Raw genomic sequence first — 288,358 nt, 5'->3', positions numbered from 1 at the left:
TGGATTCTGTGTAATGTACGTGAAATGGCATGGATTTTGTGTGATGCAAAAGAAATAAATGTCAAGTCAAAGTTATACTTTGGATTTCGTTTTTTTAATTATTCTCAACACATTCATCTACATTTTACATCTTTTACAATGTTAAAAACGATACAGATACAAAAGTTGACCATGATTTCCTACAAATGCCTGTGTGGCGTTCAGGACTCATATCTGGCTTAGCAATCATCATTGTGTAAGATGAACCACGGCACTTCACATACCCATGATAAAATGAAACAATGAAAATGACAGCTGATCTGAAAATACCAGCCTGAGTTTGTGAAACACACTGCCTGTTTGAAAACTTCCTCATTTTGACTCTCGGTCGGGAAAAGTCTCTCGGTCGGGACTCTCGGTCGGGAAAAGTCTCTCGGTCGGGACTCTCGGTCGGGAAAACTTTTTCGGTCGGGACTCTCGGTCGGGAAAACTCTCTCGGTCGGGACTCTCGGTCGGGAAAACTTTCTCGGTCGGGAAAACTTTCCCATTTTCATGGATTCTGTGTAATGTACGTGAAATGGCATGGATTTTGTGTGATGCAAAAGAAATAAATGTCAAGTCAAAGTTATACTTTGGATTTCGTTTTTTTTATTATTCTCAACACATTCATCTACATTTTACAGCTTTTACAATGTTAAAAACGATACAGATACAAAAGTTGACCATGATTTCCTACAAATGCCTGTGTGGCGTTCAGGACTCATATCTGGCTTAGCAATCATCATTGTGTAAGATGAACCACGGCACAACATTTCACATACCCATGATAAAATGAAACAATGAAAATGGCAGCTGATCTGAAAATACCAGCCTGAGTTTGTGAAACACACTGCCTGTTTGAAAACTTCCTCATTTGGACTCTCGGTCGGGAAAACTCTCTCGGTCGGGAAAAGTCTCTCGGTCGGGACTCTCGGTCGGGAAAACTCTCTCGGTCGGGACTCTCGGTCGGGAAAACTTTCTTGGTCGGGACTCTCGGTCGGGACTCTCGGTCGGGAAAACTTTCTCGGTCGGGACTCTCGGTCGGGAAAACTCTCTCGGTCGGGACTCTCGGTCGGGAAAACCCTCGTGCTCCCCTTCGGGGCAGCTCCGGACCCCGGGGGGTCCCAGAGTACCCCTGGGTCGCATTTCACAGGCCGAGCATCAGGGTTGGCTCCCGCGTGTGGTAACAGACAATACAGTGAAGCGACACGCAAGCTACGCGAAAGCTGTGCTCTGTCCGTCGCCCAGCCTCCAACACACTCTGTTCCGTGTGTGTTTTGCACAACACCCCCCCCCCCCAAAAAAAACAACCCATTATCAATCCCGGCCTAATGTTACTTGTTGTACTAGTCAGCATTGTACTTTGTGATATTTCACTGCCCTGCATATATAAAGATTGCATACAATTTTACCTTGCTTAATTTGTTTTTGTTATTTTTTTTTTTATTCAGCGCATGAGACTCAATTTCAGACCCTCTCCATGAGACCTGCGCCTGTGTTCATGGGCTTGTGTTCATGAGCCTGTGTTCATGAGCCTGTGTTCATGCTTATCACACATCTGTCCTCCACAAGCCAGGGAGTTTCGCGTAATACAAGCGCTATCCTCTCACGTCGCCTTCTCCACTGGGTCGTATTTCACAGGCCGCGCATCAGGGTTGGCTCCCGCGTGTGGTAACAGACAATACGGTGAAGCGACACGCAAGCTACGCGAAAGCTGTGCTCTGTCCGTGTCCCAGCCTCCACCACACTCTGTTCCGTGTGTGTTTTGCACAACACCCCCCCCCCCCCCCCCCAAAAAAACCAACCCAATATCAATCCCGGCCTAATGTTACTTGTTGTACTAGTCAGCATTGTACTTTGTGATATTTCACTGCCCTGCATATATAAAGATTGCATACAATTTCACCTTGCTTAATTTGTTTTTGTTATTTTTTTTTTATTCAGCGCATGAGACTCAATTTCAGACCCTCTCCATGAGACCTGCGCCTGTGTTCATGAGCTTGTGTTCATGAGCCTGTGTTCATGAGCCTGTGTTCATGCTTATCACACATCTGTCCTCCACAAGCCAGGGAGTTTCGCGTAATACAAGCGCTATCCTCTCACGTCGCCTTCTCCACTGGGTCGTATTTCACAGGCCGCGCATCAGGGTTGGCTCCCGCGTGTGGTAACAGACAATACGGTGAAGCGACACGCAAGCTACACGAAAGCTGTGCTCTGTCCGTGTCCCAGCCTCCACCACACTCTGTTCCGTGTGTGTTTTGCACAACCCCCCCCCCAAAAAAAACAGAACCAACCCAATATCACTCCCGGCCTACAATTTCACCTTGCCTAATTTGTTTTTTTTTTTTTTATTCAGCACATGAGACTCAATTTCAGACCCTCTCCATGAGACCTGCGCCTGTGTTCATGAGCTTGTGTTCATGAGCCTGTGTTCATGAGCCTGTGTTCATGCTTATCACACATCTGTCCTCCACAAGCCAGGGAGTTTCGCGTAATACAAGCACTATCCTCTCACGTCGCCTTCTCCACTGGGTCGTATTTCACAGGCCGTGCATCAGGGTTGGCTCCCGCGCCCCGTACACCCACGTTTCCCTCCCCGGATGCCACTCCCGTTTCAATTTTTCTCCTAGTTTCGGGCAGGCTCTATGGCGTTCGTCCATGGGAGGCCGCTGTTAACCCTCATGCTCCCCTTTGGGGCAGCCCCAGACCCCGGGGGTCTCAGAGTACCCCACCCTCAGTAGAGACCGGTGAATGAAAATGTTAACCCTCATGCTTCCCTTCGGGGCAGCCCCAGACCCCGGGGGTCCCAGAGTACCCCAACCTCAGTAGAGACCGGTGAATGAAAATGTTAAAAAAAAACCAGAATGATCATTTGGGGTCGAAGAGTGCCCCAGAGCGATTCTAATGGGTTCGTCAGGGGATCGGGAAAGAAAACGTAGCACTTGGGGACCACGCACAGAAGCTGCTGTGGCACCATGGGGGTCATTGATACCCCAGCACATGAAAATGAAGCATAATCACAATAATAATAATAATAATGATAATAATAATAATAATAATAATAATAATGAGAAGAAGAAGAAGAAGAAGAAGAAGAATACAACACACAGATGCTTCTGAGTTTTATTTTATTTTATTTGAAATTACACTCACGATACAACTGAGGCAATCTGGAAGGCAAAATAAAAGTCAACAACGGGGTTGAATCAGCCTTTCAAGACAAACGAATCTCAGTAGATATGTCAAGAACAGGTTTACATGAAAAAAAAAGAAGGTTTACATTAAAAAAATATCAACAAACTGTCTGTGTTTCAGGCACTCGGTGCTGTACAGCGCCTCTGGTGGCTGTGAATACATGATATAAATCTCACCGTAGGATGCGTGCATTGAAAGAATCAGCCTTTTGTTACAAATGAATCTCAGTAATCTCCTTTGTAACACTCTGTGACCAGCCGCAGCTGGCCGATTTTCACCACATCCTCTCCCACCAGTTTGTCGCCCTCTGCCTCTTTTCTGAGACAGCTGTCGGTGAGAGACTCGGGCGAAACGTCCTCTTTGAAAGCGTACGCATCCCCCAGGATGGTGTTTCCGGACGCACTCTTTCTCGAGCCTGTTATACCGACCAGAAGGAGTCTCAGTTCTTCACGGGTCGCAGAGCCTGCGGGGTTGGGGAAACGATGGTTACATTTGAATCATTCTAGAAAAAAACAAAACAAAACATGAAACACTACGTTACACTAGGCTATTCTTTTGTTATCTTTGTATCGATGTTGACAGCAAGCAGTTTGTCTACATAAAGCGAGTACCACAAGCAGCACACAACCCTGGGATTGCACTTTACCTTTGTATCGATGATGACAGCGAGCAGTTTGCCCACGTAACGCGAGTAGCACAAGCAGCACACGTCCCTGAATCCGGCCTTTGGTCGCCAACATTTTCAGTAAGCTAAGAAAAGGAGAAAGGAAAAAGAGGTGAAATTAAGGCACATTCAGGGAAAGTCTTTCAGATCAGATTACCAAGTTAAACCACACCAAAAATACGCGTTGAATAAACCATGACCCCAAACTGGTCGGTTGTCCCACGTGTTTCCCCGTAGCTACTCCGGGCGCGCACACAATGAGCCCTGGTTTCGCGACGCAGGCGTAGCAACAACCTCCTTCTCCTCCTCACTGCCTCGTGTGTGTGTGTGTGTGTGTGTGTGTGTGTGTGTCTGTGTGTGGGTGTGTGTGTGTGTGTGTGTAGGAGGTACTGGGTTCCTCAAAAATGGTGGTGTTCGCGTAACCCGCCCTCCGCAGACCTAAGCGTACGCTACCGAGGCACTTGAGAACGATGTAGAGGGAGCAAGGATGAGGAGGAGGCAAGGAGTGTCTGAAGTCCAAACGGAGGGCGGTGTTCGCGTAGTAGGCAGGCCACAGAGCTGCTCTTTCACTAGCGAGGCGCTTGAGAAAGATGTAGAGGGAGGAAGGAGTACGAGGAGAAACGGAGAGCCCGAGGTCCAACTAGAGGGCGGTGTTCGCGAAACCGGCCATCCGCAGGCCTAAGCGTACGCTCGCGAGGAGCATAAATGGAGGGCCATGTTCACGTAATGGGTAGGCCAAACGGCTGCTCTTTCACTAGCGAGGCACTTGAGAACAATGAGAGGGAGCAAGGAGGAGGAGGAGACACGGAGAGCCCGAGGTCCAACTGGAGGGCGGTGTTCACGTAATAGGCAGGCAAAACAGCTTCGCTTTCACTAGCGAGGCACTTGAGAACAAAGGAGAGGGAGCAGGGAGGACGAGGAGCAAAGGAGATCCAGAGGTCCTCACCGATGGCGGTGTTCAAGAAACCGGCCCTCCGCAGACATAAGCGTACGCTAGCGAGGAGCATAAACGGAGGGCGGTGTGAGGCGCTTGAGAAGGATGTAGAGGGAGCAAGGAGGACGAGGAGCAACGGAGAGCCCGAGGTCCAACTGGAGGGCGGTGTTCGCGTAATAGGCCCTCCGCAGACCTCAGCCCACTCTCGCGAGGAGCATAAACCGAGGGCGGTGTTCGTGTACTAGGCAGGCCAAACAGCTTCTCTTTCACTAGCGAGGCGCATGAGAACGAAGGAGAAGGAGCAAGGAGGACGCGGAGCAACGGAGATCCCGAGGTCCTCACCGAAGGGGGTGTTCGCGAAACCGGCCCTCCGCAGACATAAGCGTATGCTAGCGAGGAGCATAAACAGAGGGCGGTGTTCGCGTAATGGGCAGGCCAAACAGCTGCGCTTTCACTAGCGAGGCGCATGAGAACGAAGGAGAAGGAGCAAGGAGGACGCGGAGCAACGGAGATCCCGAGGTCCTCACCGAAGGGGGTGTTCGCGAAACCGGCCCTCCGCAGACATAAGCGTATGCTAGCGAGGAGCATAAACAGAGGGCGGTGTTCGCGTAATGGGCAGGCCAAACAGCTGCGCTTTCACTAGCGAGGCACTTGAGAATGATGGAGAGAAAGCAAGGAGGACACGGAGGCACGGAAAGCCCGAGGTCCTCACCGAAGGGGGGTGTTCGCGAAACCGGCCCTCCGGAGACCTAAGCGTACGCTAGCGAGGAGCATCTGAATGATGTAGAGGGAGCAAGGATGAGGAGGAGGCAAGGAGTGTCTGAAGTCCAAACGGAGGATGGTGTTCGCGTAATAGGCAGACCAAACAGCTGCTCTTTCACTAGCGAGGCGCAGGAGAATGATGGAGAAGGAGCAAGGAAGACGAGGAGCAACGGAGAGCCCGAGGTCCTCACTTAGGCCCATTTACGCGTAACCCGAGGCCCATCCGGCAAAGCGCTCACCTGCGAGGAGCAGGAGAACGGAGCAGAAGGAGGTCGCAGGATGGAGAGGCAGGGAGAGTCCGAGGTCCTCACTTAGGCCGGTTTACGCGAACACTGCCGAGAAGGAGACATTGATGATGATGATGATGATGATGATGATGATGATGATCTGAAGTTGAGAGTTGTTTGCTCCGGCGGTTCGGGGTCCCTCCGGACCCCAGTGTTTGCCATCGTAACTTTCGAATGGCGGTTCGGGGTCCCTCCAGACCCCAGTGTTTGCCATCGTAACTTACGAATGTGTATTGGGGTTGCGAAATACCCCATCGTGGGTACGCTTTGACCCCATAGTAATCGTGGAGTAGAGAACATCCCTGCTCCTGTCGAAGGCCGTTTTACGCGTAACCCGAGGCCCATCCGGCTAAACGCTCCCCTGTGAGGAGCAGGAGAACGGAGCAGAAGGAGGAAGGAGGACTTGGAGGCAGGGAGAGTCCGAGGTCCTCACTTAGGGCCATTTACGCGAACACTGCCGAGAAGGAGACGACGACGACGATGATGATGATGATGATGATGATGATGATGATCTAAAGTTGAGAGTTGTTTCCTCCGGCGGTTCGGGGTCCCTCCGGACCCCAGTGTTTGCCATCGTAACTCACGAATGGCGGTTCGGGGTCTCTCCAGACCCCAGTGTTTGCCATCGTAACTCACGAATGTGTATTGGGGTTGCGAAATACCCCATCGTGGGTACACTTTGACCCCATAGTAATCGTGGAGTTGAAAACATCCCTGCTCCTCTCGAAGGCCGGTTTACGTGTAACCCGAGGCCCATCCGGCTAAACGCTCCCCTGTGAGGAGCAGGAGAACCGAGCAGAAGGAGGAAGGAGGACTTGGAGGCAGGGAGAGTCCGAGGTCCTCACTTAGGCCCGTTTACGCGAACACTGCCGAGAAGGAGACGACGATGATGATGATGATGATGATGATGATGATGTGAAGTTGAGAGTTGTTTCCTCCGGCGGTTCGGGGTCTCTCCGGACCCCAGTGTTTGCCATCGTAACTCACGAATGTGTATTGGGGTGGCGAAATACCCCATCGTGGGTACGCTTTGACCCCATAGTAATCGTGGAGTAGAGAACATCCCTGCTCCTCTCGAAGGCCGGTTTACGCGTAACCCGAGGCCAATCCGGCTAAACGCTCCCCTGTGAGGAGCAGGAGAACGGAACAGAAGGAGGAAGGAGGACTTGGAGGCAGGGAGAGTCCGAGGTCCTCACTTAGGCCGGTTTACGCATAACCCGGGGCCCATCCGACAAGGTGCTTGCCTTCGAGGAGCAGCAGAACAGAGCAGAAGGAGGTAGGAGGACTAGCAGGCAGGGAGAGTCCGAGGTCCCCACTTAGGCTGGTTTACGCGAACACTGCCGAGAAGGAGACGATGATGATGATGATGATGAAGATGATGATATGAAGTTGAGAGTTGTTGCCGTGGCGCTTGGGGGTCCTTCCAGACCCTAGTGTTTCCCATCGTAACTTACGAACGTGCATTGGGGTTGCGAAATACCCCATCGCCATTACTAAGTGGTCACAGAGTACCCACGGAGTAGAGAGCTACCCCAGTCCTCACTTAGGCCGGTTTATGCGTAAACCGGGGCCCATCCGGCAAGGTGCTCGCCTTCGAGGAGCAGGAGAATGGAGCAGAAGGAGGAAGGAGGACCAGCAGGCATGGAAGGTCCGAGGTCCTCACTTAGGCCGGTTTACGCGTAACCCGGGGCCCGTAAGGCTAAGCCCTACCCTGCGAGGAGCAGGAGAACCAAGAGGAAGGAGGTAGGAGGACTAGCAGGCAGGGAGAGTCCGAGGTCCTCACTGAGGCCGGTTTACGTGAACACTCTCGAGAAGGAGACGATGATGATGATGATGAAGATGATGATGTGAAGTTGAGAGTTGTTGCCTTGGCGCTTGGGGGTCCCTCCAGACCCCAAGGTTTGCCATCGTAACTTACCCGATCGATGGAGGGTTACAGCCGATTAGGTGCCTTTGTCCGACGCTGTGACGAGACCCGCTATAGCAGGGGGTCCACCTGACCCCCATCCGCCCCCACCCCGAGCCGGGGCCCTGTTTCGCGACGAGACCTGGGTCTGCGCTGCCGGGGTCTGTGTGACCCCCCCCCCCCCCCCCCTCCCTTTTTTTTTTTTTTTTGGTCCAGGGTGCACAAGGGTTAACCTTGCTGTGAAGCACTTTGGTGTACCTTCGGTTTTAAATGTGCTATATAAATAAAGTTATATTGTATTTGTATTGTAAACTAGACAGATTGATCTGGGGCTTACAACCTGTAATTTGTAAAATGAAAAGAAAACTCATAATTCTAAATAAATTCTAATGTACAAAAGTCATGTGTCATCTCCCTTTTTTATATTTTGCTCCCAAGAAGCCAGGTTTTCTTGTTTAAAAGCAGGCTTAAGCAAAAGTTCTCCAGACTTTCTAGAGGTCTTAAAAAGTCTCAGTGATACTCTCTTGCTCTCTCTCTCTCTTTCTGTTTCATGTGTATATGTGTACGTATATAAATAAATATAATAACTTATTAATATATTTTAACAGATTGCAACAATTTATTTGCTGAGTATTTCAGCTTTTAAATAAAAGTCAAAGATCATTGTCACTATATCATAAACATGTAAACAACAATCTAATTGAAAACTGAAGCAACAAGTATGAAACACATAATTTGTGCCACTAACAAAACTTCTGGCCAAAACTGTAACGATAGTGAGTTCTGACATCACAAAAATCTTTATTAGGGTGACGACACACTTTAAACGTATGCAGAAGACATGCATCGTCTTACAAAGAACAGCTCTCTGTTTGAGTACTTATAAGGATCGTTTTCTTCTCTTCAGCTCAGAAATGTCCAGTTATGGTATGATGAAAGTGGAAGTAGAATGAGAGCTCCTCAGTTACACCTCAGAGAAAAATAAAGATGACTATAACAATGTTCTGATTGGTTGAAGTTTTCACTCTTTCTCCTCTGTTGATGATCTCTAATAAGATGCATTGCACGCTGATGCTAACTGGGTGACAGACACGTAACAGAGAGGAGACATGAACGCTGTGGTTGGACTGCTGGTGCTGCTGGTCAGAGTTTCTTATGGTCAGCTTTTTTCAGGTTTTTCCACTAAAAATTTATTTTAAATGACTTATAACTTTGCTTTGCAGAAATAGGATGAAGTGCACACAATAAATGTTTTAAATTATCCTTTATTGATAATTTAAAAAATTATCTCAAATACTAAAATACTGAAATGCATTTCCATATTCAGTAAAAAATGTGTACACATGCATCTCATACATCCATCTATTTCTCAAGCAGGGCTTTTCGTAGAGGTAAACGTGGTGTACATCCTGGACAGGTTATCAGTCCATGGCACACATTTCTGAATCAAATGTACCTTCTCTTTGTTTCTGCTACACAAAACCAGCTTACTCTTTGCACACTTTTTTGTTTGTTTTCATGGCATCGTTGTCTTGTCACTTTTAGATCCATTTAGATTTTTATATGTTAAAGTTTAGCTTTTCATCTTGCCCACTGAACTCTCCATATCAACTGTCTTGTTAGAAAAGTGGAAACAATCTTGCTAATGCTTTCTTCTTTTGCCATGATTTCAGTGTTGAGGTTTAAAACAATCTGAATAAGATAATTTTCAGAAAAAAATTGAAGAAGATAAAATATTCACCTGAATGTAGAACAGGAATGAATCAGATGATTTTAAGTTGGACAAAGAGAGTTCAATATTTGGTTGGAATTTTTAGTATCAATAAAATGATATTGAGTACTGACTACTGCTTTAAGTAGTTAATACTAAGATACTGAAAGCAGATGTCAAATGTAATAGTAATTACTTCCTGTCTGGTCTAAATTTACGTGTTCTTGTCTGAAACTGATCACTAACAGGAAACATGCTCAGTGTAGGTTGTACAAGTTTACATCTGTGTTAAGTAGAGGAGTTTGTCTTAATGCTGCCTTGTGATTAAATAGGGAAGCCGTGTTTTGACGGGAATTGAGGAGTCTGTTATAGTATGCTGTTTATTGGGGGGGTTGATTTTTGTTTGTTTGTTTTTTTGCACATGTACTAGCTGTGTTATCAAGTCCAGTATTGGAGCACATTTTCATATCATCCAATAAAACTATAATAAACCAAAGTGTATGACTGTAACTCATCCTGTCCTGAATGGCACTAGGTGAAAGCCACTGAACATTCACCCAAAACATTACACAAAACTTTATAAAATGAACCCCATCAGTGAGGGCTGCTTTTAGAAGATTTAATTCTTTAAATCAAATATAGCTTATTTTGCTATTACAACAGACAGTACAATGACACACTTGCCATTGTACTGCCCATCCAGGTCATTGTAAAATAAAATAAATGGTCTTCTTTAAGTTTTTTTTTCGCCTCTCATCCAAAATGTTCCTTCAGTTTTAGAACAGCTGGTGGAGACTCCAATATAATAAACCCCTGATGGGAGCTATCCCAGCAAAGGTGGTCATTAGGGTTGTTAGCCCACTACTGATCATGTCAGTCAAACAGAGTAATATACTTGAATGCAGTTTAATGTGTTAATAGTGGGTTTCTCTAATGGTGCGAGGCCTTCATCTTTGTGGAGGTGGCATATTTTGTGATTTTATGCTATAAAAATAAAATGCACAGAACTGAATTATGACAGTACAGGACGTTAAGTGTAAGAAATGCAACAAAGGTGTGAAAGTTTGTCAATGAAGTCTGAAGTAGCATTGTTATTATTCACCACTAGAGGGTGCCATGATGTATAGAAAAGAATTTGTGAAAGCATTATTCCTAAAATGTTCAAGTTTTAAAATGAAACGATAAAAGCTCAAAATTAGCGTAGCTGCATTTGTGTATTGTGTTAATGTTTTAGTGGAATATAAGAAAAAAGAAATAAAAAACTGATAATTAATTTTTGTAAACATTGACTGTTAAATATCCAAAATGAACTCTTGTCAAGCCGTTAAAGATTAACCTGACAGAGTTAGTATTACCTCTGTAATCTGAAATCTTATGTAGAGGTTGAAAATGTATTCAATCTTTATTATTATTATTATCATTATTATTATTATTATTATTATTATTGTTGTTGTTGTTATTATTATTTGACTGTGAAGGGCAATGAAAAATCATTTATTTTTATTAATTTTTGTCACCTAAACTTATTTTTGAAGTCGATCATTTCTTTTTTGATGAGTTTGAAGTTTGAGAGGTGCTAACTGGATCAGCAGAGGCTGAATGGTGAGCGTACTAGATGCTGTAGATGGACTATTTATAGTCTATTTATTTTTTTGTAGTCTCCCATGATAAGCTGTTCAGCTCTCCTCGCGGTGTTTCAACAACATGCTTTGAAGCTAGGTAGAAGCTGTACACCAGTACAGCCAAAAAACGAGTTTCATTATTCTTACTAAGAAGCAGCTCCACCTTCTCTTCTTCTTTCAGCTTGGTCACCACAGCAGATCATCTGCATCCATCTCACCCTATCCACAGCATCCTCTTCTGTCACACCAACCCTCTGCATGAATGTTCTCTGAGGTCTTCCTCTTTTCCTCCTGCATAAGGCTCTATATTTAAGACCCTTTGCCCAATAAAGCCACCATCTCTCCTCTGCACATGTCCACTCCATCTCAGGCTTGCCTCTTTAAATTGCTCAACCTGAGCTGTCCTGATCAAATACAGTAATAGTTTATGAATAACAGTAACTGAGTTTTAATCACTGTGTTTGGTTCCTTGCAATAAGTTCAAATCCTGTGATCAGTTTTGTATGAATGGACACTTAAAGTAAATGCAGTTGAAAAGTGAAAGTGAATTAAAACTATATATATGTATAAAATTATATATAAATATAAAAAGATGGGAGATCTGCCTTTTTTTAACTATGTATTTGGTATATTTAGATTTAAGCAATCAGTTATCGCTTATTTCAATATATTCTAAATGCAGTTTACAGATATGTTAGTAAAATTCAAATATTGTCACAGACCTGTGTAATGCTCATCAGATCACCAATAAATGGCTGGCAATGAAACAGACAGAAAGTAAGCAAAAAAATACTATTTGAACACCTAAAATAATAATTTATGTGCTTTTGACATTTGTTTTATTGTGGCCTTCATCAGGGTCATCCACAAGGCCACAAGCCGAAACGCGTTGGTCAATTATTAAAGTTGTTCTTCTTTCCTCAAGTGTTGCTGGAGTTCCTGTTTTTTTAATTCTTTCATCTTCTCCATGCACCTTGGAAGCAGGTGAAGTTGTGCCAGGATTTTTTGCTGTGATTTACATTTGTTTTATTTGCAGGTGTGGAAACTCACTGTGATGGCAGACAGGATGGAGTTCAGTGTTATGGAGCTTTGGGAGGAACTGTGGACATCCAGCTGATGAACAGCACCTCAGAAATGTCGAGATACCAGTTGTTAAAGAATTCATTAAAAATACTACATGTGAGAAATAATGAGGTGATTCCTAATATCACAGAAAGGAGCTCTGCCTTTAATTCCAGTTATAGAACATTTAGGATCAATAACCTGAAAAGGAATGACAGTGGTAATTATACCCTTCAAACCTTTGATTCAGATGGAAGAATATCAGACGTGTGGACTTTACGGTTGTTTATTCAAGGTAATGTTTTCCCTGTTGGAAAATGCTAACATTATTAGTTATTAATTTATCTATAAATTAATTTATAATTTTAATCTATAAAGCATGTCTTACAAAATTTTGGATGCCTATATGTTATTCTTTAAGAATAAGATTCAAGATTCTGATTTAACATCTAAACTCATCTGTGTGTTTCTCTCAGCTCCTGTGTCCTCTGTCCTGCTGGTCTCTGAGTGTCTGTCCCAGGGAGAGATGAGGGTGTCCTGCTCCTCTGAGGGAGGGGACAGTCCTCAGTACATCTGGACTCTGGATGGACGCACACTGACAGATGCTGAGGTCCTTTCTGAAAATAATGAGACTAACATCATCACTCTGAAACAGCACGTCTCAGGACATCTGGTCTGCTCAGTCAGGAACAACGTCAGTAATGTCTCCAAAGAGGAGAGGATATCTACCTGTGGTGAGTGAGAACACTGTGACAAACGACAACTTTGATGATTTTCGTCATTCTGTCTTTCATCAAGTATATTTTTCTACTCTTAGGCTTCATTTTCATTAACTGCACCTTAATCAATGGGACACAGATATCAGGGTGGGTGCATGAAGCCAATAACACCCTGTGTATTAAACCAACAACACAACCTACACGAGAACCAACAATAGAGTCTACACAAAGCAGCATAGTGTCAAAGAAACACTCTACTAACAGCAGTGATGACCCATGGAACATTAGTAAGTGGAAAATAAAAACTCTGTAGATCTATGTGTGTAATTTTCCTCTTCCTTCTTGTCCTTTTTTATAGGAACATACTGTATGTTTGCTGACTCAAACATCTGTGTTTGTGGCCTTTTTTGTTTTGAACAGGATATTTCCCGCTGGTCGGTGTTGTTCTCTCAGCAGCTGTAATTTACTTAGTTGTGGGTGTAACACTCATCTGTGCTCAGAGGAAAAAGCAAAACTACAGACCAGCGAAACAAAAAGGTACAAAACTTATTTTTTCCTTCATCACTTGCTCAGGTTAGTGTACCTTTTGGATTTTGTTTTCTTGTTGTTTTTAAATATACATCATAATTTTACATTGTTTAATAAACCTTTTTGCTGTTTTAGGATCAGTTTATTGATGCATTTGGCATATGTCCATGTAATTTTTGGTTGTTGCTGATCTGCTGACTTTATACAATAACTACAAAGAAGGAGAAACAGCTCTCTCCAAAGATAAAACTACATTTCACTATTGAAACATTTTAAAACTCTTTTTGTTTGTGTGAACTTTGGTCAGAGTCAGACAAACCATTTCACATCATCTCCAGTCTTTGTGCTAAAACTAAACAGCTGTTTCCACAGCAGACATGACAGTACACATTTTTATTTCACTCCTATCAAAAAAGCAAAGAAGTCTCACAATTTCTCACATTTCTTGCTAATTTGCAGATGAAGAAGGTGACCATGAAGTAACCTATGCTAATCTAGAGGTCATGAAACAGCAGGAGAAGCGAGTGAAGCAAACAGCAGAGGTGGAGGCAGAGTTGGAGTTTAGCCAAGTCCAGTTTTTAGAGCTGCCTCAGCACACTGAAACTACAGAAGACGATTGCTTGTATGCCAGGGTTCATAAAGTCAGGTGAATTAAGAGCTTCTATGCAAAATAACCACTGAAGAGCCACAGAGGAGGACTTGTTGTCAAGATGTGTGAATGTCTCTCATTTATTGTGATTTTCTGTGTACGAGCTTTTCAACCACAGCTTTTATGAGTGTTTTTTTTCTTTTTGTATCCTGTTAAAAATCTTGAGAAACATTAGACAGTTAAAATTGATAGATTAAGCAATATCAAATTACTTCTTATAGACATAATACTAGCAATATTGATCATTTTCTGGATCTGGGGAAGTTGTGTTTTTAACATGTTGGGATCTTATTTATGCTAATAATTATCTAAGAGCTGGATTACCACACATATCTGGAGTTCACATTGTCAGTGTATTGACAATAAAGCAGCTCAGCCTCCCTCCAAACATACATGAACTTTGTAAACGCTACAGTTATGTTGAGACTGAAGACCAAAGACTAGACAAACATAAAGAAATCATCTGTGTGGCGAGAGCGGCTTATCTGCCTGAAATTAGAAGGTATTTGTGACAAATTAACATATTGGATAAAAATAATACATTAATAACTCATTATTATTAATAATAATAAAGTATTAAAAATGATAAATGTATATTTTACCCTTCCCTACCCTGTAGGAATGTATATTTTAACATATTTTTCATAGTGCCCATAGATATTCAGAAACGTTAATCATTGTTAATATCTGTCCCAGATATCACAACCTGTTCCAATAAAGATGACTCAGTTTGTTCTTTATTGTATTTTTAATTAGTTAATCTAACAGTGTTAATGTAATGAAAGATTTGTTAGATGGTAACTCTTATTCGTGGCTTTTCTTAGTGGCAGCAGGGAACTTCAGCAGCTTCTAACTTTTCCCTTAAATATAAGTTATGGTTTAAAATTTGTATTTCACTGTTTATACACCACTTTATTTAATCATTCTTTTTTATAAATCTCTAGCGCTAGCATCTGTTTGGTCCTGTCTTGCTCCTCTCACCCCCAACCGCTCACAGCAGATGGCTGAGTCTGGTTCTGCTCGAGGTTTCTTCCTGTTAAATAGAAGTTTTTCCTTCCCACTGTCACTAAGTGCTCGTCCATAGAGGGCTGTCTGATTGTTGGAGTTTTCTCTGTACATTATTGTATCCTCCAATATAATGTAAAGCTCTTTTACTTGTCTGTTGTTGGCAGTGCATAAATAAAATTGAACGGAACAGTTAAAGGTCATATTTACTTGTACAGAAAACTGAAGGGGAAGAAATTAAATAAAGATGCTTCATTTGTTTCAGTAAATATTAACTTTACTTATGTACTAATTGATTATTTAACTGCAGCCATAACAATATTACTTATAGCAAACATTTGTAATAAGCGCTTTGACAGATTTAATAGAGTCAGTCATTGATTCTTATGAACATACATCATTGTTTGACTAGAATAAACTAGTTTTCTTGATATAACATTGTGAAAACAGTAAATGATGCCAGGGTTTCAGTTCAACTCATACAGAACAATTCACAACAACACTAGAAACTCTACACAAATCAAAATTTCTAAATTGTATTTACTTAGTATTCAATTGATACCAAAATGTTACGTACTGAACAGCAGTACCGTTAATGCTGGATTAATACAAGCTTGCATAATTCAGTGACTGTCTCTACACATGACGCCACCATATCCTTCCCTGACTAGGGGCATTTCAAGAGGAACAGTGCCATCTGGTGGTATAAATAAAAACATCTCTCAAATATGGTATCCCAACATTTGTTTACACATTTTAACAAATTGCTGCATGTATTTCTATTTCCAACACACAAATACATCCTGTGTCAAAGTATGACACTGCTATAGGAGCCTGTTACTCAGAAAAACAAGGTTAATATAACGATGCTCTTATTAGTCAGGTTTTTATGCATTCTCCTCTGACACTGATTTCTAACAGGACGGACTGCAGGCAGCTGCTGACTGGGTCACAAACACTGAACAGAGAGGAGACATGAAAGCTGTGGTTGGACTGCTGGTGATGTTGGTCAGTTTCTTATGGTGAGCTGTTGACTTTTTTCATCTTTATTCACACGTTTTGCAGGAATCAGATCAAGTGCAGTCAATCAAAGCTTTACATGATAAGAGTAATATGTAAAGCATCCCGAATACAATAGTATTCAAAAAAAAGAAAAAATAGTTTTCACTATTCTTTTCCATATATTAAAAAATCAAATCAAATAGTCTGGAATCATTTAGACAATTTCTGCTTCACAAAACCAAAATCCTGGCTGCACACTTTTTTGTTGTTTGTTTTTGCTTGTGTCATGTAACTTTTTTAATTTATTAATTCTAAGATACTTTGGAGCAGTTGTCACATGTGAGAGTGATCACTTCCTGTCTAGTCTAAATTTACACGTTCTTTTCTGAAGCTCAACACTAACAGGAAACATGCTTAAAGTAGGTTGTACGAGTCTGAATCTGGCTGCTGAGTTGACAGAGACATCGGATACTATGTTTGGGCTGTCTGTTTCTGACTCATGCACATGCTGTGGCATCAAGTATCAAGTTTCTGAATACATTTTGAAATGATCCTTTACACAATAAAGCTAAGAAACAGAATTTTACAACTGTAACTTCTCACAGTACTGGGTGTGGAGGCCCAGTGTTTGTGTTTTTGGTTTAAGTTATGTTCTTTGAATGATTGTTTTCTGTCTGTATTATATTTATAGTTCCTGGTTTCTAGGTTTTCTGTTCTGTTCCTGTGCCTCCCCTGCGTTCTTGGTATCATGTTTCTAGTAAAGGTTTAGTTCTGTATTTTTGTTCTTCCTTTTTGTCTCCGTGTGTTGTATGCTTGAAAAATGCGAGTGCTCTTTGTGAGCTTGTTCCCAGTTTGTAACCAGCACTTTCTGCCATTAAGGGAGAGCATTGCTTAAAGGGCATAACGTGACTGGTGCAAGCCAGATCCTTTATTTAGCAAAATTGGTGTTAATAGTCAAATGTTTTTACACACACACACTAAAAAGACAAACAAAAAAATGCTTCAAGAAAAGGGCACTTGGGGCACTGACGAACAAAGGGGCAGGTGCCACTGACCAAACTTTTGTCCAAAACTGTATCATGGTTATTTCTGACTTTATAAAAATCTAAATTAAGGTGACTACACACTTCAAACATATGCGTCCATTCTTGTCCACAGTCTTGTTACCTCCCATACTGACTATTGTAATTCTCTCTTGCATGGTCTCCCCCAAAAATCCCTCTATAAGCTCCAGCTGGTTCAAAACTCTGCCCGCATTATTACCAGGACCCCCTCCTACCAGCACATCACCCCTGTTCTCCAGGAACTTCACTGGCTCCCTGTGAAATTCCAGATTATATACAAACTTCTTCTGCTCACCGTCAAGGCTCTTCATAATCTCGTTCCTCCCTACCTTTCTGACATGTTAACATCTATCTCTCTCCCCCCCCCCCCGCTCACTTCGATCCTTTTCTTCTATCCGGCTTGCCGTGCCTTCTTTCCGCCTCAGCACCATGGGAAGCAGAGCTTTCAGCTGCTATGCTCCTGGGCTGTGGAACTCTCTACCCCCAGATATTTATTTTACGTTGTGCTTTTGTTTTCTTATTTTTCTTTTGTTGGCGCTTTCAAATAAAATGTATCATTATTATTATTATTATTGTTGTCGTTGTTGTTGTTGTTGTATGCAGGAGAGATGTGGCTGTGGTTATAAATTTTTATCGTGCAACGATTAGCTCTCTGTTTGACTACTTATAAGGATTGTTTCCTTTTTTTCAGCTCAGAAATGTCCAGTCGTGGGATGTTGAAAGCGGAAGAAAAATAAGACCTCCTTAGTTACACCTCAGAGAAAAAGAAAAAAAAAAGATGACTATAACAATGTTCTTATAGGTCAAAGCTTTTAACAGGATACATTGCAGGCTGTTTCTATCTGGGTCACACACACTGAACAGAGACGAGACATGAAAGCTGCGGTGGGACTGCTGGTGCTGCTGGCCGGAGTTTCTTATAGTGAGGTTTTTTCATGCATTTCTACTAGCACTTTATTTTAAATGATTATTAACATGTTTTACACAAATAAGATCAAGTGCACTTAATAAAAGCTTTACATTATCCATTACTATGAGAGATAATTAAAAAGGATCTTGAGTACTAAAATACTGAAAAGAGTTTCCATATTCAGTAACAAATATATAAAGTCTGCACATCTCATACATCCATCTATTTCTCAAGCAGAGCTTTTCAAAGGAGTAAAGGTGGGGTACATCCTGGACAGGTTGTGCGTACGTTTTAGAATCTAATATTCGGGAATTATTTAGACTATTTCTATTTATTTCTGTTATAGAAAACTTCCTGATTGTACACTTTTTTGTTTGTTTTCATCGTATGTGTCTCATGTCACATTTAGATCCATTTTCATTTTTACATGTTAAAATGTTTTTCATTTCAAATGTCTTAACGTAGAATGAGTGTAAATAACTTGCAAATGGTTATTTCTTGTGCCATGATTTCAGAATTGAGATGTAAAGCAATCTGTCATTTATGTTGGTTATCCAATATGAATATAACACATATTGAACGTAAAAAAAATTTACTTTTTAAATAATTTGAAGAAGATAAAATATTTACTTGAATGTAAAACAGGAATCAGTCAGATGATATTAAGTTGGACGAGGAGATTTTAGTATGAATAACCTGATACTGACTATACTGACAGGTGCTTTAAGTAGTTAATACTAAGACACTGAAAGCAAATGTAAGATTTGATACTAATCTCTTCCTGCCTGGTCTATATTTACATGTTCTTATCTGGAAATGATCACTAACAGGAAATAGCTGTATGTAGGTTGTACAAGTTTGCATCTGTGTGAAGTAGAGGAGTTTGTCTGAAAGCTGCCTGCTGAGTCAATACAGTCGGAGTAGAGAGGAACAGGGAACATTTTCACATCATTCTAACTACATCCTAAATTCACAGAACTGAATTACGACAGTACAAAATGTTAAATGTAAGAATGGCAACAATGAAGTCTGAAGCAGTATTGTTATAATTCTTAGTCTTGTACAACGCCAAGCACAACAAAATCCATGTGTAAGGCACTGAGTTTCAAGTGTTCCTATAGTTAATCCAGCCAGTGCTCAGGTTGGTCTGCCTGTCTTCGAGTCCTGGTGTACAGGTCTATCAACCATTACTTTGTGCTTTGACCCTCTTTTGTTTCCCCTTCTGATCTGCTGTCTGAAACATTTGTTCAGACAGCAGATCAGATAGCTTTCAGTAAAGAGGAGACAAGAAAGGAGGGCACACAGCAAAAGCCCTCTAGGCTAGAATTCAGGCCACTGTATCATGCATGCGGGGCTAAACTAACACCTATGACAACCTTATTTTTGTTTGCAGGTGTGGAAACTTACTGTGATGGCAGACAGGATGGAGCTCAGTGTTTTGGAACTTTGGAAGGAAGTGTGGACATCCAACTGATGGACAGCACCTCAGTATTACCTAGATACCAATTACTAAAGAATTCTTTAAAAATATTAGATATAAAAAATGATCAGGTTAATATGATAGGAAACGGGTCTATCTTTATTCCCGGTAATGGAACATTTAGGCTTAATAACCTGAGCAGGACAGACAGTGGCAATTATAGCCTTAAAACCTTTGATTCAGATGGAAGATCATCAGGCGAACAAACTTTACAGTTGTTTATTCAAGGTATTTTTTTCTCTGTACATAACAGATTAATAGATATAAATATAACAATGTTTTGCTGATCTGTACAATAAATATAAAAAATGTTCAGATACATGTATTTTGTGCGTTCCCTGTTCTTCATTTGAGACTGTAAAGAATTTTAACAATTCTGGTTTTTAAATCTAAACTCATCTGTGTGTGTTTCTCTCAGCTCCTGTGTCCTCTGTCCTGCTGGTCTCTGAGTGTCTGTCCCAGGGAGAGATGAGGGTGTCCTGCTCCTCTGAGGGAGGGGACAGTCCTCAGTACATCTGGACTCTGGATGGACGCACACTGACAGATGCTGAGCTCCTTTCTGGAAATAATGAGACTAACATCATCACTCTGAAACAGAACGTCTCAGGACGTCTGGTCTGCTCAGTCAGGAACAATGTCAGTAGTGTCTCCAAAGAGGAGAGGATATCTACCTGTGGTGAGTGAGAACATTGTGATAATTACAAATATGATCATTTTGGTCACTCAGTCTTTCATTAATTATACGTTTTTGCTCTCAGGCTTCATTTTCATTAACTGCACTTCAGTCAATTGGACACAGATATCACGGTGGGTGTATGAAGTCAATAACACCCCATGTATTGAAAAAACAGACCATACACAAACTGGCATCGTGTCAAAAGAAAACTCCACTAGCAGCAGTGATGATCCATGGTACATAAGTAAGTGGAAAATAAAAACTCTGTAGATCTGTGTGTGTAATTTTTTTCTTTCTTCTTGTCCTTTTTTTAAGAACATACTGTATGTTTGCCGACTCAAACATCTGTGTTTGTGGCCTTGTTTTGAACAGGATATTTCCCACTGGTCGGTGTTGTTCTCTCAGCAGCTGTAATTTACTTAGTTGTGGGTGTAGCACTCATCTGTGCTCAGAGGAAAAAGCAAAACTACAGACCAGCAAAACAAAAAGGTACAAAACCCTGATTATCCCTGATCAGCTTAAGAGGTCCCTCCAAAGATAAAACTAAATTTCACTATTGGAACATTTTTGTGTGAACCTCGATCAGAGTCAGACAAACCATTTCACATCATCTCCAGTCTTTGTGCTAAAACAAAACAGCTGTTTCCACAGCAGACATGACAGTAAACATTTTTGTTTCACTCCTATCAAAAATAAGCAAAAAAGTCTCACAGTGTATCATATTTCTTGCTAATTTGCAGATGAAGAAGGTGACCATGAAGTAACATATGCTAATCTAGGGGTCATGAAACAGCAGGAGAAGCGAGTGAAGCAAACAGGACAGGTGGAAGCAGAGGTGGAGTATGGCCAAGTCAAGTTTTCAAAGCTGCCTCAGCACACTGAATCTACAGAAGAAGATTGTTTGTACGCCAGGGTTCATAAAGTCAGGTGAATTAAGAGCTTCTAAGCAGAATAACCACTGAAGAGCCACAGAGGAGGACTTGTTGTCAAGATGTGTGAATGTCTCTCATTTATTGTGATTTTCAGTGTATAAGCTTTTCACATCAAAGCTCATACATATTGATTTTCTTCACTTTCACCACACTTGTTGTTCATAACAGGGCATAAATCCATACTGTATTAGGTGGCTCTCAATTACAAGCACCATGAGTGTATTATTATATTTTTTATTTGTATTCTGTTAAAGATCTGAGATTTCCTCCTGTCATCATGTCATCATGACAAGTTTTTCACTTATCTCGTTAAAAGAAATAAGGTAAAATTGAAAAACATAATTGTTTGACAAATTTCACTGCAGCAACACTTTACAGTTATCCAAATTTACATATTGCATAGAAACAATTATTTAATAACTAATTATTATTAAAACATTATATAATACTAAAATAATATTTTTAGTGTCCATAGATATTCACAAACATTAATCATTATTAATATCTGTCCCAGATATCACAACCTGTTCCAGTCAAGATGACTCAGTTTGTTCTTTATTGTATTTTTGTTTAGTTAAGCTAACAGTGTCAATGTAATGAAAGATTTGTTAGATGGTAATTCTTATTTATGGCTTTTCTTAGTGGAACTTCAAACTTTTCCTTTAAATACAATTTATGGTTTAAAATTGGTATTCCGGTGTTTATACACCACTTTGTATTTAATGGACGTTTTTATAAATCTCTTGCTCTCAGCATCTCTTTGGACCGGTCTTCCTCCTCTCACCCCCAGCACTCACAGCAGATGGCTGCCCCTCCCTTTTACTTATTTTCTAATTGATTATTTTACTCAAAATGTTTCTGCAGGTGTAACAGTATTGCTTATAGCCTATAGTTAGTCACTGAGTCTTATGAAGGCCTGTATGTGAACTGCTCTCATATAGAATAAATGTATATATGTTCATTCCTGCATTGATTGTTTTTCTTAAAATTCATTCCGGAACGTTCGGAATGTTCCGGAATGCAAATCGACTCACAAACATGTTGAAAGATGCAATGCCAGCAATATCGATTGTCAAGAGTAAAACCAATCAATAATCAAAGACAACAGGGATCATTCCGGAATGTTCGGCGCAACATTCCGGAATGTGCTACAAATTTAAGATGACATGCAAGTTTTGGAGATTACATTCTTAACTTAGCTTTAAAACATAAATATTCTAACTCATTTCAACACTCAAAAGCACATGACAACCCAACTGAGACACCTGAGTCACTCACTTTCTTAATTCCACTCACTCTCACAAGCTCGACTCAATCACACTGGCTGTTTATTACTAATCACTGTGTAAGTGCTGTAAATTCACAGTAATTGCCATCTCCTTACAAATATTTATTAAATTCACCACACTTATACAGACTGTATATACAGTGGCTTGCAAAAGTATTCAGCCCCCTTGAACCTTTCCACATTTTGTCACATTACAGCCACAAACATGAATCAATTTTATTGGAATTCCACGTGAAAGACCAACACAAAGTGGTGTACACTTGAGAAGTGGAACGAAAATCATCAAACTAAATACATAATACCATTGCATTTAGTTTAAAGGTTTATTTGCAAGACACAAAACAGACAAAATTGAAAGTTACAAATATATTGTGCTTGAAAGAAATTCAAACGTGGTGCAGGTGTGTGTCACAAGTTAATCTGGCTGTAGGCTATGGCACTTGGCCACAGGTGGCGCTAATTGACTCGACTCCGTTTGAGTGCACACAAAGTAAACTGCACGCTATAATTGTGAAGCAAAAACACTGAAATCGGAGTAATAAAACATGCGAGGGGAACGATAATGACGACAAGATTCTCCAGATCATGTACTTTTGCTGTCCTGTGAACAGCATCGGTGTGGTGACGTTTATTTGTTTGCTGTTTTCGCGGTCACTTCCTGTATGAGAATATCTTCATAAAAAAAAGAATAACATAAAATAAACACGGATACACAGAGGGAGATACAGGGGCAAAGACACAGGGAAATCTAATCACCAAAGGCTAAACATAACAACCTAGGGACTATTGACTAAATTTTATACTAACTAGGTGGACTCAAACCATAATACAAAATGACAAAACACAAGAAACTGAAACTGCTGGGTCATAAGACCCATGATCATGACACAGACTGCACCTCATCCAAGCATACTAGGATTTAGTGATGGGATTTCCGGCTCTTTTTAGAGAACTGGCTCTTTTGGCTCGGCTCACTAAAAAGAGCCAGCTCTTTCAGCTCCCAACTGGCTCTTCAGGTTGTTTTGTTGCTTTAATTAATTTATTATTAACAACAATATAAAATTATGCACAAAAGGAATTACTAATGTAAAAAAAAAAACCCGTGGTTTTATTTAAATATGTTTATATATAAATATATACGGTGGCCCCTAGAGACAAATCACGTACAAATTCCAAAGCACGTACAAACTCCAAAACACATTTCTAGCATTAACTGAACTTCCAAAACAGAGCTACCTAGATCACTTAAATTACACAATTGAAAGCATATGTGTATTGTTTGTGTATTTATACACAAGCACTCATATATATATTCAAATAATTCAAAAAAATGTTCATTTACCTGTTACTACCACACACCAAATCCGGTCGTTGGTACTTCCTGGCTTGTGTAGCCACTAGGTAACAAAAGTTCAGCACTGCCCATAACATCCTGGAGCACTTCGGTTTGGTTTTGTATGTGCTTCGGAGTTTGTACGTGCTTCGGAGTTTTTACGTGTTTTAGAGTTTTTACGTGTTTTGGTGTTTGTACGTGCGTCGAGGTTTGTACGTCCTGTAAATATACTTTAAATATACTTTTATTTATTCACTCCACATAAAATTTAATAAATAAATCATATAATACAAAAACCAACTATTTACTTTTCAACTTTTAACTATTTAAATTTTCAGCTTTTTCCTTTTAAATAAATTTAAAGTGAAACAACATAAAACACTGCAAACCACAACACAATTAAATATAAATTAAAATATGAAAACAAAAAGAAGATGAACATTCTCTGTCATATGGGCCTGCATGAATAAACTTTCTGAATCCTTTATCATCCGTAACTGAAAATAGTTGTGGATCATTACTATACCTTTCTGTGGGCTCAAAATTATGGGCTCAAAATGTGGTCATAAATATTTTGTACTTGTAAATCAGTTTTGTACTTGTAAATCAGGATTTGTATGTGTAAAAAGAATTTGTGTGTGCGTAAAAAAGATTTGTGTGTGGACTTAGCCAAAAAAAACCCTGCAAGTTACAAGTACGAATTTTGACCCTATTTTTCTTCCTTTCATCTGATTGGTCAATGTCATGTCAATCACAAATGTAACAATCCAATCAGAGAACAGATGGGTTTGGCTGTCGGAGGGGCGCTTTTTTTGAACTGCAGGTCTTTGAAGGGAATAAATGCCCTTTTACATGCCAACCCAGCGTTTTCCTTCATCACCACGAAGGAAAACAGTCTGTGGTCGTCGGAGTTTGGTGATTTTTGTGTCACAGGTCTACGTGTTTAATACAGGGACTTCCACAGCCTTTTCAATAGCACTGCGGACCGCGGGGGGGCGGGCAGTGTTTTGGAAATGACAGTCTTCATTACAAAGCTTTCTTCGTTATGAAACTCTTGTAGAGGACATAAAGTCAGAGATAGAAACGAGAAGGAGCAGGTGCATCTAGTACAGGTAGAGCTGCTGCAAAAAAACACAGAGCCCAGCAGCCAGCGCAACAAATTCTGGATCCTTTGCTTTTAGTTAGCATTAGCAGCACATCCTGCATCCGATGTGAAAGGACTTTTATGCTGCGCACTGTGACTCACAGCAATGGTCCCGGGTCAGCCCTGACTTTCTGTTAAACTAATCCTAAAGTAATAATGGTATTTCTAACCACTGACATACCACAACTTTATCCTTTCAACAGCTGCTGAAAGTTAGCGGACCTAGCTGCTATCGGATATTTATATAGAGATTCTCCAGCTTCAAACTGTATTACCCTTCAAGGACCTGCAGTTCATAAAAGTGCCCCTCCAACAGCCAAACCCATCTGTTCTCTGATTGGATTGTTACATTTGTGATTGACATGACATTGACCAATCAGATGAAAGGAAGAAAAATAGGGTCAAAATTCGTACTTGTAACTTGCAGGGGTTTTTTGGCTAAGTCCACACACAAATCTTTTTTACGCACACACAAATTCTTTTTACACATACAAATCTTTTTTACACACACACAAATCTTTTTTACACATACAAATCTTTTTTACACACACACAAATTCTTTTTACACATACAAATCCTGATTTACAAGTACAAAACTGATTTACAAGTACAAAATATTTGAACCCATATTAACACTGCTAACTAATGCATGATGTTTGAAGTTCATAATATTCATAATAGCAAAAAATGCCTTCTAACTTATCACATCTGTTTGTCTCCCAATTCCCATAGTCTTTTAGCCAGGCATCATATTTCTTTACATCACTGTCAGGGACCAAGCAGTAAGGCATAAAGGACAGAGGTGTTTAATTTAAAAAAGTTTGGTTTTATTGACCCAAATTTATGAAAAGATAAGAAAGCCAAAAAAAAAACTTAAACAGGAAGACCAACAAAAGCGGTCAGCTAAATAAAATTGCCACACCTTTTGCCATCCAGGAAGGAGAAGCCAAACCCCAGGTAACTCAAACAAAGAAAGATGTATTAATATAACAAAACAGAACTTTGACCTTGCAGTGTTAATATGTGTGCACGCCATATAATTATTGGAACGTATAATGCAAAAATAAATAAATTTAATAAAGAAACAATATTGGACAATAAGTAGAATATATTAAAGTAGTGACTGCAAAAAAAAATTAAAGTGAATCAGCTGGTGGTGAGCTGTGGCGCTTAACATGTGTGGCTTGCCATCACAATCACAAATGAACAGTCGAGGGTAACATAATTTAACCTTAGGAGAGCAAACAGGAGGATGTCAGAACAAAAACATTGCAGAGAGAGAACACGAGGATTAGACAAATGCGAAACACCAGCGCAGTGAGAATGTATGTATCACTGTGTATGTGCACTACATTAAAAACAGCAATTTTAAGGACAAAATATCTCAAAACCCGTTTTGTTTAAAACTGAATGATTTGACACTGTGATGAGGTCTAGAGCTGAAGATTACATTTCTAACCAGTGTGACATTCTCAGACCCAAAGTCAGAGCTGAAAAAAGGCATCAAAGCTAATAATGGCCAACAATGGAATCTTAAGCAGTGTTATTATTATTTGCCACTAGAGGGTGCCATTATATTTGGAAAATAAATTGTGGTACTTGTGATATGCCTTCAATGTTCAGCTTTGCAAAATGAAATGATAAAGCTGAAAATTGGCTTATTATTAATTTGATGACTGTAGTGTATTATTGAGCATAATGGGGGGCTGTAGCTCAGGAGGTAGAGCAGGTCATCTACTGATTGGAAGGTTGGGGGTTCGATCTTTGGCTCCTCCAGTCTGCATGCTTACCCCAAGTGGCTATGCATCTATTGGAGTATAACTGTGTGTAAATGTTAGTTAGAAAGAACTTAAAAGTACTGTTGTGATCTAGCAAACTGCTCTATAAGAATCAGTCCATTTAACATGTTATAAGACATTATCGTGAATAATAAGATTTTTACGTTTTATAAACACTGGTTGATGATTATATGAGATGCAACCTTATCAAGCTGATCATTTTTAAATATTCTTTATGACAATGACCAGATCCAGTTGTTAAAATGGTGCTGTTAGCTGATCTATGACAGTGCTTTCGTCAGAGACCTGCAAGTAATGTTTGTCTGCATATTAATAAATACTTCTTTGTATAGTCTTGACTAAGAAAACACACAGCAGCCACAAAACCACTAAATAAATATTTGTAAATATTTGTAAGTAATACAATTTTATAATTACTTGGCATTTCTAAGAGTTATCAAACTGGCAAAAAAAATGTATTCAGCAGTTTTTTTTTCATCTTTTTTTACTAACTACATGCTATTTACCACATTTAAAATTACTCTACTGTGATCATAGTACATTTGGAAATGTGACCTTCAGTTATTTTATTTTATTTTTTCATTTACCGGAAAATAGTGCTGATAACTAATCCAATAAATGCTTCTTTGCATAGCTGGCACTTAAACAGGCAGAAGGTCAAAGGCAAAACCACCATTTTAATACTTAAAATAATAATATTTGTGCTTCTGACATTTGTTTTATTTGCTTGCAGATGTGGAAACTGTGATGGCAGACAGGATGGAGCTCAGTGTTATGGAGCTTTGGGAGGAACTGTGGACATCCAGCTGATGAACAGCACCTCAAAAATATCTAGATATAAATTATTAAAGAATTCCTCATGAATACTATTTGTGAAAAATAATGAGACTATTCCTAACATCACACGAAATAGAAATGAAACATTTAGGAATAATAACCTGAGCAGTATAGAGAGTGGTTATTATACCCTTCAACACATATGTTTGTTCAAGGTGGGGGGTTTTCTTTCTTTTTAGAAAATTAAGCCATTAACAGATTTAAATATAAGATTGTTTTGGTAACCTATTAATAACTCACAGAATTCTAGATACATATAATTTTGCTTTTCCAATTCTTTATTGTAGACTATAAATAATGACCAAGATCCTGATATCAAAACCCATCTGTGTGTGTTTAAAAGTCATCTTGAATTTTGTTGCCTTAATGCGTCATTTTCTTAAATTAATGAGCCACCCTCATAATCAACCATGGGGTTCATTAGAAGTTTGACATTACAGGCTTGTAACTACTCACTAAAAGTGAAACCCCACCTGTGACAGACCTAACATGGCCTTTCATTTCTGCGTCACTGAATAGTTCACTCCTGGCTCAAATGTGGCGAAGCTCAGGAGTAATATAATTGAAAAGGAACTGCCTGGTGGTTTGCACCCCAGCAAATATTACCCAATAACAAACCTTAATTATACTGGAAAATGATTGTAAGGCACAAAAGCTCATTGCTGACAAAGTCAAGATCTGAAATCAAGTTAATTAAAATGTTAGATCGAATAGTGGAATCGATCAAATAACAGGGCTGGACCCACTAGGGCAAGAAAAACAGGTTCAGAATTAAAATTAAATTACAATAAATGGCAATAATTACAGTTAGTTTTACAAAAGCCTTAATAAGAAACCTAAACCAAAAACACTAAAAGCAGCAGCCCAACTTGATATAAAAAACTAACTAAAGGAACTAGGTGGAGGCTACTTGTGAACACAGTTTACACTGAAGAGTGGCCAGAGGTGCTACAAACACGATGCTTCACTGAATGTGGAAGAAAACAGATAAATATAGAAATGAATACTACTTCTTTAAAAATAATATGGTGCAGGTATTGAACTTCAGTACACTTCTAGCTCGGTTAAAGTGTAACCAGATATGAGATACACACTCATAATACCCCCTATAACATCTTATAGTCTTACTTTGGAATTAAAAGAAGGGAAAGAAAAATCTGTGATTAAATGTTACATATTAGCTACATTATGCTATATCACCTTTATCTTTCTAAACACCCAACTTAAAGCTTTATTAACATTTCTCTCTTTATTTTTGAAGCAACGTGTCTCAGGTTATCTAACTTGACTTTTGTTGACACTTTGCTCACAGACCACATTGGCAACGTCTGCTGGGAAGTAAGCAACATGCCTTCAGATGGGGAAGCTTGAAGTTTCCATCTACTGGTTTACAGAGGTGTTACTGTTGCATAAACATGCTTCTATATTTAGTGAAACTGTCAAAAACATGCAAATATTTAATGAATGCTTTCAGAAGCAAAACAATGCAAAAGTTACATTCACAGCATTATGTTTCTTTAAATCAAAGTTTCCAGCGTTGGGTGGCATAATGAAATCTAAAATCACAAACAAGAGGACAGAAGAGGAACATTAGAGGAAACCTACGAGGTTCAGAAGTGTGAATGTACATGTAACCCAGTGAGTTTACACAACCCACAAATGCACTAAAACATTGTTTTTGTTAATTGTGATTCATCATTACTCTGTTAATCACTGAGTTGAGCTAAAGTAAATCAATAATAAAAGATAAATAATATAAATATAAGAATAAAACCCCAAAGAGTATATTTAACACCCCCTACTGGTTAGGAGGTAACAAGCCCCGCCTTCCCCTGCTCTGTACCGTCACATGTAGTGATGGTAAATTCGATTCTTTTTACTGAATCGAGTTTTAATGAGTCACTCACCAAAGTGAATCGGGTTTCTTGAGTCATTTGAGTCACTGAGTCAGTTGACCAGAGAGTGCAAAAATGTATATTTTCACTCAAACTTAATTTGTTTCTCTTTTATTGTAAATCCTACTGTTAAGATGAATGATTGTAAAAGAAAACAACTATTTTTTTAGAGCAAAAAAAAATCTAAAGGGAACATTTATTTATTTTTATTTTATTTTATTGGTATTTTCCTTAAATGTGTCAAATATATATTTTCTCATCTAAATGTCCACTGAGCTGTGAGCCAGGGGGCGATAATGCGCCTTAACATTGGTTGCCAACCAAGAAGAAGAAGAAGCTGTGAGCCAGGAGGGAAGGGGTGAGTGAGTGAGTGAGTGATTCGTAACAGGAAGGGAGGGGGTGAGTGAGTCAGTGGCCGTTTATCAATGCCCAAGTACGCGAGTACGTACTCGCGTTCTCGGTGAGTATGTACTCGCCGAGAACACACGGGAGTACGTACCCGCCGAGAACGCGAGCACGGACTCGCGATATGTACAATTGGAACACCAGCGTACGTGATGATGTCACAGGTCCGGAGTTTTTACTGCCGTCCCCTCTTAATTTAACTGTGAGTAACATGTTATGAAGCTTAACTTTAATCACAGCCAAACCGGTTTACTCAGGAACAAATAAAACACTGAAATAAACCAAACATTAACATTTAGAAGTGATCTAAGTGACTTATATATCATTTTTAACCTCAGTAGTGAAACCTCTATTAATAAAAATAGTGTACATGTACATACGTGTACATACCTTAATAAAAACAAGCAGGTGAGGTGTTGGAACGCTTTTATTTTTATTTTAGTGGACACTCAATACTATAGACAGCTGCTGGAGTTTCTTTAACCTGAGTAGTGAGAAGTCCGCGAGCGGGGGGGGTTGAAAACGATGTGCCGTGAGTCCGCTGTTGAGTTTTGGACGAAATGCATTCTGGGATATATAGCTGTCCCAAGTCCACACCGATGCATGCTCGATGAAACGGGCGGATCGAGAACACATCCGGGACTTTTTCGCATTCTCGGCTTGATGCGTACTTCGAATTGGAACAGTACTTGGTCTCCGACTGATGACGTATCACGAGTACACGAGAACGCAAGTACGCACAAGTACGCATATTGATAAACGCCCAGTGATTCATTCAACTCGTTTGAGCTGTGAGCCAGGAGGGAGGGGGTGAGTGAGTGAGTGATTCGCCTTACGCTTTGATTCAGTACAGCAAGGGAGGGGGTGAGCGAGTCAGTGATTCGTTCAACTCGTTTGAGCTGTGAGCCAGGAGGGAGGGGGTGAGTGAGTGAGTGATTCGCTTATTCAGCACAGCAAGGGAGGGGGTGAGTAACTCAAATGTGCTGTTAGCATGCTAGCTGAGCGATGCTACTGTGAACCGAGGAGCTATTGTCTTGATGTGAGCTTCTACTCAGGGTTTTTTCTTCCAGTTCAGAGCAGAAATGTTTTCGTTAAGAAACTGGCTGTTGTTTTTTTCCCCACAATTTTAATTATAAGCTAGATATATTTCTACTAATGGAATTAGTTTGCTAACAGCAACAGGGATGAGTCAGTGAGTCAGTTGCGCTTGTGAATCATGATTCACGAGTCAGTAAAGTGATTCTCGAGTATTGAACGATTCGTTCACGAATCGAACATCACTAGTCGCATGTGCTAAGACACAGAGAGAGACGGAGGTGCACGAGACCATCGCTGATTTTCACGCCAAGCTTGTTGCTGGAAAATAGCTATTAACTTGATAAATTGAGCAAATATCCATACCGGAGATCTGCATGGACCTTGGAGAAACGGACCTGATTTGTTGTGAACATTTTAGACTTTGAAACCATCGCGGTGAGTCGGAAGCTCGTAAGCTAACCTTGAAGCTAAAAAGCTAACAAGTAGTTAACAGGAATATAATGGCCCAGTTTCAATGTTGTAGATCTGCACGGGTGCGGATGAAGCGGACAACATCCTCTCTGAGAGTTGAACATTAGAAGTGTGCTGGTGAGTTAAACTGGGACTGGGCGAATTAGGCTAATTGAAAAGCTAACTAGCCTAATGCTCGTAGCTGTAGCTGACCACGTTTTCACTGTGGGAGAACACACGGGGTTTCTCACGGAGTTCAGCTACTCCGAGCACTCAGCTTGTGTGCTGATGATGGTTTAATATTACTTGTCGAATATTAAACGCACTAAAATAAGATGTTGGGATAAGTTAATTTTGATCTTAAAGGTTATGAATCTATTTTATTTCTTTGTTATATTTGATGCTTGAGCGGCACTGTATATATGTCCCTGCATATTCCTATTGTGCCAATGCCTTACCACATACTGTAAAACTACAGCCTGTGGGCTTTTTTATACTTTTTGGTAATTTTATTTTGTACATTTGAATGTAATTAACATATTGCTTCACTGCTATGCAGTTCAAAGCAATGCTCCTGTAATTCAGTTAAAGGGGCAGTACTGTAAAAAATAATCAACCGTAGTTCATGGTTTATTTATGATTTCTGATAGAAATGTGCACCTTGATGATAGAATAAGCTGATTGTGATTTAAAGATTACATTCATGATTAAGATGCACTGTATAGACTATAGTTAGAAATTAGAATTAATGTTTTGTGCTTGTTTTGTTATAGCACTTACATTATTTACATATGGCCATATATATCATTAGAGTGTGAATTGAATTGGTAATAGCCCTGTTGTTTACAGGCTAGGTTTTTTTGTGGGATCGTGAGATCTGGATTTCTTCCTGACGAGGAAGATGCCGAGCCTTTCCCTTTGAACCGAACCACAGCCATTCCGAGTTGGCCCAGAAGGGCAGGTTGCTCTTCTCTCACGAACAATTGCAACAGTGCGGTAGGACGAAATCGCACCAATCACAGACTTTTGACCTTTTGGATTTGACTCGACTGAACACTGACTATTAAGCCGGCAAGACTGACATATCTGAGCTCAGATAGGATTCTGATTGTTATTATTATTGCTGTCACTGTATTTTATTTTATGTTTTCATTCCTGTTTATGAAGTGCTGTTAAATTGTTGCTAAATAGTTCAATGCAATTCAAAGCAACTTTACCTGTGGCTCCAGTCATTCTTCTCCACACAACTCACTTTATCCCTCCTACGAATCTAGCTATTGGCCCATTCTCTCCATCTTACTTTAACTTCCCCTACCCTATCCTGTACTTGGCTACATACATATTTTATCACCATGTGTACGTCTGCCATGTTGTTAATGCTGAAAATGACAAAATGTTAAAAGGACCATTTTCACCAAAAAAACATCTACAAAAAATTCCCCTGTTCCCAGAGTGATCACACAATCCATGATTACTTGTATGACAACCACTGTAAAGATGCCCAAATACAATTTAATATGAACAGCTGTTAATGGTAGGTTTACCTTATAGTGTGAGGCTTTTGGTGCTGAAGTCCTTTGAGATGGCATATTTTGTGATTGGGTGCTCTCATTCTTTCAATCTCTCTCTCTGTTTTCCTGATGAACTCCTTCTTTTCCTGCCTTCACCAGCACCTACCACAGTCTTACTTCTGTATGAGTGTTGGTTGTGAGCTGCTGCTACAGCTAACCTCCATCTCAAGTTAACTACTTTTCATGCTGAACTGGCTGAACAAACAGTGACAATTTGCATAAAAGCTGGGATTGAATTTTAATGTTTTCCTCTGTCCCACCTGTTCAGTTCATTTCAGGGGAAGGGTACACTAGTGTAAGGACCTGTGTTACAGCCGAATGTGTTACAGTTAAAGTTATGAAAGTTATGAGTTATGTTATGTTGGTCTCGTTATTGTTAGTTCATGATGTGGACTCCAGTGTGTTCTTGTCTGCTTGCCCAAGGGTTCCTGCTGAGTGTGGCTAGCAATGAGCCTCCATGACTTATACTGCGATGGGAAACATAGCAGCCGGTATTAATGCTAATAATACTGAACGCAGAAGTTACAAAAAAAGTCTGGAAGCTCTATCTTATGTTTTTGTTTATTTTTAAATCCCACACGGTAACTGACTTTGGAAAAAACTATCCTCAGGCGTGTAGGGTAGAAAGGGGGCACGTAAAATACACACTACTGTATGCTGCCAATGATGTCATTTTATTATGATAAATACATTTTTTAATCGATGTTTTGATAGTATATGGTTTCAAGATCTAAAATTTAAGAGAATGTCCAGCTCAGCATGGGTGTTTGAGGAATTTATGCTATGAGTCTCAAACGCTCTTTTACTAGAAATAACGAATGTTTCTCTCTTTTCCTTTCAGTCAGTCACACATGAATTCTCTCTTTCTTGAAGACTAAAAGAGGCTCAATAAAGAGAGATCACTTGAAAGAATTTGACATGATTTATTGAGATAGAGAGATAATTAATCTACTTGGCGATTAGACTCTGATGACCTATCACGGCAGAACGGAAACCCAGCAGTGACAAGATTTAGGACAGGAGCCCTGGGAGTCTAGATGTTGGTGATGGTGAAGATGAAGACTGAGGCTTTAATGGAGCTTTGAATGAAGTGTCTGTGAAGTGGAGATGGGGGGGAGGTGGGTAGCACGAATGAGAGTCTGAAAGGGAGAATGATGGATTTAAACTACCCAAAGAAGGTGGGTGAGAAGATGATTGGACTAGAGTAACGATGACAGTATTAAAATTTGCAGCGTCGGAAAGTAGTAGTGATGAAGAGAACAGAAAACTGATTATAGGCCTTCCTTACTGAACTTATGCATAAGCTTCATAATAAAAGCTGATGTCACTTCCTTTCATGCCCTCAGTGAATACAGTTCAGGATGACTTCAATAAAACCGGATGCCAACATTTTCACTTGTTGTCTGAGGCTGATCTCTAACAGGACACACTGCAGTCTGTTCAGAAAAGCACACACACGTTTGTTTTTGAGGGAAAAAAAGCTTAAAAATTTGACATCTGCTGACTGGATCAACAGACGGTCAACACTGATCAGACATGAAAGCTGTAGCTGGTCTGTTGTTGATGTTTGAAGTCTGTCATGGTGAGCTACTAAACTTATTTTTTAATGTTGTTTTTCATGAAAACTGTATCAGTTAAATTTTTGGACATAACATAATCCAGTACAATCAGTGATTTGGGTTGGAAGATCTACTTTATGATAGTTCCTATTTTTATTGAAGACTTTAGGAGACACACTGAAAGACTTGTTTTCTTGCAAAAAGAATGTAGTTTAGAGACACTAAGCCAGTATATATTCAAATTTAGATTTTCTGTCTTTTACATAATTCTAAACTTTTTTTAGGATTTTGCTGAAAATAACAAAATGTGTGAAAAATGTTTACAGTTACTGGGACAATTAAATTATTGACAGACATTTTTTTTCTTTTTTTAGTAATTTACAGGCCACGTATAACATTATAACAAAATTGCCGTTTTAAGTATCGTAGTTAGCCATCGCGGTGTAAGAGTAAGTACCATGCACGACAGCAAAACCCAAAATCTACAGCAGCTATTTTATCCTTTTTATTTATTTTACCATTTTATTATGTTGTTCTTGAAAAAAATCAACACATCTCTGTAAAAAATGTTGTTTTTAACAGAACCCTGAATGTGTTTTAGTCATAGATTTGTATAATGCTTAGCTGCAAAACAATGTATGGAGTTGTTTGTTTGTTTGTTTGCATGGTTTGGATTCAAGGAGACAAAGTACCAACAAAATCCCTGTTTTTGTTTTAGTTAAACATTTGTAAATGTTGCTACAGTCCTTCTGGTAGGGACTAAACGCTCAAAATTCTAACAATTTAGCTTTTTCTATTTTGTTTGTTTGGTTGGTTGGTTGCAAGTGTGGAAACTTACTGTGATGGCAGACAGGATGGAGCTCAGTGTTATGGAGCTTTGGGAGGAACTCTGGACATCCAGCTGATGGACAGCACCTCAGAAATATCTAGATACCACTTGTTAAAGAATTCATTAAACTTACTATATGTGAGAGATAATAAGGTTGTTTATAATACCATAGCCCAGAGATCTCTTGTTTTTCCCAGTAATGGAACACTTAGGCTCAATAACCTGAGCAGGACAGACAGTGGTAAATATACCCTTCAAACATTTGATTCAAATGGACATTCATCAGGCGTGTGGACTTTACAGTTGTTTATTCAAGGTATTTTTTTTTTCTGTGTTCGGAACAGGTTCATAGATATAAATTTAACATTGTTTTGATAACCTTAGTGATATAGCACACAATACTCAAGATACATGTACAGTGGGATGCAAAAGTTTGGGCAACCTTGCTAATAGTCATTATTTTCCTGTATAAATCGTTGGTTGTTACAATAAAAAAAAATGTCAGTTAAATATATCATATAGGAGACACACACAGTGATATTTGAGAAGTGAAATGAAGTTTATTTAATTTTCAGAAAGTGTGCAATAATTGTTTAAACAAAATCAGGCAGGTGCATAAATTTGGGCACCACAAAAAAAGAAATGAAATCAATATTTAGTAGATCTGCCTTTTGCAGAAATTACAGCCTCTAAACGTTTCCTGTAGGTTCCAATGAGAGTCTGGATTGTAGTTGAAGGTATTTTGGACCATTCCTCTTTACAAAACACCTCTAGTTCATTCAGGTTTGATGGCTTCCGAGCATGGACAGCTCTCTTTAACTCACACCACAGATTTTCAATAATATTCAGGTCTGGGGACTGAGATGGCCATTCCAGAACGTTGTACTTGTTCCTCTGCATGAATGCCTTAGTGGATTTTGAGCAGTGTTTCGGGTCGTTGTCTTGTTGAAAGATCCAGCCCCGGCGCAGCTTCAGCTTTGTCACTGATTCCTGGACATTGGTCTCCAGAATCTGCTGATACTGAGTGGAATCCATGTGTCCCTCAACTTTGACAAGATTCCCAGTCCCTGCACTGGCCACACAGCCCCACAGCATGATGGAACCACCACCATATTTTACTGTAGGTAGCAGGTGTTTTTTGTGGAATGCTGTGTTCTTTTTCCTCCATGCATAATGCCCCTTGTTATGCCCAAATGACTCAATTTTAGTTTCATCAGTCCACCTTATTCCAGAATGAAGTTGGCTTGTCCAAATGTGCTTTAGCATACCTCAAGCGGCTCTGTTTGTGCTGTGGGCAGAGAAAAGGCTTCCTCTGCATCACTCTCACATACAGCATCTCCTTGTGTAAAGTGCGCCGAATGCTTGAACGACGCACAGTGACTCCATCTGCTGCAAGATGATGTTGTAGGTCTTTGGTGCTGGTCTGTGGGTTGACTCTGACTGTTCTCACCATTCGTCACTTCTGTCTATCCGAGATTTTTCTTGGTCTGCCACTTCGAGCCTTAACTTGAACTGAGCCTGTGGTCTTCCATTTTCTCAATATGTTCCTAACTGTGGAAACAGACAGCTTAAATCTCTGAGACAGCTTTCTGTATCCTTCCCCTAAACCATGATGGTGAACAATCTTTGTCTTCAGGTCATTTGAGAGTTGTTTTGAGACCCCCATGTTGCTACTCTTCAGAGAAAATTAAAAGAGAAGGGAAACTTACAATTGACCCCCTTAAATACTCTTTCTCATTATTGGATTCACCTGTGTATGTAGGTCAGGGGTCACTGAGCTTACCGAGCCAATTTGAGTTCCAATAATTAGTTCTAAAGGTTTTGGAATCAATAAAATGACAACAGTGCCCAAATTTATGCACCTGCCTGATTTTGTTTAAACAATTATTGCACACTTTCTGTAAATCCAATAAACTTAATTTCACTTCTCAAATATCAGTGTGTGTGTCTTCTATATGATATATTTAACTGACGTTTTTTATTGTAACAACCACCGATTTATACAGGAAAATAATGACTATTAACAAGGTTGCCCAAACTTTTGCATCCCACTGTATTTTGTGCTTTCCCTGTTCTTCATTTGAGACTGTAAAGAATTTTCACAATTCTGGTTTTTAAATCTAAACTCATCTTTGTGTGTTTCTCTCAGCTCCTGTGTCCTCTGTCCTGCTGGTCTCTGAGTGTCTGTCCCAGGGAGAGAGGAGGGTGTCCTGCTCCTCTGAGGGAGGGGACAGTCCTCAGTACAGCTGGGCTCTGGTTGGATGCACACTGACAGATGCTCAGCTCTTTCCTGGAAACGATGAGAGTAACATCATCACTCTGAAACAGCAAGTCTCAGGACATCTGGTCTGCTCAGTCAGGAACAGCGTCAGTAATGTCTCCAAAGAGGAGAAGATATCTACCTGTGGTGAGTGAGAACATGAATGAAAGGTAATAATTGTGTGAATGCCGTGTGTGTGTGTTCCTGTTTCTCTTTAAACTTTATTATTATTCTAGTTGCCAATTTTTTGCCGCTTAACTAGTCCCTCAGTTTTCATCCGATTTTCACCATTCAAATTTTAAACTGTTCTGCTCTTTCTGCTAATCCCTGCTATATCTTTTGGTGCTCATAACGGCTATACTTTTTGAGGTATTAAGCTTTTTTATGCCATGTTTTGGCCCATTTTGATGAATGGACCACATTACAAGTGTGATCACTGATTATGTTCGCCGGGATGAGTTGTGTTTTAGCTCAGTGAGATGAACAGTCATTCTCAGAGCGAGAGCCCCAGGTTCGAATCTCGCCCATGACAACATGTTTTCAGCAAATACTTCAAGCTGATGGAATTTCAGGTTGTGCAGCCTGGTCAATATTTCTGCCAATTTATTACAATTCTGCAATGTTTTATTATTTTAGCAAATTTTCTAATATCCATTTCAGTTTTTTCATCTGTTTTCAGCACAAATCTCAGCTTCTTCACCTCTTTTCAGTACAAATTCCAGCCTCTTCTGCTCTTTTCAGCAGAAATTTCAGCTTCTTCACCTCTTTTCAGCACAATTTTCAGTTTCTTCATCTCTTTTTTGTGGAGCATTCAGCTTCTTCACCTCTTTTCAGCACAGTCCAGCTTCTTCTGCACCCTGAACATTTATTCTCTCATCATATCTCTCTTTGGGATGAGAGCTAGTTTGGCTCAGTGAGATGAGCAGCTGCTGTGAGACCCGGTGGTGCAGGTTTGCCTGTGGCTGTTGCACATCTTCTCCACTTGCTCTCACTGTGCTTTATTGACACTGTTCAGTGTACCATTTCAAATACAGCAGTTTTCAGCAAAGACTATAGTTTTTTCAGAAGATATTTCTCCTTCTTCTGCTGTTTTCAGATTCCAATACAAGGCATTCACACTGTATTTTCGCAGGAAATGCAACTTTTTCTAGTTGATTGTTATGGTCACAGCATACCTTGACCAAATGATCTGCTTTTTGTTCACAGGCTTCATTTTTATTAACTGCACCTCAATCAATGGGACACAAATATCAGGGTGGGTGTATGAAGCCAATAACACCCTGTGTACTGAACTGACAACAGAACCTATCATGACCACACAAACTCCTGTGGGTAAGAAGAATGGCATAGTGTCAGTTAAACCCTCCACTAATATTAGATCCGCCAATCAAAATGATAGCAGTGCTGACCCATGGTACATTAGTAAGTGAAAACTAACTCTGCTACAATAGATCCACTGATTCCCTTTTGTTATAAAAAACATGTTTACTGATTCAAACATCTGTGTTTTGTCTCTTTTATTTTTGAAACAGGATATTTGCCACTCATCGATGGTGTTCTCTCAGCACTGGTAATTTTCGTAGTTGTGGGTGTAGCAGTCATCTGTGCTAAGTGGGAAAAGCAAAACAACAGACCTACAAAACAGAAAGGTAAAAAACTTCATTTTTGCTCACTCACTTTGCTCAGCTTGTATTTTTCTTTTTTGCTGTTTTTTTTCACTGTCTTGACAACAGCTTATTGATCACTGTGTCTCATGTCAGTGATATTCGTAGGTATCACTAATCCTCATAGGTTTAAGCAGAAATGTGAGCAAACAGCTCTGCCCAAAAGTAACAATATTGCACTTCACCAATCAAAAACTTTCCAAAAACTAATCGGCTTGTAGCAAACATGACAGTGAACATTTTTGTTTAATTCTTATCAAGAAAGCAAACAAGTTTGAGAATAAGTCAAACCATTCACTGACTATAATACCATGTTTTTGCCACATCTTATTGTTAAATTGCAAATGAAGAAGATGACCAGGAAGTAACCTACGCTGATGTCAGGGTCATGAAGCAACAGGGGAAGAGGGTGGAGCAAACAGCACAGGCGGAGGCAGAGGTGGAGTACGGCCAAGTCAAGTTTTCAAAGCGACATCTGCACACTGAACTTAGAGGAGATGACTGTATGTATGCCAAGATACATAAAGTCAGGTTATATAAGTGGTCAGTGCTTTTACACAGACTGCACCAATGAAGGTTCACAGAGGGAGGAGGTGATGTTATGATCCTAGAGGTCCTTTAATTTCTGTCTTTGTATTCTGCTGAATCTCTAACAGAACAAAGGTTATAATCAAAGTGATCACAGCTTCATCTTCATGTTCATTTCAAGTAAGAGCTTACAGTAATAGATTTAAGCAACACCAAAGTGCTTGTTATAGACATATTACTCACAATATTGATAATTTTCTGGATTTGTTTTAAACATCTTGGCATCTTATTTGTACTTAGAATGATCTAAGAGAGTCATGGTCCCTGGTTTTTGAGGTTTTGGGATTTTTAGGTATTCTCTAGTTTGGGATTCTTGATTATCTTTCTGTTTGTTTTGTGCTTCTGTTCCAAAGGTCTTTATGTTCATTCTGGGTTTTGAGATGATATTTCCTTTGAGCTCCATAGTTTTCTGTTTATCGGGTTATGTTATCTGTGTTATCTTTTGTATTTCCATTCTGTTTCTTCAGTCTTATCTTTGTGTATATCTCTTGTCTTTTCTGTCAAGGTTGCATGTTTTGAGTCTGCCATCTGTTACTTCCTGTTTTACTTTGGTGGTCTTTAGTCTCTTGTGCTTCGTGTGTAGTTCCACTTCCTGTGTCTAATAATCTGTAATGTGTATATATATTGTCTCAGTACTTGCTTGCAGTCAAGCTGTGTGTTTCTTCTGTAAGGCACCTTTTGTTGGTATATCTGCTCCTGGTTTATATTATCTTGTATGGTTTCAGCAATAAAGTTGCTTTTCAGTAAGTCCTGCTTTCTGAATCCTGCGTTTGGGTCCTACTCTACCTGCTACACAGCCGACCTTGACAAAGCAGGTTTAGCACACATGTCTGGAGTACAAACTTCTCAGTGCACTGATTCAGCTCAGTCTCACTACAAAGATCCAGGAATGTCTTTATGTTTAATGAGCTACCCGTATAATCACAGATTGTACCTTTATTGCATGCTGAGCATCAAATGATCCAACACATAATTTGGCAATTTTAGATTTTTACATTGTTTCAACGTTCAACAAACAAAACTTTCTTTAGGGCTTATTATACACTCATAGCTTTATGTTTGCATTTAGTAGATCTTCCTAAATGTTGATTTTGCCAAATGTCTTTTAAATTCTGTCTTTAATTTCTAAACAGTGTCTATATTTGTCTCATATGAGTCTAATTACAGATGTAGGTCCGTTGCTGCCATAATTAAAAACAGCATTTATGTGAAAGAGTTGAAAAATGAACAAAACCTGAAAAGTATCAGGAAGATGAGCTGTGAAGTTTCACTTCCTGCTTCACAGGGGTGTTACTGTTGCATAAAGATATTTACATATTCAGCTAAACGCCTTCTTAAACATTTACAAGTATTTTTAAGGAAAACTATTATCTAAAATTATGCATGCAGGGGTAAAACAGTGCAAAACATACATGCAAAGCATTATATCACAATAAATCACAAGTGTTGGACAAAACCATAAGAGAGAAAACATAAGAAGGTATAATAAATACAGTCTGCCTTCAGAACAGGAAATAATCATAAGCTAAAGGCCAGTGTGAAAATATGTGCATTGGCACAGTGTTAATGCACATATTTTCACACCTTGTTAGTGCTTCCTATAATGAGGAACCGAAGACTTCCTCTAAAACTCAGCTAGCTGTTGGCAGTGGTGAAATCCCAAACTGTGTGTTTTACCCACCCATTCAGCAGTACCACTCAGGGCAGTGGGAACTAATGATGCTGTGAGTACTACATCAATGACTATTTCTCTGTGGTCTTCTATTCCCTGGCAGCTTATCCTTCAAAATCCTTTATCCAATATATCAACTATCCCTTCTCTGCATATGCCTAAACCATCTCAACCCTGCAAAATGCAAAGAATAGATAAATAAATAAATGTAGTAGAACTTTTTAGACAATATTGGAATTTACTTAAGAAACCAATGATTTAGTAAGTTGCCATAAATAAGTAACAATACTAAATAGTTTATTTTTCTTTAAACAACCATGTCAGTGTCAGATAATATTATAGTCTAGTCACCAGAGCTATCGCCTAGTATAAGGTATCACTATGGCAAAGACGTAAATATCAAATTATTTTTATTTCATTTTTACATTTTATTTATGTATTTGATAATAGGGGTGGGTTTTAAAGATTGATTTATCGATTATAATCGATTCTAGCTTGGATAACGTGATATCCAGCTTTCTTTTTATAGATATAAAAATATGGAAATGTACTGATGCAAGATCTGAATTATAATATTTCTGACTGTGAGGCAAAATTTCCCCAATTCAAATCGTATTGAATCAAATCGAATCGAACTGAATCGAATCGAATCGTGGATCGAATTGATTTGGGACCTTGTGAATCGGAATCGAATCGATTCTAGAAATCAGTGACGATACTCATATGGGCAGAAATCTGTGCCATCAGAAACTGAATTTGAATAAGTTAAATTTGAATTTGAATTGCTCGGATTGAATCTGAATTGTAACTTGAATAAATGCTTTTAAAAACTGAATATGAATTAGCCTAATTTGAAATTCAATTTATTGGTTTGAAAATGATCATCACTAAATTGAAATTGAATTTTATTTTTGAAAATGAATTCATTTGCTTTGAAACTGTATTTTATCCTTTAAAAATTTAGCTCTCGAATCATTTCAGATTCACTTCTCACCATTCAGTTTCAGTTCTACAATTCAATTTCAGTTCCAAAATTCAGTTTTTTGGGACTTATATCTGGTTCCGGTTCAAGAGTAATGAGCGCAGATTAATAGAACTACGTTTTACTAGCGGACCGAAAGTGTTACTGACGGGAATCTACAGCATCTTGAGCTGAATTAAGACATTTAATTAAGAAGTCATTCATCATGTCGAATGACCAGCGGATAAACTCTCAGGTTGGTAATAAATGTATTACATGTATAAGAACAAGCGTCATGTTAACAAATGATAGCCGTACAGTAACTTTTATGCTTATTGTAGCTGTTAGCTAAAAACGCTAATTTAGCGTAGTTTGCCCTGGATTCAGCTTTGACAAACAAATATGATCGACTGTTTCTAGTAGAATTCCAAAGTTGTCATCTTGGACCCTCTCAGAGCCCTGTATGCTTGCAGAGACCCCTACAGTAGGGAAACATGCAAAACAGTGTCCAAACCTTTGTATTTGAGCTTTATTTATGTCTTACACAGCATCCCAACTCTTTAGCTAACTTAATAACTTTAGCTAAAGTGAATAGTTATGCTGCACTAATGAATTAGACTTACTGGATCACCTCTGTTTGAAGTGATATGATATGTGACTATCACTGTGTTTAACTACCATAATAATTCTTAGGGTACTGAGTGCATGCTTAATTAGGTTTTTTTTTAACATGCTACTCCATTGCTGTTTGACAGGCTGAAGCTGTCGGGTCACCTCCTAAATCGACCATCTTTTACAGGTGTTTTGTGCCAGAAATGGAGTGTCCACTGAAGACTGAAGATACTGAATCTCTACGCCTTGCCATTGATCCCTCTTGTGCCTTCATCTAGACAAGAGACATTAACTTAACCACTCTCACATGCTCTGTACCTACATCACCTTCCCTGACAGTCGTAGCTTGGCTCATCTGAGGGTGAAATTATAAGAATGTGTTATTTTTGCAAAGTGCTCTCTAGGGTTCCTAAATAAAATATGGCATTGAGGTCATTTCTTTTGAATTAATCCCTTCTTCTGAAATATAAGAACCTCTCCTGGTTTTAATGGCACTTTGGATTTCCTTACTTTCTGTTCCACTTCCAAACCCAAACAGATGCTGACAAGCTGACACAGTAACATGGAAGAGGGAAAGAAGTTGGAAAGGACTACTACAAATAAACCTAATGCCTAACAATGAAAAATGTAAAATAAGAACAATAATAATAATAAAGATAAAAGATGAAGTAACAAGTTTTTAGTTTTTTGTTTATTCCAAATGATCATCCAGATGTCTGTGACATGTGATGACAAACACCATAATGGAAGGCCTTAGTCATCACATGCTTAAACTCATCATATATTTTTGCATATGCTGAACAGGCAGTCAGACATGCTGTAACTGTGGGGCAGAAAACTGCATGAACATCATACGGCAGGGGTCTCAAACTCCAGTCCTCGAGGGCCGGTGTCATGCAACTTTTCCATGTGTCCCTGGTGCAACACACCTGAATACAATTAGTAGGTCATTAGCAAGAGTATAGAACTTGACTGCATGCTAAGGTGGCAACCTCTAACCCTACCTACTCAAGTAAATTTAAGTAAATGTATGTATTTGGAAACATATACTTCTAAAAATACTTTTATTGCACCATGTTCATTCACTCATGAGCTGCTGTAACATGAATCAAATGGCTGAATTGCCAACTCAGCATGCAGTCAAGTTCTATAGTCTTGCTAATGACCTACTAGGTGTGTCATACGGAATATGACAGGCGTGGTTAAACTGCATGAAGACTCTGAAGTTTCTCTTCTCTTCTGGCAGGACAGGAAGGTGGCCTTGTCCTGTGAGCCACCGTAAGGATGTACTTAGAGTAGAACTGGACTGTCACACCAGCCTCAGGCTCTTCACCTTTTCAAAGACAAAGCAGTCATTTAGATAAAATATTAGATATTGTTTACCTGTAAATGCACAAAGAGAATTTAGAAATGTAATTATTGTCAAGCCAATCCAAGCATGCAGTTATGTGTCGTGGACATGACAGCCCTCCTCTACAGCCATGTCTGCTTTGTTTTTCAACAGAAACTCCACATCTTCACTTAGTTCCTCAGTGTGCCTTGTTACAGTTCACCTGGTGAGGTCACATTCTCAAATGGTGATTTTTTTTTCTCAACGAAGTCCACCAGTCATGATGATCTTCCCATCAGAGAATGGCTTACTGTTTTTCAAAATCACTCACTATTAATCAATATTGAATAAAAATGGATCATTATAAATGGTGGTTATGGGGATTTTATATATATTTTATATTTATGGGGATTTTATACACACACATAAATAAAAAAGGTTATGCATTGTCAGATAGTCGATGCCAACGGTTCCAGAATGTTCCTGCAAATTTTAACAAATTTTTAATTCACTTTTAACAAAAGTTAAAATGTTGAGAGGATCCGGGTGGTCCATCTTTCCTCTTCTTATTTCAGTTGCCACAGTGGATTAACTGCTTTCGTCTTACCCTAACCTCTTCTGTCACATCAACCCTCTGCATGTACTCCTTCACAAATCCTTCTGCAAAATGCAAAAAAGCAGATGAATCATTACATGGGTTAAAACTTTTTAGACAATGTTGTTATTTATCTAAGAAATGTGTCATTTGGAAACAATATTACTCAGCGATCAATTATACAAATTGAAAATTTGCATAATTATGATGAAGGAACTGACCTCCCAGCCCATTGTTCCTTCAGTGGTGCGAGTTTCAGTCATTATGCAAATACACTGTTTTAAAATTGGGGAAACCTGCAGTCAGCTGAGACTGAAGAAGTCACTTAGATGAGTGACGAAACGTTTCTCCCACTGAAAACGCTACGTCCAGATGAACAGAATCAACTTTTTGAGATTTATTTACCTGGATGATTGAGCATGCATCAAGACGTTTTAACCCACTTTGGCAACGACTGCCTAAAGCTTGTACGTCAGTATGAGCAAACAGCACATAAGATGGCATATTACAGGAACCACCTGAGATTCAGCCTCAGATGCCAACAAAACGGGATTACTCCCAAAAGTCTGCAAATGAGCTCTTCAGTTAAAGGCTTCCGGGCAACAAAAATCCTTCAGCAGGCACAGCACCAGCTGCTTAATGAACGGGTGAGGCATTTTACTATCGACATGCTAAAATCTCAAGAGGAGCGGATTCAACAGAGACTTAGCATGCTTCTAGATGAGAATACTCTTAAAAAGGTGTTTGACTTCACTGAGAAGGCTCATCTAGCACAGCACAAGACGTCTAAGACCAGGCAACAAAGGAAGTTTGACTTACTTGTTGTACGTCGGAAACCACAGCAAAATATGGAGAGTGTCTTCAGCGGCCAGAAGAGAGAAGGATGCGACACCGAGGATGTGGACAAGTGGGTGAAGAATTTGTCTGACAGACAGCTCACCCAAACAGAGAAAAACAACCTTGCTAAAGGGTTGAATTTTGCTGTCACGCACAGTGACGAAAATACTTACAAGCCCCTTAACACTAGAAGTCCCAGAGAAGAGCCATTTGGCTTTTCTACCTATAAAACCCACCGTCGAGCCAAATGGCTGGTAGGCTTTTAGCTAATATCCTTAATCACCTGTGAACAGCTGCTTTTGTTATGTAAATAAGGTGGGGCCATGCTGAACCACTTGGAGTGGTTAGTTTCCTGAGCCACAAGGAAACTTGTGTTTCAGTTTGCCTTAGGGAGAAATCAACACACATGGGTGTATTTCCTTTGTTGCTGAGATTTATTGATAAAACAGTACAAAAAAACAAAAATAAAAAAACAACCATTTGTACACATATTTACAAATAACAATAAAAAGTGAGTGAGTACATTTCAACATTTTCAGCAATCACTCACAATCCTGGCACTGCCATGGTATCTGTAGTCTGCATTTACCACATGTGTATCTGTAGCAGTGAACACATCGCACAGTGGCATGATTGTTCTTGCATTTGTGTTTGACCTGACACGTGGCTCTTTTTCCAGGGCTAGGTGTGGAGGGTTGTGTCTGAAGCAACTGTTCTTTTCTTGCCTTCTTCCCAGCCATATGAGAGTTAGCCAACTCTCTTGCAAGCTCCACCAGGAAGTCCACCCGTCTTTCCTGCGTCCCGTTGCATGCTTGATACAGCACATGTGCATTCAGTGCTGCCATGTCAATCATGTTATAGAACACGGCAACTGGCCAGCGCCGTGTTCCTCTGCGGACCGTGTACTCCCGCACCATCTGGTCCATCACATCCACGTCACACTTTGTGGTGTTGTAAAGGGTGACAGTGTTTGGCTTCCTTTTGGTGGTGTTATCAGTCTGAACCACGCTGTGCATGCTGCTAAGAATATAGACTGTCTTCTTCCGTTTGGCCGCATACGCCGTCAGCGTGGCAGCAGTGGTTGAAAATACCTAAGAAATAAGATAAATTGTTATTTCCATAGCACTTTTACACACAATGAAACACATAAACATAGAACCACAAAAGACCTGCAGCCTACTTGGGTGGTGAATTCATTGCGATTTGTGTATCTAGCGGATTGAGGAATTTCCCGGCGAATCTTGCTGACTGTGCTGAGGATGGTGGTTTTCCGTCTAAGAAGTTTTTGCGCAAGTGAAAGCGATGTGAAGAAATTGTCCGTGGTAACATTTCTGCCCTTGTCTAGGAATGGTTCCATCAGCCTCATCACTACATTTTCAGACAGTCTCTCCCCACTGGGACGATTGGGGTCCTTGCCAAGATATGTGAGGACATTGCAAATGTACTTGGATTTTAGGTCGCAGGCCACCCAAAACTTGATCCCAAACTTGTCAGGTTTACTTGCAATATACTGCAGGAAACAGCACCGAGTCTTTGATCTTGATCTTGATCAAAGATCTTGATCTTGCGGGGGGTTACTAGGGTTCCATCACTACGTGACTGCTGGTCAGCAAACCTGGGAAACCCACAGATCATTGGAACTATGCCGCGTAACCGGAAACAGCACCGAGTCTTTGATGGGAAGAGCTGTTCATCAACGGTGATATGTAGACCAGGGTTGTAGCACGTGATGCAGTTGGTGACAAATGATCCCCACACACTGGAAACTGCAGCGAACTTATCAGTCTTTGCTCGATCACTGCGGGTGGACCTGTCATCAAAGCGTAGGTGTTGCATGATGTCTTGGAAGCGGTTACGCGGCATAGTTCCAATGATCTGTGGGTTTCCCAGGTTTGCTGACCAGCAGTCACGTAGTGTTACATGGTGAATGCAGCTGATAAAAAAGCCATAAACTACTGCCATCTGTTTAGTGGTGATTGCCAGTTTGGTTGGGTTTTTTTGAGACACAGAGAGTGAGAGATCCTGTCCTACATTACTTGAAAAAAAGAAGATATTTTCAGAGCTGTTGATATATGAAGCATTGTTCATAGAAACATGGATCAACTCTGTTTTAGGCATTGAGTGTTGCATTGTGAGAGTTTCAATAAAAAGGCTGCAAATTATTGCATTTATACTGGAGAGCAAAGAAAAATTAAATTCTACTTGTACTATGGAAAATCAGTTTCATAAAAGCTACATAAACAGACCTGAAGAATAAAAATTCCCAGAATAATTAGTATTTGAGATTGCTGAAGCAACATCACTAAAGAAAAATATCCTTGCATGTCACTTTGCTTTCATTTGAAAATCTAAAGTTTTTTTTTATGTAAAACATAAAAACAACAAAAACTTTAGATGTTAGAGATGTCCTGATGACATTTGTGAATATCTTGATCAATGGTGTTTCCATGTGAGAGTCTATAGGGCATAGACTGAGGCGGGGTTTTAGAAATACATGATGGTAACATGAGACATGTTAACTTTGAGAACACTAACATCTAGATTAAGGTGTAAGAAGTAAATGCATCACAGAAGCTGAAAAAAGGAGATCCTTGTCTCTAGATTAGTTGAAATAAATTGAAAATAAACTGAATTGAACAGGTTTGATGCATTATACAAAAAAAGGTTCATGAAATAGTTAACATGATCTAAGCAAGAGTCACTCGGAATCTCAAAAGTTAAAGTACACTTACTGATTGTACTTTTACTACATGAGCTAATGTAGATGCTCTAAAAGCACGCTGACTGAAAAAGAAGCACACATTTGGAGAAACTGTGCTGTAACTTCTCATACTGTTTTCTGACAAAAGTGAATTGAAAACTTATGCTGTACAGCTTACTAAGGGGTCCTGTGGTGGGCCATGTGAAATTACACAAAAGAACAAGTTAAATTTCACCATAACACTGACTGGAGAAAAGCCCGTTTGGGATTCTAATTGAGATTACAACTGTAATCAGTAAAAATCAGTGCTGTGATAGTTAGTTTAAGATCAAAACCTGATTTAAAACACAGCCTAACATCAACATTCTTGCCCCTGAAAATAGGTCAGGATGGCAGAAAAATGTACTTTAAAAGGAGATTTTCTTTTTGTTTCATTGGAACAGTAAAGTACCATAACAAAGAAATGAGTACACGTTTGTAGATATCACTGATATGGAGTTTTTCATGTTTTACATAAAGACTTAGAGCTGCTAGTTTCCTAGTGGCATTTTCTCATTTAAACCATGGTGACTTCCTGAAGTTTAGCAGCAAGACACTTGTTTCCTTTTGTTACGAAATCAGTTTTACCCCGGTCCGTTTATTCGTCGAGGGATCCAGAAATGGCACCGGAACTCAGTAGTTATTTTTACAAAATCTTTATTCATCTTCATTTAAGCATGCACTTCTAGAAGGGAAGACGAGGCCGGTGTCCCTCTGCAAAGATCTTCACCCCTTTGTTAGTCACAGCCAGCTTTATAGAGGAGACCCTATCATAAATCCCCCACAGTGTGCTGCAAACTCTGTGTCTGTGTCTATGTGCACGAGCACGTGAGTGCCTGTGTGTGCGCGTTCCCGTGTGTATGTGTGAGTGCACGTGAGTGAGTGTGCATGTGGATGTGTGAGTGTAACAGTTTAAGCACTGTGTGTGTGTGTGTCTCTTCCTAGGGATCATAAAAGCCCATCTCCCTTCCAGACCACAGTTATCAAGTTACAAACTTTGAGACCCCCACACAGGTATCCTCTGGGGAATTTCCACTCAGCATTAACTCCTCTTTGTCTTACTTTCACAGTTCAACTGGGGAGGGTCTCCTAAGATCTACTCCTAAGTTCATGACACAGTCAAGCCTTTATTTATATCCAGGGCAGTGTCAGTGTCTCTACAATAATTCTACATTCTATCTTAACACATTCCTAAACTCTAAAATAAGCTAAACATTCCTACAAATCCCCCTTTTTATCTGCCCTATGGCAGATAAAACTACACTAAATCTTTCACCATAATGATTTCATACTGTGACTCCCCATTTCCCAAAAGTGACATCCTGGTGTCTGCCTTTGTATCAGATTCTTCCACAGCACGATTGATGAGTCTTACGAACAAGGCTCTGATACAAGGCACACAACAACACCCACACGTCACTATTATTGCAATAAAAACAGACAAAGAAACCATAATTGACATAATGAAACCTTTCCATTGCCCAAAGACAGAGGTCATCCACGCTTCCAGCAGGTTATCCACTCCCGAATGCTCATGCATTGTGGTGGACAACGTCCTCAGGCCTTCCAGTGCTCGGGTCACAGAGCCGTCGGGAACTGTGTTATTTAAAATAAAAGTACAATGCATATTCCCAAACATCGCGCAGACGCCCCCTTTTTTATCCCAACAATATATCTAACACCATCCGACTTTGTACTGCCATTAAAGATGTTGGACTCAACTGTTCAGCAAGCCCTTCAACTGCGTCCCTGGTAAAGTTTGCCAGTCTCAGGACATTATAGTGCACATAATTAATACGATCCACATGCTTGCTAGGAGTTACTGGAAAGAATGCAGAAATTATTGGACAATTTTCAAATCCTCCAGCAATTTGGTCCGCTACCTTAAATTCATTAGGCACACCCCTAGGAACGGCAATAGCATCTATGTATGTTGGTGATCCTATTGTAAGGTCAAACGATCCTGGTGACCGTTTGACCAACACATGACGTCTCCGCCTGTCTGTCAGTTGAGCGGTGCCGGGCTTAGCCAGCCACACCCCCTTTTCACCTACTAAAACGAGAGGTGCACCTAAACGTACCATGGCACAGAGACCAAAAGTCCCACTAAGAATTCTAACACACAATCTGTACCCACCATAATAATAATACAAACCAGCACGTGCCCACAGGCCTATTTCAGTGCCGGTGTCTCTTGATAGCTTTCCTCTGGCCAAGTACGTCACAGTGCACCAACCGGCATGAGTCCCTGGCCTCATGCTCATGTCTGTCAGGGGAAAACACAGTAAAGTTAAAACACGTGTGGCCGGCTCTTCTCGGCATGAAGGGACCTTCGGGATATAAAGGAGCTGGTTCTGTGAAAAGATGTGGGCGGGCCGCTACGCACGCCAATCTGAAACATTCTGTTCTCTAACATTTTGGATGAGCCAGTCTGGCCACAGATTGCTTTCACGATAGCCAGTTGCCATTGAAATGAGCTGTTTAGGTTTGAGTCTTGTATAATCTACCTCAATTATTTGTGGGCCCGATTCAGAAAGTGACAATGGTGGGGGAGGTGTTAATACAATTATTTCAGCCACCTCAGGTGCAGAATCTCTAAAATTAATTTTAACCAAACCGTATGGATCCTTCCCTGAGACGTCTACTCCTATGAATAAGTACACCACAGATCGAGCGGGCCACACAGTGTCGTGCCAGCGATTCAGTGAGAGGGTCAACGGGTTCTGCCCAGCTGAGAAGTCCCGCTGAAACCCAAGCTTCTGCCACGTGGTGTCCTTGTAGGGGTGCCACGTGCCAGAATACTCCACTATAGTAGACCAGTACTCACACGCAGTGGCGGTCCTAGCCTGTTTGGCGCCCTGGGCGAACACCCCCTCTGGCGCCCCCCCCCCCCCCCCCCCCCCCCCCCCACCACACACACACACACACACACACGAAGAGAGAGAGAGTATGCATTGTATGCAAACGGCTACTAAACAGACATCATAATTCGTCATACAATGAGAACAGGACAAATCAACAATTGACACTGACTAATTAATATTATATTATTGTATATATTGTTTGGAGTTTAGTCTGTTACTGTTACTATTTTTACCATTTCTACTTGGAGGAACTGTAACCCACATAATTTCCTTAGGGATTAAGAAAGTATTCTGATTCTTAATGTTTCAGGATACATGACCTGAATCTTTTTGCTCGTTCCTCCTTGTAGGAGCCATAATTAAATGTATTGAATTTTAATGATCACTGGGTTTTCATTTGTTTGGTTGCTATGGTGATGTGTAACGGGAGTCACGTGGGTGGTAGCGGTGACATTAAGAGGGCGTTATCAGTGTGTCTTTCACTGGTTTGATTTTGACAGAGAGCAGGGCTGGGTAGCCGTAGATTTTGTTGACCGCAGCACAACGAGTTTCCCCTTGTTGCATTAGAGCTGTGATGTTTTAAGAGTTTGAATCGCGAGCCGATCACATTGCTCTGTAAACTTTTCAAGCACTTTAATAAACAAGCAAGCAATTCCACCTCTGGCATTATTGCGTACAGTTGACAGCGCGTCAGGCAAATAGGCAGGCTCCATCCCCGGCCTCTAGCGACTGTGGAAGTCGCTACACTCCTCCTCTTCTTTTCTCTTTTTTTTTTAAACTTTAAAAACGGGTTGTGTGTGAGACTTTAAATCAACAAAATATAAAATATACATTTTAAATCGTTATTGATCCCTTTACCCCTGGTCCTAAAGTGTATATTTATTTTCTTACTCTTCTTATATTTATTGTTTGTTTACTTGCACTGCTGTAACTGGAGCCTCGTCGTCTCGTCTCTCTGTATACTGTACTGTATGTAGCGGAGATGACAATAAAGTTTACTTTGACTTCAGCAGCAAGCAGGCGCACCAAGGGCTCTCGCGCTCACTTTTCACCTATAGAATTTTTAAAAAACATCGGTGCAAATTATAAGTCTGTATCATAATGTCTGCTGTTTTCGTAGTTGTTGGTTTGTTTTTATTTTGTTTTATTTTGCGAGTTGGTAAATTTTGCTGCTCCAGCCGCCCCGCCCTCTCCTCCCTGTGCCGCAAGCAGCAGGTGCTTGCGGCACACTCTTGCTTGCGGCACGCAAACTCAGTAGTTATTTTTACAAAATCTTTATTCATCTTTATTCATCTTCATTTAAGCATGCACTTCTAGAAGGGAAGACGAGGCCGGTGTCCCTCTGCAAAGATCTTCACCCCTTTGTTAGTCACAGCCAGCTTTATAGAGGAGACCCTATCATAAATCCCCCACAGTGTGCTGCAAACTCTGTGTCTGTGTCTATGTGCACGAGCACGTGAGTGCCTGTGTGTGCGCGTTCCCGTGTGTATGTGTGAGTGCACGTGAGTGAGTGTGCATGTGGATGTGTGAGTGTAACAGTTTAAGCACTGTGTGTGTGTGTGTCTCTTCCTAGGGGTCATAAAAGCCCATCTCCCTTCCAGACCACAGTTATCAAGTTACAAACTTTGAGACCCCCACACAGGTATCCTCTGGGGAATTTCCACTCAGCATTAACTCCTCTTTGTCTTACTTTCACAGTTCAACTGGGGAGGGTCTCCTAAGATCTACTCCTAAGTTCATGACACAGTCAAGCCTTTATTTATATCCAGGGCAGTGTCAGTGTCTCTTCAATAATTCTACATTCTATCTTAACACATTCCTAAACTCTAAAATAAGCTAAACATTCCTACACTTTGTTCCATCAAACATTTCTTTCAGACATCTGTGTTTATCAGAGCGATATGTGACTAATTTTTTATTAAATCACCAGAAAGTACACAAATACAAGATTAAATATTTTATTTATTTATCAAAGATACATAATTATACATTGATACAATGAACAAGGTGTGAATGAAAATTACACATGGTGTAAGAAAAACATTATAACATACAAATAAGTGTTTTATGATAATCTGAGATAGTTTTAAAAGCATAAGAATAAAAGTCTTTTTAAAAAATCACGTTCTTTGATGATCACATTACATGCATCAAATTTTTTAAAGCATAACGTGGGGAGCAGAGTGTTCACAAAAACAGTTTTAGAGGACTTACACACGATTACTATTTCCACAGTGCTTGTATGCCTCTTGCAAAACTATGTACTTTTCACCATAAGACACAATAACTCACGATTATCTAAGACCAGCCATGAAATGTCCGTCGCTTCATTACAATCATTTGTCCCCGCTGCTGCCCTCAGATCCAGATGCAGTCTTCTGTACTGGGGGGTAAAATGGCTCTTTGGGTGGTTCATAAAAAATATCTCAAAAAGCGATGTTAGTGAGGGGGACCAGAAACACTGGGTTGCAGAGCAGTTGATAAGGACTTGTATATTTCTGGAGAGTCTGCAAAAGCTGTCTTGCTCGTGCTCCTGATTGGATATGTGGAGCCTGGCTCTGATATCTCACTGGTGGCAGCTAAAGGTAGGCACGCCTTGGAGGCGGAGTTGGTCTCGGGCGCGATCTTTCAAACGAGCCTCACGGCATTTCAGGCAACCTCAGGCCGGAAACAACATCCGGTCACTCGGGGTCAAAATCCACGCAGAGCTGGTGTTTCGCAGGGCTTAAATCATAGTCTAAAAATATAAAGAAAAACAAAAAGAGTTTTAAAACACGCAAACTAGCAAAATATCAAAGGAGCATAACATAACAATAACAAGATTATATGAGATATCTGATGAGGAAATGATAGGTGATGCAGAGATGTAATGTATAAGCTTTCACGGGAGTTAAACTCGAGCTTATAAATATTTTTAAAGTGTATTAGAGGTGTTAGAAAACCTATTTTGCATGGTTTTTGAAGATGAAAAGCTTTTCTTGAAAGAAAAGGAAAGTACAAAATGTAGTTAGAAAGCAAGAGTAACACTTACCGATTGATATGCACATAGGGAAAGCAACGGCAGTTGTTGTTGATCCCTGGTTCGCAGTTGTTGCGAGCTCGTTTCCCGCAGGCTCTTCTGGATTTCAGGGGTCGCGATGAGGGTCAAAACAGCCCAGTCAGAGGAAGTAAAGGCGATCCGCGATGTCAGCGGGTCAAAACTTTCACCTGCTTTAAGCTGGTAGAAATAGATTTGGCTCTCTGGGAGGCTGAAAGCATAGCCCCAAAATCCGCCGGAGCTGTGACGAATTCTGTCCTACATTGGGTTAGCGGGTGCTGGCTGAACCCTATTCGTGTGAGTTGCGCTGGAGCCGCGGAAGCGCTGTAGCTGGTTACAGGGGTCTGAGAGACCACAGTGAGGTTGGTAGGTCTGGTGGCCATGTTGTTTGTGAAAAAAAAAAGGAGAAAACTTGTTTTTCTGAGAGAGAAAAAACAGTTAAATTCAAGTTGAAATGTTAGATTATTTATCCTGAGTGAGAGCCAGCCAGTGAACCTATCGTTGAGAAGGTAAATCTAAGCTGAGCGCTATTGGCTAACCGGGGTGCGAGTGGAGCCGCCCCTTTGTTATGTGATTGGCAGCGGGGCAGTTAGGTACACCTGGGAGGCGGAGTTGGTGTGCAGCGCAAATTTTGAAACTAGGCAATGGAGCATTCGCTTGCTGAGCCAGGGAACGAACAAGTAGGAAAAACTGTGCTCTGGCTGCGGCTCGGTGCGAGTAAGAGCGAAAGGAGGACTTAGACTTTGCGCGGAATTTGAGAAGGAGCTAGTGAGAGGGCTGGTTTTTTGAAGGAAAAAGACTAAGGGTTTTTTTCAGGATTTTCCCTGTTATCGAATATAAGGATTTGGGTATACGTGGGGGTTCCCTACAAGTTATTCTAGGGGATTTTGGAAAAAAAAAACGCGGAGGGTTTTTCAGGAGGTTTCCTGCTTATTTGCCTAAGGATCGGGGTTTGGGAGCGGGGAGAGTTTTATCGAGTAATTCTATGGGGTTTTTTGTGGTGCGTTTTTTGGAGAAAAGAGTTTAATTCAGAAAGTTTTTTATGTTGGGAGCAGCGGTGCGTTTATGCTCGGGGTTGGAGCAATGGGGATTGCGAGAGTTTTTTGCGATTCTGAGTTTGATTTTAAATCTCCTTGTTCGGATTAAACAAATGCATATAAATTGAAATAAAGTTTTCCCCCAAGGCATGCACCCTGTATGTCTCGCCATACTGAACGTTACAAAAGCACAAGTTTAAATAAGCACATTTACACTGGTTTAACACATTTTCACACACACAAAAGCACGGTCCCCCGGAGACATAGGCACGGTGCCGAGAGAGGCGCGCGCACGGGGGCGCCTAGACACACAGGCGCGGGGGTGCGCTCACGCAGTGCGCGCTCACGCAGTGCGCGCTCACGCAGTGCGCGCTCACGCAGTGCGCGCTCACGCGCTGACCCACCAGCAGAGGGCGTTTTTTAAGCATAAAAAAGTAAAAACTTTTTTAATAGCTTAAAAATAAAAGAATACTATTTGATATTAAAAAAAATCTTTCTAAATAATCAATTAGTAGGTTTTGGGGGGAAGAAAAATCAATGAGCTATGAACTAGCATATTTTGGATGAATATCATAATTTTTATGAAAATCATATTTTTTATGAATATCATATTTTTATTACTTCCTTTATTACTTTATTACTTCCTTTACTTCCTGAGCTCATGAATATTTTATTGGGGGGGGGGGGCCATAAATCACTCAGTTTGACATAAGGGGTATAATATCCCTCCTCACAAACAGGGTGCACCTTTAAGACCGATTGTCTGCATGATCAACTTGGTCACCTATAACATCTCTAAGTTTCTGGCTTCGATCTTCAACCCACTGGTGGGCAGCTCTGAACACCACGTCCAGAACACGTTGGATTTTGTTGAGAAGGTGAGAGATGTCATTATGGAGGCAGATGAAACCATGGTCTCATACGATGTTACATCTCTCTTCACTTGCATCCCAGTCACGGAAGCGTTGGTGGCAGTTCGTAAGAGATTACAGGATGACCCCAACCTCAGCAACAGGACCACTCTCAGCATCGACCGAGTGTGTTTGCTTTTGGAACTGTGTCTTCATTCCACCTACTTCATATACAAGGGTCAGTACTACAGGCAGAAACATGGGTGTGCCATGGGTTCCCCAGTTTCACCCATCGTGGCCAATTTGTACATGGAAGAAGTGGAAAAGAGGGCTTTGCTATCCTACCCTGGAACACCACCAAGTCATTGGCATGTGGATGACACCTGGGTGAAAATCAAATCTCAGGATGTACCACAATTCATGGATCACATTAACTCGGTGGACCGACACGTCAAATTCACCAGGGAGGATATGAAAAGTGGCAGGTTAGCCCTCTTAGACTGTGAGATTTCCATCAGTAATGGGGGACATCTAAAAGCTGACGTGTACCGTAAACCTACGCATACGGATCAGTATTTAAAGTTTGACTCTCATCATCCACTGGAGCATAAACTGGGTGTCATCAGGACGCTACAACACAGAGCGAACACCATCCCCACAGACTCAGCAGCCAGGGATGCAGAAGAACATTACATCAAGGAGGCCCTGAGTAAATGTGGTTAAGGCACCAAAAGAAAGCTCCACCCAATCCAGGAGAGAAGGACAACCGCTGCCTAAGTGAAAACTTGTGGTGATCCCTTATGTGTCAGGAGTATCGGAACAGCTGAGAAGCATTTTTTCTAAACATCAGGTCTCTGTGGCTTTTAAACCCCAAAACACGCTGCGCCAAAACTTGGTCCACCCCAAGGATTGGAACCCCGACACAAACAGAGTAACGATGGGTCCAAATTCATGGGCTGCATCCTCCTGAGGTCGCATTTGTAGGCCGATTACGTCACAGCGACCCGATGAAGGCTGTCCAAATTCGTAGACTCCTCCAAATGCAGCCGACAAATGCGCCCTCCTTTTCCCCGATTTTGAAGGATGGTTCAGGTGTATCCTTCGTGGCCCACCTTATCCCACCACCTTAGCCAATTTCAGTTTTCAAGGATGGCGGCCGCTACTAAGTTTTTAATATTACTCTTATTACTCTTTCTGGATCACAAAATAAACTTTTAACATATTTCAGGCGAGAATGTAGCTGTGTAAACTTCAAATATCTGCTCGGTTTATCAAGATATCGCATATTTGCAAAAGTGCTCCGACGTTTTTGGAGACGTCTGTTATCCACCAGCTCAATAGCTAGCCGGGAGCTTGAGGGTCACTAGAGCCGTCGAGAACGGCAAACTCCCGGCACATCATTTTCAGATCACCGCGGTCTTTCACTACTCAGGTTAAACGTAATATATAAGTCACTTAGATAACCTAAAAATGTTATTGTTTGGCTTTTTTCAGTGTTTTATTTGTTCGTGAGTAAATCGGTTTGGCTGAGATTAGATTAGATTAGATTAGATTAGATAAAATAAAACTTTATTAATCCCCCGGGTGGGTTCCTTCTGTGTTTTCACACAGCTGAATAAACGTCAAACCGAAAACTGATTAAAAAGAAGTGTGAGATGGTCCAGAATTTACACCAGTGTCCTGTTATATTTTAGATAGCAAGGAGCAGACAGCTGAGTTTATTACACTCCACCGAGACAGCAGTGACGCAAATCTGAAGGCTAGACTGTCCAATTTCACAGCCGTTTACTTACGGCCTACCCGACCTTCTGAGGGCCCGGCCCACGTAGACTGCGAAGGCAGGGTCCTCAGGAGGATGCAGCCCATGAATTTGGACACGACCATAGTGTACGCTGTTAAGTGCCAGGAGGATTGCCAGGATTTATACACTGGGGAAACCAAACAACCTCTGGCGAAGCGGATGGCACAACACAGAAGAGCTACCTCGTCAGGCCAGCACTCTGCAGTCTATTTACACCTACAGGCCAGTAGACACTCTTTCAATGATGAGGATGTACACATCTTGGACAGGGAGGAACGCTGGTTTGAGCGCGGAGTCAAGGAGGCCATTTATGTGAAAAGGGAAAGACCATCTCTGAATCGAGGAGGGGGCCTAAGGGTACATCTTTCGCCATCTTACAATGCTGTGATTGCAGCCATTCCCCAGCTCTCTGTGAATGGTACTCATGGCCATTGATCAGTGGTCTTTGATCAGTGGGTTTTGATCAGTGGTCATGAGAATTTGCATAATTATGATGAAGGTGACCTCCCAGCCCATTGTTCCTTCAGTGGGCTGGTTTCAGCCATTATGCAAATGCAGTTCATAAAATTGGGGAAACCTGCAGTCAGCTGAGACTGAAGAAGTCACTTGGATGAGTGACGAAACGTTTCTCCCACAAAACGCTACGTCCAGATGAACAGAATCAACTTTTGGAGATTTACTTACCCGGAACATTGAGCATGCATCAAGACGATTACTCAGTAGCAATGTTTTCCCTTCATGTTATATATTCTTGTTACCAGTAGCGTGAAATAATGCATCTTCAAATCAAATTAGCTTTAACTCAGTATTATTATTATTATTATTATTGTTCTTATTGTTCTTGTTGTTATTGGTGGTGTTCTTGTTTAATAACTACCAGCTTATAAAAAGATCACAACAGCAGACTTGCAGATTAAGGATTTCCATTCTCCTGTTAATAGAGACATCAAGGCCTCATCCGGGTGATCATCCTCCATCATGCAATTAAAAACCTGGTTACATCTACCATGACACATAAGAGACACACAGAGCTACTGTTAATGAATATATTTTCAGACACTGAAGTCTTTGGATATCAGTGGTAATGTGATAATGAGCTGCCACCAATTGGTTTAACATTGTCCGTAATTTACAATTACATGGATACATTGGGTGCAAAAGGGATTTTGATGAAGTTTTATGCTTTGCTAACTGGACTGGACCCAGTAAAATAATTTTAAATTTGGCTATGTTCTAGTGAGCTGTGCTCATAGGATCTCTCCCCCCACCCCCCCACCCCTTCTTTCTCTGTCTCTCTCTCTCGCTCGCTCTCTCTCTCTCTTTATGTCACACGCGCACAAACACACATTTGGACATTTGGCTAAGCAACCAGTTTAAATGTCATGATAGATTTCTTAAATGTTTAACTTGTATTTGCATACTTTCTGAGTGGCAGCAGGACACTGAAAGAGAGCCTTCTACTGCTAACCCTTCCTTAAATGTAAGTTATGGTTTTGTGTTGGTATTTTCATGTTAAAACTATGAAACAATGAAAGGTTATATTTATAAGTAAACCAGAAGGTGAACCATGATGTCACATTTGTTTCAGTGAATATTAACTTTGTTCAGTTGTTATTTTCATCAAGCTTTTATTACAACTTTAACCATTTTAATTGTTATCAGTAATTATAATAAGCAAAAAGCCTGGTCATTGCTGTGAGGGTTTAGAAAGAGTGTGCCGCTATTTGTGTAACTGTGCTCCTCTTACAGAAGGTAAATGTAAAGATGCAGATTTTCTGCACTGACTGCCGATCTTCATCCAATGAAAAACACCTGTAGACTGGAAAAAATTCGTTTTCTTAAAATCACTTTAGTCGGGATGTTAATTATTCTTATATGAAAAGGAACACAAACCAGCAGCCTGCATGTTATTACTGACCTGCTCTAACCTCGAGTATCTGACTCAATCAGGTTGTCATCCTGTTATTTCTGACTGCCCACACAGACACAGTAATCTTTTCCCTCAAAACACTTTTTAAAAAATGTTGTTTTTGGGAGGGTTGACAATTTGATGAAAAATATTCTAGCTTTTGCATCAATATTTTTCGTAAACAACACAATATCTTAATTATAGGGTGATTTACAACTGACAATATTAAATCTAAAAAGTATCTGTGAAGCTGCTAGAAAAAAAGAAGTCAAATAAGCAATATGTGCGTCCAATAAATTCCAAGGCTGTATAATTCATTACCACTAGAGGGAGACATTGTGTAAACAAACAAACAAAAAGAATCCTGTGATCGTTGTTGTTCTATTACTTTGATGTTCAGATTTTAAAATCAAATAATAAAACCTCTACCTCTGTTTAGTTTAACTGTAATCTGGTATATTATATAAAACTTTATTTCTTTATTAAAAGATATGCATACATTCTTAAGATTTGCACTTACATTTTCAGTGCTGTCCATCCCACACCCCTTTTTTCAATTATCTAAGTTTAATCTAATGAGTTTTAAAATACTGAAGTCTTCTAGTATACAGTGTGTGTAAAGAATCATTACTCATAATGTTGCTGTAACTTTTACCAGTTTGGTAAGGAAAGCTCAAGTGGTTTAGAACGCTGGATTATTATTATCATTGTTATAAGCCATGATGTATTATTATTCTGCCACCTAAACATATTTCGGTAATTGATCGTTTCCATGTTAATCTATAATATGTCTTAGTCAAAACGTCTGTTAGTATAAATGATAAACCTTTCCTTCTCTTCCTCTCAGTCTATCACACATGAATTCTCTTTTTCGTCAGGGCTAAAAGGGGAAGAAAAACTGATACCACTTCCTTTCATCCTCTCAGTGCATAAAAAGATAACTTCAATACGACCTCACGTAAAGATTTTCACACATTCTCCTCTGAGGCTGATCACTAACAGGACACACTGCAGTCTGTTCAGAGTCACACACACGTTTGTTTTTGAGGGAAAGGGTTTGAAAGCTGCTGACGATCAGCACAGGCTCAGCAGCTGACATGGAAGCTGTATTTGGACTGCTACTGATGTGGCTCGGAGTCTCTCATGGTAAGCTTTTCATGTTATAATTCATCATACTTCACTTCTATCTATAAATAGCATGTTTTGCAGTTACAGGATCCAAAACTGTCAATGACACAAGTTTTAAAAAATAAATAAATAAATTCAGTTCAGGACATGTTGAACATATTAACACTTCTATTGTCTGAACTCTTTAACTTTACATTATTGCTACGTTCTGATATCATTTCAACATTGTAACATGAATGTGCACTTAAAAGAAAATTAGGGTGATTTTACTGCAGTAAAATGTATTTTATAGACAGTATGCTAGCGAAAACTAAAAAATGAAAATATTCTAGCTTTTGCATCAATATTTTTCGTAAACAACACAATATCATAATTATAGGGTGAGTTAAATATATTTTTAAAATGCCAAAATTGAAAAATTCACTGAAGGATTTTTGTTTTTAGGAAAACGCTGGGCTACTTGCAAAATTCAAAACTCAGACATCCAGTTAATTATTTGTACTTAGACTGATATAACTGATTGAAGATAATTTTTAAATGTTCTTCTAAAAATATCAACACTTAAATGTCAGATAGAGCTGTTAGCTGAATCCTTACTGTTTTTTAGTTTTTGCTTTTGTTTACTTTTACATTTTCCATGCAGGTGTGGAAACTTCCTGTGATGGCAGACAGGATGGAGCTCAGTGTTATGGAGCTTTGGGAGGAAGTGTGGACATCCAGCTGATAGACTCAGAAACACCTAAATGTGAACTGTTAAAGAATTCATCAAAAATATTATATGTGGGAAATAATAAGGTTATTTCTAATACCATAAAAGATAGATCTCTCTTTATTCTCAGTAACGGAACATTTAGGATCCATAACCTGAGTAGGAATGACAGTGGTAAATATACCCTGGAAACCTTCGATTCAAATGGACATAAATTGCCTGAGCGGAGTTTACAGTTGTTTATTCAAGGTATTTTTTTTTCTCTGTTTGGAACAGATTATAGATATAAATTTAACATTGTTTTGCTAGCCTTCGTAATATAGCACTAAATACACAAGATACATGTATTTTGTGCTTTCCCTGTTCTTCATTAGACACCATAAACATTTAAAATCTAAAGTCATCTGTGTGTGTTTCTCTCAGCTCCTGTGTCCTCTGTCCTGCTGGTCTCTGAGTGTCTGTCCCAGGGAGAGATGAGGGTGTCCTGCTCCTCTAAGGGAGGGGACAGTCCTCAGTACAGCTGGACTCTGGATGGACGCACACTGACAGATGCTGAGATCCTTTCTACAAGTAATAAGACTAACAACATCATTCTGAAACGGCACGTCTCAGGACATCTGGTCTGCTCAGTCAGGAACAATGTCAGTAATGTCTCAGAAGAACAGAAGACCTGTAGTGAGTGACAACATTATGAATAAAAGTCGACAATAACGACTAATTCACTTTGAATGTCTTTCATGAATTATTTGGTTTTTTTCTGCCAGGTTTCATTAACTGCACCTTAATCAATGGGACAAAGATATTAGGATGGGTGCATGCAGACAGTAACAGCCTGTGTATTGAACCAACAACAGAACCTACCCCAGTCACACTAACTTCTGTGGGTAAGGAGACTGGCATAGTGTCAGTTACACAATTCAACAATGAAACTTCCAACAGTGATGGCCAATGGTACATTAGTAAGTGAAAACTAACTAGATCCATTGATGCCACCTTCTCTTTCTTTGTGTTCCTTCATAAAAAAAGAAAAATACTGAAACATCTGTGTTTTGTCTCTTTTACTTTTGAAACAGGCAATTTGCCACTGATCGGTGGTGTTCTCTCAGCACTGGTAATTTTCTTAGTTGTTGGTGTAGCAGTCATCTGTGCTCAGAGGAAAAAACAAAACAACGAACCTACAAAACCAAAAGGTACAACAATTCCTCTTTCATATATAAAATTTGTATTGTTAAATAACAAGCTTTAACACAAAAGCCGGGAAGACAGCTGTGTACAAAGGTAACACAGAATCTGTCTACTATAAACTTTAAGCATTGCTAAAGAACCCATTTTAAAAGCCATTTTTGTCTGACTTATTTTCTCCAGTGTATGAGCTAAAGCTAACCAGGTCTTTCTGCAGCAGATATCACTGTGAAAATATTTTTGAAACTCTCATAAAGAACATTTACAAATTAACCATCTGTAATACTATGTCTGTAACAACCTTCTTGCTACTCTGCAGAGGAGGAATGTGACCAAGATGTAACCTATGCTGATGTCAGGATCATGAAGCAACAGGGGAGGCCAGCACTGCAAGCAACACAGGTGGAGGTGGAAGTGGAGTACGGCCAAGTCAAGTTTTCGAGGCGATCTCGGCGAACTGAACCAACAGGAGACGATTGTATGTATGCAAAGGTCCAAAGAGTCCGGTGATTTAAGTCATCGGTGCTTTCACACACTGAAGTTCCACTGAGGGATGAGATGATGTCAAGATGCCTAAAGGTCTTTCATTTAATGAAATTTCCCATCAGAAGAATAAAAACAATCAGATCTCATATGTATTAATTTTCTTTGCTGGGCATTGACTCACTCAGACTTAGGTGACATCTAGGTTATCATTTTACGCTACACAAGCTGTGGTAGTTTTGTAGCTATTTAATATTTGTAAACATAATTATTCATATTTTTCTACTAGCTTTTATATTTATAGGATGTTGTGCTAGTTTTTAATCATAGTTAGAATTTATGGATATATTTTATCTTATTTATTGTCTACATACTGATAAACTGCAATATTACTACAGTTTTGATAATACAGGTGCACTCATTTAATCCTAAAATGGCCACTTTCAATCTAATGCCACAAAGTTTTCATTTACATTTAATTAAAGAGTAATTTTTTAACAGATGTGGTTAATGAGTTGTGATTTGCAAAAACATAATTACTAATAGTTTGGTGTAGTTTGTAGGTGGAGGTTGTCTTCCTTTGGCTCTTCAGTCCAAAGATAAATTTACAGGGAAGTGTTTCAGGAAGTTCACAGTAAGCAGACGTGTGAGCGGATTTGTTTCCATGAAGTAAATACTTCTGCTTTTTTTTTCAGATGTTGGTTTTCATTCTTTCTTCCTTTGTTTTCTGCTCAAATCATTTGGATAAGATCGAACCACTTAGTGCAATAATACTGTACAATAACACAGTAGAGTGGGTTGTGTGACACTGGCTGTAATATAAAAAGGAGTAAGTTTTGTTCCTGTGTATCAAGACCAGCAATCTTATCAATACTTGTCACGTTATGTCTGTTAATTGCCTTCAAATGTAAAATTGATTCAGAAATTCAATTTTAAAATGTAAAGACACATCGACTTTTCATATTTAAAGTGTACTTTAAATGTTTTTGTTGATGTAGATTTGTGACTACACTAAAAGGAGTTCAGTGAACTAGCTGTAGTTTGAGGAAGAAAGCTGTTTTACTGCATGTGAGATTCTGAGCAAGCCACCTGTTTATCATTTAACAGCATCAACTTATGTTTTCTATATTTAGTTCAATTACACTTCCTACGTGTTTGTGGTTTTGAGTTTAAGTTGTACCTGTGAAAACAGACATGACGTTATCAGTCTCTTCAAACAGTGCATGTTTTTTAATCCAATATAAGGTTCTGACTTACAGGTTTGGAGAACTGCCGATATCTATTCAAATGATTTTGAATTAATAAAAGGTCAGCTGGACAAAAACCAGCTGAAGCAGATGTTTCAGCGTTAATCAGCAGGTGAAGTGAGGGTCATGGATGGAAAATTATTTTAGCCTGTGTTAAAACTAAAACTAAGTAATAATGTTTAAGATGAATAGCTGTTAAAAGGAGAATCACAGTCGAAAACAGGATAATGCACATGTTTAGACCAACTCGTTAATCAGAGATTCAAGATTCAAATGTTTCATTGCTGTTTGAGTTTCAGACAGATGCACGTGCAGAGCACTGCATGGTGAACCTTTTCTTACAGATCCAGAGTAATTCTAAATAGGGTAATTTACAGTACCAACACCCTTGGTGTGGGTGTGAACATGATCAGGCCAACTATAGCCGCCTCTTTGAAGCACAGGAAGGCCGATAACACATTTGTATAAACCATGTTTTATTAAAATGAACTGGTGCTGAATTAGTTTGGTCCCGTTAAGTTTACTGTAACTTAATGTTTGCCCATTTCAGTTCCTCTTTTCTGTATTTAGACTGTTTTATAAAAAGAAGAAAATACCTTTCATGGTTGAGTGTTTGCTCCAAAATACTGGTAATATTTTTGTCACCTGACAAATGCAGAAGTTGCAACTGTTGCCACCAAACACATGGAATACATTTGGTTTGATATGGGGTTAAAGGTTGATAACCATGCACTAACTTTATGCTGATTCATACTGCCATAAAATTGGTGTTTATGGTCCATTACAGTTGTATTGTCCTCAGAGTTTATTTTTTGATCATGTGATCAGTCAGCAAATGCTGCTTTGTACATCAGAGCGTCCCAGTATGGGCAGCATTGTTTTTACCTTTTAATGCGTGTGTGGCATAGGAAATGCAAACGAGTGAACTGTTGCACATTCACTCCTGAGAAGCTAAAGCACATACACACCAGGTGATTTTATAATTGTCGTGACACGATCATGTGATGCTGCCTCGCCATGCCAAAGCTGTTAAACTATAAAACCAGACTGGCGCCAGTTCTCTGGTCTTTAGCACTTCAGTTTTTAAACTGATAAAAGCCTTGAACTATAAATGCTTTTCAAACAGAATATAATTTATATTTTTAATGCAAGGAAATGAAAACATTTTTACATTTTTTTTCTTTAGTATTGTACATTTCAGATTTTGTAGTTTTATTGGTATATTTTTTTTCTGTAAGACAAAGTGAGTATGTAAGACTTTGTTTTTCCACAGACAGTTATAGACACATGCACACAGACACTCAGCCATACATACAAACCGCATTCACGCATGCATGCACAAACAGCACAAAACACACACACACTTATGCCTTAAAGTGGCAACTGCCGTAATAAATAATGCAAATTACAAATTATCACCGAAAACCAAAATAGTCCTGTGCAATGTGAAACTATAGTCTTTTGTCTCTTTCTGTAACCTATAATCTATAATACACCTTGTACATATTGAAAATTGTTTTGTTTTTCACACAATAAAAAAAGAAGAAAAAAAATTTTTTTAACAAATGTAAATGTTGTGTTTATTTATTGTTATTTTTCATAATTTAATATATAGGATATAAAATTGAGGTCATCTTAGGCTTTACTGTGATGAATTTAAAGTCAAGGTCAAGTTTATTTATATAGCACCTTAAAAACAACCGGAGTTGACTAAAGTGCTTCACAGGCAGCCAATAATAAAACATAACAAAAAGGAAATATCAAGGTTTAGATCGAATTAAAGGCCAGAGAGTAGAAATGAGGCTGGAGCAAAGACTTAAATGTAGAAACAGATTCTGCAGTTCTAGTGTGAAATCGTAAGGCGTTTCAGAGACTCGAAGGAACAGTTGAAAAATGTTAGTCACCTTTATTTTTAAGTCTAGTTCATGGAAGTCACATCTGATTGGAAGACCTCTGACAAGAGTGTGAACATAAAAAAAGATCCGACAAATAAAGCGGTGTAGGCTCATTTAGAGTCTTAAAAGTGATGACAGGAAGCCAATGTATTAGTTTTGAGCATTTATAGGTAGAACTTCATACTAATGTTATATTTCTTCACCAAGAAACCTTTCCCTATAAAAACTGCGGTGTATGAAAAGCACATTGACCCACATGAAAGTGGCTACAGCAAATTAACAGAAAATACAACTCTAAATCAATAAAACCTCAGTGCTGAGGAGAGGGTTTAAGCAGCAAAGCCAACATAAACTCCACTTGAAACACACAAAAGCATGCACAAACACACTGAAATAAGAAAGAGCTGAATTAGAAAACGGAGACTTTCTTACACTCTAAACATTTGTGATTACACAACTGCACACACAGCACTGTTGATAAGTCAGTCATTTATTTAGAAATGGAAAAACCTTTAATCGTTAGATGACTCATACTTACTAAATTTCCACATCTTTTGTTTCTCCTTCCTTTTCTTTAAAATTACAGTGAAAAAGTATCAAAGTGTGTCAACATTTCTTGCATGTACAGCACATCCTTTAACATTTCATATATACAGACATTGGGTTCTAAAAAAAAATAGAGAAGTGTAGACATTTTTTAACATAAAACACATATATCCAGTTTCTTGCCAGAGCTGAACGTCTGTGCCACAGCGACTGTAAATCACGAGTCATGCGGTTGAGCAATCTTCAGCAGTTTTTCAGGATGTGGCTAAACTCTGCCGTCTGAATGTTTAAAACCAGTGACACTTTTAATAATGCTGCCCTTGCTTTGCTGCAGCTAAAATGCAGAGTAAATGCATGTTTTCAGAAAAACGAAAAGAATAATTTAACCACCTTTCAAATTAGATATCTGCTTTCCCCATCTGATTTCCTGTAACTTCAAGTTGTCATAAAAAAGGCGTGTTAGTGTCACGGTACTGCCTGGGAAATAAGAAGAAGGGTTGTCTGTTTTTTTTTTTTTTTTATATATCTGCATTTGCATTATATTCCTGTTAATGGATACATATACAAGGAAAAGACAACAAGAAAGACACTAATCCTCTTTCTTGGGCATGCACTGTTAAAACGCTATCTTGACGTTGATAATGATTAACACAAGCAAGTGGAATAAATGCCCACTCGACTCGATCCATGTGACAAACGTGTGGTGGTGACATTGTAAAATAGAGGTGATCTTCATGTGAATCGTTTTCATTCATTCTGTGGTGAACTTGTACAACTATTAAAAACATTATTTACACACACAGATACAGTGCCAGTCTTTCACATAGACTTCACCTAGTACTCCTCTGATACTGCGTCTGACAAAATGTTCCTGCTGGGGCTCGCGGGGTTGTGAGTGTCACTGTGTGCACACAGTACAGGTGGGGTGGGTGTGGTTGTTGAAGCCTGCTGGGAATGCTGCAACTTCTTCCTGTTGATCTTCCTCTCCTTGGCACGTCTGTTCTGAAACCAGATCTTCACCTGAGACACACATGCATGAGATATCAGCATCAAGAACATTTCTCAGTTAAGGAGCATTATGGCTTATTCCCTAAACAACATCAAATGAAACAGTACATCATTATCGTTTTCATTTCTTCTTTAAATCACTTATTTGTGGCATTAAAAGGAAGTTGAAAACTGCAGCGACTTTGCTTTCTGTGGTAACTTTCCCTTGCCTTGCTTCATCTACTTGACATTTAGTAATCTCTAACTTTCCCAGAATTACTCTGGGAGCTAAAACAATTGCACTCAGCTGTGGTTTTAAGAAGCTGCAAGGGCAGGCAGAAGAAACAACAAGAACAGCTTAATGACAGTAAGATTGAGGGTTTCACCATTAACACTACTTATGCGTTTGGCCACATATGTTAACATTACGGTTTGCAGAATTTGTTTTTTTCTCTGGAGCTCGTTTCTCCAAAGGGGATTGTTTGAGAACATTGTGCTCACATGTGCTGCATTAGTAGAAGCCCTACACAACCATGGGAATAAGTAAAATACAGCACAGTGGTAATAGATGGCCTACAGATGCAGTTTTTTTTCTAATGCACAATAACATCAACAACGTAAATCCAAGCTCCACCTTCCCTGTTATCTCACTTCACATAAGAAAAAAAAGAAACCCACAAATGAGATAATAACCCCGTAACACAAAGTTAATGCCATATTTGAGATCTGTACATCATCAGTGGTACACTGTTTACAATCAGATATCTGCAGCTTATGCAGTATATGCAGATATATGCGGTGAGCATGAAATTCTACAAAAATGCCAAGATCATTTTTGTTATACCCCATGTGTGTTTATACACATGGGGTATAATAAGTATTGAACACATCACCAGTTTTCAAAGCAAAATATATTTCACATGGTATGAAATTCTCACCAGATGTCAGTAACAACCCATCCAGTCCGCACATGCAAAGACAAATTAAACTACGGATGTCCATAAACTATGTGTAATAATAAGAAGTGACACAGGGAAAAAGTATTGAACACATTTACTGACATTTATTTAATACTTCGCACAAAAGCTTTTGTTGGTGATGACAGCTTCAAGATGCCTCCTGTGTGGCGAAACTAGTCGCACACAAACAGAAATTCAAATCCTGAAGGCTCTGTGGGCCTCTTCTATGAACTCTGAGGTTTAGTTCTTTCTATAGATTTTCAGCTGGATTCGGGTCATGTGATTGGCTGGGCTATTTTTAGCAGCTTTATTTTCTGTTTCTGAAACCAGTCGAGAGTTTCCTTGGCTTTGTGTTTGGGATCACTGTCTTTCTGAAACGTCCACCCCTCGTTTCATCATCATCATCCTGGTAGATGGCAGAAGATTTTTATCAAAAATGTCTCGGTACATTTTTCTATTCATCCTTCCCACCTCTTAACTTCACTTTTGGTGTTTTGGGGTGATACGTATTGCCTTTTGACCTCCAAACATGGCGTGTATTTTGCCATCCAAAGAGTTCAGTCTTATTTGACCAGACTATATTCCCCCAGTATTTCACAGGCTTGTCTAAATATTGTTCAGCAAACTTTAAACATACTTCAGCATTTTTTGGCAGTTAAGTGGATTTCTTTAAAATAATGATAGAGATAAAGGTTAAACTCCGGTAACTAAAAAAAAAATTCAATTATTTTGTGGTTCTGGCTTTACAAAGTTTAAAAAAATTAGGGCATATTATTTTTTACCCCTGACATAAACATGTTAAATTTGCAGTGACCTTCCTTATTATTGTCACTCACAAAAGGGGGTGACAAATATATACTTCTTGGCCTATAGATTTGTTAGTGCAAACCATGGGGGGTTTGCACTAACAAATCCCACATTCTGTTTCCTAACTGAGTTTCAACAGTAACGAAACACACTCTTTCTCATTGCTTCATGGGGTTTTTCTGCTGTGAGTTTAGTTTATCTCATTCGTTCCTCCTAAGGAGGAACCTAAAAAAAAAAAACAGAACATGTGGTTTGCTACTTTGAAAGTGGTAGGCGTTTGTAATTCTTTGAATGTGAAGAGAGAAAGCAAAAGTCACACAGTCTCAACGTCTTAGACAGTTTCTATATATTTTCTACATTCAGTTTTTCTATAGAATTTTGACATTGACTGTTTATTTACTCTAATCTTCTCACCTGCCTCTCGGAAAGGCTGAGTGCCATTGACAGCTCTGACTTCCTTCTCATTGTGATATAGCGGTTGAACTGAAACTCTTTCTCAAGCTCCATCCTTTGGTGGTCAGTGTACACAACCCTGTACTTGTCCTTAGTGCGAGTCTTCCCACCTAAATCAGACAAAACAATAGCTTTTTAGTAAAAATCAATAAATATTAAGAATAGTAAACAAAGGCACAAAAATAAAGACAGTGAATGTAAGTAAATAGAGTCATTTTTTATTCATGTGTATGGCCCACATCTTTTTCAGGAATTAATAATTTTGCGTCAGTGAGTCACGAAATGTGTGTGTCGTGGCCAAACAGTCTGGTGCCACGTTCAAGTTCAGGCGCCACTTAAAACCTCATCAATTCTACTAATCGTGCTCACACTATAACGAAGGCAAAGACTCCCCCCTGCATTGCATCAGTGCTTCTCCTTATCACAGTGAGTGCTGTCTACACAGCTGTTTACATAGGCAGCTATTCATTGACACGCATGTTCACATACACACTCAAGAAACTAGGAGTCACAGTTATTGATCAGAAAACTTGCTCATGTGACAGCATTGATCCAGCCACACCCACGCACACACATACATACAAGAGGGTTAAGAGAGGGTTAGCCTTTAGAGGAGACTTAGTTTAACTTCTGCAGACTTCCTGCACTTCCAGTGTTATCTATCCAGTTTGTCACCATCTCACACCCACCCAGTGGACAGAGAGGGTGGGGTGTGAAACTTGTGTAGACTTCATGGCCTCCACTGTTAGCTTTGCATTGACATCTCACAGCATGATTGTCCAAAGAGAGGCGAACACCTTGATGAATGTGCGCCTGCTGAAGTTGGGTTTGTATTTCACTTAAAACAGGTTTGCATGTGTTTCTCATGTGTTACCCAAACTTGTACGCTTTTTGAGGTTTACTTAGTTATGCAACCACAGTGACAGCTACAAAAGTAACCCAGGAGTTTGTGTAATCTACTTCCCCTATAGTATGTGTCTTATCAAGATGTTGCGTTTCCTGTTTGTGTCACTTGTTAACATTTAAGATAGCTCATATGTGATCAGTCTCGAGAATGAAGAAGAAGAAAAAAACCCAGAGACAAGTGCGTTTGAAGTACTCCAGATAACAGATATTTGTATGCACAAGCAACTCTTAGATGAAGATGTTACAAATGTTCTCTATATTTCTATAATTCGCTGATTACATTATGCAGACCAAAATAAGCCTATGATTAAGAATAAGTATGACAAAGTAAAGTCCCACCTGAAGTTGTTTGTTTAACGGGCTCCTGTGGTCTTTTCCTGGGAATGAGGGGATCCTGTCCAGAGATGAAATTGTAAGGGGTGAGCGATCCCCCTCCAGCGGCGGAAGGAGCGTTGCTCAGATCCGGGTAGGTGAAGTTGACCTGCGCGGTGTTGGGGCTTGACCCCGGGAAGCTGTAGGGGTACTCCTCCCGGGGCGCGTAAAGGGGGTTCCAGGTACTTGCCGACAAATCACCGACTCCCGTGACGTGATGGTGGTAGCTAGGGAAGTCATACGGAGGCGGAATGTACTGACTGTTCAGTGACAGAGCCTGAGCCGTTTGTCTGATAGAAGCAGAGCTCGGGTACATCCCGGTATCCTCGCTCGACAGGTAGGGTGAATCTCTGGAAGACCTGGAAAAATCAAACCTCCAAGAGCATGTTAGGCCCCCGAGTTTATCTTCAGCAGGCTCTGTTTTCATTTCAGTCTAAGGTTCAGGCTACCTGTGCAGTAAGACTACACACCTTTATAGATTTACTGGCAAGGAGTTCGAAAGTATCATCCTGACGTCACGCTTTACCTGAGACTCACCTGCCTGCTGGTCTTTGCGACGTCAGGGCAATGACCCCGATTTACCACGTTTGCCCTGATGAATCATTTTGATAAGGCGGTACAATGTGTGGAATGCGTGGGAAGTCCATGTGCATGTATATAGGGGGGTTAGATTCAGCGCAGAGACTACAGGCCAACATTAATAATAATAATAATAATAATAATAATAATAATAATAATAATACGAACAGAGGTGGAAGGAAACAAATAGACAAACAAACAAGCAGGAAAACATACCACAATATAATTTTTTTCAAAGTAAGGAAATTTTTAAAATATAAAATTACGTATGTTGAAAAATAATCAGGTCAGGATTTCCGGTTACCCATAAAGACCTCAAATGCACATTCATTTATTATTTTATATTTTTATTTTCATATAATTTAGCTTCTTATTTTAAAGCTTAAATATTGTTTTTCTTCACTGCCAACTTAATCTTCATACACTAAAAAAATAATAATTCTTCAACTCCAATAAACATGCAAGTAAAAGATTTGAGTAAGATACAACTTAAATATATAAAATTAAAGGTTTATTTACTCAAATAATAAATCGTGAGGGAAAACGTGCATTGTATGAACTAAATGTAAACCAATCAAGCAAATTACATTTGCATACTGTATTGAAAAAAAAACATGGAAAATGTACATGTAATTAAATTAGTTAAAGTCCATATTTTCATTATATACATCACAGGAATATTAGAACATGTAGAAAACATAGCTGTAGAAATAGGCTGCTTCCCTTCAGTGGCAGCTATGGCTCTGACCAGATAATACACTTCAGTATCATCATTATGGCAAGTATAAAGAATTTTTTATTCTCTTAAGCTGTTTATTATACATTTGTAGTCCTTCAGACTACATGGGTTTTTCTCCTATTTAAAAATTATCCTTATTGAATCTTTTTGTCTTTTTCTTTTTTAGTTTCTTACAAAACAAAATTGAACATGGTTCTCCTTTGTAATTCTTTGTGGTGTGAGCTTGATTAACCAGGAAAACACATGATAAAAATCCTGAAATACCACTCCAGTGCTCTCTATCATTTATAGTCTGCTCTGATGTAAGACCAATAGTGACATAGGTCAGGCAAAAGCAAAGTTGCTTTGCTCCCCGCTATGTCATGGCTCAAAACATCCATATGAGGGCAGCAAAAAGCTGAATAATAGCAGATAACTTTCCTGGTTTGGAGTCTTTCAAGTTCAGTCATACAACTGACCTGTCGTTAACAAGATGCACACAGTTTATTCGTCATCATCATTCTCACTGTTAGCTTTTTATTCTTTCCATCTTCTGTTGACACTGCCCTATGCTATATATTGCACTTATCAAGTCTGTGCATGAGGTCCTCTATATCAAACAATCATAAAAGATTCATGTCACTATCAAGATAATCATTCTCAGCTACAGTGCCTATCAACTGTTAGCAGGAAGCTGGCTGATGTTAATGGAAATGGCCTGATCATTAAGGAAATTGCAACATAAACATGAAAACATATCATCCAACGCTTGAAATACATTGATGGCGACCACAATGCAAGCCAGCTTGCCTGAAAATAAATAAATGTGGTTAAAGCACTTATGAGGGTATGTCTTAATGTACAAAGTAAAGTTTGACCTTGATAAACCCTAAACATTTCCATTACTGTATAGTTATAATTCCATATATAGAGATTTAGTTTAAATCTGTTTAACCTTAAGACGCCTGTTTCCTTTTTTGATCTATTCAAAATTTTCACCGCTCCAAAAAGAGACCTAGTATAGGGAATGTTTTACCCTTTACAGTCAGCATCGTGGTTAGTTATATATTCAGTTTAAATTTAAGCCAACCACACTCCCTAAATGCAGAATAGATAGCAAATGCATTGTTGTTTTGTTGTCTGTCCCACTTTGTCTTCTCTTTTTTGACAATGTGTTAGACACCATGCAACAAAATGCACTAAGATGTGAGTGTAGAGAGAGGGCGCGGATGCAATTTCTGTCATTTCTCCTCCAGTAATCTCATTCATTCCCATAACTAGTTCTTGAAGTACCAGATCAAACAAATCGTTCCATTTGAACAGTAGCCCTAAACTAAATATTTGTAAATAGATCACAACATTTGGCAAAGACAAGCAGAAACTCTTTGCACTGGAGAAGCTGGAACCATAGAAGGTTTTCTGTTTTTGGTTTAGTTTTTAAAGTAGTTGCTGAGTCTGACAATAAACTAGTTGATTAATGGATTAACCATTTCAGTGTTGTTGTTAACAATATTGCTTCACGGAAGGAGATTCTGGGTTTGAATCTACCACCCAGCTGGGGCCTTTCTTTGTGGAGTTTGTAGGTTTTCCTATGGTTGCATGGGTTCTCTGTGGGTACACAGTTCCACAATCTAAAGTCATGCATCTTATGTTAACTGGTGATTCTAAACTGGCTTTAGGTGTGAATGTGAGCTGTCTGTTTTTGTGTCTTAGCGAGTGATAGCAGCTTCACCAAGTTGTATGTCGTCTTTTGGTGTATGTTAGCTGGGATAGGCTCCAGGGCCCCTAAGACCCCAAACTGGATAAGGAGAAGAAAGTGGATGGACGTGTGTTTGTAGCGGGGTGTAGTTTGCAGATCAGCTGCAGTGGGGGGGTGGAGTAAAGGGTTCAGGAAATGGCGTTAGGGGAGGTTGACCAACACAGCTAGCATTCCCTATTTCAGTAAGTTGCTGAGACCTGACAGGAGTTGTTGTGTGTGGTGTGGAGCAACAAATGCAACTGGAAGGCTGCTCTAATAAAAGCCCTGCAAATAAATATCAGCTGACTTGTAAGGCTGTGTTGTTCGGGTCCTTTTGTTACCGTGTTTTATTATCTTATATGTGATGATTCTGTTATGATGATGTTTTATGTTGTATTGCTTCTTCTTGATTTTTGCTGTTGTCTATCTCGAATGTCTTATTATTGTGGTTCATTTTCAGATTTAGTCCCAGATCACGTTGCCGAAATCAAGCTTTAAGGTGCCCCAAAGTCATATATCCTTTATCGGGACAACTTAAAATGGAGGCAGCCATAGTTCAAACATTTCCATCAGTCTTCATCTAACAGAGGTCCAGCAGGTTCAGCTCCAGGTCTAGACCTTAGTATACATGCTCCCTGCCTCTACAGGTCTTTGTCTCAACTCTTGTACCTCTATAATGGCCTGTGCTTGACAAACACAGCGGTGTAACTTTTACCTTTTCCTGAAACCCAGCAGGAAAACAACCGTAGAGCCTGTTTGCACTGCTTTGCACTCCCGCTATAACACTAATTCAGATCAGCAGTGAGAGAAACTACTTGTTAGCTGCTGACAGGCTGAAGAGACTCAGTATTGTTGAGGCAGAATATTTTGGAATCCCACTTGTTAAGAGCTGCTCCACTCTGTGGGGGTAAACAAGGACTGCTGCCATATATAGAGCAAAAGACATCCCGTTGTGGACTCTCTCCAGCACTGCATTGTAAAAAGATGCTAAAATTACACGTGATAATAAAATGAAAAGACCCCCTAAGATTCTAGCATCCTGTTATATCGGTTAATTTCTGCCGGGTGTTTCGACAGAGTGCGTGTCTTATCTCATGCTGATAAAGAATTGTGTGTGCATGAGTGTTTACATACGTGACTGACAAGCACATTATTGCTGTATTACTGCCTTTTTATCTTTGGGGTCTACAGTTTTATTGACATTACAAGCAATGAAACGCCTACAAATAGATTCAAGGGTTCAAATAAGTGGATTTAGAGCAGGTTTATTGCAAGTAGGTGCTAATTACATAGGTAGAATTAGAAAGATGTAAAAGGAGGAACTGTCCCTGTGTGGTGTTGCTCCCCTCCTATCTAATAACTAGAGGGGGCTTGCTGGCACTCTAATTAGTGCGAGCAGGTCTTTTAGATTTGCCCTCTCAATTAGAGGAGAACATGTTAGTTTCCAATTTAGCTCCTGTTCCCCTCCGCCCCCCCGTCTGCCCCGACCTGCTTGTTAGATAGAACAGGTCTTTATTCAGCTGCAGTGTTGCGTAGCGAATCTTAGATCATCCTCTCATATCCTGGGAAAGGATTGAATTAGGAAGAAAGCTAGTATTGAGAGCAGACATATTTACATGGTTTTGCTTGTGTTTATAAAAGAGAGGATAAAAGGCCAAGGAAAAAAAGGGAGAAAGAAGGGGGTGCGGATGGTGGGAGGTGTTGAGTTATTTCATGCAGGGGAAAAAGAAAACACGTGAAAAAAATATGATATAAAAAGAGATGTAAAAAAAGGTTGGTTCACTAAAGCTAAAGTCCCCTTTAACCGCTTTTATACCTGTTTTTAAGAGTGTGATTATGTAAGGGAAGTTATTTTTCCTGAGAAACTGAGACTTCCATGTTTGTTTCCAAAGCAGGGTGCAATCAGCGCTGCCAAAACCTTTTTTTTTTTTTCTCCTGGCTGGACCACTCACTCACTCTCTCACTCTTTCTCCTCCTTTTTATTGTGTTTGTTGTTTTATGGAGGGGGTTAGATGCGGTCCAGATTGCCGTTGCCAAGAGAGACAGTCTCAGTTCACCTCCACTCCATTCATAAACAAATCGCTCCGGCTCAGACCTCTGAGCCTCTACCTTAGAACAACAAGCAGAACTGGATTTGTATTTTGAAGTTTCGTCGCCCTGTTAGAAACTTCTTGCTTTCTGCTTCAGCTCTGTTTCACTGCTCCCTCCCTCCTCTCCCTCGTCCTGCTCTCTCTCAGCTTCAGCAGGGGTGGACACTGACGCTCTGCTTACTGTGGATCTGTCAAGGGTGGAGTGTGCACAGTTTGTGTGTGCGTGTGTGTGCATGTTTCTGTAGAGAACTTTTTTTTTTCTTAGAACACTCTTTCTGAGTGTGAGAGTGGAGGGAGAGAGAGAGAGAGAGAGAGAGAGAGAGACACCCATGGTGATGTGATTTGACTAAACAAACAGCCGGGCTCACTGCAGTACCTCCTCCAACGGACTCCTGGGACAGCAGAGATTAACCTCAGAGTGAACATCAGAGGGATCTATACATTTGAAGCAGCAGCCCCTGTAGAGACATCTTACTGGAAGTCTCTCCAATTTCCTTCTGCTGGCCGGCAAACTTCTTGGTGAAAGAGGAAAGATTCTTCTGCGCTTCTGGGGTTCGTCTGAAGGTAAGAAGCATACTTCTCTGTCACCGTCAAGTATTTTAGTATAAGTTACAGCTGCTCAACAGCTGCTGGCAGAAGTAAAAAAGGGCTGTACGAAGTGGTGAAAATTCACTTATCCTGTATGGGAAGCCCACTGTGACAGATTGAGTTTCACAGCCATCTGACACAGACGCACTTCATCCTGAACACTGGATCCAAGTTTCATATAGCTTTTTTAAACAAAAAATCTGATTTGATTTGACAAGAGAACAACTGTATGTCTTTGTGATGTTGTTGCTGTCTCTTGGTGGTGTTCGTTACCCACATACTTGTGTGTGTGTGTGTGTACACAACAGGCATTGCAACGCTGCGTGAAAGAGCGTAAGCAACCTGTTCAAACATCAACATAGTGATGGCTTGCATCTCTGTACACAGCAACTGTTTGACACTTTCACATTGGACAACTTTAACATTGTTTATTTTCCCACTAACAGAATGCATTTGACAAGGTGTCCCGGGGTCTAGCGTATACACAAACACAGTAGGGTTTATAGTACAAGCTGTTTGTACGCTCTCCACTTTGTGCTTCGCTGCTAAAGGGCTTGTTTGTACAGCCCTCTTCAGTCACCCAGAGTGAACAGGGGTTCCTCAACACCAAACCATCGGTCACTTTCCTCCCATTTCAATCTTCTCTGCATTGATTCATGGAGAAGCTCATTGAAGAGCCATGGCTATGAACCGATATCAGGCCCAGCATCTATCACTGTCAACAGCATCCTCTTTGGAGGAATTCCCTTTAAGTGTTAACACATACCACCCTAAATTTATAGTTGTGTGACTCAATCTCCCTTTTATAATGTAGATATGTCGTAAAACCAGCAACCTGGTCTCATCTCAAGAATGCCAAGTCGAGCCGACATAAATAATCAGTTGAATCATCGCTTCCTGTTCATCAGAAGATTTTAGTAGCTGGAACGAGTTATGTTATAGCACTGTGAGCCATTTCATGGCTGTGACACATGTGGCATACATGTCTTTTCAGTATATTCCAACACATGTTTTGCACCTGAAAGCCTTCCCGCCTGACTGTTGTGTATGGTGACTTTGGTATTTAAGTTGTTGGGTTCGTTAGCTGCACATTCATCTTCTGCATACAGGGGGCCTTTTTGACATTAGCATCTGCTGTAATCAAAATGTTGTTGGCATGTGTTTTGTGGATGCTCTTCTCCTCCTCTACAGACAGGAGTGTCCTTTTGAAGTTTTTGATCTTCTCTGGCTCTGTGGATGTTTCACTCCAGGCACTGTCTGGCATTGTTTTTGTAGATGAACCGCTGGAAGACTGCATGCATGTCATACTTTTACCATCAATGGTGCTAGACTGCATTGCATTCATTTCATAGCTTTAAAGTCAGCTTCTACTTTCACGGCACCAACTTATAGAACACTAGATCAGCTGTGACAAATCTTTGTTGTAAGATTTGCAAAACTTAGTTTAATTTTGACTCTGACAAGTGGGGATTTTCCTGTCTTGCGTCAGGCTGCTGGTATGTACTCCAGCGGAGTGCTCCTCTCCGGCCCCGATGAAGTGCAGCCCAGCCGGCTCCATTCCCCCTGGCCCAGACCTAATCCATCGACATCAGCTGTTTCCTGGCTCTCTAGGCCTTCTGCATGCCAGCAGCTTTGAGAAAATGTGCTTCACATTATGACCATGCAGAAAACATGCCAGGAGTCTGATTTAACTCACATGTGCAGATATGTAACATTTTGAGCTCAACAACAACTTTTGAAAAATACTGATCCCATTCTGTCCTCTTTTCATTTATCCTCTGTGACTTCAACTCAAAGTTGAGCAACCCTCATCTAAAAAAACTTGTTTATAGAGGAAACACTGAGTTAAAATACTTACACACTCTCACATCATGTTATCGTGACACGGATTGGTTCGTTTTTCAGATTCACAGAACAAATTCTGACTCATCCCCTGGTGGACACTCATTGGCTTACTCATTATCCACCACCAATATTTTTTGAATGAGCTGTTGCTTTTCTTAACACTATCAGTCTAGTGCCTCTTTGTACGTCGCTGGTTCTTTCATGCTGTACTTAGATTTTATACTTGAGTCACACAGCTTTAATGAAAAGCACTAAGTGGTGCTGCAGTAAAGCATCCTGTATGGCTGTCCATCTGGCCTCCCCCCTCATTGTTTCCCTCCCACTTGCACAGAGCTGTCAGGCAGCTGCATCTCATCTTAAGACAGGAAGTGAGTTTGTTCATTGAGGAAACATTCATTTGATTTATTATATATATACTCTTGTCGCACAATAACAAACTTTTGGAAGGGGGTCAGCCTAAAATCGCAAAGAAAGGTGTCATAATCATGCAAAAAAAAAACATTGCACTGTGAATACAGTGCAGAAAATTACTAGAAGACTATTAAGAGACTACTTCCTCATTAATTACTTATCTTGTTGTATACTAATTGCATGTACTGTAACTTCTTGATAGTAATTATGCTATACCTGTATAGGTACATTTTAGTTTGCTATTTAAAAAAACATTCTTACTGATTAAAAAATGGTTTTGCTAACAAATAAACACCCAGCCGCGTTCCAGGTTTCCTCAGATCAAGATTTAGTAACTAGTAAGTAATTAGTATCTAATAACAGCTGCTGAGTTGTCGCTAAAGGGAAATAACAGCCCATCACAAATGAGCATGTTCATCTTTTGATGAATTTGTGAAATAAATATTTTTTATTTATTTATGTAACTAAATGCAGTTTGACATAAGGCCAATATAGAGCATGGGACTGATGCGCTGCACACAGTTTATACCTGTGGCTAATTTCCAACCCTTGTCTTTTGTTGGGCTTGTGCAAAAACAAAATTTATATCATTCATTTACATAAAACCACAATACACTTTAAATGCAAAACTACACTAAACGCACATATTACAAAAATATAGTGTAAAAAAAGATAAATAAAGCTTAAAAAAGTGTAAAACCAAGAAACTGATGAGAAAGGTCCACTACATCTTTCCCTTGTTTACAGTCTATGTGCTAAGCTAAGCTAATCAGTACCCCTAGAGTTGCACTAATGTTTTCACTGAACTCTTTGCAAAAGATGAAAAATATTTATTTCACAAAATATTGAGCCTTTATTTAAAGTGTAGGACTTTGACTTATAATGTGGTCTTTTTCTTATTGATTTTCCTGCCTTTACTCAAGTAAATGACTTGACAGCTGTGTCCAACCTTGTATGAGTGTAACATTAGTAAGGTGTTATTATGAGTTCCTCTCTGGATTTATTGCATAAGGATTAATACAGGCTTACTTTCAACAGGAAGTTTTGGTCTCCATCAGATTCATTTAAAGCACCAGGCTTTCTCCCTGGAGTTTGTTCTGTCCTCTTTCCAACAAAAACATGTTGGAAATGGTGATACAGTGCAATGAGAAAGGAGGATAAAGGAAAACAGTCTTTTGTGAGATAAGAATATTTTGCACAGTTAAAAATGAAGGAGCATTTTGTTAAGTTAATCTGCACAGTTTAGCTTCACTGAAAGCAAGACACAAAAATGTGGGAAACTGCACAGCAGTTAAAATTACAGAATTTATGCACAAATAGCATAAGTTATCCACTAAAATGAAATTCCCTGTGACTGTTATTCTTCCTTTCTCGTCTCTTTGGGGTTTTTTTTAAGGTAAACAGACGGAATTTAAAGTCAGTCAGTCCTAATTGTATTCAGCTGTTTCAATTTCTTTCTTTTTGGGAGGGAGTGCAGGGACTGGAAGTGTGTGTAGGCGTACTTCATTTCTCATGAGGCAGGGGGTCTCATATCGTGCAGCAAAAAAGGAGGGTACCACAATGAACATGGGTGGAGACGTTTTTCGAGGAAAATCTTTGAAGGATGTTGTGTCGCTTATGCTAGCAAATGTATCTGCATGAGCTGCATGTATCTGTATACCCTATGAGCAATTTTATTGAGTTGACTGGCAGTGACAAAATCACATCCAGCTGATTTGAAAGAGGAAAACTGACTTCAATGACAGAGGCTGCTTAAGTTTGTAAGTCGTAATCCCTTTTTCCTTCATTTTGGTTCCTGAAAAGTCATTAAATTGATCTCAAACGCTAGCCACATCTAAGGCTGTCATTCTACATCCATGGGTTTCACACAGAAGCTCTTTACATCTCCCCCGACTGCCACTACACACAGCATTTACAACTCTGTTTAAAAGGCACTGAACCAAAATCCGCAGTCTCCCAAACATGTGTTGCCTCAGCATGAGTATAGAGTTACTTTGGTTTCTGTGATAAGACCTCACAAGCACTGTGTCCAAATACCGAACAGAAGGAAACCTGTTACAGGAGTACTAGGCAGATTTTTCAGTGCTGATAATGCAAACTTGAGATGGTTTCGGTGCAGCTGTAGCTTTTTAAGTTTCAGCGTACAAGCACTTTTTGTCCAGCAGAGACTTTTCTAATAGTCTAACAGTTTTCTACTAGTGTCCTGCTGCATAATGGTGAAACCTACTTTGAGGTCAGAACAAGTGAGTCACACATCTGAAGAAACTTTTTTAGTCATGACCACAAAAACACAAAAAAATGCCCTTTATACAACTTGGCTGGCATGAAAATGCATCATGACACCAAAGGCTCTGGAGTGGAAAGACATGTGGGGTATGACATGTGCATTATTGGCAAATGGCAACTGTTAGATCATCAGTGAGTGAGAGGTTAGAGATTAAATTTGTTTAGTTTGTTAAAGATGCTAAAATTAGATAGATGAGATCAACTGGAAGTGCAAAAAGTGCAGTTATATCTTTAAAGAAAGTGACCCTGATTCAGACCAACGTTTAAGAGCTGCTCCCTGTGTGCTCTAAGCTTTCTGCCGAGGCTGAGCTGGTGCAGGGGGAGGGTGTGCAAATTTTCCGGGCAGTAAAACCGCTTTATTCACACGTGGACTCAGGAGATTATATGGACTTTAACCTGGGGAATGATAAGGTAAAGTCTTTTCAATGTATGGTCTGATTCTCGTGTCATTTTTATGCAGATGATCTGCAAATTTACATTTCAGTAAAAAGAAATGATATCAGGACATCAAAGCATCGATATGCTTAATTTTTTTTTTATTTCAGTGAAAGTAAAACTAAGGCTATTTTGTTCAGACCCAGTGGTGATTGTGCTGATCCTCTCTTGGACTTGGGCCATATGTAAAACCCACAATAACCAACCTTAAGTGTCAAACCTGAGTCTGATCTTAAACTAGATAAGGAGATGAATTCTCTCACAGAGGCTTTTATCCAAGGTGAAATCTTATCAGTTAAATTTTGGAACATCATATTCATGCCTTTTACAACTCAGAGTTACACTAGCCTTAACAACACTTTATTTGCACTCTTGTCAAAATGCTGCTAATCTTTAATCAGCTTATACTTATAAAGAGGAGCGCCTTTTCCACCAAGCCTCCTTCCACTGACTCCCCAGTCGCTTTAGGATTCTTTTAACATTTTTATTTATTTTAAATCAGCACCAAGATATATGGCTGAGCTATTGACTACACATTTCACATCAAGGTCGTTGAGATTTGTGGAGTCTCTAAGATTAAACTGAATACCAGGGGCAACTGTGCTGTTTTCTCTGGAGTCATCTCTGCCCATATTAGGTTGAGAATTAGCTGTTTGATGTTTTGGTGTAATGTACAAAGTGCTGTATGAATAAAACTGGATTGGATTCAGACATCATTATTCTTAGTGGTCTTCCAATGTCTTGAGGAGTTCAGGGGTGCAGTGCATGAATGAAACACTTCTGGAATAACTGAGTAAACATCATGAGTCACAGCCAGTATGTTTGATCAACGTGCACTGCAAAGTGCAGATCAGACAACTTGAAGCCTTTCAGTGAAGTCTTGGCAATTGATAGAGAGATGGGTCCCCGCAGTTGAAGGGAATCACTGATTACAGGCCAAATTATTAACTCTGTGTCTTTCTAGTATGTCACTTTTAAGCATGTTATGGTATTTTTTCAAGTGCTTTCTGAGACATGAGGACTCTCCTCCCAGTTAAAAGCAGGTCATCTCACCAGATACCCTGGTGGTCAGTGTCCTCTGTGATCCCTGAAAGAAGAGTCTCATTTCCTTTTTCGGTAATTTGACCCTGGATCTAATGCCTGGAGCATTACAATATCTTTTTTTTTCTTTTTTTCTTTTTTTTTGCTAGAAGATGATCTCAGAGTTTAAAAATAATATTTTTGCTGCTACTTTATGTGAACTTAAACATTTATTTTTGATAGCATAATGCGACCTCTGTAGACTTTGGGAATCTTTTATTTACAAATGTAGATATGAGATGCACATTTCACTGGAAATTGGGAAAAAAATTTTAATTTTGTAGTACTTTTGTAGCATTTTAATGTATGTCTTAAGATATCTTGCACTGCACTTATTTTCTTTTACATAATCATCAAAGGACATCCTAGCTGCTTGTGTCTAGCTGCATTTTTCTGCTGGTCCCTGATTGCCAATAACATTAATTTATGTTACTTTAAATGCAATATATTGTTCCAAAATTATACTACAAATCAAATAAAAGAAAAATTTCCATTGCAGTTGTATTTGTGAATTAAAAAGTATGACATTTCACACAATCTCCAAAAGCCGTTCCTGCTAAAAATCAGTTGTATAAGATTGTTGCCGAACCTTTCGTAGGGCTTCACTGTGCTGTCTTTTTTACAGCTCCTGTAATGTACAAAGTGTGCATTAGTGATACTGGAGTTATTGGAGTTGATGGACACTGAGGCCGCCTGGAGTGGGAACAGTGCATCATGGGTCTGCTACAGAGAGACCAGAAGGTTTTCCTCAGGGGGGATGATCAGTTCAAGATGAGTGATAAAAATGGAGGTTTATTTTAACAAAGAACCACTGGGTCAGTTTTTTCCCACAGAGCTTGCCAAGTCCTGCTGTTCAGAGATACGTCAGGAAAACGTCGCATCCTTCTAAAAACAAAAACTAAAAAAGACAAATGTGGCATGTGCATTTATTCTGCACTGTAGATAGTCTAATGATACACTGCATGCCCTATAAAAATCTTGATTGTCAGCAATAGTTCACATTCTGAGCTATAATTGTTTTCATTGGAAAGATGTGACTGCTAAATTGGAGAAGTTTGTGTTTTTTTTTTTGTATGGTGGCTTCCTGGGCACTTCAGCAGAGTAAACATCACAGTCTGTGATGCAAGTCTGCGTGTGTGCGCCTTCTGCTGGCTCACTCCGTTCTTTGATGTGGTTTTACCCATAAGGTATATTCCGTATGTTTGCGTGCTCCCTTTGCTGTTTATCCCACTGTCTGGTCTGGTGATGTGTGCAGTTTTTTTTGTGGTGTGTTAATGGTTTGTCATGCTTTGTCATTGGTTTAATTGGTCTATTCTTGCCTGCCGTTGTTTTGTTTCTGTTTTTCTGTTGTTTTTCATATCTGGTGGTGAGTTTACATCTTTCGTCTGTGAAGCTTGTGAATCAAAGATGTTTTTTTTCCTCCTTGTAGAAGTCTAATTGCTGTTAGATTTCTACTGATTGTTGTTTCTGAGCCTATTTGGATTGGTGGTTGTGATGGTCTGCTGTGTCCATGACACACATTTGGTTAACACCCACACAAGACCACAAAATTTCCCAGAAACAGGAAGTCGGAGCCTTCCAGCTGCACTTTGGGAGGCTTTTCAAAAATCCTTCTCTTTTGTTAGAGATTACACTTTCCCCCCCTCCCTTTTTTCCAAGTGCAAGCTTACCCCCGCTCGGGAGACGCTCAAGCAAACAGTTTGCTACAAATGTGGTTCTGACAGTCGTTCCCACCTCATCGAGGACTGCTTTATCATTGCCAGATGTTTAACTGAAACATGGAGCTACAGTATATATAGATAATCCCTAGAGTGGGATTACGGGGTGCTGGGGACTGGCGTTTACACACTTAGCTGAATCCTGAGGCTGAGCGTGGGCTGCGTGCATCCCGAGGAGGTTGACTTTAGCATTCTTCCTCATTAGCTGGTGACACTTTGAGTGTAGCAGGATTGTTTATGAAAACTGGGAAGGGTCAATCAGCCACCAAATTCCCAAGCATCTGTGGGAAACCTCATGCAGAGTGATAAGAATTTATCCCCCATTGTGATTACTATGCCATCACTAACACAAACATCACTTGTGGTTTTTTGTTTGTTTTTGTTGTTGTTGTTGTTGTTGTTGTTGTTGTTGTTTTTTCCAGACCTCCAAGATTACTACAGGAATGCAGTATACAATTTCAAAGATTCAAAAGACACCAATAAACATCTGGGTTAGAAAAATGCTTTCCAGATCCTTTAAGATCCTCTACATGTTCTAATTCTCAGATTGAGAAGCTCTTCACTTAGTTTATGGACCTTTCTTACTGTAAATGACTCTGTTGTCTCTGTGGTGCAAACAAAGAGCTGTCCTGTGGTTCAGGGATCAAACTGTTACCAAGTGCTTTATTAACATCTCTGAAAGGTTGCCAAGCATTCTTGGCAGATTCACTAGTGGCCTGACCCTTTTAAGGCTTCATAACACTGTTTGTTCCCGTCTCACACAAAGATCTGACCAAGGCAATGATGAGCATTAATCTCAGTGTTAAAAGTATCCCTCCTGTGGTAATGTTCACTCTCCTAACTCTTGTATAAGTGGTCTTCTGACTCCTTTGGGCCATGATCCTTGAGAGCACATCCCACTTTGAGGTCAGTGGCTCCACAGTGTAGTGGTTTACACATTTGCTTAACAAGCGAAAGATAATTGGTTTGAACCTGGAAGAAAGTACAAAAAGGTTCAGGAAGAGGATCCAGCATAAGAACTTTAACCAATCAAACACCCACTGTAGTGACTCCTGTGAGTATTGGGGGCAGCTGAAAGTAGCTTTTCCCTCTCAGTGTTCTCTGGTCATGTTGTCCATCAACCAGTGTTGGAACAACCAAACATTGTTTTTCTGTCCCTTCTCAAGCCTAATGAAACACCTCGACTCTTGTTAATCTCAGCATGATCTCTGTTGTTTGATTTTTAGATGTGAATTCACATCCTGTAGTAGCCCTTAATGTATCAGTTTGGCTTGTTTTAGCAAACATATCATCAGCAGCCAGTCACAGAGCTATTTGTTTTGTTTTCATACTGCCAAAAGACACATGCCTTTGGCATCTCTGCGTTTGGCTGTTGTCGCTATCGTTGACACTGAGGTTACTAGTACTTGCTGATGTATGGCTTCCTCGGCGGACCGGACCTTGTCGCATGTTGCCGGGGGTCCCCAGGGATGAGGTGACCCCTCCTCTTCTGCCGTCATCACCAGCAGGGTCCCCAGTGTATCAACAGCCCTGGGAAAGTTTCAGTTTTTCTGTGGGAACGTGAACTGTACACCCAAATCAGTGACAAAAAGGGGAAAAGGCGGGAGAGGTCTGTTTCTGTGTGTGTGTAAGTTGTGTGTATGACAGGACTCTTGTACAGCATGTGTCTGTGTGTACATTATATGCATTCAGCATCCATTATGTGCCACTAAGAATGTTTACGTGCACATGTGAATGAACTACGACACAATAAAAACATAACATTTCTTTCACTCGGTCTTGCTCTCTCTGTCTGTTTCTCCTTCACCCTTTTTTTATTGGAAGCAGGAGGCAGGGGAGGAAATGGACCAGTCATGTTTTTGGAGCAACTCAAGAGCTGTGAGCTTTTCGTTTTGGGAGCGGAAGTGCCAGAGGCAGTTAATTTAGAGAGACAACATGTATCTGGTTTGAGTAAATGTCCTTGGGTTAGTCACAGAACATTTTGTGCTTCACCACCACTATCAAACTGATCAGCTCGGTCGTCTTGTTTGTACCTCAAAACACCACCTTTAGTAACTTTGTGCAGCTCGATGGATACAGCAAAGGAGGTCTTGCCAAAGATATTCAGTTGATGAATGAAGCGTGAAGCCTTTTTGTTCGTGATTAGATGTAATCTTCAAAACATGTGTTCTATTATGTAATGCAGGAAAATGGCCCAGTTTCTTAAAATAGAGGTGGTGTAATTGGTGTACATTATCTTATAAAAGTGTTAAATTGGGGAGCGATTTCTCGAGATACATTTCACAATTTTTCCATTGGCTCACTCCCTCTCTTCCTTCTCCACCCTCGCTCTTCCCAAGAATCAGTCTTCCGCCCTCTCTTTTTCCCACCCTCGTATAGGCCTGTGATCCATCCTTAACTGTTTCCAGACGCCTGTGTGCTGCAGGCCTTAACCCCTATCCTAAACATAACAGCAAACCACCCCTCCCCACTTTCCTTTGGCCTCTCACTGTGCTGTACAATTAGAACTTCAAGGTCTTTGATAACAGTCTCAATGATGGTAAGCATGGGTCAACTTTGACCCCCGTAAGTGCTGAATCCATTGATGCTGACATCGCTTTGGTGTACAACACGATACCCTATTAGTAATGCCAAACCATAGCAACCTTTCAAAACTCCAAGTGCACTCCTTTGTCAGCAGCTTTTGTGACTGCCCTCATTTTTACTTTTGTTTTTAGCAAAACCAATTAATGGCTCAGCATGGCTGTGGAATAGCTCGGACGCAGCATTGTTGCCAGCGAGCGCGTTGCAAAGCCGCACACAGTGACCCGTTTGTTAGCGGGCAGAATGCTGGTGAACCGGGAACAAAAAGAGCCAGACATTGTTGCTCTGTCCTGGTGCAGCGAGGCATCAAATACCTCGAGAGTGAGTTGCATCGGTACCTCAGTTTCTCTGTGAGGGCCAGTCGCTATTAAAGAAAGCAGCCTGATAACAAACTCAATACTTTTTGTTTCTATTTAGTGGGAGAAGAGCATAGTTTGGTGTCATTCTCTTTCACTTGACGCAGTTTCTTCTGACACGCAATGTGATTTATTTTCTCACTTAACCTGACCTTGTGGAGCCTGCAAGAGTAGGAACCAATCCATCATGATATGAAGCTCATCCTCACATGGACAGATGCTAAGTCTGTTCAAGATGTGTCTTCATTGATTTGAATAGAAAACAGAATTTTGCTCTTGTGTTCATTTTCACTTAACTGTTGAGGCAAAATATTTCTGAAAAGGATCTCTCTTGTTGTTGTTTTTTTTCTTTTTGCAGAACAAAGTGACTTGAAGGCCTCCGTGATGAGGAAGGTGACAGCGTCCCCGCTCCACCTGACAGTCACATTTACAGGTGAGGCCTAAATTTTGCTTCAGCAACAAAAAGTGAAACTGTGTAAGAAGAAGCAAAAGTCATTTGCAGGGAAGCAAGAAGCTTGAAGCTAAGTTTGGATGGAGTATTTTACAATTAGGGGAAATAGATACTGCAAGACTGGGACTCTTTTATAACAAATCACAGTTAATATGATTTGGATATCTAATATAATAATTTAATATAAAAATTGGATATAATTGAATGGGTTATAACTTATATCTTATTAAATTTGCAAAACATGTGGTTAGGATTATGGGGACAGCATGTTTCAGGTTTTATTAAGTAAGTATGAAGTCATTGTGTTCAGAATGTTTAAAGAATACAGCGACTTCTTCTGTGATTCATTAGCTGTGGGATTTCACAACACGACTGATGCATTCAATCACCTCTTTCAATTTAAATGTATTTATCAGTGACAAGGCGTCATCGCCCTCCCACTAAATTGCTGCAGACAACTCACATCCTTCATCATTTAAAGATAGCGCAGGATCTGACTAACACTGTTGATTTAACCTTTCACCTCCTGCTGCAGTCTCTGTGACCTCCATCCTGACCTTTTTTTGTCTTGCTGTGCAAACTGCAGCTCTGCTGTGTTTCTGCACTGAGCTGCGCTGCCTGGAGATCACGCCCGGTGACAAAGAGTTTGTTCTGGCCGAGGGCTCCTCTCTTACCCTTACCTGCAGCGGCTCAGGGGAGACCACATGGAAGTTTAAGATGGACGACGTGCCGTACTTTCAGCTGGAACCATCTAAACTGGGTCACCGGAGTTATGAGATCGTGCAAAGCGGAGCCACATCCAGCGTTCTGACGTTATTCAATGTGAGCTGGAAGCACACAGGCGTGTATCAGTGCATTGATCAGCGGACTCGAGACACAGAGGAGGTGGCTGTGTTTGTCCCAGGTGGGGCCTGGTTTGCTTACCTTTGGTTTACCTTCCTGATTCAGAGTTTGCAAAGCTAACTGTACAGTACAATTGAAAAAAACTGTTTAAGTTCCATGCTGCATGTAAATAAAGAGCTTCTGAAAACACTGTGATTTTAAAAGCGCTCTGAAGAAGAGTAAGGTTAAAAACCTCCAGGAAGTTCTTTGAGGAAGATGCTGTAAATCAATAGAAAAATATTTTTTGTCATAAAAAATGTGTCTGTCTGCAGATCCTAACGTGTGGTTCATAGAGAGCTCTCACGGCATGGTAACAAAGACCAGTGAAGAAAGCACCATCCCCTGTGTGGTCACCAATCCAAAAATCAATGTCACCTTGCACGAGAGGGACACTGACATACCCGTAAGTGGGGTGTATGTTCCTAGTGAGGGCTACAAGGCGCCGGTGGAGGACAGGAATTACGTGTGTTGGGGAGAGCTGAACGGGGAAGTGCGAGAGTCTCAGGCCTTCTTTGTCTTCAGCATTGTGGGTAGGTGTTCAGGTTGAAGAGCTTGTTTTAGAAATAGTTCTTTCCAACTTAATAACTTGATCAGCCTTAGTGCGGACATTATTGTTTAGTTAAATTACATTACCACACCCTTTTCACTTCTCCCTTGTGTTTTCTCTTTTCGTCCCAGTCCCAGAGGCCATTGACGCCTACATCAATGCTTCGAAGACGGTCCTGAAGCAGGGTGAACCACTGACAGTAAACTGCACAGTGCACGGAGTGGAGCTGGTGGATTTTTCTTGGGATATTCCCATTAGAGGGGTGAGTAGGAGTGGAGCAGAAAAAGCGCTATTGTTCCGTTTTCCCTTTGTGATCACTGTAAGGCCTCTTGACCAAGCCCAAATTATATCAAGATGTAGAGACACACCTCATAGTTTTTATTCTGCTGTGAAACTTTACTCACAGCTCACATTAGGCTGGTATTGTAATAACTGGGTCTCTGTAGGTCCTTGTTTGGATAACAGTGAAGCTGAAATGTCTCTGTTTTATCTTTGATGATGAAGTTTTATTTTTATGGCTTTGTTAGAACATTTTTCAAAACAAACTCACAGCTTTTCCTAATAAGTCTGACTGCAAAAATAAGAGCTCACTGAAAGTCCGATATTAAAACATCACATCTTATTCTTGTACTTGTCTCTAAGCTTGACTTCTATGAGCCACTGACTGATGTCCTGTCCCCCACGAGCATGCGCTCCTGCCTGGTCTTCTCCCAGGCCACGGTGGACCACAGTGGAAAATATGTCTGCCACGTCCATGAGGGTATACAAGACCAGAGCGCCTCTGCCAGCGTCAACATCACTGTGCTTGGTAAGATAAAACCCCCTTGCACACCCCAACCTTTCTCCCACCTTCCTCCCACACACACACATAGACATAGACACAAAAGTAAAACAAACTGATGCTGTGCAGATTATTATTACGTTTTGCTGACATAGGAAAGACTGCTTATTATGTCAACCTCTGGATGTTACGGTGGGAGAGGAGTTACTTTTAAAGGAAATGAAGAACACTTCTATTTGTTTTTCTTCAAAGTGTGAAATAAACTTTTGACACGGTGTGCATCCCTCGAGTGATACATTGAGAAACAGAGCTGTAAATCAGTGGGTACAGCAACTTTATATTTAGACTCACAGTGTTTATGTAACTGGGGTTTGACTTCAAATGTTAACATACAGTAAGTCAGCATCTTAGCTGCTAAGGTAAGCGGGTATGGTACTTCTCTTAATGCTCTGTCTCCTGACCGTTACTGCATGCAGTATAGGTCAGTTAATGCTTATTCCACCTGCACTGAGGTGTGTTATATTTATACAAGCTTTGAATAGCTCGAAGCTCCATGTTTAGTAGAGACAGGAGGCCAGGACAGTTTAATGGTGGACACTGGACATCTCAGTGGAAAAGATGCATAGTGTCTGACCACAGAGGTTCAAGAACGTAGAGCAGCAGTACAGAAGCAGCTTAATAAATTGGTTTTGTACAGAGAAATGGTCACATCAAAAAGCCTTAGACCAAGAAAAGCAGTCCGAATAGAAACACAGGGAAAAGTAGTGCCCAGCTATATCTTTTACGACTTTTCTTTTTATTCTCTGGCCTGCAGATTTTTTGTTTTGGTTCAGTCTCACTGCTCTCATGGACAAAATCTTTGTGGAGTGGAGAGTAGGTATTGTGCAAAAGTCTTGAGCCACCTCTTATTTCTTTATATTTTGCTTCCTAGGAGACAGACTTGCTTCGAATTTCTTTTAAAGTGGTCTTGAGTAATAGTTTTCCAGGCTTCCTTAAGATGAAAATTAAGAAGTTTTTGTTTTGATACTGGCTGCTCTTTCAACTCATTTTCTGTCCAATTTTAAATTGTATTTTGAAGCATCATCCTGTTGTTGTTGTTGTTGTTGTTGTTGTTGTTGTTGTTGTTGTTGTTGTTGCTACCATTTTCTGGTTAAAGCTATGAAAAATTCCAAAGATAACACAGTTTGACAGACATAAAATAGTATTTTTGCACCGACAAGGTGATTCCCAAAGAGGCTTTAGCCAAAAACTGGGAATACCTAAGCAGGAGGTGCAGCATGTCCTTAAAAAAATTGAGGAAGCCTGAATAAGAGAAGAATAAAAGAGAAGTCACTGGCCTAAAAATTAACCTAGAGCAGATGAACAGGACCTGAAAGTCATGCCTTTAAGAAATAGGAAAGCATTCCAACAAAGACCTGAAGCAGGATCTGAGAGATGCATCTTTGCCTTTATTTGATCCATCTATTGTTCTCTGAAGCCTCATCAGAAATGGTCTCAGTGGTAGAAGCCATTCTTTAGGAAAGGAAATGAGGAAAAGACTTGAGTATGCCAAATTACACACAAACTGTACTGAAAATCAGTGGCAACGGGTCTCAAGCAGTGAGAGTCTACAGCCATCTGTAGAATACAGCTGATACTCTGTCATGAAACAAAAGGCGCCAATATCTTAAGAAGAACCTTGAATGTTCATTAAGTAGTCTGAGAGAACTATTCCTGAAGAATACTTGCTGTATCTCTAGGAATGTTTGCACATGCATCAATAAGTCACTACATGTGTTTTCTATTTTCCTAGGAAAATGTAAAGAAATGAGCTGTGGCAACAGACTTTTTCACAGTACTGTAGATAAGCTAAAGAGAAAAATAATTTACTACATTTAGTGCATCGCATATATACATTGCTCTTTTTCTTGTTAGAAAACGGCTTTGTGGACATCAAACCGCCTCAGCAACGAAACATTTCAGTCAAGCTACAAGAGAACGTGGAGCTGAGAGTGGCGATGGAGGCGTACCCTCCCCCACAGGTTTACTGGACCAAGGATGGCGCCACCATCAAGGGAGACAAAATCATCACCACGAGACAAGAGCATGAAATAAGGTAGAACATCCAACCAGTATTTAGTTTCACGCACACCACAAAGCACCCAAATACGTCCACGGCCTTGATACATTTAAACAATTAGCACAGGACCTATGATAGGGCGACAGCCTCCACAGGTCAGTCTGCTCCTGTCAGTCATCGCCAGATAAGGGTCTCCACAGAGAGAAACACGATACCCTCTGGAGGGCTGGACGCCATCGTTCATCACACAGGAACCATAAACACCAAATGCTTGTCACAACTTACTGAGTTGTGTCTTTCAAACGGATGTCAAATAAAGCTTAAATTTGAAGGCCATGTTTTCACATTCCTGCCAACACACATTAAATATCTAAGTGAAATATCAACCACAGGGATGATAATAGGTAGTTAGAAAGAAACAACCAGAGACAAAGTCACCACCTCCAGGCTGAGAGCTATGAACAAAACATGAGACAAAACTGTCATGTCCCCTGATAATGAGGTACATCATAAACATTACATCTTCTTTTGTGTTGTTTAAAAAAATCAAACAACAAACGTGTTAAAAAAGAAAGCTTAATTCCACTATAGTGTAGTGTAAACTCATCAGCTGGTGCCATCACAGAGTTTCTAAGAGTTACCAGATATTTTCATTTAAAACAGTCCTTCTTGTGCACAGTGTTTTTAACCCGGGGTGCTTCTTAATATTTTCATATCTCACAAAGTCTCTTGAAGGCTTTAGAAATTAGTTTGCTCTCATATCTAAAAGAACAGTTAATTTAGTGTTCAGCCCCATTTCCACAAAAGCTGGAACACTGTATGAAATGTAAATACAAACAGAATTCAATGATTTAGAAATTTCATATAACCATTTTTTCACAGCAGAACATGGAAAACATAATAAATATTTAAATTTAGATTTTTTTTTTTTACATAAAAGTAAAATTAAAAAAAAGATTTTACACATGAATCATTGCATTTTGTTTCTATTTACATTTTAAACAGCGTTGCAGCTTTTTTAAAGAGTATTTTTAGAGTGTTTTGTCTTTTATTAAAGTAGATCTAATTAAATTTGTAACTTTTTGCCAGTCAGCTTTGATTTACATTTCTCCAGACAAATAGTCAGCATTTTCAGTACTGGAAGAAAAGGAAAGTGTATATTTTATTTTTTTTTCTATGAATTTCCTGTCCCTCAGGTATGTCAGTGTCCTCACCTTGGTGAGGGTGAGGACAGACCAGAAGGGCCTCTACACTGTCCTTGTTACCAATGGAGATGACACAAAAGAAATGACCTTTGACCTGGAGGTCCAAGGTGAGCCTTTTTTTAAGCTAAAATTTTGCCAGGTGTTTTGTGCGCTGTGGGGTTTTGTATGGTGTTTTATATTTTTTTGACCGACTGTCTGACAGTGGTGTTTGTGAATGGAAAAAACTGAGGACAGATTGTGTTTTTCTCCGAGTCAGCAATGATTAATGGCTGCTGCCACCCTGTGTTTAGTTCCCGCTCAGATTAAAGACCTGACCGACCACAGTCTCCCAGGGAAAAGACACTTGGTGACCTGTGTTGCGGAAGGGGTCCCAGCCCCAACCATACAGTGGTACAGCTGTGGCAGCATGCTCAAGTGAGTCCCTACCACCCATTTCCCCATTGAACTGTCACAGAAGGAACACTAGGGGGCTGACCAAAACACACTTTACTTTCAGTGCATCTGTTTTTGACTGGAAATATTTCGCCCTCTGATCTAATGTTCTTCTGCAGGTGTAGCAACCAGACAGAGGTGTGGAAGCCGCTGACACCAGAGCCAGAGGTGCTGAGCATCCATACGAACATGAGCTACAATGAGACAAGAAAGGTCAGTCAGGTTCGCAGCCAGCTGACCTTCCAGACACCTCAGCAGGTCACAGTTCGGTGTGAGACCAGCAATCAAGAGGGGCTCATCAGCAGGCGGGACATCAAACTGGTATTCAGCTGTAGGTGTCATGTGATTCTTTTTTTATATATATATTAGGGTAGATCAAAGGATATTATAGAACATTATACTTTAAGTTTGTCATTTTTTTATTATATAAATATAGACTATGCCACTTTACTATTAAATGGGTAAATGATAACATAGGATTACATTAAATTGTATTTGGCTTAAACTGCACAAACACTATAGGAAAGTCTGATAGGTTTATAGAGACACAAAGCAACCTTTGTATCCTTTAGTAGACTGTATGTCTTAGACAAAACATAGCTTCATTTATACTTATAAATTAATTTCCAGCATGTGGAGATTCATGTTATTTATATTGTGTCCAATGTTCTGTGTCCTCTTCCCTATTGCAGCCCTTTTCTCCCAGGTGGCAGTGTTGGCTGCTGTTTTAGCCTTAGTGGTCATTATTATCATGTCTTTCATCATCCTCATTGCAATCTGGAGGAAGGTAAGAGAAACTCAAACATTTTTTAGTTTCCATTTTTCAATTTTCCTTTCTTCAAAAGCAATGCTGTTTGTTCTCAGAAACCTCGCTATGAGATCAGATGGAAGGTGATAGAATCTGTGAGCCAGGATGGACATGAGTATATCTACGTGGACCCCATCCACCTGCCCTATGACCTGGCCTGGGAAATGCGTCGTGACCACCTAGTGCTGGGTGAGTCCTCATTTAAGAGAGATGATGAGCTAAGCTCAGCTAAAAAACTAGTCCTGATGGAAACCCTAATATCTTGCATGTGTGCAGTTTAACTTAAATCTGCTCCCGTTCATGCAAATTAGGGAAAACCAACTTAATGAAGATCAGAAATTGCAGTGTTACAAATGATGCTGTAAACAAAGGCGACAACAACATAAAAATATGAATCATATTTTTATGTTGTGAATCATAATAACAAATTTAAATGGCACAACGGAATTAAATTAGATTAAACTATTAAAAAATAGTTTTTAAAAAAAGGAAAAAAAAGAAACAGAACAGAAAATGTCTTTGTAATTTTCTCCCGCTACATTAAACCTTTTTTAATAGAGGTTTTCCATAAATAGTAAAATATTATGTGCGGTTAAAAAAATATGAAAAAAATTACGTGGCACAAAAAACAGAGTTTTAAATCTATTAAATTATCAGCACACTGAGGATTGAACAAATATTTATTAACTTGGGCATTAAAATTAGCCTAGTCAACTGAGGACACTAATTCGTGGTTAGCTGCAGCTAAATTTTCAGCTTGCCACTTTTTATTTGTCTAAATAGACGTATTTGCTTCCACAGACATTTTAAACTGGAGCTTTTGCTCGGTAGCTGTAGTGCTGTGGGTGGTTTGTGTTGTCTGGGCACAGTCGACACTGGAATACTAAACAAACCTTGTTAAACGTCTCTTATCAGCTCCAGTGGCACTTCATTTTTAAAGCCCTATTCACAGAGAGCTTTTAAACTTTCATGTCTAACGACTTGCTGTTCGTAGTCAGCTGCTCACCTACAAACAGGACACATCTCAACATCGAGAAAAACATCATATGCTCTTAATAAATACTATTTATCTGCAATAATCTTCCCTTCTTCAGAAAATAACATACATTTGCTGACACTATTATTTTAGTTAAAAATGGTCTCCCTTACTTTTGCATGTCCAATGTGGGCCCCATTCAGACTCTGTCCTTCTGAGCTCCTCTTTGTATTTCAGGTCGCACTCTTGGATCAGGAGCGTTTGGCAGGGTGGTCGAGGCAACTGCATATGGTCTCACGCATTCGCAGTCCAGCACAAAGGTGGCAGTGAAAATGCTGAAATGTAAGCCCTACAATATAAAAACAAAGCAGAAAGCCATGTGCGTAATTTGTGTGAACAGTATATGGACCCCCGCATAGCTGTCAGATGTTGTGACACCAGTGCCATATTCCTGTGGGCTCAGAGAGAGCAGCAGCCCGCTGAGCTTTAGTTTGCTTGCCAGCCTGATTCAAGTCGTAGCTCACAGGTCATTGAGCAGTTTGGCAAAGACACAGTGTGTCCTGCTCTCAGGGTTCTTAGTTCTCTTGTTCTTGTATCTACTTCCAACTACCCTAAGTTTATGAATCTAATTTTTCCATTTTCTTCTTCCCTTCTTTTTCCCTCTTCTGACATCCAGCTACAGCCAGAAGGAGTGAAACTCAGGCCCTGATGTCAGAGTTAAAGATCATGAGTCACCTGGGTCCTCACCTCAACATCGTGAACTTGCTAGGGGCTTGTACCAAACATGGTGAGCATGCATCACAATGCCAAACTGTGGAAAACTGCTTTGATACACATGTCTGTCTGCTCGTTTTAGCTTTGTTTAATGCAAAGGGTACCGGATAGTATTGGTGAAGATTTGTTTAAGACAAAGGCAGGAAGTTCAGTGGTATTTGGTGTTGGATTGGCCTATATTTTTGTAACATTAAAGTCACAATACATTTACCATCAAAATAATCAGTACAAAAGGTTACAAGTAAGGAAATGTGCTTTTAGAAAATGATTTTTGAAATACAGAAAACTACAATTTATCATTTTGGAAGTTTCTTTTTCTTGTTTATTTTTGACCAGTTTATTTCACTGGTCAAAGGAATAGAAAAGCCTTCTTGGCTTTCTTACACATGATTAAAAACAAAACTACTGGAAACTGAAAGCATAATAAAATGGACAAAATTAGTCAACCAAGTAAAAATAAGGTTTTGAACCAGCCTGTTTGTTAGAAATTTGATGTTTAACCCATTTACCACAGCATGCTTTCTAAATGGACCTTTCTAAATGGCTCTTTATACTACCTCACCAGACTTCCTAAACCCTTAAGTCTAACTTCTTAAAACAGTGCTTTGATTTACCCTAAAATGGCATGCAGTGCTTCTGAGTATTGGTTGTGACTCTACCATTCATAGCAAGAGGGTTCTCAGAATAATACCCTAGGAAATGTAAAATTTTGCTACATCTAGTAGTGAATATATTCATATCACTACTAACTACTGACTCTACAACATAGAAAAAAGCATCCATTATTCTACTCCCTCCCCACTTCTTTTGGGTAACGATGTGAGAACTCCTGTTCTAGATTATATAATTCACATTACATTGCACTTTGGATAATGAATTAATGAGTGTTGGCATGTCTTGCACTTTAAATAGCTGTGGAATTTCTTTAAAGAATGCTGAATGAAAGAAAACAGCCAAGTGCATTAACTGTAACACATCAGAGCTTACAAGTGGGGGGTTTTTTTACATCTAGAACAGCTGCTTTTGCAAAGAGAAGCAGCAAAAGAGAGTCACTCAGTTAAATATGCTCAAAGCATAGAGTCAACCACACAGTGAAAATAGTATTGTATAAAAGCTCTATATTTTTGAAAGTTATAGTTGATTTTATGAGGCATACATCATACATCAAAAAGTATAAAGAACATATTGTATTAATATTGTTATTGTTTTACTTCTTGTTCTCTGATCACAGGCCCTCTGTACCTGGTGACTGAGTACTGTCGCTATGGCGACCTGGTGGACTACCTGCACAGGAACAAGCACACGTTCCTGCAGTACTTTGCTGAGAAAAACCAGGACTACAGCTGTCTCATCTCCAGAGGAAGCACCCCTCTAAGCCAGAGGAAAGGGTGAGCGAAGCAGACTGGAGCTTTCAGAGCTGCACAAAGGGCCTTTTTGTATGATGTGGGAGGTTCTTTTTATTAAAATCTCCTCTTATGTACTCTGAAACAGCTACTCATAGATAGGTAAATATACTTTATTGATTCCTAAGGGGATAGTTTAATAGATATTTTTCTGTTGTAAAGTTTCAGATGATGAAGGAGCATAAACAAATATGCCTTTAAGGTCAGTTTAGTGCACTTTCTCAGACACAATAAATATATATATATATATATATATATCTCCATCCCTCCAGCTATGTGTCTTTCGGAAGTGAGAGTGATGGAGGATACATGGACATGAGCAAAGATGAGCCCTCAGTCTACGTTCCCATGCAAGAGCAGATAGATTCCATCAAATATGCAGATATCCAGCCTTCTCCGTACGAGGCTCTCTACCAACACGGCTTCTACCAGGAACAAGGTTTGATTTAAGCCAGTTTACCACTGTTTTAAAATCACTTTAACCATGATGGATGATGAACTCTGCCACTATAAGCTGTACTTCTGGTTGAAAAGCACAGTGCTTTACATATAATAGACTAATGAACACTTGTTTTCTTAACTGATCAAATGCTGGAGATAATGTACAGACAAATGTGGCAACATATAAAGAGCCTGATCTCTTTTTACCCGGGCAGTCACAGGACAGCCAGAGTTCCCCCATCACAAAAGACAATGTCTTCATTCATGTTCATCACCTTCCTTTTTTTCTCCTGCTGATCCTTTCACCTTGTCACTGTGTTCAGGAGTCAACAGATTAGACCTGGTGATCAGCGACTCTCCCAGTCTCACCTACGAAGACCTTTTAGGATTCAGCTACCAAGTGGCGAAGGGGATGGAGTTCCTCGCCTCTAAGAACGTATGATATTTTATAAAATACTCATCTCAACCTTCTAGATAACTGCCATTTTGTGCCCATTTAAACAAATATGAAATTAGAAAATTAGTCTTAATTTTCCGATTATGTAGAGAAGAATTGGAAGCTTAGTTTAGCATAAAAAAATTTTTAAAGAGAGAAAAGAAACTGGAGAAAGCAGGTAGCCTGACTGTGTCAAAAGAAGACAGAAGAAATAGAGATTGGCTAATCAGCATCCAAATTTGCAACGATATGTAAAAGCAAAAATTGTGCTTATGTGGCACCTTCGTGATGATTACAACAGGTATATTCATTTTCCTCCGCAGTGTGTCCATCGTGACCTGGCTGCCAGGAACGTCCTGATCTGTGAGGGCAAGCTGGTGAAGATTTGTGACTTCGGCCTTGCCAGAGACATCATGCATGACTCCAACTACATCTCTAAAGGCAGCGTAAGTATAAAAAAAAACCAGTGGTTTATGGAAAAACTTGTGGAAAGTTATGCTATTCTGTTCTGACAAGTTTTCACCTGTTTTGGCTTTTTATCCGCGTATAACAGAAATTTAATAGCAGCAAATAAATTCTAGCTGGACTCTTTTAGCCCTCCTGACTGTTGCATGTTTCAAATTAGGAACAGTGGTTCTTTAATAAGATGTGTTTCTTCTTTCATTCAGACTTTCCTTCCCTTGAAGTGGATGGCACCTGAAAGCATTTTCCATAATTTGTATACCACCCTAAGCGATGTGTGGTCATATGGCATTCTTCTTTGGGAGATTTTCACACTGGGTCAGTTCAGGCACACTCACATCAACACACAAAAAGCTTTTAGTCCTACTACTGAAGTGCTGTATTCATATTGTACAAGAGAATCACCTTATTTGTAAGTGGTAATGTAGGACACTTTGTACCAATGTTCCCTCTAATTTTTCATGTGTCTGAGCGAACACACAAACTCCCTGAGCGGTCCCTTGGACCACTGTGAGCATCAGCAGACGTGTGCACTGTGGTCACGCCAGCATCGAATCCATCCAAGTTACATGGTTTATTAAAATAGTCAAATTACAGCATTTACATTTATGTTAGACTACTTTTAATTAACTGCTTTAGCCCACTTACAATGAAAATTTTAAAAAAATCTTGTTCATGACCCGTGTAGTTTGTTAACACTATTGGAAGTAAAAATAACTTAAAGTCCAATTTTGAAAACAAAACTTTCTTTCTTTTTTTTTTTTGATAAAGCTCTGACTTGTATTATGAGTATGAGTCTGTGGTCTGGGAGAGAGTCCTGAAACTCTCTGTCTGCAAAATACAGTATATAATGACCAATGTTGGACAATTAATTATATAGTTACTTCTTCAAAAAAGTAATCGAGTTATGCAAACAACAAAGTTTTTTGCAGCTGTTTACCTAAAAATGCAGCCAAGGTGTTTTTTTAAATAAACATTTCAAACTATTTACAGAACAATCAGGTGTTCTGCATCAAGTTTGATGCCACACAAATTATTTGTGCCACTCCAAAAAATTTCTGTCCACTATGAGATAAAGGAGAACATCACAGCCTGATACCTGCAGGCCTGACAGCAGGAGATGTATCCCTCCTGTAACACCTGTAACATTCAGCAGTCGCCTCATTGTTCTGACACACACAACAAAACTATTGACTACACTACACACTAACTACACAAGATTGGCGCTAAACGTCGCAAATCTCTCACATCTCAAAACACCGCCATCACTCCTAAAACTTCCCCCCTTCCTAAACAACTAAATGCCATGTTGCCATATAATTTTTTGATTGGTCGACATGGTACATTTTTCGACCAATAGGAAAGGGTGGGATCTTTTTGGTTTTGTGTTTCCTCACAGGCGGATAGTGCTTTCGAGCCTCTTTTCTTATAAAACGCCGTTTTTACCGTTTCTTCTCGCAGTAAATATAAACAACGATAGTATTCAGGAAGAAAACCAAACATTGCATATATTTTTATCATAACTCTGGTTTTACATGGCCTATCAACACAATTTAAAAACTGGTATAAAGTCCACACTTTTTCAGTCAATTGTTCCGTCTGTCCTGCTCACATCTCCAATGGTTGTACACGTTGTCATTAACGTGGCTTCACTCCACATCAGCCACGCCGCTTTGCTAGCTAAAACACTGGTGTCGGCACATAAGGACGCTGTCATAGCCTGTCAACGACGTTGATTAGCTGCGTATATACGAATGTGAATCGCATCATTGGCTGGACTATGGGATAAGGTGGCATCGTGCCAGCAGTGCGCAATTGCGCACGCGTGCAGCTTAGAGGAAACGTTGCTTGTACTGAACATTTAAACCTGCTTGGTCTTTTGAAGCTTGTCACACAAACTCTCCTGGACTCTTTACGCACTTCTCTATCCTAAAGTGTAACCAATAAAGAGACATACTATTTCCATGTGACAGTAAACGAGAGTATAGGAGGCCATGGCAAATCTTCTGTTCTATGTCTGATTGCAAGTACGTACCAGTTTCTTTGAAGATTCATATGAGTTCAATCTTCCAATTAGGCACAGTCAAGCTTTGAAATCAGCATTTCCTTACTCAGAGTATTGTGAGTTTTTTGTTGTTTGTTTTTAAGCATCCTTTCACCAATGTTTTGAAAGTACCATGAAAACAAAGTTGACAGTTTGTAGGATATGCACTTGTAAGCAAGAGTGATGAAAACATACAATCCACTTTTGTAAGCGAGACACTTATGAAATTGTCTGTATTTCCTTGTCTAAATGTGAAATTAACTGGACTTTATGGATCAATTTTTCTCACAGATCTGGGGCAGAATAAATACTTTACTTTACTGAAGTTGAAATAATAAGTCAGTGTTCTGCTTCTTGGAAAACACATTAAATTCACTCAATGTCTCAGTGTCTCATAGGCTGAAACAATGTAATTCTGTGTGCAAGGTTGCATTATGTTAGATACAGATCTCAATTAGATTCCTAGCCTTTGCTTCTGATTTCTAAGTTAGCTTTTGAATGATCTCAAATGTTCTCTGCAGGAGGGACCCCCTACCCTGATTTGCCCATGAATGAATTATTCTACAGTGCTTTGAAGAGAGGCTACCGAATGGCCAAACCCACCCATGCCTCCGATGAAGTGTGAGTCTCACTGTCACCTTGACATTTTCTTGCCTTTTCAACAACTCTTGAAAAGAAACACACTTATTTTCTTATTTCATGTTGCTCATGTTGCAGTTATGAGATTATGAAGAAATGCTGGGATGAAAAGTATGAGAAAAGGCCCGAGTTCTCATTTCTGGTCCACAGCGTGGGGAATATGCTGACGGACAGCTATAAAAAGGTACATAATAACACTTCCTAGTAGCTGGATGAGATATTGGCAAGCATTCAAGTACTTTACATTGGTGCAATTTCACAGTAATCTCACTTTAATCTTAAAATTGTACTTCAGTTTTATGGTTCTATTTTTATGCTTCTGCTTCAGCCAAACTCAGATGGAAATCTGGTGTTTTTTAAGCTCTTTTTCAGTCACCTTATGACATTAGCAATAATAGTTACTTGTTTTGTATTCTTTAAAATAAGGCAGTTCCACACTAACCCTTAACCCTTTCTTTTATTCAGTATTTGTATTACCTCCCACCAATACAGTGATTTAAAAATATTTGTACTATCTTTTACAGTCATTTACCATTAATACATATTTTATATGTACCACATATTACATATGTTGCAAGTGTTTTCAGAAAGTGTTGTCAATATAACCTCAAAATGAAATCACAATATTTAAAAATCTTTTTAACAATTTTGATATTTTTGACAAACAGAAAACAGAATAGAAATACTGAATGTTTTATTTAGTAATATTTTGTTTATTTAAATAAGTAATAATAAGTAAATGAATGACATTTTCCATACTTTTATTTTTCTAATGAGCTAATGTCACCGATGCCACACTACCTACCTTGAAGTGTGAAGCAAGGTGCCAACAGCAGCAGTGTCATAGCGCAGTAGTTGCACTCCATATGACAGCTCTTCCTGTCATATGGAGTGCAACTAGTGACTTGGAGACTATTGATGTAGCTCTCTTTTGAACATATTAAATCATCATCAGAGGTTGAAGAAATTACCCCTTCCTGAGTTTAGGTTTGTCACAGTCAATAAAAAAAGTAAGTTCACTAAGATGCTCATCATCATTCTTCTTACAAGCTGTTCTTACGCTGTTAAGGTAATCAAACTCTCTCTCCTGACAACAGAGATACAACCAAGCCAATGAAAACTTCATGAAGAGTGACCACCCGGCAGTCGCCCGCACCAAACCTCGGCTGACCTCACCCTTTCCAATCGCCAACCCAGCATTTGGCACCCCATCTCCTGTCACACTCCAATCTCCACTGGATGCCTACAACCAAAACTCAAGGCCTAGACAAGACTTCAGACAAGAGGCACAGGAAGTCATACCGTCATACAACGAGTACATCATTCCCATTCCGGACCCGAAGCCAGAAGACGCTTTCACTAACGTGCCATCGGAAAGTCCTGGAAGGTACAGAGTCACTGAAAGGATGCTGCAAATGTGTGCCATGAGCAGAGATTGAAACAAAGATGAATTCGTGTTTGCTTAACCCAAGCAGTTTTTTCATCCAAACACCCACTCATCCAGATGTTGAGCTGAAACAATAGCTGTATTATGGAGAAGTGTTTTTACTGCTTAGATAAACACACACTCAGCATTAATGAGAAAATGAATGTTTGAACCACCAAAGTTTTAGTTTTAGTCACATTTAACTTGAACATAGATTTTTTTTCCCAGTTTGGGAGTGATCCAAACCAGTGATGGAAATGTTTTTGTTTTATATTTGACTTAGAAGTCTTACCTTGTAACCTTATATATATATATAACCTTATATATATATATATATATATATATACATATATATATATATATATATATATATATATATATATATATATATATATATATATATATATATATATATATATATATATAATAAGACAGCTAGCACCTTGGGCTTTTATACCACCAATATATGTTTTGGTGGTTTTTATGAACCTTTTTATGAACAAGTTCATGTTGAAATACTTCATCTAGAACAACACCTCAAAAAGACCTGTCTGTGTATGACTTTGTGATTAAATGCACTGTGTGAACTTGTGAATGATTTTTTTTCACCTTCAGCTCTGTGGGTGTGGGGGAGGAGACCGACTCCATCTCTCAGGACACTGCTGACACCCTTCCAGAGGAGGACCGGCTGGAAGAGACCAGCGAGAGAGACGCTCTGTTGGGCTCCTCCGGGACACCCGAGGTAGAAGACAGCTTCCTGTAGCCAGATGTAGGAGCCCCGAGGAAACAGATTTCCTTTCTGGGGCTGAAAAGGGAACGTGAATAAACTAAAATGTAGCAAAGTAGAGACTGAGAAGGAAATCTCTGTATTTTCACTAAGCACACAGAAAGTTTCTTCTTTTGTTTTTTAACTACAAGCAGTTAACTACTAAATTGTCTTCTGTCATTCGGTTGTATTAGGAAACTTGCCACAAATTAATGCGGTACCCTCCTCACAATTTACACTTAGTTTACAACGTGTAGTGAGGCTTACGAGGCCTTATTAAATAAGTGCTTTATCTTTTAGATAACTAATCAACAACTGTTCCCCATATTCACTGTTCACAAGTAGGCTGCATTTCCTTTTTTTAAAAAGTACAAAATCATTGACACAATATTGTGAGAAAACCTCGAATCCATTTTTCTGTGTAGATTTCGTCCACGTCACAACAGGCTTAAGAGGCTGATTGAAGGCAACTAGACTTCTATTTAGGTTTCTGAAGACATTTCACCTCTCATCTGAAAGGCTCCTTGGAGGTAGTCCTAAGAGTTGCTCACCCACCCTGTTATCATGTGAGTTCTTAGGATCACCAGACCCAAGGCATGGGTCAAAGTGTGAGTTTCACCCATGTTTCCCTAATGGCTCACATGATGAGGACCACCTACAGGTGACAACCAGGCTAGAGGTTAAAGACCTGCTAGCCCACATCAGTGTTTTTAGAGCTAAAGAGGCTTTTCAGGTAAGAGGTTAAACATCCTCAAGAACCTGAAAAGAAGTTAATTTGTCTTTAAATGACAAGTTACAGAACATTTTTCCCTAAAGCATGATCAGATGTGAAATGGCGATATATAAATGAAAACTTTACCTTCCTTCTTTTTCCTTACCTTGGGTACAGTCAAGAGGACTAATCGTAGTAAATACAAACAGGTTCCACATGCACTGTTTTAATGTGAGAAATACTTTATTTTTTAGTTTTATATGCCACAGCGTCAGTGTTTTTATTTGTGTATTTTGAATATTATCTTGTATGTTTATGAAAACTTTTGGGAGTTTTTTTTTTGTCCTGTATGCTTAACTCATAGTTCTGTGCCAGATTTGCACTTTATGTAGAAAATGTGGATATTCATAACAAAAAAATCATTTCAATTATGTGAAAGTTACATCGCAGCAACTGTGGATCTAATGTTAGAGTGATTATGATATGCAGTTTCTGTGACTCTCAAGTGAAAACAATAAATACAGCATATCACTGCCTTAGCACAAGATGGCACATATGAGTGCCTTTGTATAGACTGATTGTTGTCTTGGTCTGTTGTTGCTTGCATATGAAGGGCTGCTGCTCAAGAAATAGATAGCCATACAATATGTACACATGAAAAAATCAAAAAAAAAATACCTGTAGTCTTCTGTTGCTTTGGATAACACTAACTGTGTTTCAACGTAATTCACCACTTAAAGGAAAAACACGTCTTTATTTCCTGTAGCCTTTCTTACTCTATGTAAAATGCACAAGATCACTGTTATCACAAGCTATGGTACCAAAGCTCTTCTTAACGTTTACAAATGTATTTTTTATATGTGTCATTTTCTATGTTGTAAATGTGACAATAAAGTGTATAATCGTAGTATTGCTTGGATAACTGGTGTTTTCTTTGGTGTCTCTCACTGTCGTTACTGCTGTTTATGCAACTCAAGCACACTAAAAAAAGGAAAACCTTCTGTAATCTTTCTGTGATTTAATTTTCTCACTGTACATTCTCACAGTTTATTACCGGGCTGAATTTCTAAGCCTCCGTTCCTCACGCATGTCCAAAGTTCAGCGGGGATGAAGATGATTGGTCTCACCTCTGCGTATGTTTCGATATTATTGTGCCTTTCAGAGGCCAATTGACACTGCTTCATTAATTTGTTGAGCATGATATGCTGACTGCCCCCCACCCCCACCCTCCACACGTCGCCTCTCTCTCACACACACACACACACACACATTGTTCCTCCACCCCTCTACCACTTGCTCTCCAGACAACTTTCTGTTTGCTGTGTGACTTCTGTGGCAAAAAGCCTGTAAACAAGAAAGAAGAAGGAGCACAGAGACAGAAAGGGAACGAGGAACTCAGCTGTGTCAGCTCTGGATGCTGGAAACTTCTAACTCAGGGAAGTTATTAGACCCAAGCTGAAGACATCTGCAGGTGAATACACTGGAAAGAAATATGGGATGCTTCTATAATTCATAATTCTGTGTTTCAAGTTAGAGTGACTCTTTACTTTTAATACATGCACCAATGAAATTCTTTCTCAGGGTATGTCATTCCTTAATTGTTTTTATGATCTCAAGTTTTAATATTTCAATTCTGGTTTTATTACACTGGTAATAATAATGGAAACAATTTGTTCAGTGTTTTTCTTGATCATTCAGAAAGAAGTAAAAGATGAAATTCAGTGATAGCAACAGTTGCTTCTTTGGGGGGTTTTGTTTTTAATCTCGCACCCATCACTACAAATCAGATTTTTTCTTCCTGCACTAATAAGTAACAATGTTTAAAAGCAGGTCTGAGTTGATCAAGGATGCTGTCCTACCTTATGCTGTGGCTTGTGGCCTCTACTGCTTCAGGTAAGCTCTGAAAAGCAACAATTACAATTGCTGTGATTTTGCCTCCCTTATATAAGATGTTTGCCTTTCGTTTTTGTCTTGTTTTTGAAAACTATTGTGGACTTACACGTTAAATCCACAATTTGTTAGACGTGAAAGATGACTGGGTAAAGCACGTAACTGTCACATTCCCTGATAGACTTGAAGAATGAAAAGTACTGTGTGAGTAAAGTTTGTGTAACACTAAAAGATTAAGTTAGTGAAATCAAATTAAATGTGATTACAGAAAATAGCATTCATTTGTTTATGTTTTTAAGTGTGAGATGTAAAAATGTCAACAACGTACTCATCATATTTGGAGTGATGCACTTGTACTCACAGCAGAGAAGAGCTGGCAGCCTTCTCAGCTGTTGATTGTCTTCAGTTTTGGGGGTTTAGGGTTGTTCTTGTGATAATATTTAACATCACAAATATGAGTATCACCCAACAGCCATCCAATTGCAATTTCATTTATTTGCATTTTAATAGATAAAAGCATCTGTTGTTTCGCTGAGTTAGGTCTGAATGAATTAGCTTTGCTTTCTGGTTGATTATTGTATGACGTTTATATTGGGTCATATTGAGGTTTCATGAATAGCTCTTTTAAACAGCTGAAGGACTTTGGGGCAAAGGTAGCTGTTTACCCAGCTGAGCAGGACATCAGAAATAAAATGCTGGCTTGACACGACATTTAATTTTCAGTGTTGTACATTGTGCTATGTGGCGAATGCAAAATGCTGAACGTGGAATCTCAGTTCTGCTTCAAGATTCAACACGCACTGTAAGAAAGGCCAAATGGAAAATTTTATGACCTCTAACTGGAAAGACGTCTCAGCTTCTCCAGTGTCGGTAATTTGACGTAATGTACTATCCAGCTGAGTTTTTAAAAACGTTGAGATTCTCACCAAAGCAATCAAAGAAATCAGTGTTCTTTGTTGCAAAAATATGCTTTATTAACCCCTCAGGGTTTGGCCCATTACACGAAATCCCTTCCTCAGAAATGGCTAATAAATATTTCTCCGCCCTCACGTGTTTAAAATTCTTAAATGTGTCTCTAGTTTTATTTTTGATGTCAAAGACAAAGGGTCTAAGCAAAAATTACAGCAGTAATATTTAAAGTTTCCCATAGTAACAGTTTTTATACCCCCACTGTTGAGATATAACAACAATGTGAAAAGCAGAAGTATCAAGTATAGATGGAGCCAAGAGTCTTCAATCTGTTTCCTGAATCATACTCTTAAAATAATTCTGAATCACAGAGCAGATGAGATAATCAAATGGCGAGAACAAAAATAATATGCAACACAATAAAAAAATAAATAAATAAAAACCCTCAGAGACCATCAGGAACAAATTCAGTTCATTAAATCGTTCTACCATATTTTTCTATGTCATTTTAATTTGTGCCGTTTCTTATTTTTAGCTGAGTGGAGGCGTCCAGTGATCAAGTTAAACTCCAAGGTGGTTAAGAGCGCTGAGGTGGTGGTCAGAGCTGGAAGACCTCTGGATCTGAGGTGTGAGGGTGAAGCGCCTGTAATCTGGCAAACCAGACTACCCAAACACAGACGCTACATATCCAGGGGCAATGGGACTGTCCGTACTTTTAAAGTTGAACGTCCCACCGCAGAATTCACTGGAACGTACAAGTGTTATTATACCAACGGGTCCCATCGTGACTCCTCGGTGTATGTGTATGTAAAAGGTGAGCTTCTGCTGTTCTGCTTCCTGAAATTTGTGCTTAGCTGGAGCTTTTATGTTTATTAGTGTTCAGGCTGTTTCGCATTAGTTAATTGTTTGAAAATTCTTCTTCCAGATCCAAGTCATGTTTTCTGGACCAGCAGCACATCCCTGCAGGTGGTAGCGAAGGAGGGTGAGAGCTGCCTGCTGCCCTGCCTACTGACCGACCCAGAAGCTACAGACATAAGCCTGCGCATGAACAATGGCACTACTGTGCCACCAGGAATGAACTTTACCATCTTCAGACACCGTGGCATTTTCATCCACAGCCTTCACCCCAGGTTTAATGCTGACTACATCTGCACCGCCAGGGTCAACGGAGTGGAGATGACCTCTAAGGCCTTTTCCATCAATGTCATTCAGAGTGAGAAAAATAATTTCCCAAAGCTTTTTTCTTAGAATTCCTCTAAACTGAAACTTGTCTGGGATGGCTGTAACTCAGGAGGTAGAGCAGGTGGTTCAGTCACTGGCTACTTCTGTCTCTGGTCTGCATGCCTAAGTATCCTTGGGCAAGATGTTCAACCCAAGTTGCTCTCTGATGCATTTATAGGATTTTGAATATGTGTGAATATTAGATAGAAAGCACTTAGGTGTAGAAAAATGTGCTTTGAGTGCTCAAGTAGGCACTCAAAACACAAATATAAGAATCAGCCCATTACTACTTGTGTCTATTTTGACATTTGGGTATGATTTTTCTCTTGTTCTAGAGCTCCGTTTCCCTCCATACGTCTTCTTGGAGACAGAGGAATATGTACGCATAGTTGGGGAAGAACTCAAGATCCCATGCACAACACACAATCCCAACTTCTACTACAACGTCACCTGGAAATACACAACCAAATCAGTCAGTACAAGATATTTCTACGTTTTACAGTGATACTAATCAAAATTTTAATTTTTTCTTTTTCTTCTTTAAACATCCTTATGTATTTGTCTTCAGGTCCCAAAAATTGCTGAGATAGTTCGCTCCAATGGTGAAAATCGCCTGGACATAGAGAGCACACTGACTATCGCTGCTGTGGACCTGGCAGACACAGGAAACATCTCCTGCATCGGTTCTAACGAAGCAGGGGTGAACACTTCAACCACATACCTGCTGGTTGTGGGTAAGCCACAAAAAAACACCCAACAGCTAAAACCTCTTGGAATTTATAAAGAAGAGCCTAAAGTATTCACTTTAAAAACTGTTTAATGATTTCAATAAACTAAAATGTTATTCTCTTCATTGTTTGAGCAGACAAGCCTTATATCAGACTATCACCCCAGCTGTCACCTAAGCTGGCCCACAAGGGCCTCTCGGTCGAGGTGAACGAGGGAGACGATCTGGAGCTCAGCGTGCTCATCGAAGCATACCCCCACATCACAAAGCACAGATGGGACACGCCGAAATATCCCAACACAGCCACACAGGAGAACAAGCTCATCCGATACAACAACAGGTGGACTAAAATAGCTTCATGGGAAAGAAACATACAATACCCCTACTCATCATTCTGGTATCTCAGCAGTACAGTTAGAAAAGTGCGAAAATCAAGTGTACTACAGGAAGAGGAAGTTTTACTAAATTTGAGATTTGCTGTCCTTGCATTCTGCGTAAATCTGACCAGGTCATTATATTTCCTCAGGTCATGAAACTCAAAGAGGGAAGAGTGCTGTTCTCTTTTTATTTCACCAATGATGCATAGGAGCTGTCTGAATTCAAGCCACCAAATTAGTCACTTCTGGTTCTGTAGATATTCCTCTTTTTCACCATTTATTTATTTTTGTTTTAGATACCATGCTATTCTGCAGCTAAAAAGAATGAATATACAGGAGCAGGGCCAGTACACCTTCTATGCTCAGAGTGAAATGACTAACGCATCCATCACATTTCAAGTCCAGATGTATCGTAAGTGACAGAAACACAAACTAACATCGTTTAATTTTTTTCTTTGTCAACTGGTCGTATATCTCGATCCTTCACTGTTGAGTAATTATTGTTTTTCCCCCTCATTTCTTCCCACTGGCAGAGAGACCAATTGCTGTCGTGAAATGGGAAAATGTAACCACACTTACTTGCACTTCGCATGGCTATCCTCCTCCCAGAATCATCTGGTATCAGTGTTTTGGAATCCGACCCACGTAAGTATAACTACGCAGAAAAGACGTCACCCAGTCTCTGACCCTGTGAATGAACACAAACTGTAGTGATTTTAGTGATTTCTCTCTGAGATAAGGTTAAGCACTTATGTTTCTGTCAGTTTATTGTCTTTCTCTATCTGTGCAGGTGCAATGAAAACAATACCGGACTGCAGATGGCAATCCCTCTCCAAGCTCCTACAGTGGAGGTCCAGAGGGAGGAGTACGGGGCTGTGGAAGTGGAAAGCGTCCTCACTGTGGCGTTTTCCAACAGGAGGATGACAGTTGAGTGTGTGGCTTTCAACCTCGCTGGCGTCAGCAGTGACACTCTTGCCGTGAACGTTAACGGTGAGCACTCGATCATATGTCCATTTTAAGGCTGCTCTCTATATTTCTCATTTCTCTAGAGTACCATTACTGGATGTGGTTCAGATCTAATCTAATGTTTCTTTCATGGAAAGAAAAAAAAAAGTTATTTCTCTTCTTTTCTGAGCATGGTTATTAATTATCCTCAATAAATATGCAAGTGCTAGATAAATTCTGTTTAAGGACATCAGCTTGTATGTCACACAGCCAGTCTTAATGAGGTTAACTCACATTGAAATCTCTCTCTATGAACAGACTGGCCCTTTACTTCCCTTCTGATTGGAGCGGCAGCAATTTTGACCATCCTTCTTGTGCTCCTCATTTTCCTGTTTTACAAATACAAGCAGGTAGGTTGAGTCAATTCTTAAAAATTAACATCGCAAAATAAACTGTAAGAAGCATTTCCAACATCCAAATATGACACCCAAAAACATTTAAAGAAAGCAGTTACTCCATTCTTTACTGACTTTATTTTAAGAAACCGAGGTATGAGATCCGCTGGAAGATCATTGAGGCGAGAGACGGGAACAATTACACCTTCATTGACCCCACGCAGCTGCCCTACAATGAAAAGTGGGAGTTCCCTAGAGACAAGCTCAAACTAGGTGTGCAACGTGATTGTAAAATTGACTAAATTCTCATTATATTACATCAAAATAATAATAATTGAATATTTGATTGTAAATTGCAGACTAGGTTGAAGTCAAAATACTCCTCTGTGTATTTTCTCTACAAAAGGGAAGATCCTGGGTGCAGGCGCATTTGGGAAAGTTGTTGAGGCCACTGCTTATGGAATGGGAAAGGAAGACAATGTGATGCGTGTAGCTGTGAAAATGTTAAAAGGTTTGGATCCACTGTTATACTGTGAGTTTTTTTGAGTTGAGCGTGACAGATCTTTCATGGAAAATAGGACCTAACTGAGAGGTTATTGTCCACATGAGCAAGTCAGACTGACTCTGTGTAAAATACATTATATTTAGACCTCTGAAAAAAAAATGTTTCTGCAGCCAGTGCCCATTCAGATGAGAGGGAGGCTCTAATGTCTGAACTGAAGATCCTGAGTCACCTGGGTCACCACCAGAATATCGTTAACCTACTTGGAGCCTGCACCTATGGAGGTCAGAGAACGCAGATGAAACGGAAACACTGCAAAAACTTGTGTTAAAATTAGAAGTCATCCATATCATGGAAAATCCTGTTTAACTAAGCATGCAAGCTCATTTCAACAGTCATAAAATAGCGGGTTTCCTCATCAGGTCCAGTGCTTGTGATCACTGAGTACTGCAGCCTCGGCGACCTGCTGAACTTCCTTCGCCAGAAGGCAGAGACATTTGTGAACTTTGTCATGAATATTCCCGACATCATGGAAAATTCTACCGACTACAAGAACATCTGCAATCAGAAGCAGTTCATTCGCAGGTACATCAGCAAACACACTTAATGAAAGAGGACATGTGAAATGTATCCAAGCACTGATATCTCTGTTTACTTTTAACAGCGACAGCGGGATCTCCAGTGAAACCTCGAGCACCTACTTGGAGATGAGACCCAACCGCTTAGCAGAGTTGCCGACTGTGGAATCATCTGAAGGTAAGCTCGTCATCAGCCTGAGGTTTAAATTGTAGAAAATGATCAGATCAGTGTGCTGACCGCAGGATTTTATTCCTATCTGATTCTTTTCTAGACCCTGTCTGTGAGGAGAGTGGTGACTGGCCGCTGGATATTGATGACCTGCTCAGATTTTCCTTCCAAGTAGCTCAGGGCCTTGACTTTTTGGCCAGGAAAAATGTGAGTTTAACACTCCATTAACAAATTAGAAATTTTATGTTTTCTGGTTTGTGAATAAGAACAGAATGTGATTCACAAATTGTTACAGCCCCGCATTTAATTTGAAATAATACAACACAACAATGCTGAAACTTTGTTGTTTTTTTATATAACAAATTATTTCATGATTTCAATTTCATACCAGAGACAAAAAAAAAATCATGCATTGGAAAGCAGGATGGGTGTGAGGTTAACTGACCGCAGGTGTAACATGATTTCATTAAGAAGCTTCCAGCAAAGGCTTAGACTTTTAGAAGTAACAATGTGGAGAGCGTCACCCCGGGCAAACAGTTTAGGATAATTTTTCTCTGTTTAATATTGCAAATGATGTAGATAGTAGATTATCTAAGATACATAATGTCATTATAAAAATCATACAAGGAGCAATGGTTGATCTTTAATCCGTAAGTGATATTGCAATAAAAATAGACATGGAAGAGGAACTGTGGTTAGGCTAATTTAAAAATCTTTATGGGAACAGGAGGAGCTTTAAAATGCACATAAAAAATGCAAACCCACATTATGCATGTATTGCTGGAGTGTGGCTCCATAGCAAGAATTATGAATATGGGGCATTATCTGATTTTTTTTTTTAAATGTGGCAAAGCAGGCATTTGAAATCTTTTATCTCATACGGTGAGACAACCTGCTTTGACCAGTCCCCTTTCCATGTTTTTTAAAGCTGATATCAAAATCATTTACTTCTTTCAGTTTTAAAATCGTTTTTATTTCCTTTTTGCTGTTTTCAAAAAAACATATGGGGTCTTAATGTCTTACAAAAACATTGCTTTCAGCTTTTATTTGTTTTTACACAGCGTCCCTGTGTGTTAAACCACTCCTCTGATCTTATGAGGGGTATTTCCCATTACATATTTAGTCATAGTTTGACGTTGTACATTTCTTGATGGAGATCTTTCGTGCTAAATTAAGCCTTCCACTGATCTTATTGTCTTTCACTGGGCAAAGCTCTACAAGCAGAGACAAACTGTGTGAAATGTGTGTGTGCAGTGTATTCACAGAGATGTGGCTGCGAGGAATGTGCTCCTGACCAGTCGCAGAGAGGCGAAGATTTGTGACTTCGGTCTGGCACGGGACATCATGAATGACTCCAACTATGTGGTGAAAGGCAATGTAAGCGTTTGAACTGATAAGAGCTAAATATTGCTTACACGGTATCCATTGCAAATCACTTAATTTGTTTGTGTGTTGTTTTGTGCGAAGGCACGTCTGCCAGTGAAGTGGATGGCTCCCGAGAGCATCTTTGACTGCGTGTACACCGTCCAGAGTGACGTCTGGTCCTATGGCATCCTCTTGTGGGAGATCTTCTCTTTAGGTAAGAATGCGTAAACATGTCATCTGTGCTTGTATTTATTTCATTGGTTGAGGCTGAAAATCCCATCCTGTTATTCACTACTAGGCAAAAGCCCCTACCCCAGTATGGCTGTGGACACTAGGTTCTACAAGATGGTGAAGCGTGGCTACCAGATGTCCCAACCAGACTTTGCTCCACCTGAAATGTAAGTTTGACACTTCAGCAGCATGGGATGAGTCACTGCTTCCCCTTTTTCTCAAACACTTTATTTTGTCTGAGGCTCTTATCCTGCTAACCATCACCTGATTATCAGTTGAGTTTTACGGGCGTATCAAGTGACTATCAGCAGAGTTTTTACGACTGATACAATGGCAAATCATCCAATTAAAGGCCTTCGTATCAGCTGCTGGCACGTAGTTAAGCAATAGTAGGAGTAATACTATGGTTATGCTTACTAACCAGTGAGATCAGCTGATAACATGCGGTGACTTTTAACTAGTAACAAGTTAATTTAAGATGACAGACTTATTAATGTAGCTGATCGTGAATAGGCGCTAGCCTCCCAAAGTTCAAACAGTCTGCTTTCTAAATGGTCTTTATGAATGAACAAAGATCCTATTTTTTCCCCCTTCCTGCAGTCTCGCGGGCTATCTGACATCTGAAATAACTGACAGATGAGATAACCTCATAATGCACTTCCATTATTCATGAATTTAATTTGCTTTTGGGTTCTCCCTTGACCTCAAACCTAAAACTAAATAAGTCCAAACTCCAAACTTTGCAAGCCATCGAAATGAAAAGATTTTATTTTTTTGCGATACAGCCCTAACATCTGTATGTGCTGATTTGCCATGGCATGTCACACTAGCCAGGAATAAATGTGCTGTGGAAATAGACTGAATCTGAGTCAGGGCCAAATCATTTCTTGTTCTGCTGTGAGTCAGGCCTCAGTTCTGCCTGTTAGCCACATGATCTCGAAGCTAGAGAGCCATGTAACTGCTATTTCATGGCAACTAAATGGAACTGGAGGGGCAGGGGTCCTTATAAACAACTCTGTCTGTTTTTTTAACTGCGTCACCGCCTCCATAAGCCTCTCCTTATTCATCTAACTTGGCTTTACACTACACAGTCTGAGGAGTGAAAATAAGAGTGCGAAACCCCTTTAATGTACACCATGAATTGTTTCTCTGAAAGAGCTCTTTTTGATTTCAGCTATGGTATCATGAAGATGTGCTGGAATCTGGAGCCGACAGAGCGTCCCACCTTCAGCAAAATCTGTCACATGATACAAAGGCTACTTGGGGACCAACCTGAGCAGGAACAGGTGAGTTAGTCTGCAAGTGCAACGTGGTCCTGATGTGTCTTCATCAAAAGCACCCAGGGAGAAAAACATGTGGCGGCCCAGCCAAGATGTCCTCGGGAAACCCTGTTTCTTTTAATTTAATGCTCCTTAAGGCAATTACATGATTTAGATTCTTTGCGATAATGTCTGTTTGGGTGTTGTTCCAACTGAAGATACTCACAATACCACTATTTATGTCAGTCTAAAATATAAACTCTGTAATCATGTTTTGTATAACTCTCACCATCTTGATGATACCTCTTCCGCAGTTAATGTACCAGAATGTGCAGGAGCAGGTCACGGAGGGTGAAGAGTGTGACGAGTGCTTCGACGGCCCCTGTGACCAGTCTTGTGACCACCAAGAAGAAGAGCAGCCTCTGATGAAGACCAACAACTACCAGTTTTGTTGAAAGGCCTTAAGCTCAAATCAATCAGCAAACCAATCACTCATCAACAAGGATCAGAAAACTGGCATGATCTCTAGTTTGCAGCCAAAGCTCCACAGCTTGTTCCAATCGCCGGAGAGTCGCCTTATCAGCTATTTTTTGCCTGTCGTGCCTGCTCTCCAGACAGACGAGCAGCTGCGGCAAGCATGTGACCTGCCTCTTTTGCATGCGATCCATGACTAGAAATTGCCACGTCTAAAATGAAAGGAGGAAACAATGTCAACAAGTCACACAAGATATCAAAGGGTAGTTTATTCTAAAGATTGTTTCCGTGGCAGACTGTTTATTAGCCCTTCTTCTGTTCTCTATTTGAGGTCAAATCTGTCAGTTTTTCCAAGCAAGAATCTGCCTGATTCTTTTGTTTTATTCTTGTGAGTGTGCTCTTAATTATCTATTGCACACCATGTTTATTATACTTTTTATTACCGCCACAGGAGACTCAGAATTATGTGTTCTTCCATCAGGATCACTGTCTTTCATTATTTTGGGGGTACAACAGTCGGAAACACTGAATTAAAACAATGAGAGCCTTTCTTCTCTCCAGACAACTTGTGTTATATTAATTCTAATCAAAAAATATAAAGTGCTCAAGTTTTTCCCTTGATTTAAACATGCTAAAAGAGCCAAAGAGGAGGCAGATAATGAGTGCAGTGTTTTCCTCGCTGGGCTTTGGTCACAGCTGTATTTCTTGTGACACACTTGCAGTAGCTGTCAGTGAGTTGCAGCATGTGATTGTTCCACTTCAATCTAATTAGTCAGCGTGATTTTAGAACAAGGAGTACGACTGAGCTGAGCAGGGAAATCGGTAGATGTCTTACGGAGCAGAAGAACAATGTTTGATGTTTGGGGTTGATGGGGTTAGCAGGGTGCAGCTGAATCTTGTACTTTCCTGTAGCGTTAGATGATAAGTTTCATGCACATGTGTATGTAGCAGTCAGCCTACACTGCCAAATGTATGAAGATTATATGATCATATATATATATATAAGCTATACAAGAGACAGAGACTGCCAATTTCTGTGACTTTGGCTACTTTAAATGTGCTTGCATCTGAATGAAACAGAAGTGAGATGTCGAATAATGTATATATAACACATGAATCAAGAATGATCTTTATTTTCTTTATTCTCACTGTAGAAGAGATACATGAATATTTCATAGATGTGTTATGTCTCGTTTTTTTTCTTTTGTGCAAATGAGACAATCAACAAAAAAGCTGCAAATTAAGTCGTTGCAAAACTGCAGAGGCGTTCATTAAAAGGTTTATCACTGAAACTCTGTGTTTCAATGTAAAGTTTTATATTATCCAACTGAAATGTTGTATTTCACACCAATTTTTTTTTCTTTGTTGTTCCTAACTGTGCCGACAGAAACTGTTTCCTTCGTGTTCTTCTCTCCTCGCTTCCTGTTTTTATTGGATAACATCCAGTCCACATTTCCCACAGTGTCTGTCAACAATTGCGCAACTCTAAAATCTTTATAGGGAAGTAATAATCCGGCTTCAGTTTCTATGTCAGTCTGGACTCTTTTCCTTCTCCGTGTGGGTTCAGCTAGAAACCTATTTCATTCTCTATCAGTTTCAGACACTTTTCAGGAATTATCTTGCTCTACTTTATCAGGTGCTGAAATTTGCTCTATCAAGAAGCTGAGATATTACTGATTTTGAGCAAAGCATGATCATCGTCACTGGGTTGTACTCTTTTTGTCAGCTGCTGTGTGTAAAACTTTAAAAGAATCTACTCTCATATATGTGACGTGCGTTCTTACTGTGGCTTGAAACATATGACAAACTGTAAAGTATCTGTTTTGTCCACTCAAATTGTTCCTACCTTATTTTAAATGAATATAAATGTTTTATCAAGAAGCTGGTTCAGATTTGAATCTTATTTCTCATGAAAAACATCAAAATTATTTTGTCGTGGAGTAAATAACAGTACTTCTGTTTACATTTTAGCTATTAAACATTTGCTGGGACTTCATAGATGCTTCTCTTCATGCCTGGATTACAACAGGAAGTTCATGCGCATAATGAGGCTCATAATTTGCTGGAAGAAATTGCAGCAATTTCTCTACACAGTCACCCATTTTCTCAGAATTAACTGGATAATTTATTGACAGGGTGTTATTTTAAAAAAAATGAAGCAGACTTAATATCTGTTGATTCCAAGTGTCAAATTTGTATTTTATAGTTTTTCATTGTAATTTTAAATGTGATACTCAAAGAGATCTCAGTGTGAAGAACAACATCATTATACTGGAAAAAAATGAAGAGAAAGAGTAAAAGGTTTAGGAGTGTCCAAAGCAACAGGTTGTGCATTGTTAAAAGGGATGAATGCAATGACCAGCTCAGCAACACCAAAAGGCCTGAAAGACCTCAGAGGGCAACTCAAGTGCATGAAGATAGAATTATTTCCATGGTTAAGAAAAAGAGCTTCACAACATCTAACTAAAGGAAGAACAGTCCTGAATCAGAAGTAGTTATATTGTTTTCAAGCTCTGCAATTATGAGTGGAAATAGAGGTTTTACACAAACATACAGTATACTTTAAAAAGTTCAAGGTTGAGATATATTTGTTCGTTCTTTTTTTAATTGCACTGTCGTGAACTTTAACATCTAATGTGTTAACTGTGCCTGTAGAGTTTGACATGTCACGCTTTTTATTCTTGCAGTTTCTCTGACCTTGGGGTGAACTGACTCTTGGGAATACTGCCAACTGTTTTAAAGCTTTTTTTTTTCATAATCTTTCTCACTGTAGAATGATGAGCTTCAAATTGGTCCCAGATTACAATTATAATCATTCTCTGATGAATAGCAACAACTGCTCCATTAAGGACATCAGTCTAAAGCCTGATGTCCTTAAATGGCATTGCGTTAACACATGAATGTGTCAACCAAGCCAATACTTTAATAGAAGTGCTCACACTAATGCTAATGAGGTGAATCAGGTGCATCTGATCATCAGCACCTTGCTGCTAAAAAAATAAATAAAAATTAAATTAAATGAATGTACATTTTTTTTAAAAGACAATGAATGTCAGGCTATACCAGGGGTGTCAAACATAAGTTCCTGGGGCCAGAATCGGCCGGGCAAAGGCTCCAATCTAGCCCACTGGATAACTTTGGAAAATGTGAGGGAAGGCATTAATTTTGGACTTCTAACTACATTTATGTATATGTAATATCTATTACAGCTTTGGATATTCATAAAAAAAAACTTCCTCATGGCTTCTTCAAACTTCCTCATATTACTTTAAAGTAATTTTGTAATAGATAAAAAAGGAAATCACAAAAAAGTTCATTTTTTCCCCAAAATTCTACCAAAATGTTTGTTTTTTTAATTAATCCATAATAATAATACAAAATGGGCATTTTCTGTGAATTAACAAAATCTTTCAATTTTATAGTTAGTGGGCATTCTTGAAAATAAGCTAGCACAACTTTTTTCTGTAATTTTATACATTTATTTCTTACAATTTAACTCCAAAGAGTCATGCTGATGGAGTTCTTTCATTTGCTTCAGCAGCATTTCTTTATCATGCAGAAAAAGATGTGTGTGGTTAAACTTGCACTTCTTTTCCTAATGTTAAAGAGGACATGAAACACTGCACATAAAAAGGCTAATTTACATTGTGGAGCGCTGCTCTCAAAAACTGAAATAGTTTTAACACTGTCTGTGACACTGGATTGAAAAAATGCTTAAGTGGTTAAAGTTTAAGATTTGAGAGCATGTGTAGCGCCTCCTTATGCTTGTATAAAACATTATGTCACTGGGTTGGTTGGTTGTTGCAGCTAATAGATTTTAAATAGTTTATGTTAGTAACTAGTGACAGAGTTGAAAGCTCACTTTAAGGTGATCACTCTTACCTGCCCCTGACTGCAACAAGGAGTTTTATGTTAAGAAACCAAGGATATACCGTCCACTTTTACTGTCTGTCTCTTCAGCATTAATTGGCTAGTGGTTGTTTGGCTAGCTGCACTGAAATGGCAAAATCCAGCTGTTAGCTGTAACGTTTGGGTTAGTACGGAGCATCTATTCAGTTACTAAAGGCAAACCTGAAGGCAAATCATTTCAAGGGAGAAGACAGAATTTGTTGATGTCCATGGGTTCTAGTCTTAAGGTAGTTATTCACTACAAATGACTTTCAAGTAAATTCACAACTTTTATCCCCTTCAATTAAAGCTGAATGCTTACCGTCTAATTGTATACTTATTATTTGATTAAAAATCCACTATGTTGCAAAAAAACAACAGAAACTTGCTTTTTTCCCCATCGCATCTATTCTAATTATATATTAATTAATTAATCAATCCCCAAAGTACACCCAATATTGACTGAATTAATAACTCAATTAGTAATTTGCTTACTTGCAAACCTCTCTTAATTTCCTCGAGTAACGAACGATGTCAGAAACTATATCCTGGAGATGTTTCACTTCTTTTACCTTTGTGGGACTTCAAAAACTATCCTGATGTTTGCAGCCTCTTTCATGTGATAACTGCTTGTAATTCTGAATGTCAGTGTTGCTCGTGGGTGGCTTTGATGTAGAACTGAGTAAGGAATCTTCACAGACAACAGATTTACAGTAGCAGACATTAAACCGTTACAAAGTTTTAGATTTCCTGTTGTCAAGTCTATCAGTTTCTATAAGTTTATCAGTTTATACACATGTTATTTACACATTTAAATAAAGCTGCAAAGACATCAATTTCTTTATATTTATTTGTGACAGAAGCAGTTTAATTTACAGACTACTTTTGCATATTACCACTATACACGGCTGCTTCGGTGCCACTTGATCAACAGGTGTCCCTACTAACAACTCTGCAGCCCCAATACTTCCACAGAGGTTCTGTTCATTTTAACTGCCAGGCAAAGTCTACGTTATCTTTATCAACACCAGAAAAAATGAAAAAAAACAAATACTTCACATAGACAGATATATTACATATCTTTTATGCAGCTGTTTCTTTAAAGACTGGCTGCTTCACTTGAGTCAACCCAACTCATTCAGTGTGGCACAAATTAAAGCAAAAACTACCAACAAGGGTCTATCACCACATTATCATATATTATAATCAACATTTTATAATCGCTTCCCAAAATAAACATCAGTCCAAAAGGCAGCGGGTGGCAGTTGAGAGGTAAGAGTGTAAAAATGTAAAGCAGGAACGCCAAAGGGTTATAAATATACTATATAATTCAAAGCTAAATATTTACTTTCATGTTTGAAGTCGTAGCTGAGTGAATAAAATCCTGCTTACATTCTTTCAGTCAGAGGAAAGCACTGATTTATGAGCAGGACTCAAGGTTACTTACATACATTACATATATGTTCTGTTCTTTTTTCAATCTTTATTTCCTGTTGCTAAAAAATATATATATACATAGGTTACATTCCTTTAGTCAACCGAGAAGGACAGCTTTGACATTTCATTACCATCAATCTGATCTACTTGTTCTCACACTTAACCATCTCTAAAACTGTTTCAACAACTTGATACAAGATCACTATCTTAAAAATACTACTATTGTCAGGGTTAACCCTACAATCACTACAATCACTAGTAGCACTTGCATGTTTCTAAATTTTTGCAGCCATTATACATTCAGTCCACCTCCCTGCCTGCTTGCTCATGTATCTCGCTTTCTAAGCCCAATTAGCTTATTCATCCAGAACAACCTCAAACGTCTCCATTCCTTCCTCCTGTGCCTGTCCCTCCACCCCACTTCCTTCATCTTCCTCTCCATCTGTTTTTATCTGCGCCACTCCCAGTCGGTACAGAGAATCCCTGATCACGACCTCTCCAGGCTGGCAGGCCTTTACAACTTGACTGATCTGCTGGCTCACGATGTCTCTGCTAGTGAGAAAATCCACCAGACGGTTGTACAGGTAATAATAAGCTGTGTTGTTGAAAACAATAGGTTGTTTCAGCGCACGGCTCACAGAAGGAACGCTAGAAGAAGTTTCTGTGGAGTCACTCTTCAATGTATCTGACTGTTCTTTATCCGGAGCACTCTTGTCATCTTCCTCGCCCTTCTCCATCTCTATCTCAGCTACCAGGCTAACATAGGGCTCGAGGTCTTTGCAGACGACCATAGAATGATGTTCTGGAGCAGCAGGCTTCTGGGTTTCCCGTGGAGGATGAACCAGCCAGCAGGAAGAAGACTTGGTGATGGGGTGGACCTGCTGGTTCTCTGCTCCTGAGGACAGGTCAGCACTGTACAGCTGGTCCTGGAGCTCCGGACAAGACACGAGCTAAAGAAGACAAAGGAGAGTTTGTCTGAGAAAGGCACCACACTGAATGTTTACCTCTTAACTTTTGAATGCAAACTACTATAATAACAGCTTATTTCGATCACACTAAACACTGGAATCACACACCACTGGTTTTTCAAAAGGGTCAGAGAAGCAGCCTTGATTTCTGCCCCATATCTGTTTCGCTAGCTGTGGGTACTGCAGGTCAGTGCAAAGGGCCACCTGACGAGCACAGTCACAAACATAGACTGGAGGCCAGTAGCGAGATGACAGCAGCAGGTCAACGTGGTCACGAGCCGTCTCTCCTTTCACCAAGTACTTAGAAGCGCACATGACCTGGGCACAGGCATCACAGAGAAAACATTTATACTTTTTAAAGTGTGTAAAATCACTTTTGTTTGTTACTTCTTTAAAATACTTTGGTGTGTTCGCGCCAAATGACACTTGCAGATGGATGGATGTGATACAAGTTGATCCATTTAATGCATTTGTTTTGACACATCTGGATAACATCTGGCTGCTGTTTTTACCTTGTGGGGGCAGACTTTGGACAGCTTGCCAGCAGTGAGGTGTGCAGGGGGTTGTGGGGCAGTGGAGAGGCCGCTATGAACGACTGCGTACAAGGAGATCAGAGAGGCCAGCAGCTCATTCTAATTCATTCAAATGGAGACAGAAAGCAGGGTTTTATTAATACAAACTCTCACACAAATATGAGAAAATGAACAAATTAAGAAACCAAATTAATGATCAAAAAACAGATTTTTGAAGATTTTGCTTCATAAGTAGTAAATTTAGTTCCAGTTCCAGTTATATAGTAGGAAAAAAGTGACACACACACACACACACGTACCTTGGTGGAACCTGGGGCGATGTTTGCCCCACAGCAGTCCAGGACTTTTCTCAACTCGTCCTCAGTGTGATCTTCAATCTTGTCGAGTCTCAGCTGACTGTCGTGAATGAGGCGCACCAAAACCGATGGATCTCCTGAAGCACATGATGAACAATGCTGTCTTAAAAAATGGCTACATTCCCCCTCCAATGCGTTTTCATCTTAAAGCAAGTTAACATATATTTCAGATCCACACTACTCCAACTTTTGCAAAAGCTGCCTTCAGTTTTCATTTGAAATCTGTAGGTCTGTATTCAAGTCTGGCGAGACAAAACTGAGACTTTCCGAAATGATGATGCAGACAACCTTGATTTCTTCTCAGTCATATACAGCCACTAGTCACTTTATTAGATACATTTTCCTAGTACTGGGTTGGACTTTACTGTCCAAACGGTGACAGATTCAACAAAGTGCTGGAAACATTCCTCAGGGATTTTAGTCCATACTGACATGACAGGATCACACAGTTGCTGCACATGAATGATGTGACTCTCCGGTTCCACCACATCCCAGAGGTGCTCTACCGCGCTGAGATTTTTTGACTGCGGAGGCCATTTGAGTGCAGTGAACTCACTGTCATGTTCAATAAAGATGTTTAAGATGATTTGAGCTTTGTGACATGGTGTGCTATACATCAGAAGATGGGTACACTGGATGGATCCATGCTTCCATGTTGTTTATGCCAGATTCTCACCCTAAAATCTAAATGTGGCAGCAAAAATCCAGACTCCTCAGACCAGTCTTCTGTGGTCCAATTGTAGCCTCGGTTTCCTGTTGTTAACTAACAGGCGTGACAACCATGTGCTCTTCTACTAAAGTGGCCCATCTGCTTCAAGGTTCAGCATGCTGTGCATTCAGAGATGCTCTTCTGCATACCTTGGTTTTAAATTAGTGGCTTTTTAAGTTACTGTTGCCTTCCTATTAGTTCAAAGCAGTGAAACCATTCTCCTCTGTCCTCTGGCATTAACAAGGAATTATCACCCAGACAACCACCACATGCTGGATTTTTCCATCCATCCATCCATTCCCTTCTGCTTATCCTTTCCAGGGTCGCGGGGGGCGCTGGAGCCTATCCCAGCTGTCATAGGGCGAGAGGCGGGGTACACCCTGGACAGGTCGCCAGTCTGTCGCAGGGCTAACACACAGAGACAGACAATCATTCGCGCTCACATTCACTCCCGCATTCACACCTATGGGCAATTTGGATTAACCAATTAACCTATCCCCACTAACTGCATGTCTTTGGACTGTGGGAGGAAGCCGGAGTACCCGGAGGGAACCCACGCAAACACAGGAGAACCTGCAAACTTCACACAGAAAGACCCCGGCCTGATGGTGGAATTGAACAGGACCTTCTTGCTGTGCGGCAAGATGATGATGATGATAATGATGATGGATTTTCCCTCTTCTTCAAATTATTCTCTGTAAACCATCTCTGTGAGATGCTGTTGTTTGGGAAAATCCCAGTACATTAACAGTTTGCAAAATACCACCCCACGTGGCAACAATGCCCCAGTCACAGTCACTTAAATCATAATTCTAATGATGTGTTTGATCTTCAGCTGGTTGTCTTGGCCACGTCTACATGCTTAAATGCATCGAGTTGCTGTCATAATGACCAGTTGAACCAGAACAATATCTAATAAAGCGGCCAGTGAGGGTATATTAAGCTCAAATATTATGGCTAGGCTACCTGTGAGATTTCATAGTTTTGCTTTTTCATTGCAATGACTTCTTCTAGCAGTGGATACCGCTCTAATACCTGTTACTAAATCACCATATTGGTGCAACAATCCCCTAATCTATGTTCTCCCGCCACTCCTGTGGTTCTGTAACATTTCCATGTTATTGGCAGTCCAAGTAAAGAAATCCCTAATCTCACTTTTAGTATGTTTTTAATCCTCCGTTTCCTGTTTACAGCATCTCACGCACACACAGTGCACATGAATGGTCATGTGACATGTGTTTACTACAAAACTGTTTGTTTTTTTAAACACTATTATGCATTTATGTTCTTATAGCCTTAAAAATCTCCATTATATTTGCTTGATTATAGTACTTATAGCACTAGAATCTAATCACTGGAACATCGGAAACCTCTTAATAAAAATGATTTATGCATGTGGAGATTAAAATCAGCAGTAATTTACAGGAAGAACATACCCGAGGACTGCTCAGGGTGTGGCAAGACCTTGTCCTTCTCTGTGTTGATAACAGTGGGGCTCCTCATCAAAGGGGGAATGAAGGGAGCAATTATGGAAGCATCTACCCGTGTGATAGGGATGTCTGTGGGGAAAGCTGCTTGCTCAATAGCCTCACTCTCCATGGTCAGCCAGAAGTCATCCACATGTACCTCATCTGACACTGAAAACTCAGGCCAGGTAAACTGCAGAAAGGTCACAAGAGGACACAACAAAAGAGCACACAGTCAAACACATATCCAAACAAAGCAGCCATTGTTAAAATGAAAATTATGTGGCATTAATTACAGTTGTTATCACCAAACTCTCACTTCTACATTCTTGAGCTCCAGGACATTGTTTGTGTGTCTCTGTGCAATTTCTATCTTTGGAGCAACGCCGCAAATGCCACAGATCATATCGTTGTAATCTCGTACGGTAAGACACTCAAAGGCCCAGTAGCCACTCAGGAGAAGCTCTTGAATTTGAGATGATTCATCTGGATTAAGAGAATGGACTGGGGGCCAAAACAAAAGGAGAAAACAGACTGTCAAAGCCATTTTTTTAAAAAAATGTAGACCGTTACAAAGTAGCAGAAGCAATAAATGCTGAGTGTAATACAGGATTTTACCAGGATGACTGGGAATGTGGTCTACTATAGTCTTGGCTGCCTGAGAGGGTGACTGGCCTAGTTTGATGCTGGCCCTGATCTTCAGAAAGAGGTCAATGCTCACCAGCAGTCTGTTCCCAATGTTGAACAGACCTGTTAGAATAAAGAAAGATTCATCAACTCGACTCCAGAGAATATGGCTACAGGCTAAACCACACCTTATAAAAAAGCTTTCTCAGTAAGAGCTGATTATATCCACTCAGTGCTGTTGGCATGAATACACAAGGAAAATATTGTTTCTCCATGGTCAGCCAGAAGTCATCAACATGTACCCCATCTGATACTTTGACCATATTGAGGCAGGTTGAAACGTTAACCCGTCCTTATATATTATTAAAGGTTAGTATGGAGCTGAAAGACGATGACAACAGTTTTTGAAAATACTGATAGATTTGCATTCACTGGAGTCTTATATGCTATATAAAAGGCTTTTAACCAATCAGTGAAATAATTACTGCAACTGGTAAATGCAACATTTTACTGCAGAAGCTGACCTTTAAGGGCACTTTTTGGAGAAGAGCTATTCCAGGGCAGGTACCGATGGAGTTAACATTTGAACAAGCACCAATTTCTTTTTTGAAAAAGGAGCGACTGATGAGTAGCAAGGCTAAAAGTAGTGGACTGCTGTCTTTTCTAACATTTTAAGCAAACAGAAACACAGCACCCTTCTTAGTTTTACTGTTTTGGTCTCACAGAGCCACCGTTACTCATAATAACATTGCTGTTTTGGTAACACTGGAATTTCCATCACAACTGAACACTTTGCCAACTTATTTTCTGTTCAGTGGATCACAGAAGCACAGTGTACTAAAAACTGGATAAGTCAAATTGGGAGCATGAGCCTATAAATGTACAGATGTTGTCAGAAGTTTACATACAGCATAAATGTCATGGTAGTTTGGGGTTTTGTTGAATATTTTTAGCTGTTTTTCAGGGTGTAATGATTGTTCAGCATACATCTTTAACAACTTTAGAAAACAAGAACTGGTGCATAGGATTGAATTTATTTTTAATTTTCTTTAATCCACACAGAGTCAAAGGTTTTATGCATTTTAAGCATAAGGCTAGTTCATAAATTTTTAAAAAGGTTCAGGCTGGGGCTTTAGGAAGACCATTCCAGAAGTCTAATGTCAGCTTGTTTTATCCTTTCAAAACCAGTTTTGATGTTGTTTGGGATCACCAGCGAGAATTTAACAGGCTTTGGCCTCATCACGTTAAAAAAACACAGTAGGACCTCAGCACCACTTATTGAAAGATTTAGATGAGTCTGTGTATGTTTTTGACCCTGTGTGGATTAGAGAAAATCCAGAATAAATTCAGACCCTATACTTCTTTGAAAAAGAACAGTTCAAATAAATAATTAAAATTACCATGGCATTCATGCCTATGGTAACTGAATGTAAATTTCTGATCATTACTATATATGTGTCAGCTTGTGCCTACTAAGACCTTCTGCAGACAAAAGGTAGCCAGTCTAGTGAGGAATCTTTATTTAATTCAAACAAATCCCATAATTATATGTGCAATATACCTTCAATTGGCTCTGCTTACCTGGATGAAGGTCAGTGAAGCTGTGCAGGGCCAGACACTGAACATTGAGACAAACCTTGAGCTGCAGAGAGACTGTCTGCATTAGAGTTTCAGTGAGCAGCCAGCAGTTCTCCTGTCCTGCAACAGTGCTAAAATGTACAGATACAGATAATGTAAGATACCAGATAAGACAATAATACCTTTTTTAGCATTTTTCAAAACACAGAGTTACAAAGTGCTTAATAGTTTGAATAAAAGCCACAGAGTGATGATAACCACACAGAAACAAAATCAGCCATATACGGTCAGACACTCATTCCAACATACAAGCAAATAGTTGCAAATTATGGTCAAAGCCAAAGGGGGAAATATTAAGGGAAAGCTAACCTATAAAAATGACTTTTCAGCAGTTAAAACCAGTAACAGTGAAGATGACCTGATGAGTGTGGAAGGCTAATCCACAGTTTAGGTGCAACAACCTCAAAAGGACAATCACCTCTATTTTTAAAACCAGAGTGAGGGACAGTTAGGAGACCCTGGTTCGAGGATCAGAGAGGCCGGCTGCAGTGATGAGGTTTCAGAAGCTCTGCTATTTAAGCAGAGGCCAGAATTTTAAAGTGGATTCTGAAATTCACTGAAAGCCAGTGAAGGAATCAGAGAATAGGTGTAATATGTGACTGCTGACTAGTTTTTGTAAGCAGCCTTGCTGCTGTGTTCTGCTGTAACTGGGGGTTAGATATGGAGGACTGAGAGACACACGTGAAAAGTGAACTGCAATAATCAAGGTGGGAGAATACTAAAGATATTAAAACTAATCTTGTCATGCATCTTCTTACCTCTGATCACCTTTGAAGAGAGGGTAGTTACACAGGCCACAGTGAGTAGCTGCTGACTCGTAGTACTGAGGCCACCTAGACTGAAGCATGGTCTCTGCCTCGGCGCTGTTTTCCTGCTCCTGGTCAGCCACTTGAACAAAGACAACCTGGAAAGTGTTGAGCTCCTGGATGAGGGTTAATGTTTCCTGAAGCTCAGCCTCATTCTCAGGAATCTGCAAAGAGCTGCGCAGCAGCTGCACCGTATTTTGACGCTGGATGTCTTTTTGGGCAGGACTAAGGGGATTGTATGGATACAGCAGAGTCTCAGACTGAAAAAGGGAAATTAAGAAATCAATGGAGACAAATGGATCCGTATTGAAAAATACAAAAATGTTGGTTTTAAAGTAAAAGTAAAGCATTTAATACATTTGTGTTCAGAAGTTGCTAAAGGTTTCTGCAATGATTATAGTGAAGACAAGTAAATGAAAGTGTTATAGCTGTAACAGAAAATAGAATCAAAGCATTCTCAGGGATGCCAGCTACTGCTACGCTTCATAAAATAATCAGCAAAAGATCAAAGAAACAGCTGGAAACTGATCTTACAGCACCTGCACTTTGGAGAAAAATTGGAGGAAGGAAGGTTTTGTGTACCTTTGTTGCCTTGGCATTCTTCTGGGTCAGCTCGCAGCCACATTTCGGGCACACTGCAGGTTTGTGCCTGTTCTTATAAATATAGTCGCAAGATGGGTTCTTACACCGACCCCTGCCTCGTGCTGTGGACAGTCCCAAATCCTTAAAGAATAAAGAAATAATAAATTAACCAAATATCAACAAACAAGCAACATAGAGGGACAAAAGTACAGGTTTGTACTAGAGATGGACCGATACCAATACTGACCAAAATTACTGGATCGGATATCGGAGAGAAATAAAAAATGTAATCCGATCCAAAGTATCACAAAATCACATCACAAAACGCACTACTTGGCGTAACCCAGCTCGGCGCATCGGAGCAGTATGTGTCACGTGATAGAGCGGCTGTTGTCTGTGAGACCTGTCGGCGGTCTGTTGGAGCATTTGGAGCCTCGCTACATGCTTCCTAACCGCGGCATTTCATCTCGGCGAAAACTATCCGAGCATAGTAAAGCATAGTATTTGTTTGCATAGTATTTCCACGTTAAGCTTAACAACTGATATATTGAGCCACAGCTGGACTGGCCATCGGAGTTCCATATTGAGGTGAAAAGGAAGCGATTTGTCCCATACTTCAGCTAGAATTAAAAAATAGACACAAAGCTGGATTATTCTGTCTTTGCTGCGCAGTTGCATCTAATCCTCTCATTCACTCCCCCTTCCTCTCCTGTTATTACTTCAAACATGAAACTGATCAATGATCAGCTGATCGGCTTTTCCGCCACAAGTCCCGTCTTTCTTGTTTATCGCCCACTTTGCGCTAGAAAGAAGAGACCAGCGGATAAACAACAGCAGCACGTTTAAGCGTGATAAGCTGTTGTTAGAATGTATTTAATATTACTTTCTAGTATCAGCTGAGGTTTGCTGGAGCCACGGCTGTAAAAGCTGCTGGTCATGATATCCGTTTGGATATGTGGTGAGAGGGAAACATGAATATGAAACGAGGAGATGTTCTTACTAAATCATCAGAGCTGAACAGGTGATGGAGAAACAGGTTTACCTTTTAGGTGACATGAATGAGTTGAAGGGAAGTTATGAACAGTTTCTGAGAGACAAATAACACCAGGATCCTTTTCTACATAGCTGACGCCTGGTAACTGTGCAGGGGCGGGTCTAGCAAAGTTTTGTCGGGGGCCGGGTTGGGCATTAACAGGGAAAGGGGGGCACAAAGAAATATTTTTCTTTGTTATGTCATTTAAAAATTTTGAATAAATAATTATCTGAATCTTACAACAAAAGTGGTCATCTGATTAAATGTATAGAAATCCATTATTGTATATAGTAACTAATAAGTCTAATATACACCCTAGTAAGCTATAGTACTTTTTCCTTTGGGAAGGTACCATCTGTGCAGTCTGCAATTCTGTTGAAGAAAGATGTTGAATCTATTTAATTATTGTAGAAAAATAACTAATTTCTGTGCATTTGTTTTACACTTGCATTAAATTAAAGTTGAGTACATCGATTGGGGGGGGGGGGTGGTTCCCTAATATTTTTGCTGGGAGTTGGCAACCCTATTAGTTAGGTAGGTAAGTACTCTTTAAAATACCAGAATAGGGAGGATGGTGTAGGTTTAAGTTTATTAGATTGATCAGTGTTGCTGAACTATAAAATGTTTTGGGTGGAGTGTATTTTTTGCATACAGGTATAACAGAATAGCTTCAGTCTCTTGTTTTTTAAAACTTGAGTATGAACTTATACAAAATGCAGCAAAATATTTATAAAAAAACAGTTTTATTGATTACAAAATACGCTATATCGGATTCATATCAGTATCGGCAGATATCCAAATTTATGATATCGGAATCGGTATCAGACATTAAAAAGTGGTATCGTGCCATCTCTAGTTTGTACACAATTACAGCAGAATAAACTGCAAGGAAGATACTCACAAAACTGGAAACTGTTTGCTGTTTGAAAGGCACAACTGACAGGATATTCACTCTCCTGTCAGTCAGAGAAGATGTGGGCTGGCTTCTGTCCGCGGCGCCCGGAAAATCCTATGGAAATGCATGCAGACAGTTAGAAAGAAGGATTAAATCTGCTGTTTTGCAGTTCTGTGTGAGGTTTTTCTGTGTGTGTGTAACCATATGTATGTGTTAACCTGGTTAGCTGTGGTAGTTGGGACGGCCTGCCCGAGCTGCTTTAAAGTGCTGGGTTTGAGACCTGAGAAACTCTCTGGTGGCACTGTGGTTAAAAAAGAACCACATCAACTGAGAGCTAAAACCTCAGATAATATACAGTCACATCTAGACACTTCATGATAAAATTGGTCTGCATGTGTCAAGAATAAGTACAGAGCAAACATGTAATAAAACCAGACAGAAGCCACAAATGTGGAAATTGCACAGAATGAAGAATAATTAGAAATACAGTCAAATGAACATTACCATTCGGTGAATTATTGTTGTGTGAATACTGAAATTTCTCTTTGTCAGGTGGAACAGTTATGATCTGAAACACAGCACGACCTAAAACACAAACACATATGTTGACGCTGTGAGAGCCCGATTAAACACAGGCACCAAAACATTACTGCTGGGTCTGTTTCATTTCACCTGTGTTGTAGCAGGCAGGAAGGATGGGCCTCACAGGCCTCTTCTGCACAGTGGTACTGCTCTTTTCCTGGCCTTGGATTAAGGCACTTTTAGGATTGTCTTTCACTTGTCTAGAAATAAAAGAGTAAGTATGTCAAGTCAGATACAGCCTAGTGTCAAAACACAGAGGGCAGCAGGCAGCTGTTTTAACAGCACAAAGAGGAAGTGAGAATAATTCAACTTCATCCACATTTTCAAAATGGCCTTTTTTTCCACACATATTTGGCAGTTCTTGTTATTAAGGGAGGTACAGTAAGTGAAAAGAGGAAAAACAAGATAAGTGTGCATTTTTAAAAATAAACAAATCCACTAATGCACATACAGTGCTGTGAAAAAGCATTGAGCCACCTCAAATTTCTTGACATTTGGTAGGAAAATGACAAATACGGGCATACAGATACAAATCTACAAATACAGGTACATGCCATTGATTTTAGTGCCTTTGTATGCTTCAGTTATTCTGATATTATTGTTACATGGCTTAACAAATATTTAAAAAAAAATCAAGTACAAGATTAAAATGAGTTAACGAAAAATGTTGATAGTCCTTCAGAAAGCCCTGAGAATTAATGCTCAAAATGACTTTGAACATTAAAAGAAAGTATTGAAGAAAAATGTAAATATAAATGACAGACTACAAGAAGCAATCTCAAGTCTTTTGCATTGTACTTTTCATACTGCATGCCTTCTGCAGCTAAAGCATAAAAGCTTCCATCTGTAAATAACCGCCACTTAAACCATGTAATCAACTTGCTTCTTTAAAAGAACGAACACACTTAATATCTGATTTAATGGCCTTGTGAACTCTCAGACAGTAATAATCTGCAGAAATGACACGCACCTTGTTTGAGCCGGTTGTTTGGTGCTGCTGCCCTCTTGTGGCACTCCAGCTGAACGAACACGCTGCTTTCTGGTGCGCCTCAGAACTTGGCCTTCTTTGTTGCCTGCAGTAGTATTTATTTTGCTGACAGCAGCACCTGCCTTCTGAGTTGTTGGTTGTGTGGTTTGACAGCTTTTATTAGCTTTTTTTTGAGCTTTTTGTTTCAACTGCCTTGAAGCAGCTTGCTTCTCGTGTGACTTTTTTGCCTATTAAGAAAATGGCAGCCAAAACTAACTGATTAGAACCACAAGTAAATAGTGAATATTTTTTCTTAGGTTTCATTAACACTTACAGCGGGTATCCATTTACCACCCAAGTGGCTCCCACACTCGGGGCATGTTGGTGGCTTGTGGCGGGTAACGTAGATAAATGAACAGCCAGGATTCAGACACCTCCCTCGACCTCTCCGAGTGTATGTCTTCACAGACTGACGAGAAGAGGAAGATATGTAACTTCAGGTCTTTCAAGTCCTAAAAATTAAATGTATACTCTTCCAGATACAAGATTTTTCTTTATTTGACTAATATGCATGTTTACCATTTTATATGAAGGTTTGGCACTTTGCTCTATGCTTGCTCCAACAGGGACCATCACCACCGGGCCCACAGAGCTCACAGTTGCCAAAGACTTGGGCTCCAGTAGGTTCTAGGGTAAGGCAAGAAGTAAGCAAAATACATGTGCTGTTATTAAAATTAGGTGATTATATAAGTTAATGAATATCAGTCTACAACCTGGCAGAAGATGGAGGATATTTAGGTCGTACCTGGGTGGGTATGATGGCCACCACCTGTGTGGTTTCCCCCTGTGTTTGCTGCACCATCGCTGCACTGTAACTACTACTGCCAGCTTTTGCTTCATTTCCTTTCAGTATGACCCGATTTGCCGCACCAGAGCCCTGTGAGACACTGGAGTCTCCAGAAGCAGTCGCTTTGGGTGAGACAGAGGAGGAGGAAGAGGCGGGTGGAATTCCTTGGAGGGCAGGAGACACTACCGCTGTTTCCCCTGTTATTTCATCAACAACAATGGGGTGTTCAGAGAGTTCAACCTCACCAGCCAACCCTAGAGGTGTCAACCGGGCTTCCTGAATAAGGGAGACTGAGGGCAAGCCATTTTCAGGTGGATTCTCCGTAGACTCAATGCTGAGCTCTGATTGAGAGCTTCCCGGCTGGAGACTTGAGGAGCAGCCTTTGGACAATACAAAGTAACTGGTTCTGGGAAGGATTTTGCGGAAGCCTGGCAGATCTTTGGAGGGACTAAGAGATGACTGAGGAAAAAGCACAATCAAGACATTTTTTATGGACAAAAGAATTCATGATAAAGGAAATAAATGAATCTCACTGGAGGAAGGGATTTTTAATCAGCTGTCTACCAGTGGCAATGTTTTTAAAAAGACGGGTTGACTTTGTGGAATAATGATTAATTTACTACTAGAGGGTCTACTAGTACAGTATTTATTATGATAAAAATACTTTTTACTGTGAAGTTACAGGTACTAAAATTGAGTCTGAAAGTGAATAGAAACCTGTAGATTGTGACTTTTCTGATTTTTCATCACAAAAAAACACTTTGTTAATAAAGAAATAAAGTCTGTTTGTCACAGACAAGTATCTTTGTGCATTGACTCCAAGTGAGAAACCACAGGAAGTGGTACATTTTCTTCACTTTTAAGCACAAAAGTGTTTATGATGATATTCTGAGACCTCGAGAAAGCACATTTAGTTCAATCTGAACTTTTTAACTCAGAGATGAGGGAAAATCTGTATGTTTTGTTCAGAAAACAGGAGTAATTTAAAATCCGAATCAGTTACCATAGTAACAAATTCTGACTCTTGACGTCCAGCTAAACACGGTTACATGGTTTCATTTGTTAATTCATAGTTGATATTTCAAAGAAGATATTGGAATGCATTTATTTGCTAAAGTTTAGGTATTCAGTTCATATTTACCTGGAACATCAAAGTCCCAGGCAAATATTAATTGATGGTGCTGCCTCTTGTGGCACTTCAGCCAACTAATAAATATTAGTTGAGGACTGGCTTTAACAAGCTGTTATCCTTGTAAGAGAAAGAGATCTAGCATATCTGTGGACATGCTAGATTTATTCTCAGAACTTCACTGAAAATTTTAACGTCACTAACTGTTTAGAAGTTATAAACAGTGACTGTTTTTCATGATGTGATTGGCTGCAGTGATGGGGCCCTCCTATTATATTTATAAAATCATATTATAAGATCATAGTAAGTCATCACCTTGGAAATGACTTGTATACTTCTAAGGATGACTGCATATTCACATATAACAAAAGTAAGGTTATATACCTGCGTTTATGAAGGCTGCAGACAGTTTTCAATGTTCTGACACTATTGTTCACTATGTAAGAATATATACACACTTTGAAATATAGTCAAACACTGTTGAGGAAGGTCTTAAATGTATTTTTTTTTCATTTATTGAACTAAGTCTGATCAACTTTCTGTAAAAGTGCAAAAAACTCAGGAGGTTCAACTCAAAAGTTCAGGGTTAAACCTGGAACAGGTCTCTGAACATGAATAACAGTGTTTTTCTAATTTATTTGTAACAGACTGATATTTTCAGGTGAAAGTGTGCCAATTTTGAATTCTAGCATAAGTGTTTAAGAAGGTTTAATCTACAGATTAATGGATTTAAATAATATGGCCTTCTCAGCTAATCCGATACGCTGGTTTGTTTACATTTAAAAAAAAAAGTTAAGACTGCAGCTTACTGTATCTATGCCCTCCTTCTCCAACTTGGCTTTTTCCAGGTAGTAGCTTTTCTCAGCTACACTGAGTCGTTTCCAGCTCTCACTGATACGCTTGTTGATCTCAGACTGTGGCATATTAGAGACTCCGAGTTGCATAATCTGGTGAACATCAAAGTAGTATAGCAGATAGGCAGACCTAAGGCAGACAACACATTCCAAGTCTACAATTAGAACATGACATTTTTAAGACATTTTTAATGCCTTTGAAGCTCAGCCAGTGATGAAAGAAGGGTTGAAAACCATTTTATTCATGTTACCTAGGCTTCTTAGGTTTCTCCACACTGTCATCTTGAGGTTTGCTCTTCCTCTTTTTAAAGGATGTCACCTCCATTTGGCTGTAGGCACTCTCCACCTCTTCTGTCACTTTAACAACCTCAAAAAGCTCCACTTTGTCCATGTTTCCAAAGATCTAGGACAAAAATGACACACAGCAGGGGATCCATGTTTGAACTGTCAAGAAGATGGAATTTATTGCAGGGGTGTTGTGTCAAAGCGTACCCATCTCCACTTCACTTCAAAAAGGGAAGCACCAAAAAGAGAATCTAAATGGATAGAATGCCTTTAGGCTTTATTTAACCAAGTAAAGGTCTCAGGGAGAATAAAGATCTCTTATTTGGTAGTTAACTTGCCAAGAGAGCAGTAAATATGGTTGTAAATAAAAACACAAACGATAAGAACAGACAAAAACACACATTAGAGAGTGAATACAATATCTCGTTCACATGCAGTAAATTCTAAAGCTCAAAATGGAAACAACTTGCAAATTTGTTTTTATGAAATTCCATGTTTGCACATCTTAGCTATTTCATGCCTAATAACACAATAACATACAACTAAGACACAAATCAATAGCGGGCACAATGTTTGAACACTATGACAAGGGTGATTTTACATAGTAACTGCAGTGCTTTTGACATAAAGTTTATTTCACCTCCTTTCCTCGGGTGATAAGAGGCAAGCAGAGGTGCTCATAAAGGCTATAACTAATGAAAAATAATACTAATAAAAGTACTGGAGTGTGACTAAAGGTTATTATTTGAATATATCGCTGCAAAAATGCCATGCACTGTCATCCACATTGCTCAGGGAGAGAGATACTAAACCAAACAAACATGTAAAAACCACCGCTCCTTCCTTGTTTTAAAGGTAGGTTTAATGGCGTGTGTTAATACTGCCCGCACGGTCAGTCAGTTATCCAATGAAATGCCTTCTTATTGAAGTCTTACCTACGACGGCCCAAGGTACTACAAACTACTCTGAAAAACGTTTAGAAGTCGCCGAAAATGTCCATGCATTGTGTTATTATGCTAAGCAATGCTACGTGTTGCCTGTTCTTTACATTAGATCAAGAATTTGACGACGCTAGTAAAGGTGTAAAGTAGCCTCGTTGCTAGTTGTCTCATGAAAAAAGATGGCGGTTTGTTGCCATTGTCATTAACCAATCACATGCCAGAATGTATACATTAAACCAATCACGTAAGACGTTTTTGCCACGTGAAAGTTCAGTGTGCGTCCTACGGAGTAGTGCTTGTGGACACAAGCAAGCGCAATTGTTTTCCGGTTAAATGCCTCTAGAGGGGCTACAGTAGAATAACAGGGTAGAGGGTTATAGGCTTTGAGTGGGATACATAAATGGGACGCATTTAAATATTAAATATTCCCCATAGATCCCAAAGCCAAAGAAATGCATTTTAAAAGTTTAAATGACGTGCATCCTGACAATGATTTTCATAACTTTGTACAACAGCGATATGGAAGGGAAACCAAAATTTTTCTAACCGTACTTTCTCATACGCATGCGAACAGCACCAAATACTAACGTATTACAAAGCATTGATTTTCAGCCTATACCAATCGAGCGACAATCGAGCGGACAAGCAGCTGCAGCACAGACTTATGAGCCGAATGCCGATTAACGCACCGAGCAAAAATGGCGGATGACAAGGTTAGTGAGAGTGTGGTCAGGCTTAATATGTTTTATGTTTATGTTGTGCGCTTCATCGTATGTTAGCGACTGCTAGGACAATAAAATATATTTTTCTGTTAACAGCTTTTATTTTAGCGTTTATTTTAACAGGGTAGGGATCACTTTTACATGAAATTGTTCGGCTTTAGTATTACCGCTTGTAGCTGAGATAACTTCGACAGAAATGTGGAGTTTGGTGAAAGAACCAGATGTGCTCTTCGTAAAACCGCTGTAGACAAGTTTAGGCTGTCACCTGTCCTCGGGTAGATTAATTTTGAACTATCATATCATTTCTAATGGGAATTTGATTAACTGCTTTTATTACAGGATCCTCTGAAACAGTTAAGAGATCTAACACAGCTCAAAAATCAGCTGGAGGAGATCCAGAGGCGAGTAGAGCACGAAGTATCTGCAGGAATTCCCCAGGTAAGTTATTACAGGTGTCCCAGATAAGTGGTCAGTACCTTGAAGCACGTTCTCCTTGTCTAATCTTACTGTAGGAATATACAGTCGGTGGCCACTTTATTAGGTATATGATGCTATTACCGAGTTGGATCCTTTCTGTCTCCATTCTTTATGGCACAACAAGCTGCTGGAAACATTACTGATAGATTTTTTTCCCCATCTTGACATGTAAGCATCAGATTTGTTGATCAAATGTATAATGCACATGTTCTGCTGGAAGCCAATCAGACTGCACATTCATGCTCTTCTGCATATCTTTGTAGTAACAAATGCTCAGAAGGGTGGCGGCGGCTCCCGGGCCTCGCAGATCCCAATGTACTAAATAGAAGTAAAGAAGTTAAAGAATTAAATAGGTGAGGGAGGGTGGGGCACGTAAACGAGAATGAACAGCTTGTAGGACTGGGGGAACCTAAATAGGTGAGAACCGGAAGGAGCGTGTATAGAGGCGTGGTCCCGCTTCTGAATTTCCGATACTTAATCTCCAAGACAAGCTCACCTGGCACCAACAATCATGCCACATTCAAAGTAAATTAAAATCACCTTTCTTCCTTACCCTGATGCTCTGTTGAACTTCAGCATCTTGTCTTCACGATGTCTATATGGCTAAATGCACTGAGTTGCTGCCTTGTGATTGGCCGCCTGGATATTTGTGTTCATGAGCAGTTGAATGGGTATACCTAATAAAGTGACTGGAGAGTATATATGATTGTAAATGTAAAGCATTTCCGTTAGCAGTTGTATTACGACTAATGAATAAAAGTGAACACTGGTCACTCATTCAGACTAACGGAAGCTAAATTGTGATTGTGGTCTATGCAGAATATATTTACCCTTAATGAAATATCTTCATTTGTGTATATTGTTTTGCCTTGTAGGGTGGTTCAGTGTTGGGATCGCCATTTTTGAAAGGCTTTTTGGCCGGTTATGTGGTGGCCAGACTACGTTCATCTGCCTTCCTGGGAGTACTGCTGGGAACAGTCACTGGCATGTATGCAGCGCAGAATTATCAAGTGCCCAACATTGAAAGGACCTTTAAGGACTACATGAACAACTTGAAAAAAGGACCGAAGTAATCTGGGATGACTGTTTGTCTTTCCAGTGACTTTACAGAAGTACTACTCTTGGAGCTCCCGGCTCGTGATAGATCAGGACTTTTGCGTAGACTGGATTATGGATGTAAACATTTAACTCAAATTTTACTGGGGACTGAATTCTTGCTTCTTCTTTTTTTTTCTTGCATTTTTGTTGTGAGGGAAGTTACATGCTACTGTTCCACTTGCATCTGTCCAATGTTAACCCTGACCTTGAGCCTTTAGATTACATGACCTGTCTTAGTTTTGTTCCAGCTGTTTACATCTGTCAGATTTTGAAGTAGTCATATAAAAAAAATTGAAAATATTTCCTACATCTTTATTGTTCAGCTAAAACATGTAGCTACATAGAGAAATATCTATCTATTGTGCAATTACCATTTAAATGGCTGTAATTCGTTGCTTGTCATTTCAAAGTAACCTTAAGTGGGGGGGTTGATGCACTTTAGCAAAGCTTGAGGTTCAGATTGTTGGAAAATAAGTATTTATTGTGTGTCATCGATTATGATTGTGATTGATAATGTGGGGCCCAGTCCCCCAGCAAGGATTAAGAGGCAGTTTGTGAAAAGAATTAGGTGGGGGTTTCTCCTGGGGCTTATGGTTCTCATCTATGGTTCTCATGCACCACTCATCACTCTCACTAAGGTAGACGGTAAAGTCCCTTTTAACCCTTCCTCATGTGTTGTAATGATCGAGTTAGCTAAACTGCTCATCTCTCTGATGACTCTTGTTCTAACTGGTGGTACATCAAACTTGTGTGCTTTTCCACGCCTTGCCTTCGTGGCCCCCTATGCAGTCCCTGCTATACTTTACGCCCTCAACAACAACCTGGTTGTTCTGATGCAGGCCTACATGGACCCAAGTTCATTCCAGGTACTCTCAAATCTTAAAATTGCCTCTACTGCCCTGCTTTACTCCCTCTGTTTGGGCAAGAGGTTCCGGCCTGCTCAGTGGTTAGGCCTGGGGCTCCTCATGTTTGCAGGCGTGTTCCACAGTTACAGTAACCTGGATTTGGAGGAACCTGACAAGGGTGAAGCTGAGGAAGTTGAAAGGCTTCATATCACAGCCTGGGGGCTTTTCCTTGTGCTGGTGTACTGCTGTGTTTCAGGGCTGGCAGCAGTTTACACAGAGGGGATACTGAAGAGCCAGCAGCTTCCCCTAAGCCTACAGAACCTCTACCTCTATATATTTGGTGTGGTAATCAATGGACTGTCATCTTTCTCCTCTGCGGCAAGTGACAAAGGCTTTCTGGAAGGCTACTCGTGGGTGGTTTGGGTCATCATAGCAGGACAAGCAGCAAATGGACTCCTGATGTCTGTGGTTCTCAAGCATGGCAGTGGGATCACCAGACTGTTTGTCATTTCCTGTTCCATGCTGGTTAATGCTCTGTTGTCTTGGTCCACCTTAGGTTTGCAGCTGACTGCTTTATTCCCAGTACCCGTTGCTATGATTGGATTGGCAGCTTACCTTTACTACAGATAGTTCAGTCTTTAATAAAAGAACCACCAGCACAGTTTGATCCCACAAAAGCTCTCAGTGGAGGCTACCTAAACTTTTGTTCTTTAGGGTTTTTTTTAATGCCTTATCTTCCATCTGAAACTTGAAACTCATCTTTTTTATTTGGATTCCAACACGTGTTTGTGACCATATTACTCATACCTGTTAAGTCATGTTGCCTAATTTGACTTTACGATTGTGTTACACTGCAGTAAATTCAGATCACACAGTAAACAAATGTTATATGGAGTGAATTATTTCCGATGACTGCTGCTATTTTTTTTTTTTTTTCCATTTTTTTATCACCTTCTCTGCCAAGAACAACATCAGAGATAAAGTGTTATGCAGTGTTTTAATAACCAATAAACTGTCAAAAAATAGTTTTTTATTTGACATTTATTTCTCGTGATTTACAGTCCGCACACTGCTGCGTAAAGACATTCAAGTCACACATTCAGTGTTGACGGGAGATCAGCCACGGGATCACCTTGTGCAGCTAGCATATCCTTCAGTTCTCCTGCTGCTGTTTAAAAAAAAAAACAACATTTTTTTTAAGCATTTAGTTATACAACCACACATCTAGTAAAGGTTACATAATTTCAAACTGACATTTACGGAGTTGCTTATTCTCTGCCTGCAGCTGCTGGTTCTGTGCAGACAAGTAGATGGCATCCTGCACCGCTTCCAGCAGCACACTTCTGTATCTGCCCTCTGAAATCTTTCTCTGCTCTTCGCTTACCTGACGAAACACTCTGAACACCTAGGGAGATAACAGCAAGGGGGGCGATGCAGAAGGGATATCATTTAGTAAAGCTTTATACAAGTGTTTTTATGAAGCAGCTAACAAAGTCATTTTATATACAGCATAGCCTTCTCTTTAAAGTCAAAACTGGTATTTGCTTACTATGATCAATATCAAGCTGTGGTCTAGTAAGCTGCCTTACAAGCTGTTAACTTCAAAAACTCATCTTCTGAGTATGTGTGGCTTTGGGTCTGCAGACCTCTTCCTGTCAGTTTCCCCCAGTTTCTGGATGCCTTTTGATGGGGAAGGAGACTCACTGACACTTTGACTTTCTTTGCAATTTCTCTGTAGGAAATTTAAAACCTACACTTTTAAATGTCATGATGGTCTGTCTCTCTTGCATTCTTAATTGCCTTTTTCTTGCCATGTTTATAGCAACACACCTCTTTCTGCAGTACAACACGATTCAAATAATGCTCACAAAGGTATTTGTACCACAGTGTGTTCATCTTTTGAGAAAGACCTAGACGAAATGCTTAATAATTTTAATGTAAGTCTGAAGTACTAAGAGCAGGAAAAGATGCAAAATATGAACTTTATATACGTGACTCCTCCCTCATACAGCTGAATCAGCAAATATCATCACTCGGGGGGGATGTGTCAGCGCTGCATTATCCATCATCAGAGCATTACGGTCTATGGCAGTGCTTCCAAATATAAATATGTGATGTTTACTGTACATAAATCCTAACGGATACAGGAATATAGTAATCAACCATACAAGGATACTAATTTTTAATAAAGTTATACAGAAAATTTAATTCCTGTTAATTTGATTAACTATCCATAAAACATTTACAGGCAAGTTCATACGCATGTTTACAATAACTTGTCATCACTATTTGTTGTCATGCCCTGTGGTGACCTGGCAGCCTGTCCTGAGTGTATCCCCCACCTTTCATCAAAAGTTAGCTGTAACAGGCGCTAGGATATAGATACTGTCTTTTGAGCTCAAGGGAAATCTTGTATTTGACAGCTCAGCTACTATAAAACTTGTTGCACATTTTTAAATCAAAGAGTTAAATGTCAGCTTGTGTTTTATGCAATTGTAGTTATTGAGAAGAACAATATTCCGTAATCTCTTTGTTATGCTTTTTATTAAATATTTATGTGCATAGCTACGGCCTCTCTTAAATAATCTGGAAATCCAGACGAATTGATGACAGCTAAAAATTTACACATGGTATTGATTTCCAAGACTGAGTCACAAATTATGATTGTTCTTATGAAGATAGAAATGTAACTTTGGTGTTTTTAATTTCAGAGGCAGTTCAGGCAGACATGAGTTTGCTGAAAGTAACAAACTAATAAAATGTGAATAAGTCCTGTTATTTGAATCATGGTTATTTCTCCCACCTGCAGGCTCTCCTCCCTGAGACAGTGCAGCTCTGCTCGGTGTCTGTCATATTGATCCTGTAGGTCTTTTTCAGCTTGCTGGGCCTCGGCACGCAGGGCCTCTATCTGCAGTACTAGGACCTGTCTCTCTCTGGTCAGTACCAGCAAGTCCCTCTGAGGACCTTCTTTCTAACACAGGAATGCACAAACCATAAAATTATGCAAGAAAATAACATAATTATACAGTGAATTCCACTGCCTGCCATAAATCCAGCCTTGCATTAATTCAAACTGACTCAGCAACCTCAGCTAAGATGGATCACAAACAGAATAGTGTTAGTGTATCTCATTATCTCACCGGTAGGTTTTCCTGTGCCAAGTCTCTCTCCATCTTCTCCACCTCCTGCTGAATTAATCTCCCATGATCCTCCTTAAGTTGCCTCCTCCGTTCCTCTGCTTTGTTGTATTCCAACTGAGACTAATCATTAAATTGGCAAAATAAATGCCGTTGTGTGGGCTGCCCACTCTTGTGCACATAAATAATTTTTAGATGTTGAAAAGATTATTGATTCAGCCTTGTTACTGCATTATCCAACCACATGCATGGTTTTGGGAAATGCCCAAACCCCTTTTGTTCTTGCACATTTTAACGTGTTGTCGGAAAACCGAATCTGGACATCAGGTTAAAACCTAGAAGTCCAAGAAATTCACTGTAGACTTGCATCGATCAGGGCAAGAGTGTTGAACATCTTCCAACATTTCAACTGTTACCAGGAGCCAAATTGAAGTGGAAGCTTAAAACTTTGATGAGTTGGTGTTTCAACTGAAGTGAGTTGAAGGTCAGCATTACTCCAACATCAGGCCTATAGAGAGGCTAGATGGAAGCTGGTCGTGCATAAAAGACAAACACCTACTTGCTTGGAGCTGATTGAAAGGACTAAGTTCAGATGTTTCAAAAAAAAAAGAGTAACACTGCTCATCTCATCCCCAAGGCAAAGCATTTCAGTGGCAGAATCGTGCTATGCATTTGCTTCACTGCAGCATATGTGGGACTATATTCCCCATCTACATCATAGGGTATTCAAGTAGTGAAGGGGTATGAGTATTTTCTAAATAATCTGTAATAAATTAGAGTTTGTAATGCCAGATGATGTGCTTTACTTGTTGACAGGCAGGGGAATTCCCAGTAGCAGCTCCACTCTTGAGTGTCTCCTCCCTGAGAGCCTCCTTCAGCTGCTGGATTCTCGCTACCCTCTCCTGGACCTTTTCTGCATTCCCTTTACCTTCTGGGAATATGAGAAACAAACAGAATATGCCGGCTGTGGTTAGCCATATGGAACCGTGACTTTTGAATCTGAGCATTTTACCTGTAATATGTTCTTCCATTTCCTGCCTCAGCTGGTCCTGTAGACATTTCATTGTGTCTGTACCCTGCCTGCTGTTGGGGTGATGATCTCCAGAAAACAGCAGATTGCTATTTGAGGTCTTGCAAGTCTGCCAAGTAATATAAAACATGGAGCTCATTTTATTGTGTTGAAGACACTTTGTGTTCTAGTTTTTGCTACACTTGTGAATAAATGTAATAATTCGGATATAAACCTTTATTTTGACTTTTATCTTTTCTGATTCTTCCCGTCTCTTCTCCCATGATTGATTTTTCACCATCTGTTGTGGTGATCACAGCACAGACTCAAACTCATTATTTGGGAAGCATTATTTTCCATGAGGATGATTTTATGAATTACCTGCAGGTTTTGCGTGAGCTCGGCCAGCTCGTAGATGCTGTGAACTTCACTGTCCCCCTGTGACATTATCACGCTTCTTAGATCAGTGATGCTGTCACGAATCTTTTGCTCAGTTGCCCTTGGACTCCAGCAACCAGTGGTGGGCTTAGTTGCAAAACCTCTCACTTTCTGGGCCAGATTTAAAGCAGAAGGTGTCTCATTATCTAGAAGACCTGAAAGGAGGAGGGTTATTTTTGTTTTGTAAATCACACATGCATATTTATTTCTTTGTATGTTGATGTGGTCTAGCTCAGTACCTTGAGGGTTAATGCAGTAAATGAGGACTGTCCTGCTATTTCCTTTTAAGGCATCATTAAGCAAATGAGGCAGGAGGCTCACACTGATATTAGCAGCAGGATTTGGGATTTGGTCCAGGACTTTCAGCAGTGGGTTCACTCTGAAAATATATATCAAATATCACCAGAGTCCAATACAAATGCTATCCAACCATCCAGTTATTTTTTGCCATTAATCTGGGTTCAGGTCCCAAAGATGCCCAGACCTCCCTCTCCCCATCCACTTCCTCCACTTTCTTCAGGGGAACGCCAAGACATTCCCAAGCCAGCTGTGACACATAATGGGCTTGGATCTGGGTCTTCTCCTGGTAGGACATGCCTGAAACACCTCATTCAGAAGGGATCCTAGTTAGAAACCTAAACAACCTCAGCTGGCTCTTTTTGATATGAAGGATTAGCAGCTCTACTTGGAGCTCTTCACCCTGTCTCTAAAATATCAGGACATAATATAATATAGTAATAGCATATAATATCATATCAGAAATTAATGTGGGTATAAAATCAATACATAAAGATATCTAGGCCTTTACAGGTCTTTTAAAATGAGGTAAAAACAACTTGAGCTGAATTACAACACATGACAAATTACATCTTAATATTATTATTTTATCAAAAAAACTAAGGCAAAATGCAAAGGAAGTATCTGAAAAACTAAGTACACCATCCATCCATCTTCATGTTGCAGGGGGAGAAGACTTAGCAGAGAAGCCCACACCTCCCTCTCCCCAGCCCCAGCTTATCTGAAGGAACACTGAGCCAGCAGAGAGACATCATCTCTCTGGCATGTCCTGGATCTGCCCCAGGGCCTTCTCCTGGTAGGACATGCCTGAAACATCTCACCTGGGAGGCATCCAGGAAGCCTCTTAGTCAGATACCTGACTAACCTCAGCCAGCTCTCTTTGATGTGGAGGAGCAGCGGCTCTACTCTGAGCCCCTCCCAAATGACTGAACTCTGCACCTTACCTCTAAGGGAGAGAGCAGCCATGCTAAAAGCCAATTCCAAATGACCTGCTGAGATTGAAAAGGCGGTTTGTGTTGTGTTCATACTCTAGCACACCGACATAAGAAACCATGCTATAAAATGTAGGATTAATCATTTTTAGCTTGAATAAAGCTTCTACTCATAAAGAGAACTGATATCAAAAAATTACATTTCAGAGGCAAATGCTGTCCTCCCTGTTGATCTGACCTAATTAACAGGACCATATAACTGCAGACATTTTGACTCATCGCAGCCAGAAAAGTACAGGTTTTACTAATGAGGTGAACGCTGCAAGATACTTCAGGCAATCACTCTAGTGTACTGCGGCACTCGCATTGGCATACTCCCCTCACATATCCAACACCCTTTTAATCATGCTGGTATAAGCTGTCAGTTCCCTGCTCATTCTTTCACTACCTGCCTGTGAACACTGCTTTCCCCAAAAGCTATGTCGCTACTTCCTTCCATTGTTACTGAACATATTTCAAAAGGCCATCCCCCACCCCAGCATCTACCTGTAGGCTCTGAGTCAAATTCACTCCCTGTTGATTTGGATATGTTTCCTTGTAGAGATGAAGATATGAAGCTGGTTTGCTGAGTGAAATAACATCAGTGTCATATAGCATTTCGTTTGCAATGATGATGGACAGGCTGACAAATGAGATCAGGCAGGAGTGTCCTTGGACTATGCTGTTTGTAGGCAACATTGTGGTCTTTAGTGAGAGTAGAGAGCACGCTGGAAGAGGTAGGGGTAGAAGCAAGACAGAATACATGTGTGTGAATAAGAGGGACACTGGTGGAAAGGTGAAGCTGTAAGGAGTAGAGGTGGTGAAAGCGGATGAGTTTAAAAAAAAAAACTTGGTTTCAACCATCCAAAGAGGTGAAGAAGAGACAAGTGGAGTGAGCGGAGACAAGGTTCAGGGGTGGTAAAGAAGTGAAAGGGAAGGTTTACAAGATGGTAATGAGACCTGCTGTGATGTATGGTTTGGAGGTGCTGGCACTGACATAAAAAAGACAGGAAGCAGAGGTGGAGAGTCTCAGATTTTCAATAGAAGTGACCAGAACGGACAGGATTAGAAATGAGAACATCAGAGGCACAGCTCAGGTTGAGTGGTTTGGAGACAAAGTTAATGAGGCAAGGCTGAGAGGGTTTCAATATGTGCAGAGGAGGGATTCTGCATAAATTGGACAAAGGATGTTGAACATTGAGCTCCCAGATGGGAGGAAAAGAGGAAGGCCTTAGATAAGATTACAATCCAAGGGATAGTGTGAGACGGGGGGCAGATGATACACTTTGGCTAAAGTTGTTTATAGGACAGATATAGAATCACTTTTGACTGGTGTAGATTTGGCCCCAACATCACTCTTTAGCTATTACAAAAACACCTACTCAGAAAGTCACAAGAGGTACATTCCTCAACTACAAGAATCCATCAAGAAAAGCAGTTGTTCCTACAAGAGGATTTTGTTCAAGAATAGCAATATATACTACTTATCTCCCATAATCTATGCCTACAGCCAGAGGTAAAAAATAAATAAATAAATAAATATAGCACATCTCCTTTCAGATGAGATAATGTAACTCCTGAATGACCACAATCAGAATAATGCTTTATCAGTTTGTGGTAGATCATTTCAAGTCCCACTTGCCCATGTAATAGATATCTCACTGGCTATGTCACTGACCCTCTGAGGTCAGTCCTACTGGCTCCTCCTGCCAGGCTGAACAGCTGAAATCTGCTGCGGCAGACATCTGACTCCACCTCCTCTGGATGGAGTTTCCACTCAACAGTCACCATGAACAGGGAGCTACATCTGAGAGAAACACAGCATAAACATTTGACAAGTTCATATGGAAATTTATGAAAAAAAGGGCAAGCTGACTGACACCGTGCAGAACAACTCAATCATAAAAGCCAGAAGTAAATCTTTTATCGCTCAGGCACTTGGATTTATTGTAATTAATCAATTTAATGAATGCATCCAAAGTGATTTTGTAAATGGATTAGAGTTCATAAAAGTTGTGCTTTATATGACCTACCGGCTGGAAATGGAGCCTGCGTTCGCCTTCAGTGTTTCCCTGCATGTTTCATACAGATTATAAGCTTCTTCAGCTGAATGCACACACACCTCACATAATCCTCCTATGAGACTGAGAGAGAAAAGAGGGCATGAGCATATATAATATAGCTTCAGTGTGTATATGTTTTATATGAGGTCTTTTTTATAATTAAAATGCACAATTGTGACACACCTTCCAAGGACTGGATGTGTTACAGGTTGTAGAGTCTGTCTGTTGAGGCTCAAGAGATCCACTGCACTGCCGTCTGGATAAAACTGACATTGAAAAACATTAGCTGTCATCATGTGTTTTATTGCATCTATTATCCCTTGGGGCTCTGCTACTGAATACAAGGACAAACCTGAAGGGATGACACAGAGATGAATAACTCGCCTTTCACTCTTGACTCCACACAGCTGAACAGGTTAGCCATGACCTACAAGTGAATCAAGGGTATGATTGAAAATATAAACACATAAAATCTGCAAGTATTAAATGCAGTTTTGTTTAGAGCTCCACCTGTCTGATGACACTGCTGTCAATAAGATCTCTCGTCGTCTCTGTGGAGGCTCCACATATCAGCAGTGCTGCGTTACGCCCACTGGACATGCACTCAGTGAGAGGCTGCAGGAGCTCAGGGTGAAAACTCTGCAGATTTACACTCAAGTCTTTCAGTTTCCAAAATATCAGGTAGTGAAAATATGTGCAGTGGAGCAGAAAAAGGTTAAAATAAGAGGTCAGGAGCTGTGTTGTACCTTTATGCTGTCAACAGTCACGACTTGGTCGAAAGAGAAGGCCTTGGCTGCCTGTTTGAAAGAATGTAAGCAATCTTCTTGAAAGCAAATTAACAAATACTTTCTGAAGCATGTGTGTGAAGTCAAATGACTTACCTCATTATTTGATGATTTGTGGTAAACACTATGTCCTTCTTCATCAATAACAACAGATTCTTTCCTCTCTATGCATTCAAAATCAAGTTAAAGTCATTCTCCAGTGACAGTATAGCAAATATACAGGTATACTGTCACTGTCTCAGCTTTACCTGGTTTTGTTGTAAGTACAACTCCCACTCTTACTGGGTCAGCTCCCTAAAACATTAAAGATCAATGACAGAGATTTTTAAAGAGACTTCAACAGGAGTGCCTTTAAATTCTGCATTATTCTGATGTAAATATACCCCTGCTTTAAAAAGATGCTATTTATATACTGTGTAGAATATGAATACTCACAGGTGCATCCATGTTAACAGTGGCCATCCTGCGTCTGACAGCCACTGGCGCACCTGGATTTCATTTCAGATGGATGAATTATTAATGATCCAGAGGCTACTTTCACTGGTGAAAGTGAGCAGGGTTCTGTTACCAAGACGGACAGAGCGTTCAGAAATGGAGTCACTGATGAGCAGCACTATCTTTTTAAGCAGGGAAAAATAAAATAGGATTTATGAAGACTTGTTCCATGATTGCATATACAGTTTGTACACACTAGAGAAATACAACAGTTGTGACAGTGTAATTAAAAACTCATTTTTCCTCTATTGCCCTTTTGATGAAAAGGCACACTTTATACAAGGGTTGTAAGTTAAATAATGGCTATACAATGGTTATACCATGGTTAATAATTAATGGCAATAACATGCTGTTTGTGTTTTACTGACTTAACCTTGTAAGCAACATAAGATTAATTATTAACCATTAAATAGCCATTATTTATTTTAAAAATTGGCCATATATAGATAGATAGATAGATAGATAGATAGATAGATAGATAGATAGATAGATAGATAGATAGATAGATAGATAGATAGATAGATAGATAGATAGATAGATATGTATGTATGTATGTATATAGTATCCTAACTGGGAAAGCTGAGATATTTTTGTGACCAATGAGCTCAATAACATTAATATTTCTAAACTTTTCCTTTTAAAAATGAATGTATATATATATATAGATATATATATATTTTATTTTATTTTATTTTTTTATGTTCACTTATATTGCTCTGTGTGTGCTCCAGAAGGACAGCTTCACCATTGGTGGTTTCTCTTATATAATACAAAAGACAAGACATTGAGCACACTGGGTGGAATACTGGTATTGTGGTTAGCACTGTTGCCTCATAGCAAGAAGGCTCCTGGTCTGGACTCCATCTGGGGCCTTACTGTGGAGTTTCCCCGTGCCTGTGAGGGTTTCTTCCAGGTATTCTGGCTTCCTCCCAAAAACATTCACTTAATAATTTAAGAATCAATTGGGAGAGCAAAAAAGATCCACAAACTCACAGCCCTGAAACTTTTTGTTATAGATTATTATTATTATGAAACCACTAATTAGACCCTATATAAAAGTTGAAAGCAGAACCCAACAAAGATGGATGCTGTAAATGTGGGCAAAAATAAATAGTGTCAAAAATCAAGTGTGATGTTGCATCCCGCTGCTCGGCTTCACATGCTTCAAGACACAAATTCATTATCAGAGTCTCCCGCTGGGCTGCTGGTGTGTTGCATACAAGTTCTCAGGCAAGTCCTCCACTACACACTTGTCTGTGTTATCCAGGAAGATGATGGCATCCCACTAATGGGGCTACTGCTGGCATAAAGAATATCATTCTGCTCCAGTTCGCGTAAAGCTGAAAAGCCTGGTAATAAATACACTTTGTGGGTTTCACGACTTAACTTAAAGCAAGTCTTATCCTTGCTTAAAAAGCAAACTGAAGTGGCTGCTCTTAAAGTGGTAATGAGCCTCAAATGAAATGGATGACTCAGTGAGTCAGCAGAAGATAAAAAATGTCAGATCCAGAGAAGATAATATGTCATGGTTTCAGTGTTTAAATTTACGGCTTCAAATACAACAAAAATGTTTTAATAAAGGAAAAGAATTCCTGTTAATATTAAAAAAGGAACTGGAACTAGGAGAAACTTTAATCTCAGAGAATCCTCACATAAAATTTCATTATAATACGTGTTTGCTTTATTTGACAGTTTGAAATGATTGTTTAAAGTACACATTTTTGTTTTTTATTCATATTTTTTAAGGGATTCCTTGTCGTACAGTGAAGACAAGCAGAGTTATAAACTCTTAACATCCACTTTTTACAGCTTGAGACCTTTTGGTTGCCAGAAGAATATCCCTGTAATAGACTGGCGTCCTGTCCGGGTATATCCTGCGTCTCACTGCATGCCAGCTGGGACAGGCTCCAGCCAGGGGTTAAGAAAGTGGATGGGTGGATATGGGAAAACAAATCTGTAGCTAAACGTGGATCTTATGTGTTTTCATGTCCAACCAGTTTAGACATGGATGAGTATTTTTTGTGTGAGCTGTCCACCAAGTTGGAGCAGGTATGTGCAACTGGCTTAATCCTCAGCTGACATCAGTAATTTCCACCACAGATGTTTTTTCCTCATCCTTTTCTTCACATCTTTTTTTTTTTTTTTAAAGAGGACTCACTGAGAAAAAACCTAATGTTTTGTACATCTTTACCACTAATGAAGAACAAGATAAACTCACACTTTTGCACCCGTCGTCCCAGATATGCGAGCCTCAAGTGGGCAAATTTGCACTCCTAACATGATCATGGGTAACTGTGAAAACAGAAGGGACAGAAGAGAGCACCGTGGTTTTCACCTTTGCCTGTTAGATCATGTTAATTTGATGACTGATAGTAAGAGTGGTGCTTAAAAAAAGATAGGGGCACTCTTTTTTTTTTAGAAAATGTGAGAGAACTAAATTTCTAAAAGAACTAAAAGGATGAGTCGGTGCACTCATGCACATTTCAGGTTCTTTAACGGGAAATGTATTGAGTGTCAAAGTGTCTAATTTTTAAAAAATGCCACAAAATCCAGGACTGAGTGAGCAGCGTCACTGCATCTAATCAGGTTAAAGTTTATTCAGACCTTATTTTGATTACAGCTTAAGCAATGATTTCTCTTAACTGTAGATAATGTGAAAGATGTAATGCAAGCGGTGTTAATAGGAAAACTTTATTCATCAACCTTATTAAAACAAACATGTCATAAAAGAGTAACTTTATCATATTCACATCCTGTGAAGGATAGGTTCACCCACAGTGTATGGTATGTATTTATGGTATGTAGATTTATACTAGCTAGATTTCTAGTTGGAAATGCAAATTATTCATTCATTTATATGTAAAATAGCAACATCTCTTTCCAGATTGTTCCCAGTTGCTTTGTTTTTTTTCCTGACACTACTTTCTAGCAAAGTAAGAGAACCTATTTAAACTGCCCTCTGTGAGGTTTGGATTATCAGACCAGCACGGGAAGAAATTAGGCTGTTTTACATTAATAAATGCAATTTTTCAATGTTCAGAGCATCACAACCAAGCTTCCATTTTCCTGCATTGTTTTTAAGAGAAGCAGATGCGGGTAAACCGACCCTTTAAGCATTCATCAGAACCAAACATATTAAACACTCACATAGTTTAATGTACTTATTGTAGATTATACAAATAGACCCCAAAACAAATCTGACGTAAAGGCAATTTTTTTTTCAAAATTAAATGCACTAAGGTGTAACAGGCCTCTATTGATCCGATTTCAAGCAGCCACAAAAAATGGTTAAAATCACAAGATTCCACGCAAAACGAGCTCATCAGGGATAGAAGCGTTAATAATTGAAGTGCGGCATGAAGTCTGTCATTTGCAGAGATTGCTGAATGAAATCTTTCTTCAAGATTTGCTTCACTTTTGTTTTTCATCTGGAAAAAGAGATGAAAACAGCAAACAACAAAGTGATCATGATGATGATGCCAGTGAAAAATCTCACAAATGAAAAATCATCAAAAACAAAGAAACTAATCTGAAGCGCTCACCATCCATGTCGTATGTCTTCTGCATCAGCCTGGGTGCAACCATCATGCGACGAGGAAATGCAGCTAAAGTTAACAGGAAAAAAAAACATCTGGTGTCATTCACAACAGCCTCACCAAAACTACACAAGTAAGAAAAGATCCTTTAATCCGTGCCCTCTACCTCTCTGGCAGTCGGGACGGCCACGCATGGTGGTTCCCTCGATGGGATGGCCCTCGCTATCCACACACCAGCAGTAGCCGGTGGCGTGCCAGCACTGCATTGGCTTGTAGCGGCCCTGCTCGTCACACTGGGGCTTGTATGAACCAATCTTGCTGGGTCCGGGTGCTGCCTCCACCTGGCATTTGGTCTTGATGGTAGTGGCTGAGCGGAGAATATTCAGACATTCATTTTGGTTTTATTTACCAGTTAAAAATTAAAAAGTTGTTAATAAAGACTGTAAAAAAAGACATTTTGTTGAGAGTTTAATGGGAATACAGATCTGAGATAGCTTAGCACAGCTAACAAACATGAAACACGCATGAACAACATCCAATAATTTTTCAACATTTTGTATTTTTTTCTTTTTTTAAATATAAATCTCTAAAAAAATGACTTAAATGCCAAACTAGTGCATACTAGTAAAACAGGAAAATCTGTATTTGCTGTTATAGCAACTATTTGGGTAATAAAACACTTAAAAATGAAGGAAAGAAAAGTTGAGCTAACCTGACTGAGGTGTGGGGGTTGCAGGCTGCTGCTGGGCCATCTTGAAGATAAGCCAGTAGCGCATCCAGGTCTCAAAGCTCTACAATACAGAAAGTGTTAGATAAGCATGGCTAAAAGGACCGTAGCCATTTTTAATTTCTATTTTAGCTACGTTAGCAATGTGATCACTGTGTGCGACAATTCACCTTCCACTCGCTATCGTTCATCTGCTGCTTCAGGGTTTGCAGGTTGGCCAGGAAGGTCTCGTTGAACTGAGGCAGCTCGGAGTCCTGTTCAGAGCACGTTCGAGAGCTTACCATCAGCAACATATCAACATGCTGGTAAGGAATGTGAGGCTAGACAGTGTTTACAACCTACCTGCATGAGGTCCATCAGCTGTTTCTCCACACTGACAATGGCAGTGTCCTGCAGTTTCTGGAGGAAGGGAGCATTCAAGTTGAAATTAATTATTCAACTTTTAAATCCAAGCATTAGCAATTAATTTGAAGCCTTAAATGAATCCCAGCTGCATGCAAATATGAACTTTTTCCCAGAAGATGGTGTGCACGTACAGTCAAGGGTGTCTTGGGTGCTGTGGAGTCCTCGGTGAAGTCCATGAGGAGGGGCAGGCTGTTCATGGGCATGGCCATCCTCACTGGAGCCACAGCTGAAAAAAAAATCAAATTTTAAAAAGAAGAAACAAAATCAGTGACAACAACAAAAACCTTAAATAAATGCAAGTACAAGAAAAAGTAGCTCTTTTTATGTCTAAATTATTAATGCTCAGCAGAAACAAATTGAAAAGTTGGACTACATAATAAATAGAGAATTAAAAAAGGAATGTGTTTTTGTTTCTTTGTTTAACAGTATCTCTCGAGACGCCTCTGTTTGAAATCTTGTCTTAATGCTATTAACATAAAAATATCACACAGTTAACCTTTTCTCCCCATGAGTCACCATAAACTTTTCATTTCTCTGTCCACCTTCAAACCCAGCTTCTGTAAAGTAAACTCTCACTTCCCTCCTGAGCGCTCCAGCCCTCCTACGCCTGTCTAATTAAAACTATCACTCAAAATGACACATCCCCTTAGGACTCTGTGTGGCCATTAAGGTTTTAGTGCTCGACTTTACCGTGAGATGAGCGGGTCAGCTGTTTGTTCATTCTGTCCGAGTTCTTCTGTAGAGTGTGGATCTGCTGCTTTTGGCTAAACACCGTGTAGGCAGTGAAGACCTGGCTGGCCACCAGCAGGCAGGCCAAGGTTGTCAGACCCGCAATTTTCAAGGCACGACTGTTGGAGCCTCTGTGAGAAATAGAAAAGTATGTGTCACTAAAAGGTTGGAGGTAAATCAGGAGGTTGGGGGGAAGAAATGAAGGACATAAAAAACGGTAAAACAAAACGTGGGATTCCAATAAAAAATTTCTTGGTATGAAAGTGACGTGAGGGGATTTCTATAAGTGCAGTGTGTGACATTTTTAAGGCCTGGGTGAGTCATTTGGATTTTGGACAGTCCACTGCGCACACACAAAAATACAATAACAAAAAAAAAGGAAATTCACAGTTTCCTTTAGTCAAACCTGTAGATGATGAAAAATGATCATGATTAGTGTGTAGAATGTTAATTTACTGCACATTACGTGATGTAAAGGGAGTGACAAATCTGTGAAAAACAAAGAGGGGAGGGGGGGATTGGCCTTTGTCTCTCCTTTGTTTGCCTTTGAATTTTCTTCAAGATTTATTTTTCTTTTGTTCCTTTTTTTAATTTGAATCTTTAAAGATATTTGTTTGGTTTTTCAGTGTGGGGGGCAGGAGTTGAAAATGGGTAGGATATGTTGCGGAGGAGAGATATAACACACAGCTGTGATCCAGCTGTCTGGGAATCAAATCAGTAAACCATAAACAAACAATTATTTTCCGTCATGTAAAGAGCAGCAAATCTGGAAAATATATAATTTAAAAAAAAATGTTAGATTAGATAAAAAAGAGTGAGAGAGACTCAGATCTAATTACTGCGCCTTCTTTTAATTCAGCCAATAGAATGTGAGTATCACTAGTTACTAGGCAGATACATTCTTCTGGCTTTAGCAGGAAGTCATATTCAACTATGATTCAAGTTAATCTTGCAAAGTAAACAAAGGTAGATAGGTGTAAAATGATTTTTCTCAAATACAAACGTATAAGGACAATTTTACTTTTTCATTATTGCTGGAAAACATTAAAAGTGAAAGTCAGAAAGTCATATGTTTACATATCCGCTTTTTAAATTGTGACATTAGTCTGTTCGATGCAATTTATTTATTTATTTTTTATCATAAATTCATGTATACCGCCAATATAATCTGTGTCGTAAAGGAAAATATAAAGTTTGTTTAGCTATTATTTCCAAGCAACAGTCCACACAAAACGTTTATTCATAAATCAGATTCTAATCTGCGATTATTAAGTTGTAATTCTTGTAGACTGTATTTATTTCTAACTTGAATTGTTCCAAAAAAGGCATTTTCTTTTTTCTATTAGCCAATAACAACTGCTGCGTCACCAGTTACTAGGCAGACACTTGTCCTGGCTGAAAGGGGAAGTGCGGTTCAGTGAAATTAAGAAGTAAAACGAAATGTTTTAAATGCATTATATGTTGTAAACATGAATACATACATAAATAATATTATAATATATAATAATATATAATTATAAAAGATAAAAACGAAATAATTTACTGCTCTTTTAACTAAAAAGGAATAAGTGCAAATCTGAAACAGATGGGCCTACCTTCAAAGTTAAATGTCATAAAATGTATCTTTGCTATTGCTAAATGAAATTAAAGGAAATGTGATACTGCTGCATGTAAGCAACTAACCTTTGGTGAAAAACTTCTGTTTTTTTTTTTTATTTATTCTGCTCTATCTGTGTGAGCCAATTTAAAAAGGTGCACTTTATTGAAAAAAAAGATACAGCACAAACAGCTGCTATGGATAAAATACACTCTTCTCACCCTCTTGGTGCTGCAGGGGGAAGAAGGATCTCCTCACTGTCTGCCAGGCTTCCCCTGGCCAGGGGTGCATCGTCTGGAGAGTGGGCCATCTGTGTTAGGAGTTCTTTCCGTTCCTTCAAGCAACAAACTGGACAATGAACAACACGTCTAGAGCATAAATTGCCTACAAAATGAGGAAAAGAAAACCAGACAGGTTCCACAGAAAGCCTCTCTATTAAAAAAAAAAAGAACAAGAAGTTGTGGGACGGATCAGTAGCGCCAGCTCTGATTGGCTGATTTAATAGCATCACTTGTTGACAGAGGCAGACAGCAGCGACATAAGCGACGGTTTAAGATCTAGAATTTACCATTATTGTTTGATAGTATAGTATTTTCAGTTGCCTCTGCTAATTCTAGCAAGTAAACATTAATTATTTGTAAATATAGATAATGCTGCTAGTAGTAATACTACAGTAGTTTATTAGATGACTGAATTACTACATCAGTGAAAATACATACTTTAGGTTTCATTACTAAATACTGCACATTATGACATTTATATAGCTGTATTAGTAAATAAAATACATGTTATATAATTGAAAATAATATAATAATATTGCCATAATTAAAAATAAAGGCTGATATTACTATTATAGCTTAAAGAATAAAGAAACAATGAATCAAATCGTAATATTATGCAGTGTTCTTTTAAAACAAAGTTTTAGATGTTACAGTTACAACAATGTTAAGGGAAATGTGGTGAGTACATTTGCCCATTTTTTATGTTGGCCTCTTTTAGGAATAAGATGAGACTTTGCACACTTTAAGGTGTTTTCCCCAATGAGGAAACGAAAAGAAGAAATATGAATTACTTGTAAATCTGGTGGACTTTAGAGTAAAAGACTTATGTAAGTAAGTAAAGGTTTTTACTTAATAAAAGTTTATGCTGAATGTGCTATCAAGGGATTTGGTTTGTCTGCTTCATGTCTCCATAAACTGAAACAAAAAGAGAAATGCAGTTTGTTTTTCAATCCAAACCAGGAGACTGGGAAGCTTCTCGAAATCTCTGCATAATAGTCATCATCACGTTGAATGCTTTCAATTTACAGCTACCCCTAAAATAATAGTTCAAACAAACTCCCACCTGCGCATCCTAACTGTAATATATTTAAGGACTTATTTATGACTGCAAAATTTACTACCACACGTTAACATTTTTACAGTCACATGACCTCGGTTGGGTCAAAATTAGGAGGCCTTTAAGCCAACTAATTATAACCAAAACTTTTTAGGCTTCTTATACCCATTATGATATTTTCAGGGCTGAAAAACACATTTACACTCTGTTAAAAACTGCATGCACTTCGTGTCACAATTTAATGCTCAAGTCTTTATAATTCACTGGGGAAAAAAAAAAAACTTTCAGAAGTACATTTTGGTTAAGAAAGAGTTAGTGGAGTGGAAGTAGAGTGGAAGTGGGTGGCTAGTTAAAACAAACCAGCATCTGAAAGGTGTCCTTTTATAGTAATGGAAAAAAAGAAAGTACAGAGTACAGGCCGTATTCGCTAACATGTTGAGCCACCTTTGGTAGCACTAACCGTCCGTTGATGTTTGCAGGCGTTAGTTTATGCACTGCTCTCTTGAGGTCCCACCCCAGCAATTCAATCAGATTGAGATCTGAACTTTGAATGGGACATTTCTTTTTTGCCATTCTGTTGTAGATTTGCTGCTGTGCTTGGGATCACTGCGATGTTGCATGACCTAGTTATGTCCGAGCTTTAGCTGCCGGACAGATGGCCACTCATTTGACTAGAATACTTCAGTATACAGAGGAGTTTATGGTTGACTCAGTAACTGTAGGTGACCAGGTCCTGTGGCTCCAAACCAAACCCAAATCCTCATGCCAACTGTGCTTGACAGCTGCTATGAGGTGTTTGTGCTAATATGCTGCGTTTGCTTTTTGCCAAATGTGACTCTGTGCATTGTGGTGAAACAGCTCTACTTTGTCCTTTAGACAGACAAGACTGTTCAAAAAAATCTTGTGGTTTGTTCAACTTTCCAAACTTAAGCTGTGGTGACATGTTCATTTTAGAGAGAAGAGGCTTTCGGCTGGCAAAACCTTAAACAAGCCATACTTGTTCAGTCTTTTTCTAATTATACCGTCATGAACATTTAACATGCTAACAGAGGCCTGAAGAGTTTGACATGTAGCTGTTGGCCTTTTGTTGTGTGCCCTTTCTGAGCATTGCACTGATTGACCTTTAGGGTGTCTTTGACGGGACTTTCACACCTGGGAAATTTGTAGTATTGTGTTACAAGACACAAATGAATGCTATAAAACCATCAAACCACCAAAACTGCTGTTCTAGAGGTGATCAGACTTTTTTCAAGCAATTAGCTTTTAGCTAGCAGCAACACAAAGCTACTTACACTCCTTAATTCCTATCGACAGACTTCACAGGACTGCATCCAACCCTGGAAGAAACTTCCCTTTTCACAAGACTCTGTGAGCATTTTGACACTAGGCTCTTCTTCTAATCTCAGGAGTGGATCTACAGGGAGGCAAAGGGGGGCAACTGACCCACTGCTGTAGATCCATGCCCCACCCACCCCAATTTTCTGTCCCCAACTAATTTTCTCATTCTACCTACCTAAAAATTGTCTTTGTTTTCTTAGAGGAGATCATGCAATTAATAATTTTAAAGTGTTTTGTGGATATTTTGTTGACATATTCATATAAGGGATTTTCACAACCTTCACTGAAGAGGTATGTGCCACCCTGCCTAGACCTCTTGCCCCCCTGCCCCCACCCAAATGTAGAGTTTTCTAGATCTGCCACTGTCTAATCTTGTTTCCATAGTCTTATATAATCATAGCATGAGGTAGGGTTTTGCATGACTTTATTAAATGAAAGAGCTGTTTATGTAAAACAAACAAACAAACAAAAACAGCTGGAAGCCAAACAGCAGAGAAAGGAGAGGAAAAAAGATCCAACTACTGAAAAATACAGTGGTGTTTTATTTGCAAATTAAAAAGCACCGACAATATTAGTTACACTGTAAAAATTATTGACAACAATTACAAATCTTTATCATACAGTCCAGGAGATTAGTACCATCGTTGCTGTTATGTGTTATCATTTAATACTTTATATGGAGAGACTCAGTACCTTTGTACAACAGTTGGCAGTGAGAGGACATGAGAGGAAAGAATCTCAGCGACACACCTCTGCACAGTGAGGAGAAAAATAAAATAAAATAAAATAAAAAATTTCCACACTCCCCCTCAGTAGAGCACTGACATTTCACACAATGGGCTGATGGAGAGTGTAAACCCAAACACATTCAATAATTTAGGTCTACAGAGGGTTTTCGCATTATTTACATTATAAAGTCACCGTCATGTGCATTGTTATAACATCAGAACATCGTACAAAACTATTGCAAGAAGAGCAGCTTTTTGTTACCTACGTTTGACATCTAGTTGCAGTGGTAACACCTTGACCGACAACCAAAATGTCTGAGCGGTCTCTCTGGGCGAACTGTTGGTTTGCCTGGTGACTTTACGTGTTTGTTCTGTTTTTAAATAAGCAGAGTCAGTTTTTAATCTCCCAAACGAAACCTCTTCTATTGAGTGACATGAAACAGAACATAAGAAAACATAAACAGCTGTGATAAAAAACCCCAAAACAAAACAAACAAACAAAAAAAACCCAACAATGCTGACACCAGATTTTGAGATGCACAATCTTCTGAATCTTGTGGGACCAGAGTGCGGAGTTAACATACAGTAGCTAGCTTATGATCTTCTTCTTCACAGATTGTAGTAGGAACAATTTCATGAGTGTGCTTTCCAGTAACCTTTTATCTTCAAACAATGTGCTTTCATCACCCGATCTATGTTCCTGCTGTAGCCAATCATATGGTTGTAAAACTGGCTACAGAGCATGCTAAGCTGAAAACAGTGTACGCAACTGTACTGTGCATCCGGCCTATATGAAACCAATGGCGCTAAAGTGTTTAATTTTGGTACATTCTACAGCAATGCATTGCCATCTGCATTACAGAAACGTTAAAACCAAAGTAAAGAAAAAAACACTTAAAAAAAAGAGCCATGAAAAGTCCATGTGGTAATAGTTTAAGGAAGATTCTTGTCCTGGCACTTGTAACGTGATAACTAGATTCTACCAAGGCCTATCAAATAAGGCTACAACATGCAGCCTAAGTCAAGACTTCAGACGTCCCATTCTCCCTTCATACAAACACGTGCATCAAAGGCATTTGGAACCAATGTCTCTCAGGCGATCGGGCTATCATCCATTAAGCCTGCTTTAATGTGCTCCTTACATGAAAATTCATTGGCGGGGACACAGGTGATGCTCTCCATCACCTGTGTCCCACAACTGAAATTTCAGACTTTATTCCCTTCCTCTGATTTCCAGGAAGAAGTTCATGTGATGATAAGACAGTTTGATTGAGGAGAACGGCCATGTGATTATCAAACACCGACAGTTCCTCGTGTGCGTCCTCTTGAGTCTTCCCCGGTCTCTTCTTCAGTGCACACCGTTAAGGCTTCCATGTTCCTGGTTTGCCCACTGTTGCCCTATTTGGGAAGATCGCAGTTGAGTCTTGAGTTGTATGCGGATGTCTCATCCTCAAATCTCAGTCAAAACAAATTGGGATCTTCAACATTTCAGGCCTTGAGGCCAGTGAGCCCCAGCGGGGAAGATTAGTGGTTCAGTATGAGGAGGTGTGGTTTTCCCCTGTGGTGCTGCTACCTGGTGTGGACCAGCTCTTCTCGGAGCCAGCTTGGTAGAGGCTGTCCCATCCTGTAGAGCAGCTTAGACAGCTCAATGTTATGATCCCTATAGTACTCCCTGAGGAACGCCTGGGACTGAAGAACGCAAAAACAGAGTAAATATTAAACTAAAATATAGCAAATAAAAAAAGATCATACTATAACGTGATAATTCTTCCTACCTCAGGGTCCATGTCAGGGTACCTGCGTCCTTTACTCTTTCCTAAACACTTTGTCTTCCCCCCCTCCAGCAGCTGACACCAAAAACCTTTTTTAGGGTCAAACCTGGACGTAAAAAACACAAGAATACACTGAGAAATAACAAACGACTATTTAGAATTTCAATTCTAATATTGAAAATCTAAAATTTCCCCCCAGTTACTGTGTTTCCGTCATATTTTCTTTGCTCATATGTCCACGTGCTGTTTTCTAGCGCGTGGACATATGAGCATGTTTGACGGCTCCACAAATAATCCCATTCCAATAAGCAACTTAAAGAAGTGTGATGTTCACACTTAGAACTTCCAGCATGTATTTTAGGAGGGTGGGAGAAATCTTTTTTGAGCTGACAAACCTTCAAATTAACCATGAGACAAACACATTTTTAAAAGCCCAGTGATTTTGATCTTTTTTTAATGTAATGATTTTTTAAATGTCTTAATTCTTTACTAGCGGGAGCTGTCGATAGCTAAGGTTTTTTAATAAGCTAATGACTCAAATCACATCTTTGTATTTACATTTGAAGGCAGGAAAGCTATTAATGCAGGTGCAAGTTCATTTGTAAACTTGGCAGCTGAAAGCAACATGCTGGGATGAAGATACTTACGCTAAGATCTTGTGGTAGTTGATAATGTTAGTGAGGCCAAGAAACTTCTGGATTTTGTCCATGACTGAAGCAGGCTCGGTTTTCAGCATCTGTCCATCCAAAACTAACACCTGGGAAACAGTATGTGAACAGGAAGAGGATAGTTGGGTATGCAGAAAGCTGTAAGACACTCTCAAATTAATAATGAGCAGAACCGATAAAGGAGTTTTTAAGACCGATACCAGTTTATTTAGTCATTTAAGAATCAGATTTATCGGCCGATATTTCCTTTCATATGACGCATAAACAGATTTCCATAAAGTTTGATATGCGTAGTTAATTATGAGTCTTTACTAGGATAATATGGCAATGTAATAAAAAACATATCTTATTTAAACATCACATGAAATTGTGTTTTACGCTCTGCCCGACTCTGCTTGGACCAGCTGGTTGTTTGGCATTTGTTGCGTGTCGAAACATGTTACGGACAGGGAAGTTGTGGAGTTCCCTCTAGTGAGCAAACTATGAACACGAACACTATAAACATGGTTGAAGAGAGATCCTCCAGCCACTTCTTTATTTTTTAAATTCTAATTTCTCAATAGGACTAACATACTGGCCAATATATTAGTCAAGCTTTAAAAGTATTATTTATTATAAATGATCATATTTCAGAACTGCAAGTCTGAATACAATGATCTGTTAGCCAGAATCCACCAGAGCTGACTCTTACGGACGTTCTTGTTCAGTAATGATGCTCACACTTAATCCTGACTCATTGTGCAGCTTAGAGATTTTGAGCAACAAGTGTTCACTTTGCTGTTGAGTGTCCCCAAAGAGCAGCTCCCTTTCCTCAAGGTCACCCGCATTTGAAACACTGACTATGAAGAATACCAAAGAGAGAACAAGCCACCCTTACCATAAGTGATTTACCATACCTGCATTTATACAACCTGAGTGTTAAATTCATTTAAATTAAACTATTAAATTAGTTGTATACTTTGTAATTAGTTTAGCATTTTTATGCTTTGATTTTATTTCAGTTTAGTTTAAGTGTGTTTGCTTGTTTTGGTTTAAATTTTTGCCAAATTAATAAATAATAAAAGTACAGAAATATTCGATTCTTCTGTATTCTTATTTTATTTTGTTAGTGTTCAAAGTCCACAAAACCTTTTCAGGTAGTTTTCTTTATTTTTTCATAGTAGTGGTAAAGTTTTTTTTTCCCACATCTAGTATTGTTTCAGTTTGTTATAATGAATTTGGGTGCAACTGCACATTTCCCCCCCACTAAACAAAGCATGAACCCCTCCCCTCGATACCTGGCTGGAGTGGTAGAAATTAAGCCAGCGCTCCAGATGGATGGCATACCAGCCTGGCACCAGACAGCGATTCTGGAGGACCCGTAGTTTGACAGGAGCATCACGCCCTGCAGTGATGACGTCGTGGAAGGAATATTTCAATGCCACTGGGTCATCGTGGGCTCTTTGGTGCTGCATACAGACACAAAAGGTGAAGAGAGTCTTTTAATTGGGATGAAATAATTCTCTAACTATAATACAACAGCGTTTATTCAAAAGTTTGGAGATTAGTGGAGTAGCAGGTCACCAACCTGGTACCAGGAGTAAGCTCTGTCTGCTGGGTTGATGAGGATGGTGATGATCTTGGCTTTGGGTAGGAGAGCTGCAGCCCTCTGAGCTGCCACCTCAGAGTCAAAGTAGTTAGCACTCTTCTCAAAGTAGTAGTCTGAGCTAGTATTGGAGGGCAGAGGGAAGTATTCCATATACCTAATGCATAAAAAAACACACAAAAACACAGCAAAAAACATTACAAGCAGCCAGAGTTGATCTGGTCCAATTTGCAACCTGCAGATAAGGATTATTTCTCTGTTCACTGTGTGGGTGATTGACCATGCACAACAGCTTGGCACCCCGAGTACAAAAAAACCATCTAACACTCTATAGTGTTATACAATGTTAATATTTGGGCAGCCCACTCATAGAAATTTCCAGCCTGCCAAGTAAATTTTGTGTTGGATTGTTTTCAGATTGTCTGCAGTGGCGCGTGAAGCTTCACTTTAATGCCGCTCGAAGTCAATTAAACCTGCAGGAAACTCAAAACAGTGACTTTTTTTTAGATGAATGGGTGTTAATTGCGTTGCTGGTCTTGCTCTCGGCAATGTCACAAATGAGCGGATTTGTTGTTGTGAGGTGGCGTCGTTTGCTTTTTTTTTTTTTTTTTTATTGCTTTTTACTAACAAAGTGAAAATAAATTGTTAACTGCCATTGCCACTTTGTGTTTTTTTTCTTTTGATTTAACTGCAAATGATCTAACCTGTGCTCCTACCTAAACATATGGGAGAACGTAACTCCAGATGCAGATGCAGCAAAGTTGTGAAGCAACTGTGACTATAATTACAAGTGAAAACTGCCTTTTTCCACTCACAGTCCAGCGTATATGCCAACACGCCGAAGAGGGATGTTAAATTAAGAGCACTGTGAACAGTTGCTGTCAGTTGCTTCGATGCTGCAGCATCACACCAGACAAGGGGGGTTGGGGTGAAAAAATGTGAACATTAATTATATTATGGGGATATTTCTGACTCGTGAAGTGTTACTTACCACTGCACAAAAAAGAGGCGAGTGTAAAAATACATACCAGTCAATGCCTCTGTGGTAGTTATGCCCATTGAAGAACTGGATCTCCTCAAAAGTCTCCTTGCTGGGGTAGTTACTGGTCAGATCAGGGTGCATGCCAAGAAACAGGTAGAGTGCTGTTGTCCCTGAGTGAAGAACAGCACAGCAAGTGTCACTGACATGATCAAGATGGTGAGAGGAAGAAAGAGGAAGTCTCTAACAATATTATTAGAAAGCAGATTTAAGTGTAATGTAACAGACATCTACAGTCAACCATGGTGACAACCTCTCATAAGATAACTTCTGCTTTTGAACTGAATGGCTGAATGTACTGAGTAAAGCTAAACATGTATATATCGTTTTTTCTGTATATGTCTGAAATAAAGATACAATAACAATGGCAATCGTCACATTTAATCACTTCTAGCTATGTCCTGTAGAGGGTGTTGAAGTACTGCTTCTCACCTGTCTTCTGAGGACCAATGACAAGCAGTTTGGGGAAGCGGTCACATGTTTTCTCTTTGGACCAGATGTCCTTGTGCCTTTTGTCCTCGCAAGGATCCTGTAGCCAACAGAAAACACATTGAAAAAAACATCCAGTGTTACAAATTTTTAACAGATATGAGAGCAGCCAAATGGTGAAGTGGCCATCATTAAGGTATTGCGCACAGGCTTTGCTTGATTTATGACACGGCCTAACTTGGGAAAATCTAACTACACGTTGCAGTGTTGCAAATCTCAACAACTGCGATAGGCCTGTGCGGTGGTGATATATGGTGTATACTGATTACAGCAAGGATGATACCCCCGTAATGGGCTGTAATTGTATCTAGCCTGCTCATTAAGCTATGCAATAGCTGCCAGTGTGAACATATGCTGTTTTTCTCATTTTCATAGCTCTAAGAATACGTGCGCAGACTTGGAGCAGGTTCTGGAATCGTCCCTCCTTCGTGAGTTTCAGTAAAATATAAAAAATAAGGAATATTACACTCAGTATGTTCTTTTCACCTGCCAGAGGGGATCTCTTTCAGATGGGAACAGGCTGAAGTACTTCTGAGCCAGCTGGACAGGCGGCAGGGTCTGCATTTTCAGGTTGGTCCATGTTTTGACGAACATGACCAGGCTTTTGAAGGTGTACAGGCCGAGGCGGTCGTTCCCATAGTTGGACAAATGGGTCATGAAGATGCTGATCTGCGAACGGAGAGGGAAACGTGGAGAGAAAGTTATAAAAGGGGAAGAAGACAAACAAAATATGGTCTGAACTGGAAACGTGGTAAACTGTGTACATTATGTAACTGTCTGTGATTATGTGAATTTGACAGGAAATCAAACAATTAGTTGATTAATTGATTAGTTCATAAACAGAAAATGACAAACATTTAGGGAGTCCAGCTTTTCAAGTGAGAAATGTCTACCTCTGTCAAACAAAAGCAAATCCTAACTCTGGGACATTATTATGAACACATTTTACCAACAGTACTACAGTACTGTGAAAAAGTCTTGAGTTACCTGTCATTTAGAAAAATATTTTGCTTCCAAGTAGCCAGATTTCATTGTAAGGTTTTATGAAGGTCTTTCACTTTTTCTTACCATTATCAGAGGAATGTTCTCAGAAGAATGACACTGAACACTGACCTATGAATCATTCAACCATAAAAAGGCCCCAAACTCAAGTGATGAACCAGTTGAGCCTACACATAACATAAGGCAACTTAGCAATTTTGAAGTGCATCTTCAGGCACTTTGTTACTTTGTGCAAAAATGTGCAAGATAAAAGAGTTTTACAGATGTAAAATAGTATTCTTGCACCACAAATGTGATTTCCAAAGAGCTATCAGCATTTCTCAGCACGGTGTACAGTGTGCTCTTTAAAAAACCCAAACCAAAACATAACAAAACAGTCTAAGGAAACTAGATAACTGAAAGACAAAAGAAGAAGTGGTAGCACTAAATTGGTAAGCAAAATTACCCAAGAACTGAACTGAAAAACGGTGACAAAAGGTCTTACAGGGTGATGAACCGAAACATGATTTTTTTTAGTTCAAATCATTCTTGACACGTATGGAGGGGGTCAGCAGCCCAACACAATGGAGACTCTGTCATGGTTCGAGGGGCTGGGCTCTTGTCAAAAGTGAACTATGAACACAGAAATGTATCGACAGATTTGGATCCACCGTGTGATAGCATCCAGAAAGCATCTGATTGGCAACAGCTTCACTTTTCAGCATGACAATAAACGCAAACGAACGGACCAATGCAATAAACGCAACCCTGGTCAGAAAAAACAAAACAAAAAATGCAGCACTATCAGTCATGGATTGGTCCAGACCTCAATATTATTGAAACAGTGTGGGAACATCTTAACAGAGGACATAGCAAAACACAGCCAACACCCAAAAATGAGCTTTGAATGTCCTTCAAGAAGCCTGGAGAGCTTTTCCTGAAAACTACATAAAAAAAAGATGACAACAGAGCTTGCCTAAGAATGTTTTGCCTGATGTGGTCAGTCTAAAATTTGACCTCCGTATGTTTTCAAATTGTACAAACTGTGGTTTTGCCCCGGATACTATTTTCCATTTATGCTTTACTGCATTTTCCTAGCAAAATATAAAGAAATGAGGGGTGGCTCGAGACTTTTGCACTACATTATTTAAAAAAAAAAAAATAAAAATAAACAGATTAATCACAGATGAATGACTCTGACATTCATTACTGTCACTATACAGTGTAATAGACTTTAAATATTAGAGCATGCTGCCCCAGTTCTCAATAAGCCACTAAAACCTTCAGATGAACTTTTCCTGGATCACAGTTAATTATACGCAGTATGAGGGAAAAGGTTTAGAGCAAAAGAGGAAGTGGCAGTTTAAAAAAAGAAAAAAAAAACTGTTGAAACAACACTTTATAATTATGTGATACAAACAAGTCTCACTTAAAAAGTAAAGCCTTGCAAAAAATCCAATTATCTGCAGACCAGACTAACCCATTTATATCATCTCAAACAAAACATGCTGACAAACACAACGAATTCTCAACACTGTTTTGGCTCCAGCAACAGAAGCTTTCGCAGCAGAGTAAAAAAAGAGTGCGCTTGATGCAGACATCCCTGTGTGACTCACCGACTAGTCATTGTCCTGTCCCTCGTTTAAATTTCAATTTAAACCATCAGTAAAACGGTTTTTCCAAGCGCGCAAGACTATCGAGGTGTTGTGTGGACGTGTAATTGACTCACGGGGTTCAGAAGAACAGTGAGGAAGAGCTCTCCACCATTGATGAGCTTGTCCAGCTCATTCGGACTGCCCGGGTAGTCTTTGTAGAAGATAGTGTGCGTGAAAAGACCACAGGTCTGTCTGGGCAGCACCTGCGACACGAACAAAAACACAAAGTCACCAAACCAAGAGCGAGGAAACAAAAAGGGAATAAAGTTACACACTCGCGTTAAAAAAAAGGATCATGAGAAGTGCATTGTCACAAATAAATACACACCATCAGCCCTCTGCTGAGAGCAGAGCGAAGCTGTCAGTACTCCAAGCAGTTACCCCACACATTGTTTGCTTCCAATAACATTCATATTATGCAGCTCATCTAGCCAAAGCAAACCTCTTATTCACTCCGAGTCTATATGGAAATTCATGGAAATGCGTTTACAGTTTGGAGTGTCTGGGGAACTGAATATCAATCATCAGTAAGCAGTGGAGACTGTCCATTCAGACTGCTCTATCTCAAGGACAGGAACAGAACTGTGGGACCACACAGGCTGACTGAATGCCAGCACTACAAAGCAACTGGACTGAGGCTGCACTGCTTCTTATCAGCAGTGAAGGTCAACCTGGGAAAGAAATGGATAAGATCCCCCCCTTCACCCACCCACCTTTTAAAACCTCCTGAATGTATTCTATTTATCTTTAATTTTGCTCTCTTCAGCACCAACTCAGATGTGAAGCTGAATAAAGTCAAGTGTATTTTTCTTTCTGTTTTTTTTTTTTTTTTTTTGAGGAGGGAGTGCTGACATTTCAATGATTGCTGTATGCAGACACTCGCTATGCTGTTGCCAAGGATGTCAGTCTCCATTATGCTGCTGAGGCCTCCTAGGCAGTGCAACCCAGACAGGTGTCTCATGCAAGACTGGTTCACTTGACTACATTATCATTTGGCACTCGATAGGAAATACAACCAAACAGGACTGGCCTTTTACAGGACTCCTGATTCCAAAGATGGAAAATAATAACACTGTCATCACAATTATCATCTAGGAAAAGCGGGCACGCTGAGGAGCGGTAGATGAGGGGCAACAGAACAGGTTGAAAAGAGAGAGTTGGTCATAAGAGAGGAATACATAGAACTGAAGGAGGAGGGGGTGATAAAATATGTAAATGGTAGAAGAGACCCCTGAAAGGGATTATTGGCTCAGAAGGTAATGGATGTTGAGGAGCCAAGTGGAGAGAAAGCTAACAAGCCAGAGGTAAGAAGATAACGAGGCTTTTTCGAATGCCTGGGTGTATGAAAAGTTGCCTTACACTGATGCCGCTATGGATGAAACCTCGCCGGAAGCGAGCAGGCTTTAGATGCGGGTACTCTTCTGTGCTGGTCACCTTGATGCCCCACACCTTCTTCCAGGCGTCGTACAGCTGTATGTGCACAGGGTAAACGCCCGAGTGGTGAGGAGCCACCGCGTAGCCCATGTTAGTGGGGATCCCCTGCTCCTGGGGATGGAAAAGAAAACGAGGCAAGGTTTAACGACACCCGTCAAGCTCTGGGGATATTGAGAATTGTCTGAATTTGAAAAGGGAGTCTGCGTTTTCTTTGCTGTATTCACACTGACTGTATAAGCAGAAGGAATTCACAGGAAAACAATGCAGCGTCTGCAAATTTATGCAACTAATAACGGCCTCGCTGTTCTGTTGCTCATATTACACCATTTAAGAGCTCTACCAAACCTATAATTTCAAGTTGCTGCTGTGCAGTTAAATCTTAGACTTGTTTTTTAACTGTTAAAGGGGTCATAGAAGATGCATCGCGCGTGCTAACACAGTTAGTGGAGATAGAAATCATTCTTTGTGAACAAGTTCATTTTTATGAGTCTCTGTTTGAGGACTGAGTGAGCGAGCAGTGAGAAAGGAAAGAGCAGCCACAGCGAGATATTAGATAAGAGCCAAACAACGCCTCAGCAAGCCTATTTCCACAGCGTCTTCTTGCACAGAAGACACGCAGGTCCGAATCTTCACATCTGATTAAAATTGCACTATTTTTGCATTTTTAATCAAAACAACGCAAGAATTTTTTTTGGCTACAGGCACAGATGCACCAGATGCCCTTTTGTATTACAGACAAAACAGCTGCTCGAGGCACGTGTGCCGCTAACTGAAGTGAGCTTCAATCTTTATTGTTTTGGGTTTTTTTTACTTGCAAAAACGTGATCAGCTCGTCCGAGACTGCCTATTTAAATCAAAATAGCAGGATATGCAAAAGATAAGGCCGATCACCGTGTTTACTCAAAACAGCGATGTGACCTTTGCCCCCAAGCTGACTCACCATGGCAAATTTCTTGTTGAGCAACATCTGCTCGGCCAGCACGGACTGGTTATGAAATAGATGGGGCTGCATGTGGCTCCACATGTGAGGAAACCACCAGAAATCCTTCACATAGGAAAGCAGCAGGTCATCTCCCAGGTCCTCCTCATCAGATCCTGGACATAAGAGACAATCGCATGGGAAAGGAAGAGGGGGAGATGGAGGGAGATGAATGGGGTTAGCGCAAAAACGAGGGGCGGTGGGTTATGAGGAAATTGAAGATATAAAAATGGGAGATGACAAAGAAGAGGCAAAGGTAAAATGGAGCCAGTGACGACAGAGAGAGGAAATGAAAGTCAGCGAGGCAGAGTTCAAATATTAGAAGGAAGCATTTGAGAAATGAGAAGCAGGAAATGGACAAAGTCAGGGCATGACAGAGAGGACGGAGAGGAGAAGCGAAATGAAAAAATATGAATCACGACTTCACCAGCTTGAAGTTTTATTTATTTCAGTTTATCTCAGCGTGAGTTAACTGGCAAAAGTTCTCGTCGGGTTGCATCTCACCAGCGTGAAAGAATTTCCCTGAGAAGCCCAGATTGAAGGTGAAGTTGGGCACATGGGTGCGCAGCTCCCTCTGTGTCTCCAGCAGGGCCTGAAACAGTAGGAGGAGAGGAGGGTGAGTCAATACACGATGCGCTGAAACCGGTGCACGAGCGCATTAATGAGAAAGCACGAACACCCGGTCGGTCTTGTGCCCACATGCATATTTTATTCTGAAAGTTTCTTTCGGTAAACATCCAGCATCCACTCCCAGTTGCCTCACTCCTCTCCTCCATTCTGTTTGATATTTTGCTCTCCTCTGATTCGGGTGTTTGTTTCATTTGATCTCCGTGCTGGATGAGGCTCCCAGTGCACACCCCCTCTCTCTCGCTCAGATTTCTCCATCATGTCAGGGTGTGATGCGTCTCTAAAAGCTAGCTGCTGCGCTGCCAGTGAGGAGGGCCTTGATGCCTCTTCCATAACTTTTTCTCATACCCTCTGCCTCCACATGTGAGGCGAGCCTGTTCTGCTCTGAGGGGACGCAAGCAAGGAGCTTTTCAACATTCTTTGTATGTCTCTGGGCCCCTGAAATATTCATTGCTGTGGAGCTTCTGTGACAGTGTGAGCAGTGGGGCCTGTCAGCTTTGAGCAGCCTACTGGGACGAATGCATTCAAAAGGAGTAGAGGAGCGAGAAGAAGGGGTTTCTGTATGACTGGCAGAGGGTAGAACATGCTATGTGTGAGGCAATTTTTTATTTTCCAGCAAAGGGCTGTTGAAAAACAGCGGCTGATGAATAGATAAGCGGGTTCAGTTTCTATTCTGAGAAGTTGTTTTTCTTTTTTTAGCACTTTGAAACACAAACTCACCTTTACGTCAGGCACCTTCATGCGGGTACCCTCTCTGCCCACAAAGATGTCATCTATATCCACGAGGATGTAGCGCTCCAGGGAAAGCGAGAGCCGCTTCCCCGTCAAAAAGGCCACAGCGTCCACAAACACCAGCTTGTGCAGCCAGAAGGCCAGATTGTTGCCGAACAGGACCCTCTGGATGCCGTCGTGAAGCCCCAGGTCCTGCACCACTGACGGCAACAGAGCAGCATTCTGCCCCATCGACGCAACGCTCTCAGCTGATTGGGTCTTGGCCAGTAACACAGGTTCGTATGTCGAGTGGTTGGACTGAAAGACGGTCCAGTCATCTCCGGGGAGAGGACCTGGCAGCGGCTGCCCGGATCGAGTGATAAAGAGAAGCGGGGACTTGGGGTTGACCGTGCAGTCCTTCAGACCCAGGTTAGAGTGAAGAAAGAGGGGGAAGCCTTTCAGCTGTGCACTGAGCAGGCTGTTTTCATTGGCCTGATCAACATAGAGAGACAGAGACGAGAGACAAATCACACAGATTCATCATACACTGGAGTGATGAAGACAGAAATGCATTGGAAATAATTCCCCAATTTCTCCAGTCATGTGTGAAATAAGGAATGTCAGGCCTGCTCAAACGTGAAGGCATGAGGCAGCTTCTACCTGCTATGCTCAATCTGCTATGCCCTGAGATTGCAGTCAAAATGAATAACCTCCTGCTGTGTTCTCAAAGACTCTGAGACTGAGGCTTCAGCGAAGGCTTAATGAAATTTCCCCGCCCAAACTTGTCATTCCCTGATTCTCTCTTACTTCATCTTGCACTTCAACTTAACTCTTCCTTAGAATTTCAACAGTGTTTGGGTGTTAGTTAGAAACATTAACACTAATATACACTGTGCAGTGTCCACACGATGGTCATTATATCTAAAGAAATGTTCATTTGTTACACTCATTTACCTCGAGGCTGCGGATGTAAATAAAGTGATTACTAATGTCATTTAATTGATTTTTCTTTTCATCACATCTTATCAGAAACTAATATGAAGAAAGTCATACAAATACTAATTACAAATTAGGCCTGCTCTGTGAGGTAGACTGCATTTAGAGCCTGTCTGACATTAGATTTTTGAGATTGACAAAATTACAAATATTTGGTGATTTAAAAATCCGATTTTTTTTTCCTTTTAGATGCACAAAATATAAACGCCTTTCCCTAACGTTTGGTATGTGCAGTCATTTATGGGTCCCTATTAACAAACCATAAGGAAACCATTTAAATATAATCTTGTTTATGTCGTGGATTACTCGTTTACGCTCCGCCCGACTCTGCTCCAATCAGCCGTTTGTTGTTGTGTTCGTGGCCGATGCCGACAGAGCAGAAACTTGGCCAACATTTCAGTCAAGCTCTAATTTCATTGAAAAGGAGCATTTTATTCTCTGCAGACTACACATGACAAAAAGTGTATTCGCTTCGTTTGCTATATGATTACTTACAGTCACTTCATGTTGCACAACTTAAGTCTTCCTTAGAAATACAAAACAGCGCGTGGGTGTTAGCGAGAAAAGTTGACACTAACACAAACTGCGTGGTGTCACATCACTGTTTTTTCCATTCATGTGTGCAAACTATACGTTACATCTGTGATCATATTTAGTAGTTTTAAAAATCTAATAAAAACAAATCAGCTAATTTTCTTTAACCATTCGTTCATTCTGGCTTCTTTTCCCCCGCATCATTTGGAGTTAAATTACCCCGAGGCTGTAGTGTAGATAACAATTATTGCAATGCTTAACTATCTAATTGTATTTATTTTTCTTTGTATTTTATCTTATCAGCACCTAATATGTAGAAAAATAAACAAGCACACATGCAACATCAATTTCCTTTTCCATATATCAGGCGTGCTTTATGAAGGAGATGAAGCCTCACTAATACACAGGATTTTTATGATTTCCCTAACAGTTGTTAGATGTAGTTATTCATGAGTCTTTATTAATATGAGAAAACAATAACGATATATTGGCAAATGGCTAATATCAGCCACTATATCAGTCGAAATATTTTATTTCATTTAAAAAAAGAACTATTTTATTCTGCACAGACTACACATGACCAAAATCATACCATATCATGTTTGCTATACGGAAAATTCTACAATGTGCAAAACTCTGGAGTCATGCTACTCGTGTTCACGATCACATGAACCCTGTAGAGTTTTAACTGTAAACAACACAGAGTTGTAAATCACAAATAATCCAAATAAACTTTGTAGGGCTACATGAAAAAAGTAGCCAAAGCTAATTACAGATGCAGAGCAGATGTAAGTCCATTGTTGTACAGCTGGAGTCTAATTAGAAGCAATGCATCTGCGTCTGTAGTGGACTTCATGTGTATGTAACAAACTCGCTGATATCCATCAAGGAAAGGCCAAAACGGGACAATGACATCAATCATGCAGATGTGTAAGTGTACTGGTTGCTTTCTCTTTCTCCTTGTGGTAAATTCTGCCAGGAAACCATGACCTGCCTAAAATTTCTGTACCAACACCCATTCTTCTACATCTCTAGATATTCTGTACATGGCTCAGAAATGGTGATTAAAACCATAACACCTTAGAAGAAAAAAAAGCTGGCCTTGGGCAAACATAAGCATCTACGGATTTACTGATATAGAGGAAAAAGGAGAGAGCATGAGAGAAACACAGAGGGAGAAGGAGGCTGGGGAATGCATATCTAGATTAAAACAAAGCAGAGAAATAAGACACTGAGGAAGAAAAGAGAAGAAGGCCAGATTGCAGAATAAAGAAAAACATTGATACAGAGAACATAAGAGAGACAGAAGACACTGCCGTGGGACTGAATGATATTGAACCGGGCAGGTCTTTCCAACTCTGTGAATCCCATCTCCTTAGAGACGGTGGAGCCAGATGGACAGGGCAGAAGGTGTGAGTGAGAGAGGGGAGAGAAAGGGGGGAGGCAGAAGGAGTGTGGTGTTGTCCTAACCTTGAAGAAGCCAATGATGCCTACTCCATATTCCACACAGTATTTGTCCAGCAGCTCTCGGTTCCAGGCGTCCAAGTTAACATACTTGAGAATGTTCTCATAAATAACAAGTGTAAAACGCCCCTTTTCTTTGTCCGTCAATGTGGGCATGTCCCCTTTGCCAGGAGAGATTTCAGTCCGGTACCTGAATCGGCCAGACTCCAAAATGGCCACAATCTCCTGCCCCAGTTGAGAATATTGGCTTTCCACAAACACCAGGACAACAGGTTCTGTCCTTGCCCCTCCGGGATCTGCCCCGGGGCCCCCTGAGACAGGCCGCAAAGGCAGCAGTCGGGATGGAGTGACCCTTGGGTCATCAGTGTCGGCGGATGCTCCCTCGGCTCCGGACACACCCCCTCCTGACGGCTCCAGCTCCCGCTTGACGCCATATAGGAAGTAGGCTGAGATGAAGACGCTGACGGTGCAGAAGAGGAAGAGAAGTATCAGCGAGGTCTGCAGGGGGAGGAGACGGACCTGCCGACGGAGGCGGGTCACACATCCCAGCATCGTCTCACGCCACACCGCTCTGCCGCGCCGGCTCAGCAGCACACCTTGGGGGACAGTCTCTCTCTCGGTGTGGGTAGAGGACAGCGAGCAGGGGATTCTCAGAGCAGGGTCAGCCTTGTTATGGAGCTAAATACAAGAAGCATTAAGATAGCAGCTGCAGGAGCTACTGGAGAAAGAAATGAGGCGGTTTTGGCTCTCCCTCATGTTGCAGCACTGCTTATGTCACCATGGCAAACAAATAAGGGGCCTTGGACTGCTGGTACACACTTATGCCTCGCGGGGAGAGCTGGCAGGCCGAGTCACTGGTGGAGAAAGATGATGGAAGACTCCATCACCTGTCCATCATGTAAACCTGTCAAGCATGTCCTGGCTCGATTTTGCTCCACTCTTTTGATTGGAGAATAATCTCTTGAGGAAAGAAAGGCCACGCAGGTCATCTCAACAGCATTCCCCCAGGATTAAATCTCCTGACCTAGAAAAACGGCAAGACAGAAGGAAATAGCGTTAAAATCTAACAGCACAAGCATCAGCTCCTATAGAACAAACAGCATATCACGTTCTTTTGTTGAGTGGGATTAGCCGTGTGTGGGAGATGTTGCATACTGGCAGTGCCAGCACTCCAAAAGTTCGCTCCAAAGTAGTCCTTGCATTCACCTACACAAAGTAAGAGCTGCCAGTTTTCCCCTACACACACACGCACACACACGCCTAACCCCTGTGTGTGCAAACATAACACACACAGACACACACACAAATCACCCGCTCACGCAGCCTCCACACAATCAATAGGCAGAATTTGAGTGACAAAGCTTCAGGGTGAGCCAATTCCCAGTTCAGCTCAGAATTGTGTGACTGAGTGCAAGTGAAGCCATCACCCATGGGGACGTTCGCCTTCTATTTCTCTCAAATCCGCACAGTATCGGAACCAAAACGGAGAGAAGAAAGGAAAAACAAGCCGATGGAAGGGAAGCGATCCAAGAGCAGAGGAGTGGATGGGAGTGACAGACAGACCTGGCAACAAAAGGATCCTTTACTCTTGGAGAAAATCCCTTATCACACTCAATATACATTTCCATACCCTCAGCAGACCTAACATAATATACCAGCCCTTTAGGCAACCTCCATCAAGCCAAGTGTGAAAAGTAAAGCATCCAGCATGAGAATGGTGTGAGCGAGTCACTTACAAAAACATCATTTCTCCATTAAGACTCCTGGTGGAGAAATGAGATGGAGCATCATTACCTTTGCATGGAAAATGGTCTGACCATTAAGCGGGAGAGCTATTGCAGCGTGCACACATCCCTGTGTAAAAACCATAGATGCTGCATTAGAGACACACACCCCTCAACCCGGAGACATTAAACAGTGACCACGAAACCCAGCGAGACACAAAGGGGACATAAAGTAGATGTAATAATGCCATTAAAGGGTTTATTGGTAACCCGGTTTAATTAAAGGTAAGCAGTAACGTCAAAAATACACAAGTGGCCGCGCTGAGCTTGGCTCAAACGGAATTCCAAAGTGGAAAAAATCAAGTGCATCCGGTGTCCTTTTAATGAGAACCAAGGTCAGGACTCTGGCAAGTGTCTCTGCCCCGGCTATCCTTCCAGCTAAGCTTAAGAGGATGCCTTAAATCTGCCTCCTGCAAGAGCTGTGGAAGAAATCGCACTTCTTTTTTCTCTGAGTCGTGTCCAACTTCTCCCTTCATGGGGATGCAGAGACTAATGTAAAGAGAGGCCGTGAAAAAAAACAGTGGGTGTTCAGAGAATATATCACAGCGGTGCAGACAAAAACCAACAGAGCTGGTTGCTTGAAGATCCCCGGGTACCTTGTTTGTTCCTTTCTTATGGAGCCAGGGTTCGTGCCACAGCATATCAAAGTATGATTAGCCACAGGAAGTGACTCCTGATGGAAACAGTGAAGCAGAGGACATGACCGGGGTGACAACTATTACCACTGTAAAGAAGCACAGTTTTCTTTTTAGTTTCTCAGCGTCAAGCCGCTTCAGAAATCTACATGGCTCCAATAATGAGGACCAGAATATTAATCAACAAACCTTATTCACTTGATCTTAAAATTGTATCGCGATGATGGTGTTATGGTTTTATGGTCATGGGTTTGTTTTCCCAGCATTTGAGTTTTTGGACTTTCTAGTTTTGTTTATTTACTTGATATATATTGAGATCTCAGGGTTGTGTGAGGTTTGGATTATGTCTTGTATTCCTTCTCCTAGCGAATTTAGTCTTGTTCTCTTTTCCTCCCTCCCGTGTCAAGCCTCTTGCATTTAGTTCATTCATGTATCGTGTATGATGTTTTCCTCGTTAAGTCATCAGTTCCTGTTTTACTTTGATTGTTTGTGGTCCTAGTGCTTTGTTTTCACTTTTGCTTCCTTTGTCTTGTTCACTGTGATTTGGTTTAATGGTGTCTCATTCTCCGCAGCTGTTTCCACTCCCCCCATCACCCTCCTGTGTAGACATACTTGCTGTCCCCCTGTTGTAGTATCTTTTCACCTCACCACAGTGAGTTCCTAGTTTTAGATTACAGTAAGTTTATAGTTTTCCTCCTTTTAAATGTTGTGTTTTGCCTTTTGGCATATGCTCACCTTATTTAGTTTAATATACTATTGGACATTAAACTAAATAAGCAGCTAGCTCTGAGTTGTTTGGTTCACACGTGTCTGCATTTGGGTCCACGCGCTCTGCCTCTCCTCAACCGTCGAGCCGGTTTTGAACCTGTTACACTGGTAAGCATATCGCTCACTGTTTACTTCTTTAGGTACACCTCTTCAAACACTCCTTAACATAAATATCTAATCATCATAGAGGCATGATTGAGATGACCTGCTGAAGTTCAAACTTACCATTGAAATGGAGAAGAAAGGTCATTTAAGTTACTTTAAATGTGGTGTGGCTGTTGGTGCCAGATGGGCTGCTCTAAGTATTTTAGAAACTGCTGATCTACTGGGAATTTCCCGCACAACCATCTCTAGAGTTTACAGAGAATATATCCAGTGAGTGGCAGCTCTCTGGGAGAAAAATGCCATGATGCCAGAGGTCAGAGGAGAATGGCCAGGCTGCTGTGAGCTGATAAGATGGGAACAGCAACTTAAATAACTGCTTGTTACAACAAAGGTATGCAGAGGAAGATCTATGAATACACAACACATCCAACCTTGAAGCAGATGGGCGACAGCAGCAGAAGACCACAACGGGTATCAATCATATCAGACATGAACAGAAAAAAATGAGTCTTGATTTCTGCAGCAGCATTCAGATTGTGGGGTCAGAATTTGGCATAAACAACATAAAAGCACGGATATATGCCTTGTATTGGTTCAGGCTGCTGACTGCGGTAAAAGTGTGGGATCATTTTCTTGGCAGTATTGTTGCCAACCATGTCCATCCCTTTATGCATAATGTAGCAGTCTACTTATGGCTGCTTTAAGCAAGATAAGACACCATGTCACAAAGTTCAAATCATCTCAAACTGCTTTCTTGAACATGACAACGAGTTCAACGTACTCAAATGACCTCTACAATCACCAGATTGTCAATCCAGTAAAGCACCTCTGGGATGTGGAGGAATCTACATTACATGATTCATATCACGGACGTGCAGCTGACAATTCTGCAGCAGCTGTGTGATGCTGTCATGTCAATATGGACCAAAATCTCTGAGGAGTGTTTCCAGTTTTAAAGGCAAACGGGGGTCCAACGTGTACCTAATGAACTGGCCGGTGAGCGTATGTCAGCAGATATGCAGAAAGAAACATTGAAATACACAAGAATATTTGTGATTAGAGAAACAACAATGTAGATTTAACAACAAAGTAATACATTTATAGTGGTCCATTAAGAACATGGACACTAAAGATTTCTTTTGTTCTGACAAATAGTCAAATGCCAAAAGATTTGTTTTTAAAACGGGAAGAAACAAATAAGAGCAACAAATTAATCCTAACCGGTTTGGTGTTTTGGTTGAACACTAATTAGTAAAAATGTTTCCTCCCCGATTGATAAACCTTCTAATAATATATATATTTTCAGATTTCTCTACTTCCAGCCATAGTGGCCTGCCCCGATCAGAGCTATATTAAAGTCAATTCCTGTTAATGTGTAATCAGACTGAAGACATGCTATCTTTGGCCGTGTCTGCAGGGAGACAATAAGCACTGCTGTGACTTTAATGACACTGTTAACATGGCTTGGAAGCAGATCTAATGGCAGCGCGGAAAGACTGAGCAGAGTCACAGGAAACCGCACTTCTTGCCCAAATCACAGTAGAGATGACCGCCTCCCAATGTTGACCTTCACACTGTGATGCAGTGAGCTACAGCTGAAGAAAGGACGAAAGGAGAAAGAAAGAGAAGGCCTGAGAGGCGGAGTGAGAGAAGCAGACACAAATAAAGGGAAATCTCAAGGCCTTGAGTGCGAAGCAGTGAGGTCAGACCCGTTAAATAGAGAGTACAATACATTAGACCATGATGGGGCTGAAGATAAAGCACCTAAACCGAATAATGGCTAATGGATCTCAAAATGTCTGCATGCCCATCTCACCTAATGTGCTACGTATACCTTGGAAGAGGCGGAGATAGAGCTGGAAACGTGTCTGTGCTCCTTTCTTCAAAATAATAGATTCAAAAATGCAGAGGGAGAAAGCAAGGGGGACATGAATATTTCATGCTTTGCAGAAGCTGATGAGAGGTATAGCCAGCAGACATATTGGTAAGGTGAAGAGAAGCCAAAAGGTTCACAGACACCACGGTGTTCCAGTCTGCCAGAGAGTCAGAGTCCTAACTCATGCATAAAGGAGAGGCAGTAGGAGACTAACGCAGATCCCATAGCCAACCTTTTCATTCTTGGTGATGGAAAGAGCTCAGACCAAATGTGAACTCGGTAATTGCACATGTGGACTAAAGCCTCCCTAAATAGAGGTGGCAGACCAGAGCAGTAAGAGAGGAAAAAATGAAAGGACAAGTTGATCAACTCGTACAAGAGAAGAGAAATTAGCGAGAGATTCATCCCAAAGTATAACCATCAATCTCAACACTTCGAAAACTACAATTAAAGCACTTTGCTCATTATTTTAGAACGGCTGAAAGACACGAGGCGACAGAGTGAAATGTAGGCAGAAACACTAGCAGGTGACACTGGGGGCAGACTGATGCTTTTCCTCAGGGTGGGTGGTCACTTAAACCTGCTCGCTCTACATCGCTGGAAACAAGCCAGAGCCATAGTGCTAGATTAATGAGAGACAAAGAGGAGCAGGGGGATGGAGGCTAGTCCTCAGCTGTAACAACTCTCTGGATAAACAACGCTACGGTCGACCATATGCGGCTTCACACGTCTCCCCCCCTTTTTTGCCCCCCCTCCCTCCCCGACACTGCTGCTGCACTTCTTTTAAAGTGTGAATACGACTAAGTGTCTGAGGGATTTGCGAGGACAGTCGGTACATTAACACCAACAAACCAGTGTCAGACTCCGCCGTAGGTGATCCCTTGGACAAATAAACTTTTAAAGGAGATTTAGGCCCTCCACATCCCCTCAGGACCCAACAGTTCCCCCTCTTCTTCCCCCCTGCTGTCCCCTCTCCAATCTGCCCCCTTTGCTCCTGTCAGACAGAAATAAACGATGACCCTCAGCGCTCAATCGCCACAGGACTTGGCAACTGCACGTTTCCCATGGAAACGCTGGAGTTGGGTTGCGTTCAGAGGCATGGAAACTGTGCCGAAGGAAAAACAGTGAGGGCGCTAATCCATAGGACCCTCATCGAAGGGCTGCTGGTGTGACCACACACGCAAACACACACAAGACACTCCAATAGTAGATAGGCTTGTTTGCATTCAGTCCTGGACAACACTGCCAAGTATCGTGTTCAAACACTAACACTGAACTTGGTCTTGTGTTTGCAAGGCCTGAAATTTTTCAGCGGGGCATGCGTCAAGGTTAAATGGGTAAGAATGACGCTAGTGTAATCCATAATCTGTAATCCTGTTAATCTGCAAACAGCACCAAATGTGCTTATGGCAGCTCTGTTACTATGTGAGATGCCTTGAAGGGATGAGACACAATAGAGCCACTATGGTGAAGTTTTGACAGTATATTGGGAGGGAGGCTGGGATGGCAGCCATCTTTTTGATTTGAGAACTGAGATGTGCACGATGCTCGCTCAGAAGGCTCACTCAAAAGCCTGACATTTTCGAGATGCTGACTGTCCGCGGCTACAAGATGCCCAAGTCTCAAGCAGTAAATAGCAAAGCCGGAGCAAATTTCCACATTTGCATTCTGCCTCCTACCCTTTCTTGAGAGAGATTAAACTTCAAAAAGCAAGAATTTTTCATATTTCTTTTGAAGCACATCTAAAAGCAACAAACGGGCACATGAGAGCAGCAAGGACTCGCCTTCTTAAAGAGGTTACGTTTAAAAAAGCCACAGTCACAGTTCTTTTTCCCCTTAAGCCAGCCTTGGCATTCATCAATATAAAATCAATCAATCTGAAATTTGAATTCCATTTTATGCATTCATTGTAGCTACTGCGATTAAAGGCTTAGGCCGTGAAATAGTGTGGAGCGGAGCACCGTATCCTCGCTCGGGCTACCGCCTCTCACCCTTCAGCCAATCTGAATGCGCGAGCAGGCAGCTTCATTTTAGCTGCAAACATTTACACCGACACTTTCCTCTCCCTCCGTCTCATCAATTCATTTCATGCCACTGCGTGAAGGACAGAGGACTCGGGAGGGAAATGTAGTTTTGCCTTCTAATTCTCCAGAAAGTGCCTTTCAGACAACTTCCCCTTACCAAACCATGTGGCTGAATTATCACATCATTTTTCAGCACCTCAATTTACTGTCCCCAAGACTGAGGCAATTTCGCAGAAGAAAAATGCCTTTCCTCGGTTCGCCCATGCCCTTCCAATTACTTCTCAAGGCCCCACTTGACGACCTCGATCCCGGCGCTGTCATAATTGAAATGATTGCAATGCTATTCTTTGACATAGTAACGGGACAAAGAGGGAATTATCTTCAAATGCGCACGAGGTAGTGCAATCTTTACCTAGGAGCAATTATCGAGAGAATGGGAAGACGGTAACGGCAATCACATAGAAGCACTGCAGGACCCTGCCCTCAGACTTCTATATTTAAGAGATCACGTCAGATCCCATCAACACACACATCATCGTCAAGGGAGACAACCTAAGCAGGCGTTGGCATAATGGCATGATTACACATTTATAATATGTGAGAATGATTAAGACCGAAATGAATAAGAAACAGGAGGAGCAGGGAATAAAATATACATGGCACTCGTGAGTCATTTTCATCTTGGAGGCTCACAAACCTGGCTGCCACCTTCCTTTAGTTTTCCAGTGGGGATCTGAGAGCACAGGGAAGTGTAAAATGGATCGCCTCACAGTGGGAAAAGCAGTGCGGAGTTGGGAGCCATGGGAAAACTGTGGCTGAGCGGAGAAGGATCATTAGGGAAGGGTCTAAGTGAGATGTGAAATGGTATTGCACCCCTGGGCAGCAGGATGGAGGGGCCGAGAGTGGAACCGGCATCCTCATCAATGGCCTCGATCGCTTCCACGGAACATGTGAAAAGCAGTACACACACGCGCACACACTCAAAACTCCACTCCTGTTGATAACTACCAGCAGCTCAGTGCCACAGTATATCTATTTATAGACGCTCGTGTCCCATTTACAGGCATAGGGGGACACTGGATCAGAAAAAGAATATGTATAAAAAGCTGAACGTGTATTAAGATGGACAGTCGAACTACAAACTCGATCATGCGATTTACACAGGGGACAAATTAACCAGATAATAATTACATAATGAGACGACGGTCTGATTAAGCCAAAGAGAAGAAAATAATTGACATCATTTTGGAAACTGTGCATATGATTACTTCTTTAAGTGACACAGCAGACTATCAGAGGCATTAGCCGCAGGGTAAAGCGATCCTACGGCGTCTGCCGTTGAAAATGCATATTAATTTCCTTCATTTGTCTTCCTTAATGCTCTGACATCACGGATAAGGGTGTCCTGCAGGGTTGAAATTATACCCAGTGACATGTTTATGTGTGGAAATTACTGCAAAGGTGGTGAACAACCCGCACACCGGCAAAAAGTACACTTCAGAGAAAGGAAAAAAAGGCAAGCACACTCTATTGGATTTCTGAGGGTAGAAAATAGGCTTGTAGAGGCTCGGACAGCCAACGTGAGGCAGAGGGAGGTGGCGGAAGAGGGAGGAAGGGGTTGGTCATTTATCATTTTTGTCAGTCCTGGTAGAAAAGGGAGGTGGGCTGGGAGGGGGGGGCTTTCATATAAATTGAGTGTAGGTGGAATCAATGTGGCGTTGTTGGTGAAAGCAAGGAGGGGTGAGCCAGCCAGATCAATGCTGGTGGGAGTGCCTGTTTGTTCCCATTGTTTATCTACTGTCATCTCAGGATGCTAGTGAAGGACAAGGGAGCATGGCGGGCAGCCCGATGTCTCCATCGGGGACTGAAGATCCCTGACGGGTCTCTCTTTATGCAGACAATACACATCACTCAGAGGTGAAAGTCGCACTGTTCGTGAATAATGCACGTCTGCGTGAATGTGAGTGTGGGAGTCGGGGGTTCCTGAGTGGAAGGGGAACGTAGAGACAACAGCACTTAAGTGTCAGCGTGGTTTGATGCCGCAGGGTCTGCTGATCAAATGCCCATTCAGCTGAGAAAACCCTACGTAGCGCCCCGCAGAATGTCTGACTGAAGCACAACGGTTTTATTAGGACCTCCCCACCTGCAGCAGAACAGCAATAACAGATCTGCTGACCTGACATGAACCAGAGATGCTATCAAACGGCAACAATGCGCGTGATGGCCGCAGACGAATAGAAAAGAAAGCGATCAAACTAATAACAAAATCCCCAAGCATGCTGTTACACGAGCCGTGGCACTCACATAAACAATATAACTGTCTAATCTGCTCAATCTGAGGGGAAACAGAGGGAACACAGCCGAGGTGAGCTTGCATCCCGGCCTCCAAAAAAAAAAAAAAAAAAAAAAAAAAAGGAGGGGGGGGAGAGGCACAAGTACAATACCTGCTTATGAAATGATGATGGGCTAGATTCAAGAGCCCCGGCCCTCCCACCCAAACCCTGGACCAGTGAATTTCAGGTATTATGATTCCCAGGGGAGCTCTTCCTCTCTCTTGTCTCCTTTCCTCTCCCTCTCCCTCACTTTTACACCTTCCCTCTTCCATCTTCCCGTCTTTCATGTCCAGATAAGAACCGGCCCGCACTGATCTGTCTGTGATTCGCGCAGCAGAAACGCGTTCCCATGAGAATATCGCAGCGCGGAAGAATAGCTGACACAAGAGATGAGATTCTGTTGTGCTGCCCATATTTTTGCCTGCGAGATCAAACAGATATGATCCCCCCCCCCCCCCCCCCCAACACACCCCCCCCCCAACACACCCCCGTAAGAAAACACACTCATAATCATCAGCTTGCTTTCAGCGCACAATCAAGAACAGCAGATAAATGGAGGGAAGTGGAAATTTGTCTACAGTATGTTTCACATAAACAAACAGCGCACACTTGACACATCCAACTGCAGAGAAACACTCAGCCTCGTGATTGGCTTATCGCAGTAACAATAACTACACACCCGATTGTAGGCCCAGTCGTGAATCTTATTACAAATCCTATGTGTTGCTTGAAACTGAGCCTGAGACTTTTTTTTCTCTCCTCTCTCTCTCTCTCTAATTCTTTCTTCCACAGCCGCGGTTTGAAAAAACACGACCGCAGTCAAGCTCAGCGATACTTCCAGCTTTTCCAACGTGGCAGCACGAGCCCCCACAAGTGTCTCTGCTGTTTTCTTAATTGAAAGAAGAAAAAAAAGGACTAAATGTGAGCAGTTCATCTGAATGCAATTCCACGACCTTTTTTTTGTATTAGCTCCATATGTCGATATTAACGTTAAAGCTCTCATAATCGTTACATGTTTTGGATCGGGGAGAAAAAAATCCAGGCAGTGTTGCATACTAAATGGCCAGCAGCAGTGGAAATACTAAACATGTCTATATAAGCCATGGAGTGATAGAAAAACTCATGGCCATCTTCAAAAACTGAGCATCTCTGCATTGGAGGACACTGCTTTGAAGCCAAGCGAGAGGTCTGCAGCAACTTTGAAGAACCTACAAGCCTCGATGGCTGAGAGATGAGAGACAATGTACAGTTGCCCGGGTGATTTACCAGCTAGTTTTCTGGTGGACTGAAAAAGACAGAAATCACTGTTAAAAAAACTGACGCCATCTCAGCTAGTGTTTGCCAGAAGGCATGTGGGAGAATTTGGAACAAAGCTGAAATAGTTTTTGGAATAAGGAGAAAAATGAGCTTTGCTTTTTTTTTCCTTCTATCACACTAAATGCTATGTTTGGTGTAAACCAAACAGTGTGATGTCATCATAATTCATCCTTTCACCACAAAGCCTGGTTCCTGCAGAATCATGCTTGGAGGGGCTTCCTTGCAGCATAATTTGGTAAAGGGTAAAATAAATTTAACAACAAAAATTGAAAAAAAAAAAAAGAACTATGGGAATGTCTGTTATGAAACTATAAAGAGAAGGTTTTGATTTCAGCAAGACACAGGCCAACAGCTACACAGGAGTGGCTTTAACACAGCTATGTTATTCTATTAAAGTGGCTAAGCCAGGTTCCAGACCTCCGTGCAACGCAGAATTAGTTGCAGGACTCCAAACTTGCGGTAGCTGCACAACTTACTGATCACGGCTATATGTGCAGTCCCAACATTAGCTTGTAACCGCTGACTGCAGACTTAAGCTAAAAATATTTAGCACTCAATGTAGTTAAACCCTTCTTATTTTTGTGAATCTGTTGATCTGTGTGAACAAAAGTGAGCAAGCATTTACGCAGCGCGTACCACACCTCTGCCGTGGCTTTACGGCTCTACCTGCACCCTGTCACGCTTCCTTTCCCTTGCTCTGGTCTCATCCCGGAGGAGAGCGTGAGCCATGTGTGGGTGTCACAGAGCTGACAGGTCTATCTGGGCTCTGTCTACTGTGCTGGCTATTCCCATTTCCCCTCTTCACTGCCTCCTCCACAGCTGCTGTGCATCCGACTGTGACACCACGCCTGCACGCGCACGCACACATGAGGCATATCAGTTTACAAAAAGGGGAGGCTTGAGGCTACGCACGAGGTCAATCCCGGAATACCTTTTAAAATCAAAACTATATTTTAGCATCTGTTAGATAAAGAGAAAAGTAGACGTATGTAAGTGGGAAGAGAGACACTGCCAGACCTGTGGATTAAACAGCATCCTATATATACATGCATATCTACTGTTTGACAGTTTAATGGAGTGTATATCGCTGTTGTTGTTTATGGGTGTAAAAGTGTGCACGTTTCCGCATGAGTGCGTGGATGTTGATCGGCAGTGGGTTATAAGTTCTAGCACTCAATCGGAAAAGCAGACTGTCACATAGTGTGTTAGCTCTGTAAAAACCTAAAATCTGTCTCCTGCCACGGATCCATAATAAGGCCCAGCAGCTGCTCAAGTCAATGCGGTTCAAGCACACGCCGCCACCATAAACCCTATGTAACACATTTCTCATTTAATACGCCTCTCAGCCGTGTGCTCTCCTGAGCACACAAGCAGCCTCTTGCACTGACACACGAGGATTTGCACGCGCAGATGGGCCGTTTGTGTGTGTTCTTGCTAGCTGTGGCAGGTGTGGTGACGGAAGTGGGGGTAAGAAGGAGTAAGCCGATCCATCCGTGAAGAGTCACTTGTAGTCCCACTGCTATCCTATAGCTCCTAAAGGAAAACTTCCAATCAGCTGGGCAGATCAATACACCCAAGCTTCAAGATATGGTGCTCAAAAGCTAAGTAGAACCACTTAAGGTGAGAGGAATCGTATTGATTACAAAGGGTTAATGTGACCATATGTTCTTAATACTTTCTCTTTCTGAATTAGAAATGTATGACTTGGTCAGCTGATTGATAAAAATTGGTAATGCTTTACTTTTCACTCTGTGGCCTTGTGTTTTGAAACTTAAAAGTACATCCATCCATCTACAGCCAGCCATGCTGTCATAATTCGAGAGGCAGGGTACACCCTGGGTAGGTTGTCAATCTGTCTCTTTAACGTACAAATGAACAAAGTTAAGCTGAATGAAAAAAGAAAATATATATGTATGTAGCTCCTCAGTCACTGTGTAGCATTGACCACAATGAAACACTGCTAACTGAAGTAGATGACCAGAAAGCAAACTGGTAAATCTTTTATCTGCACTGCAAGTTAAAATACTGAGCACAATGAGGTTCAGGATGCCACGACATCTTTGCTCCAATATCAATTATTCAGCATTGCCTTTTCTAACCCTTTAATTATACATCAATGTTAAGATAACAAAGGCTAAGGACGCTCAGTGTGTTTCTGCTTACAAAGACACTGCCAATGAAACCCGGATGGGGAAACTTTAGCCTTCAGTTAAGGGCTGAAGGAAGACGGAAGCAAAACGGCCTCCAGGATGCTTTTCCCTGCTGTCGAGCTGTCATTTACGATGTGTCCACCTCACCCACTGTGTGATCAGAGATCAAAGGGTTAAATGAAACTCTGGCCTATAGCCCTGTGCTTACATTATTCAGCAGCTTGTTACAACAGCCTGTTCACTGATCTCACACACAGGGAGACAGAGCTGGAAACTCCAGGGAGGGGAACACTGGGGACGAACAGCCAGATTTAACAAAAAAGGGATGACAGAGAGACCGCGAGGCTGGAGAGAAGAAAGAATAGAAAGAGGGGTGGACCTCAGGGATGTTTTTTTTTAAAAAAGGGTGAGCTGCGGTGAAAAAAGGAGGACTTATTAGGATGAAAAGAGGTATTGAGAAAAGGGGAAGGATGAGAAAGTGGTGAAAGATTGTGAGCACAGGTGGATGATCTGCCAGTGCTCACAAGGTTGCCAGGGGGAGAACTCCTGAATATGGATTTTTAACCTTTGCCCAGAATTTGTTAGCTTTGTGCTCGACGTCCATTTATGCACGTCTCAAATACAGTGAAACATAACGGCGATGAAGGCATTCCGGGTTTTCCTGACAAAAAAAACAAAAACGTTCCAAATTCTTCCCCTTCTTTCACTTCTCATTCTCAATAATAGACAGCAGAGTTTTGTCTGGCTGGCAGTATGTTCAAACAGATAACAGTATACATTTGCTTTGGACTGCTCTGAAATAGTCCTCTCAGACGCGCACTTACACACGCGCAAAGCAACAAAGCAAAACAACATCCATCAGTTGAGCACTGAACTGACAGTGACCATGTTTTGGGAGCGCCCTGTTTATAGTCCCAGACTTGCGCTGCTGCTCAGTGAGCGGTCTCCTTTGTTCATTAATTGATTGGCCTCCCCTGCTGGGCCCTCAGTAACTAGGTTACACAGATCCATGAAAAGAGGAGGACTGCCCCCCCCCTCCCTCGGTGAAAGGCGGAGGATAGACAGACAACTCCGGGGCAGGAATCCGAGTGTTAATATAACTAATGGAGTGAGGACGACGGTAACTTTATTGAAATCACCCTCATCTAATTAGAGCGAGCAGCTGATGAGAGTGAAGAGGGACTGGAAGGAAGACTGGATTCCATTATGCAAAGGGTGATGTCACCATCAATCGAAAGGGTGAGGCTGGGGGAAAGGTAAAGTGATGGCTGGGAGAAAGACGAAGAAAGCACTGACAGGACCTCTAACATCCTATCATTTTGCTCACTGGCACTTCTCCCGACAAAAAGGAAGAGCGGCTTTCTCTAAAACAATAGAAGGGTTTTTGGGAAGAACGCATTGGGTGATGTTTTGAACTTCCCTCCCACATCATTTGCTCTGACTAACGCACCAGATCTTTGGTGGTGTTATTTGAAAACGAGTGACCTCTGTGGCAAGATGAAAATCTGCGCACGGTGTACTGGCTTTGGGCAGGAAAGGCAGCTAAATGTTAACATTTTGCTTCTCTGTCCTGAGGTCGATGAATTAAAAAGGCACTGGAGAAGCATTCCTCTTTGGAAGTCCTTCGAATATTCACAGACTTTAAACAGAAAAGGATGCGGTGCCAATAAGTCGCAGATTGCATTCCTGTAACTCGCTCTGTATACTTTATACTGTCACACATAGAGGACGAAATGTATCGGTGTGATCTCTGCTCATAAGTGGCTCATTCTGTGTAATATCTGCGTTAAAAAATATATTTTTGGTATTTTGGTCAAAATATAAGCAAGTCTACAGTTTAAGGTAGTTAAAAAAAATAAAAAAAAGATGAAGGAAAAACTGTCACCCTGCTGTCAGCAGTACAAGCAGGCTGACCTCAGACCAGCCGCTATAGCCATCAACTAACCGCTAACAAATGTTTTTTGAAAAAATTCAGTCATAAGACACTAAAGTCTGGGCTGCTTAGCGCTAGCAGATTTCTTTTTAATTTTTAACAGGGGAATAAAAGACAACTGAAATTGGACATTTCTTTACATAAAAACAATGCAAATGAAATAATGCAGTTAAATAAAAACGCCCCTGCACAAAAAAAGGAAAAAAAAAGGACCGCCATGACCCAAATTTAGATTTAAAGAGGCGTGAAAACCTCCTTGCAAACAGTGAATGTCTCGCCCAGCCCCGTAACTCCTCCAATAACAGAGACGGAGGCCTGCTGTGCCTTCCCCGCCTGTACGAGGCACGACAGCTGAACCAAATGAGGGTCTGCATCTACCCCGCATACCTCAGAGGATACAAGTTTCCACCACACAGTTTATCCCTCAGGTGACAGGCCTGAGCTCTCTCCACAAACGAAGAGGAGCGCAGACAGATGGGGTGGTGGGGAATGTGGCAAACACTGCCGCTATCAGCCTGATGAATATGGGCGCTGTGTGCGCTAGTGGCGGTCAATAACGGGGGGAGGGGGGGATAAGTGGTGTGGATGTCACTGGCAAAAGGTTGGAATCTAAAATAAAATCAAACCGGGCCTAAGGCAGCCTTTGAAATAAGGGCTCATCAGAGCATGACTCTACAGAAAATTTTTTGCCAGCGTAGCGCTTCTCAACCCAAGTGTGGCGTGACAGCTTGCAACATAATATTAATATAATATTTGATCCGCCCACCCCCAAGCGATGCAGTCACAATGCATTATGAGCTTCAGAGGTTCAAGACCCTGAGCAGCAGAACAGTTGACCGCTTCTCACGAGAGACGACTTCCAGGTCACATGATTCCCATGCAGTGGAGAGGAGGTTAGTATTACTGTCACTGGTAGCTGGAGGGAGAAAGACAAGGGGAAGAAGCAGAGAAAGGGAAATACAAAGCATGCTGCTGCTATTTCTTCAGACTTCAAATTACCTGCTTGGCAAATTGAAAGGAGAGGGAAAAAATGTCCAACTTCTCCTCAGAGCTCCTCTAATGGTGTTGTCTTTAAAACCTTTATCACTAATTCATTGCTTCTGATTTCCCAGCAGCAAGGGTTGAAGCTTTGTCTTCTGTCTAATTGAGAGCCAGAGGCTTCAGGCTCTAATCAGTCAAAGGTACTAACAGCTTTTCTTGGGCGAGGATGAAGTCAAACACGGAATTATTGTACCAGTGTGTGCAACTTCAAATTACTTTAGTTTCAAGCTCTCCAAAATGGTGATGTGGCAAGAGGTAAAAGTGTCAGGCTGTAACGAATGTTGGGGTTTGCTGCTTGTCAGGATGTGAATTCTATCACCGAGCGGCATTCAAAGAATGTGCCACACATTCAAGACATGAGCTCGGAGCAACTTTAAGCACACGTAATGAATAAAAACTTCCAAAACCAACCCTCCCCGCCCCTCTGTTTTTGCTAGATCTCACTACACCCCCACCTTTCCCCTCACTTATGGAAGAGTACACTAGTCTAATTAGCTGAGCCGTATCCCTTGATGACTCCGCCATTTCCTCTCACTGGGAAGATTAACCACCACAGCACTCCTATCAGCCTCCACATCAACACAATTAGGTGAAGAGTGAAATGTGAGGCATGTCGTCACATTTCCCCAGCTTCATTAGGGCACACGAAAGACAGCTTGACGACAGACAGACTGCTGCATCTGCAGACCAGGGAGGCTCTCGAGCAGGTATACTTAGCAACCCTATCGGCATGGGATGCGGTTAGAACTTGTCCTACATTTGACTGGCCAGATTTATTGTTGATAGCAGAGATTATAACAGGAGCTCAAAGGCCACTTAACATTATAGTCAGCTGCTTTAAGTTTTCACCTGTGTTGCAGCTGATTAGAGCTCAGCAGTACCAGGATGTCAGCCCATTATTAAAATCTACCCATGGGCTTAAAAAGGTATCATTTCCTCAAGAGGTCTATCGGTCGACCGGCCAGGGACAGGAGTCTTGTGGTCGGCCAGGAAGCCTCACATATGTCCAATTACAAGCCGGTCCATTTCATGTGTGCGGCGGCACAGGCAAACAGTCATGTACACACTCAGAGCCACACACTAGCATGTTGTTAGCATGGGAGCTCCTCGCTGTGAGTGAAGGCACAAAGTTCGCCAAAGTAAATAACTGGGAGACCACCATGAATCGTTAATAATAACAACAAACCTGGACAGACGCTTAAATCACCCTCACCAAGCTGAAAATGCCCATTTTACAGAAGCTGACAAAGGTGAAGCTACTGAGAGTTAGCCAGCCACAATCCAGCAGCCTCGGTATGAGCAAATGATCAAAGGTTTACAAGGAAAAGTACGGAGACGTATGTAGTAGATGGCTGTCCCTACCCAAGCCTGGCTCAGCAGGCTTCTTCCTGTTAAGAGTTTTTCCTCCACACTGTCTACAAGTACTCGTTCATGGTTATTGGGGATTTCTTTCTAATACTGTGATATCTTTGCCCTATAATAAAGAGCCTTAAGGTAACTGTTATTATGAACTGGCAGTATATAAATAAGCTGAATTGAACTGTACTGAAAATCAGAATGTCTCTCTCTCGAGGAGAGTTCACATAAATGCACATTTTCAAATCAACTTCTGGCACTTCCTGATAACCTTCACAGGGGTGTCTCAATCTGGGATGCACCTATATTATATATCTGAAGCTTTGTAGATGCTGAAGTAGTTTATAGTGGTTTGCCAGATCATTTAAACGCACGCTTAAATAGCACAAGGCTGGAAAGTGCATCTGGTTTTACTCTATCAGGTTTGGGTAAAATCTGGAAAGATTCCTATCTGTCAAACCACCAAAACTATTCCGGCATGCATGAGGATGATGATTTTTGTGATGAATATAAAATCGAAGCATAATAAATCAATCACTGGTATCAACTAAGATAGTTGTCTGAAGAGGCCTAAAGTCAGGAAAGAGAAGCATTTATGCAGTCTGACAAGGAGCCTCCTAAAGACAATCCATTGTTTCAAACTGCTTCCAGATGCTCTCTTACTTTAAACTGTTGCATTTTCTGGCTATGATTTGTCATTCTTCCAGTCAATGCTGGGGCTTCCTGTTAGCCAAGCCACCACCCAAAGCATCCGCAGAGAGCAAGTGAACTTCAGGAACACTTGGGTGCGTTTGTATTTGCTTTTGTAACGAGACATGCTTCAATTAAATGCAACGAACACAACAGCACGAGTCTGAAACAGGAGGAGAGGAATGCCCCGTTCCCCACAGTCGACATGCTGTTAAACAGACAGCTTTATCAACACCAAGAAAACATTTTTTAGGCGAAAACTGACTATTTTGTCATTTCATGGCAGGTTCACTGTCAAAACAACATGAGGTTTAGAAACAAAAGTCTACAAATCAAAAAGAAACTTAACCTTTGTAATATTACTCCACAGCCAGCACGCTATACTACAAAATACAGCCAGTTCTACTAATGATACCATTAATTAAAGGCCCCATTTGTCATCCGAATGTTAACCAAGCCCATCATTAAAGCTCAAAACACTGAACGGGAGCCTACCATAATTCATTAACTAACAAGACACACAAAAATACACAAGGCAGCAATTCAATCTCACAACGTTCAGTGTGTACTAAAAGATTTGCTTTTCTTTGTCACGTGGTAGATGTTTGGGACACAATGAAAAGAGCTCTGAACTGTGAGGCTGCAGTGCAACACCACGTTTCAGATGTACTGACTTTATAATTGCAAGGTTAAGTATTTTGCGAATACCGATCCACACCAGGTGGCCAACACACACTGACCTTTTAGTAAAGAAAAGACCATCTGGATAAGAGGCTGGCTGTGAAGAACCGCACTAATAAATCACACAGAATCAGAATCTGAATTTCATACAGGGTGAAGATTGTTTAGTACTCTTCCAAGTTAATGCAATTACTCTAACCACCACAATTATTTCACAATTTGAGGATGGCTTCAAGTTATCCTCAAACACCTTTCACTGCTTTTTTTGTTAAAGCAAAAATCCTCAGTTGTAGCTCAGTGGGCAAAGGATAGGAGTCAGTGGTTTGGCAAAGAATGAACAGCCCGCGGTAGACGCCAAAATAAAAATGCCACCCTTTCTTTCAGTGAATCAAAATTTGTTTTGAAATAAGAATATTTTCTGAATTGGAGTCAAATCGGTAGACTGCCAATGATTACCATCCTTATGTAACAGGCATTTTTGACTCTTTTGTAATGCTTTATGCACCAAGTAAGAAAAAAGCAGAAAGATGAAACAAAAATAACAGTTACTCACTGCTGTGATATTATCCTTTGAGTCACAAACAGTCTTTTGTTTTATTGAGGGCTCTAAAGTCAAGACGATTTATGAAGAGGTTGATTTTATGCTGGATTTCTCTTTTTTTTTCACATTTCAAAATGACCCAGGCACATGGTATAATGGCAATATACAGTGACCAGCCACTTTGTTAGGTACACCTGCTCAACTGCTACCTAATCAGTGGATAGACTTCTGATGCTGGTTTATAAAGCTCTGAATGGTTTAGGACCAAAATACATCAGTGACCTCCTGACCTGAACCTTCCAGATCCCTCAGGTCATCTGGATCCGGTTTTTTATCAGTTCCCAGAGTCAGAACCAGACATGGAGAAGCTGCATTCAGCTTTTATGCTCCATATATCTGGAACAAAGTCCCAGAAAGCCTCAGATCTGCTGAAACACTCAGTTTATTTAAATCCAGGTTGAAGACTCACCTGTTCTCAGCTGCATTTGAATAAAGCACCAAATTCGCACTGTTTCATTTTTAAGTTTAAATTCTAAAACTTACATTTTAACTACTGATTTTATCTATCTATTTTAAATCATCCTTTTTATATGTTTTTATTTTTTTTAATGTCTTTGTAAAGCACTTTGAATCACCTTGTTGTTGAATTGTGCTATATAAACAAACTTGCCTTGCCTAATCAGAAATTCACATGACAGCAGCTCAGTACATTTAGGCAAGTAGACGTGGTCAAGACGACTTGCTGAAGATCAAACTCAGCATTAGAACAGATATGAAACGTGATTTAAGCGACTTCGGACACACGACCTGGCACCAACAACCATGCCATTTCACAAGCATTTCAGAAACCTCTGATGTACGAGGGTTAGGGAAACACCCCCAAAACAAATCAAAAGAAAAATTGGTGCAACAAAGCATCATGATATTTTGCGTGTTGATGTTGTATTGATACGCCAAACATCAATGTTTTATTAAATAAATAAAAATACTTATCTCCTGCGCCACCATCCTGAGAGAAAATCAGCAGAGCAAACTGATTCATTACATTAAATTAAAATCCATCCAACACAATTAAGCTACCTTTTAATTCAGAGGAAGTGAATGGCTCAGTCGCATGAGGGGTAAATGGGACAGCAACCTGCTTACACTAAAAAAATTATAAAAAAAAATATATAAAAAGTGGATGTCTGGTGATTATATTGATTTTTTCCCCACATTCTCCGACTGATTGCAACTTGTGGTGATTGAATGGTTGCCCAGAGCTTAAGGGTGTTGCACAATTACAGCCACGTTTGATCGTAAAATGATTGCAGAGGTCGCCTGATAAGAGGCAACCTTTCTGCAAAAAGTTGCATATTGCAGATTGCCAACATGTTGCAATCAGTCTGAATGAGCCTTTGTCAATGAGCACAAATCGAGAGGACTCAACACAATTGGTTGTCAGGTGGTTGCATTCAGGTTGTAACGTATAAAACAGGAAGTTTGCTGAGCACAAATATAACCCATCTTCAAATAACTGCTTCCAGCAGGATAACGCACCACTTTACAAAGCTCAAATCATGTCAAACTGGTTTCTTGAACACAATAACGGGTTCACTGTACTCAAACAGTGTTATAGTCACTAGATCTCAATCCAATAGAGCGCCTTTGGGATGTGGCAGAACAGGAGATTAGCATCAAGGATGTTCAGCCGACAAATTTGCAGCAATTGCGTGATGCTATCGTGTCAATATGGACCAAAATCTCTGAGGAAAGTTTCTAGAACCTTGTTGAATCTGTGTCATGAAGAATTGAAGCAATTCTGAAAGAAAAAGGGGGTCCCAACCTGGTAATAAAGGAGCCAGTGAGCATAAATAAGCAAAAATATCCTTGTACAATGTTTTTTTATGAAACATTTGGACCACTGAAAACTTTTTCCCTGCATGGAAAACAGTCAAGGACAAAAAGACTGAGACATCCTCATGATCAGACATGCTTCCAACTGACATAAGAGTACACAGAACATATGTCGGGCTTTCTGAAAACATCTGTAGGCTCAGAGAAGTCTGTCAGGCAGGCAAGCAGGGTAAACAACATGGTTACTAGCATCTCACACCCCCATGCTAGCCAGGCCTGTCAATCACATGAATCAAGCTAGTGGCTGCAATTCAAGTGGATGAAGGAAGCCCGAGACACGGAAGACACGAGCTACACCGCACGAACAAAAACATGGCAATTTATTTAAAAAGGAAAACAGACACAGAAAGACAAATTTGAGTTTAAGGCTCAAAGAAAAAAAAAAACACAACAAATGTGTAACTAATTGAGATGTTCAGCTCAAAGAACTGCTGTGGTGATAACTTGAGCAGCAAGTTCAAAAATATGTAACAGAAGAAGAAAGAAAACGCGAAATCTGCCACTGAACAGGACGGGACAGAAAAGAGCAGAGAAGCGAAAACATGCAAAGGGAGGAAGACGAGCGCATCAGAACAGAGGAAATCTAACAAAAGACAACAGAACACAGTCGGAACACAGCGAAGCCGAGCACAACACACCAGAACAGGCTGTAATTGTGTTGTGCGGGACTGACCCCAGCGCATCCCAGCAGGCACTGCATGATGAATGGGCCTGGCGATGACTACATCCCACTCCCCCCCTCCTCCTCCTTCTCACATGCTCTTTTCTCTCCCTCTCTTCTCTGTCGCCACTGTTAGCCCTTCTTCTGTCCCTCCCTTCCCCAAAACCGCACTCTATTCAGCTGCTGCCATCCCACAAGATTAATTTGCATTCAGTGCACTTAGTCCTCGTATTGTGCTCTGACACAATGACATATTACAGTGCACAGCACACCTATTAAACATATAGTCTAGCTTGAGGGACGATGCTTTTTTTTTTCCTGCTCGATGGTTATGATAAAGTACAAATGTGTGCAAGCAAGAACCGCGAGGGTAGAGCTTGATTGGTTACAAACACAGAGAGGCTCTGACACTCGAGTCACAGCGGAATCATTACAGGAACAGTTAGATAACCTCGATTAATGATTCACTAGACCCAAACTAATAAACTGGGTCAGATTGTGTTAGCAGAGGTAGCGAGAGCAGAGAGACCTTCAGGTTAGGCCGCATGAGAGCGAACACCAGCAGTAACAGCGAACTAAAAAAGGAAAATTAAAGAGAGAGAAAGAAAAAAAAGTGATAGAGGTGTTGGTGGTACTCCATCGTAGACCCTAAGGACAGAGACAGTAATGCATGGGAAATGGACTTTTTCCTCTAGCTTTCCAAGCTGCTGTTCCTCTGTCTGCTGTTCCATCCTAACAGTGTCCTGGGAGAAAAAAAATAGGGATACAAAATTTAATTTGCTACACTTTCTCTAGCCATCACCCACTGTGCCCGGGGGCAAAAGAAATGGATTCTGGAATTTATAAAGATGAGTGAAATAAAGAAATAAAACAGGGCACTCAGGAGAAGGCATCAGAGACAATGGCACAGAGGGTGGCAGGGAGAAACGAGAGCAGAGTTGGAGGGAAGCGGAGGGGCGGGCAAGAAACTGGGAGACTGTTATGTAGGCCAGACATTAACTCTATGGTTATCATAAACCAGCGCTGAGGCCCGGCCATCTGGAGACCACGGGGTTACTCAAACAATCAGATGAGGGTGGTGATAGCTGCCACTCCTGACGCTATCACGGCTAAACACGGAGGTGACTGGGGGGTTAACAAGTCATTACCTCACCCTGTTGCACTCCCAGGGGAGACACAGCATAGAGTTGTGGCAGCAGTGTATACATGTGTGTGTGTTTTCCTCAAAGCCTGAACTGCACCTTTGGGCTAGCATTCAACAAAGGGAAGCTCAGCAAAGTGACGTCAGTACGGGGATGAAGCCGGCGTGCAGGAAGAAAATGGGAAACAAGGGCGTGGAAGATGGCGAATGGGGAGGTTTTGGACCATATAGTGGAGTCACATTACTCCCCTGCAGCTCTGCTCTACCTGTCACATAAGCACTTTGAGGACTCGACACAAAAGCCCGAGCCTTTACAACTTCAAATGCCTGCTTTGCTGGGGCAGATCAGAGGCATTGGAGGGATAAAGGAAAGAATAAAGGTAGACATAGGAATGTGAAAAAAAAAAAAAAAGTGCCAGGCTTGCTCAATGTATATTCACAGGATCCCAGTCATGAATATCATTATCAGATTCTTGACTCTATTTCATCCACTACTCAGTCCTACAGTTGAGGGGGGAAAAAAGGGAAGGGGGAGGTTCCATCTCGGCCCACTGAGAGCCAATGAGCTCGGTCAAGCTGCAGCAGAGAGTTGGAGGCCATTACTAAGAGAAAACAAACACAGACCTCTGGCCAGGCACATACAGCCCGGCCCAGACACCTGTGTCCCATTCACCAAACATATCCGGGCACTTAACACTCCACAGAGGGGGCAGGGTTGTGTTTGTGTTTTCAGGCTTGCACACCCCACTAAAGTTCCTTCAGTTTGGTTTCTTTACCCAAACAAGCCTCCCAGCCTCTCTGCAAGGACCGAACGCTCGCTGCCGTACGCTTTCCGCTGAGAGCGGCCAGCCGTTACGCCACCTGACTGTCACAACTGACCCCTCTCGAAGCTGCGCCCTTTGAATAAAAACTGGCCAGAAACCTGGCAAAACAAAGCTCATTCATCCTGCTGTCATTTGCAGTCTCCAGCCGTCCTTCTGTCTAGGTACCCCAGCTGTGTCTGGACCAACCTCCGCCAACACCTGTCCTGCACAGACAGGGACAGCTACACACACAGACAGACGCATATCTCTCTGCCACCCAGGATGAATGAGAGACAGCAGGCTAGGCAGACGTGGCACCGCCTCGGATCAGTGGAGGGGTACGCGCGGAGCTGCCAGAAGCTAAACCTGGGGTCGGCACCGTCACAATTCTTTCCACCTCAGCAATTCAAAATGGAAAAGAGGCGTGTCATCAGCTGCGGTCACTTTGTAGCGCTGTATTCTCAGTGTCTCTGTATGATTTTATGAACTGATATGGAGATGACCCATAACCCTGAGGATGACTCACAGTTTCCAAACAAAGATGAAGGGGGAGGAGGAAAGTGGGACCGAGCTGTTTAGATGTATTAGCGGCCGTTTGCATGCTAGAATGTTTTGTTTGCTCTGAAGTCAAATACACTCACAGATGGGAGCCGACTGGACACCAGATGACTCGCTGTGATGTGGTAAAATCGTCTGCTTTGGGGCCAAGAGACGGGGGAGAGGGAAAGAGAAGAGAACAGGGGCACTGGGCACCAGATGCCCTACAAAAGTCAATGCAGTCCTGGTGGGATGCCACCACTCTGGCGCGGTCGACTCTCAAGCAACTGGACGGAGAACAGAAAAGAGCGTGCCACAGATCTGCCTGCTCTTATGTTGTACTGCCGTCCCAGCGAACAACAACTATCATTACAGGCTAACAAAGGAAAACTAAAACCTCTACCTGACTTTGCGTAGGTGTTCACTGCCCGCTTTTTTTTCACAGTATCACGGCTCATCGTGACAGCGCTGTAAACATAAACTCGAGTTGGCAAACAGAGAACACGGGTTGCCTGACAGCGTGAGGTCAAAGCTGTGATCTTGTTTAGGCTCGAGGAAGAGCCGTCAAACAGCATGAACACAGGCCTGAGCACTGCAAAATACAGTACAAACACTGATTACACTGTCAGTTATCTGTAAATTGGTACGCTTAAGTACAGCTAATGCAACCTGCTACACCTCCTTTTGTGAAGGTCACAATTTGTGCGCATGTTAGCGGCTGTAGTCTGTAGTGCTCCCGAATCTGGAAAGGTTATTCTAAATTTATTCTCACTCCATATCATCAAGAAAAAAAATGATGGAGCTTGTACTTGTGTGGCACGTGTGGTCTTTGCTTTTCGTGAAAGCTACTTCACTGAGTCTGTTTCACACTTGGTGGGCGGATTACTGGGGACCCAAAACAATGCAGTGCAGAGACTGAAGTAGTTTCCATGGCCTGTAGTCAGACAAACATAAAAGCAAGTACTTTATAATGACAGCAAGAGACTACATTAGGGGTGGTGCAAGTCATCAACGCAATCAAAGCCCGGACAATGCATTCCAGTGGAGAACAAGCTGCAGCTTAAACTCACCCATGATCACTTATAGTGAGTACTAAGACAGAGACCCAACAACGTGACGCTCTACAAGCACTGCAAATTGAAAATGGCTTATCACAAGTACGACTGCTACGCGCAGGCACTTGAAGAAAAAGCATCCAAGAGTGCTTTGTCAAGACTGCAGCAACCGCAAGACACAGTATTGTTTACTTTGTGTCCTCATCCAAGCACGGTACATTACGATTATAAACACGAGAAACCCTTCTGTTAGTAGCAGACGCGTTAAAATTGATTTCGAGAAAATGGCCTAAATGAACGACTGTTGGTAGAGGATGTAAATCATTTCTGTTATTTCCCTTGCCCGCAGATTATTTTAACTGCACATTACTCCGACTAATGAAATTAATCTATGTCATAACAATTCGGTTATGACAACAATTAAGCCAAGCATCCGAGTAAAAAAATGTAAAAATAAATCAAGGAGAGGGCTGCTGTAACGTAAAGTAATTCAATTAATCAATGTGTCACAGCAATACTTTTGAATTTCAGGTCCAGTACTTTTCTAATTAGGCGTCCTATTTATTAGGGCTAATATAATAGTATTATTATTAATGTCCTAACAGGGCAGGTAGTGAAATTAGGTGAAGATTAAATAACTGACATGCAGTATTCAGGTGGGGAAATACATATTAACCTTTGGAACAACTGTTATATTAATTGACTTATTAAAAAATAATCATTAGATTAATTTTAAAAAAGTGTAATTATTAAGTGCTGCCCCAGAGTATATTATATTCACATGCATGAAAAGCAGTGGTCAAATGTATATTTGGTATATGGCACTGCTTAACAATTTCCTAGTTATTAGTTATGCAATTTTGCAAATCTTGCAAAATTCCGCTTAAACCTTAAATTCTCCTACTGCCTGTTCCTCAGTGACATACATGCAAATAGATGAACTTTTCTATTTAGAGTAAGGGATGGATGCTATTTGCAACTAAACTGTATACAGACTGAGATATGCATGCGTGACAGCGTGCACACATGCCAGTTCTACAGTAGGTGAGAGTATGTTTGTGGTATGCGTAGTGCAGTCACACACGGCCGGGGCCACGGCAACTGAATAAACACAACCACCCCCATCCCCGCCTCCACCACCATGGCAACTACCGTTACCTATCTTCCCTCAAAGTTCATGTAAATAAGCTTTAAGCACCAAACCTATAGTTCAAAATTTAATCATCATTGATTTCTAGTGTAATATGTATGACGGGCTTAAAATTTAAAATACCTGGATGCGTTAAAAGCATTTCTTAAAGCAACACTGAGACAAATCACTGACAGATCTCTAACTCAGTTGGGAAAAAAAAGAGCAAACCAAACATCTAAATGGACAAAGGAGGGAAAAAAATCTAATCATATCCGATGACTGATAGCACTTATGATGAGGATGGGGGGGTTAAAATATCCGGCGGTGAAGTGGTGCGTTCCCATTACGGCATCTCTCCATCTCTGAAAATGGCTTCATTAACAGGCCTGTGCCGAGAGCTCCCTCGCCGAGCGTACGAACGCGCAGTACCCCGAGGGTCCACCGGAAAGGCTGAGGTGAAGTCCATTAACACCCGACAGCTTGTTTTTTGACCACTAAATAAAACAAGATACTTTTTCTCTGTCTGCAGTATAAATAGCCTTTAGCTTAGGGGCTGGAGAGCACGAAAACTCTCCACTCGAAGTAGAAAATTAAACCCATTGATTTAGTGGTGTTGATCTGGAGGAAAGTGAAGATGTAAAAACCCATACGAAGAGCAAGGTCACGCAATATTCAGAAGCCCGTGGACCTGAGAAACAGCTTCTTATCAAAATTTATAGAGGGTAGCCAAGCGAGGCTCTTTTGTTATTCATTAGAAGCAATTTAACAGCCAATCTTTGTTCAGTATAACTCCCGCTGTGGGCCTAATCAGAGCACAATTGAGTTTAATGTACTAAAGACAACTGATGTTTTTCCTACTACGTCATTCATTGTATCTTTTTCTGGATGAGCGTGTCAACTAAATGGCCTAAAGAGATGTAAATGTCTGTATCTTAGCAGCGGTAAGGGGAAATGGGTGTGATTAAAAAAAAAAACCCTGTTCCCTGCCATATCTCATGACCTGTCTTGCTTTTCTGGCATACATTCTGACCCCTCAGGCAACCAGAGCCGGCTACCTCGAAGCCCATGACATAGGTCTTAATTTCCCAGCACTTACACTCCAGTCATGTGTCATTTGATGAAACACAACACCCCAGTTACCATTATTCGTCTGGATACAGGATCCTCTGGAATGTATCGGATTCCTGCCTCAGGGGGTATGCACCTCGGAAACATGGTCCTACCTCCACCAGCTACTCTCTCTTCCACCCTCCTCCCCCAACCCCCTCCGCTTTCCATTCAGTAAAATTCCACCAGAGGCCTGCTTGATTCGCACTGCCTCATCGCCGATCAGCCTAGTACGCATCACAATAGAGGAATAGTTCATTGTATTGAGGGCAGTTTTCCTCCTTTGCGTCACACTGCCAGCTAAAGAGTAAACACCACGCTGAACTCTACCTTTTGTGCAACCAAAGTTGAAGCCAGGTCACACTGCCATCTGTGCATGAAAGCAGGTCCCGGAGCTCATAATGAAATTCAAATAGAAAAAAAACTATTTTGTGCTCTGGTGCAACAAGGGTCACAACATATCTCCCCTCCCCAGAGAGCAACAGTTATACCATGCGGTACTTGGGCTGGTAGTACGGAGTATCTCTGAGTCACTGGCCTGCGTAATTCAGTCTAGGGAATTATGACAGTGGAAAATCATTTCCCCGGGCCGGGGATGGGAGGCCATGGCTAATCGTTCAGTAATCTGATCTGCCTGCATACTGTAGCATTCAGCTAGCCTAGCCAGCCACTCGCACATGTGGACACCCCTACTGCCTGCCAACTGTCTGGATGGACGCTAGCGCCATTCAAAGACAACTCTCCAGGTTTTCCCGAGGATTACAGATGATATCGGATCATTTGCTAATACTCAGTTGTGCTGCGCTGTCTGAAATGTATTTACTTTGCTCCTGCTCTCCAATACGCCTCATGGTAGCCCAGCCTAAGCCCAAAAATGCCACCTCCACATTCCGGGACAGAAAAGACACTTAAACGCAATCTACTTTTTAGAGGCTACAGTGTTGCAATCTGCCTCTCGAACTCTGGCTTATTAATCCAAAAGCTTCATTTTAATGAGGAAACATCTGACTTTGTCTGTCAGACAGCAGGCTCTAGCTGGGTTTATGTCCAATTGCAGATTCCAGTATCTTGTGGCGCTAGTGGTGTTGTAGTAATATGTGAATAAAAACCATAGGGAGCAGCTCTGTGGCACAAAGCAGTGCTTATAACCAGCAGAGAAGGTTGAGGGTTGTTGGGGGGGAGTTGAGTTTGGAAAGATGCCTGGCTTTGGCCTCACACTAAAGAGAGGTCTGCCCCCCACACACAGAGTGGAGCTACAAGGAGCAGTGACATGGAAAAATACAAGCGCTGGCAAGTTGTTGGGCCCTGCAGCTCCCAACAATTACTGCGCATAGCTTTAAATGTGATGATAGTTACTGCATACAATTAAATTTACATCCGCCTCTACAAGGAGATAAGCAACGACGAAGGGCTGGAGCCTCTGATCGACAGCCGATCTCCCTCTGTTCCCTGTTAAAACCTTAAAATCTACAATGACATACTGCCTGTGATCATCCCTCATTCTGATAAACGCTCAAGACGCGCCTCGGTGACGCGATCTGTCATACAGCATCATACCCGCGCTATTTTATCAACCTGCGTGTATGTGTGTGTGTGTGCATGTAGGCATTGTAGCCCTGCTGCGCTGTTTCACAGGTATATCTAAGTGAAAAGATGTTGATATATGATCAAATGGATGCGGCAGCAGTGGCAGCCTTCATCAGCTGAAAGCGCTAGATCACAGCATGGTTGGCAGCCAGTGGGAGCAGTCAGATGGAGGGTTAGAACAACCAGACAAACAGTTGGCACGGATAAATAGAACACAACTTAGGATCCGGCTTTCCACAAAATTTTGACAAACAAATGACAGCAACCTCACTCCTTAAAAAAATATAATCTGCAAATGGAATAAGCCCCACTTTTTTTCCTCTCTCTCTCTCCACAGATGCAGGGTGGGACATTTGATAAACAACACATGGCTTGGGAATAGCAAAAAAGGAAAAGAAAAAAAAGTGAAGCAATGGTCAAATGAATCTCTTGACACATAAAATCAGCAGGGCGCTGCTTTTCACTTGTAAAAATTTGCTCTGCAGCTGAGGCGAAATGCAGGGAAAGTCCTTGTGACTTTGCCAAATACATTCTGAGCGTGAGTCACTGTTCTTTAGTAATCTCTTAGTCACTTGAGGTGCACACTTCCATGCTCCAACGCCCCAAGGCAACAGATTTCAGGCAGGTCTGGACTGCCTACCCCCCTTCTTTTCTTAAGTGTTTATAGTTTTTAACGGATGCGGTGCTTGGTGGAGGCATGCATTTGCTCTATTTTACGCCAGACAAGAGCAACAAAGCAGGCGCACAGAGAGAAGACACAAATCGTATCTGAGCCTTCCTTCTGTGCATGGCTGGAGCCCTTTTACAACAACCACCAAGCTACATGTAAACATATCAGAACCGGGTGCCTTTCTCGTGCATTTGAAAATGTCCCACTTTCTCAGAATACAAAAAACCCTCATCTGGTTAATAATTTGACCTAATCAGCTTCACATTATTAGTTGTAAACAGTTAGTAAATTAGAAAAATCAATAAACAAACACCAGCATTTAGATGACTCCTACAGGTATCTGATACATCCCATAATAACAGCTTTTTACAAGCAAGTTTCAAGAAAAAATATGATCACCTAAATCAAATGAAGTCATATTAAAGCACTAGTTACACTCCCGTGCTAATCTTTTGTCCACCTCTGCCACGCGCAGCAGACACTCGCATAAATCTGTGTTTTTATTTTACGCACACTATCATTCGCCTTTTTAACCACAGCACTGTAACAGGTCTGCTGTTAACACTGCGGCCGGATAGCGCAAACTTATGGGAGGGCGATAATTTCCTAACACCGTGCACACTGAGCCACAAAGTTGCAGAAAGCAGTTCTGCTCGGTGCCGAGCTGTGCCGTCGGGTCCCCCTCGATAAAGGAATTCCCGTGAAAATCACGGAGCGGCTCTATCCTGAGCACAAACTTCCACCCGACCCGCTCCACGACAATAACGTTAGCCCCTCGATCTCCGCTGCTACGTGGACGAGCGTGAAATCTGTGCCGAGGGGCCGCCACCATAATAACAACGCCGGGGCTTTATGTTCCCAGCTAGTGGGCAGAGAGAGAAAGAGAAGGAGATCAGGCCGGAAAAAAAAACTGGCCTCATCTCCGTCTGCGCCAGACAACTAGCCTGGCCTGGGGAGACCGAGCGACGAGGCTTTCGGTCGCCTACCAAATACAAGCAAAAACACCGCGACGCTCCGTGCGGTCGTGTCGATTTCCACTCACCTTGTCCGTGGGTGACGACGCACGGATGTTGTGCACACGAGGCCGGCCGGGTTGAATGTGGTGATTTAAGCGCGCCGGGCTCACGTCGTCTCGGTTTGCTGTCGGCCGTGATGTGGAAGCGGGCAGAGCGGACTCGGCTGGGAGAAATCGGGAAATGTGAGAAAGACCCTCTCTTCTGCAGCTCTGTGCACAGGCAGTAGCCCATAACTGTCGTCAGGAGGCGCCAGCGCGGCGCATTTTTCCTCCCTCTGATATGCGCATGCATGCATGCAAGCTACAGAACTCCTCAAAGAAATCACTGTGCGATCTTGTTCCTGCAGGAGATTACTGCGGGAGCGTCCCTGATCGACAATGCGGAGACTATTTGTCTTCTTGTGCTTCCACGTTTGTCGAAAACTATTAAAATTGCACTTAAAAGTTTTTGATATTTTTTTTAGGGAAAGGGGTAGTTGAGGGAAAGCAATGCTATGCGCAACAAGGAGCCAACATTTAGGTCATTTAACCGGTTTTGCATCAGTCTCTGTTTCCTTATAAGAATCACTTACACAATGTTGAGTCATAGTGGCTTTATCACTGCATTACTACAGTTATCCTTTCACACTACAGTATTTTCATTATCTTGTGAAGGATATGTCTAATAGAATACTTGTAATTGCAACCATATTCTTGGTGATGCTTAATAATACAAAACATTTCACAGCAAACATCAATATCTTTGAATCATCTGCAATAAAACTGGTGACGACGGTCCATAATAGCCTAAATAACAACCAACTGTCTGTCATGTCATGTGCCAAACAGATTCACACAGTATCAAGGCGATGATTTCTTGAAGCAGCTCTGTAACACGAAGCATCTGAGATGCGGCAGCACACCTACACGTCCTCTGACCTTGTGACTCTTGCAGTTTGTGATTTTAATTACAGGCCGGTTAATCCGAGACAAAGCCTTCCTTCAAAACAACTTTGGCTCACGTGATCAAGGAGAAAGGGTCAGAAAACTCATTAGGACAAAAGGGCTGTGCCCAAAAGGTTTGCTTTGTTGTGCTATAGGGCAAGAGACTGCCTGTTCACCCCATTTGAAGAAAAGCAACAGGACAAGGCCAGTGGAAATTTCCATCTGCTCCCCTATTATGTAAATATGATTACTCAAACCCTCAATCATTAACAAATGGAGCCACCTATCTGATAGAATTCAACCAGTTTATACTTGAAATCCTAAATCTAAGTAAGACATCAAAAGAAAAAGGACAACATGGGGTTTTTCCACTTGGAGGTGGCCATAAAGAATCCCAGGCGCTTCATCTTGACTTGCTAAAGGGCAGCTGCATGCTGCCAGTGCTCCAGACCTCCATCTAATCCCTGCCCTCTGACTCCACAACCTCTCTGACCTTAAATAAACATTAGGGACTTAGTTGCCATCTGTAATCTTCAACATCCTTTGGCCCACTAATTGGAGTTTCACACCGCAAAGACACCCTGACCTGAATCAGAGCAGGTGGATAGACAAACTATGTGTGCGTGTGTGTGTGTGTGTGTGTGTGTGTGTGTGTGTCGAGGACACAATTGGCTTACACAAGCTCTCACACATCAGCCAAGCAGTCTGTCTGTCTCCTGTTTTTCTCTGTCTCCGGAAATAGCACTTTGCAGCCTTTGTTTACAACAAATATCTCTATATCAGCACCTCAGTTAAGCAAGTAAAGCATTAAAGTCATTCTAAACCTCCCCACAGGCTGTAAGCGATATCATATTAGGTCACTGATTTTTTAAGACATACTCAAAAAACACCAGTTGCGTTTTCTGTTTTTGGGGTAAATTAATATTATACACCTTCACAATTGACAGTTCGTGTCATAGAGCCAAAGGGAAAAGCACACAACAAAAACACACTCAGGTTTACACCCAAGGTGCAGATGGACGAGTCGGGGTTAGTATTTCTACTATACTCACAGTTATTCTCTGATATTTACGTTCCCATTTTATTTTATCGTAAACCTGATAGTTTCTTGAAATAGAGCGACATCCTTAGGTGAAACGTGGCTATCTGGCCCGCGGTGCATTGTGGGCTTTTGTAGTCTCGCAGACTACACAAGGTTCCCACATCCCGCTAAACTAAACATATCTTCAAACTGACTCCTGATAGAACACATCCTAGACTTAAACCTAAAAGTAAAAACAGTAGTCACTTTAAAATGTGTCGCTTTTCGCCCAGTGTAGAGCGAGGTTTGCAGGGTTGCCAGTTCTGCAGTTTTCCCGGAATTGGGCTACAGTTAAAATGCTGCATATTACCAGGGTAAAAATTATTGGTTAAGCAGACACATTTCGAATGAACTTACATGTACATCTATAAATACAAATTCATTTTTGAAATGAAACAATTCATACATGAATATGCAGTTACATACATGTTTACAAATCCCAGCGAACTGGTTCTAGTTCACATGTCATCCACTTACAGGTACTCTCTGCCAGCCGCTGCCTGTACCGCTACCAGCGTTGGCTGATGTGGGCGCCAGTTTTGATTGGCTACTGGGGTGGTTTTTCACGCACAGACCTGGCAACCCTTTCCGGTTGATCCACAGTCTGCAAAATGGCGACTTCCCTAGGCTCCAACACTTACAACAGACAGAACTGGGAAGACGCGGTACGTTTTATTGGGGTTATATGTTGCCGAGTGGTTTCAATGATTGAAGCACATTATGTTAAGTTACATTTCACGAGTTAATATAATCGCGAAACACGCTAGCTTTTTATTAAACTATTCCGTTTTCTTGATAGTTAGCCTTCCGCTAGCTAGCGGTAGCTAGTTGTAGAAGCGTGGCTGCTAGCTTCGTTAGCTCACCTGTGTACATTATTGCTTTCGATATTTTACATTAGTTCATGAAACATACCTTTTTCCACCGGATCCAACGAGACCATATTATAGATTGTAGTAAAAACGACAGTGACTGAGCTCACAGCTATCATTGCTAACGTAACCTAACCCTGCGCTGTGTGATAGTTAACTGGCTGCACCTATAAGGCCAGCACTAGCAGGCTAACAATGTTAAAACGATGGTAGGCGGGTGAAAGTTTCCTTATATAAATGAATATAAGGAACCGAAAAAAGCCACATCATCCTGGGTGGCACCGGTCTAAGTGACACTGAAAAAACAAACCTCCTTGTTAAGCAGGTTTGACAGCGGTGTTGGGAAAATATTAGAGAAAATTTAGTCTAAAAATAAAGTCTTTACACTACTGGGTAAATTCAACAGCGACTGATTGTTATATAAGGTCACAAACAGACCAGTTCTTAGTTGCTTATAAAGGAAACAAAAAACGTGTTTGTGACCTACCTAAACATTATTTACCCTATAAGGCAACAACTCAGTTTCCCTTATTGAGCTATGACACCACAGGGCATTTATCCAATGTTGGTTTTGTTAAGATACTAGACTATAAACTTTGCAACCCTAGATTATGTAGATGACACTTCAGCCATAAGATCTGCCTATATTTAGATGTTTGGCTGATGCTGTCTGTGAGACGGATTAGGGCAAGGCCGTTTTCAGCACCCAGCACTTGGACTGAAACAGCATCCTTTAACAGATGGCAAAATAGGTCCCATAGCGCTTCTTGTATTCAGTCTTACCTGTACGTGTGCCAAGGTGCTCACAGCAGAAGGTGAAGCAGAGATGGGGAGCCAAGTTGGATAACTTAATTCAAGGGATTGTTGGATGAACACAAGATTATAGTGCTTGATTTTCATGGTGGTTCTTTCTCCTCAGGATTTTCCGATTTTGTGTCAGACATGTTTAGGAGAAAATCCTTACATTCGTATGGTGAGTGAGCATCCCTGTGTCTTCATAGCAAATTCAAAACTATTTGCTTGCAGTGTTAATACCAGCAAATGTGCAAGTCCAAATATGGTCATGCTTTGTTTTACAGACCAAGGAAAAATATGGGAAAGAATGCAAGGTATGTTTTTTTTTTCTTTAACTGTTTAAATTGTACATATTTAGCCCACATTGTACAGGCCTTTTTGATGCATGTACAATGACAATAAAGGGCTATTTTGTTCTAATACGTCGCTCTCCGCCTATCAGATCTGTGCTCGGCCCTTTACCGTGTTCCGATGGTGTCCAGGAACACGTATGCGTTTCAAGAAGACAGAAGTCTGTCAGACCTGCAGTAAAATGAAAAATGTTTGTCAGACATGTCTGCTGGACCTGGAGTATGGTGAGTCTCTCAGATCGGCTCCTCTGCGTTTTGTCACTGTGCAGATTTCATGAGCCCCTCATTTATGTAGTTCTGAGCGTAACCCTCCTGTCGTATCTTGTGTTTGACAGGTTTGCCTATCCAAGTCCGAGACACTGGACTCTCCGTTAAAGATGAGGTTCCTCGGTCAGATGTGAATAAAGAGTACTACACACAGAACATGGAGAGAGAGGTAAAAAAAAAAAAACAAAAGAAGCTTTTCTCATGACTGCAGTATGATTTTTTTTTTTTTTGGGTTTGTTTGTTTTTTTAAAGTTGTTATGCTTGCACAATGTCTGATCCAGTGTTTTTTTAAGCAAACATAAGAGAGATTTTCCATCCATCATGCCTCTCTGGACTTTTTTGTTTACAGATAGCCAATTCTGATGGCACTCGGCCAGTGGGCCAGCTTGGTAAGGCTCCAAGTTCTAGTGATATGTTGCTGAAGTTGGCTCGGACCACTCCATATTACAAGAGGAACCGGCCACACATCTGCTCCTTCTGGGTGAAGGGAGAGTGTAAGAGAGGGGAGGAATGTCCCTACAGGTGAGTGCCATGATGCTAGTCTCCATGGAGCTGATTCTTTCTTTTGATATCAGCTCACATATATTAAGACATCTCTATGGGTTAGTTGAAGTGTCATATTATATTTATTGTTTTTCGGTTGCCCTCTTTACACAGGCACGAGAAGCCCACAGATCCTGATGACCCTCTAGCAGACCAAAACATAAAGGATCGTTACTATGGCATCAATGACCCAGTGGCTGACAAGTTGCTAAAGCGGGCTTCAACTATGCCCCGACTGGACCCACCAGAGGACAAATCCATCACCACTCTCTACATCGGGGGGTTGGGAGACACTGTTACAGATGGAGACCTCAAGTAAGCATTTCTGCTTCATAATGACCTCTTTTACAGCTTGCTGTGATAATTTATTGTTATGCCTCGATGCCCGGGACAGCCATGGCTGGAGGCATTGTGTTTTTGGCTGTCTGTTCATCCATCTGTTCCATTCCTATCTTATCTCTCTCATCACTATTTAAATCAGGCACAAACAAAGATGAGCTGGTTAGAATAATACAAAATACAAATGTCTAATTATACTAAAATGATCATAGCGTATGTATCTTTGTATGCTCCTTATCGCCTCCAACACAAGTGCACCAATCTTGATGAAACTTTGTATAAACATTGCCTAGGGCACTGTGAGTGCCAACATTTATATGGCCTATAGGAATATTTTATAGAAATCCCACAGTTGTTTATTGTTGTACATTTGACAGTTCAATTGAGCGGTGCAGTGTCAGAATAGAATGTTGTCACAATATAATGTATCATAGCATTACACTGTAATGATCGTAGCATATGTACGTTTGTTCCTTCTCCGCGATGCATAGCAAGGGCGTTTGCCAGTAATACAAAATGAGGATGGGATGTTCTACGAGAGCAATTTGCTGACTGTTACTCAAAGAACTAAGTCAGGAAAAGAAGAAGAAATTGTGGTCATATGTCACGTTTGGTCAGATTCTAAATTGGTAACACTAATCTTTCGTGCCTGCCTAATAAACTCTTCTAAAGCTTCCGCTACATGTATTATTAGGCTAGACAGCTGTTGTTGCCAGCTAGAGGGTTACAGCCACAAGCGGATATTGTTATTTCTACTTTGTAAATTTCACTGTGTTGCAATATTTTTATTTCACTATTTTGTGTATGATGATCTCTTATCTGTGTCATTGCAGGAGTCACTTCTACCAGTTTGGTGAAATCCGAACCATTACCATAGTCCAAAGGCAGCAGTGCGCTTTCATCCAGTTTGCCACGCGGCAGTCGGCTGAAACGGCTGCTGAAAAGTCATTCAACAAACTCATTATTAACGGACGAAGACTCACCGTCAAGTGGGGAAGGTAAGAATCCGATCAAAAGTTAAACATTGTCCAGCTTTGTGAATATTAAGAGCAACACCAGAAGGTACTGAATCCATTAAAGGGGGCTCATAACAATGTGCATTACAAAGCATCATTTTGCAGTCTGATTTATAAGCTTAACTCCCATAAACCCCCATCAAGTATAGCCATTTAGGTGAAGATGTAAACTTTAAAAGTGATAATTTGCCATGTTTAAAGGTAACGCCCTGACATAATGCTCGACTCAAAATGGAAATGTAAAAAGAGTTGAATCAAATTATGCCAGGCAGGAGGCTTAAAATTGTTTCTCCTCGATGGTGAATGTTGCAGTGTCATTAGTCATTGTCTGACTTGTGCTGTGTGCCCATTTAGGTCCCAGGCAGCAAGAGGAAAGGAGGGAATCAAAGATGGTGTCAGTGAGATGGGTACCAGACTTGATCCTGTGCCTGGACTGCCTGGAGGTGAGTCTGGGAAAGTTGGAGTGTGTCTGTGTGTGTGCATGCTTCAGGGTTGGTGCTGTCTGAAAGTTGAAGAACATTTAGACTTGGTCTTGCGGCGCTGAGTATTTGTGGTAGATGTGTATGGGCAAGATTTCAGCTGTGCTTTATTCAGGATTGAAAATGTTGCTTATTTATCTTATACTGAGCTATTCGGTTCATCATCTGTCCCACACCAGTCATTTTAGCTTTTCTCCCTTAAACCTTCAGTTCTGTACTGTCAGTGGTGGGGAATAGAGTCACTGCAGAGGGGAAAAAAGCTGAGTGAATGTGACTTTTGGAGTAAAGCAAAGAGTCTGCCGTTCCTTTTTTCAGTGTTTCAAGGTAGTTGCACTCTAGAGCACAAATAAGATTGTGTGCAACTCCACACAACCTTGGAAGAAGGTGCCACATTTGCAGATTTCATGTGAATCCAAGTGGAACGGACACTTCATCTGCTGTGACTGTGTATGTACTGCAGCTCAGGTTCAGCTGTCAGACACAGCGAGCAGAGGAGAAAGAGGGCTGTTGCATGCTGTTTGATGTCTGCATCTAAGTCTTATTTGTTGTTTTACAAACTCTAAATTAATATAAAATCTGTGCATGTAGAGTTGGGCTAATTTGGCAAAATCGGACATAAAAAACATCTTGCTGCCCTGTTGCCATTTCCTGTTTAGTTTCTAAAACTTTGCTCTTTTTTGCACTAGCTCTGCCCCCACCGCCAGCTCTAGATGAAGAGCCTCCTGCCAACTACTTCAACCTTGACCCCAGCTCCTCTCCTGCTGTCATGAACATTGCATTACCCCCACCTCCAGGCATCAATCCACCTCCTCCAGGTAAAATTATGACTTATTAATGTGTATTTTATAGTATAGTTTATGAAAATAAAATTTTAAAAAGCCATCAGTCTTGGTTTAGTCACTTGCATAGTTGTACACAGTTTGTAATTGTAGATACTTAGCATGTTTATTTCCTTTGCTCCCTTAGGCTTTGGCCCTCCAATGTTTCACCACATGGGTCCCATGGCCCCGCCTATGCCCCCTCCAATGAGCATGAGACCTCCAGGTCAAATCCACTACCCCTCTCAGGATCCTCAGCGCATGGGTGCCCATGCTGCACACGGAGCACGTCATGGCGATTAGCGGTCGGAGGGAAGTCGTGCTGTTATTAGATGTCGCTCTTCTCCTTGTGTTCAACCTGGTCAGGACACATTGCAAACTAGCGGTGAACCCAAAGACAACGTCTGGGAGCAGGACATCGCATAGAAAACAGTTGGGTTTTTTTGTTATGTTTTTTTTTAAAATACTCCACCTGCAGAGCAGTGAATGATGTGAAGAAGCACCACCTGTGTCTGGAGAGACGACAACCAGGATCTTGCAAGTTGTCAAAAAGTAGCCAAAACGGCATCTGAACACCGGAGCTTAACGTTTTAAAAGACTTTAAACACAAGAGCGCTGACCACACGGGTTTCAAAGCCTCCTGTGGTAGGAACCATTGTGTGTATATATAAAATGTTTTTCCTTAGGTTAAACTTGTATTTGTCACATTGTGTGTAGTATAACATGCAGTTAGATTCTGTTAATTTCAGTTGACTTTTTTTATTTGACATCATCTGAGTGTCCCACAGCATAATGACTTACTTTATTGTAAGGCTTTCTTTGAATATTGTTTTCATTTGTCATTAAAACGGCTAACTTTTTCCATCCATCGTCTCTGTGTGCATTATTCATCATTACTTGTATAACAGCGTATGGCAGCTTCTGATTAATAGAGAAGATGTAAAGCTGCAGAGTGAAGGGAAAGGAGAGGGCAGGCAGACATTGAGACATTGATGGGATCAGATACTGCTCGAGGTGACAAACAGGAACAATAGGTAGGACTGATCAGCCTGTGGCAGCATTGTCCTGGACTTGACTGAGTGTGTAATGAACTTGGGAGTTCGCCTCAGCTCACCAATCCACTCAGCAGTAGAAAACCACTTTGTATATCATGCAGGAGTACTTTTTTTCTTCTTCTCCCCTGCGGTGCTTTAGGATTAACAGAGGGTGCGTCTTTGTAGGAGGAGAGGAGCGAGCATAGGCCAGAGTTTCAGTCTTTAGCTTCTTTTAGTCTGTCAGCTTCTCTTCATAGTTCATTAGATTCAGGGCAGTAATCGGGTCCCCATCCCCTGGGTGCTCTGTTGAAGTTGGGGCGACGGCACATGCGGTCCAGAGCGATGCCAGGAAGTTGCTGGGATTCTACAGCCTCAAAGCTGATCACCGGGATCACCCGTTTGCTTGCCACAGCGCCCCCAAATGGCATTGGAGATCTGAGAAACAAAGAAGAGTCCTTAGTGGTTAAGTAAACACTTTATGGTGGAACATTACCAGAAGTGTTAGCTTACACTCCTTCCCATAAAGCGGGTGTCTTTCACATGATACCTAATATGAATTTGGATGTCCCTGCTCTCAACAGAAGGCTCTTTTAATGGTTAAAAAAAAAATAAAACCCTACCAGGCATTGGGGGTGAACTTGACCTCCTTTACTCACACTGCTGCTCTCACTGTTAGAGTTCAGATTTAATTAAGCCTTCATAATAACTGTAAGTGTGTAAAAAGATCCTTCCACAGTGGCTTCAGTTTCAACCTGGCTGTCAGAATTTATTTATCTGACAGCTTCAAGTGAGTAAAGCCAGTTTGTCTTTCATATATTCTCCGTTTGTCCGTCTGCCCAAGCGTAACCTTTGTCCTGCCCTCGCTTGTGTGATGCAATTCCTTGTGTGCCATGAGAAACGTGATTCTCTTTCGTGTGCTGGTTTGTCCTGTGGGGCCATTTAAAAGCTTGCAACCCCTCAGTAGATCGTTTTTCAAGAGCCAGTGTTCAAAATAGCCATCACAGATACGTCACTCCTAAGGAAGTGCAAGCCAGACACTGGATTAATTTTCAAACCATGGAAACATGGAGCGGAGCCGAGGGGAAGATATGATAGTGATGGATAAGGTGGTGAGGTCATCTGTGGGACTATTTGTAGAACTGTGGGCTTCTAACAGACTAAGATTCACCACTTTTTGATTTATTTGGTGTGAAAGGGCAGATTTACCTGTTGAAGCACCTGTAGTTGGAAGGCTGTAGTCTTTGTGGGGGCTGGGGCAGCTGAGTATTGAGGGTGTTCAGGAGCTCCTCATTGTCTCCCAAAGCTTCCATCCATGGTGAACAGTAGGATTTGGGGATTACCGTTGTGTTGAACTTCTCACGAGGAATTTCCTTCAGAGGGCCGGAATACCCTGACATGAGCAAAAATGTAGTATCAGCAGCTAAAAATAGCACACCGCTTTGGGCAAAGAGAAAAGTTTGACTTCAGTTTTGAGTGTGTGCTAAATTCTATGTAAATGAGCTCAACTAAAAAAACTCAAAACCCACTAGATAAAAATCATAAAAGCTCTCCTTATTAAAGCAGACACAGATCTAATATGAATATGTTTGATATCACCCCTGTCAATAGGAAATAGGAACTACAGTAATTAGATCTCAGTGTGAATCCCTGATAATAAACAGTGCTTATCTCACTGTCAGTCAGAGTGTAAGCGGTGCCTTCTGTTGGGGCAAATACACAACAGCACTCAGCAAAGATGCTCACACTTAATTGCTTTCTACAAACTGCCAACTCTCCTGGCACCAACAACAATAAAACAAATCCATGTGCCCGATGCCTTTCCAAAACAAAGGTGAGCACTTGCAAAACCAGAGTGTGCTACAATGACCATGCATTGCTCAAGCGTTTCCTCTATCCAGGCACTGGCATTGCAACGAGCAAGTCTCATGGCTTGTGCTTTTGGCAGTCCTTGGCAATCCTTTCATTGTCGTGTATTACCTGGAGCCAGGACATCAGGACTGCCCTTCTTTGCTACAGTCTTCTGAAGGTTCATGACCAGGCTGTGCTTACCAGGGATGGAGAAAGCCTGGCTCTCTTTTCCTGCCTGCACCTCTTGGATGACTTGCTGGGTAGGAATGGGCTCCGCATGAACCTAGGAAAGATACTGGGTTAATTTACTTATTACTTTCCTAACAAGGTTCTTTGTTGTCATGTTGATATTGCAGTAATTCTTCATGATGTGAGGTAGAGTGGCCTCTTGCTGTACTACAAATACACTGCACAAGGGCCAAGAAAATGCTTTTTTGCTATTAATCGTAACTGTTTGATCCATCTAGCACACTAAGCTGTTACAAGAGAGCATACACATGAGAAACAGTTTCCTAATCTCTCACTTTCTTACATTACTGGTGTTGGCAGCACTCTCTACTGTGAATCTCTCAGCCCTCTTCTGTCTCTCCTGAAACATGCGAGAACCCCGATTAGAGAGAAGGTTGAGCTCCTCCATCATCACGTCTTTTGGAACGCTGATCTTCTTCCCCAGGTTCAGACCTTGTGCAAAACACGATACACAAAGAGATCCTCACGTTTTAAAAACTGATTACACGTGGCATTTTTTAAGTTACAGGTCATCCTACAGAAAATGATTTGCTTCAAGATTTTGTGCAGTGAGGCAGCGTGGATTTGACCCTCCATAAATACTTTTAGCTGTTGGTGCTAATTAATGATGGCAGCAACTTGCAGACATTTGGAAGGAGAAGGGCAGTAACAACAGGCTATTAAGGACCTTTGGCAAATCATAAAGTCCCCTCTGGTCCTCTTATTTCTGTCAACATTAAACAGCTGAGAGGGACTTATATATAAAAGTAAAAGCATGGGAAGCCTCACTTAGTTGGTATCCTCAGAGCTTTTGCTCAGGGTCTCTTCTTGTGTGATATCCCGGCACTGTGGAGGGTCTCAAATAGCCTCAAGGTGATGTCAAGAGGTGTGTAATGTCTGTTGTGGTCCAAGGTTGCATGGGTAACCGGGCATATAAATAGGCTCTTTGGATGAAAGACTTGTGTAAGAGCGGCTCTCTTACTTGCACATGATAAGTGTTCGGGGAGGTTTGGGCATGTGCCATCCTGGAGGAGCTGTCTTTGATCAGCTTGTGTAAAATTCAGTGGTGAGAGTCACATTTTGCTGAGTTTAGGAGATGTAGTTTCAAAGCGTAGCTGGCGGCCAAAACTGGAAAACAAACAGTGCAAATGGGATGGTCCCCGCTGGAATGTGCAGAGAATTTCAACAGCACTTTGGCCTTCCGGGGATTTCGGTATACTACAGTTCATTTCTCTCCAGGCAGTGGGCTAGCATTTGCTGATGTTTGGCTCAGTTCAATCTATTGGTTCCAGATATGCTATATGTCACATGGGACATGGGCTTATATCCACACAAGTTATTTTATGGAATATGAGGAACTGTGATCCTGCATGAGGAAGTTAGAGTAGAAGAGAAGTATGTGAGGGTGATACAGGACCTGCATGAGAACAGTGAGAGCTTGGTGAAATGTGTGGTAGGAGTGACAGAAGGATTCAAGGTGGTAGTGGGATTACTTTCAGCCCCTTCTTGTTTGCAATGATTGATGGACGGGCTGACAAATGAGATCAGACACAAGTTTTTGTGGACTATGGTGATTGCAGAAGACATTATGATCTGTAGTGAGAATAACAAACAGATGGGAGAGAGCCTGGAGATGTGGAGGTATGCTCTGGAGAGAAGAGGAATGAAAGTCAGTAGAAGCAAGACAGAAATCATGAGTGTGAATGAGAGGGATAGAGGTGGAAAGGTGAAGATGCAAGGAGTGTATGCAGTAAAGGTGGATGAGTTTAAATATCTGGGGTGATGCAAAGCGATGGACAGTGCACAAGAGAGGTGAAGAAGAGAGTGCAGACAGGGTGGAGTGGGTGGAGATGAGTGTTAGGGGTGGATTTGTGACAGAAGGGAAAGCGAAGGTTTTTAAGATGGTAGTGAGACCTGCTATGAGGTATGGTTTGGAGATGGTGTCTCTGACAAAAAGACAGAAGGTGGTGCTGAAGATGTTAAGACTTTCGTTGGGAGTGACCAGGATGTACAAGATTAGAAATGAGTTGTGTAGAAGAGGGATAGTGAATAAATGATGCTGAATATAGAGGCACGAGGGAAAAAAAACACAGAGAAGATGGATGTAGTGAAGGAGGACATGCAGAGAGCCTCTGTGAGAGATAATGGGATAAAGGTAGATGATCTAAAGGGACCAACTAAAAGAAGAAGTAGACCAACATGCATAACTGCACTGAAACTAATATGCAAATGTTTTGTACACATATGTCAGTTCTATTTCCTGATGTCCTGACATAGGCAGTAATAAAACAAAGCATCTAAAATACACTTACCTCCCCTGACTTCCTTAGACAGACCCTTAGTTTGCAACATCCTCTGCTTAGTCATGTGATTCACGTCTGACTGCATCATCATTCACAGCTTCCTCTAGGGAACACATACATTTTCATCATCAGTATAAGGGCTAATGTGTAATTTTTCCCATATAACATAAACACAGAATCTTTTTAACTCTAAATAATTTTTACTGCTTCTGATTTAGTGACATTTTATAATTAGATATTTTTATATCACTGATGTTGACAAAACTTAGCTATGCCACCACTCACCCATATGCCACAAATCCTTAGCAATGCAACCCAGTACTTAAAGAAAAATGTTTGGATTCTGTGTAAAATGTAAGAAATACAGATTGCAAAAAATTACAAAAGATCAAAAACCAATTTCTTAAACGAGAAACTTAAGATTAATCCATACTGAATATGTTGCGTAGAGAATTATCTTTTGGTCAGATGAATTATAAACAACTTCTTTCACAAATTCTCTGACTATCCAGCTTAGAGCTGGAAAGCACCTACCTGCTATGTGCAGAGACTATCCATATTATGCAAATCTGGAGAGTCACCGGAACAACATATAGTTGGGTTCATAAATATTTGGACAATGACACAATGCTTGTAGCCTTGTCTCTGTACACCAGAATAGATTTGAAATCACACAGTCAAGATGTGATTGAAGTGCAAGTGTTAAACTTTAATTCAAGGGGTTCTATAAAAGTATGGCATTAACTTTCAAGGAATCGCAGCCAATTTTATAAACAGTCCTCAAAAATAATTGGACAAAGTAACATACATACAAATATGAGGATTGTCTATTTTAAGAAAGTACCATTTGTACCGATTTGGCTACTTCTAAAGTTTTTGCTGTCTCTTTGATAGATTTATTCCGATTTTTCAGCCCGATGAAGGCCTCCGTCTCCTGCACTGACATCACTTTGGACCTGACAATATAATCACAGTGAAAAGCTGCTAAATGTAACTTCAACACTTGGAATCAGTTTCAGATCTTTAATATTTAATTTGCCACAGAATAACAACAGGGACAGGCCTCACCTGGTCAAGAACCTGCTTGTAAATCAAAGTCCAATTACTTATGATCCTCTGAAAATGTGGGACTGTGTTTAAAAACGCCTGTGATTCCCAAAGAGTTCATGTATTTTTTTAAACCCCTCAAATTAAAGGCTAAAGGCTACACTATAGTCACATGACTGTCTGATCATAAATCCACTGTGGTGGTGCACAGAGACAAAATTATGAAAAGAGAAGGTCTTAATTATTTTACTAAAACTAAACCATATTCATAAGATCATGACTGTAAAGTTAAAGACTCTGGGCTCTAAACTTGGGTGCCTGCAGCCCGGGCCTGTCAGTCACTGAGAGCATTTGGTGCACCATGAAACCCAAATTATGACAAGGGAGACCGCAAACCGTTAAGTAGCTGAAATCGTATATCAAGTGAGTACAAGAAAATAATAAACTTGGTCAATAAAGTCCTCAAACCCTTACAGGCTGTCGCCTGGAGAAAAGTAAAAAAACAAACAAACAACCAAAAAAACCCAGTATAAAAACAGTATAAAAACAGTTTTTGTCAAAACAAAGTTAAAAATTAATAAAATCATGTCAGTGTTTACATTTAATCTGCACTCATTTCACACACATATAGTCAATGATGATTTGCACTGCATCATCATACTCTTTTTTAAAAAGGTGGCCCAACTTTCTTCGAAAAAAATTTATATTCTGCAGATTTTTTTTTTTTTTGGTACACACGTACTTCGGTCATGCGTTATAACCTCATGGGTCTAAACAAAACGGGCAGATTACTTCTTTACGATGAAAATAAAAATATTCACTTAGCTGTTCAGTCATGCTTCTGATAAACAGTCATTTATGAATCCAGTGTCTTATGTCACTCCTTGTTTGGATCATACAAAGGTCTGCACTCCCCTTATTTTAGTCCTTACCTGCTTCTCTTGCTTCTGCTGCCTGCCTGTTTGCCGGGTGTTGGAGCTGGTTGGGGTGTTTGTGTGGTTTGTTCTTTTACTGTTGCTGGGATGCTTCCACGCTCCACTCTGACACTCCTCAGCACAGAGGGAGCAGTCTGTATAAAACTCATCCCAAGATGCCTCCAGTGCTTACCTCACTGAGTTTATTTTAGCAGAGGGGTAAGAGGGCGAGGATGGATCGAGGGAGTATTTGAGGAGGAGGGGTGGCACTAGCGATTTAGGGAAAGGGACGAGCACAAAGATTTACATCCTGACCTCAAGCTTCTGTGATGATAAAAATCGGATCCCTTCAGCGTGTGTGTTTGATGACAGCAGCTGTCCAGACACTTGCGCACTGAGGCCAAGCACCCAGCCTCCCCTGTTGCAAACTTGGACACTAGAACGCGGTTTTGGAGAAAGAGCTTTAGGACTGACCCGAGGTTGTGACTCTGAATGTAGTTTGGTTGTTCTTTGAGTTTCTAAAGGTGGGAGACCTTTAGCTGAGTTATTCGGCTGTGTAAATGATCACAGTAAGCAACCATGCAATACTTTTACTATCTGGATTTAATTTATTTGTTGGTTTACTGCAGAGAAACTCCAATAGTGACTTCTGCATAAATACTTTTTGTGTTGCACAATGCGTAATGACCTTTAACTTTATTTTTGGATGCCCTTTTTGAACTAAAGTTAATTTTATCATGCAGTTTTTCTTCCCCCCACAAATTGATTCATTGAGCTCAGCAGGAGTCTGGAGGGGGGGAAAACCATTTTCTTTATCCCTGCTGAGATTGGATATCGATTTCGCACCTGCCCTGCTCCACAATACCACTATCTCCCAGTGGGAAGCCTCCCGGCCTGAAAGAAAATGTGAAGTCATCCCGAGTCACAGAAAATCAGCTGCAAACAAACAATAAAAGCTGAAGAGTTTCTGCCCATTAAAGGTTTATTTAAGAGTGTTTGTTTAGTAGAAAAAGCAATTTTTTAAAGAAAAAAATCCCATGAAGGTTTAAACATTAAAAGAAAAAATAAATCTGCTTTGTGTGGTTCAGTCACATGTCGGGAACAGTGAAAACAGTTCATAACTCAAGTCTACTCTGAGGTAGATAAAGGAATAAATAAATAACACACACATACACATTCAGATTTTGTGCATTGATAATTTTATTGCAAACAAGAGGATGACAAAATGAAGGCAGAAGTTTCTCAAATTGGTCTCATCTGTGTTCGAGAGGCTTCTTCCGCAGGGAGTTTGTGTCACATCGAGAGGTGCACAGCCACCAGGCACTGACAGCTGACACAAGAACAAAAGAGTCCCATTCAGACTTAAGGGTTTGTGCAATTAGGGCGCCTTTAAAATCGTTTGCCCCGCTGGCCTTCAGATGAATCCTTATTGGCAGAGTGAAGAGCTGGAGAAAGCAAAAGCAGCAGTATAAGTACACGTCTTTTTATAGCTTCCCGCTAAAAGCTAAATGCATTAATATTCAGCTTGCAGCGCTGAAAAAGTCATCATTCTGAACTTTTCTTATCGCTTGCAGGTGCCTTGGGGAGGACTGTTGCAAGTCAATCAGCTGGGGAGGCGTCTTGCTATATAGTGCTAGTCAGTCTGAGCTTCAATCCAGTGAGAAATAATGCATGGGCTTCTGTGTGAGAGTCATGACTTCATCAAGGAGTCGTACGGAGACGATGTGTGGAAGCTGGTCAGAGAGAGCAGATGTCAGGTGGGTATACTGGCTAATAATATATTTGAGGTCTGTAGCGTGTGACTGCATCCAAGTCAACATGATAGCACTTTTATTCATCGCTCTGTCACTTTTGTCTGAAAAGTCATAGTCAACAGGCCAGAACAGCTTCTTTGTCTAAGTCAGAGCGTTTGCAATTGCAGGTCTATATTGAGAGTTTTATTCCCCGGATTGCAAAGGCAGCATGTGGAGTGACAGCAACACCCCATAAGGAGCTGATGAACTCCTGGGGTGTCTGCTTCCTGGGTTTTGTTGAGAAATATGGTTATGACAGGATCCTTGAGGTGAGAAAAGATACAGATTACAAAACTGTCACGGCTGTTGAGTGTTATGGTGTGTTCTGCTAGTGGGTGTTACATGAGGGTAATACCATTCAGCTTCTTCCATATCCAGAGGATATCGGTGGGTTTGGAATAGCTTGTGTAACTGCAATAAAGGACTAATAACACTTAGATATAGCTGGGGGACTAAAACGTGGACTGTAAATGAAAGATATTCAGAGATAAGATGAAATAACATCAGACTGGATTATTTTTAAGATGGATGAAATATTCTGCATTAAGCATCTCAAATGACTTTGTCCCTGTATGATTACTATATTAAAAAAGTCAGAGTAACATGTCACTAAAGGTGTAATTTCTCTGTAATTAAATTGCATTTCACTGTATTTGATCAGTTCTTTAGATTTTTCCCCACCTTATGGTAGAGATGTAGTAGGGATTTAGAACAGTGATGGTGAAAGAAAGAAAAAAAAGTTAGGTTTTGTTTCATCATTTTACGATTATTTAGGGATGCAACTTTGATGATTTGTTTTTTCTTGTAAGGTGGTGAGCGAGAACAATCCTCAGCGGGTTTATATTCATATGATAAAGGGACAATCCATCATGCACATCAACATAGTCAAGATTAAATAAAGATAAAAAATAAAGATGTAAAAAGGCAAAATTAATCTAGTCCATAATACGGCCTGTGCTCTGAGAATTACAGCTTACTTATGATGTACGATGAGGAAATATTGTTTTTCAGCAAAATTACCATGAAATTATACATCACTTAAAACAACCTAGACTGTACTTAAATGTAATTACACTTTAATTTGTTTCCTGAAAAACCTGACATGTCACCCCCTTATTCTAGTGTACCTACCTTAAAGTATTTGTAGGTAAATATAATTACATTGAAATTTTAAATAAAATACAATGAATTTCCAGTTACTTACAAAGGGATTACATGCTTTGTTGCAGGGCACATTATAAAGGGTTTCCAAAGTCATTGTCTCTCCATCCAAGTGCTGTGCCGACACATACGTGACTTTGTCAATGGCCTTGATAACTTTCACGAATACCTGCTACCCCAAGGTGCAGCCTCTGACCTTCTTCTGCCAGGAGGAGGAGTGACCCTCCACTACAGGTCTGCTACAGCAGGGGTGGGGAGGTGGTCGGGGATTGACTGCAGCGGTGGACTGGGGCAGAGAGGAGACATAACAACAGACATAAAAGCTGAAGTAGAGACAAGGAAAAGCTGCGTGGTTAATCTCTTTAGAAAGACATTAGATTTTCTTTGTCTGTAAGCGATAGGGAACTTTGCTAGGGGTCAGCTGAGGTAGATGTGGAAACAATTTTATGACACTGACATCCATGTGGAGGTGCTCTGTGAGCAGATGATTGGGGACTACTCCCATGTTACCATGAGGTGTGGAAACAGAAAAAAACATAGAAGATCAAGTGGTGGGAAGAACTCTTTATTTTCATTTATTGCAACTGGATACTTTTTTTTCTGCATGTATTTTTGAAGCGACAGTTAAGATATAACATAAAAACATGAAATCAGTGGTTACCAAATCCTTTCGGCTCATGCCCCGCTGCCTTTTTCTAAAGTTAAGATCTTCATGCTTCTTTCAACACAGTTTTTTGAAAACTTAACTTTAAACTTTTAAAAGAAGCACTCATCTGCATCACTACACAGGCTGAACTTTGATAACTCAGCCTACCGGCACATCATGAAAGAGGATGAGGAAAAGCAGAAAATCTTTCCCATTACCTCTGACTTCTTCTTTGAGGTCTTCCCCTTTAACAGACAGGTAATTATTTTAAATTGCCCCCTCTTTATATAACCCCTGGCAGTCTGGAATGAAATGAAGACACACTCACTGATCCTTTAAATGATTTAGGACATGGTGGTGCAAAATGTTGGCTCGAGCCTGGCTACAGTCTGGCTACAGTCTTCCGTGATCTGGATGGAAAGAAGATCAATGAAACCTTCTTGGTGGCTCGCCCCCTTGTGGAGTTCACCTGGAACATGGTGAGAAATTTTAGACGGCAACAATGTTCATGTTAACAGCAAATAAAGTTCAGACTAGACACTAGTTAGATTACAATGTAGTCTTTAAAATATGAGCTATTCAGAATACTGATCTAGTATTGTGTAAACAGATAATCTCCAATCCCAAAAATCTGTTTCAGATCATATCCAAGGAGCTAGCGAAGCGAGAGGAACCATCAAACCAAGACCGGAAGCTTGTAAACAGTCACAGGGATGTGTGTCTGATTTAGAGGACTTGTGGTTTAATCAGATACATTGTAGTCAGACACAAAATAGTGCCTGGCTATTTAAATTTCATTCTTTTAAAGAAGTGTGCAGTTAAACTGTTAAACTGTCTGTTCTGGTGCAAGGGAATGAATATTTCACCTAGAGTGGAATCAAAATGTTTGAGGTCCTGCAGTTGCAAAAATTCAACTCTTTGATGTTTTCATTTGACTGAATTTATTTACCTGATCCAAGTGTAAAACACGTTCATGAGTCCCAGTGCTTCAGCTTGTTTATCCGCAGATTCTGACTATGAAAATGTCAGCTGCTCTGCTGACGTACATGTGGAGATCATGGCCTACCAGTCTGTCATCGGAGATGATTATAAAGGTCAAGTCCTCTCTGTAACGTATGGCGAGACTCGTTGGGTTCTTCAAAATATTTATATATATTTTCAATACCTCTTTCTTTTCTTTTCAACATGAAACTGGAGCCAGCAGAAAGTTTCTGAAGTCCAAAGGCAGCCCAGACAAAAAAGCTGAGACAGAGTCAGGCAAGCTTTCTCTCAGTTAGCGCTTCCTATGCCAAGCTGTTGTATCCAGCTTCACTCTGAACACACAGATATGAGGGTATTATCTGTTTTCATCAAACTGCCATCAAGAAAATGAATAAAACTACTTCCCCAAATGTCAAACTACTCTTTTAAAAAATGCTAAATCCATTAAGATGACATTGTTATCACAGTGTGCAAACCATTATCCCCCGCTGAAATGTACTGCTGAGTATCTACAGTTAAAATCTAACCTAAAACACCTCTCTGAATATTTGCCTTCTCACCGTTTGATTGCCCCTCTTTTAGGCGGTAACAGTGCTAATGCAATGGAGAGCTGGGGTGATGGGAGCTGCTGCCTCAAACTAAAAGGACAAATGAGATACATGCCAGAGTGGGAGTCCATCATCTTCCTGGGAACCCCTGTATAAAGCCTCACGTTCACCCCCAAAGACACACACATGCACACACACACACACACCTACACACACACACCTACACACACACAGAAAGAGAACTTTATTAAAAGGCTGCAGTTGAAAAGTAAAACATTCTAAAAAGCAGCAAGAGCTAAAGTGAATTACGAGCGAGAAATAAAAGCCTGGGCAGTGAATCAAATCAGGGGCCCATTCTAACAGCACTTACCATGCATGAAATGAGCTGCTAATTAGCTTGTAATCAGACAGTGCAGCTCTTGTGAGCCTAATGGGAACCCATTTGCAACTGAGAGTGTTTTCCACTGAGTACATTACAAAAACATCTCCCTCCTCTTCTAAAACATTTTGTTTTGCAAGCAAAATGCCCTTATCCCTGTATTGACAAAGCTAGTGAAATATCAAATGCCACACCACACTGCTTACATTATTAATGTTGCAGGAAACTGAAAAAAATAAAAATAATAATGCATCCCATGATCACAGTTTTTAAATCCTACAATTTTATAAGTAATGATAGTATAATTTGATTTTATTACACATAACTACCACTATCATTGCTAATTTATGTATTTTTCCACCTCCACTGTCTTTCACTGCATATGGAGGTTGGAGAGCCTCAATGCGATGTTTAAGACCGGCTTGTACATCAGTGACCTGAGGCTGCACGACTCGAGCAGAGACCTGGTGCTGGAGGGAACGCAACAGTGAGAGGAGCTAAAGAGAGCTCTCATACAGGTACTTGGTGCTAAAGTGCAGCTGTATTCTGTATGAGTGATCGGCTCGCTTGTCAACCTGTATTATGCAAAGTTGTTCTAAAGCCCGGCTTTCAGTCTAGCAGAACCAGTTTACCAACCTTTTGCACAAACTAATACTTTTTCTCTCTTTCTTCTCACTGGGGAAAACCAGGAGCAAAAGCAGTCGAGTAAGCTGGAGGAGAGCGTGAAGTTGCTGGAGTATGAGATGAAGAAAACTGAAGACCTTCTTTACAGGACGATGCAGAAAGGAGAGCTGGCTGTGAACACTTTGGCTGTTAGAAAATGCTGTTTTTCTACTGTCTGTACCAAGCTAAGCTAACTATTATTGCACACAGGTGGTACTGTCTTTGCACAACATGCTGGGAAAGAAACCTTGAAGGTAATAAAAGGTCATTTGTTTACAAATGTTCTGGTAAAAAATGTGGCTCCATGTCAAAGAAATGTTTCTTCTCATAGCACAGAAAAAGGCAAGTGATTATATATCACCAGTATAACTTTGATAAATTATATAATGTCTTCAGCGGACTCAGTTTGCCTCATCAATATTAGGATACAGACGCTGCCCTTAAATACTTGCCTTTAATTGGCTCTAATTAACTCTAAAAGAAATTGAGATGAAAGAAAATGGTCCATCTATAATGAAGAGGGGAGTACTGAGGGTAGCTGTCATAACAGCATGATTTGCTGTGGCTGCGCTAGGGAGTAAAGAAGGCCCGGAGACATGTGTGCTCTGTGCACTTACTCTAACTCACACGTATGTATGAAGCACTTAAAAAAGTCAAATTTCTTTTTCATTACATCTCCAATCTAGCATTTACTGAAGCATAAACTGAGCTGTTTATATTGTGAAGAGTTCCTGGACAGTTTGTCCCTTTTCTCCCAGGTTTTCCGTGATGTGACCATCCTCTTCAGTGATGCAGGGATTTACTTGCATTTGCAGCCACATCACACTGAGGCAGGTGGTCTCCATGCTCAACACCATGTACACCCTATTTGACACGCTCAGTGTGACACAACACATCTTTAACTTTTTTCTTTCTTATTGTAAAGCACTTTATACCCAAGTGTGTTTGGGTAAGACCACTTGTCCTTTGTTATGCAGGTTGAGTACAGTGGAGATGCAGACACGGTAGTTGCTGTGACATGGCCTTAGACATGGTGCACTCCATAGATCACCTCAAAGACCCATCTAACAGCAAAAACATACCGATTTTTGTTGGTGGGTAGAAACCACCTAACTCCGGTGACAACAATCAAATACAATTTAATACAAGTTATGTTAACTTAAAATAAAGAAATTCTGTAATATTAATTATGACAGTTGACGTATTTATTTATTAATTTTAGGAAGCTTAGGGTAGTTAAAGGAAATATTATCGGAAAATTAAGGGCGAGGCGATAGAATCCCTCTTACATACACCGCACAGCTTTCTAAAGAATGCTTTAATGAATGTATGACAAACAACTGGAAATGGATCATTGGCTAGAAGTTATTCATCACTGCAGGTGTCTCAGTGATGGTGGATTGTTACTAGCCAACTCTTACAAAAAAAGATCCACAAAAAATAAAAGTCTGTACATAATAGTAATAACTGGAAAAAAAAACACAAAGCAAGTTTAGACTGTACCAGTCCCATGACTTGTCAGTGCGGAAATGTTCCTTGCTCAGTATGTACGTATGGTCAGAATGTCTTTATTCAGTTATTGTTGGTAATTTGGGGGATTTTCTGGGGACTGATGACTCTGTCAGTCAGGAGCTGCACATTCAGCGAAGCAGTGCCTCCTACAAGCACCTGAAAGGAAGCCACCTCATGTCTGAAAGGAGGGGAATCATTAGCATCAAGGTCAGTGATCGAAACTCTCACCATAGCAACGACACTTACTTCATTTGTTGCACATAACGAGACATTAAAGAAACATGTAATCAATTATCTATTGCTGTTGAACAAATACGCATTATAGTTTAAATCAATTCAGTACAATTTACCTCAAGAAATTGTTTAAAGTAGCAAATGACAGAAATAAGAACACAGGTCTCAAAAAACAGAGGATGAGGCAACAACGTAACAGTATTAAATAGTCTGAATGTTTAGAAAAGTATAACGTGCATGCCTGGATATTGTGGACGGGCCTTATGAGACCCAAAGACTGAGGGTTTCATTTGTGTTAATGGATGCCTACCAGCAAACAGAAAGGATAAACATTTATGAACCTCAGAAACACATGAAATAATAATATCTGACAATGTTTTGGCTCTGGGGATCAGCACACTCAGTATTCACAGCTGGTAATTGCAGTTTGCTTCTTGATTTACTGCTTTATCAGTAAGCCCGACTTTGAGGCTGTGCATTCAGCGATAATACCGGCAAAGTGACTCCCAAAGGTTTCTGAGGCACCTGATTACACGCACCAATCTCAAGAAAGCAACAGCGATTCATTTTTCATCAGGGAACCGAGAATCTGGCAGCTGCCATTTTACTTCCAAAGCAGAAATTGTGCCTGTGAATCTCTGTCTTTGAATATAAGTTTGTATGTTAGGTACATTTATGCAAAAAAAAAAAAAAAACCCCAACAAAAACCATCAAATTTCTCTTCTTCTTTCTTCCCTTTGTACATTTACAAGGCAATGTTGAAATAGAAACATAGTGGCTGAAAGGCAAAATGGACAAGCACTGTAATGCTCAGGCAGCGTGTCCTCAGTTTGAGACCCGGACCATCAGTAAAGCCATCAGCAAGGCCACCGTATTGGACCCTGAGGCCACGGGGGATGAGCAGGGACCGGTAAAGGTTCGGCTGAGACACGCTTGAATGGTGCGCACTCTCATTTGCTTTATTGCCACAGTCATTATCTCTGATTCCTCGAGGCTCTTTCTGTCTCTGCGCCCAGGTTTTCCCACTGGTACCAGGGGAAGACGAGGATGATGTCAAGTATGTTCGCTCTCATCGTATGAAAATGGAGATTTCAGGCCATTTTCTGGGGACTCGGTGGAGGAAAGCGGGATGGAGGAGATAACTGTTCATGAGGTGAGAGAAAAACTGTGGTGCAGGAATTTTTAAATTGCTGAACTAAATAATTTTTTTTAAATTTTTTTTGCTTTTCATATATACACAGTTGAATCAACCTTGCTGTTTTTGTTATTAGGATGATTAAATAACCTCTTCCTTCTCCAGTCTCACTATAATGATGGTCTCCAGGACTCTCACCTTGATTGGGACTCGCGTGGGTCAGAGGACAGAGACGACACTGTGGTTCCTGCTCCTCCAAAAGTGCCACGTGCTCAGTATCATGAATCATAAGATAGTAATGCAATCCAAGCTAAGATGCAGTCACATAGAATTCAGAATGCTGAATATTAGCCTATAAATGACAGATAATGAAGATCATCTTGTGTTGATGTCTGTAAGCTGTAATGCTCAGAATTACTAGTGACCTAATGTGGTATTGAATTTTCAATATGGAAATAATTTATTAAGCTCCAAAAGTGCACAAATTGATTTTATTATTAGTGTTAATTTGCTTCACGACTGAACAGACAAGTCTCAGTTTCAGCCCCTGCAAAGCATTTGCCACTGAAGCTCTGCAGTGTACCTGCTCTGTGTCTTCCAGCCAGACACAAGCTCAGTAATTTCCTGCACTCCTTGTTTTTGCTGCATCCAAATGTGATATCTTGATTCACCCTTTAAACAACCTCTCCCCCCCCCACCCTGTCCCTTCTCCTTTCTCTCTTTCATTTGTTAGAAACACACAGCAGTGGCACAATAAAATCACCTGTCACCTCAGTGAAAATAAAGCGTGATGGCTGCTGGGCTGGGTGCCAATGCGTTTGTTATTGTTTTTCTTGTGATTCAGTGGCATTCAGACTCATGTGCACATATATTATATATATATTCAACAGATTTTTATTGGACACAATAGCTATGGATCTATGACATTTAAATGCATTTGGATTTGTCTTACCTAAACTTATGTGAACTTAGGAGGAATCCTACTAACGATACTGTTTTGGAATTATGCTTTCATTGCAAAATACGTCTTCACTGTAAATGTGGTTTTTCTGCTACTGCAGACAATTCCCAAGAAAGCTAAATCACAACCACATGACAATTATCTTGGTCTGGCATCACAGTCACACAACATTCCCTGCTGACTGGTTATCAGATGAACTGCACTTATATGTGGCGTCCTCACGATCTAGGCTGCATCCGTTAGCTGCATGTGAGTCTTTAAGTGACGAACCGATGGAGCAATGGAAGCAGAATGCGTAGAAAAAGGCTGAAAGGAGCAGGACAAAGACCATGCAAAAAATGACCACAATCAGGAGGGTGGATCCTTCTATGTGAAAGTGCCCACGTGGCAGAAGTGCTGTGGTGGTCAGGAGGCTGAAAGCTGTCGGGCTCGCGTCAAAACTGGGCTGGGGAGTGAGTGTTGGGAAGGGCGGCTTCATGGAAGACAGGTAGGTGTCTTCTGGCATGATGGATGTTCCCTCAGTGGGTTTTGGAAGATTTTGTTGTGGCCTTAAACAAACGAACAAACAAACCAACAAACCAACAAACAAACAACAAAAACAAAACATTCTAACCAGTGTGAAATTAATCCAAGTGGAGTTTAAAAGCAAGATAAGCATACAGTATGCAGTGATAAACCAACCTGTTAAAACAACAACATTTGGCAATAAAAACAGTTAATTTGAATCTCTATTAATGTAATGACATTTTGTAAATTGTTTACCTTTTCAAACATAAACATCAGCTTTCTGTTCTGTATTTTCAAACTAGCAGGTTAATGAACTTTCACTGAGACAGCCAAACACAGAAAAGGTCTTTTGGTTCCTACCTGCAGTGTGTAGTTGCAGTGTTGTGGTCCAGTCTCTGTGCAGGATCCAGGGTTTCTCTTTAGGTAAGGCGAGCTTTGGGGAAATGAAAGAAATGACGGAAGGGAGAGAGAGAGAGAGAAAGGGCTATACTGAGGAAGAGCGGTGGCTGCTTCTGGACCACGGATAACAGGGATGGTTGCTATGGCAACATCTGCCAAGGGGCCACTTGCATGGGAGTGACATCATGTCTCTTTAAGATTAAAACACGTTTTATTGTATAGAAATGAGGAGATTTTGACATTTTAAACGATTTTTTAAATGAATCCAGAGGTAAAGCCATTAAATTGCTGCCCAGTAACCTGAATGAAATACATAATTTATTTTGTATTTACAGAAAGCAATAAAAGCATATGCTCAATCACACCTGACCTTTCAAACGGCAAACAAAATTAGAGGAATTAGAGAGTGTCAGATCACTTATGTGCAAATAGAGGACTCCCCGTCTGCCACAAGAGTGATCCGACCCTCTAATGCTGCCACCTGTGGGCGAAATAAGCAGCACTGAAAAGTCCATTGCAAACCTCATTTCTCCACCAAAGACTGTACATGAAAAGAACTCAACGCCCTCCCAGCCCCTGCGCTGTCTGGTCCCTTTCAGACTGCCATAAGGTTCTTTAGTACAACTTGTAATTGGTCCCACACACCCCTGCTGTGCTCCCTCAAAAGACATTGAATCCTAAAAATGTTTTAAGGCTTGCTCCAGTATTAGTCACCATGGAGATGACTCACTTAATCAGCCAATATCTAGCGTTTTGTTAACACTTAAGTAAACAAACATACATTTAATTTTTCAGAACTACTCAAAAATGTCAGACTAAAAAAAACAAAACAAAAAAAAGGGCGGGGGGGATATTAATTTGCATAATTTAATGCAGAGCAGAACACACAGAGTAAAGCCTGCCAGCTGATGTGATTTTAGAGTGCTTTCAGATGGCTAATTGCAGCTCCAAACAATAGAAACAAAAGATCCATTAAATCCAACTGCAGCAAAAGCAGGGCCAAAATGGCTGAATAGAGGACTTAGCTTACACCAAGGTCAGCGTAAAGGACAAATATGTGGAGAATGACCACAGGGGTAACTGCTCGAGTACCAGGACAGATTAACTGATTTGGGAAGTACCCTTTTTTTACACATCTCAAGACAGAACTTGAATAGTAGATGAGACTATTTGCATTTCTGCTTGAACACCGTGCATTCACAGCTGGACGTGAGATGTGTCATATGACCAACCACCACCGTTAGAACAGCTAGACAGGTCGCACACTAATGCAAAAGTCCTGGAATTAACATAGAAAACATCTGAAGAAAAAGAATCCCTGCTGAAAATGTAGACAACCCCTCTCTGTGTAATTTCCTTCTCTCTGTTGTTCCGCTGTGCCTCGAAGATTTGATATCTTCTTCTGCCACGCAATGTGAGTGTGTAATTGTAAACCCTCTTCCCTCCAACTTCTCGCTTTTCAATGAGCCCCTCACTCACTGTACGGTGTAAGTGCTTGTCATCGTAGAGTGGAAATAAAAGCAAGATGACAGCTGAGCAGGGGCAGATCAGCTCGTTATTGTTCCTCTTGTCACTCAGGAGATGATTTACAGTCACATTTGTGTGTTTCTGTCACTGACAGCTATTATCTGACCCGTAAATGCGGCTGCCTTTATTGTCTGTGCATGCATGTATTCGTGCTTGGACAATCTGATTACTGATGGCTACATTTGATTTGAAAACAAGGAAACACAATGGCAGAAATGACTAACTGTTTTATTTGTTAAAAATCTCATGACACATACATTACACTCACACTGAGCTGGTGTTTGTGTAACTGACAGACCACTACATAACTACACACTCAGCTTTCCCTTCCCCCAAGACAGCACACAGTTTGAAGAGATGAGGATAAAAGAGGGAACAAAAATATATTTTTTAAGGACAGAAGAATGACCAATGTATGCCTAATTGACTTACTGGGGCTAAAATGTGTCTTTATATTGGCTAATTTTCATCTTCATAAAAATGTTACAAATTGTAAAAACAAACTTGTTTTTTAAATCTGTAAGGGGAGCTGAATCTCTAATAAGTGAAGTCTGGAGATATTACATGAAACATATATATTTTTAAAATTCCCTTATGTGATCGCTGCACTGTTTCACTCCGGTCGGTGTTGTTTGGGATGATGGTTCACTTCTTCTTATTCACAATGTTGTTACAAATCCAGTTCATCCCATCCTAATGGAGAAATGAAGACAAAAGAAAATGATCCAAACAATCCAAGCATGGAAAACAACACAAAACCATCAAATTAAACACGTTAAAGACTTCACTGAAAGAAACAGGGTCTCTGTTTCAATTGATTTTGGGCCCAGTGAATAAAGGAGGGACATGCAAAGCATTTGTTGCCAATTAGATTCCATCTGAGGGAGAAATCAATAAATCAAAGTCAGGTCTGACCTGAACTCCCTCGCCAGAAACGGCAGAGCAGGCCTGAATCTGCCACTCGCGGTCCCGGTATGTGTGCAGGTTGAGCCCCTCGGCGATCTCGCTGGCCGGTGATGCTGTGGCCAGATCCTGCTTATTGGCAAAGATGAGCAGCGGAACGCCTTTCAAATTCTCCTCGTCAATCAGCTCGGACAGCTCCTGCACATACACACATAGGTGCAACTTTTGATTCTATTTTGTGCACAATATGGTATCTGCTAGCATTAATACTGTTAGTAATAAGGCTGTTAGTAAAAGGGTTTAGACACTCACCAGCCCCGTCTCTTCAAAACGCTTCTTGTCCGCACTGTCAATAACATAAATCTAAAAGAAGAGACATGTTACAGTGTTATCATATCCAAATTTTCTGAAAATTTACATTTTATTATCTGCAAGAAATTATTGTTAAACAATACTAGAGAAGAATGTTGTCACATCATGTCCAAAACATCCTTAAAAAAGTGTTTAATCTCTGCTTATATGTGGGATAGTGTCCTGAGGGTTAAAAAGATATTAAAATAACATAAAACTTCTCTACTTTACTGTGTTATTGATTTAAAATGGCTTAAAGTGACCTACTCACCAACAAGTCTGTGTTTTCCAGATACTTTTTCCAGAAGGGCCTGATCTTTCTTTGTCCTCCTATGTCCCAAACGTTAAGTTTCATCCCATGGGAGGCAACACTCTTTATGTTGAAGCCCTGAAGAAAAAACACAGCGCTAGAGTCTTGCCCTGCCTTCAATTTAAAATCTGTTTCCACCTGGAAAGGTAATTCATGAAGTGTCACTGTACTTGATCAGTGGTTACACTCAGTTGTTTATAAGGATATGGTTGTTCTTCATAACACAACACCTCTGTTTCAGTTGGCAAAGTTGTATAACAACTTTATCCTGAGGGCCATCCGAGGAGCAAATCTGAGGATAAGACTCGAAGGATCAAGGTAAGTGTATGTGTTCATGTGTCACGTCTGATTTAGCTTTGTGTCGACTATTGCCATACTGGACTGCGTCCTCCCTCCCTTGTGTCTGATGAGCTTTCACACTTGCCCAGGACCGTACCTGGCAGTACATCAACTCAGTGTTGACTTGTCTCGGTAGAGTAATACAAGGTCATTAGATAACAACATTAGAGCTTAGATAAATACATCAGAGGGAGATAAGAGAAAAAAAAGAGAAAAGGAGAGAGAGAAGCAGTCATAACGCCAACCAGGATGTTCTCAGAAAATGTGTGGAGAGCATGCAAATCAACAAGGTCATGTCGGGCTACAGTTTATCTCGCGATGAAGGGTTATTTAACAGTGTAACAGCGTGATCTGACAAATCTGGTTAAAGCATGTGTGGTGTGAGGCCAATGATTTCGTTTTACTGTGTGGGTCAGGAAAACAAGGGTCATCTGAGTCTCATTACTTCGAATGTGCTCTGATTTAGCAGATTTTACAAGGTTAGACACGATCCTCTCACCTGTTATGATGCTTGGCTACAGTATCATGAAAATACAAACCATCTTCCAATGGTTTGTATTTTTAATTACATTTTAATTACATTTAATTACATTTATTACATTACATTTAGTATTCAGAAGAGCTTTAATGGTAAACTGCTTATTAACAAAGTATTAATGGAAAACTGCAGACGGACCTTTTTTCACTTGATATACATATAATAATGAGCATCGACTGTTTATGTTAAAATTGAATTGATTTAAACAAGAAAATGAAAACACAATGATCACCATGTGTTCTAATGTTATAGAGCGGATGCACACTGCTTTTTAAACACATAACTTCCTCTCACCTGCGTTGGCGTGATAGTGTTCACATCCTCAGAGGCGAGGCTTTTCAGCAGGGTGGTCTTGCCAGCGTTGTCCAATCCTAGAAGCACTATCCTGACCTCCTGCTCTGTGGATCCCTTCAGTTTCTCTATGACAGAGAGTAAGCCCTGTAGAGAGGCATGGGGGCAGGAGGGGCAGGCAGAGCAATAAGGCAAAGAAACTGTCAAGCATCGACTCCTTCAGAACTGAATAATAATTAAATTAAAGCATAAAGCCAGCCAACTTTGTATGTAAATGTGAGTAATTAATACAGTCACAGGCTCATGCAGGTTATTGAGAACTAAACACAATCTGAGAGTGCATCTTTAGCCTGGGCCAATGAACTGCTTTGTAATTTAAAAGAAAGTAATCCAGACCAAAGTCTAATGGCTTATTCCTTTTCTCCTTTTTTTTTTTTTTTTTTTTACGAAGTTTGTGAAAATTCGGCTCTGTAGTCTTTACATAATCCTTCTGAAAAACAGGAACCAAATGGCAGCCGTCACATTATTTTGTCCCAGCCCTAACCTTTGGAGGCAAACAGAAAATACATCTTTACTTTTTGTCTTGGGTGCATTGTTTCTCTCATAAAAAAAAACAACACTAATCACACTATTACTATCCAAAAAACAAAATTACATGAATAGACAAAAATAGCTTTAGCCTCTCAAAACAAAATCCCACTGACCTCTTTCTGATTTGAGGTCAAAGCTCCCCTCACAGAGGCCTACTTATTTTTGTTCCTCAGTTTTTGAAAAGACTGTATTGCTACCACAGACACCATGTGAGGATCACTGTGTTGCTATATTTAGAGAAGCACTGGTGTAGAAAAGAGCTCCATTCATATAGCTGTACATTGCTTAATGTGATTAGTCTGCAGGGTTGCACAACTGCAGACAGTGCAGCAAGGCTGCCATATTGTTGACTACAGGCACCATAGTTTTCAGCATTTAATTTGCATTTCTGGTTAACTGTACAATAAAGAGATTCCATTCAGGAGTAAAATCTTAGTTACTGTTCTGTATTAACACAAGGAGTTCAGATAATCCATCGTGTCTGTGAGCTACAAAGACACACAACACAACCTCAAAATACTTCATGTCTCATAGCCCACTGTTCAGGTCACAGCTCCTTGTAAAACCTCTTTTTATAAATGCAGACTCATAAGGTTAGCATTTGAGTTTGTAAGTCTTGATGCTCCAGATCAGGTCACCTACCTTTTGAGCTTCTCCCATGTTGGTGTGTTTCCTGTGGCGTGGCTGGAGGGCTACAGCTCCATTCTCCAGTGAAGCTCACACACAGGTGTGTTAGCTATCCAGTCACCCAGCTATCCAGGAAAGGGACCAGCAGCCTCTGTCTTTTCCCCTTCCTTCTCAGTAAACCTGGGTGAGTTACGTGATGCGTTTATGTGATAGTAATGTCTACCTGGACATGAACTGCTCCTCAATGTAACTGTAGAGTTACAAGAAGGAAGAGAGGCAGGGCGTATGGGACTGGGATTAAGAGGCCAGAATTAGCCCTAGGCATCCATGCAAAGGCAACCCCATCCCCCTCCTCCCCCTTCCTCTGTCCATCCCTCCGTCTCCACTTTGCAGTGGCTTTACCTGGATTATCCCTTAGCCACCTGTTATAGAAGGAAACTGAATAAACAGTCCTTCCTGACCCACTCATACATGCGGATAAATAAGTTTTTGCCATATGGCCGGGAGGGGAACCCCCCCCCCCCAAAAACACTGCTAATGCCAGGCACTCTGGCAGCATGAAGACCGAGCTTAACACATAAACTTCAAATAGTTGCATCATGCCATTGAATCGAGGCACCTAACGCTATTAATATGTTCATAAGTCAATCTTCAAATCCCACATACATCCCTCTCATGGATAGGAGTAGACAGCATTACACTCCCATATATCCATTACATGCAAGTCACTGTAAAGCTGAGCAGTGTGCGCCACTGTGAGTAGAGCATTCAGCAGGATTAGTGCGAGCATGCCAATCCTGTGTGTGGATTAAAACATTTCTAGGTTCTTTTTTTTTAAACTGAGCAAACTAACAGAAATGGAACGCTACATTGTGTAAAAGTGTGACTTTAACTGATTATACACGTACACATGCACTCAAAAACAGAGATTAAAGAGTATTTATTTAATTTGTGAGCATGTAAAAGTCTGAAATATCAAAAAGATAAATATATATTATGTTGCATGAGATCAGAATTTATTATATTAAAATATGACAGAATGTTTTCTTTTTAGGACTCTCTGGGTGTGATAGGATATGGCCCACCAGCAGCCTGTCCAGCCTGTCTCTGTCTCACCCTCTCCCTGTGTTTATCTGCAGAGAGAGAGCATTCAAATCAGTCAAAGGTGTAATTCTGAGTTCTGATGTGTAGATAGATTCAAGATCATCAACAATATTGTTCAAAATTGTAACTGAAGGCACCAGCCTGTTAGCTTAGCCTCGCACAATTACTTGTAATACGGTAAAAAACAGCCTGTTTTCACCCAGACATTCATAATAAGCATCAAAACTTGTTGTATTTTATTGATAGTTATCTCATGATAGTTAAGTTAGTTAAAACTAGAAAAAACTCTTTCTTTCTTTCTTTCTTTCTTTCTTTCTTTCTTTCTTTCTTTCTTTCTTTCTTTCTTATTGTTGTCTAATACCACAGATATCTTAAAATGAGCTCTTACCAGTGTCTCTTTTCAGCTTACACTTCATAATCAGTCCCATAATCAAAACAAGGGCCAAAGCTGCAACACCACAGATCACCAAGATGATCACAGTGTTGTCTGGACAATGACACACACATAGACAAATACACAGGAAGTGAAGACACATGGTATCAAGGGCTGTTGATAGCATGCTATTATGCATATGTCTAAAATCATAACATATAACAGAAGTATACAGATGGATGGACTTACTGGTTAAAGAAGGCTTGTATGGGTTAGAATCACAACAGTAACAGGAGCTGTTCACTGAGCAGATGTATTCCCCAACAGGTGAAAGCACATTTTTGATAAGAAGGGTCTTATTGTTTTCTCTTTGTTCTACAGCCCCATTTTTCTTCCACTGAAATGTCACATTTGAATTTCCACATTTTTCATTGCATGTTAGAGTGATGTCGTCACCTTCATTTGGGCTGGATGGCTCGCTGCTGATGGACACTTCATCTGATGGGCAGAGTAAACATGAAAAGCGAGGGAAGCAGCAATAAATAACGTTAGGTAATTAGAGTGTGCTCTGTGTTATAATCCATTGCTTCTGACAAAGGTATTATCAAATGTTACCTTCAGTGCATTGTCGAAATGCTGTTCCTAAAGAGAAAAAAACATGCGAAGAATGAATACTGTCACATTCAGCATTATTAAAAAATGAAATTTAAATGTAATCTGGTCAACTTTCTTTACTCTTAAAGATTTAATTTTAGAGATACACAATTATCAAAGAAAAAAAAAAGCTTATCAATATTTAATTTATATTTCATTTTAGTGTCAGACACAACCTTAGGCTATTATCACACCTCTCTACCAGTTGCAGTCTATTCAATCAATAGACTTCACAGGATTTATAAAAAACAAACAAACAAAACAAATACAAACAAAGTGAGGACTAACCATTGCACAAAGTGCTGTTTTCGCATAGCACAGAAGTATCTATGGGAAAAACAGATGAAAAAAAACAACGTCAGGAACATTTTTCCAATGCATCTCATTTTGCATTTTATTGGCAGGCAATGTTCAGGCACATTAGCTGCGACATGACATTTCCAGATGTACAATTTTCCTTTTCCCCCTTCTGCCATAGTTTACCCTGTGATGGTACATTTCAAAAACTCAACAGTAACACAGGCAGTCAGTACCAGCTACGATATCAGAATATAGAGCGAATTATTTAGAGCTAAACTGGCACATATACAAACAGAGAACAAGAAAATATAGACATATATACATAAATGTAGGTGAGTGCTTACCTGAGAGGAGATAACCAAGCATGAGATAAATGATAACCATTCTCTACTAGAACAGATTGGATTCACAACCGTTAAGAACAGTCTGAGAAATTAATGTCATTAATATCTAAAAAAAAAGAGCATATAGAAAAATAGGAAAAACAAGTTTCATAGCAATGAAATACTTTAAAACCTTTAGAAAAAGCATTAAATATATTTTTAAAGTTATACATATAATACCTAATACTCTTACCTGGATTGCCTCTGACACACAGACCAGAGTGATGACCCGCTCTGCTTTGCTTAACTGAATAGTCTTTGCATCAGAAGAGGCACGGCAAAACTGATTCTAAACACTGATAGCAATGCAAATAAATTCATCCCTGGAATATTATACCATGAACAAAGCAGCTGTTTGTTGTGAAGGTGGATGTGACGACAACGATGACGGTAAAGCCGCTGCTGCTGCTTTCATGTAACACTGAGTGACTTTTAGGTCAAAATGATGAGATTTCTACAGCTGTGATCAAAACACCCAAACATGACAACACAAGGACACATGCTGAGAGATGGAGCTGTGCTCCAATATAGCCTGTTATCAGGGAAACATTGGTTTACTTAGGCAAACTACCCTCTGCCTCTGTGCACACAGTTTATTATGACACATACTAAGATGAACTTTTCTAAGAATTTGGAAGAATAAGTCCAAAATGACTTAGTTTAAAAGGCACCTCATAAATACATTACTGCCTTTTACTGAAATCATGCATTACTTTAAACAGTGACTTATTCAAACAGTGGCCACTAGAGAGTGCTGCTGATCACAAAATCGTATTATTTTTTTTCTGAAGGGCTCCCGTGCAGCTAAATGGTCGACCAGTGCCAAAACATGTTACACACTGCTAAAGCTAAATGCTTTACAGCACATTCAGAGACTGAATTGAATAAAACCTCTGTTTTGGAAAATGCATGTATACAAACCCACACACACACACACGCTGGACATGCAAACTCCACACAGAAATAGAATGACTGGCTTTGCATTCAAATTCTCTCTGGGTCATCTTAACCAAAGTGACCAGATGGTAAATAAGATGAATATGGTTGAGTAATGTGGCCCGTTGCTGTTTACATTCAATTTGTTTAGTCAGCTTAACGTTAACCAAAAATGTCCCTTACTGTGGCCAGTCTCGATAGATACCTAAACTCATCAAACACAACAATAGAAAACAACAGTTCATGGAATGATGACACAAGGCTGCAATTTTGCTATTCCATTTGCCGTCAAGCTCTTTATAGTTACTGACAAGAAATAACAATGAAACGGATTAAGCCACACTCTAATTTTCTTGGCCTTGTACCAAACGATTAAAGAGAAAACTGACTTGTTAAAAGGAAGCGATGTAGGAGAATGTGAGCAAACTGGTATTTTCCCAGATGTGCTCAGGCTGCTATTTGTGCAAAGGGAGTCCATTCTACATGGACCTCAACAACCTTTCAAATTAAACAGCTTTGGAAATAGTTTTAAATGAATTTATAACTGTTTTTGAGGCAAATATCAGCCTGCAATCTGTGCTCATTAAAGCACTTAAGCAGCTCTAGTTGAAGTCATAACTTTCTGTTTTTGAGTGTAAATTCAGGAAGCGTTACCAGGGCTCTGGAGTGCGACCAATTTAGTCGACCAACTGTTCGGGTAACAAAAAAAAAAAAAAATAAAAAAAATAAATAAAAATATATATATATATATATATGTATATATATATATATATATATATATATATATATATATATATATATATATATATATATATATATCTGCAACTCTCCGTGTGGTCAACAACAGACACACATTATGCCCCTATCGTAGACTAAACCAATCAGATAGTCAGGGGCGGGACTTCTCTGATTGGCCGTGGTCCAGTTGAAAGTGCAGTTGGAAGAGGGAGGTGAGTAGCTTGAATAAAGCATTATCGATTCATTAAATACTGAATTGACTTTTAAATATAACTGTGTTTTGCCAGAAACGCCAGATTCTCAGATTAAAGCTCACAAAACTATTTCAACAACCACCAAACAGCAAATGAGAGCAGGTACACGGACTCCACACAAAGACGTAAACACAGCGCGGACCCGACGCATCAGAATCAGCTTTGTCTTTCTCGGCTTTCTCACCCGACTGCCCGTAGACGGACACGCTGTCGGAGTTCACCGATTCTGATGCGTCGGGTCCGCACTGTGTTTACGTCTTTTTGCGCTGATTCTGAGCTGCAGGTTTTGTCTCTCTCCAACCAAAATTTGCCGAGCCAGCAGCAAAAGAAGCAGCAAACTACACTTCACATTTGATCAATATCGTCATGAATTCCCTCTGACTTTTGCTGTTTTGCTTCCACCACGATAAAAATCACACTTCATGCACAGCTCTCTCTCTCTCTGTGTACTTCAAGAACAGTTTCCCATCCCAAATCTCTGTTTTCTGCATTATTGATTCGCTTATTACCCACCAGTCTACCGTTGTTTACAGCGCTGTCGGCCGCTGTCTTTTTCTTTTCTTTTTCTTTTTTTCACTCTGCTGTTCAATACTGAAGAAATTTAAACTTTTTAAAATTGTGCAAAATTGCAGAATATTGCAGAATATTTTTAAGGTTATCTGCTATAAAAAGCCAGGCCAGGAAAATCTCCTTCATGTTTTTCTGTGTTTTATTCTCAGTTACTTTCACACAAAGGCATCTGCTGTGATGTTCACAATTCTGATGAAGTCTCACATGTATCAGTACTGATAAATGATCAGAATTATAATATTTCTGACTGTCTGAGGCTAAATTGAATCGAATCAGGACTTTGAGAACCGGAATCGAATGGATTATAGAAATCAGTGACGATACCCAGCCCTAGTGAGTTGCCTAGGCCCGACAGAAGTGGATGTAGCTGTGGGTAATAAGAAAAGATGAAAAGAACGATTGAAAACTTTTTTGTTAAGTTAAGGCCTGATCAGTCTGAAATTCATAGCCAGTGCTCTGACACAGTGCCATCAATCTTTGAATGCTGAAAAAGCACAGTGTATCCAGAAAACACATTATATGCTGCAATAAATGCAATGCCCAAGTGTCCCCCCTTCCCCACTGCCTTTCAGCAGCAGGCAGCAGCAAACAGGTCGTCAGGCCAAGATGATGATTAAGTTTAACATTTTCTACAATATTGACAAAGCACTTTAAGCACAAGATTGTTAGTTAATAATTTAGAAATGAATATTGTCTGTATGGACTGCAACCCCCCCCCCCCCCCAAAAAAAAAAAAAAAAGTGCACATGTAAAACTGCGGTGTTAAGCAATGCAGTTGAAAAATTTGCGCACCCCCTGCGCCTAACTTTTGTGCCGGTGCACCGGTGCGCCCATGGCAAAAAGTTAGTCTAGAGCCCTGGTTACAAACTAACACGGGCCTTTGTTTCCTCTGCTTATAAATTGCATAGTGAGACCACTTGGCTTTAGAAATGTGTGTGTTTCCCTTCATTTTAATTCTTCCACTAATCAGTCTCACTTAATACATCTCTACTGAAGTTGATCCTTTACTTTTTATATACCACACATTCACTTAACATGCTTAACGTGATCAAGCTACTGTATAATCCTCAACATTAACATGGTACTTCGGGAAAATTATCTATCTATCTGGCTGCCTAATGATTCATACACTGACGGCCTACGACATCCTGTAGTGTTTCACAAAAATGCCCTGTGGGACCAGGGGGTGCCAAATGCATGAAATATGCATGAAATTCTCGTGCTAGTTATAGTAGCATGTTTTTTTTTTTTTTTTTTTTTGGGTAACAATATTGTCTCTTTTAATATATAGCATATATGCTAACATGTTAAGTTGTTCTTAGATAAACCACTCTTATGAGTATTGCAAAACACTTAAGTGAATAGTTTCTTTCATGTTATTGTAGCATTTAATGTGTTAATTTAACAGCACTACCAAAACATTACAACTCAAAAGTACTATTAGCTGCTAAGTGCTAATAATTAGTATAGCTAAGTACTATTAACTAGTATGACTAATGTAATGTTGTCCAGGCCTGCTTGTGCGCATGTCAGGACTTAATTAGTTGTTAAGTAGCACCCAATGGCTGTAGAAAACATTTATATAGTTATTGGTAGCACGTTACTGAATGCTGTCTACACTGTGTTCTGCTCTGTGTTTTCTAGTATCGTGAACCATGGTTACTTTCAATGGAGTGTATAACAGGTTTTCTCGCCTGGCAAAAGTTGCAGCCCAAAAGCAGCAACGGAAATATAACAAACTGCGCGCCATAGCCAGCAGCATCTTGGGCAACAAGAAGGTATGCCACATACAGTGTGAGCTTTCGGTGCGTGTGTGACTGTGCAGTTTTAGCCTGAGCGTTATCTTGAGTCATCTGTTTACAATAGCGAGAGAGTGGTACTCTGATGATTTTTATCTCTTATCATTTCATTTGAATCTGCGCAAAGCCTCATGTAACGAGTTTTGCTTTCAGATGATCCAGAAACGTGTTAAATGATACCCTATAGCAAAATTGGGCTTATAGCAAAGAAAGGCTTCTTTCACGAGGCCCGTTTGAAGGGTAAGACTTGAAAAATGTGTGCTTTAGGCCGCAATGAGTTAAAAGTAAAACCGACAGATTCTGAAACTAAGGTCTAACTAAATCTGCAAAATTGTCATGTTTATTTAGAAAGATAGAAAGCCAAAATAACCAAGCGTTTCATTGACTGCGCATAAAAAAGCAGAATGACAGTCTGGCTCGCCTGTGTACCCACATCACAGTGTTTCTCAAGATGTAGGCTGAGAGCAGTTTGATCATAGTAACCATACTTCCTCTTTTGTGGCTTGTTGCTATGGTAAGACTTCCCTTCCAGGCAGGAAGTGACAGGAAGACCCAAGTGATGAGTTTTGTGTGTGAGTGTGTAAGGAGTGTGCATCAAGTTTGGGTGGAGCACTCTGCTGCGTCCCCTGACAGTGTGCACATCGTAGGACTTCAGCTCTGAAACTGGTGTCTGGGCCATCATGGCGAAGAACAGCAATTCTTTAGAGATCCCTGTTGGCCACATGGTGAGTTGGCACCATTCTTGTTAGGTCTTATTTGGTTCTGTGGCCGTCCTGTGGATCCAGTAGTTCTTTGATACGCTTGTTACGTATACGATAGGAGGCTTTGACAGGCCTTCCACAGTGACTAGTCAAGGCATTTTAGTGTTGAGTGTGTTGACAACGCTTCTTGTAGCCGTGCAGGCACTCTAAATCTCCCTGTATGCTGTTTTGATCTGCTTTTTAACGGTGCTGTTACTATTAAGCTGACTTCCAATCCAGAGTATCAAGAGTACGGTTTGAGCAGTTGTCTCGTGCTGGCTTGTTTTGTCTCCAGTCTTTGATGGTGCCAGAATCAGCCTGTGTGGCTACACTTGGTTGCTACTGAGAACAGGCTGGGCCATTCTGAGCCAGAAGGAGAAACTGAGCCATGCCTGTTGTCCAATCTGTCATGTGTAGGCTGAGTTGGCTTCAGTGTACTCGGTGTGAGACCATTGCATTTCTTGAAATGGTTCAGTTCTGCCAAAAAAAGGTGTGAAAATGTATCAACGGATATTAAGTCACAAGAGCAGGATGTTGCCGTAGTCTTAAAAAAGGGGCTTTCTGTGGCTTGCGTTTGATGTCTGCATTTTGATATCGCTCCTTTAATAGATTTTTCAGAGAGTTAAGTGTATTTTACGAGAATGCAAGGTTTACAACTAAGACAGTGACGAATCGTTTGTTTTCATCAGTGTTTAGAAAATGTACTATTGTCTATGAAAGCAGTATTTGCATAGCGGAGCAAATAACTGAAGAGGTGGAGTCACAGAGACTCACACCTGCAGAAATAGACAGCCCATTTCAACCGTATATGGTCAAAATGTAACAATAGACAGGAGCTGTTGTCAAGATCAGTTAGTTTTGGTTACAACGACACACTCTCTGCTTAGAACTTATATATAGCAAATGAAAGCTTGTAGCAAATGTCAAGCATAAAAGGAAAAAGTGACGTATTAGAAAAAGAAAATGCTAATTTTCTATTGTATCGACACATGAGGAGCTCTAGAAGCGAAACCCATCGATTCTGTTTTGGGAATTGAGCAAACTGACCTTTGATTAGTGGATGATTTTCTCCTCTTCCTCAGCCTGTGTCGCCTTGGTTATGTGTCTGAATTTCACTTTAACTATACAATGTAGATGACCAGTTTGGTTTGTGTTGTACTAATGTAGCTGGGTTACCTTGCAAATTGTGCCTTGCAGGACTTCCTAATCAGAGCTAGTTTTAGGATGACAGATATAACTTTATCTAGTTATCTATATCCGGTTATATAGATTATAAGTAATGTAACTTCATGATTTAACATTTGACTAAAATTATCTGAAATCCAATCAAGATTAACTGGCCATGTTGTGAAAACCTTGATGTTTACATGGCCTTCATTAACAAAATAAACAAATAATTAAGAAGCTAGCCTCCATGACTTAAAAAGCTAGAATATCAAGTACAGATCAGGTCACAAAGGTAATATTGAACACAGAATGAAAATGAAAGTAATCTATTCATAAAAAGTTAAATGCTCTACTTTAAAACAAAGTGGAAGTAACAGTTACTGTGCAGGGTTATGAAGATATTTGCCTTTTTCTGTAATGTAAAGGATTCAGTTACATTCGTATTATCAGTTAAAAACAAAGTGTACTGTTGCTTAATCTTGCATTGATTAAAATGGCACTCACAGCTATCAGTTATAAAAATGTCACTTTATTTATAAGACCTATATCCTCCACACACTCTGGGCAAGTTGCTACCACACAGACTATACAGACATGTAGACACACACACATTCACACCTTTGGGCAATTTTAGAATCAGAGCCCACACGTCTGTGAACTGTGGGAGGAAACCAGAGCATGAAGAGGAAACCTTGACAAAGCTCATAAATGTATCCATCGACGGTCCCCTATGGATTAAAACCAAAAAATTCTGCTGTGAGCTAATTTGCTGCTGTTTAAACAACATTTCCATAAGCTGAAGCTTTTCTGTGTATACGTCAGATCAGTATCTTGGTGACTTGAAAACATGTTTGTGATCACAGCTTGTAGGTAGGTTACAGGTGTTTAACTAGTCTGCAGATTTCATTCAGTTTCTGTAAAAAATGTGTCGGTTGAAGCGAACATTTACAAGATGTGCATTTTCTGTGCTCTGAAAGCTGAATGAGGCTTATTGTCACCAGTTTTGCAACCACTTCCTGTAAAAACAGCCTTGGCTGATTGCGCTACAGAGTTACAGGTTGGAAAAAAAAAACAAGAAGAGAAAAATAATGTGCAGCTGCTGTTCGTGTTTCCCTTCCTAAAGGCTTTTATCGTAGTGCTGTATAGTTGTTGCAGTAATATTGAGCTGTAGTGAGAATCTCCACAATCCTGTGTAAACGGGGCCAAAGTAAACTTTCTTCTTTCATTTTGACTGTGCAGCCTGAAGAAAATATACTTAGGATAAATCTGAATAATATTATCAGTATTATACAGACAATAACAAAGAGTATTCAGCATTAGGCTTTTTCTCAGTTTTAGTTTTAACTGTTGAAGTAAGTTCCTTGACAGATTGCTCTCTCTGTTCACAGAGCCAGGCAGTGTCAGATGGAGGTAAGCATGAGCAGCCAACCTGCGTGCTGCTAATCCTGTACATATCTCAGTTCTACAACGTGAACATGTCTGTGCATGAAAATATCTGATTCAGTCTCACTCTTGGTCATGCTTTTCTGTGCTGATAAATGGGTGTGTTTGTGCCTGGATATGCTTTAGATTTGAACATGTCCGCACGCGGCTGTGGCGGCAGCAGCACCAGCCTTCCTGGGACTCCAGCCGGAGAGCACGGCCCAGCCAACAGTGTCATGAGCTGGGCCGTGTCATTTGAGAAACTGCTGGAGGACCCTTTTGGGGTCCGTTACTTTACGGTGAGGCAAACTAATGTTGAAATTTTTAACAAGTTCAGGCAGAGTTCAAGTGTTGACATTAACTAATCATTACCCATATCTGATAATGCTGTGTGTGTGTGTGTGTGTGTGTGTGTGTTTGTTTGCAGGACTTCTTAAAGTCTGAGGTGAGCGCGGAGAACATTTTATTCTGGCAGGCTTGTGAAAAGTTCAAGAAGATTCCGGCCACTTCCTTGGATGAGGTACAAACTCTCTCTAAACTTTTCTTTTATGTATTTATTTTTAATTAATACTTTATTGCAGTAGTTCTTGTACTATGGAACACAGAACTACTGCAGGACCAGATGTAAAGTATGGAGTGAAGTAAATATGATTCTTAAAGGGAAAATTAACAAGAGTTTGATCATGAAGTTGTGATGGCCTTCAACTTGGATCATATTTGATGGGTGTGGAGTGTGAATTTTCCTGCCTTCTGAAGTGGGATATGGCAGGAAAAATATTTGTAAACCACTACCCTGATAGCACACATTTGTTAAAACATATGTTATGTAGAAAAGAAGTGGACTGTTTAGTGGGAATAGGGTTGGTTGTTGCTGTAACTGTGGGTGTCTCCAGCAATCATAGGATGGCAGTGCGTCAGTAATTCAGTAATATTTTAGTTGCTTTTCAAGTAACATAAGCATTTTTCTGTTGTAATTTTGAGATGATCCCTCCAATAAGTCATTTGGTGCACTTTAACTGCTGACACTAACTTTTAATTGCATCAACCACAGTCAAACAGCCAGAAGCTGTGCATTATTGGCAAAAAATAGATCTGCTATATGATAATTTGTATGGTTGTTTTTGGAGATTTACCTTGTGAAACAATGTGCAGAAATTTTAAGTATTCAGTTATTAAAAATGAAGAACAGGTTTGGTGGGAACTACTTAATTTTCCATTTTACAGAATGGTTGTTACAGTTACCAGCTGTTGCAGTTTGCTCTATAAACTTCTTTTGGCAAATATCTTGGAAAGGAAAGTTATGTAATGCAAATGCATCATAATTTGGAGGACATTTGTATTCCTCTATAACAATTTATATTTAGTGGTTACAATGAAAACCTGTGTAAACCCCATCACCAGAACCAACTTAATATCCACAGTAGCTCATAATTTAGATTATTCAGTGGGATATAGTATTGTGTTATACAAGTAAACTCAGTTTTACCATTTGACTGTGGCTGACCTGAATCTTTGTTTCACCTCCTGTGGCGATTATCTCCATTGGAGAGTGACTGAGGAAATAGAAAAAGTATTGAAAGGATCCAAATAGATCATACATCAGCCATAATTATGTAGGTGAAAGGTTTACCTTATCCTTTAGAAATCTGTATGATTTACATCACAGAACCACAGAAAGCTTTCCTTTAATTTATGCTACATAGAGTGTGCTTAACGCTTAAAGTAATACCACCATGTAATTTGGGAGCTTTGCAAACAATAAGTGACTTACTAGAGGATTTGAGAAGGTGAACATTCAAATGAAATCCACAGGGAAATTAACCGAGTGTCTGATCTTACTTGTGCCTCAGCACTTCATGAACTGTAATTAAGAAACAAAGTTTAGCTGATTGCTGACCTTCAGAATAGTTCAATCTGACAGAGCTCATGCTGTTTTTTCCAGCTGAAAGCAGAAGCTCGCTCAATCTACAGCACCTACCTGTCTGAGAGTGCTCCCTACTCGGTAAACATTGATGACACAGCAAAGACGGAGGAGAAGGACCTTCAGCAGCCTACACCTGACATGTTTAACAAAGCTCAAGCGCAGGTTGGTATGAATCAACCCTAGTACTTCTGCTCAGTAATTGTGATTCATTTTTGACACATAGATGACTGTGTGCCCCCTCTCGTTGCTTTGTTTCAGATATTTAAGCTGATGAAAATGGACAGCTACAGGCGCTTTGTACGGTCCCCTCTTTATCAGAGCTGCACTTTGGCAACAGTAGAAGGCAAAGGCCTACCTCGGCTCTCCAATGAGTCTCCGCGCATGGGATCCTGGGAGGATGTGGCCTCCAGAGTCCCCTTAAGGGAAAAGAAGGTACTGTATTTTCCGCACTATAAGGCGCACTTAAAATCCTTTAATTTTCTCAAAAATTGACAGTGGGCCTTATAATCATGGTGCGCCTTATGTATGAATTCTGGTTGTATTTACTGACCTAGAACCGATTTTATGTGGTCAAAAATCTGTCAAATGTTTTAGTACGACTTTGGCAAGCTATGAAGTCAGGAGCCTCGTGGACTCGGAGTAATCTGGGTCCAAAACTCCGTTCGCTTCAGGTCCCAAAGTCAAACGATCACTGCGGCATCGCTGAGAGTTAAACTGTCCAAATTATTTTATCTTTAATAAAATGATCAGCGTTGCTGCTTTACCAGGTGTAACAATTAAGTTTAACATCCAGGCATCCATGAAAACAGAATTTATTAAATTTAACATAGTTAGCAGGAAGTTAGCTCGCTAGTTTCCACCTAAACATGATATAGCACGTTCTTACTGAGAGATATCTGAAAAAATAAAACGTACAGCTCTGCTATCACTTCTAACATAAATGAAAACGCAAAACTAAACAGCAGTGACTTTTGTAGGGTTACTGAAGTTGGGCTAGCTGGTATATAATGCTGTGCTACGTGATCGCTAGCGACACAGCTATGTTAGCATAACATAAACACAGTGAAGCTGGAGGATGAACGCTAACTTTTTTCCACTTGATAAAAGTTAATGTGAGGGTTCTCGATGGTTGGGGACAAATGCAATTGCATGGCAGGATGCTGTAAACGGACCAAACTTCAGTCAGGAGAACAACTGAGATAATCCATCCACAATACGAGGTTAGTCATTAATATACTGCAACAACATGGGGATAGAGCAGCTGCAAGAGAATTCAACATTAATGAATCAATGGTACGGAAGTGGAGGAAGCAAGAAGAATGAGTTGAGTAAAGTTTGACTTATCTGACTGTTTTGTTTCGCTTAATGCGCCTTCTAATCCAGTGTGCCTTATGTATGAAAACAGACCCGTTCATTGACAGTACACCTTATAATCCGGTGTTCCTTATGGTCCGAAAAATACGGTAGATGGACTGAAGGTCGAGATGAAGAATACCTGTTTTATTATTTGTTTGACATTTATTTCATCGCTGCCTCCAACAGGGCAAGAAGTCAGACCCTAACAGCTTTCTAGGTGGTAAGAGTGCCTCAGAGAAACAGCGACAGAAAAGAGGATCCTGGGGAGGTAATGTGTGCCAAATGACACATCTCATGCTTCTGTGATATCTTATGTACATCTTCTGACTTTATTTTATTTTTTTTAATCTCATCAAAAACAATGATTCCAACTCCTATGGCGTGGTTTCCTGGAAAGAGTCCCATTTGTCCATTAAGTCGACCAGTAGTGTGGAGCTTGGCTCCATCTGCAGGCATATGGAGGTCAGTACATTTATAAAATGTTTAGAGTTGGTTGGAATTATGGGAAATGAATGGTAATTTACAATTTATATGATTGGAGGTATACAGTTAACAAAACTAATATTTGAGGTGCAAAGTATTAGTATAGAGGAAAATGTGTGATTGGGATTACACTTTTCTCATTTCTCTGTCTGTGATGTAGAATGGTCGCTCGAGTCCCCGCTCCCCTGAGCTGGGGGGTGGAGGTGGGAGTCGTGTAGGATTGGAGGGGGGATACTGCTGTGTCTACTTGCCTGATGGGAGTGCCTCCTTGGCACCCACACCTAATGGCCAGCCAATCAAAGACTTGCTGACTAGCCTTTGTGAGAAAAGAGGCTTCCCACTGAAAGATGTTATCATTTACCTTCATGGCAAGGACAAGGTGAGCACTTTTGCTCTGCTTCAGCTGCAACTTTAAATCCGGAGGCATTTTTGAGGAACTTGAGCCGAACTGTAAAGTTGTTTACAACAGTGAGCATGACAGACGACTGCCTTCTTCCTGTTCTGACATTATCGTGCTGTGTTAACTCACCCCCTCAAATTTCCGAATCTTAAAGTATCCCCTGTTGATGTTCACATCTATAGAAATCCCTCTTGTCTCTTTCTGTTTGAAACATAATTTCTCTCTCTGCAGCAACCATTATCGCTGGACCAAGACTGCTCCGTACTGAGAAATCAGCAGGTCTCTTTAGAGCTCAGAGTGACGTTTGCGTGAGTCAACTGAATCACTTCCTATTTTCTCCTGTCTTTGACACCATAGCAGGCTTGCACACCCCCACTACATGTCACTTCTTACCATATTAGAGGGAAGTCCTTGTGGTAATATGCACACAAAGTCTGGCTCTCTGAGCATTAATCTTTGTACTCTTCCTTTACATTGACTAAGTAAAATTCAAAATGTAATCAGAAATGGGTTTCCTGCTAAGATGTCCCTTGCCAGCTACCCTCGTGACTACAGACATTGTCTGACAGTAATTCTGTACTTCTGTTCCATTGCATTTGATTCAGTGTGAGTCACAGTGTGAGAGGAAAGTTATAGAAATAAGTGTGTGTTTCAGGCTGGAGATTGCCTTCACTGGTAAAACTGTGGGGATCATGGTGAAGTCTAGTAAGACACTGCAGGAAGCTCTCTCTGTGGTGCTGCAGAAGCACAATATTAAGCCACAAGAGGCCTTGGTCACCATGGTGAGTGTTGCATATGAGTAGGATTATAATATGTTACCTTTTCTTTGAGTCATTTCCATATAAAGATTAACAATATTGTCACTTTTAAATGAATGATTGATTTTCTGTGGTGGAATTCTACCGACAAAAATATGTGAAATGCCTTTTAACCTTTAATCTATTAGGAAAAATCAATGTGCATGTTTACCTGTATAAACATGTAATTTCAAAGTGTTACACCAGTGATTCTTTTCAATATTATAATATCAATATCTATTTTACATATTTTTCAGCCATGTATAGTCTAGGATTATTTTGAACTATAAGTCTTGCAAAGCTACTCAGTAGAGCAAAAAAGCTGGAAATGAGCGTCACTTTTAAGGATGGATTTCAAAATCTGTCACTAAATGAATGGCACACCCTTGTTGGCATTGTCATTGTAGCTGCATTGAAATGAGTCTCACACTTGAATGTTTCTCACATTTCAAAGTTTCACATTACATTTTTTGAAAACTTGCTTTACTTAAAACCTTTATCATTCTCAGTAATGGGAAGCCAGCTGCACAGAAAACATTTTCCAGCCACAGTTTCTTTCATTTCTTATTACAGGAAAGAAGGCCTCACACAAACATGTAGATGTGTTTGCAAAGCTGCTACATTTCAATGAGTCCTCTTCTTTATTTGTCAACTTTCACAGACACAAGTTTGGCTTATTGTTTTATTGAAATTGCTTTAGTAAAATTACTCATTTTAAGAATAATGCATGGTTCAGATTATTAAGATATCATTTTGAAACTAATGTAAGCAGCTCCTGTGTGTCCTTAAGATGCTGGCTTTTACTTTTAATAAATGTTACACTACTTTGCAGTGAGTAATGAGATTATTTTAGTAATGCATTGTCTTTTCTAAGTTATGCACAACCCATTTACTGCAGAGATGATTGATTCTCATAGTACTGTTCAGCTAAGTCTGTCTGCATGTGTGTATGCTTTGTGTTTCAGGTTGGAAGTGATGAGCCTATGAATCTGAGCACCAATGTGTTTAGTCTGGCCAATAAGACGCTCCGACTTGACAAAATCAAAGGTTAATATACTTGACCTTTTTAGAAACCCATAAATTTACCTCAATGTGAAACAGGCCGATTCATGTTTATAACATTTAATATAATACAGCATGCAGCTACCAGAGGAGCACAATAAGCCACAGGATGAAAACAAACCTAGTTAGCTGATAAGTAAATGAAAACAGTCTTCAGTGAAATCAGATAACAGCACATTTTATCTCTCCATCAGCTGATTATGTTGGCGATACATTGGCCATTATTGTGTGTTCTCTGGTGCTGTCTGTGGCTCCTTATTGATTTAATTGTTTCTTAATGGCTCGTACAAAGTGTTTTTCGGCTCATGGTGCTCTCTCCCTTGAGGCTGTCTGAAGAGTCTTTTCACTGTCCATTTTGCAGTCATATTTTTTCTGCATCACTGTTTGCATGTTTCTTTCTTTACTCTGCTTTCTCTTTGTGCATTTCTCTTTTAGCCGCTTCATTCTTTTTTTTTTTTTTTTCTTTTAAATTGAAGTTAAAATGTCTGAGTCCATTTGGTTTGTTGAATGCTGTGCCGCTTTCAGTTCACTCACCTCTTTTCCCGACTGCTGAGGCTAGATCTGACTTCAGTTTGGATCAGTGCTCTCGGCCTCAGATCCTTTTATTCTGTTCAGGAGGAACTAAGTAGATTCAATTAGAGTGGTTGTATACCAGGAGGACCATTTTAATTCTTAAGATGTTTTATCTGCCTAATGTCAGTGTTTAACATAATGGGTATGCTAAAGTTCTGTAGCATCGTCAGCTTTTTGTTGACTACTTGTATACTGAAAATAAGAGTACTGTTAGAAACTAATTTCCATCTTTGTGTGTATACAGGCAAAGAGCAGACCAGCATTTCCAGAGGCGGCGGTTCTGCAGCCAACCAGGTGAGGCAGTGTTTATTGAAGCGTCAATAAAACGGCAACAAAAATAATTTTACCATCATGAAGAAACTTTGAATTGCTGCTTTGTGATTCTTAGTCATAAATATTTTTTTGTGACTTTTGGGTAACTTATTTTGGAAAAATAACAATTGAGGACTCAAATGAGGATTTTTGTATGAAGCCAAGGCTGAACATGAATAGTGTTAAACAACCTTCATTACCTTCTTAGACAAGTCCCTATATTGCCCCTTTTTTTTTGTCTATTGTATGGGACTAGTCATTTCCCTTTCACAGTATCTATATAAACTAGGGGTGCAACAATACTCGTATCGATATTGAACCGTTCGATACAGTGCTTTTGGTTCAGTACGCATATGTATCGAACAATCCAAAATTGTTTTATTTATTTTATCAACTTTTCTTCTGACGATGCTGTCTGTGTTGAGCGCTCAGTGAATCTGCGTTCGACTACTCCGCCTAGGCTGCACTGTCGAGTGACAGAAGCTAAGCTCGTTGCAACATGCCAACTGCGTCAACGCTACCCAAAATTAAACCTCCCTCACCCTCATTCAGATATGGCCTTTGGAACTATTTTGGTTTTCATGTGCAGCATGACCCTGATGGTAAGCGCGTCATGGACAAAAGTAAAACAGTATGTCGGATGTGCCACGCAATGCTCAATTGGTGGGAACTAGTGCGTTTGCGCAGTTAGCTTGTTAACGTGTTGACGCCGTCCAGCCCCATGCACGGGGCGATCCGCAGTAACTCGTTAACGGAGATTTGCGGCGTTATGGCGTTAATGTTATTTTAACGAGATTAACGCTGACCGCACTAGTGGGAACACAATGAATATGACTGCACATTTACGCTGACATCATCCTAGTGCAAAGACAAGTGGAAGCTGACAAAAACAACAAGCACGCATGCTACAAACTTTACCCGAGTCATTTAGACAGCTGTTAGCACATGATTCTCCTTATGGGGACCTGATATGTTTAATATGCTGCTGATAATATATACCCCAGAAGAAGTGTATAGTATAGCTTTTATTTTGGAAAGAGCCATTTCTCTGTAATAAACTCTCTTTTCCAAAGATGAGGGATTCCTCGATCAGATTTATTTTTGGTTTTTTTTTTAATTATTTTGTTGTTTCAGCAACATTACATTTAAAAACTGTACTTTTGAGTTAAAATATATATTTATAATTTTAATAAATGACAAATTAAAAAGGCATGAACATTTTTTTGTATCGAAAAAATATCGAACCGTGACACCAAAGTATCGAACCGAACCGTGAATTTTGTGTATCGTTGCACCCCTAATATAAACATACATTATATAAATCTATGAAAAGTGGTATGTTGCAGTGTGTAAATGGGCCTCATTCACAAACTGTACATTATGTCAAATCTATATAATCTTTCTGTACAAATGTTTAATGGATTAGTGTAACCATATACATGCCGGTACTCTGTAAAGAAGACTTATAACCTCCTGATCACCAGATGGTTTTGCGTAATGTTAACGTACATCTTTGTATTCAAGGTAAAATAAGAATATTGTCAGAAATGACATGATCGTTTAGTTTTCCAACTTGGTATTACAAAATGTTTACAAAATTAAATGACTATAAGGAATATGTTAGCTAAAATGATTTAGGCCTTAGCCTACATTTTTATCCTTTCATTATGAGGTTTCACCAGTTCAAAAACAATACAGAAGGCAAAGTCTGAGACATTTCAGTCTATATTGCTTTAATGATTTATTTATTCGTATGGAGAAATTAATATAACTTTTATCCAGCACACTCCTTCTGGGAAGGCTTTCTACAAGTTTTAGGAGTGTGTTTATTGGAATTTTTGACCATTCTTCCAGAAGCGTGTTTGTGAGGTCAGACAGTAATATTGGACGAGAAAGCCTGGCTCACAGTCTCTGCTCTAATTCATCCCAAACTCTGTGCAGGCCAGTCAAGTTCTTCCACACCAAACACGCTCAACCGCTGTCTTTATAGACCTTGATTTGTGCACTGGTGCGCAAGTCATGTTGGAACAAGAAGAGGCCGTCCCCAAACTGTTTCCACAAAGTTGGGAGCATGAAATAGTCCAAAATGTCTTGGTATGCTGGAGCATAAAGAGTTCCTTTTACTGGAACTAAGGGCCTGAGCCCAAGTCCTGAAAAGCAATATGCCAAAACCCCCTCCCCCCAAACTGTACAGACTGTACAATGCAGTCAGACAACTACCACTCCCCTGGCAACCAGCAAACCCAGACTTGTTCAACAGATTGCCAGATGGAGAAATGCGATTTGTCACGTTTCCACTTCTCTAGTCCAGTGGCAGCGTGCTTTAAGACTCTGGCGTTTGCATTGCACTTGTTGATGTAAGGGTTGAATGCAGCTACTTTGCCATGGGAACCACTCCATGAAGCTCTTTACACACTCACTCTTGAGCTACTCTAAAGGGTACAAAAGTTAGAAGGGGTGTGTGACCTCTGTGCGCTATGCTGCTGAGGTCTCAATAAACAAAAAACACGTCTTTTTATTTGGCCATTCTGCCCTTCAGGTGTTGGTCTTGTGCACTTTTGAATTATTTTTGGCACTGATGCTATTTTTAAATTGCTTCCCAGATGTCTTTTTCTAGCCACTTGTATGCTTCAAATATACCATAAATATACCTCAAACTCCAGCTGATCTAACCCTTATGTTGAGGAGCATCCCTAGTGATAAGAGTTGGGTCTCTGACTGTGAGCCACACACCTTTTCTCCAAGATAAAATGCAAGTTGAATTGAGACACACTAAAGGAGGTTCAGTTTGTACTGCAGTCTCGCAAGTGCTTGAGTCAGAATGGAGGCGCGATCTCAAACTAAGTCTGGAAATGGTACATGGCTGCACAAGACGCTGTCAGATTCAGTGATTAGAAATGAAAAGTTACTAAGTGTTACTGAGATTTAAACCTTGTGAGCTGAGAAATAGTTTGTTGATGATGCTGAAATCTGTTTTAGTCCCAGGGAGGAGCAGCAAGTACAGGTCCAGAAGCCAGATCACTGGGCCAAGACAGAGCTAAGGCTCAGCCAAGGTCTACCAAGAACCGCGAGATGGACGGTAGGATGACTTGGCAATATCTAGTGTGGTTTGGTTTAAGGTTATTGAATTAGCTGAGTTGTTTTCAATGTGTGGAAATAATTTTGTTATATCAGTCTTTATCTGCATGCCAAAATATATACTTGTAGGTAATACTTCATTAGAATATACATGATTGTTGCATTGTAAAGTTGTATGACTATCTTTATTAGCCAACCCATCTAAAAAGGATGGGGATTTTGAGGCGTATGTGTTTTAGCTTTTTACCCCTCAGCTTTAAAAGGCTGATAGGGTGTTGTCGTTACTTGTTGGATGGGTGGCATGGACACAGGTTTGGGATTCTGATATCTTGAGAACAATGCCTTGTAGAATTTATATAACTGATACCATAGATGCATCCGCTAAAAGTCTTGGATGAGTTTGAATCGGTGACCTCGACCTCAACCTCAAGGTCAGAGGTCAAGTTTTCTGAAAAACTTGTCAATACGGTAACTCAAGAAGGATGTCACCTAGGATTTTTGAATTGATGCAATGGGTACTTCTGCCAGGAGGCTGGGGGGGGGGGGGGGGGGGGGGGGTAGCACCACTGGCAGGTGACAGTATTGAGTTTTTTTCTCACATGTTTTATATTATTATTGAAATTCTGTTCTTTGTTTAATATCAAGATTATTGTCAATATATCAACTATTTATATTACAAATTAGATGAGATTAGATGAAACTTTGTTAATCCCTCAGGTGGGTTCCTCCAGGAAATTCAGATTATATTACATTTATCTGTTTATCAGAACAAGAGGGCAGCAATAACAATGATTTGTCCATCCCAGGGTTCCTGGACATGCTGACGAGGGCTCAGAACTCCAGGGTGGATGATCAGCGAGGTCTTCTCACCAAAGAGCAGCTGGAGGTTCCTTCCTTCCTCCAGCTGCCCACAGAGCAGGTGCAGGAACCAGAGGATCCCAGTATAGCCAGCTCTTCCACTACTGACTCCAAAGCAAAATCTGAGGATAAGAATTCAGCTGAAAATTCAGCCGAAGCAGCGAAGAAAGCCCCCGACTCTGCTAAATCGAAATCCCCAGACGTGAGGGAAACAACAGTTTGAAAGACAATCATGTGTTGGATGAACGAAGATGTGATCAAAAAAACTACGACGAACATTTCACAAAACTGTGATGTGATTAATTTAAGAAAATTAATGCAAGAAATAATTAGTCCTATAGCACTTTTTTCTAATTGTTCGCAGTATAAGCTCTGAGAAAGCGGTGTGCTACCACACGCTGCTGTATACTTTTGAATGACCTTCTTTTAAGCCAATTTGTAAATAAGGCAGATCATGGCAAGCATTTATGGTGTCGTTCTAAAACACTACACATCCTTATGGGGAAAATGTTTGCTATGAAATGATTAATTCAACCTTATATGAAAAAGTTATAGGTCAGAATGTCACCCTGAAACTTTAAATGTTTTAGTATACATTTTATTCATCCCCTGATTTGTAATACTGTACAGTTTTTGATATATCGTTCACATTTCTTCTGTTTTTCACAGCCTTACTTTGCAGTAATGTTTTCCTTAAACTAAGCACAGGAAGGAGTGGCCGTCCAAAATGGGTTTTAATGTTTTTGCACTGTTTCTTTGCTTCAACATGCATGGAATATTTGATGCAGATTTAGTATTTAATATATATATTCTTTTTAAATTTGTGTGTTGCATGCTTTAGGTGTTTTGTTTTTTGTTTGTTTTTGCCTTTTTTAAATTATCCCTATGTTTGCTGTGACTGCACTTTGCAAAGCCCTGGTCATGTCCTGTGTTCCTGTTCTCTACATCTCAGACTACAGATCAAGATCTAGTTCATTAAATGAGTAATGTGATAATAAAAATGAAATGGTTGCAATGATTCTAACAATAATCCACAGGGTATAGTGAAAAAAATTAAAGTGTTTTATAAGAAATTGTTATCCTGTCTGTCTGCATTTTTTTTCTTTCCTTTTTTGGTTAAGGAAAAGATGTCAGGTGTCAGCTTTTAGTGAGGGTTTTTTTTTTTTGGGGGGGGTGATGAATCACTGAGGTCAGTTTCTGGTTTGAGGAATGCTACGTGCTTGGGTTTTATATGCAGTGCAGTCAGACCCCACAACCCCTGTGGACCAACTGTGATTCATACAGGGTAAAGCAAGTCTTTACTCATGTAACTAGCATTGATTACATTATTCATTCCTGAGTCTTCTGGTGTATCCTGGTTAAAGGAAAGCTCTTCGAAAATGCTGTCACATAATGATATGTTTTTTTTTTTTTTTTTAAAGAACCAATCACAGCACTGCAATGCTATGATTGGCTCTTTAAGTTGGTTCTGTGGCCAATGACCAGCTTAATCTGTCTCCAGACTTGTTGCTGGAAGGTGACTTCCTGTTGTATTTGGCTATTGTATGGGTTACAAAACAATCTGGATGAGTCATAGATGGTCTCATCAACATGAATGATGTCAGCATTATGCATATTTCAGAGTACATGTTTTGAAAGAATCTCAGTCAAGCCACCTTACATGCATCATCATCTGGTATAATGTGATTGTCATTGAAATAACCTAAAGTAATGATGAGAGCTGTGGACGTCAGCATTGATGTGCAGTGTACAATACCTGTCTGTCACACCCACAGCTTCCCACTGCCAGCCTGGAGACATTGGCACACAGAGCTTTGAGTGACACACCTTGTGGTAGTCTTGGTTGTGTGTGTGTGTGGGGGGGGGGGGGGCTGGCTAGCTACTGACTCCATCCATCCGTGAGTGGTGCGTCGGCGGAGCTATGAATGGGCAGAGAGGGGTGTACTCTCACAGACACCATAGCAGCAGTGAGATGAGGAGTGCCATTTACCCCACTGCACGCCTACTGTACTGAGAGGAGAAAAGAGAGGGAAGGAGGTGAGTGTATGAATTAACCCCAGGCATTTCATTTGTCTCATTTGCGATGATCGCAGGGCTCGTTCAGTCAGTAGATGTGGGTGCCTTTTTTTCTCCTCTTTCCATCACCCGCATCATTCATCCTCCACTCCCTTCTGTCACTCAGTGCTTTACTGTGCTTGATGAAAAGTACTATGCCTCCTTCATTTCCTCATTCATGGAAAAGCACATTTTCATTCAGACTGTGCTGGTGCTCTGTCTTTTCTCTGTTTTGTTGTTTACAGCTTTCAGTTTGAGCTAAGCTTCATGTCCATTGTACATCTGGATGAATAACAAGCAGGTTCTAGATTTCTAAAATAGTTCTTGTAATGGGAGCTCACACTGCCTTAGAGAGTCCTGCAAAATATGTGTAAGTGCTGTAAAACAAAACCTGTCCAGCCGATCGATGTAGGCACATTAATGTGGATTGAAAGATTGTGCACAGTTGAAGGGCAGTCTTCAATCAGTCTTCAGTGGGTTAAGAATGAAAAGATTATGGAGTCAATAACCATGACTCGGGTATCAGGTGAGATACACATGGCTCAGCTGTGATTCCGACAGAGGGCAGTTCTGCTGGTCAGCTACTGACTTAATACATCCAGCTGGGGGTAGTTGGGATGTGTGCATGTCTCACCTGAGTGTGACAAAACAGCACATCATCATCAATTACACGACATAATGTCCTTGACACTCTGAGCCATTTTCATGTGCTCTCTTCCATCACTGCTCACATGCTGACCTTGGTGCTCCAGCCATCTCGCTGTGTGTTGTCTGTGGTAAAACAGCCCATTTTATTACACAAATCCTGACCATGTGAAGATTTGCGATCAGCATGTTTGCAGACACTTGTGTGGTGGCTGAGAAATGTCAGACTGAGGCACTGATTTTCAACTCCTGGTTTGAATTCCTCCCAAAAGACTTGAAACCATCAACACATGGCTGAAGCGATACTGGCATCCAGTGTCATCACTGTTTGACTAAATCAGCGAATGAAACTAATGACTACTTATTGTGTTTCCAGGAGGCAGTGATTTGGCAGACCTTTAGGTTGAGCAGGAAGAAGGCAGGAATGACGGTGTAGAGGCAGAACACACATCCACGGGAAACTTATGCTTAAGGAGCTCTTGTCATGTTCTGTTTCTCAGTTAGGGAGTTAATTAGTGTTGACCCGGACGCAAAGATAGGCTCTGTGTGACGTTCTTTCAGGGTTATGGATTCAAACCTCCGGAATAGATTTGCTTCTTACGTAACGCAGATGTGAACAGCAGCATTTATTAAGGATCGTAAAGGCTACGTAGTCATTAAACTTTTCTGCCTTATCTTCTTCCTTCTGCTGCATCTCAAATTGAGTCTGTTTGCCCATCCCTGCAGAACAAAACTTATTCAGTAGCTTTAAATCATAAAGATTGCTTTGCACGTGTATGCTCCTGTCTGTAGGGGCATGTAAAATCTTTATGCATGTACATTTCTTTTTATCCATATCAAAAAAAGAGGCGTGATGATTTCGATGTGCCACCTTGATTGTTGCTCATGTGGACTAATCGTTGGCGAAGTGTTTCTAAAAGCCACAGGGGTTTTTATCTCTGCTACAAAGGAGCTGAACTTCCACCCGCCTCAGTCTAACCTATACGGTCCTCCACTCCTTGGCTTCATCTGCAGTGGAAGAATTTCTCTTCTACACAAAGATGAAAAGACGGTAACAGAGGAAAGCGGGGGATAGACAGAGTGAGGCAAGCAAGCAAATCATTCACATTTAGGTCATTTCCTTCAGCGAGTTGGTCAGAAAGAGCACTCAGGACTCTTTGAATGCCTGCCCTGCCATCAAGCCTCAGATTATCCTCAGCTGTCCCTCAAAGGGCTATAATGCACATTTTAAAGTAAGTGCAGAGAGTTCATCATCCCTCCTGGCTGTACCTACCGAACAAACATACATGTTCTGTGGTAATGGAACTTGTATAAAAGAAACCAGAAACTCCACTGGTACTGACCCAGTGGAGTATTTCTGGCCTCACTGAATATCACATATATTCCACTTCAGGTAGGACTTTGTACCAGAGTTCCCTGCAGCATCAAAAGTGATGCCACCATGATGTCAGCCATCACAGCGAGTGAGTGAGCTCCCGTTGATCATTTCCTATTCATTCTTTATGAGCCTAAATGCTTCCTGTAAGATTAGGCAGAACTGGAGCCCAGAATAGTAGACTGTTTGACTTCAGTCAGAGTGCGTGTATATATATCTCTATATATATATAGAGATATATATACTGCATCTTGGAAAGAGATAAGCTGTCTGTTAGATGTCTGTTAGATGTGCTACATTTTGAAAACTCAGCAATGATTGACGCTTTAAAGGCTCTGAAAAAAACACAGCTTTTTGTGAAATGACTCAGTTGCCTCAGTTACATGATGGTAATGTCGCATATGTCTCTGCACCAATCAGGATTTAGAAACAGGTATTTTTTTAATGTAGAAACATCAAGGATATGAAGTTATTTCTGTTACTATCACATCATTTTGCATATTTATTAGGTTGCAATATGCCAAATTACATTTTTAATTCAATTTACAGTTATTTTTATACTATTCGTTCACAACAGCAGTCACTTCAAGTTCCTTTATATTATAAGGTAAAGACCCTACAACATTAAAGAAACCCCAAGAATTACACAACCTCCTCCGAGCAAGCACCTGGTGACAGTGGGAAGGAAAAACCCAGAGCCTGGTTCTGCTGAACAGACCTTCAGCAGAACCAGGCTCAGGGTGGGGCACCCATCTGCGTTGGGGGAGAGGAGAGACAGAACAAAAATACTGGCAAACGTGATAGATCCACTTAGATGGTGTTTCTGCTATTCTGTGCAGGATGTAGACAAAAGCATCAGAAAACTAAAATAACTCCATAATTTTAAAGTTCCCGCTTTTAATAATGTTGATTCCCATGTTCAACCAAGAGCTTTTAAGCTCAAGTCTTTTGTTTGAAATACCTATGACATATTTTATTTCTTCTTTTTGAACAGCAGCACTGAACCGCCCCTTCAAACCATTAGAATCTCATTGGTGTGCCTGACAGAGAGAAGCAGACATCAAAAGGGAGGCTGATGGACTGTTAAAAAAAGAAAGGGAAAAAAAGTCTCTTGTTCACTGAACCAGACCCAGGGGTGTTTTGTCCCTCAGCCAACAGGGCTCATGACTCCAGCTGTGGCCCTGGCTGTGACTGTTGCCTAGTGTTCTCTGTGGCCTTTCAGTTCTTGAGGAATCACTGTTTGAGTAACTGCGTGTGTCCTTGTTCAGAGCATTCCTTCTTTTCACGATTTTATTTGCTGTTACTTGCTGTTTTGCTTTCGTCCTCTCAGCTAAAGTTGAGCTTCTGTTATGTCAACTGTTAGGGCTCCAACAAGCAATGTTTATATACTGAAATACATTTTTTTAAAAATATTTGGTGGATTTATGTATAATCAAACAAGGTCAGAAGAATTACCACCCTTTCTTCCCCCCCACCGCTCCCTTTTTTTTTTAAGTATGCCTGTTTTTGCCAGTAAATTGAGCCAAGCTAACCTGTAATCAGTCATAATTTTTGCTTCTAGTGAATCCCAAAGCTAAAAACAACCAGCAGTACACTGAAATCTGCAGCAGTGTATCTCTGAGTCAGAGACACCCTCTAGTGAGAAGAGCTCATAACTGCACGCTCTCTTGCTCCAGCTTCACTTGGATCTCTTGCAGTGGATCAGACCGCTTAGGGCAAGATTAATCGTTTGCATTTTACTGGATATATTAATGACTTTCCCTTGTCTGTTGTTGTTGCATGCAGTCACGTTTTTTGAAAGTTTCTCTCATTTTTTCTCCTAACCTTTTAGTTGCACAGCCAACATTTGCAAGAAAAATAGAGTGATCCATCCTAAGTCCCCACAGCCCCGAACTTCTGAGGAAAAACTTTCAAGTCAGCCATGGAGCAGAAGACAAATGAGGTACTATAGAACGCGATACTCTGATACACTAAATTTTAATCATTCGCTGTCTAATGCGACCCTTCCCTCTGCCTAGTGTCCCACCAACACCTCTCCTCAGAAACACATGAAAAACAGGTCTAAGTCCACAGAGGAGGTACAGCAGTCAAAGAAGGTGAGCCTGCAGCAGCCTGACGTTCACCCTAGCACACTATTTCTTCCCTCACCCTATGAGTCAACCTTACTGTCTTTCCTCACAGGCCTTTTCCTCACAAAAATCACTCCCAGGCAGACCAGAGCTGGAGAGAGTGAAGGTGAGATGTATCACTGTTCTACTGTATTGGCATTAAAGCCTAAAGCTATGTTTAAAACCAGAGTTTTATTTTTATTTGTTGCAGGAATGTCCTGATGGCTCTGAGACACCGTCATCCTCCAGCGAAGAACTGAAATGATGAACAAAGCCTAGAAACGATGCCATAAAGCTACATCATCATAAACCTGAGACATAAAATGTGCAGATGTACACAGAGGAACATGCAGAATAGTATATGAAAAAAATGCAAGCCATGAATTGATTAAAAGGAGAGAATTGGACTAAAACACACACACACACACACACACACACACACACACACACACACACACACACACACACACACACACACACACACACACACACACCTATTCACCCTACCACTGAAACAACATGTATGTGAACAGAAGGACACCTGTGATGATATTGTTTCATTGTACTGTGAGTGGTGTATACATGCCACCTGAATGTGTAGTAACAATAAAGTGATGTTGCTGAGTGAATCTGTATTTACTAACCTCCACTAAGCCAACTGCCAAATAATAAGACTGTCGGAAACAATACAGACAGATGATGGTGTGCAGCAGAGGATGAAAGAAGCGCAGCTTAAAATCGAAATCCTTATGAAATCACCCAATAATATGTAAGATTATCCCATCGATGCATTCAATGGCAGTATCAGTGTATTTTTAAATAAAAATAAATAAAGGTGCTAATGTTTAAGGATAGAAGAGCTGCTTCATCACACATAAATATATGTAACATTAGTTTCAAATGTTCTTTTCACCCTGCAACGTCTCCTGCAGTTTTTTTAATTTATTTTTTATTTTTTTATTTTTACAAACTTGCAAGGTCCGAAGCCCAATTTGAAATCTGGCAATCTTCTGCCACTCACGCAATCCTTTAATCATAACTCTGATTACTGCATGAAACTACGATGGAGTGTTTTCTTCTCGGTGATTTATTTTGATTTGCTTGTTGAAGTTCTGTTGATTGATTTGCTTGTTAAAGCCGATAAGAGCTTTACGTCTGCCACCTACGATAAGAAGTCATTTAAATTCCATGAGTTTTCTTTTAATAGTTGTGATTGCTTTTTGTTTTGTTTTTTTAATTGTAAAATGCGTCTCCTCGGCCAGCAAGCCTGCAGGCCTAACTTCAACACCCACTAGGGGGCCGCATCAACCACTTTGGGAATAGCGTAATCTGAAACGGAGGCCGTACACGTGGCAGGATTGACGCTTGTTCCTAAACCAGCAGTTTAGGTGCTCAAATCATGAAATCAAGTTGATTATTTGAGTCTGATTGTTTCAGTTCTGTGAATGTGAAGCTCCAGTTAACGTTTTAGCTCTTGTGTTAACAACAGACATGAAAAAACACACAAATCTATATAAAAAATCAGAGTTTTTTTTTCTTTTTCTTAAAGCGTCATTACTCCCTTCATGTAGATGACAACAGTGTACCAGTGATCAAGGTAAAAGAGTATTAATCTGAATGACTTTCTCTGGAGAGTGCCGATTAGTGTCACCTAGCCAGTCAAAACAAGAATAAAGTCTTTAGAATAAGACACACACCTGTGTAGAGATAATTAACTGACGTTTTGTTCATATTGTTATGGGCCCCTTTGTTAAAAACCCAGAGGCGTTTCTTTCTTTATTTTTTAATATTAGATAAACCAAGCAGGACGCCTTGCGTGGCAGAATTTAGCCCCCGTCTGGTTCATCGGCAGGCTGTGCAGTAGCAGCAGCCACCCTGTGACTCGCACATCTGGAGATGGGATTAACTGCAACGTGGAGTGTTTTTTAACCAAAGAGCTCTAGAGCCGCTCAGTGTGTGTTTAAGTGATTACACGTGTGTGTGCGCGCGCGCGTCCATATGCGCTGGTACATCTGTGCTTCGGTTTTTTTTCTCTCTCTGTATAATTCTGCTTCAAATCTCAAGGATTTCTCCTCCAGTCGCCACCTACAAACCCAGCTCCCTGAAAAACAACAAGGCTGTTATTTCTCTCTGGCTCCCAGATCTCATAACAGATTGGAAAGCAACAACTTAGTCTAAAGGGTTTATTAAGTTCATAGATGCAAGTCTGGGGTCAGCAGGCTTGGGAGATTTGGTTGAGAGCACTGCTGATATGACAGAACTGCGGCTGCACTAATTATTAACAATTACCCCCACAACAACACAGGCCGGCGCTGCGTGTGGATAGCGGTGCATGCGTGTCAAGAGGCTCTCAGAAAATCTCCTTGATAGTCTAGTTTCCAATCAAAACAGGCTTGATGCTGAGTGCTGGCAAAGTACCTAAGTACCTGAACATTCTGTACAAGTCAAACAGATTACGCTTTGCGTGTCTGAAATACTTCCACTGACTTATCTCGTGGAAGAAGTGATCATTTAATACCCTGGCTTTAATCTTTGCCAAGACTACGAAACGTGATGGAAACAGCCGCATGAGAATGTGAGCGGACTTAAGAAAACAGGAGCGATCTCCCAGGTTTATCTAAAACACGCCACTAGATGTCAGGTTTCTCCTGCGCTGCTACCTAAAAACCTCAAGTGAGAAGGGTTGATAAATCACATCAAACAGGCCACTTCATCTTGCAATCTTTATTTGGGGCCCAAATCAGGTGAAAAATAGCTGGCTGAACAAACATCATTTATTACCTAATACACAACAGGCATTTAAGACCTATGCATCATTAACTTAAGACATTGTGTAACTGATTAAAAATGCTGTCTCTGATGAGAGAGCAAGTTAATAACCGAGAGATCACGTAGATGTTTCCCCCTGATACCTCCACACTCGGTCTATTTAAAGATGTTTTAGTCTTCAGTTTGATACCTTCCTTTAGCGGGGTCATGAGCAACACCTAAGACTTTTGGACAAGGTAAGAGGCAACACTATCAAATACTTTCAAACATCTTCTCGGTGGTAACACACACAAATAGTTATTTTTTTTTAAATTCCAGCTTTTATTTTGATGTCTCATACATACTTTTAGAAAATCTTGCCAAGTAAGCTGACGCACACTGACAACATTGGCTAAATGCTAGAGAAAACCCTGCATTTTTCTACAAGCAAAACTAAATTGCAGCAACACTAATCGAGAAATTATCCATGTGAGTCACAGAGACAGCCTTAAACACTAACTTGCACGTAACGGCACAAGAGCTGAGACGGGAACGGTGGCAGACTGACAAACAGATGAGCGGGGCAGTTAGATTAGAGGATAACATTCAGCACACACGCTCACAAAATCAGCTCAGATACATTCAGAGTTTATCCTGCTGCAGTGTGCCGGGGCTGTTTCACGTACTCCCACATACAGACAGATGTACATATGTTAACGCGGGCCTCCGCGCGCATCTGAAACCTGCAGCAGGATGACACGCGCGGTGAGGATGATGCAGTGACTGTAATTACTGTAATTTCGGCTGCTGTAATTACTTCCATCCTCTTTGCTTTTAAGAGACATTAGTACTCCCTCCTCCACTGGAGTCCCCGAAGTGGCTGACAGAAAAAAAAGGAGGGTGGGGTGGTGGTGGGGGTTGGGGGGGATCTCTTTAAATCAAGAGCATGAAACCCTTTGAAGAGACTTGCTCTATAGATGCTGGAGAGTCCCTTGAAGAGCTGGCTCGCAGCTGTAGGAAATGGAAGACAGGATAAGCTACACGGATCCTAAGGTGTTCTTCATGATCTGATGAGGTTGTTTAGTTGTTTGGGAGGTGAGACGCCTCCCGGTGTATGCGATTTTAGTGTGCTGCCTGACCTCACATCACGGATAGCTGCCAATTACGTAACCACATGGGCTGCCTTTGCTCTCTTCTAATTGCTTGTCTGTTGATCCCTGTACCTCTGTGAGAGATGGGCTCATATACACACTTGTTGGTCTCTGTTGGCTTCTTTTTCTTACTGCTGCAGGTGGCTGATAAATACATCCACTATCAGATCTGTTCCCTCCACGGTGGTGACATCCTGCGATTTTAATAGCTTGCATATCTCCACACAGCACTCACAGCGCCATGTCCTCTCGATCTATAACCATAGTGTCCTCTGGACGGAGCACGGAGCTCGGCTTCAGTGGTAACTCATTAGTTTAAATTCCCACCATTCTAGTTTTATGTCTTTGAATTGCCTGACTCCTCTTCTGCTACCAGGGGTGAGAATACACTCGGCTCAGCTCCCCTCACATCCCAAACTCCCACTGGAGGAGGAGGACAGGGAGTCTGGCATCGGCTCCACCCTTGACCTCACTGGCAGCTTTGAGGGCTGTAACCAACATACCAATCACCACTCCGACAAACCCTCACTGATGGAGGCAGGCACATTCCCTGGGGAGCAAGGTACAAGAGAGGCATAAAGAGGAGAGTGACACATACATCTCCCACGCTGGCAGCAGGTTTGACCTCTTTGAGGCGGTAAATTACAACAGCAGAAACGAGCCGCATGCTCATTAGATAAGGACATGCTCAGGAGACACACAGTGCCAGTGGGATCATGTGGCCTCTCACTCAGCAGTGTTTGGCTGCATATGGGTTATGAATGTACTTTGTCAGATGGCTTCTATCTCTACATGTGAGAGGACACAGCTATCAGAGAGTCGAGCAGTGGCCAAAAACATGCTGCCGTTTTGTTTCATCAGATAAAATCCCTTAAAAAAGATTCCAGTCTAACCGTCTCTTTGTTGTTTTCTCCAGACAGATCTCCTCAGACCTCAGCAGTGAGTCCAAACAAGATCAAGAAGGTCCTCATCAATCTATCCAAGATCCCTCTCCTCTTCCTCCTCCTCTTCCTCTTTGTTTGCTCCTTGGACACTCTGAGCTCTGCCTTCCAGTTAGCAGGGGGTAAGCGCTCTGACCCTCACTGCCCCATCAGCAGGTTCATAGTGACTCAGTCTGTTGATGTTTGACAAATAAGTGAGTCACCGAGCACCAGTTCACACCATCCTACTGGGCCCTGCTGCTGTATAATTTACTGCCGAGTTTGATCTGTGACCTTCTTGAAATTGGGGAAACAAACAGTTTGATTTTTGTTTAACATTGCTCTTGGCAACCTTGTGATTCCTAAGACTGGTATTTTTTTTATGTGTGTGTTTCTGTGTACGTGGGTGGCATATCTAACCAGGTAAAGTGGCAGGGGACATTTTCCAGGACAATGCAGTGCTGTCTAACCCCGTGGCAGGGCTCGTGGTGGGGATCTTGGTTACTGTGCTGGTTCAGAGCTCATCAACCTCCACCTCCATTGTAGTCAGTCTGGTGGCCTCCGGACGTGAGTAGGCACATAAACGCATGTGCAAATGTGTGAGTGCCAGAATTCGGGTGTGTGCGCGTGTGTGTTTATTGTACTGTCTGCATAGTAGGCTTATGTCTCTGCAGGTTATTATTTTGCATATATAGATAAGTCAATAAACAGAAAACAAAAGCCATTACTATAGCAATAAAACCAGAGAAAATAACACCCCCATGGCAGCAAAATCAATTCGCAGTCTATAGTTCAAATCGAAATTTTCTGCCTCAAAGTCCAATAACAACCCATATTCCCTGTGGAGGGTTGAATCCATTACGATCGGTTTGTTATTTCGCATTAAGGATTAAATTAGCAAATAAAGTTTGGGTTACATTAGCAAACTTTACCAGAGGATTGTTCTTTAGAGAACAGGAAGATTTGCTTGCACACATTTCTCCAGCAGTCTAATGTAACTAAACTAGCAGATGAACAGCTAAGAGTGATGTTTCCTGTCATCTAGCATCTAAACAACCCCTTGAAAAATATTAAAACAAGCATTGTGCTAACTTTTCGCTCCATAACTCACATTCACAGTTTTATTAATCTCCTGAAACTGCTAGGAAACCCATAAAGTCTGTTGTAAATGATTTATTTGTTGCGTGCTACTTTCGGCTGCAGATTAATGCACCGTTGTTGCTTTTATTTTTTTTTTCCATTTTTCCACTTTTTAGATGTTTATATCAGTTTTCAAACTTGTATAATGAAAGAATGATTAACGTATGGTACTGTACACAAGTCTTGAGTTGCCCCTCATTTCATTACATTTTGATTCCAAAGATCTACACGTGGTCTTGAGCAATAGTTCTCCAGACTTCCTGAAGGTCTCTCAAAGTATTTCATTGACTTTTCACTTACTTTCAGGTCAGTCCCCATACCTGACCGTTCTCAAAAGGACATTTTTTTGAACCACTGAACACTGACCTATGAATCATTCAAGTTTAAAAAACACCACCTAACTGAAGGGGTGAACCAGTGTTATGTCTAGACAAATAGAAAGAAACAAATTGCACTTTGTTACAGACTGTCGCAAAAACATTTGTTCTCAGTTCTTTAGTTGAATCCACAAAAAACAAAAAATGCCAAAGATAACACAGCTGGACAGGATAAAATAGTAGTTTTACTGGATATGTAAAGCGCTTTGGGGTCCTTAGGGACTAGTAAAGCGCTATATAAATACAGGCCATTTTCCGCCAACAAAGTAGTTTCCAAAGAGCTGTTAGCTGAAAACTCAGTGTGTCCTTAAAAATTAAGTAACCTGGACAAGTGAAGGACAAAAGAAGAAGGCAGACCTAAAAAAAAACTATATACAGCAGATGAACAGTATCTGAAAATCATGGCCTTAAGAAATAGGAACGTAATCAATCAAAGATCTGACACAGGACCCGAGAGATGCATCTGACCCTTCACCTGATCCATCTACTGTTCAATGATGCCTCATCAGTAATGGTCTCAGTGGAAGGGTGGCTGTCAAGAAGCCATTTCAGAATAAAGGAAAACAGGAAGAAAAGGCTGAGGTATGCAAGATTACACAAGAACTGGACTAAAAATGAGTGGCAACAGCTCGTATAGAGTGATTAATCCAAATTTGACATTTTGGTTCAAATCATCATCATTATATCCAGATGAGGTCAGGAGAGAAGCACAAAGATAGAGATTAAAACACAGTAAATGCTCTGTGATGGTTTGGGGGTGATGGAGATCTTTTTTAAAACTGATGCAATAATAAAGTATTGTTGATTTTGATCCACCTCAACATTATTGAAGCAGTCTGAGAACATCATGACAGACCAACATCCAAAGAAGAGCTTTAAATGTCCTGCAAGAGCCCAGAGAACTATTCCTGAAGACTGCTTAAAGAAAGAAACTCTGTTTTTGCCTTATATGTGTATATTTGCATGTTTCAACTAATCACTACACCCATTTTCTATTTTCCTGGCAAAATATAAAGAAATGAGAGGTGGCTCAAGACGCTAACTGCCCGATCTGAAAGAGCCATTTCGAGATTCCAGTACTGAAGTTGCAATTTGTAAAAGTGATGTAAAATAAGTGTAGTCTGACAGGGTGAAGCAAGATTAGAGGGGCAATCAAATCCAACCTTTCTTACTCTGGGTAATGTCTCATCATCTCAGTCAGCCTTGTTTAAGACCATTATGTGATAAGGTTACAAGAAAATGTTCAGGCTTCTGCACGTAGGTCTTCCACCTTTGCTCTGGGTAGTTAAAGTGAATTACATCAGTATGAAGGAGTTGCCGCTCTGCTTCCAAAGATTTGTTTTAAATATGAGAGCCATGAGGATGATTAGAGGTAATTATTGGAGACTGAAAGATATGGAAAGGCATAAATGTTTGTCTTCCTGACGTCTGCCCTCTAGGTCATCACCATTAAAGGCGTATTCAAAAATAACCCATCTCCAAAGCCGTCTCACTTACCCTAAAATTACAATCACCTCTCATCTCCATTAAAACACATGTTGCATCAAAAAAGTACAAGGCCATTTTCTGTAATTATATATATATGATGCATTACCATTTGCAATGGTGTTTATGCATTTACAGTGTTTAGTTTTTTTGTAACATGCTTCTTCATTTTGGTCTCATCTCATAGTGTTAGAAGTCAGGTCGGCTGTTCCAGTCATCATGGGGACCAATATTGGGACTTCGGTTACAAACACCATAGTGGCCATGATGCAAGCGGCAGAACGTACCGAGTTTCAACGGTGAGTGACAAAACACAGCAAGACCGAGGAGGAGAGTGGAGGTAGAATAGGGTGGGGGTTGAGGCAAGAAGACACTGAAATGGAAAAGTGAAGTGGATAAGTGGTTAGATGGAGGGAAGAGGGAAAAAAGTGTTAAGAGAGCAGAGGAGAAAGTAGAGGAGGATGATGAGAAAGCATCAGCAGCTGTAGCTGCAGCTTCACACTATAATAATGGCACCAGTCCACACTAATCCTATACCAGTAACCAGTGCGCCAGACAGATGGCGTGTTAATCTATTACTACTAAAATAAATATCATTTAACCTTTCATAATATACACACGTCAAAACTCAAATGCTTATTACATCACTGCCAAAAACCAAAAAAGCAAAAGTTGAGCTGTGAAAAGGAGATTAACAAGCAATCACTCTGAGTAGTTTATGATGCCCCTGGATAGCTAACACAGAAAATGACTGTGATCCACGATAGTGCTTTTGCCGGAGCAACAATCCATGACTGCTTCAACTGGCTGTCAGTCCTGGTTCTGTTGCCCCTGGAGGTGGTGAGTGGGTTCATGACTCGGCTGTCTCACCTGCTGGTCACCACCCTGAGGCTCGAGCCAGGGGAGGAAGCACCCGAGCTACTCAAGGTCATCACGGAGCCAGTCACCAAGCTTATCATACAGGTAAAACCATCAGATGCCATTTTTGTAATTTACTGTTTGCTAAACCCCTTCATTGGACTGCAGCCCTCTATGATCTCAGCTTAGTAACTGTGATGTTACTCACAGCAGGTCAGCAATGTTTTGATTTATTTATAATTTCTATTTATTTTCTTTTTCTGTCCAAAACCAAACATCACAGAAACCAAAATGTAAGAAATAGATTAAACAAAACATGGTAGAAGTCAATTCTGAGCACATAATTGATGGGTGTCTCTGTCGAAACACCATAACCCCAAAAAGCTTCAAATAAATTCTGATAAAGTTTTGTAGGGGTGTAGAGTCGGGTCATCAGCCACCCGTTAAAATTTGGCTTACATCCACCAAGGTCTTCAAGGCCAACTCAGTGATTTATTGGTCAAAAATTGACAAAAAGCATTTTCACTTAGGAACTATGATTCTTACAAGTATGCTGTGTTTTGTCAATATATAGAAAGTGCCATATAAAGATTTCAAATATCATGTCACATTTGATCTTTGACCTCTCCTTCAAGGTTAGCAGACTGATCTGAAGGTCAAAGTGCAATATGGAGCTACTTCAGTTATGTTTTTATTACTATTCTTTGAATTGACAACAAATAGGCATAAAGGGAATGACACAAAAATAAAGAAATAAATATCACATTACTTTAGACCTCTCACCTTTTCTTCAAGATATAACAAGGTCAAACTTTCATAAAACATCTTTTACCTTTAAAATTATGATTCAGATTCTCCTGCTGTCCTTGTCTGATTTTTACTGCATGACAGCTTCTTAAAGAATGTTTAAAAAGAACAAAGAAAACATAATGAACATGTACAAATTACAACACTGTTTCATTAAATGCAAACACTGGTCAGAGACTGAGCTGCCCTGGTGGAGGTGCCTCTTGTTAAGAATGCATTACTTTCCACGGCTAATGTCAAGCAGGCTATAGTAAGTAGTTTAAGTTTGTCCTACATGCAGCATTGCTAACAATAACTTGCTCATTTTTGACTTTGTCGACATTCATTACCCAAAAACAGCTGAAATGTTGCTTAAAGTGGTGAATTTGCTAAACACAGTTGCTAGTTTTGCAGCTAATGGCTTTGCTTGAACCAAATAATCCCATCACAATTTTTTTTAAACAGTTATTTAAAATTATAATAATAATAATGATTTATTTATTTTTAATTTTTCTACTTATAATGCCTGAACTTGACACTACACAGCAAAACAATGGTAAGGTTATTTCTTTAATGTAATTTCTTCAACATCATGAAAAGGTAAAGTATAAAATAAATAATGCACGTCATATCTGGAAATATCTGGAACATGTTTTCAAGTAAATACTGAAAATGTCGCTTCAAACCATCTCATGTCGCATCTAACTCGTTAGCTCAGGTCACTGCTGAAAACTGATCGACTCGATCAGCAATTTAGCCTCCAAGCAAAAACAAAACAAAACAAAGAAAATGTGGTGAAAAATGAATGTACATCTTCTTTCACCCTAAGCTGGACAAGTGTGTGATCACGGGGATCGCCATGGGGAAGGAGGGCATGAGGAACAGGAGCTTGGTGAAAGAATGGTGCCAGACCGACCTTGTTATGGTAATGTCTCATCTCTAACCCTGTCTCCTTCACATGCAGACATACTGTGTCGCTGTGTACTGGCGCCAAATGGAGCCTGTCACTGATGCCAGTAAAAATGGCCTGGCTAATGTCTTTCTTTCTTTCATCTATCCATGCATCCATAGTCTCATCACAACGTGAGCACTGAAAGCTGTGACCCCAGCCATGACTTGCGAACACACGTAAAGTGTAAGTTAAAACTCAGTCCTATCTGAATCTGAATCAATCATATAGTAAGCTGGAACCAATCTGTACAACCTCATATCCAAAGAAGTTAACATAATACCATAATGTGTCTTCTGGATAAAAGGCCTCCCTTATTTCAACAAGACAAGGCCAAAACTGAACTGGTCTTCTCAAGTAAATTTTATTTACATAGCAAAACAGTCGATACAAGTATCACTAAGCAGTAAGAGTAACATTATCAAAAAATATGGCAAACAAGTTTTGTCATTTTGTATAGTGTCTCAACTCATTTGTTAAGGTATAAATGCAGTCAAATATCCTGTTATTGTGGCTCTCTTTGTAGGTAGACATTTGTTTGCATCTGCTGAGATGTCAGACCTCACAGTGGGCCTCATCCTACTAGCCACCTCGCTGGCTGTCCTGTGCACATGTTTGCTGCTTCTAGTCAAACTGCTCAACACTCTTCTTAAAGGCCAGGTAGCAAAAGCCATCCATAAAGTCATCAACACAGGTTAGTCTAAATTTGAGCTACCAAATGAGAAAATAAAAAATGAATGTCTTGACTTGTTAGGAAATAGACCCATCAACCCATCAGCACTAAGTAATACAGATAACCCATCGTGTGTTATTTGTATTACTTAGTGCTATGTGTAGCTCCAGGAAGTCACTGTACTGAACAAACAGCAAAACATCAACCAGTGTTGCTAAAGTTCTCAAAAAAGTAATGTATTACACAATACTTGTTATTTTTTAAACTAATGCATTATGTTATTTGGAGAAAGTAATTCTCTATCCTACTCAGGAGATGAGATCTTTCTTTTAGTGTTTAAATTTGAATCAAAAGAAAGGTGAAAACTTTCCCACAAAGGACTTCACCACTGAGACTGTACTACAAAAGCATTTACAGGTTGAAATGGAAGCTAAAAAGCTCCAAGTGTGACTTCTCATCACTGCTTTTGTTACCTGTTGAAGATCAGGCTCTGGCTACTGGGCTGGGGTCTGCATACGCTCAGCTTTATTGTTATTATATCTTTCTGGGTTCTTCGCTAGCTTTTTGTTAGCGTACTGTCTGTGATGACATTTGCAAATAGTTAATAAACAGAGGAGTTACTTCTATCCTGGATGCAGTTTTCACTTTTCTGTCCTTTGGTAGAAGAAAAATAAAATTACATCTATATTTCCTAGTGACAAAGGTTGCAGGTGCAACACCATTTCCCCCTCACAGCAGAAAAACTGACTGTAGTTAAAAAAAAGAAAAAGCCTTGATGCTCTTTTCACTCTTTCCACCCACCTCTTTGTAAAGTGAGAACCAACATAACTGTTACTGCAGTGTTATTACTGAAATTAACACACTAATACATTCCATTATTGCATCACATAAAAATGTAATGTGATTGAATGAAGCTGTACTTTGCCACACTCATAATAACCCAGGTTAAACTGCTACAGTTACTAAAGGAGAAAAGGCCAGTGTAACTAAGCTGGAAGAAACTGGTGTGAGAAGGCAATTGGAAAAGGTGCAATGGGAGTGGAAACCTCTGCAGGGATATACTAACAATGGGCAAATTTACATATGCACATGGATCGCGTTCAATTCAGTAATGACCAAAATCTCTATCAAGAGAAGCGCAGATTGGAAGTGCAAATTTTCACCCAGATTGCTAATGGATTTTTGAGAAACACCATCAGTAATCTGGGCAAGGATTGTGAGCTGTCCATGGTACTGAAATGCTAAACACAATGGTGAATTTAAGCTATTTAAAAAAAAAAATTCTTATTATGTGTCAATATATTCTTATTTTTTTTTTTTTTATGTGTGAGGGATGTCGTGAAGCCTTACAAAATTCACACAAAAATCATTTGAGAGTTTATTGAAGCCCTGCCTGACTGCTTGATTTGAAAAGCTTCAGAGCTCAAGTGAAACTTCCAGCTCATATTGGCCAGCTCCAAATATGCATGTTTCCTTGCCTTGTTAACCCCTAAGGGGGAGTTCTCAGAATGAGCTTTCAGGGTGCTGGTAGGTGTTTATGACTGCCTTTGAGCACCAATTCTTCTTAGTTTTAGCATCAACAGGCAGATGAGTGTAGAACTGACATTTTAGTTTAACATAGATTTTTAACTGAAGGGGGTTACATGGAAAATGTAAGCACTTTATTATTTAAAGTTAAAAATGATTGAAGTTTCTCTTGTGCATCACTGCAGACCTTCCCTATCCATTTGGGTGGCTGGCAGGATACATCGCCATGTTTGTGGGTGCAGGTGTGACATTTGTGGTGCAGAGTAGCTCTGTCTTTACTTCAGCCATGACTCCTCTTATAGGTGAGTGATGTATGTTTTTGCTCTTTTGAGCGTCAAAGTCTGCACACTGTGTGCACAAATCTTTGCCAAACTTCGTGGATTTTATCTGTTTATTCTTTTTTAACTTTAGTCCCCTTAATCAATTAGGGCTGCATGATTATAGCCAAAATAAAAATCACAATTAATTTGTTCAATATTGGGATCAATTTGAGACACAATTATTTGTCATGATTATTCAAATGTTTGAAACTGTAAATAGGACACTAATTTCACATCTGTACAAATCTTTGGGTGTCTATCTATCTATCTATCTATCTATCTATCTATCTATCTATCTATCTATCTATCTATCTATCTATCTATCTATCTATCTATCTATCTATCTATCTATCTATCTATCTATCTATCTATCTATGTTTGAGAACAGAGTTTACAAAATGCTTTAGCAGATAGTTAAAGGTCATTCAAGGGTCAAAATCCATGCATATTTACAGGCCATATTCTGTTGAAAAAAGCTTCCTTTATTCTGCCAGCTAATGGAGAGGGCCAGCAGTGCCCACAAATCCTCTTACAAAGCTCCTATAATAAGAGGCTTGGCCTATGAAACTCTAAACTTCCATTTGATTTGTTGGAACAGGCCACTCTTAAATTGTCTCCTTCTACAGAGATTGTTTAGGTTTATCTCATTCATGCTGACCTACAATGAGCCACTTGTTTGGTTTAATTGGATGATATAATTGTATTTGGTCATACTTTATACATAGAGTATACTTAAAATATATAAAAAATGCTTTATTGTTGGTGATCAGCTTTAACCTTGTAGGAGCAGCTTGCTAAATTAAGTGCTGAGGAACAGCATGACTAACGCTATAAAGAAAATGATCAATCCTAGAATGGGGACATGCATGTTTTCCAGTGATCATCACTCAATTTCCTATAGATGGCGCATACAATAATCCTCACCTCACTAACTTGACACAAATAACCTTGAGTCATCATGAAGCAACTGAGGGACAGATTATGACAATAAAAACATGTGTTTTCAGTAAGTGGCTGTTGCATTGGTGTCAGTTTCATTTTCAAGTGAATCCTGCCTAAGTCAGTGTCACCCTAACCCTGGTGCAATAACTGTCTCTGGCTCAAAAATATATTAGGAAGGTTACGTAATGTCTCTTTGTCCACTCTTTGCTCAGAGATTTGCAGATCATACAAAAGGAGATGTAACAGTTTGAAAACATTCTTTGAGGCTTTGATGCAGGAAAAAACGGATTTATTTGCCTCCAGTTTTGACCTGACACCTCATATGCAGCAATAATGTGGAAGTTTTGTTTGGGTGGCAACATGTCATTCAGAAGAATACAGGAGGGGGTTTCAGCACCCTAAACACTAATATAAATGGTAAGGAGCTGTGATGCTGTCACTTCGGTGGGTTTAATGGGCAAACATAAGACTGGCAGTTTGTGGTCTCCAATTCCAACAAGCCCAATGAATTGGTGTTTAGGTAACAGAGGGATGCACTTCATTGACCAGTAGTTATAATTTCATAGGCTATCAATGTCAAAACTTCATACCTCGTAAGGAAGGTTCATGAATTTTCATTTCAATATTTCCTCCCAGTTATTGACATCATCTAGCTACTCAGCCCAGTCTGACCATTGCTGACTGGTGCCATTTGACTTGGCTGAGGAAGTACAGGCTGACGTGCAGATGAGTAAATGTTTGTCTGACTTGTTCCTCTGGACTGAACTGGATTATTTTCAGGCTGCGATAATTTGAAGTATTTTGCCACTGCTGCTGCTGCCATTGTAAAAAATGTGGGTTTTGCTAAAGTTTGCTCCTTTAAATCATCAACATAAACAAAGAATTTTCCAAAACAGCTATTTATTATAAACAATTAATATTTCATAGTACTCAGAAATTTTTTCACCATGAGAAGATATTAACATTTTCCAGAATAATCAATATTTTCCTGTAAGTTAGTGCTGCTGCAACCCACACAAACAGTTATACAGGATACTTACACATGGCAAATCACTCCAAAAGCCAAGCCACCCACATGAACAGGCCTGCAATTAACCCATGCAATATAATAGCAACTTTAAAGTTGTCCCTCCTGCTAAATTACATTCCTGGCTATTCCCCTTTCCCACATATTAAAGCACATACACATAATATATAGCCTGGGTATCATGGAGATACAGTGTTAGACAACAGGAGAGCAGTACAGGCAACCTTACTGGTCTTAAATGTCTTCAGGAGGCGACAGATCTCCCTTCCTAACAGTGGAACAACTAACTGTCTTCATTGCCACTGACTCTAAACAGCAGTGGATACTACCATCCCTCCGGACCACACAGCACAGCCTTTCCCTCCCCAATGACCCACTTTTAGCTCTTTTTAGTGTCTCCCCCTCACCCTCAATTGCCCACATCTGTCCCCCCATCAGATTGTCTTTCTCATGAAACCAATCACCTCGATATCTGTCATGTTCTGGCCTTCAATTACATCACAGAGCTTATGCCATACTGTGTATAGATTAAACAGTGTATAGAAGGAAATCTAAAACATTTTATAAAAATACCAGCATTTCAGGACAGACCGATTACTTTAACTTCAGTCATTTTGACCATTTGGAGGTCAGGAACAAGCAGCTTGTTAATTGCTGACTTTTTACATACCTTTCCTTTTAAGTGGGTGTGAAGGAATAAAATCACAGTTCAGAGGTTTTTGAAAGTAGCCACGGCTTTTTGAATGGCCAGAATGGTGAAAAAGCAGAACATTGTCCATCCAACTGAGAACAAACCCTTTAAAAATAAACCTGATCTAAGCACATCTTCTAACAGTGGTGTTAATAGACGCCACATTTGTGGTATTTCCTCCAAGTGGAACTCCCTTCAGTGGAGCTTGAATTAGATGTAACCAAAGACACTCTAACCACTGAAACTTACTGAAACCAACTTTTCAGTAAACGAATAAAGGTATGCATGAAATACATGATGCAAGAGAGGTTTAGGAGAGGTTAAAACTGAGCAGTGTTTGTTTTTTTAAGATTGAGGAACTGCTGAAAATTACTTGTTATCCATGAATATGCCAGAACAGTGTACCAGTGTAACGTTTTTACACAAGTTACTTTGTTTTTCAGTTGTTACAACAGGGGACACATACAGAGAGAAGTCCACTGACAACAACACATATCAACCGTACCTGAAAGAATTACTGTTGTGTTCTTGCTGCTCATAAACTGCACTCTCCCCCCCAAGGCCAGTGGTTTCTCCTCTACAATATAAATTCTAACACCACAACCTCTATCCACATGTCTATGGTTATCCTGATAAACTGTTAATAAAGGGACCAAAGGTTTGCTGTATTGCTGTTTTATTTAGGAAATAATTAATATGCTTGTGCGCTCATGCTGATGAGAAAATACCTAAAATTTCCTTGTTTAGTAATAGCCTATTTGTGAACTAGACAAGGCCAAATAAGGACACAAGCCTTACTTCCACTCATGAGTCTCGTTTGTAAGAGTATGTTGCATAATTGGCATTGTAAGTTGCTGGCTAAATTACCATTACCTCTGTGCCTGCTTCTAAATTAATTTATCTTCTACTTGTCTTTCCTGTGGTATGCCACAAGGTTCCATTTTGGGGCCTTTACTGTTTCTGTTGTATCTTTTAAGGAGATTTAATTTTAATTCTATGCCAATAACATTCAGTTACATCTATCTATCTATCTATCTATCTATCTATCTATCTATCTATCTATCTATCTATCTATCTATCTATACTGTATATATATATATATATATATATATATATATATATATATATATATATATATATATATATATATATATATATATATATAGCCCCAAGATATTTCCTAGTTACCTAGTTACACATCTTGCTTTCGTCCTTAGACTGTTAAAAGTTGGACAGCAGACCGTTTTCTTCAATTTAATGAGAAAACAGAAGCCCTAACAGATTTGTGAACAGGGTAAGGGTAATTCTAGGTTCTTTTCCCTTTTTGCTAAGTCTTCTGTGAGAAGCTTTGGTAACCCTTGAATCGCATTAAATCTCTGGTTTGCTCTTGTTTTATCGGATAAGAAATGTTGTGAAGTTGAGTTTTATTGTCTCATGCAATAAATTCCAAATTCTTATTCATACCTTCTGGATTATTTTAATTTATTATTTGCTTGCTTTAACAAAGCTTTTTTGCAATCTCGGCAGATTGTTCAGAATGCCACTATGAGACTTACTTACATATCAATCTGTTGCTCATTCATTTCCGGCTTTCAAGTAAATTCAGTGTCCACTGACTACCAAGATTTTGTTTTTGACTTTTAGAGTGCTACATGAACAAGCGACAGCATACATCAGTGAACATTTACATCCATACATCTTGGGGGTCCTTGAGGTCATGTGAGCAGGACCTGCTGGCTGTCCATCATACTAGACTGAGAACTATAAAAAAAGAGTTCACAGCAATGGCCCCTATAGACTCTGGAATGCTTTCCCTCTTAGCCTGAGAACTGGTTTCTTTCTAAAGGCAGCTAAAGCTTTTTGTCTTTATATTTTTAGCATTTTTGTTGTGAAATTTTGGTGCTTTATAAGTACAATTTTCATTTACTTGCTTTACTTATATACTTATATAAAAGTGTTTTCCTTCTTCAGCTTTCAGTTGCAACCTTCTTTTGGCAGTCACTAACCATCCTATCAGCCAAATATGAGAAGGATTTCTTTTAAAAATTAAAATACTACCTGGTGTTCATCTCAAATAGCACGTACAAAAAAAATATTTCTTATTTTCTTTCTTTATATCCCCGATGTTTCCCTTCGACTATGTCAATAAGTATTAAGCCACCTGGAGAACAATTTTCATAACTTATTGGGTTATTACTGCTAGTACATGATCAGGGGTAATTTCTGAGATCTATCATAGATGGCATTTGTATTTGTCACAAAACATCTTAAGAACTCTCCGTACAGCTTAGTGATGCCCTATAAATATTTCAACAGAAACACAACACTAATTATATTTTCTGGTAAACCACTACGATATATTTTACAGCATTTGGCTTTGTCATCTTCATCAGGTATTGGTGTAATCAGTTTGGAGCGGGCCTATCCTCTCACTCTTGGGTCCAACATTGGCACAACTGCCACAGCCCTGCTGGCAGCTTTGGCCAGTCCTGGGAACAAACTTGCAGCTGCCATACAGGTAGGTTTTGTTTGTTTGTCTGGATACAAAGGACATATAATAATAATAATAATAATAATAATAATAATAATAATAATAATAATAATAATAATAATAATAATAATAATATGCAACCTTATTTCCAGGGAGTTGCTGTGGAAAATGTAATTTAAAACAAAACAAACATCACATGTTTAAACTGAAAACTTTGATTTCGCTTTGTATTTGCTGTGTTTTGACATCATGGCCATAACCTGCTTCATCTGAGCTTTGTATAAGTAATCAAAATCAGCCATATACTGCCAAAATAACCCTCTTGTTGCCTAACATATGGTAGCCGTTTGAAACATGTAACCAAAACATAGCAAGTTATAGCTAGGCTGGAGAAAAACTCCACAGTGTGAGGTATTTTGTAATGTAGTGTTACAATAAGCTAACCATGAAAGCTACGTTGCATAATTGGAATATATTTATGATATCAGTGTGACATTATAAGAAATCAGTAGACGCTTTCTACTGGTATGACTTTGAGTTGACATTGGTGTTATAATTGCCTCCTTGATTACACATTAAGCATTTGAATTCTTAATTATTAGGTCTCTTGTCTTCTAGATTGCTCTGTGTCACCTTTTCTTCAATGTTTCTGGCATTCTGTTGTGGTATCCTTTCCCATTCATGCGTCTACCGATAAGGATGGCTCGTGTTCTCGGTGAGCGCACTGCCAAGTACCGCTGGTTTGCAATCTTGTACCTACTCCTCTGCTTCCTGTTGCTTCCATCACTGGTGCTGGGCCTCTCACTGGCTGGTTGGCAGGTGATGGCTGGAGTTGGGGCTCCTTTCTTGGGTGTAACCATCTTCATTACCATGGTGAATGTAATGCAGTCCCGCAGCCCCCATCACCTGCCCACCAAGCTCCAGAACTGGGACTTCCTGCCCAAATGGATGCACTCTCTCAAACCACTGGACCACCTAATTGCCAAAACAGTTCTCTGCTGCAGCTTCTCTTGTGAAGACGGACAAGAGGAAGAAGAAGAGACACCAATATCTCCAAGTACAACCTCTTGCAACAAACACACAGAGTTTGGTCAGCTTGCTTACAACAACCCAGTCATGGATTACCTGGATGAGAGAAGACCAGATGTACCAGTTCTTAAATTAAAAGGTTTAGAGAGGTGCAACAGTACTCCTCTGTAGTTCATCCAATAATGAGGGCTTTTTCTTCCATTTTGTCAAAAGAATAGGTTTTAGAAAAGTAATTTTTAATTTTTGGGAAATAAACTGATTTGTGATTACTGACTGACTGACTTCATTTGAAATGGAAAGCAATGGGAAATATTACAAGTTTAGGATGAGATGTGAGTTCAGAAAACACCAACTAAGAATCAATGAGGAGAACAATTTTTATTTTTATTTTTTTGCCAATTTTTAACCAACGATTCCCTCATAATGAATGTTTATACTGACCTTTTAAATACAAATCTATACAAAATGTATGACTAGCCTAACTGACGTTAATAAATGGTGATTAATCCTTAAAAAAGGTTTCATAGAAGAGATAGTGTTTTTTAATTTTACACTCATTTCTTGTAAATTAGTGTTTGTAAAATTTACATTATGACACAATGCCATGGCCTCTCTTATCTATGAAAACATAATGATTTAAATATAAATTATTGGAAGTAAAACTGGGAAAAACATTGTGAAAGTGTTGGCATTTATTATATAATCATGCATAACTATTTAGACAGACACTTTCATCATAAAAATCAACCTTATAATAAGATTGTTATAATAATCTAGATATGGATAATTATGCAAAGCACAAAACTTAAAAAAATGCTTACTGCAAACTAGTTTCTGCATTCAAAGCAGTGGCAGGAAACTCCTGCAATCCCTCTTTTGATCTCTGTTTTAATTGGAGTTTTAAAAAAATGATTCGTATTTCATTATTTTTAGAATTTCTTACATTTCTATGACATGTTCCTGGTCTTATTGACCACAAAAAGCACTTTTTACTACAAGTAACATTGTCTGTGTCTCAGTCATCCAAGTCATGGTAATTTTAGGAGCGACCTGACTTCTTCATACGTCATGAAGACATTTCACCTCTAGCCCGAGAGGCTTTTTCAGTTCCTGAAGAAATGAGGTGGAAATACAGACAGTCTCAAGGTCCCTCTTCAACTCTGTCACTACTGTCCCACAAAAAATACACACAGATATGGTATGTATAGTTTCACAGTTTGAAGATTCCCTAAAACTATGATTTTTCTTGTGCATCTAAAATCCAGCCTCAATGTAGCACCTGTACAATATATAATATGTTAGTGTTTTCTTTTTTTTTGTTGTTGTATATTTTGGGTCACATTTACTGCTGTCAAATGTCAACCTGTGTTAAACTTGACCCAAACAGTGAGGATTTACACACAGACATCAAGGACTCTGCAAAGAAACCAAAGAATTTTATCCAGTTTAAGAATATTTAATAAATTCATTAAAAATAAACACCACCATGTGTAGGAATGCTAGAATGAGTACATAACAATAATAATTATTAGGCCTTATTTCCCACAGAATGCAGAAATGGTTGAGGAATATATTTATTTTATCTTCTAGTGTTTGTAGAAAAATCAAGAAAAAGAAATGAGTACTGTTTAGTCAAGAGTTTAATAAAACAATCATATTACCAAGTGGAGAAATGTTTGATCATTAAGTGAAAATACCATGTACTCACTGGTTATATAAGTCTTAGTGGGCGACTGAATACACAGAGACTCTACAAGGAATTCAAAGAATCACCACATTAGCTGCTTGATGTTATCTACAAAGAAGTGCATGAATGTGGCATGAACGTGTTGCGGGCTGCGTGTGTGTTGTAGTTTTTGTGTGTGTATGCTTTTCCAAGTGGGTGAGTATGCACACTCGGGAGGTGTTGCTGAAAGTGTGAATATGTGCCGTTTTCTCTGCTGCTCTGAAACAATTGATAAAGAAAAGGGAAAAAAAAGAAAAGAAATATAGACTCGCTGAAATGCACTGATGTAATAAGAGAACAAAGTCAGACACTTTCACTTGTAAGGTGATAGACAAAGACATGACGAACTGAAGAGCAACCATTAGCCTGCCAATAACTTTTGTTTAGAATTGTCAAAAATAAGAGTTTGTTTATTAAGATTACTCATCTTTGGTTTCGCAGCTCACCTTTTCTTTAATGAAAAGCATTGTCTCGTCTTCATGTCTCTCTGATTTTGCTATAGTGTTTCGCTTTGATGTTCAAAAGTCGCCAATACACATGCCAGTCTGCACTGAGTTTACACCGCCTTGCTGAGTCATTTGAACCTTGAAGGCATCAGAGAGCAGCATGAGAAGAGAAACTACCATGAGTCCTTGAACCTCATTCTTACATCCACTCATTATAAAATACACCCAGCTCTGTTCCTTCTAGTGAGAGGTGATGTGAGTGCTGATAATCATTTGTGTGGGTGCAGTTTGGATCAATGCTGGAGTCCAGCAGGGCAGGGTCACTCCAGCCAAGCCTTTTTGAGTCCAAGGATTCACAGTGAAGACCTGGAGCTGCCAGGACTTTCTGCTGTTTTTTGTTCAGTCTCTGCAATATTGGACAGAAAATAACACGATCGTTCACACATTCACGCCTCTAAGTGCCCTTTCTCTTCACTCATCCACGATGTGTAAAGTGTTTCAATCGTTTTTCCATTTCTCCCAATGCGATCATTGTGATCCCATTAACGTGGAATCTGTTACTTCCTACCTTATGCTCTCTCACACTTATTTACTCTGCATTGCTTTCCAGGTGGCGCGAAGCTCTATGCGAGCAAAGCAAAAGAAGAAACCAGTCCACCAGACTCAATTAAATTCTGTTTTATTTATATAGCGTCAAATCACCGCAGCAGTAGCCTTAAGGCACTTTATATTGTAAGATCAGTGGGAGACCTGTGCTGCTCCAGTGTGAAGGAAAAACACCCTTTTAACATGCAAAAATCAGACGGAACCAAGAAACACTGGAAGAGAGCCAGAGATTAATAATAACAAATGATCAATTGCAGATTGGTGTATAAACACATAGTGAGTGAACAAAAAACACTGGGAAGCCCCGAGCACCCTAGGCCTATTGTAATGCAACTAATGGCGGATTCAGGGTCACCTGATCCAGCTCTCCATCAAAAAAGAACGTTTTAAGTCTAATCTTAAGACTAGAAAGGGCATTTGTCTCCCAAATCCAAACTGGAAGCTGGTTTCAAAGAAGAGGGACCTAAAATAAAAACTCCTAAAAGTCATTTTCTTCTGCTATTTCAGGCTGAGTTGTTTTGTGTGATGATGAAGTCACGCCGCACATGTTTCAGCAGCTGTGTTCATGAACCCTTTCAGCCCTCAATCCTTCCAATTTTGCTTGCAAGGCATTATGCTTCACCGCCCAAGTGCTGATTTAGCAATAATCTATCATTAGCCTTTTCTCACTGTGTGATGATGATTATTTCTCTGAGGCATTACAACATACTTACTCCACATAATCATCCAGGGACATCATTACTGAAAAGGTGAGGGCAGAAGAGGTGTAAGGAAATAATGATTCTGAAGTCATCTGGTGTTTTGGGTTCTGAAGCAGCAGTCAATATATTTGAGTTTGGAGTGTATGAAGTTAAAACGAATGAGTGATCTTTTTTGATTCCACAACATTTCTGGTGGTGTTAAAATTGCCTCTTTGATTTCCGATATTCTAACTCAAAGTTTTAGTTTAGCATTCCTGTGCTTTGGTTCATGCCTTGAGTTCTATTAGTTAGCAATAGTCGGTTTAGCTCCCTCAGCTTTACCCTGTGAGTCTTGTTGCCTCTGGATTAGAAATGTATCTTTTGGGTGTTTCCTTTTTTACCTTGACAGCTGGTTTAGGCTGTTTGTCTGATAGTCTTACCTTTGCCTGTGTCTTGCTCCCAAGCAGTCATCAATGTGTGTGTGTGTGTGTATATGTGTATATATATATATATATATATGTATATATATATATAGTCCTGTATTCCTCTTTATCTTTGTCAGAGCGTCTGTGGAAGAAGTAACTTTATTGCTGTAACTAGTTAAACTCAAAAGTACAAACATACAAAAACTCAGAAACTAGGAATTATCAAGTAGGAATAAATGAGGGACCGTGGAACACAAGGAAACACACAGCAAATGAAAAACAATGAACAGAAGGAGACTGAGGACTTAAATGCGCAGGACAAGAGGACAGGGGAAGCAAAACTGAAAACACTGTACACTGGACAAGAAACTGTCAAAACAAAACAGGAAGCACAATAAACATGCAGATGAAGACAGGCTTGACACTTGGACCAGGGAGAAAAGGACATGGGGACATGACTGACCCGGTAGACAAGAGATAAACAACATGAAGACAAGGCTGACTAAACACAGGAGAGGAGTAGACACTGAGGGAAGAAAAACTCAAAGATCACTAAACTAAATGCTAAAAGAAACATACTTTATACATGATGTAAAAATAACCATGAAACTATATTCAAAATAAACAGTATAATGTCCATAAACATAGAAACATTAAGTTAAAGACCCAGTGCCATCACATTGTCTCTGCTCTTAGCACCAGATCTGTACTCCCTTTTGGATTAGAAAATTATCTTTTATTCTTCAGCCTCTCATAAGAAAACAAATTGATCTTTCATGGCCCGTGGCTGTTGGGCCTGTTGGGATTACGTGTTTATCCAAACTAGCAGAAGCTTCTGCACTTAAACAGTTTGCAGTTCTGTTCAAAACAAAGCTACTATTGTCCCACTATTACATTATCAATAAATGGGCTGGTACCAATCATCCTCTGTTTAATTACACTTTTCTTCTAATAACAAAATTATGGCACCAAAAGGTATAACAAGGACACAGTCCTTTGTTGTTTTTCAGATTCATCAGCAAGCCTGCACATGATTTATTGAAATAATGAGTCTAAATATAGTCAAAACACAGGTGTACTGCAATATCTATAACTCCATAGTGTTTAACGGGGAAGCACAATTATAGAGCATACATAGAAGCCGCATAGTGCAGTCCAGGCCACCTCTCACTTGT

The 288,358-nt window shown here is 40.3% G+C and overlaps 14 protein-coding genes, 1 long non-coding RNA gene and 1 pseudogene across 21 annotated transcripts; 9 read left to right on the top strand and 7 right to left on the bottom strand.

The window, feature by feature from the left end:
• The first annotated feature begins 60,968 nt into the window (after positions 1-60,968).
• On the top strand, positions 60,969-66,314 carry LOC134635417 (uncharacterized). Of its 2 annotated transcripts, none has more exons than XM_063484808.1 (6): positions 60,969-61,178; positions 61,804-62,118; positions 62,293-62,544; positions 62,634-62,753; positions 62,943-63,059; positions 63,371-66,314. In XM_063484808.1, exons 1-6 carry the CDS (start codon positions 61,130-61,132, stop codon positions 63,559-63,561), a joined length of 1,044 nt encoding a protein of 347 aa, XP_063340878.1. In that variant the 5' UTR covers positions 60,969-61,129; the 3' UTR covers positions 63,562-66,314. The 2 variants fall into 2 exon arrangements, with proteins under 2 accessions (XP_063340878.1, XP_063340870.1); XM_063484800.1 differs by having other exon boundaries at positions 62,634-62,828.
• A 1,742-nt stretch (positions 66,315-68,056) lies between these two features.
• On the bottom strand, positions 68,057-72,022 carry cdx1a (caudal type homeobox 1a). The gene is made up of 3 exons (XM_063484792.1): positions 71,674-72,022; positions 70,390-70,538; positions 68,057-68,242 (listed from the first exon to the last, which is right to left on the bottom strand). Exons 1-3 carry the CDS (start codon positions 72,020-72,022, stop codon positions 68,057-68,059), a joined length of 684 nt encoding a protein of 227 aa, XP_063340862.1.
• A 4,761-nt stretch (positions 72,023-76,783) lies between these two features.
• pdgfrb (platelet-derived growth factor receptor, beta polypeptide) lies at positions 76,784-106,279 on the top strand. Of its 2 annotated transcripts, none has more exons than XM_063492541.1 (23): positions 76,784-77,395; positions 88,492-88,566; positions 89,171-89,488; positions 89,739-89,996; positions 90,145-90,275; positions 90,656-90,821; positions 92,709-92,889; positions 94,050-94,165; positions 94,349-94,472; positions 94,610-94,821; positions 95,183-95,277; positions 95,355-95,487; positions 96,512-96,616; positions 96,951-97,061; positions 98,280-98,436; positions 98,724-98,890; positions 99,216-99,328; positions 99,652-99,774; positions 99,997-100,108; positions 102,356-102,455; positions 102,552-102,657; positions 103,571-103,860; positions 104,515-106,279. In XM_063492541.1, exons 2-23 carry the CDS (start codon positions 88,518-88,520, stop codon positions 104,660-104,662), a joined length of 3,315 nt encoding a protein of 1,104 aa, XP_063348611.1. In that variant the 5' UTR covers positions 76,784-77,395; positions 88,492-88,517; the 3' UTR covers positions 104,663-106,279. The 2 variants fall into 2 exon arrangements, with proteins under 2 accessions (XP_063348611.1, XP_063348603.1); XM_063492533.1 differs by lacking the exon at positions 76,784-77,395 and adding an exon at positions 88,186-88,357.
• Positions 106,280-106,727: 448 nt separating this feature from the next.
• Positions 106,728-118,300, top strand: LOC134640605 (macrophage colony-stimulating factor 1 receptor 1-like). 2 transcript variants are annotated; one of them, XM_063492518.1, is made up of 22 exons: positions 106,728-106,848; positions 107,208-107,270; positions 108,712-108,990; positions 109,102-109,389; positions 109,733-109,869; positions 109,966-110,131; positions 110,263-110,464; positions 110,798-110,913; positions 111,035-111,146; positions 111,292-111,491; positions 111,765-111,856; positions 111,988-112,114; positions 112,248-112,352; positions 112,517-112,627; positions 112,766-112,928; positions 113,008-113,099; positions 113,194-113,297; positions 114,345-114,467; positions 114,558-114,669; positions 114,754-114,853; positions 115,861-115,972; positions 116,260-118,300. In XM_063492518.1, the coding sequence occupies exons 2-22, from the start codon at positions 107,225-107,227 to the stop codon at positions 116,398-116,400; spliced, it is 2,928 nt and encodes a 975-aa protein (XP_063348588.1). In that variant the 5' UTR covers positions 106,728-106,848; positions 107,208-107,224; the 3' UTR covers positions 116,401-118,300. The 2 variants fall into 2 exon arrangements, with proteins under 2 accessions (XP_063348588.1, XP_063348594.1); XM_063492524.1 differs by having other exon boundaries at positions 107,205-107,270.
• Positions 118,301-121,162: 2,862 nt separating this feature from the next.
• On the bottom strand, positions 121,163-137,124 carry hmgxb3 (HMG box domain containing 3). Of its 2 annotated transcripts, XM_063492506.1 has the most exons (22): positions 136,957-137,124; positions 136,229-136,272; positions 135,988-136,139; positions 135,692-135,866; positions 133,712-134,212; positions 133,486-133,593; positions 133,241-133,375; positions 132,910-133,154; positions 132,030-132,139; positions 131,862-131,942; positions 131,576-131,658; positions 131,364-131,471; positions 129,430-129,570; positions 128,800-129,107; positions 127,985-128,112; positions 126,395-126,526; positions 126,096-126,280; positions 125,747-125,969; positions 123,545-123,678; positions 123,225-123,344; positions 122,821-123,030; positions 121,163-122,694 (listed from the first exon to the last, which is right to left on the bottom strand). In XM_063492506.1, exons 3-22 carry the CDS (start codon positions 136,125-136,127, stop codon positions 122,101-122,103), a joined length of 3,861 nt encoding a protein of 1,286 aa, XP_063348576.1. In that variant the 5' UTR covers positions 136,128-136,139; positions 136,229-136,272; positions 136,957-137,124; the 3' UTR covers positions 121,163-122,100. The 2 variants fall into 2 exon arrangements, with proteins under 2 accessions (XP_063348576.1, XP_063348571.1); XM_063492501.1 differs by lacking the exon at positions 136,229-136,272.
• A 311-nt stretch (positions 137,125-137,435) lies between these two features.
• LOC134635397 (SLC35A4 upstream open reading frame protein) lies at positions 137,436-139,241 on the top strand. Its single transcript, XM_063484783.1, has 3 exons — positions 137,436-137,675; positions 138,024-138,122; positions 139,037-139,241. The coding sequence occupies exons 1-3, from the start codon at positions 137,661-137,663 to the stop codon at positions 139,232-139,234; spliced, it is 312 nt and encodes a 103-aa protein (XP_063340853.1). The 5' UTR covers positions 137,436-137,660; the 3' UTR covers positions 139,235-139,241.
• Positions 139,242-139,743: 502 nt separating this feature from the next.
• Positions 139,744-141,088, top strand: slc35a4 (solute carrier family 35 member A4). The gene has a single exon (XM_063484766.1). The coding sequence runs from the start codon at positions 139,757-139,759 to the stop codon at positions 140,732-140,734; it is 978 nt and encodes a 325-aa protein (XP_063340836.1). The 5' UTR covers positions 139,744-139,756; the 3' UTR covers positions 140,735-141,088.
• Positions 141,089-141,115: 27 nt separating this feature from the next.
• On the bottom strand, positions 141,116-144,541 carry si:dkey-201i24.3 (uncharacterized). The gene is made up of 7 exons (XM_063484776.1): positions 144,486-144,541; positions 144,254-144,380; positions 144,048-144,172; positions 143,245-143,364; positions 142,908-143,075; positions 141,359-141,509; positions 141,116-141,272 (listed from the first exon to the last, which is right to left on the bottom strand). Exons 2-7 carry the CDS (start codon positions 144,303-144,305, stop codon positions 141,196-141,198), a joined length of 693 nt encoding a protein of 230 aa, XP_063340846.1. The 5' UTR covers positions 144,306-144,380; positions 144,486-144,541; the 3' UTR covers positions 141,116-141,195.
• Positions 144,542-151,881: 7,340 nt separating this feature from the next.
• cd74a (CD74 molecule, major histocompatibility complex, class II invariant chain a) lies at positions 151,882-156,718 on the bottom strand. Its single transcript, XM_063492491.1, has 9 exons — positions 156,515-156,718; positions 154,658-154,827; positions 154,099-154,193; positions 153,905-153,961; positions 153,733-153,816; positions 153,548-153,626; positions 153,002-153,202; positions 152,842-152,904; positions 151,882-152,727 (listed from the first exon to the last, which is right to left on the bottom strand). Exons 1-9 carry the CDS (start codon positions 156,601-156,603, stop codon positions 152,711-152,713), a joined length of 855 nt encoding a protein of 284 aa, XP_063348561.1. The 5' UTR covers positions 156,604-156,718; the 3' UTR covers positions 151,882-152,710.
• A 2,770-nt stretch (positions 156,719-159,488) lies between these two features.
• Positions 159,489-205,762, bottom strand: LOC134640561 (bifunctional heparan sulfate N-deacetylase/N-sulfotransferase 1-like). The gene is made up of 15 exons (XM_063492467.1): positions 205,497-205,762; positions 174,638-175,655; positions 171,647-172,129; positions 170,804-170,891; positions 170,261-170,415; positions 169,246-169,431; positions 167,961-168,089; positions 165,737-165,919; positions 165,194-165,290; positions 164,751-164,874; positions 163,705-163,879; positions 163,415-163,585; positions 162,117-162,226; positions 161,473-161,575; positions 159,489-161,386 (listed from the first exon to the last, which is right to left on the bottom strand). Exons 2-15 carry the CDS (start codon positions 175,181-175,183, stop codon positions 161,267-161,269), a joined length of 2,670 nt encoding a protein of 889 aa, XP_063348537.1. The 5' UTR covers positions 175,184-175,655; positions 205,497-205,762; the 3' UTR covers positions 159,489-161,266.
• A 2,296-nt stretch (positions 205,763-208,058) lies between these two features.
• On the top strand, positions 208,059-213,816 carry rbm22 (RNA binding motif protein 22). The gene is made up of 11 exons (XM_063492480.1): positions 208,059-208,139; positions 209,263-209,316; positions 209,423-209,452; positions 209,581-209,713; positions 209,824-209,924; positions 210,105-210,277; positions 210,413-210,613; positions 211,471-211,635; positions 212,008-212,096; positions 212,819-212,947; positions 213,099-213,816. The coding sequence occupies exons 1-11, from the start codon at positions 208,086-208,088 to the stop codon at positions 213,251-213,253; spliced, it is 1,284 nt and encodes a 427-aa protein (XP_063348550.1). The 5' UTR covers positions 208,059-208,085; the 3' UTR covers positions 213,254-213,816.
• A 419-nt stretch (positions 213,817-214,235) lies between these two features.
• Positions 214,236-218,448, bottom strand: LOC134635366 (myozenin-2-like; annotated as a pseudogene).
• A 14,534-nt stretch (positions 218,449-232,982) lies between these two features.
• Positions 232,983-236,994, bottom strand: arl3l1 (ADP ribosylation factor like GTPase 3, like 1). Its single transcript, XM_063492442.1, has 6 exons — positions 236,736-236,994; positions 235,506-235,649; positions 234,296-234,412; positions 233,986-234,036; positions 233,686-233,871; positions 232,983-233,463 (listed from the first exon to the last, which is right to left on the bottom strand). Exons 1-6 carry the CDS (start codon positions 236,751-236,753, stop codon positions 233,416-233,418), a joined length of 564 nt encoding a protein of 187 aa, XP_063348512.1. The 5' UTR covers positions 236,754-236,994; the 3' UTR covers positions 232,983-233,415.
• A 6,693-nt stretch (positions 236,995-243,687) lies between these two features.
• Positions 243,688-259,035, top strand: rgs14b (regulator of G protein signaling 14b). 2 transcript variants are annotated; one of them, XM_063484743.1, is made up of 15 exons: positions 243,688-243,810; positions 247,127-247,148; positions 247,308-247,459; positions 247,588-247,680; positions 249,103-249,246; positions 249,343-249,516; positions 250,627-250,708; positions 250,838-250,902; positions 251,084-251,302; positions 251,555-251,631; positions 251,979-252,105; positions 253,086-253,167; positions 254,000-254,049; positions 257,047-257,146; positions 257,952-259,035. In XM_063484743.1, exons 1-15 carry the CDS (start codon positions 243,688-243,690, stop codon positions 258,224-258,226), a joined length of 1,785 nt encoding a protein of 594 aa, XP_063340813.1. In that variant the 3' UTR covers positions 258,227-259,035. The 2 variants fall into 2 exon arrangements, with proteins under 2 accessions (XP_063340813.1, XP_063340820.1); XM_063484750.1 differs by lacking the exon at positions 243,688-243,810 and adding an exon at positions 244,456-244,556.
• Positions 259,036-259,901: 866 nt separating this feature from the next.
• Positions 259,902-264,810, top strand: LOC134635340 (uncharacterized). 2 transcript variants are annotated; one of them, XR_010094949.1, is made up of 5 exons: positions 259,902-260,040; positions 263,910-264,020; positions 264,097-264,174; positions 264,260-264,313; positions 264,398-264,810. It is a non-coding gene; the product is annotated as an uncharacterized LOC134635340 (long non-coding RNA). The 2 variants fall into 2 exon arrangements; XR_010094950.1 differs by lacking the exon at positions 259,902-260,040 and adding an exon at positions 262,078-262,166.
• Positions 264,811-267,880: 3,070 nt separating this feature from the next.
• Positions 267,881-283,504, top strand: slc34a1b (solute carrier family 34 member 1b). The gene is made up of 13 exons (XM_063488789.1): positions 267,881-267,947; positions 268,295-268,387; positions 268,462-268,647; positions 269,002-269,148; positions 269,429-269,572; positions 272,195-272,306; positions 272,775-272,970; positions 274,481-274,576; positions 274,723-274,786; positions 275,127-275,294; positions 276,986-277,102; positions 282,174-282,298; positions 282,890-283,504. Exons 1-13 carry the CDS (start codon positions 267,881-267,883, stop codon positions 283,469-283,471), a joined length of 2,097 nt encoding a protein of 698 aa, XP_063344859.1. The 3' UTR covers positions 283,472-283,504.
• The last annotated feature ends 4,854 nt before the right edge of the window (positions 283,505-288,358 follow it).

Source organism: Pelmatolapia mariae, linkage group LG2 (assembly GCF_036321145.2).
Source record: "Pelmatolapia mariae isolate MD_Pm_ZW linkage group LG2, Pm_UMD_F_2, whole genome shotgun sequence".
NCBI lineage: Eukaryota > Metazoa > Chordata > Actinopteri > Cichliformes > Cichlidae > Pelmatolapia > Pelmatolapia mariae.
This window is presented reverse-complemented; position numbering and strand designations above follow the sequence as displayed.

Excerpts from the sequence above, each read along its gene's own strand:
- LOC134635417 (XM_063484800.1), top strand. The coding sequence starts at position 61,130 with ATGGAAGCTGTATTTGGACTGCTACTGATGTGGCTCGGAGTCTCTCAT. Across the intron at positions 62,119-62,292 it reads TTTACAGTTGTTTATTCAAG|CTCCTGTGTCCTCTGTCCTG; the intron begins GTATTTTTTTTT and ends TGTTTCTCTCAG. Across the intron at positions 62,829-62,942 it reads TGATGGCCAATGGTACATTA|GCAATTTGCCACTGATCGGT; the intron begins GTAAGTGAAAAC and ends CTTTTGAAACAG.
- cdx1a (XM_063484792.1), bottom strand. The coding sequence starts at position 72,022 with ATGTACCCGAGCTCTGCTTCTATCAGACAAACGGCTCAGGCTCTGTCA. Across the intron at positions 70,539-71,673 it reads CGTTAAACAAACAACTTCAG|GTGGGAAGACTCGCACTAAG; the intron begins GTGGGACTTTAC and ends TGTCTGATTTAG. Across the intron at positions 68,243-70,389 it reads TCAGCCTTTCCGAGAGGCAG|GTGAAGATCTGGTTTCAGAA; the intron begins GTGAGAAGATTA and ends TGTGTGTCTCAG.
- pdgfrb (XM_063492533.1), top strand. Across the intron at positions 89,997-90,144 it reads CTTTGTCTTCAGCATTGTGG|TCCCAGAGGCCATTGACGCC; the intron begins GTAGGTGTTCAG and ends TTTTCGTCCCAG. Across the intron at positions 103,861-104,514 it reads CCATCGGAAAGTCCTGGAAG|CTCTGTGGGTGTGGGGGAGG; the intron begins GTACAGAGTCAC and ends TTTCACCTTCAG.
- LOC134640605 (XM_063492518.1), top strand. The coding sequence starts at position 107,225 with ATGCTGTCCTACCTTATGCTGTGGCTTGTGGCCTCTACTGCTTCAG. Across the intron at positions 111,147-111,291 it reads TGTTTTGGAATCCGACCCAC|GTGCAATGAAAACAATACCG; the intron begins GTAAGTATAACT and ends CTATCTGTGCAG. Across the intron at positions 113,298-114,344 it reads ACTTTTTGGCCAGGAAAAAT|TGTATTCACAGAGATGTGGC; the intron begins GTGAGTTTAACA and ends GTGTGTGTGCAG.
- hmgxb3 (XM_063492506.1), bottom strand. The coding sequence starts at position 136,127 with ATGGACAAAGTGGAGCTTTTTGAGGTTGTTAAAGTGACAGAAGAGGTG. Across the intron at positions 131,472-131,575 it reads CAACTACCACAGCTAACCAG|GATTTTCCGGGCGCCGCGGA; the intron begins GTTAACACATAC and ends GCATTTCCATAG. Across the intron at positions 125,970-126,095 it reads TGGAGCTCAAGAATGTAGAA|TTTACCTGGCCTGAGTTTTC; the intron begins GTGAGAGTTTGG and ends ACCTTTCTGCAG.
- LOC134635397 (XM_063484783.1), top strand. Across the intron at positions 138,123-139,036 it reads TATCTGCAGGAATTCCCCAG|GGTGGTTCAGTGTTGGGATC; the intron begins GTAAGTTATTAC and ends TTTGCCTTGTAG.
- slc35a4 (XM_063484766.1), top strand. The coding sequence starts at position 139,757 with ATGATTGTGATTGATAATGTGGGGCCCAGTCCCCCAGCAAGGATTAAG.
- si:dkey-201i24.3 (XM_063484776.1), bottom strand. The coding sequence starts at position 144,305 with ATGAAATGTCTACAGGACCAGCTGAGGCAGGAAATGGAAGAACATATT. Across the intron at positions 143,076-143,244 it reads TGGCACAGGAAAACCTACCG|AAAGAAGGTCCTCAGAGGGA; the intron begins GTGAGATAATGA and ends TTCCTGTGTTAG. Across the intron at positions 141,510-142,907 it reads TCAGGGAGGAGAGCCTGCAG|GTGTTCAGAGTGTTTCGTCA; the intron begins GTGGGAGAAATA and ends TTATCTCCCTAG.
- cd74a (XM_063492491.1), bottom strand. The coding sequence starts at position 156,603 with ATGGCCCACTCTCCAGACGATGCACCCCTGGCCAGGGGAAGCCTGGCA. Across the intron at positions 154,828-156,514 it reads CCCCCTGCAGCACCAAGAGG|AGGCTCCAACAGTCGTGCCT; the intron begins GTGAGAAGAGTG and ends TATTTCTCACAG. Across the intron at positions 153,627-153,732 it reads TGAACGATAGCGAGTGGAAG|AGCTTTGAGACCTGGATGCG; the intron begins GTGAATTGTCGC and ends TCTGTATTGTAG.
- LOC134640561 (XM_063492467.1), bottom strand. The coding sequence starts at position 175,183 with ATGCTGGGATGTGTGACCCGCCTCCGTCGGCAGGTCCGTCTCCTCCCC. Across the intron at positions 172,130-174,637 it reads GCATCATTGGCTTCTTCAAG|GCCAATGAAAACAGCCTGCT; the intron begins GTTAGGACAACA and ends TATGTTGATCAG. Across the intron at positions 165,920-167,960 it reads TCACTGTTCTTCTGAACCCC|ATCAGCATCTTCATGACCCA; the intron begins GTGAGTCAATTA and ends CTCCGTTCGCAG.
- rbm22 (XM_063492480.1), top strand. The coding sequence starts at position 208,086 with ATGGCGACTTCCCTAGGCTCCAACACTTACAACAGACAGAACTGGGAA. Across the intron at positions 210,278-210,412 it reads GGGGAGGAATGTCCCTACAG|GCACGAGAAGCCCACAGATC; the intron begins GTGAGTGCCATG and ends CTCTTTACACAG. Across the intron at positions 211,636-212,007 it reads CTCACCGTCAAGTGGGGAAG|GTCCCAGGCAGCAAGAGGAA; the intron begins GTAAGAATCCGA and ends GTGCCCATTTAG.
- arl3l1 (XM_063492442.1), bottom strand. Across the intron at positions 234,413-235,505 it reads ACACTATCACGCCAACGCAG|GGCTTCAACATAAAGAGTGT; the intron begins GTGAGAGGAAGT and ends TTTTTTCTTCAG. Across the intron at positions 233,464-233,685 it reads TTTCTGGCGAGGGAGTTCAG|GATGGGATGAACTGGATTTG; the intron begins GTCAGACCTGAC and ends TTTCTCCATTAG.
- rgs14b (XM_063484743.1), top strand. The coding sequence starts at position 243,688 with ATGGTTACTTTCAATGGAGTGTATAACAGGTTTTCTCGCCTGGCAAAA. Across the intron at positions 250,709-250,837 it reads GAAAAGAGGATCCTGGGGAG|AGTCCCATTTGTCCATTAAG; the intron begins GTAATGTGTGCC and ends TTTCCTGGAAAG. Across the intron at positions 251,303-251,554 it reads ACCTTCATGGCAAGGACAAG|CAACCATTATCGCTGGACCA; the intron begins GTGAGCACTTTT and ends CTCTCTCTGCAG.
- slc34a1b (XM_063488789.1), top strand. The coding sequence starts at position 267,881 with ATGAAACCCTTTGAAGAGACTTGCTCTATAGATGCTGGAGAGTCCCTT. Across the intron at positions 274,787-275,126 it reads CTTGCGAACACACGTAAAGT|GTAGACATTTGTTTGCATCT; the intron begins GTAAGTTAAAAC and ends CTCTCTTTGTAG. Across the intron at positions 282,299-282,889 it reads AACTTGCAGCTGCCATACAG|ATTGCTCTGTGTCACCTTTT; the intron begins GTAGGTTTTGTT and ends CTTGTCTTCTAG.